The 282,120-nt window shown below is 51.6% G+C and overlaps 7 protein-coding genes and 1 long non-coding RNA gene across 27 annotated transcripts; 2 read left to right on the top strand and 6 right to left on the bottom strand.

The window, feature by feature from the left end:
• Positions 1–20,051: 20,051 nt before the first annotated feature.
• On the bottom strand, positions 20,052–25,229 carry LOC101684933. Of its 2 annotated transcripts, none has more exons than XR_001180811.2 (3): positions 23,094–25,229; positions 22,069–22,142; positions 20,052–20,802 (listed from the first exon to the last, which is right to left on the bottom strand). It is a non-coding gene; the product is annotated as an uncharacterized LOC101684933 (long non-coding RNA). The 2 variants fall into 2 exon arrangements; XR_200069.3 differs by having other exon boundaries at positions 20,052–20,689.
• A 54-nt stretch (positions 25,230–25,283) lies between these two features.
• KLF2 (Kruppel like factor 2) lies at positions 25,284–27,839 on the top strand. The gene is made up of 3 exons (XM_045082290.1): positions 25,284–25,462; positions 25,721–26,549; positions 27,151–27,839. The coding sequence occupies exons 1-3, from the start codon at positions 25,388–25,390 to the stop codon at positions 27,324–27,326; spliced, it is 1,080 nt and encodes a 359-aa protein (XP_044938225.1). The 5' UTR covers positions 25,284–25,387; the 3' UTR covers positions 27,327–27,839.
• A 19,778-nt stretch (positions 27,840–47,617) lies between these two features.
• EPS15L1 (epidermal growth factor receptor pathway substrate 15 like 1) lies at positions 47,618–142,531 on the bottom strand. 9 transcript variants are annotated; one of them, XM_045082240.1, is made up of 25 exons: positions 142,438–142,531; positions 118,489–118,530; positions 118,208–118,297; positions 117,708–117,755; positions 115,551–115,646; positions 114,811–114,873; positions 112,654–112,779; positions 108,767–108,826; positions 104,978–105,211; positions 99,975–100,132; positions 97,195–97,351; positions 96,463–96,548; positions 95,899–95,971; positions 89,184–89,345; positions 88,149–88,346; positions 86,527–86,691; positions 81,736–81,859; positions 80,763–80,813; positions 79,503–79,639; positions 74,970–75,030; positions 73,997–74,079; positions 67,663–67,795; positions 65,430–65,477; positions 53,190–53,395; positions 47,618–48,294 (listed from the first exon to the last, which is right to left on the bottom strand). In XM_045082240.1, exons 1-25 carry the CDS (start codon positions 142,468–142,470, stop codon positions 48,148–48,150), a joined length of 2,781 nt encoding a protein of 926 aa, XP_044938175.1. In that variant the 5' UTR covers positions 142,471–142,531; the 3' UTR covers positions 47,618–48,147. The 9 variants fall into 9 exon arrangements, with proteins under 9 accessions (XP_044938175.1, XP_044938188.1, XP_044938185.1 ...); XM_045082253.1 differs by lacking the exon at positions 142,438–142,531 and adding an exon at positions 137,608–137,652; XM_045082250.1 differs by lacking the exon at positions 142,438–142,531 and adding an exon at positions 118,715–119,307.
• Positions 142,532–145,994: 3,463 nt separating this feature from the next.
• On the bottom strand, positions 145,995–170,423 carry CALR3 (calreticulin 3). Of its 2 annotated transcripts, XM_004761083.2 has the most exons (9): positions 170,202–170,423; positions 169,880–169,981; positions 167,001–167,204; positions 158,678–158,772; positions 155,286–155,474; positions 151,561–151,668; positions 151,351–151,479; positions 150,680–150,772; positions 145,995–146,456 (listed from the first exon to the last, which is right to left on the bottom strand). In XM_004761083.2, the coding sequence occupies exons 1-9, from the start codon at positions 170,284–170,286 to the stop codon at positions 146,313–146,315; spliced, it is 1,149 nt and encodes a 382-aa protein (XP_004761140.1). In that variant the 5' UTR covers positions 170,287–170,423; the 3' UTR covers positions 145,995–146,312. The 2 variants fall into 2 exon arrangements, with proteins under 2 accessions (XP_004761140.1, XP_044938167.1); XM_045082232.1 differs by lacking the exon at positions 170,202–170,423 and having other exon boundaries at positions 169,803–169,910.
• A 69-nt stretch (positions 170,424–170,492) lies between these two features.
• Positions 170,493–187,617, top strand: CUNH19orf44 (chromosome unknown C19orf44 homolog). 6 transcript variants are annotated; one of them, XM_013060629.2, is made up of 10 exons: positions 170,493–170,640; positions 171,844–171,967; positions 174,747–175,512; positions 177,549–177,867; positions 180,898–180,971; positions 181,665–182,043; positions 183,311–183,406; positions 184,776–184,942; positions 186,313–186,366; positions 186,465–187,617. In XM_013060629.2, exons 3-10 carry the CDS (start codon positions 174,748–174,750, stop codon positions 186,738–186,740), a joined length of 2,130 nt encoding a protein of 709 aa, XP_012916083.1. In that variant the 5' UTR covers positions 170,493–170,640; positions 171,844–171,967; position 174,747; the 3' UTR covers positions 186,741–187,617. The 6 variants fall into 6 exon arrangements, with proteins under 6 accessions (XP_012916083.1, XP_004761136.2, XP_004761137.2 ...); XM_004761079.3 differs by having other exon boundaries at positions 171,844–172,034; XM_004761080.3 differs by having other exon boundaries at positions 171,844–172,034; positions 186,313–186,394; positions 186,465–186,605.
• On the bottom strand, positions 186,922–205,300 carry LOC101683973 (calcium homeostasis endoplasmic reticulum protein). Of its 2 annotated transcripts, none has more exons than XM_045082205.1 (17): positions 205,149–205,300; positions 204,666–204,839; positions 201,364–201,548; positions 200,184–200,321; positions 199,731–199,882; positions 198,037–198,181; positions 197,837–197,926; positions 196,243–196,498; positions 195,362–195,537; positions 193,083–193,518; positions 191,731–191,969; positions 190,577–190,710; positions 189,767–189,853; positions 189,262–189,405; positions 189,061–189,177; positions 188,489–188,583; positions 186,922–188,222 (listed from the first exon to the last, which is right to left on the bottom strand). In XM_045082205.1, the coding sequence occupies exons 1-17, from the start codon at positions 205,171–205,173 to the stop codon at positions 188,029–188,031; spliced, it is 2,787 nt and encodes a 928-aa protein (XP_044938140.1). In that variant the 5' UTR covers positions 205,174–205,300; the 3' UTR covers positions 186,922–188,028. The 2 variants fall into 2 exon arrangements, with proteins under 2 accessions (XP_044938140.1, XP_044938132.1); XM_045082197.1 differs by having other exon boundaries at positions 198,037–198,148; positions 205,149–205,288.
• Positions 205,301–209,751: 4,451 nt separating this feature from the next.
• On the bottom strand, positions 209,752–226,671 carry SLC35E1 (solute carrier family 35 member E1). The gene is made up of 6 exons (XM_004761180.2): positions 226,211–226,671; positions 225,753–225,823; positions 223,574–223,711; positions 222,229–222,354; positions 213,287–213,532; positions 209,752–212,831 (listed from the first exon to the last, which is right to left on the bottom strand). The coding sequence occupies exons 1-6, from the start codon at positions 226,632–226,634 to the stop codon at positions 212,604–212,606; spliced, it is 1,233 nt and encodes a 410-aa protein (XP_004761237.2). The 5' UTR covers positions 226,635–226,671; the 3' UTR covers positions 209,752–212,603.
• Positions 226,672–228,945: 2,274 nt separating this feature from the next.
• On the bottom strand, positions 228,946–281,038 carry MED26 (mediator complex subunit 26). Of its 4 annotated transcripts, none has more exons than XM_045082169.1 (3): positions 280,644–281,038; positions 232,307–232,381; positions 228,946–231,690 (listed from the first exon to the last, which is right to left on the bottom strand). In XM_045082169.1, exons 1-3 carry the CDS (start codon positions 280,713–280,715, stop codon positions 230,038–230,040), a joined length of 1,800 nt encoding a protein of 599 aa, XP_044938104.1. In that variant the 5' UTR covers positions 280,716–281,038; the 3' UTR covers positions 228,946–230,037. The 4 variants fall into 4 exon arrangements, with proteins under 4 accessions (XP_044938104.1, XP_004761130.2, XP_044938115.1 ...); XM_004761073.3 differs by lacking the exon at positions 280,644–281,038 and adding an exon at positions 280,453–280,626; XM_045082180.1 differs by lacking the exon at positions 280,644–281,038 and adding an exon at positions 251,646–252,913.
• Positions 281,039–282,120: the final 1,082 nt, after the last annotated feature.

The following is a 282,120-nucleotide window of genomic DNA, read 5'->3' as shown; positions in this document are numbered from 1 at the left end:
TCCGTGGTCTCTCTGTGATTCAAGGTTCCCAATTAAACAAGTAGGTGCCCAGGCCCCTCCAGGAAGAGGTTTCCCCTTCTTACCAACAAGTCCTGGGCTGGGAGTGAACTCCCAAGGGGATGGGCTTGTCTGCGAACCACCCACGTGCTGCAGAACTTCCTGCTAATGCTCTTCCACCTCGGGGGCAAGCCCAGAGGGGAGACTGAGGCTCAGAGAGGGGATGTCGCTCCCCCCACCCAACAGGGGTGGATGTTCAGCTCTGGGAAGGAGGCTTTTAACTTAAGGGTCCCCTGATCATTGAGGTTCAAGCTCTTTTATGTCATCGCTTGGTCCCTCTGTGCCGGGTCTGTGGGGGAGGAGGGCAGGCCCCTGCCTGAGGGGTGGTGGGGTCACAGCCCACGAGGCTGCCTTCCCTACTCCAGGTGGGTTTGGTCCCAGGGTGGCTCCTCCATGGGCCCACCCTCCCTAGCTGTGACCTGAGCGCCTTTGGCCCGTAGATGGCATGTCCTTGAAAGGATCCCCTGGGCTCAGGGGTCACAAAGACGAGTGTCAGAATCCCAGCTGGCCATGCTGAGTCCCTGGGCAAGGTCCTTGACCTCATGGGCCTCAGCTCCCACTTCTATTAAAAAAAAAAAAAAAAAAGGGCCTCCCCACCCAGTGGTCCCTGCTTCCCAGAATCCAGTGGGACCTGACATCTGAAAGCACCCAGCACAGCTCAGGGCAGAAGCTATCCAACGAAAGGTCCCTGCCTCCTGCTCTCAGCTGTTCCTGGGTCTTGACCATGGACTTGAGAACACTCCACGTTTCCTCCTGGATGTGCCCTGCCTGATTTTTTAAAAATTGTGGTAAAATATACATAATGTATAAAATTTACCATTTTAATCATTTGAAGTGTGCATTTCAGTGGCATTGAGTGAATTCACGACGTCATGTAAGCATCATCACCTCTGTCTCGTTCCAGAGCATCTCCGTCAGCCCAAAGGGCACCCCGTTCCCGTGAGCAGGCACTCCCCCTCCGCTAGACTCTGACAACCACTGCTCTGCCCTCTGTCTCCGCGGACTGGCCTGTTCTGGACGGTTCACATACACGGGATCGTGTGCTGCGGGGCCTTCCGTGTCTGGCTTCTGCTCTCAGCACATCGTTCTCAGGGTCATCCACATTGCAGCATGTGTTAGAGCTTCCTTCCTTTTTACGACTAATATTCCACTGGGTGGATGGACCGGACTGTGTTTATCCCTTCATCAGCTGATGGACACTTGGGTTGTTTCTACCCTTTGGTGATTGTGGACGGTGCTGCTGTGAACACGTGTGTTCGAGTATTTAGGTAAACACACCTGTTTTCAGGGCGCCTGGGTGGCTCAGCTGGCTGAGCACGTGACTTTGATTCAGGTCATGATCTCAGGGTCCGGCTTCTCCTTCTTCCTCTGCCCCTCCCCCTACTTGTGCGTGCTCTCTCATGCTCTCTCTCAAATAAGTGATTAAAGCCTTAGGGAAAAAAAAAAATCTAAACACTTGTTTTCATTTCTTTTGGGTAGATAGCCAGGGGTAGACTAGCTGGGTCATAGGGTCACTCTACATTTAGCTTCTTGAGGAATCCTGGCAGGAGGAAGCCCAGATTCTCCATGCATCCAGAAAAGACCCTCACACTTGCCAAATTCTCTAAGGCTCGGTCTTCCTCATTGGTGCATCGGCCACGGTGATGATTGAAGGAGGTGACACGGGAAAAGCCTCCTGGCGCCTGCTAGGACCTCAAATCAAGATGGTTCCTCTCTCATCTCCCCCACTGTCCCCAAGATGTCTGTCCTCTTCAATGGAGGGGTCCCAGATAAAACCCCAGGATGCAGATAAACAATGGATAATTTTTTAGTATGTACCCTTCCAAAATTTGGGATATACTTATACTTTAAAAATTACCGTGTATCTGAAATCCAAATTCAACTGGGCACCGTGTGTTTCATTTGCTGAATCTCGTGGCGAGCCTTTGCAACGGTTGCCTCTCACAGCCAGAAGGAAATCCCCCTAATCACAGCCAGACAGAGATTGAAAGCAACTCTGGCCATTGGGAGCCCCAAGCATCCAGCCCACCTGGCCTGTCGCAGGGACTCCCCACTGGGACCCGAGCTGCTGAGATGTCTCCGGTTCTCTGCGGGTTCCTGGAGAGAAGGTCTGGTGACAAAGACTTTGTTGAGACCCTGGGAAATCTTTGAAGATCTATGTCGCTCAGATGACACATGGTCTAAATTCGTCCCCAACCCCAGGCCGCCGGAAGGCCAGTGAGCAGAGGGGACAGTATCCAGTGTAGCCCCGTGAAAAGACACCTCACTGGGGCCTGCCTCCTGGGGCACCGAGGTCTGATTCATGCTTCCTCGTATTCAAATGGAGCCTGCCAGGGCCGGAAGGTCCTCTGTGAGGCGCAGGTCAGCCTGGACAGGCAACGCTTTTCCCCTCGACTTTTCCCAGAACCTGGTCCCAGGCCCCACACGGGCATGAGGCTTGGGAGATGTCGGTCTCTGCCATACTCATGCAAAATGTCCGTGTCACCGTCTACCCCAGGACATGGCTTTGATGAAAAAAAAAAAAAAAAAAAAACCACCTTCTCTGGGGCTGGCGGATGCACCAGGGAGAAGAGGCGGGGGCACTGGTACATCCAGGAGTCTGCAGAAATGCCTTCGTTTCTTTTAAACAAGGAGAAGAAGAAAAAGAGCTTCCCAGGCAGAAAAACAAAACAAAACAAAACAAAACAAAACACATACTTTTCTAACCTTAGGAGAAAAAAACAAAATAGGTAAGGCCTATAAAAATCCAGTCAATGATTTTAACTTTGCTTTTAAATGGGAGGAAGTATGTCCCATTTCATGCAATATTTGGTACATATTTAGGCCAAAAAAATGTTAATTTCACTGAAATTGAAGTTTCCCTGGGCATTCCATGTTTTGCTTGCTAAATCTGGAAACCTGGTATTTTCGGGACAGGCAGGCAGAAACCTAACGCAGAAGCAAATGTGCCTCAGGCCCCAGAAAGGCAGATCGTAGCCGTGAGCTTCTCCCCCAAAGACCGAGGTGGTGTCATTACGGGCTTGCACCATGAGGGCGGGCCTGCTCACCCCCGATACATCAAAAGTGGAGGAATGTGAGGAGCAGGGACACATAGCTGGCATGTACCCATTGCTTGTCTGACAAAACTGAGGCTCAGAAGACTGACACAACCTGACAAAGCTCTAGGCCGTTGGGGCAATGGTTTTGTCCCTTCTTGATGTCCTGGGCCCCCATGCGATGAGCGCTGTAGACACATTAGTGTAAATAAATATGCTGAAAACTTGCCTTCCGATTCAGGGGATCCGTGGGCCCTCCAAGGCTCCCAAAAGATGGCATGAGGACCAGAGGCCCCAGAATCAGAGAGTCACACTCGTGGCTCAGCCGAGGATCAGTCGTACCCCGTTTCCACACCTTACTATGACCTGGTGGGCTCCACGCAGGGTCTGGCACATAGTGGGTCTTCAATCCATGGGCGTCTTCTCTCTCTGTCTTTGGCCCAGCACCCCCCACTCCCAAGACGCCGGGCTGGCCGTTTCAAACTCAAGACCTTTACATCTACTTCTGGGGGGAGAAAAAAGGGAAAAATCCCTCCTTACTACACCTATTTCCAAAAACTGCCCTCTTGGTGGCAAAGTTTTTACGTCTTAAGAAAAACCTAATTGTTCGACTCAGGCCTGCAATAAATGTGTGGCTATTTTTAAGTGTCTGGGGACACACGCCTGCAACCCCAGGAAAAGAAGAAGCCGCTTGTCTCCCCAGCACGTCCAGAGTGGCCCCAGTGATGTGGTATGAAGGTGAGGGGCACGAGCGGGGAGCCTGCCGGGAGCACCAGGACCTTCCTAGAATGTTCCGGAACATTCACCCCTCGGGTCGTCAGATAGCCTACAGTCCAGCCGTGCCTCAAAGTTCCAGCTCTGTGAGCCGTTGTTTTCTGTTTCATTTTTCCTCTTCTTCATTTTTTTTTCCCCCTCTCTCAAATCACATTTGTTTTTTCACAATCGAAAGCACTCACACAGATCTCACCCGGTCTTCAGACACACTGTTCTGACTAAGACATGTAAACAACCACTCTCCCTCTCCACCACCACCCTCTATCACACCCCCCCCCCCGCCCCAGCTGGGTGTTTGGGTGACACTGGAAAAATCTTCTGGAAGGGAAAAATAAAATAGGGAGTTTTCCAAAATTTGACTCGGGACTTACGTAACCCAGAGTTTATGCAACCGGCCCCTGGAAACAGATCCAGGGGCCTCCTCCAGCCGCCTGAGCTCACAGGGCAGGGCGGAGGCCGGGAGGGAAGACAGGGGAGGGGAAAGTGCAGCTCTGGCAGGGATCCCGGACTCCTCCACAAGCGGGTGATAAGGGGAATGCGGACGGCCGGCCGCCGGGAGGCCAAGTGCATATTTGAAATACGTTGGCAAAGCCAAGTTCTTGTAAACGGCCACAGATCTCCCGTGGAAACGACTCCTCCCCAACCCCCCGCCAGCCACGAGCCACGGAGCCCCAGGCACATCTGGTGGACGTCCAGGGGGAGCCAGGATCTTTTAGCCACTTTGCATCAGCAGCTCCTTAATGGTCCCAGTGCCCTGCGGGGGGTGGGGGACGGTTCCACCTGGCCTCGGCTATCTTTCCCCAGTGTTCAGGAAAGCAAAGTCACCCAGGGCTTGGAGAACAGAGGTGGCTGGTTCGGGGTCCGTCTGTCCAACCCTGCATCCAGTCCTTGCAATATTTTCCTTAAAGACCACCTGCTCCTTCCTCCACCCTAGGGTGATCTTGGCAACCAGGACCTGAAGAAATTTTGAAAAAATGGGGATGAAAACACTCCCCCCACCCCCACCTGACTCAGAGGTAGCAGGAATGTCTCATTTCACAAAATGAAACCTGAGCGTGTTGTTCACCCGCTGCCCTTGAGTCTTATCCCGAAGGTGGCAGATGGGATGCTCTTGGGTCCAGTCTGGGCTGCGTGATCAGGGTTTTCCGGGTGCAGATTCCGTGGGTCGTGCCCTTAGGCAGCTGTGCTCAGTCCCCTGGGGATTGTTTTGTTTTTATAAGCGATGAATCAGTACGGCCTCACTGTTGGTGTCTACCAAAGCTGTGGACCCAGCAAGCCCATTCCCAGAGAAATAAATCCTTGTGTCAGCACAAAAACGAAATGTAGCCTCGTTATCCAGAATGCACCCCCAAAGGGCAGTGTCATTGAAAAGTGGATTGTGTTGTGTTCCTGTGGTGAAATATTACACACTGGTGAAAAAGAAAAAAAAAAGAAAAAGCCCTCACTGTAGACAGAAGATGGGGGACCCCAAACATGAAACGGGGTACAATTGTGATTCCACACCAGTGGGATCAGGGGCGGGCAAAACCCATCTCTGGTGAGAAGGCTTTGAGGGCGGCCTCCCTCACTAGCGGTGGGAGCCTCCATGGGGGCTGATGACCCCAAGTCTGGATCTGGGTGACAGTCACGTCGGCAAAATCCACGGAGCCCATACTTGATTGGCACACCCTGCTGTGTGCAAGCGTTCCCTTCATTTGAAAGGATCGAATGGCGTTTATTGAGAACCTGGTGCATGCATGAAAGGGCACAGAGAAGGCAGAGCTCGGCCCTCCCGCCGGCTCGGGGGCCAGGCGGCACCTTGGAGGGAGCACGGGAGGGAAGACTTGATTCCTGACTTGGGGTGGGCAAAAGGATTCCACAAAGCCTTTGTCCTGGTCTTGCAGGTGGAACTGAAATGGATGTTGGTAGAGGGAGAACGTCTGAAGGTCCCTGTGAGCATGGGGACCTCTTCCCTGCACGGGATGAACCATCATCCACGCTGGTCACCACCAGGAGCAAGTGCTCCCTGCACGCCAGGTGCATCAGAGCCTCAAGAACCTCCCCCCTCTCTTAAGCCCCACTTGGACAGCATGGAAACTGAGGCTCCCCTCGGTGACTTGCCGGGACCCCCACACTGGGCACAAACACGGAACCCATCTCCCCAAAGAGGCAGACAGGCTGCGCGGGAGCCCCCGGGTGGGGGTGGCGGTGTCCCCACTGCCCACTGGCTTCCCTGGTGACTCAGTGGTTGCCAGGACAAGGTGTGTCTGGGAGCTGTCCGTATGCATACAGTCTCCCGCCGGAGGGCCACCACCCTTAGTACACAGCTTCCCGGTGCCCAGGACACAGCCTCAGCTTCCTGGCAACAAAGTCCTTTGTCTCCCCCAGTTAACAAGCTTGGTAAAGAGCCCTGGCAGCTGGTGGGCCAGCCTGTGGTCCCCTTTGGACCTGATGAAGATGAAAGCCAATGGCCAATCTCCTCCAAAAGTCCTTGAAAGGGGAGAGATGCTAACTCTGTGCATGGGGTCAGAAGACTTTCAAGGAATGGTGGTCTCTCCACTCCTGCCTGAGGAGGCTCAGCCAGCCAGCCCCAAGGAAGGACAGAGGACCTGCATCCATGCAGTGTATGTTGTTTGTTCAGGACCATGGGGCCCTGTGTTTCTGATAGGGAACAAGGGGACCTCCACACCCCCAATTCTACCTATGTGCCACCCAAGAAACTCTTTCACACCTGCCCAGTGCAATGCAAGGGACAAAGCAGAAGCTCATGGTAGGTGGGACTCTAGAAAACTCCCAAGATTCTAGTCTGGTATAACGTTAAGTATGGGTGCGACCAGTGACTATGTTGGGATTCCACTCCCTTGATTAGGCTGCATTATATGGCAAAGGTGATGGAATTTTTTTTAGATGTAATTAAGTTCCTGAATCATTTGATTTTTGAGTCCATCAAAAGGGAGCTCCTCTTGGGTGGGCCTGACGCAATCAGGTGAAGGTCGAACTCCATTTTATGTTGTGTTTTTCCCTCACAAATTTTTTAATTTAAACAAATGTTAAACTATAGGGGATACTGGAAACTATGCATGTACCCCTCGACGCATAAAAGTATAAACAAAATGTGGTGCATCCACATAGAATATTAGCCATAAAAGGAAGAAAATTCTGACACCTGTGAGGACGTGGATGAAACCTTGAGGACATTATGATCAAGGAAGACACGTAAAAGGACACACAGTATGATTCCACTTATATGAGACACCCAGAACAGGCAAATCCATAGAGATAGGCAGTAGGATGGCAGAGGCCAGGGGCTGGGGGAGGAGGAGTTAGTGTTCAGTGGGGACAGAGTTGCAGTGCAGGAAGATGAACGAGTTCTAGAGGTGGGTGTTGGATAACCCTAAACTAAACTGAAGCAGTTAGATCTGATGAAAATGTTCTCTAAAATAGAGGGTCTCAAAGTGGAGACCGCAAGTCCTGAAGAGCGCAGTCCCACGGGTCTTGAGGAAGCTTGCTGCTGAATTGCAGGGAAAGAGTGGCAGGTGGCCTCTAGGAACCGAGGGCCTTTGTCCCACAGCCGCAAGAAGCTGGGTTCTGCCAACACCCAGGGAGACTGGAGGAGGGCCCCAAGACTCGGGTGAGACCCTGGCCTCAAACAGCAGCCTGACGGTTCTTTGGTGGGACCCTGAGCTGGCTGTCTCCTTCCTAGGCTCCTGACCCATGGAAACCAAGAGAATAAGGACTGACTTCACCCAGGCTGCTCTAACAGAGTAACACAGTCTGTATAACACGGTTACAAACAACAGACACTTCTAGAGGCTCGAAGTCTGAGCTCAATGTTCCCGCCCACTTCCCAGTTCCGGACGATCCTTACGTTGATATATGGCTGGTGTCCTCGCATGGCAGAAAGGGCTGAGGGAGCTCCTTGGGGTCCCTTCCGTAAAGACGTTGATTCAATTCATGAAGGTTCCACCCTCACGACCTAATCACCTCCCAAAGGCCCAACTCATAACACCATTGCACCAAGGGTTTCAACATATGAATTTTGGGGGGACACAAATATTCAGTCTATAAAAATTATATTTTGTTGTTTTTATCCACTAAAAATGAAAAGGAAAAAACCCTCCCAAGAGGGTCCCTGCATCTTCCAGGGTACAGCTCAGCTGGAGATTCCTGCTGTGTCACTGGAGGGAACTGGCAAAGCAGTGGAATTTGGGAACCCAGCAAGTCTGGTGCAGTGTGCAACATGAGCACAGTCCATGAGCTGTTATTACCCCAAAGCATCAGGGATGAAGGGAGGAGCAGGCACATTTACTGGGGAGGGGAGAGTGGTCTTCCTTAGCAGATGAGGCCACCAACAACCACCTGGCAGGAGGCACCCCAGAGGACCAATTTCTCAGTCACTTTTCTCCTACACTTTTCTCCTACCGTCAACTCTCCTTCTGGGGACTCCCACTGGCCCAATTGAATGTGGAGTCTTCGGGGCATTAAAGGCCGGCCTCCTGGCCCCGAGCAGGGTAGAGAAAGAAGAGGCCGGAGCCGGCTCAGGCCTCACTGCCCACCTCCCAGCACGGTGTAGGATTCATGGATTGCCCCAGAGCCACCCCCAGACTCCTCTCTCATGATCCCCTCAGGCACTGGACACCCCAACCAGACAGAAAACCTGGGAAACCCAACGGTGCCAGTTCATTGTGGGTCTGGGCCAACAGTCATTCTGTTCCTTCTCCACCAGAGCCAGAAACCTTTATCTGTGAAGAGGCTGATACTACATAGCCCTACCTTTTGGGGCCATACAGTTTCTCAAAATAACTTAATTCTGCTGTCGTGGCACAAAGCAGCTGTAGATAAAATGTACACGAATGAGCGTGGATGTGTGCCAATAAAACTTTATTTATAACAACATGCAGGTGGCCCAGGGGCTGTAGTTTGAGACTCTTCACCTAACCGATTCCTATCCACATCAGCCCCTCCAGGAAGTCCTCCTGGATCTCCCATCTGGCTCTGCTTCCGTTGTCCCAAGTCAAGAATCGTCAGCCCCAGCTGCTTCTTCGCGTTATTCCAGGTGGGCGGACCTCCACCTCCACACCCTGCGTGGCTCGGCCCCGCCCCAGAGGATCTGCACCCAGCAGATCCTTAAAATGGATTTGAATCAAAGCCACTAGGTTGGCCCCAAGCAAAACAATAAAAAATAGAAAGTCTCAAGTGCTAGTGGGGAGTATTAGAACGTGCATTTCTGGTGGGAACGTAAAATGATGCAGTTGCTGTGGAAACTGCTCTGGTGGTTCCTCAAGAGGTTAAACATAGAATTGCCACCTGACTCAGCAATTCCACTCCTGAGTATAGACCCCAAAGAATCGAAAACAGGTGTTCAAACGAATTCTTGCATTCACAGCAGCACGTTGCAATTGTCAAAAAAACAAACACATGTGTATATATATATGTCAGCTGATGAATGAATAAACAAAGTGTGACCCCTCGACACAACTCATTGTTATCCAGCCATAAAACAGAAATGGAATGACACATGCTACAACATGGATGAACCTGCAAGATGTCAGTGAAAGAAGCCAGTCACGAAAAGTCCCCAACTCCCAGGAAAGGCAAATCCTCAGAGACAGAAAGCAGGAGCGTGGGTGCCAGGGGCTGGGGAGAGGGGCACAACTGTTCAAGGGGGTTTCCTCTGGGGATGATGGGGTTTCTGGAATATCTAGATGGAGGTGGCAGTTGTGTAACACCGTGAGTGAACAGATTGGCACTTTATTATTATTTTTTGTTGTGTTTTTTTTTTTTTTAAAGGAGCGGGGAGGGGCAGGAGAGAGAATCCCAAGCAGGCTCCACACTCAGTGCAGAGCCCAATGTGGGTCTTGATCTCACGACCCTGAGACCATGACCTGCGCCAAAATCAAGAGTTGGACGTTCCACCGATGGGGCCACCCAGGCGCCCCAGAATAGTAAACCACACTTTACATGGTCAATGATCTATGTAATCCATATGTGGACACCCAACCCCCAGTGTGATGGTTGTGGGGGGGTCTCTGGGAGGTGACCAGGTCCTGAGGCTGGAGCCCCCACGAATGGGATCGGGGGGCCCTCATAAAAGAGGCCTCAGAACTCCCGCCCAGTGAGGACACGGAGAAGGCGGCATCTGTGAAGCAGGAAGTGACTAGGACCTGGCCTGCCCAGCACCTTGATCTTGGACTTCTAGCCTCCAGGACTTGGAGAAACACATTTCTGTGTAAGCAGTCCTGTCTACGGTAGTCTGTCCCCCACACCGAGCATGGACCAAGATGGGTTAAGTTCTTGTCATATGAATTGTACCACAGTTGTTTTTTGTTTTTTTTTTTTAAGTTAAAAGTGAAATGCACAAAACCAGAAGCCGCCTATCTGAAATTCCACTCCCCTCCCCGCTTCTCCAGGGGTCTCAGCCAACACCGCCATCCTCGGCAGACTCAGCCTCCCTCCTTGCAAAGGACCCAAGGCTTCCGAGGGGTCAAGGCCATCGTGGGGTCCCACATCACCTCCTGGGCCAACTGTGTAAGCAGAAAGCCAGACCTGACTGCCATGGTTCAGCCGCTGTTTTCTCAGAAGGACACTGTCCCCAGGGTGGGGGGCCCAGGTGTGACATTGCAGGCCATGAGTCAGGCCTTGACCACATTCCTGGCACAGGGGCCTGGGGTCAGGCTGGGAGAGCTGATGCTTCCTCTGGTTTTTCTTGCCCTGCGCACACTGGCATGTGGTTTGTAAGTCATTGTTTGAGGTAAACAGTACAGATCACTGAGCGCCAGGCTCCCCTGGGTCAGGGGAGCTCAGATTTTTCTTTTTTTTTTTTTAAGATTTTATTTATTTATTTGACAGAGAGAGAGATCACAAGTAGGCAGAGAGGCAGGCAGAGAGAGAGAGAGGAGGAAGCAGGCTCCCTGCTGAGCAGAGAGCCCGATGCGGGACTCGATCCCAGGACCCTGAGATCATGACCTGAGCCGAAGGCAGTGGCTTAACCCACTGAGCCACCCAGGCGCCCAGATTTTTCTTACTAAATTGCACACATCCAGTCTCTTTCATTCATGGCTGCTAGGGACAGTGACAGTGGGGAGAGGTTTCCTTCCCAGAGCTGGAAAGGGAGGGGGCCAGCCACCAAGCAGGGCCCCAGAATTTGCTGGAAATGCAAACCGCAGCTCCGAGGAACAGCTCCACCCCCTACGGTTAGACGGACAGGCTCCCTTCTAGGCCCCCCAACTCTTCCCCAGGGAAAACTCGATATTTTTGGACCAGGGACGACACCCCATCCCCCACAGTGCACGGGATGGTCCTGCCCCAGAGAACGATCCACCCATAATGTCAATAGTGCCGAGGCTAGAAAGTCCTGCTTAGGGGCCCCTGTACCCCAGTTCTCACCCTGGTTTGCCCTGCCTTTCGAGAGCACATTCTAGGGGCAATGGCAGCTTAACCACAGAGACTTCCTCCCGCGCTAGGGAGCGGAATTGGTGGGTGTAAGCAGACCCCGGCAGCTCTGTGACCTTCAGTAAGTTTCTCAGCCTCTCTGAGCCTCCATTCTCCTCAGGGCCATTTGGATGCCCTCGTGGAGCAGCTGTGCTGATTAAATCAAGTCCAAGCCTGAGGAGGGCTCAGCCCCGCTTCTCTAGGCTGTAAGTTAGAGACGCACGCTTCTGTCCCTCCCGGTGTCTGCTCATGGCTCGCTTGCGACCTTAAAGTGTCCACATCGGGGAAACTGGGAAGATCAGAGGACCATTTCGGGGTTCCAGACTCCACAACTGGCAAAAACTCTTTACAACCATTTTCTCTGTCTTCCGGCCGAGCAGCGCCTGAAAGGGGCGCTTGCAGGGGCCTGACCGACCAGCCGGGCAGAGGCCATTGTCATACTCTGGTTTCAAGGAAAGGAAACTCCCTCTGGCTTCTAAAGACGCCGAGAAATGTTCATTTGGTGTCCCCAGACGTACAGCACAGGGTTGGCATTACGGTGAAAAGTCACGGGCACAGCCGGTGCCCCTGATATGATGGGATGTGGCGGATACCCCCTCACCCCACTCTGTGCTTTTCCCTCCAAAATCCCATACTCCCAATCTAATCACAAGAAAACATCAGATGCACCCAGGCTGGGGGACATTTGGATGTTCTGGGGTCGGCAGGTGGGGCACAGCTGGCCAGGGCCAGCTCTCCAAAATCCTGCTAAGCTCATGAGAAAAGCAAGGGGAGTGTCACAGACCAGACAATGCTGGGGCAACGTTGAGGACTAATGCAATGCGGGGTCCTGGAAGGGAAAGAGAGAGTTTATGGACAATCTGAGGGGCATCTTAATCGCGTCTGAGTTTGGTCAATAGCACAGTCGCAACATTGGTGTCTCAATTTCGACAGTCGCTCCGGGGTCCAGTGGGATGCTAACTTTGCGGGACCCTTGCCAAAGAGACACAGAAACTCTGCCTATTACCTCTGCAGCTTCTCCACATGAGACTTGTCATTCCAACAAGAAAAGGTTACTGGTAAAAGCAACAACGACTTTACACCGAGAAAGGGAGGGGAAACCAGTACATACACAGAAATGTCATTTCTTTTTTTTTTTTTTTTTTTTAAGATTTTATTTATTTATTTGACAGACCAAGATCACAAGTAGGCAGAGACAGGCAGAGAGAGAGAGGGAGAATCAGGCTTGTTGCCAAGCAGAGAGCCCGATGCGGGGCTCAATCCCAGGACCCCAGGATCATGACCTGAGCCGAAGGCAGAGGCTTTAACCCACTGAGCCACCCAGGCGCCCCAGAAACGTCATTTCTTGTCTCTCCGACATTCGGATTGAACTGGGCGTCACTTGTTTGAACTGGTAAGTCCAGACACAAGAAGGGGGGCTCCGTTAACTGTGGGGAATCGAGAGACAGGCTGGAGTGAGAGTAGACAGGCTCAATGACTCGAACCCCTCATTGCACAGAAGCTTTTTAATAATAATTAATAATAGTAATACGAATGGTGATGACACCAGTAATAATTGGATCTCTCTCACGGCATTTATCTCGCCCCACCCTGGCTGTTCCTGGGCGGGTCTTACTCCCTGCCAGCCCTCAGGGGATCCTCTGGGTGGGTGGCCTCTGGCCCGGCCAGCACCTCCACCCCCTGCCCCCTGTGCAGAGACCCCGGCTCTCCCTTCCAGCAGGTTCCAGTGTGTATGCGTTTTTTTTTCTTTTCTTTTTAAGATTTTATTTGTCAGAGAGAGAGCACAAACAGGAGGAGCAGCAGGCAGAGAGAGAAGCAGGCTCCCCGCAGAGCAGGAAGCCCGACGAAGGACTCAATCCCAGGACCCCGGGATCATGACCTGAGCTGAAGGCAGACGCTTAACCCACTGAGCCACCCAGGCGTGCCTGTGTGTGTTTCTTGTGGCTATTGCAACAGATGACCACAGAATGGAATGGGTGGCTTGAAACAGAAATGTATCGTCTCCCTGTCCTCGTGGCCGGGGCCTGACGTCAAAGAGCAGGCAGGGTGGGTTCCTTCTGGAGGCTCCGAGAGAATCTGCCCCAGGCCCCTCTCCTGGCCGCTGGTGGCCACATTTGGTGTTCCTGGGTCTGGGGTTGTGTCTCTCCGATCTCTGCCTCCACCTTTACGTGGCCTTCTCGCTCTGTCTGAAACCCCTTCTCTTTTCTTATAAAGACACCTGCCGGGGCGCCTGGGTGGTTTAGTGGGTTAAGCCGCTGCCTTCAGCTCAGGTCATGATCTCAGGGTCCTGGGATCGAGTCCCGCATCGGGCTCTGCTCAGCAGGGAGCCTGCTTCCCTCTCTCTCTCTCACACACACTCTCTCTCTCTCTGCCTGCCTCTCCATCTGCTTGTGATATCTCTCTGTCAAATAAATAAATAAAATCTTAAAAAAAAAAATAAAGACACCTGACGCTGGGTTTAGCACCCACCCTCGATCCGGGAAGACTCGTTTCAAGAACTTTCGCTTACTTTCATCAGCAGAGACCATATTTATTTCTGAGAAGGTAGGGGTCACAGATATGGGGGTTAGGATGTGGGCATATCTTTTGGGGGAACGCGTCTCATGCCACTATCCCGTGAGAGGCTATCTCTCTTTACGAGTTTCTGAACCCTCCCCCCAGATTCAACCAGGAAGATGGTCGTAGCACGGAGACCAGGTCTTGGCCATGCGTTCGCGGTGGCTATGCACAGGGGTCATTGGACCAGGAATGAGAGGAGACTGGTGGAGGGCTCCCGAACTGAGCCTTGTTTTCCTCACCTGTGAAGGGGGCTGGTTCCACCATTCAGGGGAGAGCCATTCTGTCACAGGTTCAAGGACAAGGGGACAGGAGTGGCCCCACTCCCCAGCCGGTCCCATGGCTTGGCTCCCAGTGGGAGATGGGAGAAGCCCATGTTCTTTGAACAGCAGGAGAGAGAACGTGTGTGGGAGAGAGAGTGTCACAGGGGCTGGAGGCAGGGAACGCGACTCTACCTACAGAGGCTCGAAGACGTGTCATAAGAAGAATTAATGTCCTCGGGTGCTGGAGGGGAAAGCATAATGAAGAGACCCCGGAACTCCCTCCAGTCCAGCCAAGCCTTTTAAAAATGATCAGGTGACTCCTCGAGCAGGTGTACCCAGAGTCACCCTATGACCCAACAATTCCAATCCTTGCTGTGGATCCCAAATAATTAAAAACAGGGACCCAAACACATGCTCGTGCGTGCCCGTGTGTAGCGGCTCAGCTCACAGCCACCAAAACGGGAAGACGTCCCGAATGCCCATCACCTGGCGAATGGACACCAAACGTGGTCCGTCCGTACGGCAGTTAGTACTCGGCTATAAGAAGGAAGGAAGTCCTGGCACAGGCTACAATGTGGGTAAATCTTGGGCCTCATACTGAGCGAAGGAAGTCAGACACAAAAGACCACACAGTGGAATCGCATACGTGATTCCGTGTATGCAAGACGTCCAGGACAGCCAGCACCATGGACACAGAAGGTAGACTGGCCGTTGCCAAGGGCTGCGGGAAGAAGGGAGAAGACTCCTCTGAGGGTGATAAAAATGTTCTGGAACAAGACAGAAGTGATGGTTGTATAACATTGTGAATGTATTTGATGCCACTGAGTTGCCCACCTTAAAATGGTTAACTTCGGGGGCGCCTGGGTGGCTCAGTGGGTTAAGCGTCTGCCTTCCGCTCAGGTCATGATTCCAGGGTCCTGGGGTCGAGTCCTGCGTTGGGCTCCCTGCTCAGCTGGAGGGGGGTGTCTTTTTTTCCTTCTCCTCTTCCCCACTGCTTATGTTCTCTTTCTCTCTCTCAAATAAATAAATCTTTAAAAAAATAAAATAGTTAACTTTGTTACATGAATTTCAACTCGATTAAAAAAAAATTAGAAAGTGAAAAAAAAATAGATCTGAAAGATATTTACCCCCCTTTATTTTTCTAAAGACATTGTTCTGGGCATTCAGAAATACCCAGTTGCCTGTCCCAAAAGATGTAGAAATTTATAAACAAAGTTTAATAACGTTAAATGAGGCCCTTGCGTGATTTACCCAGAGCGTGGGCCAGCCCGCTGAGTTCTTGTCATTATTAATAATAAATGTAATGATATAATTACATAATAAGGTCATCATTTTCCACCCCGATTGCAGTCCTATAAGTCATCGGGGTGAATCAACACACTCGAGGCTGTTCCCAGTGGAAGGGGCAGACGTTGATTCAAAGCGAGCTCCCCCGCTCAGGACGTTAAACCAGAACAAGCCACAGGGCCTGTCAGGTGCCTATGGAGCCTGAGCAGCTGTTCCGAGGGGTGACCCCACAGTCAACAGTGCTGGAGCCCCAGGACCCCCCGGACCGGGGAGGCCAGGAGCCTCAAAGTGGGGAGAGACAGTCCTGCCTTTCCTAGGCTCTGACTGTGGGATTGTCCTCTGGCCTCCAAGAGGTGACAAGGATAGAACAGAATTACAGTGCTCTGACTGTGGCAGTGTGCATTCCCCAACAGGTGAAGTGGACCCTCAAGACGTGGTCTGTCCGTCCATCTGTTCATCCATCCATCCAACAGAATGCTCCTCAGCTGTGTGAAGAAGGGACACACGGCAGTGCGACAAGTGGCAAGCAATGCTCAGTGGAAGAAGCCAAACAAAGGACCACACTGTATGACTGCATTTCTATGAAATGTCCAGAAAGAGCAAATCTAGAGACTCAGAAAGCAGCAACCCCTGGTTGCCTGGGGCCAGGGGTAGGTGTGGAGAGGGACCATCAAGGGCCAGGGCGCCTGGGTGGCTCAGTCAGTTAAGCGTCTGCCTTCAGCTCAGGTCGTGCTCCCAGGGTCCTGGGATTGAGCCCTCAGTTGGGCTCCCTGCCCAGTGGGGAGTCTGTTTCTCCCTCTCCCTCTGCCCCTCCCAATTTGTGCTCTCTTCCTCTTTCAAATAAATAAATAAAATCTTAAAAAATAAAAAAGAAAAGTACAAAAGCCGGATCATGGTGATGTGCACTGCTTGGTAAATTTTACCAAATGTAGATGACCCCCACAGAGAAGCTAAGGAAAAAGTTTTAAGTTTCAAATAAGACAAAAAATAATCCTAAATAAAACAAAACATCGTAATCTAAAGAGAATCAAAAGGCTTTAAGTAAAATAAAAATAAATCTAAGTAAAATTTTAGATTTTAATCTAAAGAAACTTTTCAATTCTTAAATAAAAGCAAACCTGAATGAAAGTTTTTACATTTTAATCTAAATTATAACTTTTGAATTTTTTTAAAAATAAAAATTAATCAGTCTAAATGGAATCTAAGAATTAAAAATCTAAGTAAAAATTTTGAATTGTAAACAATGTAAAAAGGAGGCCCTAGCCCAGATGTCATGGTCTAGAGGTAAGAGCAACATCAAAAAATCTAAACGGAAAAAAAAAATTGCTCTCAAGTGTGTCTTCACTAACAAACTGTACCTTTATGACTAGGTGCCCAAGACATTCCTGCTGCTGAAAATCCAAACCATTGAGCTAAGGGCTGTCTTCAGATTCACCCCCGTATTTATCTGTCTAGTTATGGATTAAACACCTGGGAACCAAGCACGGACAGGGACTAGCTTACTCTGGCTGACAGCTCACTCTCCAGCACCTGGCCAGGAAGATGTATTCCATAAGCATCTATTAAACGCACACAGTAAGGCAGCAGTGGTTTGGGGAGCCAGTTCAGACTCTGGCCGTTCTGCTGGCTTCTCCCTGTAGAACCAGCTTCTCGGAGCCTCGGGCCAGAGACCGTATTTTCTGCTTGTTGGCCACTCACTCCCTTCCCCTACATAGAGCCTTAATATATCCATTAATGGGCCTGGCTCTGTGCCAGGAAAGCATATACATGGACACTGAAGTTTGATTTTCATAGAATTTTCACATACCATAAAATACTCTCCCCCCCCCCAGCCATTCATAAATGTACAACCGTGGTTAGCTATTAGCCAAGCCAAAGCTGCTGCGGTCACATAATGTGTGATTCCATTGATATGAAATGTCCAGAACAGGCAAATCCACAGAAACAGAAAACAGACTGGTGGTTGCCAGGGGGTGGGAGTGGGGACAGCTAACATGGGGTTTTGTTCCGGGGTGGTGGAAATGTTCCAGAACTAAGTAGAGGAGATGGTTGCACAACACTGTGAATGTTCTAAATGCTCCTGAATTGTTCACTTTAAAAGAATTTTAGGGCCACCTGGGCAGCTCGGTTGGTTAAGCTTCTGCCTTCGGCTCAGGTCATGATCCTGGAGTCCTGGGATCGAGTTCTGCATTGAGCTCCTTGCTCCGTGGGGAGCCTGCTTCTCCTGCTCCTGCTTGTACTCTCTCTGACAAATTAATAAAATCTTTTAAAAAATTAATTTTGGGGGCACCTAGGTGGTACAGTCTGCTGAGCACCCAACTCTTGATTTCAGCTCAGGTCGCAATCTGAGGGTCACGAGATCGAGCCCCGTTTTGGGCTCTGTGCTCAGTGCAGAGTCTGCTTCAGATTCTCTCTCCCTCTCCCTCTGCCCCTCTTGCTCATGCTCTCTCTTCTCTCTCCCTCAAATAAATAAAAATCTTTTTTTTTAAAGTTAATTTTATATTAAGTGAATTTCACCTCAATAAAAAATTATATACACAAATATACATGCATATAATTAACATTAGAATATACACAAAATATAAAGAATAACACTATTGACATTCTGATATATTTTTTTAAAGATTTTATTTATTTATCAGAGAGAGAGAGGGGGAGAGAGCGAGCACAGGCAGACAGAATGGCAGGCAGAGGCAGAGGAAGAAGCAGGCTCCCTGCCAAGCAAGAAGCCCGATGTGGGACTCGATCCCAGGACGCCGGGATCATGACCTGAGCCGAAGGCAGCTGCTTAACGAACTGAGCCACCCAGGCGTCCCGATTCTGATATATTTTTTAAAAAGCCACGAGCCAGGGTATGCCAGCCCTTGATTGAAGCCCCTAAACACAGCTACCAGAATGGGAAGGCCTCTTCTAGGAAAAGTCCTTTCTATGTGGTGTCTCTTATCTTCATCAACATGTGATGAGGCATTCTCGTGTCCCTTTGATGGATGAGGCACTAAGGCTCAAAGAGAGAAAGCTGCTTATTCAAGGTCACCGAGTTGCAGGTGCCAGAGCCAGGATCTGACCTAAGGTTCTGGCTGAGCCCTCCTCTTCCATCCACTGCTCACCATGCTAAACAGATATGCTTGAAGATTAAGCAAGGACACATATGCAGTTCTTCAATGTACAGCTTGGCATACAGTAGGTGCTTAATAAGTGTTGCTCCCTCCTCCTCTCCTGTCCTCTGTATCAACGAGACTAAGACCGTCATGGCCTGGCTGGTGAGGAGATGACGGAGGATTCTCCTGGGAATCCATCAGTCACCAACCAAATGAAACTTTGGCACCTTCCCCCACATATCACTACTTAATTGTTTGTAAGCAACAAGAGTCCCAGAGATGGAGAGGCAAATGGGAAAGTGCCCTTTCTCTTGGGGCTTCGGGCCTCTGAGCACAGCAGCAGCGCGGTGGTGACCCATGATAAGAAACCCAGTCGCAAAGGGTGTCCTTGTCCACATGACTTCCCATCCCCAAGAAATGCCGAGCTGCCAAACCTCTTTGCAACATGGGGAGCTGAGTCTGGCAACACACTGCAGAAAGCTTGCGCAAACCTAGGCAGAAACACCCTAATCACCCCAGCTGGGAGTCATTGTCCAGTTGCTGCTGTCATGCAAATACAATTCCTCTAGAGCATTCATAACTTGTCTTGGAAGCTCAGCTGTATTTTGGGTGACGTGTTTTCTGTAGAATTCCTAAGTGCTTGCTCTCGGGAGTTGGGCCAAGTGCACACAATAGCTATTTGGGGCAGAACAGCTGGTAAAGGGAGAGGCAGTCTAGACTCTTGAAGAAAAGTAGCAAGAAGTGAAGGATACTAGAAATGGTCAGGACCGAGTTAAAGGAGATTGTAAGCTCTCTGTGGGCAGAAAGGGGCTGTGTACTTCTTTAGCTTTCTCTCCGTGTCCAGCAGAGCATGGAGAGGGAGCTCAATATTTATGAGGTGCTGAGACTAAAAACTTCTGATTTGTGAGCATCGTGAGCCCTTAAACATAGATGGCAGGAGATGGTAAATGCAAAGTAGCATATGCACCATTCCTCCAAGCCTCTCACAGTAACAGATATCACCAGTCAATCACAGACAGACATCACCAATCAATCACAGCACTGCTTCCGAGCGCTGAGCCTGGAAACAATCTCAGAATCCATGCCAGCACAGTGCTCAAAACAGTACCAATGGATTGGAGGGCAATGATCTGCCCACCCCACCCCTGTCTTTGACAATTAATGCTGACTTATTAGGAGAGGATGGGAGGCCTTGGGAACAACATGAGAGTGAAGGCAACACCATCAAGAGGCATAAAGTTCCCCACTATGAAGCAGACAGCAAGGCACAGACACAGAGCCAGACCCTACCCTTTTGGAACTTACCAGTGACACCTAAGTTCGAGAAGGGTGCTCATTTGCTTGTCTTTCAGCATTACGGGGCCACTCACTGATCACATATCTTTTTTTTTTTTTAAGATTTTATTTATCTATTTGACAGAGAGCACAAGTATCACTGATCACGTATCTTTTTTTTTTTTAAGATTTTATTTATCTATTTGACAGAGAGCACAATTAGGCAGACAGGCAGGCAGAGAGGGAAAGGGGGAAGCAGGCTCCCCGCCAAGCAGAGAGCCCGATGTGGGGCTCGAAACCAGGACCCTGGAATCATGACCCGAGCCAAAGGTAGAGGCTTTAACCCACTGAGCCACCCAGGCGCCCCTGATCATGTAACTTCTGTAGACACACCTCATTCTCCCCAACTTAGCAAGTGATGGGACAGGCTGCTCAGAGGCTGTGAAGTTCAGCCGAGGGTATGTCCCCGAGCTGGGAAGAGGCCGCCCTGGGGACCTGACTTTTTCTCCCAAGGCATTGTCACCCGAGATGCCACTGGGACCCACTCCCATCGAAATGTGTGGCCTAGATAGCAGAATGAGAGCGGCCATGCTCTGAGCCTTCCTCCCAAGTACCAGGTCCCTCCCTCAGCCTGGGATCCCCCCATCTGGCTCGCTCACTCATGTTCATAATCAGGCAGCCGATGTTCTTGACATGTGCCATCTCCTGTCTCCCGATGACACTGAGGGCACGGAGAGGTCCAATGACATGTCCAAGGTCACACAGGTAAAGGGGCAACTGAAGTCCACGTTCTTCCCAATCGTTGGTGGTTCCGGGGGCTGGCTCTGTTCACCAGGTGCCGTGCCGAAGTGTCTCACACTGCCCTGGGAGGTCCTCGGTGGGTGGCCGGCATCCCCGCGTCATGTTTGTTTCAACACCAGGTCCACAGCTGGGCCTGGGAGACACAGAGATGAATCGAGGGAGGCCCCTGCCTTTGGGGGGCTCCCTGTCTGGAGAGGAAGCCAGGGAGAGAACAGATGGTCACCATGATGTATGAGCTTCCTGGGGCTGCCGCAAGAAAAAAAAAGGCACAAACTGGGTGGTTTAACAACAGACATGTATTCTCTCACAGTCCTGGGGGCCAGAAGTCTGAAATTAGGGTGTCGACAGGGAGGGTTCATCCTTCTGATGAAGCTCTGAGGCAGAATCAGTCCCAGGAGAGACTTCCAGGGGTGCCTTGGCTTGGGGCTACATTACTGTGAGTTCTGCCCCTCATCTTCCCCTAGATATCTTCTCTGTGCTTGTGACTCCGCGTCTGTTCTAAGGACACCAATCATTGGGTTCGGGGCCCATCCTAACTCAAAATGATCTCACCTCAAGACCCTTAATTACACCTGCAAAGACCCTCTTTCCAAATCAGGTCCCAGTCACAGGCACCCGGGGTTAGGAGGTGGGCATATGTGTTGGGACACATTCGACTCATTGGCTGTGGCGACAAGGAAGGTCCCAGAAACCTGGGTGATGGAGAAGCAACTGTGGAGAGTCCTGCAGGAGTGGCAAGCCCCCCACAGAAGTTCCTCCAAGGAGCTATGGGAGAGAAATCAGCTCATTTCCTTGCTCACCCACCTGCTAGATACTGACTGAGTGTCCATCACATGCTGGGCCAGGCCCCTGGCTCCTGCCTTCCCCGCAGGTCATGCACTGCTTGTGGGCATGACAGGAAAAAAAAGGAAAAAAAAAAAAGGAACCCATGGATAAAAGAATGACCAACAGTGAAAAGTGCCGCAGAACAAGCCCTAAAAAGCAGGGTCAGAGAAGGGAACTATGCAGCATAGAGCGGCCTGGTGTTGGGTCAGCGGAGCCTGGAAGACAGGGTCAGGCTGAAATGCACAGACGAGCTCTCTGGCCTTTCCGACAAATGGTCCTGGGACCACTGGGGATCCACAGGCCAAAAAAAAAAAAAGAAGAAAGTAAATTTTGTTTTTAACTCAAGATGGATCATCCAGTGAAGTATGAAGGCAAAACCTATAAAACTTCTAGATGATAAACATGAGGCAAATCAGGATGACTGTGGGCTTGGCGATTTTTTACATAAAAGACCCAAGCACAATCCTAAAAGGAAAATATGATACACTGGCCTCCCTTGAAATAAAAAACTTGTGCTCTCCAAAAGGCACCGTTAGAGATTCAAAACCCAAGCCGCAGACTAGGAGAAAATCTTTGCGAATCGCCTGTCTGGTAAAGGATGGGCGTCCGACATATACGAATAATGCTTAAAAGTCTGTAAGAAAACAAACAACCCAGTTAAAATCTGGGCCAAAGGACTGAACTGACCTCTCAATGACAAAGATATACAGCTGGCAAATGAGCGAATGAAAAGGGGCTCCACATCAGACGTCATCCAGAGACTGCAAATTAAAAACATCAATGAGATACCACCACACAGCTATTAGAATGGCTAAAATACAAACAAAAACACAAACCAAAAAAATGGCAACACAAAATGCTGGCGAGGATATGGAGCAATGGGAACTCTCGTCCATTCACTGCTGGTGGGCACACAAATGGTAGTATTACTCTGGAGGACAGCTTGGTGGTCTTTTTACAAAGTGAAACACACTGCTAGCCTGTGATCCACCAATTGTGTCCCTAGATATACGCAATTAATCTGAAAACGTGTCCATGAAGCCATATTCAGTGTATATCCGATCTGGCAACTATATTGCCCAAAACTGGAAGCAACCAAGATGTCCTTCAACAGACGAACGGGTGAACAGTGGTCCATCCATCCATACCATAGGATATTATTCAGCAACAAAAAAGAAATGAGTACTCAAGCCATCAAAAGACATGGGTGAATCTTAAAATGCCCATTGCTAAGTGAAAGACACCAACTAAAAGAAACTAACTACAGTATGAGCAACAACTGGAGAGATTCTGGAAAAAGACAAAAAACTATGGTACCTAACCAGGGGTTAGGGAGGAGGGAGGGAAGGAGAGGTAGGGACCAGGGGGCTTTTAGGGCAGCAAAACTACTCCATATGATAGTATAAAAGTGGATACATGACGTGCATTTGTCAAAACCCATACAAGGTACAACATCAAGAGTGGGGACACTGGTGTCAACCGTGACTTCAGTTAGTAACAATGCATCAATACTGGCTCCTGGAGTATTAACAAATGTATCACATACTGCCAGGAGAAACGGCATGTGTGGGGGACATGGGGACTCTGTATACTTCCTACTCATGTTTTCTGTAAACCTAATAGAACCCTAAAAAATTAAGTTCACTAGTTAAGGGGGTGACAAGAGAAGACGAGCCAGAGCCAAGCAAGTGGGAAGTGAGGGAAAGACTTACTTGGTAGAGGACACAGCAAGTACAAAGGCCTGGCGGGATGCACGGGCTTGGTCCCTTCCGGGACCTGCAAGGAATCCAAGAAAGGAGGAAGAATGCACTGGAAGGAGCCGCAGGGGCTGTCCAAGGCGGAGAGGAGGACCAGAGAATCATATGCCTGGGGACCGTCATCTTTGCCTCATTATCCTATGGGGAAACAGAGGCTCAGGTGAAAGTAGTGAGAAAAGTATACAGGTGGCTCATTTAACCAAAAGCTGTAGAGGGCTCACGGGATGTCACCAGCACTTACATATACACATGCACACACGCACGTACAGAACCACTGTGGGGTAAGCTACCATATCATCTGTTTTACAGATGAAGAAGCAAGCCCAGAGAGGCAAAACCACTTGCCCAAGGTCACACAGCCAGCAGTCTGTGGCTGAGGCTGACTCTCCGTTGTTGCGGTGGCAGCCGCCAGAGGCACGTCTGAATTCCAGCTGAAGTTTCCCAAAGCCCAGGGAAGCTGTAGGGAGGATCCCTGCCCCCTCCGGCACCACCGGATCCCCGGCGCCTGAAAATGGGGCTCATCAGTGCGTTTGCTGAACCCATAGTTGGATGATTCATGGTGAGGTGATGCGCCTCTGAGGTGCCTTCCAGCTGGGAGGGTCCAGCATTGTGGACCCCAGCGGGGCCCCTTGATGCCTGTGTGGTGCCAAGGCCACCTCCATGCAGTGGTCCTGGGCTGTGGTAGTCCAGCTGCCGTCCGTGGCAAAGCCTTCCTGGCCCCAGAGAAGGTGTCCCGGTCAAGAGCTTCCTGAACCCATCAACATCGGGCCACGGGACAGAGGAAGACCCTGGATGCCTCCAGGTCCAGAACACAGACTCTGGAGTCGAGACCAAAGCTGGAAACCGGCTCTGGGTTACACCATGAGATGCTCTCCCTCTAGGACTCATGTGGCTCCCCTTTTCTCCAGGTCTTGACTCATAATAGCACTGGGTGAGGTGAAGTTGAACTTTTCACCATCCCCTCTCTCCCCGCTCACTCACTTGCCTCCTAGTCCCCTCCGCGCTGTATCTTGCACCCCCTGCTTTATGTTTCCAAAAGGTTCATCTCCCCAATATACTTGTTTATTTTATACCCCCTAGGGGAAGCCCCCAAGAGCAGGCAGATTTGTCTGGCTCTTGGTCCTGTGCTCTCCCGGCCTACACGGGGCCAGTAACAATGGTAGTGACAGTCCTTTGCTGGCAAGGCTGTGCCGCGAGCAACCCAGGTGGTATATTCAACATGCCCACCGGACAAGCTTGTTCCCTGTCCCCCGGCGCCACCCCCTGCTCCCGCCCAGCGCTGGGTCTGTCTTGGAGGAGAGACTGTCACCCTTGTCTTCAGCTTCTACACTTAAGCAAGTCAGTTAAGGACGGCAAGCCTCTCCCAGAGCCCCTTGAGCCTCAGTTTCCCTGGAGGGCTTCCTTAAGAGAGCCCTGGTCTCAAGGACTTAACATTTGTTAAGGGCATCGCACAAGGTTTTTTACATAGCGATGGGCATAACAGTGGGTCAGGCTTAGCTTAACGGGCCCCCGGAAAACGAGAGTTTTGATGACATGAGATGAAATGAGAGAAAATGAAAGTTTCCCCACCCATTATGAATCCTGGGGACCCCAATCCCCCCTGCATCAGGGTTCCCGGGAACCCCACCCATCATCTAGGATTCTAGAAACCCCTTTGAAACTATGGGGCAATCTCGCCCATCACCAGGGATTCTGGGAACCCCTCTGAGGCGTTGGGGACCATTCTCCCCATACATCAGGGATCCCTGGAGGCCAGGGGACCCAGTGCTCCACTCAGAGTCCCGGGTCCCCGGATGCCGCCTCCGCTCCAGGTCCTCGAGCAGGCGGGAGCCCATGGGGCGCCCCGGGGATCCCTGGGTGTCACGGTGCTGTTGTGGAGCGCGTGTTGACGCGTCGCCGGGGAGACAGGCGGGGGCGGGCCCAGGAGGGGGGCGCGGCCTGGCCGTGCGCAGGGGGCCAGCCAGGCTGCGCAGAGCCCTGGCGGCCGCAGTGGCCACGGCCGCCGCCGCCCGCCGGCTTATATACCGCGGCTAAATTTAGGCTGCGCCCGGAGCTCGTCCCCATCCGGGACGCGTTTCCGCCGCCGCCGCTTTGGCCCGGCCCCCCGCGCGCGCCGCGCCTATAAGGCTTGGGCGGGCCCGGCCGCGGGCCGCAGAGCGTCCCCGCCCGCCCGCCCGAACCCCGACCAGCCCGGCTCCGGGCAGCCACTCACCGGTGTCCCGAACCCGCGTCGGCCCCAGGTCCCAGCCATGGCGCTGAGCGAGCCCATCCTGCCGTCCTTCTCCACTTTCGCCAGTCCGTGCCGCGAGCGTGGCCTGCAGGAGGTGAGGGCGGCAGGGGCATCGGGGGCGGCCAGGACCGCGGGCGGCGGGGGCGGCTGGCTCAGGGTAGTAAAAATGTGGGCTTCGGGGTAGTAGAACGCAGGCGGCGGGGACTGCGGGCTCTGTGTTGTAAAACGGGCTCAGTGTAAAAAAAAGCCCCGGGAACTGTGGGCTCAGGGTAATAGAACGCAGGCGGCGGGCGGCGATCGCTGAGACCTGCCCCGCGCTCACGCCCGCGCCCTATCGCTCTGTCACCCGCAGCGCTGGCCGCGCGCAGAGCCCGAGGCAGGCGGCACAGACGACGACCTCAACAGCGTGCTGGATTTCATCCTGTCCATGGGGCTGGACGGCCTTGGCGCTGAGGCTGCCCCTGAGCCGCCGCCGCCCCCGCCGCCCCCGCCGCCTGCGTTCTACTATCCCGAGCCCAGCGCACCGCCGCCCTACAGCGCCCCTGCGGGCGGCCTGGTGTCCGAGCTGCTGCGGCCCGAGCTGGACGTGCCGCCGGGGCCCGCGCTGCACGGCCGCTTCCTGCTGGCGCCACCCGGCCGCCTGGTGAAGGCCGAGCCCCCCGAGGCGGACGGCGGCGGAGGCTACGGCTGCGCGCCCGGCCTGGCCCGCGGGCCGCGGGGCCTCAAGCGCGAGGGCGCCCCGGGCCCCGCCGCTGCGTGCATGAGAGGCCCCGGGGGCCGCCCCCCGCCGCCGCCCGACACGCCGCCGCTCAGCCCCGACGGCCCCGCGCGCCTGCCTGCGTCCGGTCCGCGCGGCCCCTTCCCGCCGCCCTTCGGCGGCCCCGGCTTCGGAGCGCCCGGGCCCGGTATGCACTACGCGCCTCCCGCGCCCGCCGCCTTCGGTCTCTTCGACGACGCGGCCGCAGCCGCCGCCGCTGCAGCTCTGGGCTTGGCGCCACCCGCCGCCCGAGGTCTCCTCACGCCTCCCGCGTCACCTCTGGAGCTGCTCGAAGCCAAGCCCAAGCGCGGCCGCCGCTCCTGGCCGCGCAAGCGCACCGCCACGCACACCTGCAGCTACGCGGGCTGCGGCAAGACCTACACCAAGAGCTCACACCTCAAGGCGCACTTGCGCACGCACACAGGTGGGCGGTGAACGCCGGCTGGGGGGCGGTGGCTAGGGGCTAGCGACCGGGGGCGCGCGCTTAGGAACCCCCCTCGAGGGCGTGGCCAAGAAGATTGGGAGGGGGTCGCAAGCTTAGGACTCCACTGGCGCCGTGGCTCTAGCGGTTGGGGAGGGATTGCGCACTTAGGAACCTTCGGGGGACCCTGTATCAGAATGTTAGGGAAGGGACACACGCTTTGGACCCTCCTGGGAGCGTGGCTCAGGGCTTTGGGCAGAGGGTGCGCGCGGCTAGGAAACCTAGGGGGGCGCTGGGTCTCAGAACGCTGGAGAGAGGACGCAAGCTTAGGACTCCCCCGGGGGCGTGGCTTGCAGCGCTGGGGAGTGGAGAGTATACACTTTGGGCGCCCTGGGAGACGAGAATCAGGGGGTTCGAGAGCTAGGGTCGTGTGCCTGGGATCCCTAGAGGTCCAAAACATAGGTCCCCCCACAGCTTTGGGCGCTGGTTAGGGATAGGCTGCGCGCGCCCCAGTAGTCACCGTCGCAGGGAGCGTGTGCGTACCGGGGCCACAGGCGAGTACCTGGGAAGCAAACTGAGGCCCGCTCTCGCCCCCTCCCTGCAGGCGAGAAGCCCTACCACTGCAACTGGGACGGCTGCGGCTGGAAGTTCGCGCGCTCCGACGAACTGACGCGCCACTACCGCAAGCACACAGGCCACCGACCCTTCCAGTGCCACCTGTGCGACCGTGCCTTCTCGCGCTCCGACCACCTGGCGCTGCACATGAAGCGGCACATGTAGCCTGAACGACCCCCCCACCACCACCCGCGCGCGGCCGTGGCGGGTCCCATGCGCCGGGCGCGGCCCCCTCCAAACTGTGACTGGTATTTATTGGGCCCAGAGGACCGGGCTGGGCACGGCGTGGCCATTGAGGAGGCTCCCCCAGCCCCACGACGACGACGACGGCCCAGCCCCCATCAGAGACTGAAGACCCGGTGGGAGAAGACCACGATCCTCCTTGACGAGTTTTGTTTTCAAAATGGTGCAATAATTAAGTGTCGTCTTCCCCACCCCCACCCCCACCGGGTCTACACTAGAGGATCGAGGCTTGATGCCTTGTGAGAAATACAGCCTTAATTTGTACTGTCTTCGACATTTTTTATAATATTGTACATAATGACTGTGACAGATATTGTATTACTGTAAAATAGGAAGACAGGTGGGCATTTTGGCTCCCTGGTTCATTTTTATAAGACTTTTGTTGGTTTTTTTTTTTTTTAATTAAAAAAAAGTTTTGCATCTTTTGAAAAATCACAGCCCTGGTCTGACTGCTTGGAAGCTGGGGTGTAGGGCGGGTGTGGGGGGGAAGGGGCAGCTTTGATGGGGGAGGGCAGCCTGGCAGAGGTGGGGTGAAGTGTGGCCTTCCCCAGCCAGCACCCAGCTGCCAGGAACCTGTGGCTTTTTCTATAAATTTAAACACTACATTTTAAGACTGAGGGAGAGTTATTTTAAGGTTGTTCCCTGAGCCATAAATTGCCTCTTTTTCCCCTGAGCTGGGGAAAGTGTTGGTGCCACTGACGTGGCCTCCTCTGGGCTGAAAAAGAAAAGAAAAAAAAAGCCTACCTCTTTCTGGAAGTTTCTGAGGTTTTAGCCAAAGTTCTGGAGTGTGCAGGCTTCCACCCACTCCTCACACAAACATCTTTTTTCTTCTTTCTTCTTCTTCTTCTTTTTTTTTGAAAGGGGTAAAATAATGAGTTTCTGAACTGCTTTTGCCTTTTACTAGTCTTGCCTTTGAGCAGGATTTTTTAAGGGATGAGCTCCCCATCCTGTTAGAAAAAAATGAAATTTTATTTGAGGGCTATGTATGGCTCTTTTCCAGATGAGGAAACAGGCCCAGAGAGGTAGCTGTGGAGAGTGGTGGCACTGGGAAGCCAGCCAGGTCTGTCTGCCTCCCAAGGGTCCTTGGACCCCGGTAGAAGGGATCAGGGGCTTTCTGCAATAACCCATGTGCTACTTGCGCTGGAGAAATGTGAGACCCTCTCCTGCAGGTGCCCTGTTGTGAGGGAATCCCATCAGAGCCCCCGCCTTGGTGGTGGGAGGTGGCCACTTTAGAAATCCACCTCCAAAAGGAGGAGACCCCTGCCCTGCACCCCAGGTGGCCCTGTCACGCAATGAGGTGCCTCTCTCCCTGGCAGGTTCCCCCTCCTCTTCCCCCTTTTCGGGGCCCTGGGTGGGTAACCATGACTACCAACAATTGCACAAGTTGTTTCCAGAAAGTGAAAATAGCTTGTAAGCAGCGCCTATTTTAAAACACTCTTGCCCCATTGCGACAGAGGCTGGGATTTCCTCCCTCCCTCCATCCTTCCTCCCTCCCCCCGCCCCCAACCCAAGGCAGTCCTGGAAACAGCTGAGAGCATTTGGTAATCCACAAAAAGCAGAAATGGAAGATGACAATCTGATTCATCTTCCTCGAGTAAATAGCCAGGGCCCGGGGCCGCCGGTGATGAGGGGTGTGTGAGCGTGTGAGCCTCCCGAAACCACTCTCTGCGGCTCTTGCCAAAACCCTTCCGGAGCGGAGCAGAGCCCGGGGCCCCACCGACCCCGTGGACATGCTTTTCGCTCAGAGCTGGTTCCGGAGGCACTGGGAGGGGGCGGGGAAGGGCAGCACAAAGGCTCACAAAAGATTTAAAATAACCTTTTGCAGGGTCTTCAGTCTTTCCAGTTGCGTTTCAACTCGCAGGTAAAGCCCTCTTTCTGGCTTTGCTCAAAAAACACCTCGCAAATTCCCCTGGCAGGGGAAGTTGAGTCCGATGAAAGGTCAGTTGTCAAGGGACAGAAGCTGTTGAGTTTCTGTTCCTGAGCGCCCCCAGCTGCTAGAACACAGTGCCATGCCCCCACCAGCTGGGTGCTTCAGCCACCCAAAGAGCCCTCATCGTCCCTTTCTGAAAACCCAAATGTCAACCTTCATCAGGTGTCTTCTGGATGTGTGGTCCTCCGCCAGGGGTGACCTGGACTGGAGACATTTTCAGTTGCCACAAACGGGGGGTGGGGTGCTGCTGGCATCCGGTGGGTGAAGGGCCCTGCTAAGCTGCTTATGATGAACCTGGCAGCACCCCCTCCCCCCCACCCTGCCCTGCCCCGCCCCAGCATTCAGAGGATGAGCCCCAGATACCAGCGGTGCTGCAGGCAGAGGAACTGGTCCTCTGGTTCCTAAAAGAACAGGAGCCAATGCTTCTCTACCCAAGGAGGTGGCCCTGTCCCAGGAGCAAGCTTTGATGGCAGATGTCACCCAGAGAGAGAAGTATGAATAAAATCTCACCGCCGGGCCCCACCTCAGATCACTGGAAGAACACACCAAACCTGGACATTTTTCCTATCCATAAAAAGTCCTGGTATCCGTTTGTCAGAATGGTAAATATCAGACGGAAAAACAACTTACCCTGCATTCTACAGCCCCATTCCAATCAGAGGTTGTTAGAGGGAGGGATTTCTGGTGAGCGGTTGAATCGCTTTCCCATGGCTGTGGTGATCTCTGGATTCCCCCCACCTCCTCTTTTTTTTCCAAGCAAGGTGAAAACCATTTTTCCCTATTTTTCCCTCCATATGTGTTTAATACCATTTAAAATGGTTGCATAATATTCCATTAGACATGCCAGAAATTGCTTATGCAAACAAGCACCTAGTTTTATATATATATATATATATATTTATTTATTTATTTATTTAGGGGGGGTCATGTTTCAGTTTGTCCTCCGGGGGGGTGGGTAAAGGAGTTGGAAGGGATGAAAGTTTGGGGGGACTTTGGACATTGCCAGAATGATCTCCCAAGAGTCACTCCAGAGATGGGCGGAGGGTACAAGAGCTGTTTCTCTGCCAGAAGTTTCCTGTATGTCAGGGAGCCCCGGACACCCAGGGTGGTGACAGAATAGGGTGTGAAGCAGAGGAAACGTGAGCTTTCAGAGGGTAAGGTGAGTCCCTGACTCAGCACCTTGTCCCATCGGTAAAGCTGAGTTAGCACCCAGACCCAGCATCACCCTGGGGAGTCCCAAGGCAACAGGCCGGAGACGGCTTGTGAAATCACCAGGGCCAGGTGGCTCCCATGTGGAGCTGCGGTGCTGAGGACCGGGTTCCTGCACCTTCGCTCCGGCGATATTTGGGGCCAGATCGTGCTCTCTAGTGGGGGCTGCCCCGTGCACCACAGGACCTCCAGCAGCAACCTAGCCCCGCCCACTTCACACCAGCAGCCCCATCCCCACCAGCTGTGACAACCCCAAATGGCTCCAGACGTTGCCAAGTGTCCCCGGGGTGGGAGGCGGGGAAACTAACCCCAGATTGAGAACCACTGGGTTGGGGTTCCATGACCACCTAAGAGACTTCATATACAATTTTTTTTAAGGTTGGTTATTTATTTGAGAGAGAGAGCAAGCACAGAGAGGGGCCGAGGGAGAGAGAGAGAGAGAATCCTCAAGCAGATTCCCCACTGAGTGCAGAGCCCAGCACGGGGCTCGATCCCAGGACCCTGAGATCATGCCCTAAGCCGAAACCGAGAGCCAGCCACTCAACTGAGTCACCCAGTTGCCACTTTGCATCTATAACTTTATGACTCACTGAGGTCCTAAGATCCTGCCTGCACTTAAATACAGCAGCTGGGGGAGAGAGGAGGTAACAGGACCAGCTTACAGATGGGGACTGTATTCTGCTGTGGACTGGGAGCCTGGGACCGAAACCATTTTTTTCCCTCAAATAATTGACACGCGGTTTCTCTTCCTTGGCACCAACTGACATCTGAGGCTGGACCCTCCTTGGCTGTTGGGGGCCATGCTGTGCATGGTAGGATATTGAGAAGCACCCTTGGGCTCGACCCACCTGTTGCCTGTAGCACCTCGAGCCCCTCCGTCACAACAACCAAAATGTTTCCAGACGTCACCAATGTCCCCTGGGGAGGGGGTGCACAGAAGGGCAGGCAGTGAGAACCACTGCTTAGGCAAAACCCTTCCCTCCCACCGAAGCTCCCGTGTCTGCCTCACAGGCCTGTTCCCTTGTCTGGAAAGTGAAGATGCAGCTGTTAGACAGAAGGACAGAACGCAGGGGGAAGGCAGCGCCCAGCACTAGGGCGTGGCCAGTGCCCTGAGTCCCCCCCACCCCGCCCCTTGTGGCCAGTCCTTGGATGTGAGGTCTGGATTAAACCCCACCCCATCTCTCTTTATGTCTCTGTCTCTCTTGCCTCTTTTTCTTTCTCTCCACTTCCCCTCTCCCGTTCATTCATTCAGCAGATGCACCCAATGCCTTAGCCCTCAGCTGAGTCCTGGGGAAGCATCCGTGACTCAGAAGTGACTCAGCCTCAGGCGGGCACCCAGAGCCAGTGTCAACAAGTTTACTGAGTGACTAACCCAGTGCTAACTTGAACTGAGCCCCACGGGCTGGGGCAGGGGCTTTAATCCCGGTCACCGTCCCCAGGTTCTCGCTTTCAACCTGCCCACCAAGCAGTGGTGAGGGCAGAAGGAGAGCCACCCCGGTTTTCCAGATGCAGGAAGTAGGGCTCCTGGAGCGGAGGGCTAGCCTGGGCCTGCGGCGGGTGCAGGGAGTGGAGCCGGGGCCCGAACCCCGGCCAGCCTGACGTCACAGCTCCTACCCGTGCCTCGAAAAGTCTCCATCCTGAAGCACATCAAGCTGGCCGGGTCTTCCTGCATGCCCATGACTGTGGTTCCTGGAGGGCTCCCCGTGAGTGTCAAGAGACACAAATATTTGGGGGAGCCTGGCTCCCTGAGATGAATGGCCCTCCCTAAGATGCTACATTATGAAGCCAAAGGAAGCCTGGGTGGCGGGAAGCAGTTTGCCAAAAAGCAAAACAGAGTTACCACAGGACCCAGCGGCTCCGCTGCTGGCCGTAGACCCCAGAGATTTAAAAACAGAGACTCCAACGGGTGCCCGGAGCAGGAGGCCGAGGTGCCCAGCAGCAGGACCCATAATCAGCAAAAGGTGAGAACAAGCCCAGTGTCCCTCGACAACTGAATGGATGAATACAGATGGTCCGTCTGTGTACTGGGCTAGACAGGAGGCAGGGGTGAGATTTCTAGGATGATTCCGTGATGAGTGTTTTCCGGGGATTTGTGCCCATTTTGCACGTGAGAAAACGGGGGTGGTGTGGGGAGGCAAGATCACTGTCCACGTAACGGACCTGAGCCTTGAAGCCCTGTCTGCCGGAAATGAAAGTTTTCCCCCCACCGGGATGCCTCTGCAATGGGCAGTCACGGAGGGTCTCCAGTCCTCAAGTTTCCCCATCTGAAAACAAGGGCACCAGACCCTTGGCTCCTCTACGCAGACGCCGTATTGGGGACAATTTTGTCTCCCCCATCAAATCAGATGGTGTCCTCCAGCAGCTCTCCATTATTCTAGAATGAATCTGAAAACTTCTTCGTGGTCTGAGGGTCCCTAGACCCGCCTTCCCACCTCTCATCTCTCTCCTGTGTGCTCACGCAGTCCCGCCGGCCGCCTTACCGTCAGCCAAACATGCAACCCTGGTCCTGCCTCAGGGCTTTTGCATTTGCCAGCCCTGGGCCTAGAATGCCGGTTTCACCCACTCTTCCTGTAGCTGCTGGTAGTCACCTAGCCGAGCTGCCCTGGGGTCATTTCTGCAGACTTAAAGCCAGAAAGCAGATCCTCAGCGGGGGGGGGGGGGGGGCAGGAGGCCATGGGACAAGAGTCAGGGGCCCGGAGTAGCCCTCCCTAGGCAGGGAGAGAAGAAGCAGGCTTTGGAGTCTCAATTCCTAGCCCCTCAGCTTTGTGCTCTCGAGTGTCCTGCCAGGGAGTGTCCCCCTCACTGGCCCTTAGCACATCATTTCTGCTGTCAGCCTTTGAGCCCCTTAGGGTCACCATCTCCTTGTCCTTGCAGAAGAGGAACCTGAGGCCCAGAGGCATTTCTCAGAGACACACACTGATGCTAGGACTCCTACTCTGAGAGTCGGGGCTTTCCCTTCGCTGTGTGGGCCCTGGAGGCCAAGTTCAGTCCTATTTCATGAGGCAGGCAGAGGGACAAGGCAAATCTCACTGACCCATATTTCACCAATTTTAATTCTTTTTTTGGAGGAGAGAGAGCGTGGGGCAGGGTACATTTGTGGCCATTTGTGGCTCTGGGAAGAAACAGATATACCCTTCAAGTCCTGCCTCAGGGCCTTTGCACTTACTCTTTCCTCAGCTGGAAATTCTTTGCCACTTTCTTCCCATGGCCAGCCACGATCGGTCCTCGGGATGTGTGACCATTCAGCAGACCTTACCCACTCCCTGGGATGGAGGGAGGACCCAGGGCCCTCATCCTGCTAAGCACGTACTTGGTGACTTCTTTCAAATGACTGGGCTCCTCTCTGGGCCTTCGCACACATTAGTAAATTAGCTGACCACATGGAACTAGGAGGCAGATGGATTTCTTGATGGGGCCCAGAGGTGACGGGTGCATGAGGAGGCTCAGAGAGGGGAAGCCACCTGTCCAAGATCACACAGCAAGAAAGGCCAGAGTTCCTCAGAGTGGGACTGACGCAAATCCTTCCCCTGACTCCCCAAGGCTGAAACCAGTGACCTGCGCCTCCCCACTGTCTCTCGTCTCTACAAATCCCAGGCTCTCAGCTGGGCCTTCCTGGCAAGCGTGACTGATTCTCTCAGCCTTGTGCGACACCCGCATGTCCTGCCTCCAAAGTTGGGGCTCACGGACTGACCCCCCCGCCCTGGGAGGGAGTGGGGTGGAGGGAGAGGGCTGCACGTGGGGCTTCTGGGAAGGAGGAGGTGGTTGTGACTGGAATGCACGGGGAGAGGCAGGGATGAGCCTGAGCTGCAGGACTGAGGGCAGTAGGGAGCCACGGAGGGACTGAGGCAGGCAGCGACCATCAGCTTTGTTCCCTGCCCGTCATGTGCTATGACATGTTTCCTCAGCCGTGACCCACAGTTGGGAGATGCCCCTCACTTTCCCTTCTGAGTGCGCACAGCCTCCCCTGCCCTTCTCTTGGTTCCCTGAGTATGTTTCACCCCAGATTCCCAGATGGCGGGGGAGCCTGTTCCCTGGCTGGTTCGGACGGGGGCTCCTTGGGGGCAGAGACCAAATCCAGGCTGGCGCCATCCAAGGGAGCCACCTGCCCACCCCCCATCCTAGTCCCTGTAGACTAAGGAAGATGGGACAGGGGCGGAGACAGAGACCTGGCCAAGACCGTGCTCCCAGCCTGCGCCCTTTCTCCAGTTCCGTCTCCCATATCACCCAACTTTCTTCCCGGACACCCCTTATTTTCTTTACTTTTCCATTAGGGTAAAATACACAGAACCTGAAACTAACCACTGGAACTATTTTTGTGTCCAATTCAGTGGTATTCGGCACATCAACACCATCCCTCTCCAGAACTTTCCTGTCTTCTCACACTCAAAATCTGTCCCTCCCCCAGTCCCCCAACTCTACTTCCTGCTTCAGTGGCTGTGACTGCTGTAGGGACCTCACATAAGGGGAATCACACAGTATTTGTCCCGCTGTGGCCGCCTGAGCTCCCTTCCCGTAACGTCCTCCAGGCTCACCCTTGCTGCGCCCGGGTCAGAAGTCCCGTCCTGTTTCTGGCTGCGTAATACTCCACGGTGCGGCTTGACCCCGTTCTGCCTTTCCCTTTGGCCCCTGCTGGACAGACACTTGGGTGACTTCTGCCCCTGGGCGACTGTGATGCAAACACCCCTTCGAGACCCTGCTTTCAATCGTGTGGGGATCTAAACAGACCTGGACCTGCTGGGTGCCCTCCCCCCGCCACCCTGCAACATCTTCTCTTGCAAGGCTTTGCTCACGGCTGCTCAGAAGCTCAGAAATGCTTCTCTCTCCTGAGCAGCTCACCCGGGCGCCGCTGGACCTGCAAGTGTCCCAGCACCGCCGGATCTCAGTCCTCCACCAGCTCGTGGCTGGCTCAGCCCCAGTTAGCCACATACCGGGCCTCAGTTTCCTCCTCTGTGAAACGGCAGGGAGGCGAGCGCTGCCCGTGGCCCAGTTTTGGGGGCCGCCCTAATATTCAGGGCTTCACGGCAGCCCCGCCGGGAGCTGGACAGGCCTGCGGTCGAGGTGCCGCTCACACCCGGCACGCCCGCCTGCCCACCGGCTCATCCTGTAGCTTGCAACGAGCACCCCAGCCTGCCAGGCCCCAAAGGCCCCAGGACGGCCTCCTCCAGGGGCAGCACCAGACCTGCAGGCCCTCCCCTGGGCTGGGGCCTGAGCTGGGCCAGGACCCAGAGACCGAGGCCGTCATGCGGGCTGATGCCATCGGCTCTCCTTCGGAGGCTGTGGAGGCCGCTCGCTGGGACGGGCCAGCCAGGCTTCCTGGGTCTCTCAGCCCTCGGGAGCGGGCCACACCCCTGAGACCCAAGGGCCCCCACCGGCCAGGGCTCCACGCAGCTTTAACCTAGAACAGAGTGAACAGGACATTCTCTTGACATCCCCCTTGTCCCCGCATCGGCTTTAAAAAAAAAATGTATTTTAAAAATATTTTATTTATTTATTTGACAGACAGAGATCACAAGTAGGCAGAGAGGCAGGCAGAGAGAGAGGAGGAAGCAGGCTCCCCGCCGAGCAGAGAGCCCGACACTGGGCTCCATCCCAGGACCCTGAGATCATGACCTGAGCTGAAGGCAGAGGCTTTAACCCACTGAGCCACCCAGGCGCCCCTAAAAAAACATATTTTTAAGTACAGGAAGTCTATAGATCCACTCGCTATAACAGACATGTCCACCAGAACACTCCACCAACAGGAGCGGAATACAGACTCCTCAGGGGCACACGGAACATTCCCAGGGATCGACCGCAAAACCTACTTCGATGCACGGACGAGGTCTGAGATATTACAGAGCATGTTCTCTGACCACAGTGGAATGAAACCAGAAATCCAGAACAGGGAGAAATCTGGCAAACTCAGAAATGCATGGGAATTAAAGAACAGAAATGCAGGAAAACCCCTTGGAGCCTTGATGAGCGAATCGTGGCAACAGGAGGTTTGTTGGGGGCGCTGAGCCCCCGAGCTCCGTGTTAGGTGAGAGGGACAGGAATACAGGTCTCGCCCAAGGGGCTTCAGTGTACCTGAGACTCATCTTACCTGCTGCACATCTGGGGTGCCCGTGAGATCTCTGGCTGTCCCCTATGGACTTCCCTTGGTCCCTGTGGGGTTGTAGCCCCAGAGTGGAAGCCTGCCCTGACTCACACAGGTGACCCCCCAAACCCTCAAGAACAGCTTGTCAGGTTCCAAGGCTTCCAGCAGGGGGGCCCCCAGTGGGGGTCTTCTTCTGAGAGCCTACCCCAGCCACCCGGACACACCCTTTCCTTGCTGTTCAGAATATGCTAGAAAGTCGCTCACTCCAGCATTCCAGCCCCTTACAGGCAGCCAGCCTCCACCCACTGGGCCTCAACTGGCACCATGCACCCCCCATCTCCCATCCTAATCTCCAAGGTCCCCCCGCCCTACTCCCACTCACCCTCCCTCCTCCCCAAGTCCACATCTTTGTCAAGGCTGTTCCTCATGTGGAAAAGCCCCTCCCATGTGTCCATGGGACAAACCTAGTCCACCTTTCAAGGCCCAGCTCAAGTGTCACCTCCACTAGGAAGCCTGCCTTGATTTCCCCAGCAGGAGCCCTGCCATTGTCACGTGGGCCAACCTAACCAGAGTGGGGGTGTCAGGACAGGTATCTGCCTCCCCTCATTCTACTGGGTCCGAGCAGCCAGCAGGGAGGGGTGTGTCTGAGTTGGGGGACCTGGTTGGGAAGGGGTCACACAGTGACTGGACATAGCGGCTTTGCTTCCTGGTACTCATCAGGAGCAAAACTCCAAATCCAGTGTTTCCTGGGATGACAGGATTTCTTATCAACTCCAAGAGAGGCCAAGAGGATGCTAGATACTGTGTGGTACGCAGTGTGGACAGGCCTCAGAATCCGTGGCCCAGGTTGAAACCAGGTCTGGCACTCTCCTCCAGGCCATAGCTCTGGGCAACTGCCCGGCCAGCTGAGCCACACTTGCCCCCAGGCTGCTCAGAACAGCAAATCGGAGAGTCATTTCATGCCACACCGTGGGAGCTCAGCCTGGGCTGTCCCATTCGCTCTGTCCCCCAGCATGGTTGGAATCCCATCTGGAAGGCCTCGGACAGGGCCCGGGAGCTGGCATGTCTACAGCGCCCCAGGGACTGGCTTGGCCATGCGCAGGCCACACTGTGAGGCACGCGGCTCGAAATTGTCACAGTCATTCAGGAAATAGTTCTGCGCCCGCCAACACCAGCCGCTGCTCTCAAGGGCTGCCATCCTGCCTTCTCTGGCACGTCCTGATGGCCCTCCGTCTCAGTCACCCCTGATTTCAACCCTGACCCCAAGTTGGCCTTTTGGGGACTGTCCCAAGGCTAAAAACACACTCCTCCACCAAACCCCATGTCTGCGGCCTCCGGGTTCTATGATGTTCCCAGAGCAAGGAGGAATCCAGCCAGCCCCATCCCTCCGCTTGGCTGGAAAACATGCCCAGAGAAGCCAATCCTGACTCTCCGGGGGAGAAATCTCCACATTCCCGGTGTGTTTCCGTTGAACCCCAAACCTCAAAGACATCCTGATGTCTCATTTCCTCAATGCGGCCCCGGGGTGACAGGCCAGCATGCCGGGGGCTCGTGGGTTCGTTTTGAGTCATGCAGAGGTTTGTCGAAGGAAAAGTTTCTTATCTCAAAAGTTGTTACATCAAGCACAGCCGGTTCCCACCAACCCTGTCTCCCTGCGCGTGTGCGGGTCTCTGCAGGGACCAGCTCTTCCCTGCCCACCAGGGTCTGGGCTTTGGGGGGGACGAGGCGGGGGCTAGGGGCGCTGGACAGGGCTGAGCTGGGCTCCTGCGTTCACCCCTGTCGCCTGTGGCTCTTGGTCTTCATCTCCTCCGCTGGCAAAGCAGGGGCCTTAGCAGCTGCCTGGGCGGGGCTCCCTCTGTGGGACAGGGCGTGCCCCTGCCAGGCACATAGTAGGTGCTCAGTGAAGGAATGGGGGCCGTTGTTAAGAAAGAGATGGGGAAGCTTCAAAGGAGCAAGCCCACTCATTTTATTTATTCACTAATTTATTTTTAAAGATTTATTTATTTATTTGGAGAGAAAGAGAGAGAGAGAAAAAATCTCAAGCAGACAGCCTTCCGAGCCTGGAGCCTGATGCAGGGCTCGATCTCACAACTCTGAGACTATGACCTGAGCCAAAACCAAGAGTCAGAGGCTTAACCGACTATGCCACGGTGGCGACCCCCACCCCTATTTGTTCTGTTTAATTCCGGGGTCTCTGGGACATGGGACCAGGGGAGGAGGACTGCCCCAACGTCTGAGACAACTGTCCCACCCCTGAGTGACTTCTGCGCGGGGAAAACTCTGAGGGTCCCGATGGAAGCACACAGAGGGGGTGTGAGGGTGACCTTGCATGGTCCTTTCTGAGGACAGCCTGAGATGCCTCTGAACCCCATCGGGGTGCCTTCTTAAGTGGGAGGTCTTTGCCCGGAGCAAACGGTTTGGCAGTTGTGGGCTTGCTCACTGAAGAAAGTCGGGACCCTCACTGCAGCGACGTCCGTAACAGCCAAGAAGTAGAAAGAGCTCCAGGGCCCATCGAAGTATGGATACCCACGCACAGTGGGGCCTCCACGCAGCGGGATCGTGTTCAGCCATAAAAAGGACCGAAGTCCTGACACATGCTACCTTGGAAACGTCGTGCTGAGTGCGAACGGCCAGACGCAAGGTCATGGTGCGTGAGCCCATCGACACAAAACGTCCAGAACCAGCAGATCCCTAGAGACAGAAGGCAGGCTGGGGATCATCAGGGGCTCAGGGAGGGGGCTGGAGGGGTGACTGCTCGTAGGCATGGGGTGTCCTCTGCGGGGAGGGGAATGGAATGTTCTGGACCTGGAGGTGATGGTTGAACAACACTGGATGTACTAAGCGCCTCTTCATTGTTCACTTTCAGTGGTTAATTTCATGTTCTGTTTATTTCACCTCAAGAAAAACAAAAGTATTTTTTGAAAGAAAATGGGAACAGAGGTTTCCACTGTGAAATGCTATCATTTTTAAAAACCTCATTTGTGAATATAAAATAAAATTTGGACCCAGTGTCTTTGCTCTTCATGAATAAATGGAAAACAAGACATGACAAGCCTCAAGCCCGACAGGGCTTCCAACTCTGCTTTGCTGACAGGAACCTCCACTCCTCTCTTAACAACAGACAACAGGCACACAGAAAGGGTAAGTTCAAAGCCCTTATTACCCATTTCATTAAGGTAATACTGTATGGAACTCCATATAGACGTGTATCATTGGATATAGGAGTGATGGCCAGAAAAACAATAGATTTTCCATTTTGTGGTTTAAAAAAATTCCTTTCAGCCCCTGCATTTGCCAGCCTTCGGGCAAGATGGCAAAGAGAGTCCCTAATATGGAGAGTGGGGGGAATCAAAACAATGGTATGACCTTGACATTGTCATTGGATTCACAGAAGGAGCCATTCTTACTTCACATAACTTCCTTTTCAACATGTTGACTCTAAAACTTATGGGGAAACAGGGAGGGGACCTCTGGTTTAATGGTGTTGCGAACAATGTAGCATTTCATTTTTATTCTTCCAAAGAATGTCACCTGCACCCCAGAGAAAGATAGAAATCAAAAACTGTTCAGGCCTCATAAAAATAAACTCAGCTGGAGCCCCGTAAGGGCAGAAAGAATGTCAGGCTCTCCGCTGCCTCTCCAGGCCCCAGCTCAGGCCCTAGATCTGGTGTGGCAAACTATAGCCTGAGGGCCAAACCTGGCCCCCCATATGTTTTTGTAAATAAAGTTTTATTGGCAGGCAGCCGCGTGCAATCGTTGACATAGAGTCTCGGGCCACTTTTATACAATAATCGCAGACTTAAGTGACCATATGGCCCTAAAAGCCAAAAAGATTTCCTATCTGGCCCCTTACAAAAAGTCTACTGACCCCTAGTCTAGTACAGTGTGACAGTAAACGTTTGCAGAATTAAATCTGATTAAAAGTATGTTGGCGGGTGCCTGGGTGGCTCAGTGGTTAAGCCGCTGCCTTCGGCTCAGGTCATGATCTCAGGGTCCTGGGATCGAGTCCCGCATCGGGCTCTCTGCTCAGCAGGGAGCCTGCTTCCCTCTCTCTCTCTCTGCCTGCCTCTCTGTCTACTGTGATCTCTCTCTGTCAAATAAATAAATAAAATCTTTAAAAAAAAATAAAAATAAATAAATAAAAGTATGTTGGTTGCTGGCAGCATCTTGTGTTTCTGAAAACACAATGGCGTTTGAGGGCATCTGGTTTTTGAGGAAATGCAGCAGATCAACTTGATACGGGGGCTCCTAAGAGAAAATGACAAGTGATGCCCAGCAAGAAAGAGCCCCGGGCCCCAGGGCTCAGACAGAGTGGTCAGTCCCTGACTCTCAGGTAATAGGAGGGAGAGGACAGTGCAAATGGACTCCACGTCCTTTAACTGACTCTAAGTGGGAAGGATTTTCTAGAACAAGTTTCACAGCCGCTGCAGACCCTCTGGGAAGGCCAGGTGAGGAGTCTCACGGCCTTTCTTAAAGCCCGATCGATGCCTTGCCGAAGTCTCTAGTCTGTCGAGAGTCCCAAGACAGTCCACAGCAGCACGGAGGACCCATGGCCTGTCTCGTGGGGAGGCAACCAGCCGTTGCCTGATGGAAACTTCCTGCTTGTTGGCTCAACCACGCTTCCAAGCAAGAAATGTAGTTCAGAAAATACACGTGGCACTACCCCAGGAATTGGGGTGTCATGTCGGCAAGACAACGGGAGTAAAACCAGGGCTCCGAGCGGTCGGTTGGATGTAAGACAGACAGCTCAAGACAGAGAAGACGAGCTGCTGGAAATGTGATAAGTGTGCAGAGGAAGAAGTACACAAAAATGCCCCACGCAGGGCTTCCTCCCACACTGGGGCCCGTGGGCCTGGGGGACAGGGAGACCGTCCCCAAGGGGCGGGGGCCCTCCAGCCCAACATCAGTCTCCTGCTACCTCCTCTGAACCACTTTCTTGGGCCCAGTCCCTGCTTGAGAGAGAGAGAAAGAAAGGACAACTCAAAACTGTGACCCGGAAAATGACAGAACGTCCCCTGTGCGGGCCAGATGCACTCCTCCGCTGGGCAGGCCAGGCGGAGGCAGGCGGCCGGGCTGGCTGGGGCAAGCCATGAGGGTCAGAGGACCATGGCTCAGGTGAGGGCTCTGGGGCCTCAAATATATGCCTGGAAAGACCCCGAAAACCAGGAAAGACCTCCAGAAGGCCGGGGATCCCAGGAATTCTTCCTGGGCTGGGACGGATGTGCTCCGTGGGGATGTCTTGGTCATGGGCCTGAAGAGACACCCCATCCCCGGGCTCGTGTCCTCCAGCTCCTCGGATTCAAACTGCAGGAACGTCCTATGCCCGCATGCCAAGCCATTTCCAGTAAGTCTGCTTGTCGGCTATAAAAATAACCACGGGTGAGGTGGTGACAAGCCCATGATTCAGTCCAGCCATGCCACACAGGGCCAGTGGCATCTGTCCCCTCGAGTGGAAAGTCCCCTGGCCAAGCCTCGGCATGGAAGACAGCACTCGGACAAAAGCACCAATTGCCTGGATGTCGGCCGATGACGGACTTGGTCTGCACAAGGTACTCGGCCACTTGAGCCCCCTTCTCTCAAAGACCTTTACATAATCTCAGGGTTTGTGTCCCTGCTCCCCAGCTCCGATCAACGTCCTCTATGGAGAACGAGGCTTCCTTCATAAGCAATCGTGTGCGGTAGCTTGTTAGCTAGTATAGACAGACTCCCTGCTCCGCACACTCCCAGGGAACGATACGCCCGGCTCTCAAAGTGCAAAGCAATCACAATTGTAGCAACCAGAGCCTCAATCATAACCATCCGACCCAGTAATAACAAAACCCACTACTACTGGCTGCGGGGAGGGGGAGATGGGGGAGTTGTTCCATGGGTATGAAGTTTCAGTTTTGCAAGATGAAAACGTTCTAGAGAGCTGTTGCACAACAACGCAAAGATAGTCAACACGACCGACTTGTACACGAATAATGGTTGAGATGCTAAGTTTTGTTAGGTGGGGCTTGGGGTTCTTTTTTTTTTTTTTTTTTTTTAAAACCACAATTAGCTAGATAACAAAACAACCACTACTACTGTGGGTCTTGCCACCTTCAGCACCTAGAATGTGCTGGAGAATTCGCTCTGGATTCTCACAACAGTCATGAGAGGTAGAGTTATTATCCTCAGTTTACGGAGGAGGAGCAAGGACTCCAAGGGATGAATGAGAAAGGACTCCCCAGATCTGTAAAGAGGGGAGCTGGATGGACACCAAGTCTGTCTGACTCAAGGCTGTGTCCTTCCCAGCGCACCCAGGGTCTCTTCACACCGCTGTGTCTTCCCCCGTCTCCCTCAGGGGAAGAGGAGCCATAGGTCTCTTATCCTAGGATCTAGAACCGGAAAGGAATCGGGAGTTCCGGGCTACCGTGCTGTTCCCTTAGAACCAGGATCCTCGCTTCCTTTACAAAGTGTGTTTACGGCTGAACAATGGCTACATCTCATCTTGGGTCTTTTTTTGGCTCTTGGAATGGAAACTCTGCCCTTCGTCTTTAGTACAAAGAAACAATATCACAGCAGTCCACTATCTCAAAAGTCCTTATGCTCTAGTCCTCAGGAAGGGTCTCTACCCGTGGGTTGAAGGTCAGCGTAGGAAAACCATCACAAGGTCACAGAAACTTGGTCATATATGAAACTTGGCTTTCTTGCAATGTACTAGGTATTTTAAGTTTATATTACAATACATATTATTCATAAGTATTATCGACACAATGTTGATATGGGATATTGATAATGTTACATATACTATATGTCATAAGAATATTGTTATATATAAGTCTATTATATGTCAGGCTACTAATTATATAATAATATTATTATATGTATGTGTAATAAATGTATAAGAGTACACACACACACACACACACACACACATTAGTTATTTAAGCATTTCCCCCTTAGCTTTCAAATACTTATTAAGACTGGAAAAATATTTTTTCAATTTTTTTTAATGCTTGGGAAAATATTTTTATTGACATACATTTGACATATAGCATCGCATACATTTGTACATTGTGTGAATGTAAGGTGTACATGTTAACTTGATATACATATATTATGATTCCCACTGTACCAATACACAGCACCTCCCTCACATGACTTAATCATAATTTGCTTTTAGTGTCTGGAATAATTTCTAGTCTCTTACCAAGTTTGGTGATCATAATACAACGCTGTTGTCTACATGTGCACAAAATATTCTAAGCAAAGACGAGGCTAAGGGGATGGTTTCTATTTTTCTCTTTTATGTTACCCGGAATCCTAAAATGGGTGTCTTTCTGGAGATTTGAATAATAATCTTCAGACTTTTAAAGCTGGGAAGGTCCTCCACTAGTGGTCCGGCCCCATCTCTGCAGCCAAATGAGGAAAGTTGAGTCCCAGAGCACTTAGGTAGCATGCTCAAGGTCATGAAGCAGAATGCACACAGCACAGCCGCCAGAAAGCAAATCAAAGGGATATTTAAAAACCCACTAAACATAAACACAACGCGAGCCATGCAAGCCCACATCACGTAATTTCTTTGGAATAAGCTGGTGATAAGGATCACATTTCCCTTTATGTTTTTTCCAACAACAGCTCATGATACAATTTGTACAGCTCCTGGTAACTTTTACTGGGGAAAATTTGGGGAAAAAAGAAAACAAAACAAAACAAGACCAAAAGGTCCATGTTTCAAAGGAACCAGATCTGATAAGGGGGCAGAAATATTTACTCCATTATTTCAAGAGGCAGGTTCTTTGTTTCTGGGATGCTTCCTGTTTTAAAAATAGCTTTCCACAACTGTTCCAGGACTAGGATGTCCTTTTAAATGAAATTGGCTTTGAAGATGCAATTCCATTTATTAGGAGAAAGTTGCAGACCATCAATCACCTTTTTGCAAAAGGCTGCTCAGACCAGGTATCCCGGACCCTTGGGTTCTGATCCTGCTGCACCCGGAGCTGGGTCTCGGACCCATGAGGAGGTGGGGAAACAGCTGTGACAAGTGGGAGCCGCGGTGGGGGCGGGGGTGGGGGGGTGGGGGTGGGGACACGTCCTAAGGGGACAAAGGCTTCCAGCCATCAGGTTAACATCAGTGATGTCACCACTCATGTGCAGGATATGATAAAGGGAAGGGGGGGTGTGACTCTGAGTTCTAGGTGTGATCGCAGCCTGGCGCTGTATGAGAAGGTGCCCACCTTTCGAGTGACGTGGACTTGAATGAGGAAGGTTGAAAGGACATAGGGACGAAACTGCCTTCCAGCCTGTCTGCCAAGGGCTCGGAGCAGGGAAGGTGGCAGAATCTGGCTGGCAGCTGTCAGTGAGCGATGCACGTAGGGGTGGGGCGGGAGGAGGAGAGATTTGTGGTTCTCTTCTCGTGGCTGTTATGTTTGGAGATTTTCCTCATCAGCGCTTTCAACCTGGACACTGTTTTTCAGGAAAGGATGTGCGTGTTCCTCGCCAAGGAGGAGGCAGAGAGCGCCTGTGGGCGTGGGGATGGATCGGTGGACTCGAGGCCGATTATTTGCACAGCAGATGTGTGTGTCTGTGTGGGGGGGTGTGTCCCTGAGTGTGTGTATGAGGCTGGGGAAAGAGGAAAACAGGATTTAAAACTGGCTCATAACCTTTTGGGGGTGGTTGGGTGAGAGGGGAGGTGGTCTGGGAACTGCTGAGAAGGGAATGAAAACGTCACGGACACCCTCTGCAAAAAAGAAAAAAAAAAAACCCAAAACACACAAAAAAACCCCAAAAAACAAAACCCAAAAAAACCTAATGACACAAGAAAATTCCACAAATGTATCCTCAGGGGTTCAAGGGTTCCCAAAAGCCCACGGTACCCTCCCCCCGCACCCCGGGACTAAGTCAGTGCACAGCCCTCCTATTTAAGACATCAGGAGACACTTTCTGTACCTTTTCTAGGCACAGTGCATACGTAAAAAAGCAGCAGGCAAGAAAAAACAAATCTTTCCGACGGCCAGCAAAATGCTGAGCCACTGACCCTTGGGGCTTCAGGGCTCTGGGCAAATGAGTACCGGCGTCGAGCCTCAGTTTTCCCATCAGGACAATGCGCCCGCACCCTGCCCGCCTCACCCGCAAGGTTGCTCTGAGGTTATAACCAAAGGATGGAGGTTGAATCCCTACAGACATGGTACAGTTTTCACCATATGCTCAAGCGCGCAGCCGTGGGCACCTTGGGGAGTGAGGCACAGTGACCTCCCCCTGGGGACACACGATGGTCCCCCCTCAGGAGGAGGAAGCCTTAGGAATCGCCTCCAGACACGTTCTGGAAGCTGCTCACCTTTCCAGAGAGGATGAGGGGGTCCATCAGCGCTCAGGAAGCCCACAGGCTTCACGAGAGGCCCCAGGCCCACATCACTGTTAATGACAGAGTGAGGCCATCTCGTGGGCACCGGGGGCCCCTCTGGGACTTCAGAGGCCTCTCGTCCATCACCTGGAAAAGAAAGGTTTCCGAGGGCCCTGACTGTCCAGGGTGCCCCCACATTCCCTACCCCGTCATGAAACCTCCAATCATGGCGTTCTCCTGGTCTCACGGGTTAGCACCCTGACAGGAGTGTGTGTCCCAAAACACCTGGGCCCGAGAAGCTGCCTTTCTAAAGTCCATCCGTCTCAGATGATGGTCAGTGTCAGCGACAGACAGCATTGATGATGGAACCCACGTCACCTCTGTGCTCCGCCCCTGCCTGTCACCCCAAGTCCCAGACAAGCCAAACCCGGGGCCATGCTGGGAGACCCCTGCCCAGCCCCCTCCACAATGTCACAGTCAGCAAAAAAATGCAAGTCTGAGAAACCCGCCGGGAGGAGCCTGGGGAGGCGAGACCACTGCACACACAGCGGGGTCCTGAGAAGACGAAGGTAAAAGCACTGAATAAAGGGTGACCTTTAATAAGAATTTGTCGATATTGGTTCACGAATTGTGACAAATGTACCATAGTAACGTTACGATGTTAAACACAGGGGAAATTGTGCGGTGTTTGTGGGAACCCCTCTGTATTATCTTTGCGACCTTTTTCTGCAAATCTGAAACTGCATCTAAAATGCAAAGTTTATTAAAATGTAAAATGGAGTTCATAAACACCTGTTTTGGGATTCCCTGGCTGCAATGCAGCCGAGAGGCAGCATGCAGGGGGCGGGGGTGAGCAGCCGGCCTTGGCGGCAAAGGGCTGCAGACCTTGACCCAGAGGCACAGGACACTGAAAAGGAACTTTCCCAAAGAAGGGTCTCGGAGTCCAGCCCCACCAGACGAGGCTGGGGCTGTGTCCGGAGACTTCGCATCAAAGCGGATCCTGACGGGGAACCCTCTGGGCCTGTTTAGTCCTCGCGTCCCCATCTCGTCCCCTTCCAAACCTGCACGGGCTGGGGGTCCGAGGCTCTCTGCCGCCCTTCCGTTCCCAGGCTGCTTGGGTTCGAAAGATTTACCATCTTTATCGGAGAGAAGTTGGCCTGGAGTGCCTCAGTTTCCCTGGGGTTAGTGAGACAGAAGGCTGGGGCCAGCTCTGCAATGTCCTGGGCAACTTCTGAGGTCGTCCCCACAGTCATGCCCAAGCTTCTGGAATGTTCTGGGGGAATTCAGCTGCATCCCGGTGGGAAACTGTCCTGCCTCCCGGTTCTGACTACAGTTTCCCGGTATGAGGACCGCCTGCGGCCTCGCCCCCTCCATAGACCAGGCCTCAGTGGGCGGTGCAGGAATCTTTCTTCAAACTGCAGGGCCCTGACAAAGGGCCACCGCTCTAGTGACAGTGAGACTACAACCAACCATTTCAGAAACATTCTGTATCCTGGGGTACCAGGGTGACCCCTAGAAACTTCCCCCAACTGGCTCTGTGGCCCTAGAAGCTACTCAAATACTTAGGATCGAAACAAGAACGTTCCATCTGCTGGTCCACCCGCTGCGGGGCCGGTTCGCCTCTCTGATGCCACGTGTGAGTGTTAATGCGAGGAAAATAGTATTTCAATGAAAGGGGGGGAAATAGATTGTTTTGTATTAAAATATTTTATATTAATCATTCAAACTTAATTTTATACAACGAATGCATACATCGCCCAGATGTCTGTCTCGGAAGGGGGGGGTCGAGGAGACACGGGGGTGGGAGCGCCCGGGCGCCGGTACGAGCAGGAGATGAGAGGCGAGGAGTCACCGCGCTTCCTCGCCTCGTCCTGTGCTGCAAATGGAGGAAGAGCCGGTGCTGTCACTCGACGGGGACATCACCGCGGAGAGCAGGATCTGCGACAGCGGCGCCTCTCCGGGCCTCTCTGCCAGGCAAGCCCCCAGAGCCCAAGGCCCTCTCTGACCAGCGAGTCCTTGACTTAACAGTGGCTGTGACAGGTCACAATGTGAACGGGGACTGCTGAGTGTGTGTGTGAGTATGTGTGTGAGTGTGTCTGTGTGAGCGTGTGAGTGTGTGTGTGTGTGTGTGTGTGTGTGTGCAGACTGGCTGGAGTTTTCTCCTTCCGCAGAACCGCCCCTGGGGCCGTCCCTCCGTGCGCTGGTGGCCGGTGCCGGGCGCCTAGGCGGCAGGCATGTCAGCCTTGCTGAGCGCGATGGCCAGCTCCAGGTCCTCCTGCTCCTGCCGCCGCAGCCGCGCCAGCCTCTCCTGCTCTGCCTTCTCGCTCTCCCGCTTGGCCCAGGCCAGCTGCTGCTCCTCATTGCCAAACTGCAAAGGAAAATGGAGGTTGGGTTACTGGGCCCAGGAGCTGCAACCCGCCGCTTGGGGTGGCACCAGGGCATGGGGGCACGCCTGGCACGCGCTTGTCCGGGCACAGGGAAATGCGATGCTGGGGTGCACTGGGTGGGGGGTGGCAAGGGGAGGGCGGCTGCCCGGTGTGCACGTGAAAAACCAGAAAACGCTAGAAGCCCGTGTCTTGGTGGGGAGCGGGGAGGGGACACGCACAGCCCAGTCCTGACCCACAGTCACATGCACCAAGAAACAGGGCTGAGTCTGCCCCAAGCTACCGCCTCGGACCTCAGAGAAGCTAGCCGCCCGGCCCTCCACAGGGAACCAAAGCAGGCAAGGCTGGGCATCCATCTGGGGATGCGGAGGGCTCCTGCCCGTCCCCGGGTCAGAGTCTGAGGCTTCGCGGGGGTGTGAGCGGGGAGCCCCACTCCGCCTCCTCTCCGGGCACAGCAGGGGTGTCTGTGAGGGCGGCCGCGGAGCAGAGGTCAGCTGAACCGAGGAGCTCAAACAGCAAACCTACAAGGCCTGGGCCTCGAGGACAGGCCGATCACACCAGCGGGTGGCAGACGCTGGGACTGGAGAACTCCGAAACGCACATGGCGCTGCGTTTCAAATGTGCGCGGACAAGCCAGTCTTGAAATGTGGCCTCGCCACCCCAGCCACGGCCCAGGGAGCTCCGGGCCCGCGAGGAGCCTCCTCGTACTTGGATGTTTATAGGCGCCCTGGCATTTATGCTGCCCATGTGGTCACAGTTCTTGACGTCTTTTCCCAAAAGGTCCAATTAAAAAGAAACAAAACAAAACAAAAAGAAAACCATTTTGTTTTTGAAACAAGGAAGAAAACCATTTTGATACCGAGATGGGTGGTTTGTGTCAAACCATTCAAGCTACCTTAGCTCTACAGAAAGAAAAGCAAAGCTCGATGTCACATGCTCTTCGCCACATGTAGGTCTCTGGTTCCCCCACGGGCCCCAATCACACGCCCCACACCCCTGAGCAAAGCTGCGGCCTGTCCTCGGGCTCAGCCTCCCTGGGCCTCTCCTCCCAGCACTGGCTCTGCTGGCTCTGTGCTAAGCACTGGGTGACACCAAAGAAAAGAGGCGGCCAGCCTCTGAAAGGCGCCCCTTGGGAGCAGACAGACAGACAATCCTGACCTGACACAGGCTTCGCAGAGGCCCGAACAGACCCCACCGGGAGCACTGGGGAAGGAAGCACGACAGGAATGCCCGGCTACTTCTGCACACCTACTGGGCCCGAGTGACAACCTGGAATGGGAGCTCCTTTGACAGGTGCGGATGCAGACAGAGGCCTGGGGAGAGAGGCGGCGCCTGCAGAGCCCGGGCCCTCAGAAGGCTGGACTTTCTCTGGGTCTGGGTCCGGGTGGAGGGGTGCAGCTCTGCGGGGTGAGAGGGGCTGCAAGGGGCTTGTGTGAGGTGCGGTGGGGGTGGGGGCGCTGGAGGGAGCCTGGCCTGGACCACATGTGGCCTGGAGAAGGAGGTGGGGCAGGAGAGGAGGCCTCCCTCCGCCGGGCCTTGGGGCTTAGATAGGGACGGGTATGTGGTCAGCATGAAGAGGAGCCGTCTCCAGGAAGAAAGGCCCAGTCTGTTTCTTAGAGAAACTACCCAGGAAAACGTTCAGGGCCTGATGGGTCTCCAGGTAGGACTCCCTGGAATCTGGTCCGCGCCCCTCCTGTTTCCATCACAGAAAGCCTCCACCCCCGCACTCTCTGGGGGATTTTCCAACACCTCATCAGGAGAAAAACAAGGAAAAACCCACAAATACTGGCAGAAACAGCTTCCCAGTACGGCGGGCAGCAGCGGGAGGGGACAGCGGGGCTGACAGGGACCTCACCCTCTATCAGCAGAGGAGGGGAGGGTGAGGGCTGATAAGTAATGGCCAAGGCCACCAGGCCACAGCCTGGAAGCCAGGCCAGAAGGCCACAAGGCCACGCCCCGATTCCACCCAGCCCCAGAGTCTCGGGATGTCCCTGCAGAGCCTCCTGCTCAAGGGGTCCCCGATTTGAAAGGAAATGTGCTGACAGGAACATTCCAGATGCCTTCAGAGCAGACTGGGGTGGGGCCAGCTTCAGGATCAGGTCTAGAGACTCTCCCCAGGCTTGGGATTTGTGCACATTTGAGAAGCAGGCTGGAGCATGGTGTCACAGAGAGGACCTGGAGGAGGAGGGTTGCTTGAGGCTCCCTCTGGGCCTCCAAGCAGCAGAAGAGCATCTCCTGGCCCCAGGCGGGGGGGACCCCCTCGACTAGTCCACTCTGGTCCTCCGACCCGCATGCACAGTGCCAGCCAGAACCTGGGGCGCCTGTCGGCACAGCCACCCCTCCAGGAACGGCAGGTGATGCCTGCTTCATCCCTGCACCGTCCTGGAGCTGAGATACAGGGCACAGAATGCTGCCTCCCGTGGCATCTCCTGGGCAGTCTTCCTCCAGCAGCCTCTCAGCAGAAACCCGGGGTTCGGACGGCTGTGCACCCGAGGGCACCCGGGGCGACTCCTCACTGGGCCTGAGGCTTCCGGGCCAGGGACACTCGCAGCCACCTCCCGCTGGCTCACTCCCGCTGCTGGGAGAGTCGCACCGAGCCGTCGGACGACGCCCGGCGCGGCACATCCCATTGGAGAGTCGCTCTGCTCTTCACGCAGCCTTCTGGAAAAAGGAGCCATTTTGCTACCCTAAAAAGGCCACTTCCTAATAAACACATTTGCCTGAGACAGAAAGTCTTGTTTTTAAAGAAATCTCGGAAACATTTCCTGTGAACAGCTATAAGCACAACTGACCCATTGATGGAAACTCGGGGCTCGTAAACGAGAGGCTTCCAGAAGGGCAGGGCTAGGGCGCCAACGGGGGGGCTGCCCACGTGTGTGCCGTTGGCTTCCCTGAACTCCGGCACAGGCCACGCGGCTTGTGCATGGCTGCCAGCATGTCCTGGTAGCACTGGAGGACATGGGCACTGAAGGAGTCACAGTGCTGATCTGCCAGGCAGCGAGAGACCTCTCCGTGACGCAAACACACAGCCTGAAGGTGGCCCAGACCCAGAGAAAGTCCAGCCTCTTGAGGGCCTGGGCTCTGCAGGCGCCGCCTCTCTCCCCAGGCCTCCGAGGTCCGGCAAACCAGAAACCACTGGCCAAGGCCTGGGTTCCCAGACGCCACAATAACACAAAGGCATCCCAGGTGCCCTAAGGTGGCAGAGGCCGGCCATTTCTGCATCGCTGTATGACCGAAGGGGATGAACCAAGCCTGTCAGGTGTCCTGCCTCTCCCACACCTCAACCCCTCGGAGGGGCCAAATTCCGCAGTCGGGGGCTTCCTCTGGAAAAACTGGGGCATCCGGAGCAGGAAAAGGGATTTTCAACAAAAAATAGCAGCAAGGCTACAAATGCGGCAGAACCTGATCCCTCACTAGGAAACTAGGATGATTCGATACTGAGGTTGTTTCTGGAATGACCAGAAACATTGGCCAAATGACAGCTTAAAACCTCGTTGTTGTTTTTGATATTCTCCCCCAACAGCTCCCAGGGGTGGGGAGGGGACACAGAAGCAGAATCACGCATTTCAGAAAGCACAGCCATTTCTCCAAATTCCCAACCACATCTACTTACCCCTCTCGCCTACCCAGAACAAGAGTACCTGCATCCTGCGTGAATAGCTCTCTTTTTCTCCTCAGCGTTTTCTATTTATTTTTCCACCCAAACACAAACGCAGTACTATTCAAGAAACTGTAGATAGAGCGCGTTTTGTTTCGGGCTTTTATTAATACCGTCGCCGTTGGGATCCGTCCACAGCGTACACCGGCTGTCGGCAAAATCGAGCTAAGTGGAGTCATAAAACATTTACAGGTCGCCGAGGGCCGGGACCACCACAAGACAGCTAAGCACGAGGCAGATTTGGGGGAGAATCAGGCGCTCTCCGGGCACCGTGAGGGCAGGGCTGGTTTTAAGGACGGATGTTCTAGGAGCTGGAGCATCTAGCAGACAACGAATCTCCCACCAAACCAGGAAACAAAGCACTCTGTAAATTCGAACGTAAAAAGTGTGCCACAGACGGTGCAACCGATTCTGCGAAGACAACATCTGAAGCTCTCTGAGAACAAGGTTCTTGGTACCGAGGAAGGTACTGGAAACACCCCACGTGACTGCGTTTTGCAATCTGGAATCTTTTCGGTACCCCGAGAAAACAAGGGCTGGGCTTTCCAGAGCCCAGGATTAGCTTCAGAAAAGACACGTCACTTTGCTAAATGGCTCCGCGAGGGTCTGCGTTCGGGTCTGGCAAAGGGCAAAGGCCTTCAGCGCAGTTGTTCTAGGCTCGATTTCCTTCCGTCGTAGCTGGGGACTGAAATAAGTTCTAGAAAACCACACTGCTCTTCCTCCGCGTGCCCTGCCTGGGTCCTTCAATCCTTACTTGCTGCTCAAAACGCCCTGTGGTGGGACCGGCCCAACTCCTGCACAAAGACCCCTCTGGGGACAGTGGAACTCTCTAATGGGATCTTCGCGATCTCGTGTGCATACTTCGGAAGCGTCTGACATCTCAGCTTCCATACATCCATGAACGCCATGGCCTCCAGGCCACAGGCACGATACAGAGTCTACCAGGAAGGACAGAAACCGGCACGTGTGGCCGCCCTGCTGGGGGCAAGCGTGCCTTGGTCACAGAGTACCCAAACTGCAGCTCTTTCTCTTTTTTTATTGAGAAACTGTTTTTCTTACAGAAAAGCAGCAGTACACAATAAATAACACAAGGGACAGTGTAGAGGTACCAGGACATAGAAGCCAGGTTTGCCGTTTCAAAGAGACAAAAAAGAACCCCAGAGAAGCTGCAAGCGGGGGCGGGGGGGGGGCGGGGGTTGGCGCACAGGGAGCTCAACTTACAGAGGTGAAGTCTGCAAAGCCCAAGGAAGAGGCTTTAGAAGGTTTAGCTGAAGAGGAGGGAGCAAATGGATCTTTTCCACTAAACGGGTCCCCAAACCCCTTTTTATTTTGGAACGGGTCACTGCTGTCAGCCCCGAGTGGCTGGAATGGATCAGGGGGCTCGGGAAAGTCTGCAGAACCAAGCTGGCTTACAGGTGTACTTTTACCTGGAAAGTTTAGGAGAAAAAAAAAAAAAGGAGAAAAGAAAAGAAAAGAAAAAAAATACAAGTTACTGACCACAGACAGAACAGAGTCCTGACTAAGGAGGTGGGCGAGCACTCGCAGGGACACCCTCTCCTTCTTCGGAAAGGGCCAGAATGCCACTCTCCAGTGGGACAGATCCCAGGGGAATCCTGGACGGATCTCGCTTTAGTCTCACCTTATCCCGGAGGCTTCACCAGTCTGTGGGCGATGCAAGAAAACCACTTCAGACACGCCCCTCCCTGCCCCACCCCACACAGCTAGAATGTACTGTCTTCAAATTTACATGCAGGCATGTTTCAAAGTGACTCATTTTAGTGGCAACACATTTACTATCACACCGAGTTAAAAAAAAAAGTCATGGCTGAGCAGAAAAATACACTGTAAGCTTCTAACAATAAAACAATGGGGAGAGGGTAGTATTTGCAGTTAAAAAGGGGAGGGATTAGTTTCACCATATGGGACAGAGTTAGCATTGGCTGTGAGGGTCTGGCCTCTGCTGTCCTGAGGTTTACACCTGTCCTCAGCTCCCGCTTCTGCCCTTTGTGCTCGTGGCTCCTAGGGCCGGGGTTTGGGCCTTCCTGGGCTCGCTAGGGTGCCGGGGTCGTAGCAAGGCCAATCTCTACCAGCTGCGGGTGGGATAGAGGTGTTCAGAATTAGAGGGAACCTGGGCCATGAGACTATGCTTGGGGCTGTGGCCTGAGGGCAGGTGGCTTCTCCCAACAAGTCCTGCCAATGTGCCAGAATGTTCCACCAGGAATCAGGGGTCTCACCAGGCCTGCCTAGTGGCACTTGATGAGCCTTCAGATCTGTCAGTTTTGTAGGGCTCGTTCCTGCCTAACACCACTCATGTGCCCAGTGAAGCACCGGGAGTGAGATGTTCAATTTAATCCAAGCAGCTCTGTGTCCAAGCCCCAGGTTAGAGACTAGAGGAGACTCGACGTGATTCTGATTTGTCAGTCTAGCTGCTTATGCTAGTGTGCACCAAGAACCCACAAGCCAAGGGCCACATTCCACACACAACCACGGACATTTAGCTGACATCCAGAAAACGCTCCCAGCCCCGAGCGGTGCCTCTGGTGTCCCCACGTAGCACCTGAGCCTGGGACACTTGCCTCCTCACGCAGCCAGGCTCTGCCAGCCCACCTGCCAGCCACAGCGCATACCTGCCCTCCCCTCTCCACGCCCAGCTCTCAGAAGCCTCCTCTCTGATGCCATGTTTCTACAGGCCCCCAAAGGTCCCTAAGGGGTCTGGGGCCACAGCTTGCCTCTGCTTCTTTTAGCTCTAAGACCTCAACAAGGACAAGTCCCTCAGCCCTAGCTGGCCTCAGTTTCCCATGTGTGAAGTATGTGAGTGAAGAGGCAGGGGTCAGATGAGTGGCTGACGCACGGTGGTCCTCAGGCACGCACGCAGCATGACTCTGAGCCCCACCCCGAGGCTGCCCCGGGCTCCACAGCGGGTGCTACCTTCTCGGGCACACTGCCTACCTCAGGCAGTGCCTGTAGGACTCCCAGGGGCCGGGGAGCGGGGAGGGGCGGGCTGGAGCACAGGTCTGTCTCTCCCTGGGGCCTCGAGTTGATTCACAGGCAGACGGGGAGCCCGATGGTGGGTGGGCCCTATGAGCTCAGAGTCCCCTCACAGAAAGCCTCTGCCAAGGCCCCTGGGTGTGCCCCACTGACACAGGTCACAGGACTACTCCCCAGAAGGGTAGTGCTGAGTCCACCATGCAACAGGAATTACGACTTCTCTGTCCCACAGCAACTGATCTGTCAAAGCGGAGGCCTGGGGGAGCCGCCCACCACTTTCTGTACTGGTCACGTCTCCACCGTGGGTACCTCCTCCCCTATCCATGACAGAGCCCTGCCTTCAAGCTCGCTGTCCAGCATCAAAGGCTCCTCCCCACGTCGTCGTCCTGACGGCAGCTCTCCCACCTCCTCCTCGTCCTAGTCCTCGGCCCTGCACCCCCCCAGCCCCCCGCCAGGCTGCAGAGAGCAGGGAGCTCAGGACGCCCACCACAGCTTCCCTGGATTATTCCACTGGCCTTGAACACCTGCTCCCCCACAGCCACCATGCACAGCCAGCCTACTCCCCGGCTTAGGGATGAACTAACAGATGAATCAAGGCCTCCCTGGCCCCCAAAACTGTGGGAATTGGAGACGGCTGTCAGGCGAGGCCCGTCCAGCAGCTTGCAAAACTCCAGGCTGTCCGCCTAAGAACAAAGGGGGCCCAGGCATATCCCAGGGGCACCCCAAGCAGGAGGAAGAGTGGGTGTGGGGCCAGGGTGCTCCAGTCCACGTGCCCTCACCAACTCAAGACATCCTATTTCTCTCTGTAGCCACTGTCCCGCGCATGTGGCCCTTACCTCTCCTGGGTCCCTGGGAACTGCTCCCTTCCAAAGGCTGCTCCTTCTCTCGGCTTCCTGCCCTGAAGGCCATCCCCACCCGGCAAAGGGGCCTTTTAACACAGAGCTGATGCCCATGCTCCTTAGATCTCCCAAAGGCTCGAAGCTGCCCTAGGAATACCCCCCAGCCTCATCCACCTGCCCCCCTGCCCCGCCACCATGGCCACCTTCCGCCCTGGCCAGCTCAAGCCATCGTGCCCGCTGTTCCCAGGCTTGGGAGGCCCTTCCTCTTGTGGGCGCCACGCGCTCTGAGGCTGCTCCTCCCCACTCTTGGCTGAGATGTCTCCCCTCTGCCGCTCGGCAGTCCCTGTCACATTCTGTCTTTTGGTCACACGCGTATTTTTTACTCTCGCTAGAATGGAAGCTCTGAGAGGTCAGGGTGCCGCTGTCCATAGCTGTGTCCCCCTGCCCAGCGCGGGGCCCGACCCTCTGACTCCCTGCTGAACGAAGCTTTCCACTGCACAAGACCCCTGGCCCCCAGCCCAGCCTTGGGCCCTGCTTCCCCCATCTCGTGATGACTCCCAAAGGCCCCCAACCCCCACCAGCCCACCAGGGCCCAAGTGGCACCTCCTTCCCTGGGAACCCCCCAACTCGGGGTTTTTTTCTGGCTGGTCCCTCTCCCCAGGATGCGCTCCTATCCCGTCAGCCCTGAGGCAGGCCAGATCTACCACTAGAAAACCAGGAGCGGCACAGCAGCAACCACCCCCCCAACCTGGTTCCCAGATTCCATCTCCTGATCCACGAGGAGGAGTTGTTATGGGTTGAAGGGCATCCCCCACAAACTCACGGTGTCATCTTCACCACCGGCCCTTAGAACACGACTATGTTTGGATACAGGGTCTTGGAAATGGTAGCTGAGTTAAAACGAGGTCCTGTGGGTGGGCCCTAGTCCAGAAAGACTGGAGATTTTGTAAGAGAAGGAGACTAGGACACAGACACGCACAGAGAGAAAACGCTGTGAAGATGGCCCACTACCAGCCCAGAAGAGGGGTCCCAGAAGGAAGCAGCCCTGCTAACAGCCCGATCCTGGACCTCCAGCCCCCAGAGCTGTGAGATGAGGATGCGCTGCTGTGGTTTATGCCGCCCAGGCTGGGCTCCCACTCCAGCAGCCCGAGCCGGCTCGCACGGGGCCAAAAGAAGGACCCCCTGTGTGGCTGCCACAGCAGGCACCGAGGGGAGGGGTCGACCCACAATGAGGTTGCCCGCTCTCATGGGTCAAGGTGTACGGGCTCGCCGATGTCGGTGAGCTGGGCTAGCTCGTTCGTGTGCCCTCCGTGGAGGCTTCCATGCCACGAGAGCAGAGCAGAGCAGCTGGGAAAACGTCAGGCCTGCAGGGACAGGAAGAGCGAATCTGGCCTTTCACAGACACCCCCCCGCACAACGGGGACGTGGAGCGCGCTCCCAGCTCGGGCACCTGCCCCGCGGGTAAGTACATCCCATGCTACTGCCGGCTGATTAGGCCCTTCTGGGAGACTGAAGGATGCTCCAAGAAAGGAAACTGAGGACCCCGACTGCTGCTCTCTGCCCTGACAGAGCCATTCAAAAGCCCTGGGAGCGGCTTGGTGGCATTTGCAGCCTCTGGAAGAGGGCACCGTCCCCCTGGACCCCTCCGTGGGCACCCGCCATCCCACCGCCTCAAACCCCCCTCTCTACCCACCCTCCCACAGTGCAGCCTTGGGCCAGGTGCCACCCCCAAAAGAAGATACACAGCCCCAGAAGTAGACCCCCATGAAGCCTACCAGGAGGCCAACTCCACCTCGCTTTCCACACCCAACGCGACGGCACCACCCGAGGCTGAATCGCAGGTAGACAAACGTGTCCCAAGTGAGGCCCGCTCCGGGGGCTCCTGGAGCACCCAGAGCCATTCCAGGGCCTAGGAATACTGGCCCTCATCTGCAGTTAGCCAGTACGTGCAAGGACCCTCAAGACCTCAGGCTTGGGGACACAGGCTCAGGTTGCATGGGGAAGGGAAGCTGACCTCAGACGGCCTGGTCTTCGTGGCCTGCCACCCCCAGCCTCCTTCCCATGCCGCTTCTACTTTCCTGACCACCCACAGTGTCCAGGCCGGCACAGCCTTGCCCTTCCCCTGGCAGACCCTTCCCCAGGGCTCAACTCCTCCCCTGCAGGGCTCCCAGTGCCTTGTCCACCTCCCATGGCACCAGCCTTTCCTCTGGCCTCCAGCACACCTGAGGGTCAGTTCCTCGTAGGCAGGGCTCAGTAACCAGCGCAAGTCAATACCACTCCCCTCCCTGGTGTGTGTGTGGGGGGGGGGGGGCAGGGGCTGGCTGCTGCTATACGAGAGCCAAAGGACTGTCCCGAGGGACCCAGGGAACCCCTCTGGTGAGCTAGAAAAAAGTAAGGCATCTGGATTCCCTCCCTTGCAAGAAAGAGCAATATTCACTGGTGCACTCTTCGGTTGATTTGTTTTTTTAATCAAAAACTAAAATGACAACGGACCAAACAGCACAATTCGAATACAGGAAAATAATAAAGAGTTGCCGGGCACAGGCTGAAAATCTCAGGGCATGGCACACACAGCTCCCGGCTCAGCAGAAATGCTCGACTTCTTGGAGCATTTCTTATAGGGTCTGGGGCAGAGGGCAGCTATCTGAGCAGGGATAAGGGGTCTCGGACCCTCGCCCAGCCCCAGAGTGAGCGCAAGGCTATCGCCCACTTTTCTGCTCTTTCCTTCTTTTAAATTGGGAACATCTCCCCACCCTGGTTTGGGTTTGTTGTGGTTTTTAAATTGCTTTTGGGGGTGGTGGTTCAGAATCCAGCCCTGCTAGGATTTCAAGCTGAGGTTTCTGACAACCCAAGAGGTGATCGGGGAGATGAAAAGCGCCGTTCACATCAAAACTGCTGGGGCCTGGTCTTGCCCCTGCTGCCGAAACCGTTGTTATTTAGAAATCATGACTGTGTTAATATGAAACCAGGGCACAGCAACTGCTCTTGATTTCAGAAGGGAAAAAAAAGAAACAGAACGGTTTTTCTCTGGGTTGTCTGTTTTTGTGCTTTGGCAGAGAGGCTGGATTACTGGACCTGACACGTGCAAAATCGGTGGCGTCCTGGCTTGCCGGACACTCAACTGTGCTGGTGACCAGAGGCTTTCGGCCAAGAAATGCAACGCCACAACTGCCCTCGGTCCAAACTTTCTACCCCGCACCCCCATTTATTTTTAGCAGCTGCACTTTTAAAACATTCTGGGTGTAGTTCCTGCTTTTACATAACCACTTCTCCTAACGTCTTAATCGTTTTGCTGATTTTCTGAGATGTAGTTTATCTTAAACGTGACAAAGTCATTTTTAGTTGCCTCCGGGGCCCGGGGCGAAAAAACTCACTGCCGTTTTGTGCCTTTTCGTGGGTCCAGGAACCATGAGTAAGGAAAGATGTTGACCATGGCACGTTTCAGAGAAGGCAGTGATCATCGGTTTTTTAAAACCTGTTGTAAGAGCTCCTGGGGGATGACTCCACACACGCCCCGGGTGGGAGGCGCGACCCTGCCATTCCTCGATGTGGGCACGGAGCGGAGGTGAGGAGGGAGGACCCGTAGAGTGACGACCCCCCGGGGGCTGGAAGCTGCTGGGCTGCAGCCCACAGTGACTCTCCAATATTCAGAGGAGTCCTCATTAACAGGGGAGAGGAATGCAAGATTGAAGAAAAGGCAAAATAGGGCTTATTTCAAACCGCAGCAGTTTCAACAGTTACCCAAGCGGTGCGCCGAAACCGCACACAGGACTGCCTTTAGCAAAAACAATATGAACCCGATGGTTTACCACAGTGTGTGCTGTTAAAAAAAAAAAAAAAAAAAAGAAACAACAAAAAAAAAACCTCGGTGGCCGGCTCCACCCTGGTAGAAATTTCTTTAATTCTATTTAATTTTCGAGGCCATGCGTGCCCCTGTGCCCCGTATGCCATGAACCCCCAGGGTCGGGGAAGCGGCCGGGCCCCGGGCAGGTGCTCCTGAGTGAGTCTCTGGCAGCAGAGCTCCTTCCTCGCTGCGCCTTTCCCAACGTGCTTTCCAGGAAACTGCTGCCTGGGAAGGGTCCCTGGGAGCCTGGCCTGCCCATGGAAGAAACAACGGAATGCACACTTGAAAGGCTGTGAACGCTCAAAACTCTGCAAGAAGGCAGATTCCCCTCATTCAGAAGTCTTAGGAGGAGACGAAGAGGTTTTTTGTGTGACTCAGGGTCTCAGTAAATCCGATGGGTAAAGCTATCAAAAACACGCCCGAGCGTGAGTTTGTTTTCATCCCAACTGGTCACTTGCTGGGTTCTATTTATAAAATTCAGGGCCGAAGTTGAAAAATGCAACTCCATTTCTGTAGAAGAGAGAAAAATACGAAAACAACAAAACACAACAAAAAAATAAAAAACAAAGGGCTTGTGGTCAGGACAGCTGCCCCACCTTAGCGATTACCCTACACAGCATAGGATGCTCGTTCACACAACTGCCATTTATCCCAGCGTGGAACACCCACGCAGCTGTCACTTGCGCTCCACAACAGGGGACACCCACGCGACTGCCAGGTTTCGGACTGTCACATCACACAGGAGAACCGTGGCTGGGGAGGGGGCACTCCATGTTTCCTGGGCTTCTCCCTTCCCACCCTGCTGCCCCCCTGCCGCTTGGCAGAAAAGTTTAACTGGGGGGAGGGAGGGGGGACACGGGGAGAGAGAGAGAGCAGGCTGTCCAGAGAACAACCTTTCAAAGTTATAATCACTTGGGAATCTTTTACTGAAAGAGACTACTTTTCACCAACACGTTATCGGTGCTTCCCTCCGGCTCTCGCCTACGGTGGGCCACGGAAGACGAGCGAGGGGGGCGAATTTCTCCAAATGCGATGCGCGGGGCCATCTAACGGCTTGCAAGCGAGGAGTCCTGCAGACGCCCGCCCTGCTCGCTCTTGCTGATGCACATGTGAGGGAAGGCAAACCCGGCAGATCAAAGCTGTGCCAAGTAGCACAGCCCTGGCAGATAAAATCTGAGGTCCCCACCATCACAGCATTGAGATTTTCCACTAAAAATATTTACTGAATTTTAAGAAAATCTGCTTAATGCATTAAGGGAACAGGATGAGGTTTGGTACTGAATTGTGGAGAAAAGCTGAACAAATATTTACTATTATCCACCAGGCATCTCCACCACGGATATGTTTTTCAGCCTCTGTGGTGTCGATGGTGGTCAAAGGTCATGGAAATGAGCTGGGTGATGAGCCCCGTGGAGGTGGTGGGCTCATCCCACCCTTACGAGAGAGAGGAGAAAAAGAGGGAGAAAAATAGCCTTGCTTGTAGGTCCTCAAGAGACTTTTGGGATATGAGAAATGAAGCATTTTGAAAGTTTCAACAAAAGGCTCTTTGGGATCTGAGTGAAAACTGGGAGGGGAGTTCGTAACTTACGAATGAATTTACAAATCCCAAATCAGCTGTTACAACAAAAGCAATATGGACTGCAGGTCTCACAGCTGTTTTTTCAAAAATCTCATTTGTTCTTTGATTTTTGCTTTCGACACACTCTGCCAGAGCAGCCCTGTGTGCCGACCTGCCCTGCCCCGATCCTGGGGGCTCAGGGCACCTTGGGGCGACAGGGAGACACATGTAGCTATACGGCAGCCACATGGGGAGAGCCCTGGGTCCGCGCCACAGGACATGGTGGCCCAGCCTTTGTTCCTCCCTACAGAGGAGCTCCAAGGCTGCCAACGCGCCACCTCTGCGCAGGCACAAAGGCGTCGTACCCACATTTGACAAGATCACCAGAGTGTCACGTGGCGGGTCAGAAGGACCGTTAGGAGGCGTGCGTGCAAAGGGGCTGCAGAGCCCACCAGGAGCTCCCTCCTGTTGTGGGGGCAGCTTTGAAGGAGTCAGAAGAGCCTGTCACAGAACGCGGGGCCCCCCCACTCTTGCTCTCTGTGTGGCCAGACTGCGCCCCCACGCCCCACACGTCCGTCCCACGCATATGCCCGTGCTGTTCTTCAGCAGACAACGGCGGAGGGAGGGGGGCTGACAGGGCCTTTAAATCTGAGCAACGAAGGCATGAGGGACCGTGGAAAAGTAGGGGCCATGCTGGGCACTTCTTCCTCGGCTCCCTCACCTTGCTACAGGGGGAACCAAGGGCAAGGGGGAGGTGTGGCAGCAGGTGCAGGAGGCACGGGAGATGGCGAGGGAGGGGACGCAGGCAGGCGCAGGGTGGCAGCTCCTGTGTCTTCACAGCTGTGTGCAGATGCAGGATGCCTGCACCCCACCCTGAGGCCCCACAGCCCCCCAGGAGCCTGGCTGGCCAAGCTCTGATTCTTCTGCTCTAGGACCCTAAGCCACTGAACGCCAGGTAACAATTGTGTCACCAAACTCCCACTCAATCTTTCCTCCTAGGTGCAGGAGGGTGGGCGTGTGCTAAGATAAGCAAATGCTTCTATTTTCAAACTCCACCGACTTTGTGCAGTAGACATGTAGCCCAAAGAACAGTCTGCCTCCAGGCATTTCAAAAGGAAGAAGCCGAGAGGAAAGGGGTGTTTCTCCCTCTGCTGGGAGCAGCTCCGGCAGCGAGCTAGAGCTGTCAGGGCATCACCGCCAGGCCAGACACAGACCCACCTCTCCCCTCCCAGCTGGTGGGGGCGGCGGGCAGGAAAGGCGGCCCCTACCGGGCTGGGCACCAGGGACTCCGCTGGAGCACCCCAACCCTGGCTGGCCAGCAAGTACTGGGATTTTCCAGGCTTCTTGAGATGGCGGTGAACTGCTCTTGTCCCGTTCTAGAGCTTCACATGTACCCACCGAATTATCTCTTTGAAATCATCGTGGGAACGGAATTAAAGTAGTTAAGTTTAAGGCTGAGGTGCTAACCGCACGGCTCAACTGGAGAAGCCATTTTAAAAGTGGATCCTGAGCACAAACAAGAGGTCGGGACCCACACGGGCGAAGGTCCGCCAGCCCCGTCTCGCCTTCAGCCTGGCCCCGCAGCGCTGAGCATGAACATGGGCGGGGGCTGCGGGGGGGCCGCCAGGCTCCCTCCAAGCCCAGGTTCCGCAGGGCAGCTGCCCCACAACGGCCTGCCTGTGGGTGGGCGGCAACCAGAAAAGCACCCGAAGCCAGAAGCCGCGGTCACCCTGTGCGCATCCACACTCAGGTGTGGGAGGGGACTCACGTTCTAGGGGAGACAGAATTTTTTTTTTTTTTTAAATCTTTTGACACAAACAGGACATGGATTAAATGCTATCTCGTTTACCTGTGCTCGTTGGAAGTGCGGAGGGGAGGGAGCAGAGGGGCAAAAAAGACACCCCAGGCCTGTGCATGGCTTTATTCTGGAGGTGAAAAGGTCATTAGCAGTAATAAAAGGGTAATAAATTGCGGAGAGGTTAAAGGTGACTAGCTGGTTAGCGGTGAAGGCCCGCTAGCTGGTGTCACCCGGGCGCTGCAGGGCCCGAACGCAGGGCTGCACTCGCAGGAAGTGGCAAGGGTGGGGCCGGGCGCAGGATCCCGCTATCTGTCGCCAGGGTGCGGACGCCCAATCACTGACACCCACACAGCCATTTCCTGCCCTTAAAAAAAATCTGTTTCTCCCTTTGCAAATCAACAACTTTTACCTAGAAACTCTTCAGCGGTGAGCTCTGACTGATCTCGGTCTCTGTTCCGTTGCAGAAAATACACCATTGTTTACCTGGGGGAGGTGTGCCAGGGCCAGCTTCAACTGACAGGTTTCGGAGGCTGCGAGTGGGGCCTGTTTTGCATCTGCAATTCTCTCAACCCTGAATAGGCACCTGCTGGTGACCAAATACCTTGATAGACCTTTCTAGAAAACAGCTCCAAGCACAGACAATAGTGCAGACATTGGAGCTCCGGGTATGTCCCCAGAGGGTGGTCCCAGATGGTCCCTGAGGGTACACATTCTGGCTCGGAGCAAGAGAAAACCCCATCTTGAGCACTAAAAACAGAGGGCCAGCAGAGGGCTACTCTGGTCCCCCAGGCACGCCACCAGAACTCTTGCAACAGGGACACTTGGTGAGGTTCCCAGGGGAAGGGTTCCCCACCGGGACTGCACGGGCTAACGTTTAACACACGTGAGTTTATCACACATCAAGTAAACCTCAGTCATGTTTTTAAAAACAAACAGAAACAGTGCCTAGAGAATGTGAAAACGGCAGGCCGCAGTGTACGAGAAGTAGGATGGAAGAAACCATGCGGGACTCATCCCAAACGTGCATGTGGTCCCAGACATGCTGAGACAAGCTGAGCTTCCCCAACGAGGACCCTGGAGCCCTCTCTGAGGGCCAACTACCTATGCTCTGACTTTCTCAACTGCAAAGATGTCTGCCAAACTGCCATCTCGTGGGGAAAAGGGCCCCCTGGTAACTCCCTGCATGCACGTGGCTGCCTTGGACCCAGCCTCTGTCTGCCCCTGGGAAAGACACTTGCGGAAGGAGGACCCATGTCTTAGTCCCGGGACCCGAGGGACGGGATGGGGACACAAGTCACACACACCGTATCACGAGTAGCCACCATGCAAGGCGCTCTGCCCACACGCCCAGCTGCTAGGCCAGAGCTGGTCCCATGTTCAGTCCGGGAAACCGAGCTTGGTGAGGTTGAGACGCCTGCCTAGAGCCCCTCAAGGAGAAGGTGGCAGCGCCAGACCAGGAGGCCCTGGCTCCAGCATCCAGAGATGTGGACTGAACCAGATCCAGCAACCTTCCTGGGTTCTAGTGGCCTCACACATCGGAGCCACCTCCAGGCACTGGCTCCTGGCAGCATTCTAGAGACTCCAGGAGAGCCATCCCTCCCTCTTGGTTTCTGTGAGTGCCAGTAGGAGTTGCATGTTTGGTCTAGGAAAAAACCCTTTACCACCAAGCAGTCTGGACCATCCACTTCAGAGCTCCATGGGATCATGGTTCCATCATCGGGGCCACGGGGCCCCTGGCAGCAGGGTACCCACTTTGCCTTCTCCCCACTCAGCCACACGGGGGCCACAGCTCCCTCTGCATGCCAGGAAAACCCGAGTGTGATCAGGTGGCAGTCCCAGGTGGTGACGGCCCCCACGGCATGCTGGCCACGGGGCCTCTCCATGTGGGTAAAGGCCAGGTTAGTGAGAAGAGCAAAGAAGCACAATCCATTCTCTCACTTTCAAACTGTTGGACTTCACTTTCTTAAAAAGCAAAACAACAAAACAACACAACGTGGACATCCATACCTGGTTGTTTCCTATCTTAAGCAGCCCGGAAAATAAGAGTTGTACTCTGAGCAGGACTTCCTCCCGAGCTCACCTGCTGACCCATCCTGCAAACAACCAGCTAACTCCTGGCCGAGTCCGGGGCCTAAGCAGTCTCGCTCTGTGCGGCGTGGACGCAGAGGGGGAGGGCAGCGTGCACAGCTGGGCCTCGATTCCCTCCATCAGAGCAGAGTGTGGGGCAGATACCTTCCTGTGCATCCCCCAGAGAACTGAATGCCTCCCCGCCAGATGCAACTCATTAAAAGGTCAACTGCTGGGTCAGACATCACGCGTGGGGTGCGCGTCTGAATGGCCAGCATTTCCATGTTGTTAGAGGTTAGTATGAAATCACAGCAGAGCCACCACTGGAAGCTGCTCAAACGACAGTCACCACACCATCTGTACCTACCACCCAGCAGTGTGTACAGCGCAGAGTTTTTCTGATCAGCCATTGCTTCTAGGTAAGAGAATCAGACGAGACACATTTAGACCTCAATGCAGGTATGTTGTGGTCACTTACAGATTACACACTGCACATGCACCCACCATTCTTCCAGAACCTGTGAGAACTCTGAACCTCTTGGTTTGATTCTCGTCACAGCTTAGATGGGGGTGGAGAAGTCCAGGGCTGGCCCTGCTGCACTGTGCTGTGTGACAGTGGGTGGCCCACGCGACCTCTCTCACTTCCCTTTCCTCTTCTGAGGAGAGCATCCCAGTGCCTGTCCTACCTTGTGGGTCTTACTAGGTCTGGCTAGGAAACCCTGTAGGTCCGTGGATATGACGAGGAGAGTTGGGGCACCTGGCACCTCAGCAGCCATGGCAGAGCAAGGGTGCAGCGGCCCAAAGCCAAGAGCAAAGCAGCCCAAGACTCCCCAGGGTACAGGCCCAAGACTTCCAAGACTAGGATAGCTTTTCTGCTTTGTAAGTCCATGATACCCTAAAAGCAGCAGCGAAAATGTGGTTGGGAGGCTTGCAGAGGGCAATACAAGGCAGAGGGGATGGTGACAGGCAAGTTCAAAAGCAGACTCAACACTGGTTCAAGGAAGGGGAGGAAGCTCAAGTAAGTTTCCAAGAAACCCTGAGCATGAAGCTCTGCACCTGCTGGCTGGCGTGGGGAGAACTTCCCCGAGGCCTGACAATGACTATGTCGCTCTGTGTGTGCGCATGTGTGTGTGTGTACTTTACACAACAACGTGTGGGCACGTGCAGTGTGCATACAGGTGCGTGTAAGCACTGTGAGAGTGTGTGCATGCGAGGATGCATGGGAACATGTGCACATGTGTGCACATGTCTGCACATGTGAGCACTGCCTGAGCACGTGTGCACACACATCTGCACATAAGCATGAACCCACGCCCCAAGTGTGCGTGGGTATGCAGGCACATGTGCACATGCTTCGGCCCCCATCTTTCAGGCAGAGTGTGGAGGCCTGATGCCCTTCCATTAGGAGACTGTCAGGGGTGTCCCCTTAGAGCTGCCAGAGTGGGCACCGAAGGCAGGGCTCCCATCCTCCTGAAAGAAAGCCCTGGCTGGCCCAGCCAACAGGATAGAGTAGGCAGCCTCTAAAAAATAACTTCCCCTCCATTCATCTCTACTAAGAGGACTTCAACAGGTGGACCTCATGTAGGATGACCGGAGGGCCTAGAACCCATGACACCCTATGACTAGAGAGTTCCATGGGCCACCAAGTGGAGCCCTAGGCCAACTGAAGGGCAGAAGCTAGCTCAGGCGGGACCAAGGTTTCAAGAGAGCATGTGCATCTTCTATGGCCACCCCTAGTCTCAAGACAGCACGGGTCAGACTGCCTGGAGCTGGGGAACCAAGAAAACAGTGAGCAGGAGCGGATCAAGGAGCTGGGAAACTGCGATGAATCCCGGGCCCACTTAAAGCGACAGCTTTCTCCTTTCGAGCCTGGCAGCCCGGCTTGTCAGCTTGTGGCCATCATAGGAGGCCCTGCAAAAGCTTGAAGTCCTCAGCATCCTCAGGGGGACACCTGGGCCCTCTCCTCAGAGCAGGGCCCCAGGGCCAAGATCAAGAGAGATCGGGTGGCACCAGACACAGCCAGGAGAAGTGAGGTCTGCAGTGAGCCCCCTGCTTGGAGCTCTCTGGAGAGACATCCAGTAGGAGCCAAGCAGAAGGTAGCCCAGAGCCATCTGCCTCCTCTTACAGCAAACACAGCCAAAGAAGACCCCACTCCCAAGCCCATTCTGAGTCCTTAACCAGTAGGGAGGCACAGGATTGAGAGGGTAGCCTCAGCCAACTTGGGAAAAAGCTCAGGTTAGGGGAGGCCAGAAGGGTCACAGGGTCCTGACTACACACCCCGCCAGAGGCCATGCAGCAGCTCTCACTGCCACAAGGGCCAAGCCCTGGGCCTTCTGGAGACCACCCTGGAGGCCCTCACTGAGCCAGAAGCCACGGGGCCCCCAGGACTGGGTGAAGGTGGGTGGGATGGGAGGCGTGCCCCAGGCACACACCACATGAGGACCCAGGTCACTATGCAGTAGGGAGATCCTGTGCTCGGAGTGCGGGCCCCCCGGCATCTGCTCCACTCTGGGCTGGTAAACAGAGAAGCCCTGAGTCCCCCTCCCCGCGCCGTCCTTTGGCGGTGGGTGGGCGGCTGCGAGAGAAGAAAGCGTACTGACCACTGGGCGGTTTAGGCCGTGGAGGAGCAGGTTTCTTCGGAGGCAGAGCGGGAGTGTCCTGTTTACTTTTAAAGGGGTCATCTGAGAATCCTGCCCCTCCAAAGGAGGAGGTGAAAGGACCAGAAGTTGGGGGCTGTAAAAGAGGACACGAAAGAGAGGCAAAAATAATCATTAAAATGGAGGCAACGGATGTCCATTCAGCCAACGTTCAAGTACCGAGAGCCTCAGCGAGGCCCCCAACCCTCTGGGCTCCACGGCGGGGCCCCCAGGGAGGCCCAGATCTCTCACAAGACCCTGCTTTCCTCTACCCTCAACACCAGGGTCCTCTGGCCTGGGAGGGACAAGCCAGCAAACACAGAGCAGGCGAGAGCCGCCCTGCACCTCAACAGGCTTCTGTCACGTGAGGGGCGTCCCCTCCCACATGCGCCACTGCCACACAGGGATCGCAAGTCTTTCCTGACCCCAGAATTCCCTGGGCCCCTCAGAGAGGGGCCCCACCCTCACCCTCGCGCTGGTCACAGACCCCTCTCTGTGCCACCTCTGGGCTGAGCACCAGCCCATGTGGCTGCTGCCCCCAGTCAGTGACGGGCGGGTCCGGGCACTGGGTCAGAATGGCAGCAGATCACCTCCGCACCCCCACGTGGTCCACGGGTGCTGCCGCTACACATGACTCCGGCTGGAGCCCACTCCCAGTCCTGTCGGCACACCCTTGGCTGCCTCCATTGGGCTCCTCCAGCCTGGACCTTCCACCCTTGCTCCCACCAAGTGCAAATCAGACCCATGTCACCCCAGCAAGAGACAGATGCAGGGCAGCTGTACGGGCAGAGAGGACAGGCGGGTGCATAGCACTCGAGAGCCCCAGCACCCACAGCTAACCTCTGGAGCACTCTTCAAGGCACACAGGGCCTTCATCAGAGCCCCCACTACCCAATTCTCCCATCTCATCTCTGTAGCTGCCCCATACCCTCAACAATTCCCCAGTCCCTGGAACCCCTTGCACCCTGGTCTCCAGGGCCCCACGGACACAGCATCTCTGGCTGGGGAGCTCAGTCTACCCCATCCTCCCGAAGCCCCCTCTTTTCCTCAGACCAGATCTCACTCCCACCCCCTAGAGCTCTGACACCCCTTCCTGCTAACTGTGCCCACTTGACATCCTGATGAGACTCCATAGGACACAGGTCACCGTGGGCAAGCACGTGCCCCCCCAACCTGGCTGGGTCTGCCGTGAATGGGCCCAGGTGACGGGTCAGCACAGTTGCTGGCTGGGCCTGTGGCGGGCTGTGACTGGTCTCCATGGGCACCCCCCACCCTGAAAGCCAGCACAGCGCTGGGCACAACAAACTCCCACTGGCAGGGAGATAAGCCACAGATATGCCAGCTCAGGCCCCCCTCCACTAGGATCCGGTCACAGGATGCGCCCCCCACCCCCCGGAATCTGGTTACCAGGGCATGCATGTGGCAAACTATGCCTCAGTTACAGCTGTAGATACTAATCTCAGGTGGGGACAAGGGGGCCAGCCCTCAGTGAGAGGGAGGGGGCCTGGAGAGGCAGTTGGGCATCCTACTGGGCACCCTGATTCAACTCTAGCAGCGCCCAGGACCTCTAGGGCAGGAAATGCTGGCTCTGAGCTGATCTCACCTCTGTTCCAACAACACCGCCATTTTACACACAAGGAAACTGAGGCACAGAGATGAGATGCAGCCTGCAGTCATACAGCACCTCAGTGGTAGAGTCAGGGTAGGAACCCACGTTGTCTGCCTCCAGGGTTAAGGCTCCTGGGCCCTGCCCTCTGCTGCTGGCAGCCCACCCCCTGAGGTAGGTCTGGGGCCTTTTCCAGGCAGAGCTGGCCGAGGGCTCAGCGGGCCAGAGAAAGCTGCGAGGAAGATGCAGGACAGATGAGCAAGACTCGTTTCCCTGCCAAGACCATGCTGTCCCCCAGGAAGCTCTGAGGAAGAGAGGCCAATGGGGCTGGCACGACCGTGGTAGGACAAGGAGGCGCCTCCCTCCATGGCTACTGCTTCCCTCCTCTGGGCTCTGTGGACACTTGTCCTTTAAGGTACAAAACTCAGGGAGTCTCTGAAAATCCTGCAGCTCCAGTTTCTGGAACATCTGCCCAGCCAGGCTGCAGAGCACAGTGGTCAGGGTTAGGGTCTGGAGTCCCAGTCCCAGAACTACTAACTGCTCCATACCTCCGTGTCCTCATCTGTGAAATGACCATTAATGACACACCGTAGCCCTTGGGCTGCCGCAAAAATGCAACCAAGTCACGTGTAAACTGCTCCAAAGGGCACCCCGACTGCAGAGCACAAAGATGGCCCGATTATTATCATGCCAAGGATGTGGACATGACCGGAATTCCTTTAGATGCCTGTAAAAATCCGCAGATGCCACCGACAGCTACCGATCTTTTATGCCCCCTGCTTGCTGTTATCCACAGACTTTACCCCAGGGGGAGATGGCGTGGGAGCAGAGACAAAGTTTGGAGTCACAGCTTAGCTTTAGAATGGTGGTTGAGGGTCTGCAGTTTGGGGAAGAATGGGGACGAGGCAGTGCACAAACGAGCTGGGAGGGCATGTGAGCTCTGCTCCTGCCTCTGCCACTCACGGACCAGAAGACGGGCTCACGTATCTCCCGCCGGACCTGAGACAAGCAGGCAGGAATCAAAACCCATTTCTTAGCCAAGACGATGCGCGACCAGCCCGAAGGCCCCCCACGGATGCCAGTCTTTGTCTTAGGGCTCAGGAACACACCAGCTCTGGGGAAGGGGTGCAGAGTGGCGCCCAGAGCCCTCTGGACACACCCCACATAGAGTCCCCATAGCCCACAGGCTGCAGCCTGGACCACATACCGCCAGGCTGACTCTCTGCCCCTCTCTTGTGCTCAAACCCACTGAGCTGGTGGGCTCGCTCCGATGTGACAGGGCTCCAACCATAAAGGCCACTCTCCCTGTGACTGGGAGCTGTAGCCCTTCTGACCGCCAAGCCCACGTCATTTCCGAATCCCACTTTTCATGACTCCAGGTTTCCCAAGAGGCCTCCTCTGGGACCTGACTCGTTCCTCCTCAGGCTACAGCTTCAGGGAAAGTGGCTATTTTTAGAAGGGTTTCAGTAAAGCCGGCAGGGGCTCTCTGGGCTGGCACAGCGTCAAGTGTGCTCAAAAAAAAAAAAAAAAAGAAAGAAAGAAGAAGAAAAAGAAAAAATATGAGAAAAGCCACTATAAGAAGCAGCTCTAAGAGGAACATGTTTGGGGTTCACAGTTTGAAGAGCTGGTTTAAAGCAAGCAACTCTCCACTTTTAAGAAACAGCCCTCAATGGGAATGCATAGCTTTAAACACCATTGGAGAAACAACTGGAAAGGCCCTGCCAACCGGCCAAGGAGATAGAGCGGAGATAGCTTTTTTTCATGGGATAGGGGTGGAATCCTTATGTTTGAGTCTTGTTTTTATTCTCAGATGTTCAGAATTTGTTCCTAAAGCAAGGTGACAGATTAATAGGGTCTTTAAAAACAAAAAACAAACAAACAAAACCTCTCTTGCAGGTATGGGGGGACCTCCACTTCGAGCACAAGCCCAAAGAAGCTCCCGAACCAGCTCACTGGCTGTCAGAAACAAGCAGCACCGCCAGGCAGAGGAGGACCCCGGTTTAGGCTGGAGTTAAGAAAGGGCGCAGTGTGCATCACCTTGCTACCCCACTCTGATGGGGAAAAGCTGGTGATGTAAAAAACATTAGCAAAAGAAAACATAGAACCAAGAAGCCCCCCCCCCCCAAAAAAAAAGAAAAGAAAAAAGAAAGAAAGAAAGCCTTCTTGCCTCTTTACTTTCATTTCCTTCAGCATTTTATTTATACACATGGTGTTTTTCTTGAAAAACAGAAAGGGAACCAAAGGGAAAAACAGACCGACAAGGTTAGGGCTCGGTGTTCCACCGGACAAGTGGCACATCAGGCGCTGACAGGAGCGTGGAAACCAAACAAAGGAGCGCCCGAGACAAATTTTCCACGGCCCCGTCCAGCTCTGTCCCGCCCGGCGCCACGAACAGGAAGGGGCCACCAGCTCTTAAGTCATAAGTGCACATGTGTGTGCAGCCTGATCGAGGGACACGCGGACAAGGAGAGGGAAGCCGAGTCAGAGGAAAAGCACAATGTTAGCTTAGAACAGGCAGAAAGACGGCAGGGCTGGGCTCTGAACCACCTAGTTCCGGGGGTCGCAGCAGCCCCAGGACACTCAGAGACTGCCTGGAAGAGAGAGGCCTGGCCATTCTGCTGTGCGGAGCCCCCCAAGACTGGCTGCCCCGCGCAGGCCTCCACCAGCCCAGGCAGCCTGTACCAGCGCACCTCTCAAAACCAGGGCTGCGCCCATACCATTGTCCTGGGCTCAGCCCTGGCCCCTGGCAACTCTCCCAGGCTCTGCCGCTGGAGCCAGCCTCCTGAAAGGAGAGGGCAGAGGGAAGAGGGCCCACTCGTGGCTGGGGCAGCCCATGCAGACCCCTTCATTTGGGGACTGCTGCCACCATGTGGCACAAGTTCTCTGATTTCAGGAGTTGATTTCCTGCCTGCTAAGCAGGGACGGAAGCAGAGGACACACAGCTCCACTCGAGGAGCAACAGCACGTGTAACAGCCACCAAGCAATAGGCAAACGTGTGAGCAGACCTCCCGCCCTGGTGCCTTCGGGCCAATCCCAGACCGCGACCCGACCATCTGAGTCACAGTGTGCCCGCACCGAGGAGGCAGGCTCGTTCCCTCCAGGCACTGGAATCAGAGAGGTGGCTATACCAGCCCCTCTGGACTCCCTCCTACCACAGCTGAAAGGCAAACATTCTCTGGCCAGAAGCTGGATTTGCTACCTTGACAATGTACGCTCACGTGCTTCTTTGAAAACCTAAACAGAATCTCACATGTTGCTCAAAGCCGTGCGCCACAATCACCCCGGTTCACCACAAGTGCCGAGGGCCCAGACAAGTGTGTGCCCGTCAGGCTGAGTGAATACAGAGCCAGCAGGCAGGATGCATCAAGGAGATGGCAGGGTGGGGACGTCCAGCAGGGGCTGGCAGGGGGCCAGAAGCAAGTGACTCCTTGTCGCGGACGCTCAGTTCCCATATGCTTAGGAGAGTCCCTCCCCAGCTCCCTCTCCAACATCTGGCTTCTGAGCCTCCCTGAGAGGTGAGATGAGGGATGGGGACTGTTTCCTGCCTGTGGCCACGCCCACCATGCTGATGGTACCCAGGCCAGCGCAGTGGATACTGAATCCTGGTGGGGTGAGTAAAGAAAGCAGGACACTGGCCACAGGCTGTGCTCCATGAGGCTCTCACCTGCCTCAGGGGTAGCCAAGAAGCCGGAGAGCACGAATAGGTCCTGGGGACGGGCCGGAGGCCAACATGGGGCACACCTAAGGTTGCATTCCTTTAAAGCAAAGGAATACGTACTTATCAAAAAATACTTATCAAAGAAATACGTACTCATGCTCAAAAGCAGAGGACACTAAAGATTGTAACAAAGAGCAGCAGACTCTTAGACCACTGCCTTTCCCACTCACCACGGCCGACGCCTTAGACTTCTCAGCAGTTTCTTCTGGGATTTACCTCTGCAATCTTGGGCTTCTACTGTTATTTCCTGACCTGTCCATTTTGGACAAGATCTACTGACTGACCTCTTGCTACGTTGAAGATTTAGCTTTCTAGCCATACTTCCCCCAGCCCCTCCACCCAAAAGGACCTCAACTCCATCTGAGGCTGTATTTACAACAGTGGCCACACCGATACTGCCCAGCCCAACAACTGCGGGAACACCATCTGTCTTGGACAGCTCCCTTTACACTCGTATATCTTTTCACAGAACCTAGCCCTTGCTTTCCAAACCCTTCTCCGGTTGTCTTGGGCAGCTCCCACTTACATTACCGGCCCACTTTCTATGGACGCCTCCCGCCTCCAACCTGGGGAAGACAGTTCCAGCCTCAGCTGCCGGCACACCGGGCCTGCCCCCCAGTCCCCCTCCTGAGACCCCTGTGCCTGCCACCTCCTCTGAGACCGCGCAGCCACAGCTCTACTGCCTGAGATCTGGCAACACCAGGAGGGCTGGGGGAGCGACATGTGGGCCTCGTGAAGGGATGCAGAGCCCTGGTAGTTTCACTCAGAGGAAGGGAAATGGAACTGATCACAACCACACACATTTTCTAGACTCCGCCTGCCGGCTCATGACCGCACATGAGGATGCATCTGACAGGTGCCAGGAGATACACACGTGGTGCTAACAATCACACCTGGCCACTCACGACACGACCACGACAAGAGGCACAAAGACACTGGCAGAGACGCACGTGCTCTGTAGGAGGGGCTTTACCTTGGACATCTGGCTGAAGTCGGCAAAGCCCTCAGCATTATTGAAGGACCCACTTCCGAAGGGATCTAAGGTTCCAAAGGGACCTGCAAGTAGCACCAACAGAGGCAGAGTTACGGGGCATCCACGGAACACACCCAGGGGCAGGGGAGTGCAGCCTCTCAGTAGTGCACGGCCGCCAGCACGGGACATCCCAGGAGGTAGGATTTGCTGGCCAGGGTTGTACACCTGGATGCGATTCCTCAACATGGCCTCCCTGCCCCCAACCCACTTTGGCTCGTGGCTGGTGCGGCCCGGCTAGAAGCCTCTCACCACGATGGCCACCTCAGGCTGAGCCACAGCGACTGTGCCCCCTATCTGTATTTTTAGCCAGCACTGCTCACGGGCAGTGGGCTGCTGTCCTAGGTCGGGGAGAGAGGTGCAGGTCCGCAGCGACCCACCACCCATGCCATGCATGCAGGGAGGTTGTCTGCAGGCGCGTTTTGTGAAGATTTCTCCTTCAGTGGGACGGCTTGCCTGCATAACCCCCGCGCCCACCTATGAACCCAAACTCTATCACCAACGAGCACGAGCTGCTAGTCAAGGCAGCAGGTCCAAGTGGGGCCTGTTCCCCCAAAGCAAGGGGGGGGACCCAAATGCTCCCCCTTCATTTAATGCACAAGCCAGGACCCTCAGTCAAACTTGGATTCTTTTAGGAAAAAAGATCTGAAGGTACAAATCAAAGATCTGTACAAAGAAATGAGTAAAGAGTAACCAGGAACACTGGTGTTATCATTGACTGAATTCCTGCCCCCAACCTTCATTTTTGGAAAGATGAGCAGCTGGGGGAGCTGGCTTTGGTCACAGTGCCTCAGGCGAGGGTATGGGTGCCACTGACTAATGACATGAACTCTGAGGACACACAGCGTTGGAAACAAAAGCAGGAACTGGGTCTGGCTGGGGGAGAGGCAGAAGGAAAATAAGTCATCAGTCTCACCTGATCCTTTTGAGGAGACACTGGAGGACGAAAAAGGATCACTGGATTCAAAGGGGTCGAGCTGAGTGAAAGGAGAGAGGGAAGAGTAAGAAGCAGTTCCTGTGTTCACCCAGCCGTCGTCCAACCACGGACTTTCCCGCCATCTGTGTACACGGAATCTGGTGCTGGCCGTGAGGACGAGAAGATGACTCTGGCTAAATGCTGGTGGAGTAAAATCCCAACAGACCAACCCCCTCTGCTGAGCAGACCTATAAACTCTGGACAAATGCAAAAAAAAAAAAAAAAAAGTAAACTTAAGCAACCACCTGAAGGTTCAGAAGTGAGCCAGAAGTCCAGAAGTCCAAGTTGGCAGGGGCCAACAGCACAGGTTGAGCCTTCTGTCTCAACAGCTATAATCTGAGGGTTTCGGAAGGCTAGACCCCAACAAAAGACTCCCTGTCTTTCTGGCTAAAGACCAGAGGATGGTGGTCTGGGACAACCACAGTCATGGGAAAGGGAGAGGCAGAGACTAGGAGTCCAAAATTTCATGATAAGCTCTGCTCAAGGGAAGGGCTGACCCCAGTACCATGTGAGGGAGGGGAGACTGAACGCAGCTATAGCTAAGGTCACAGGCATGCCACTACAGGTGAGAGAAAGTGAGTGTGCAGTGGAGCCTCACAGAGTCAACTGCCTGCTGAAACTGAACCACCTGGGCTCTAGGCACACAGCAGCAGCCCGTCACCATTAGGGAGCACTCACGGTTCACAGGATATGTCTTCAAATCATGCAACATAACAAAAACCAGAAAAACCTGCAGCCAGTTCTCAAGGGAAAAGACAATCAATAGAACCAATCGCAAGAGGACCCAGATGTTTTAGAATTCTTTGATGAGGATGACTTTGAAGCAGGAATGACTGTGTTTAATGAAGTAAAGGGAAGTACACTCGAGAGGAATGGATAGGTGGGGCGCCTGGTGGCTCAGGCTTCAGGGGTCTGCCTTCAGCTCAGGTTATGAGCCCAGCCCCATGTCGGGCTCTCTGCTCAGTGGGGAGCCTGCTTCTCCCTCTCCAGCTCCCCCGTGCTTGTCTTCCCTCTCTTGCTATCTCTGTCATAAATAAATTAAAAAATCTTTAAAAAAAAAAAAAGAAGAAGAGGAGGAACAGATAGAAGATCTTAGAAAAAAATAGAAACTATACAAAGAAACAAATGGAAATTCAAAAACTGAAAAAAGTATAGTATCTAGAATAAAAAATGTCACTAGGTCAGCTAAATGACAGATGATCAAGAAAAAAGTAAGCGAGGTTGAAGACAGATCAGTAGAAAGTACCCAATCTACAGAAAAAGAAGAAAAAAGAATGAAGAGAAAACAGAGTCTCAGGGATTTGTGGAGCCAGTAGTAAAACCTCCAAATAAAAGTAACTTTAATCCGGGGTGCCTGGGTGGCTCAGTGGGTTAAGCCGCTGCCTTCAGCTCGGGTCATGACCTCAGGGTCCTGGGATCAAGTCCCCACATCGGGCTCTCTGCTCAGTGGGGAGCCTGCTTCCCCCCCCCCTCCTCTGCCTGCCTCTCTGCCTATTTGTGATCTCTCTCTGTCAAATAAATAGATAAAATCTTAAAAAAAAAACAAAACCTCATCTGCTTAAAGGGTACAATTCATAGAGTGTTTATTTAAAAAAAAAAAAAAGAAAGAAAAGTAACTGTAATCCCACCAAGAAAGGAGAGAACAGGGCAGAGAGAGAAAATGTCTAAGAAGTAATGGCCAAAAACTTATCAAGTAAAAGACCTGATTTACAAATTTAAGGACCTCGGCAAACCCCAAACAGCTTAAATACGAAGAAAACCACATACACATGCTTCACAGTCAAACTATCGAAAAGCAGTGATAAAGAGCTAAAGCAGCCAGAGGAAAACAGCATGATACCTATGCAGGAACAACTGCCTGAGAGACTCACGACTTCTCAAGGACAGGGAGGCCAGAAGGCAGTGGAGTAACATTCTAAAAGTGCTGGATGGAAAAAAAAATAATACTAGATCGGGCACAGATACCCTTCTAGAATGACAACAAAGGGACACCTGGAAGGCTCAGTCATTAAGCGGCTGCCTTCAGCTCAGGTCATCATCCCAGGGTCTGGGGATCAAGCCCCTCATCAGGCTCCCTGTTCAATGGGGAGCTTGCTTCTCCCTCTGCCTGCAACTCCCACTGCTTGTGTGCACTCTCTCTCTCTCTCTCTCTCTCTCTCACTCTCAGACAAATAAATAAATAAAATCTTAACAAAAAAAAAAAAAAAAAGAATGACAACAAAGTAGACCTATATTATAAGAAATGCCAAAGAAAGTTCTTTAGGCTTAAGGAAAAGGATGAAGAACAACAGATGTGGCAAATACCTGGGTAAAAATAAGTCTTTAAAAAACAATCTCTTTTAACAATGGATTAAAGCAAGATGGTGTTAGGGAGTTTATGACATATTTAGATATATTCCTATGACAACTAGAACATGAGAGAAGACACTGCTGGCTGGGGGGGAGGTGAACAAATGGACCTACAGGGTTGCACATTCTCTACATTGGAAATGAACTGATGTAATATTAACTCCAGGTCGCCTACGAAAATTTAAGAGTGTATATGGTAATCCTTAAAGGAACCTTCAAAAAATAACAGGAATAGGTATAGTTAAAAGAAGCCAGAAGATACTAGAAAATGGAATTTTAGAAAACATTTAAATAATCTAAAAGAAGGCAGAGAGGGAACAGAGGAATAAACACAGGGGATAAAAAGCAAGGAAATAATAAAAGAGCAGCCTTAAATCTAACCATATCAATAACTACATTAAATGTTAATGGACTAGACACTCTATTTTGAAGGCAGAAATTTCCAGGCTGGAAAGAAAAGCAGTCCCAACTATATGCTCGCTATAGAAAACCCTCTGTGTAGAAAGACCCAGGGAGACTGAAAGTAAATGGATAAAAAAAGATATAGGAAGCAAAGAGTAAGCATAAGAAGGATGAAGGAAGGCTATTTCAACAGGTGATAAAACAGATCTCAAGACGGAGGTATTGCCAGAGGAAAAAAGGAAGCTTTTATAATGATAAAAAGGTTACTGCATCAGGGTGATACAAGAAGCATAAATGTGTAGGCACCTGACAAGAGCTTCAAAACACATGAAGCAAAACTTGACACAGTGAGCAGGGACATTGACAATTCCACAAACACAAACTTTAACATTTCCCTCTCAGCAACGGGTACAGTGGTAGAGCTACAAAACAAGCAAACAAAACCCGTAAGGACACAAACAATCCAAAAAGTACTACCAACCACATTGACGTAAGTGGCATTTACAGAATGCTGACACCCAACAACAACGAGCAACATTCTTCTCAATTGTACATGGTATGGACACCAACACAAACCATAAAATGGATATCAATAAATTCAAAAGGACTGCAGACATACAAAATGTGTTCTCTAATGACCAATTTAATTAATAAAAATCAGTATTATAAGATATGTAAAGGAAGGAAAGAACAAACACCTGGAAACAAAACAATACTTTCAACGATTCATGCTTCAACAGAGAAATCACAAGGGAAACTAGAAAATATCTCAAACTAAAGGGCAATGAAGATACAACATAGGAAAATGTGTGGAATGCAGCTAGGTAGTGCTTAGAGTGAAATGTGTAGTTTTAAAATATTTATATTAGAAATGATGGTCTAAAGTCAGTGGCTTAAGGTTGAATCTTAAGATGTTAGAAATGGAAGAGCAAGTACTAACCCAAAATAAATAGAAGGAAGGAAATAATAAAAAAGCAGAAATCAGTGAAATAGAAGCAAACAAGAGAGGAAATTAACACAGCCAAAAGCTGGTTCATGGACAAGCTCAACAAAATTGATCAACAGAAAGTAAGAGCACAGATCACACACATAGATCAGTAGCAGAAATGAAAGGGGGATCCCACGACGGGACTATCAACAGAAACGTTACAAATTAATCCTTGCCTTCAAGGAGCTCTGGGTCTAGTGCAAAAGACCAGTTGGTCTGTGGAGAAGAGGAAAACCAGGGAATGTGCGGGCAGGAGGGAGAGATGCAGCCTGGAACATGAAGGGAGGCTATACCCTGCCCTCACTAGACATGAGAATTCTCTGCTCAATCACAGAGTCGCTTTTTTGTGCAGTGCACTGGGCCTAACACCGTGCAAGACACACGGTTTGCTGGATGCTAGGGGTAGAGGGGGCACGCGAAGGCCTCACACACTTTCAGTGCTGCCAGGAAGATGGCAGGGCGGCTGTGGGGAGCACATGGGGAGCCCATGATGCTTTGTCTTGTTTCAGTTTTGTTGGGAGACAGGGCAGCAATGGGGTTAGGTGATAGAAGAGAGAAGCCATCCAGTGGGCCTGAGCTGAATTGACAGGGGCACAGAAAAGAGAGCTCTTTGGGACCCAAGTATTCCTGACATGGGCTCACCGGCCCACTGCATGTGACAGCCTGAGCCATGGGACAAGCCTCACAGGGACAAGCACACACAATTAGCTCTATACCTCCCCAGCGTCACTCACCTTTGAGGGTAAGGAAGGGTTTTTCGTGAATGGGTCTGAGGTAAATGGGTCATTCTTTGTCTGTTTCTTAAAGAAGTCGTCAGGTGCAGAGCCACGGAATGGGTCGCTTTCTTTGAAAGGATCCCCTCCGAATGGATCTAGAGGGTGTTTTGGAAAGTGAAGGAAAATACGCCCCATGAATAAACAGTATTATGCTTTGTGAAAGAGCCCAAATACAAAAGAACACATGGCTGATGCCTTTTATATGAAAATCTACAAAAGGAAAAAACCATAATGCAAAAAGGTCAGTGACTGCCCGGGGCCTGGGGGTGGGGGTAGGAGGCCCAAGGGAACCTTCTGGGATGATGGAGATGTTCTCTTACACAAGTGCACACATTTACCAAAACTTATCTAATTATATACTTAAAATTGGTGAATTTTGTTGTGTGTAAATTACACCTGCCAACCAAGCTGATTTTAATAATAAAAACATGGCTAAATCCAGAGACAAAAAGCAGGTTGGTGGTTGCCAGGGACTGGGGGAGGGGGAAAAAGGCGTGACTACTCATGGGATGAGGATTCTGTTTATGGCATGGAAATGTTCTAGAACTACACAGAGGTGGTGACGGTATGTTATAAATGTACCAAATGCCAATGAATTGTCACTTTAAAATGGTGAATTTTGTGTTTGTATGAATTTCACCTCAGTCAAAAAATAAAGAGAAATTCAGAAGTCGATAAATAACCAGGTAGCAGGATCGCAACACCGCACCCAGTGTGTTCCTTCCCCTGAAGTGCGAGTATAGGCACAGTGAATGGACACGGGGCAAAGCTGCCGTCACCAGGAGGGAACGAGACACTAGGCTTCCAGGCAGTGCAGATGGCCGTCCTTCCCAGAACACGCTGCGGCCGCCGTCACCACTTCTGGCACCCGTAAACCGAAGCCCCGTTGCAGGCAGGTGCTACACAGGGACCTCTGATGCTACCACGTGCGACACAAGTGGGCACAAGGGACCAAGCTGCTGTGGGCACATCTAAAAGAACTGCCTGGCCCCGGGGGGGCTCCTTTTCTAGTTTTCCCTCTCTTGCCGCTGTGTGGTTGGCAAGAAGGGGCGCCTGACCATGAAGGGGAGCGGAATGTCACTCAGACTCTAAGCCCCCTGCTGTCCTGTCATAGGAGGCCTGGCAGGCGGCTGCTTTTCCGTTTCCCTCAACTTGAATTAGGGCTGGAAATAGCCTGAAGGTGAGAAAATAAAAAGTCTTTCCAACAAAGGCTTTTACCTGCCGAAGCTGTCTGTTGTTCTGCGAAGAGGTCATTCTGGAATGGGTCACCTAGGTTAGAGGAGAGAGGAATGTTTAGCTCTATGGCAGAAAGGGCTCTGGCATAATCCAAATGGGAGCAGCCACTGGCCGAGGCAGCTTTTCTGAGTTGAGGCGTTCAAATAGAAATGGGGTATTGTTGGCGCTCGACATGGGCTGGAGGCGGGGAAAATGTGGAGCGAGCCAGAATTCACCCCCTCCTCCTCGCCAGGCTTGACACTTGTGTCTCATCTCCCTCTCACCTCCCGCAGGTGGCCCTAGGCCTCAAGCCACAGGCAGCCCAGAGCGACGGTGAGGTCCCCACAGCCAAGCTGAGGGCTGCCGATTCCATTCTCGTACCGGCGGAGCTTCGACCCCGCATTTGACATGACACTGGAAAGGTACACCCCACTGCCCTCCCCCTGCCCCAGCACTTTGCTTGGGAATGTACAGTCCTTCTGGAAGGCTTTCGGGCTTCCTACTCCGAAAAAACAGAGAAACTGAGGAAAACTTATTTCTAGAAGTCTTCTTAGTTATTCTCACCTTGTGCGTGGCTCTGGGTAAACGTGTCACATGAAGACCTCAGACTTACGTGGGGATCTGTCCTTCACTGAGTAGTTCCCATCTGATTGTCTTAGGGATCCCGCCAGCAGAGGGGGGTTGAACTTACCACCCCTAGCAGAGGCTGGGAACGGAGGCATGCAGAGGCTAAGGGCAGAGCCATCTGCCCTTGAACGTGGGCACACCTCACTGGGAGTTGGGAGCTCGCTCTTCCACCACATGCTAACGCCTCAGCTCTGTAGTGAACCGGCTGAGGCCAAACGCTCAGGTGGCCCGAAGGCTCCAAGAACTCCCTTCCCCCTCCATTCCAGAAGGTGCTACCTTGCAACCGTTCTAGCCATCGGACATAAAGCAAACAGCCCTCCAATGACCGAGTGTGCACCAAGTGAGATACCTTTGAAGGGATCAGCTCCTTTAAATGGGTCGGATTTGAAGGGGTCTTCCGCCTGGAAAGGATCCGGATGCAACTCTTGGGCATTGTTGCTAAATAACAAGGCTTTATTTTTGAAAGGATCGTCCTGTAATTTTGTGAAGAGACAGGACAGGAATTGTATTATTTCAAATTTAAAGCAAAGTACAGAATTCCCTACCCAACCTGCATATTTCTCCTTCAAGCAGTGGGACCCTACAGAGAACAATTTAAAAAGCCATCGAAGAAATGTGGACGTTGGTTCATAGTGACATGTCGACACTAGTTTATTTGTGGTGACAAATGTTCATTCGCGAGGACAAGGTGTTAATGATAGGGGAAGCTGGGTGTGAGGCATGTGGGAACTTACTGTACTACTTTTAAGTTTTCCTGTAAGTCCACCACTCTTGCAAAATAGAAGTTTATTTAAAACTTGAGTGGAAGCAACTCGAACAAACTCGCCCACAGATGGACGAACAGATACACCGGATGTAGTATGTAAACACACAAGGGAGTATCACTGACCCTTGACGACATCATGCTGAGTGAAACAAGCCCATCATGAAAAGACAAGTGCTGTGTGACAGGGTCACTTTATAGGAGGTCCCCAGGGGAGTCAGATTACAGAGACAGAGAGTAGAGCGGTGGGTGCCAGGGGCCGGGGCAGCAGGAAGGGGCATTTAGTAGGTATAAGAATGTTCTGGAGTTTAGCTGCATGATGTGACTATACCGAGGCATGGTCCAGATGATCAATTCAATGTTATGTGTATTTTATTACAATGATAAGTTTTTCTTAAAGAAAAAAAATCACTAAGTCAAAACAGTGGCATTTTTGGAAACGTCAGAAAGAAAACCTAACAAGCCATTCAATAATGACAGCATGGACCTCGTTCAAAAGTGTGGCTTCCCTCAGTCATCTTCTCACAGAACGTCTACCTATGTGGGCATGTTTTAAAATGCTCTTTCTGCACCAAGAAGCACGCTGGCTGCTTGCATCTCGGGAGGAAATGGGCCGCTCTTGCAGTGGGAACTACTAGAGCATACACGCTTGGCACTTTGCATGTATTTTAAAAAGTGCTTATTTCTAGAAACAAACAGGCATGTTTAAACCAGAAGGAAAAAAAAAGATTTGCTTTTGAAGACCACATTTTTATAGTGGAAAATGGCCCAAATGTTGCGGGGGGGAGGGGACAAGGCACGGGAACAATGTACTTCGTTTAGAAACAGTGAGTGTATTTTGGTTAATAAAGACACACCCTCAGTGAAAACACGAAGGTTTCACTGTGATATGAACAAGCACAACATCCTCACTGAATCTGGCAGATGTGTTGGCACCCGTGGGGCTGGCAAACATCCATTATTCCAAAGCCAAATAATTAAAGAGCTGGGGCTTCCGTAAAAATACAGACAATGGTTGCAGGGCAATGACGTCAAAGGTGCCAAAAGAAGACTCCTGAACAAGGCTCCTAGCACTCTGGGCTGGGTGACTCTGGGAGGCAGGGTGGCTCTCAGAGGCACTGAGCCAATGGGAAGCCCTGGGCTGGGGATGACCAACACCCCTGCCCTCTGATTGAATACAGAAGGGTTTTTCTTACCTGGGAAAGACTATCTGCGGCTTCCAACCAAAGGGCTTCCCAAGGTGGGGAAACCAAGCAGGGCTCTTAGGCAAGTAAGCACAGGTGTGGGCAAGCACCGCGGCTGGCGGAAGCATGCAGTTCGTTAAGGACAGCTCGGTGCCGACACCTGCACAACGCCTGCACCAGCGAGTGTCTGATGGGGCTCTCAGACACACAGAAAGGTGAGGGAGAGGTCCTAATCTAAAGGAGCTGGGAGGCCAAGATGGATAATCAACCCCTCACCCTGTACCATGAGGGGTGGAATGTATCGGTTCCGGAAGAAGAACAGAGAGAGATGATGACTTGGATATAGGTGTGCATTAAGAACGACAGCTTGGTCTCAGACTGGAGGCTTCTCCTTAGTTTTTAATAGCATTGATTTACAAGTTGGTGGGTTTTGTTGGGTTGGTTTTTTTTTTTTTTTTTTTTTTTAATGGTTTCGATCCTCACTTGGAAGCCTGCCAAATAAAAGGAGAGGATGGCAGAGAGTAGCCTGTGATTCTAGGGGCTCTGGCTGCGAGCCCCCTGAACTGAAAGCCAGGTCTGCAATCTCATCCCAGGAGCAATGATTTGCCTAAGGAAGTAGTCCTCTGCTTCAAAGGAGAAGCCTAAGAGACCCTGGGAGGACTTGTGTATGGAAGGTAACCACCAGTGGTTCTGATGCCACTTCACGGATTCAGAGCAGAAAATGAGATTTCCCCTGGTGCACAGATGCCGTAAACTCCACCACCCACTGACCACTTACCAACGAGAACTGGGCCATCTGCCACTTGGGAGACACAAGTGCGGCAGACAAGCTCTGGGGCAGAAGACCGATCCCTCCGCAGAAGTAAAACACTTCAAACATGGAGTTCAGTAACTAGTCTTAATTCTCCACTTGTTAAAATATAGATGTGACACCCTGAAAGGAGTTTCTGTGACTTTCCTTCCCTTTGCATGGGAGCTGGGCAGTGGTATGCTGGTGAACCAGCTGAGAAAAAATAAAAAAATGATTGGTAGCTTCTGCCATTTCCCACGGTGTAAATACTTCCACCGTAGCTGAATCCAAGTTACCAAAAGTTGTACAATCAGGTTACAAAATTCCTATTTAATAATCAGCTCTGGAAAGTCAAGAAAATATGGCTCCAGCATGCCAGCAGGGCTGGATGCAACAGATGACCCAATGATGAGTTCTCGGCGAGGCTGAAGTCTGGGATGATTTACTGCCTTCTCTCTACTACACAGGAGGGTGGGGTGCTGTCTTCAAGGGCAAGGCCAGTATTCTCAACAACAGATGACAGACAAGAAATAAATCTGACTTTTTAAATCAGTCTCTTGGACAAAGTAACATGGTATGAGCTTAACACTAAAGTTAGTAACTTTAGTAGAACTGTGCAGCCTTAGAAAGTTCTAGATGCACCTCTCTGGTTACACTACTTTCAGGGGATCAAACCCCTCACTCGTGCCCACCTCCAAGAGAACTAAGAGCTCTGTGAAGCAGTCCTGAAATATTCAAGAGTAAACAAAAAGCCCTCTTCGAAGTGTTTATTTAAAAAAGGAAACAAACCGAAAAATGCTTTAAAAACTGTATTTGTACAAGATAAATATAGATTTTCTTTCAGACACTGGTTGCAAGTTTCTATGTAACATATCTGACGTCGACATTCCAGGATGAGTTGACTATCGTGTAAACTTCGCCCCGCTTACAAGATGAATGAAAATGAGGAAAAGATTAAAAATCAGGGAGGGGAGGGGAGAGGAGGGGAATCCCTGACCCTTGCAAACGGCTGCTTCGCTGCCAACTTTCTATCCAAGGAAACCGATCTTATTCGAACCTACAGAAGGGCTGGAGAGTGAGCTGTGCCATGAACTAAGATGAAACGGGACAAGCCCAAGCTGTGCAAGGGACCAAGGCCAGATGCGGAAAGGGAAAGCAGGGTCACGAAGCTGAAATGCACACGCGGAGATGGAGACAGCCGGACAGCCAAGCGGGCAGCTCTGCCTCACACATTTAACAAGACTGGACATTTGTCGTCTAACTGTGGACAATCAAGCTGACGATTGGCCCCAGGGCAGATACGGAATTCCCCCGGAACGTGTGAACAGCAGAGGGAAGGAGCAAGGGCCAGAGACAGGAGACAGAGGAGAGCACCAACAGCATCTTCTAAGTGCCGCAGGGAAGGAGGCCTAAGCTTCCCCATAAATTCCTAGGACTGAGCACTCAGCTACTGAGAAAAGAAACGCGTCAGGAAATGAACACGAAGGGCTAAGTCTTAGTTGAGAGAGAGAGGAGCTGTGTTATTACAGGAAGGAAAAGGAATCCACAAAGCCAACGGGGCCAGGAGCAGAAGGAGGGCTCAGAGGAGGAGTCCTGAACGCAGAGGCAGCAGTGCAGGCCGAGCAGTGAAAGGCTTTGGAAGCACAGCACAACCACACCATGAAGACCAACCGCGTGCCACGGGCTCCTTCAGGAGCGCAAAGATGCTCTTCTCAGCCAGACAAAAGTGGAAACACTGGGGCTCAGGGCCACAACAGCAGGCTCTGGCAGGAACGGGGGATGGGACAATCTGAGAAACAGTAACACTGGCTGGAGTTAAGTCCGCAGAAACCTAATAGGCCATCAGCCCTTTGGCCCTTGATCAGGACCCCTAGGGTCGTAAGGTGCCGAGGTTTTCAGCATAAATGAAATTGCAAGAGAGAGGCCAGTTCATAGGTCAAACAGCAGTGCCTCGAATGGGTTGTCACTTCTTGATCTTCAGCAATACATTCGATTTTCAAGGTACTCCTTGTGCGAATACACACACACACACACACCCTCTGATCCCCTCAACTAGTAGGGTATAGGGTTTCTCAACATGTGAGAGCTTGATTCAATTTTGGTTAAGTTTGGGAAGCCCTCCGAATGTGGGCTGTCGGCCCACCAGAGACGAAGGTCTTTAAACACTGGTTTACAAAGGATTCGGGCCTATCCTTTGCTTTGTCTCGGAAGCAAGGCTGGAGCACAGCCACGTACACTAGGCTGCAGGGCCTGTGGGACACACAAAGCAGCAGCAGACACAAGAAACACCCCGCATTTGGGAAGACTCGAGGCTGGCCAGCGCCGGATCCGGCAGGCCGGGCATTCTCTGACCTCAACGTGGGACCTAATCCCAGGACTGGAATACATTTATTCGACCTTTACCATGGCTCCAAAACCGCCCCTCTCTGTCAAGGAGACCCCCTCGCTCAGGTCGGCTAAGTTAGTCAGGCTGGTGCCGTGGGTCCCGTCGAGTGCCTCGTCGTACTGCTCCAGGGTCCTGTGGGCTTCCTGGTGGCTCTCGTGCAGCTGGGAAAGCTTGTTTCTTGCCTACACAACAAAGATGGCTGACATCACACGGGGTTTAGGGGGAAAGTGTCAGGCAAGACACATTTTTTTTCTCCTAATGCCCAAACCCAAGTGATTCAAATGGGAAACTGAATTACTCGCCTACAGAGTTTACAAGAAGCGAGACCACTTGTAAACCAGAATGAGGTCCTTTCCGCCACCCTATGAGGCCTCTCTGTATCCCCAGCCCCTGAGAGAGGCCTGTGTGCAAACAGATGTTTGTCAATTCTGAACAAACTGAAATTGGTAAATTCCAGATTCACAATCTGTTCCCAGAGATCGCTGACATTTTCCTTTATGGGGTTTTTATTAACCCATCTGTGTTAATAAGCAGCAGTGAACGTCACTGTTATTATTACTAACACACACTCACGTCTTGGTTCCTAACTACCTTATACAAACTCTTACTGCTCAGAGGAAAAAGGTCTTAAAACAATACTAAACCTATTCATTAAGAATGAGGGATGCCTGGGTGGCTCAGTGGGTTAGAGCCTCTGCCTTCGGCTCAGTTCGTGATCCTGGGGTCCTGAGATGGAGCCCCGCATTGGGCTCTCTGCTCAGCAGGGAGCCTGCTTCCCCCTCTCTCTCTGCCTGCCTTTCTGCCTACTTGCAATCTCTGTCTGTCAAATAAATTAAAAAAAAAAAATCTTTAAGAATGAAATACAACAGAGGGTACTAAACCCCCAGCATGTGTGATCAACTTTTGTCTGTAACCTGGCAAAAGGAACGAGAGATGGAGCCAGTCAAGAAAGGAAGCACGACCAGCCATTCCGACACTGCTGAGCGTGAGCATCACCCCCACCCCACAGGTGGGACACCCAAGGGTCGCCGCGCACAGGGAGTGGGAGAGGAGCCCTCCCTCTGCAGGCCTCAGGGCCTTCACACTGGCATGGGAGAAGGATGGGGTGCTCAGACAGCTTGAAGAACTGGAAAAGGACCCGCATGGGGTGAGGCTCGTCACAGCGTGGGGCCTCCTCCATGTGCCAGTCGGCAAACTACATTGGGATGGAGAGGTGCTCAAACCAGTCTCACGCTCTGTCCCTCTTGCTTGTCCGAGAACAACAATGGTGAAGGCATTTCTATACCCAAGACTCTCTTCAAAGGAGCTTTACAAGTCCTCATGCAGGCCCTGCCCACTCCCCCCAAAATGGCACTCGCTCAGGTGGGGAAGTGGAAGGATGGCGAGGCAACGCAAACTGCCACTGGGCCGAAGACAGCATGATGGTGGCACGTGCTGGAGGATTCTGGGTGCTTACCCTCCAGGCCAGGACAACATAAACGAAGTGGGTGACAGTAAAGGAAACAAGTGGCCTCGGCTCAGATGCAGACCAACACAGGCTGGCCACATACAGTGACAGGACCAGTCACTGGAGGTACTCCACATGCCAGAAAACCTGGCCACAGCCAGCAGAGGCGGGGACCTGCCCTCAGCAAGGTACCTGGTTGATTTCGTCTTGTGTCGATTTCAGGGACTTGATGATGGTTTCCAGCTGAACTTTCCCGGCCTGAATGCTCTGCTCCAGCTGGGTTTCTTCCTGCTGCAATCGGTTCAGCTCAGACTTGGCCCGGTTCAAGTCATCTTCCTGGGACTTGAGGTCAGATTCTTGAGACTGGATTTGGGTCTTCAATGAGGAAATCTGGAATGAGATGAAATATGATTGAGGGAGAATTCTTTTTTTTTTTTTTAAAGATTTTATTTATTTATTTGAGAGTGAGAGCATGTGCACAAGTGTCGGGGAGGAGCTGAGGGAGAGGGACAAGCAGACTCCACGCTGAGCACAGAGCCCAATGTGGGGCTCGATGTCACGGCCCCAAGGTCACAATCTGAGCTGAAACAAAGAGTTGGCCACTCAATCAACTGAGCCACCCAGGTGCCTTGAGGGAGAATTCTTCATTCACACTGTTGGAAGGAGCTAGCCCAGTGAGGCAGACACTAGCCCAATGACCGGACACCTGGCCTCCTTCTAGGGCCCTCTCTCCACTCGAAAGACGGAGAGAAACAACAAGGAAGACATGCTCATGGCCATGTAACAGGCAGAAAGTCAATTTGGGGTAAGGAAAAATGAGACCTGGGGTAAACACAGGCCATCTGCCCCCAGGGGCTAAACATCCCTGTACGAGGCCTCAGAGGGGGACACGGGGCTTTGCAATCCATGGAGGTTGAAGCCCCCGGGTCTGTAACAAGCAGCGAAGATGACAGAGCAGGGAGAGGACGTGCCTATCCCCTGTGCTGGGGGGCATGGGTCAGGGTGAGGGGTCCATACACACAGGTTAGTGGGGACCAAGGTTGTTCACCCTGTGGCTTAGAGGGCGAGATTGAGTTCAGGCCACAAATGCTTGGTTGCTTTTTCAAGTGGTATGTCCAGCAGCTCTATTAGCGCAGGAAGGTGCCTCAGCCCTGTGTTTCAAGGGCATGGTGAGCTCCAAGAGGGCTACAGGAAGCACCCCCCTGCAGTGCTGGGGGTGAGACTCACCATCTGAGTCTCGTCCTGGCACTTCTGCCTCACGTCGCTCAGCATGTCTCGGAGCTTGGCCTTCTGCTGATCCATTTCATCAAGGCGGTCTTGGGCGTCCTGTTTCTGAGCTTCTAGCTCTTGCAAACTGCTTGTTTCCCGGTCTAAATCATTTTGTAACTCCTAGGGAAAGGTAACATCACTTTACTTGAGATGAAGGAGAAGGGGGCACATCCAGGTCACGGGGGCTCAGCCTGAGCTGGAGCCCCCAGGACGTCCTACAGCAGCGCCGGTGCCCCAAGTCTGCGCTTGGCAGGCACCCTGTGTGCACCTGCTGGAATGTGTGCACCTCAGCTTGGCGCCTGTGGCTTGAGGTCTCTCACTGACTTCCTCGGCAAATACATACCGATGGCCTAGGAGAGGCCAGGGGCCAGGATAGTGGCTGCATCCCAGCAAGAAGAGCTGCCCAGTGATATAGTCAGGGGTGGAGAGAGGAGAGGCATCACCCAAACCCAAATAAACTGGAAGGAATGGAACCAACAGAATGCACGGGTGCTGCTGGGTGGACTCGGGGGCACGGGGAGACCAGACTGACGCTGCAAGGGCAGAGGGGAGCCCCGCGGGAGCACCACTTAGGGTGGACCCAAAGGACAAGCAGGCAGCAGCCAGGGGAAGAGCCAGGAGGAAAGGAGCCCAGTGGTACAGGGAGCAGGGGCAGTGGGGAGGCAGCAGGGGGCTCAAGGTGGGGAAGGCGGTACTGGGCTCCAACTCGAGCCAAAGGAAGGAGGGCCAAGCCAAAGAGACTGCACTTGCTTCTGGGGCAGGACATTCAAGTATGGGCTTGGGACACAACAATTCTCCACCGCTAAAGCTCCTCCAAACTGGCAGTGTCGCTCAAGTGGACCCAGCAGGTACCTGAGACCCGACTATGACACCTCTAGGAAAAGCACCTTAGAGGTGTACGACAGGTGTGACCACGCGCAGTGTGTGACAGCAAAACCTGTAAACCATGTAAATTTCCACCAGGCAGGCCTGGCTGACAACTGCAGTGCACCCTTTCCCTAAGCTCATGCTCTGAGTTACAGCGTGAAGCAAACAAAGCACGTGACAGAGCGCACGTGTGCTTCACATTCTGGTGTTTGTGCAAACAGGAAGGAGAGAATATGCACAAATCTCTCTCCTGAAACATGCGCATGACCTTCCTGGAAGGCCTCATGGGAGCTAATGAACTGCATCTCTGAGGGGGTGAAGAGGAGGGCAAGAAGCTTCACGCCTTTTGATTTTCAACCAGGCAAAGGTCTTATCAAATGTCTTTTAACTAAAGCTGAAATCACAGATGGGTGGGGCAGAGGATATGGAAGCCTCGGGGTGCTGACCAAGGGAGCAGGGAGGAGACCCGGAACTAGGTGAGATGGTGGCCATGGGAACCAATGTAAGGGAAAGATCTGAGGGGACCCTGAGGGTACAGGAACACGAAGATGGTGAGGCCGATCCCAGGTCAGGCCTGGGCTATGGATTGCTGGTGCCACTTTAGGAAAAAACCCAAAGCAGACACAGCATCTCCTCTCTACCTTGAGGATAACAATGTCATGGCTCTCTCCTCTCTAGACAGCTCCCCAGTCTCCCTGCCCTTGACCTTTAATTCAGGAAGCAGATCCTCAGTCTGACAAGTCTGGGGAAGAGAAGAGACTGGTGGCAGGGAGTCTAGGACATGGGTCTACCACATCTGAGGGAAGAACAGCTGACGGAGGAGAAGGAGATGAAGCAGGCCCGGTGTGGCAGCCTGGGACACCGGGTGGCCAACAGCCTAGGGTATCAAGGAATCTTGAGCCTCATTTTATAAAGAAAAAGGAGGAATCAAAGAGCCCCACGGGGACAAAGACCCACCAACTCATGGTTAGGATGGGAGCTGGCTCAGAATGGGGGAGGTATCTGAGCAAAGATAACACAGAAATAACCCAGACAACCTACAAACACAATGCAAACTTGACCACTGGAATCCCCAGCTGCCTTCTGTGCAGAAACTGACATGGTGATGCCAAAATTCATTAGGGAACACAAGGGCCTCGGAATAGCCAAAACAATCTTGAAAAAGAAGAAAAAAGTAGGACTCGTGCTTTTCAATTTCAAAATTTATATTGGACATATCTCAGATATGTCGTGGGTTTGGTTCCAAATCACTGCAATAAGCAAGTATCACGATAAAGCAAGTCAAAAGAAGCTTTTAGTTTCCCAGTGCATATAATTGTTTACACTGTACTACAACCTATTAAGTATACACCAGCATTATGTCTAAAAATACATGTGTACACCTAAAATAAAATCATACTTTATTGCTAAAAATTGCTAACCATCATCTGAGCTTTCAGTGAGTCATAATCTCTCACCACAGATCACCATAGCACACGGAACAATAATGAGAAAGTTTGGAAGATTGAAAAAAATACCAAAATGGGACACAGAGACACAAAGTGAGCCAATGCTATCAGGAAAATGGCGCTGGTAAATTTGCTTGACACAGGGTTGCCACAAACCTTCGATTTGTAAAACAAAAACAGAAAACCACACCATATCCGCAAAGCACAATCAAGTGAAGCCCAAGAAAATGAGGTGTTTTTCTAAGAAGCTACAGCCATCAAGACAGTGTGGTACTGACATAAGGAGAAATGTAGGTAGATCAGCGGGATAGAATGGAGAGTCCAGAAACAAGGCCACACACATCGGTGGCCAAGTGATATCCAACAGGGGTGCCAAGACCATTCGATGGAGAAAGAACAGTTTCTTCAACAAACGGTGCTGCGACAACGGATCTCCACATGCGGAAGAATGAAGTCAGACCCCTGCCTCACAGCATAGGCAAAAATTAACTGAAAACAGATCAAAGATGTAAATGTAAGAGCTAAAATGGTAAAATTTTAGAAGAAAACACAGAGTATTCATCTTTATGACCCTGAATTTGGCAATGAGTTCCAAGATAGGACATCAAAGGCAAGAGCAGGGGAAAAAAAGGAATAAACTGAACTTCACTAAAATTTAAAACTCTTGTGCTTCAAAGGACACCATCAAGAAAGTAAAGACAACTCACACTATTTGCAAATCACATATCTGATGAAGAACTTGTATCTAGAAACTATCAAGAACTCTTACAACTCACCTATTGAAAAACAAGCCAAGTTAAAAATAGTCAAAGGGGAGGCACCTGGGTAACTCAGTGGATTAAGCTGCTACCTTCGGCTCAGGTCCAGAGCCCTGCATCGGGCTCTCTGCTCAGCAGGGAGCCTGCTTCCCCCTCTCTCTCTCTGCTTGCCTCTCTGCCTGCTTGTGATCTCTCTGTCGAATAGATAAATAAAATCTTAAAAAAAAAAAATGGTCAAAGGGTCCAAATTGACATTTCTACAAAGAAGCTACAAAAATGGCCAATAAGCACATGAAAAGACACTCAACATCGTTAGGGAAAGCATTAAGGGTAATGAGATACCACTCCATACTCACTAGAAAGCCAAAATAAAAATTGGGAAAGAAGTGTTGGCGAGGATATGGAGACACAGGAAACCTCATACATTAAGGCTGGAATGTAAAATGGTGCAGCCACACTGGAAAACTGTATGACGGTTCCTCAAAAGGTTACACAGAGTTACCATATGATCCAGCCATTCCACTCCTGGGTAACAGACCCAACGGAAGTGAGATTGTATGTCCGTGTGACCTGTACATGAACGTTCATAGTGACGTCATTTGCAATAGCCTCAAAGTCAAAGAACCCAAATATCCATCAACAGCTGAAGACAAACAGAATGTGGTCCGGCCACACCATAGAGCCTCACTCAGCCCCGAAAACGAATGACGCACTGACATGCACACTACAACGTGGATGAACCTTGAAAACACTGGAGGAGTGAAGGAAGCCACACACAGAGGCCACACCATGTAGGACTCCATCACCACGCAAGGTGCAGATCAGGTAAATCCAGAGACAGGAAGCAGGTAAGTGGTCGCAGGGGCTGGGGAGGGAAACGGGGACTGCTAACGGGGACGGGGCTTCCTTTCAGAGGGAAATGTTGACAAACTGGCAGTGGTGATGGGCGCTGACACTAAACACCATTAATTATGCACTTTAAGTGGATGGATGGTGTGGTCTGTGAGTTCTAGCTCAGTAAAAGCTGTTGTCACAAAACAAAACAAAACAAAAAACTAGGAAAAGGCGCTACAGGTGCTCACCAGATCGACAGCAATGGAAACAGAAGCGAGAGACCCCCAGGGGGGACAGGGAAGGGGCGCCCTGGGAACAGGACCAGAGGGGCTGAAGCTGAAGCTTCCACTGCCTAAAACCAAACATAAACAGACCTGAGGACAAAGGACTTGTACCGCACACGGAGCCCTGACCCACAAACTGTACCAAGTGATCTCCCAGCGAGACCCACGTGGGGAAAGGAACCAAAGCCAAACCTGGTTTTCACAAAGGAACTTTAAAAAAATAGAGCGTTCAGTCTAGGACCAAAAAGCTGCCATCAAGCACTCCAGCAGAGCCCCAGCCTGGCCTGCTTGCAGATGAGCACCCCCCCACCCCGAACAGGGGCCAGTCTGGCTGGCATGTGGCTCCCTCCCAGCTTTGGGGGGGTTGTCGGGGCACACAAAGATGCCAGTACCTCCAAGGCTGCAGGTATGTGCCATCAGAGCCCACCAGTCAGGGCTGCAGGCGGCTTGGCTGCGCCTGCCGCAGACCAGAGGGACAGTACCTTCAGATGTCAGAACGAGTCACTGCAAAGACCTGACATCTTCCTCAGAATCGCCCAGAGCAGGCACCAGAGACCTGGTGACTGGCTTCCTGGGCAATTAAATGCCATCAGAGCACCCAGATCTCCAGGGACCAGAATGTAAACCACAGCATGTTCAAGGCAACCCTGACACAATAGGAAGGGAGAACCGGCCACACACCCGTGTCGCTGGCTGGGCCCAGCCCAGGCACAAGGAAAGAGGAGGCCAGCTCCGCCACACCACAGGACTAAGGGGATGGAGGCTCAGATGCAGAGCCCACTCCCGCCTCTCTGCCACCTGCGTCTGAGGGATCAATTCCAGGACACGGGTGGAAATCAGAGGCCTCAGAGAGAATAAAATGACAGGAGGAAAGTACTGTGGGGGCTTTCAGAGAAATACAGTCACTTCGCCTACAAGGTGGTCTTATAGAAGAGGTAAGGTAAGCTGCTGAAGCAGCTCATTTGAGCAAAAAGCGCTTCCTGTCAGAGGAGGCCTGGTCCTTGCTTTCCAATCTGAAACATTCCAGGAGACCACCGACAGCCCAGTCCTCACTGCTGACAGGCAGAGAGTGAGAAGCCAGGGAAGGAAAGAAGGGTCTGGACACTGCACAGCGTGAACCGGTGAGTGTCCCGAAGCAGGGCGGGCACATCCACCCCACCTCACCTGCAGACCACAGCCATGACAGATGTGACATGTCCCACAGATGGGCAGAACGTGCCATCCTCCTAGTACCTGTGTCTGTCCCAGTCCCTGTGTGGGTGGTGCAGGGGAGGGCCGCCCAGTGCCTCGAGAGCCCAACGGAGTCAACGCTACTTACTTCCCCTGGCTCCAGTCCACGCCCTTGGAGGTGGCCCAGAAAGAACTGGCCACTCTCTCAGCACACACAGCAGCCAGCCACTGCTCTAGGCCCTGTGAACAGCCCATACACCAACCCTTGGTGCCGGCAGGAGAGATGGAAGCTAGGAGGCTGAGCCACCACTCCAGGTCACTCAGGTGAGGTTACTAAAGTGGAGCCGGACCCTGACCACTGAGCCATGCTCCTCTCCCACACCCAGCTCTGAGCTCAGGACACTCAAGGTCCTCACAGAGACCACCAGTCCCAGCGGCACTTCTAGCGTTCCCTCTCAGGGTGCCACAGCCACCTCTTGTGTCCTCAGAGGGGCAGCACCTTCTCTATCCACTCAGATCCGAGACACTGTGGGACCCCCTGCTCCTGGTGCAGACTCCCCTCTGCTCCAATGATGAGAAGAGCAGGGAGGGGCCTGAGTGCATGCTGAGCAAAGGCCAGACCCCATTTTCCAGCCCCACAGCTCGGGAAAGCAGAACAGTCATTATCGGGAAAGCAGAACAGTGTCATACGATACCCAGAGATGTTAAGTAACTTGCCCAAGGTCACACAGCTAAGGAGAACTAGATTTGAGCCCAGCAGTCAGACTCCTGGTCTCTGCATCACCACCACCTGCTAGGAGACACTCCAGGAAGCAGGACTGTCCTGAGAATAAGTTAGCAAGCACTGTCTGAACCTCTAACACTGAGACTTGAGTGGAAAAAGTCAGACACAAAAGGCCTCACGTCTAACATCCAGAACAGGCATTATCTAGAGAGACAGCAGATTAGTGGTTGCCCAGGACTGGGAAGGGGCAATAGGGGGGAGAGGCAATGGTGACGTGAGGGCTCATGGTCATGGGGTTTCTTTTTGGGGTGATGGAAACTAGATGGAGGGGACAGTTAAGCAACATACTGAATATGCTAAAAATAACTGAATTGTATGCTCTAAAGGAGCAAATTTTCAGTGATGTGAATCGATAGCTCAGCTGAAAGAGAGAAAACAAGCAAGCCCTGTCTGAGGTTAAAGTAGGCTTAAAAGTCTCAGGTGGAAGCCCCCCAGAAGCTAGCTTTCCCTTGCCCCACCCCCACTGATGGGCCTGGCAGTCGCTGTGTGGGACACAGCTCATTTGCCCAGGGTGAGCACTGTGCTTACCTGTACTTCGTTGCTTTTCTGTCTGATTGCCTCTTCCTTTTCTCTAATGTCTTGTTCCAGGGAGTACTTCTCTCTGGCCATTGAAAAGATTTCAGGAAAGCACAGATGAGTGACAGCATGACTATGGCCATGGTGCATTCTCTTGTCACCGACTTCTCAGCGCCCAATTCCGTCCTTACCCACAGAACCCAGCTCAGCTGGTGCCCTGTGACTCTCTCAGTTTAGCTGTCAGTCCTAAGCCATTAACTTGCCACCTGAGACTCAGCCGTTTTGTGTGCTGAGGGAGAGCAAGGCCTTCCTGAGGTCAGGGGGCATGGCCTGGGGCTGCCGATCAACAACCTGCCTGAGACCCCCCCCAGCCCACACGGATTACTGCAGGCGTCATCGCTCGAGCTCATTAAGTCAATTCAGGAACTCAGGGGAGTGTACAGCCCCTCATCTCTGCTGTACGGACCTGTAATGGCCAACTTGCCGCATGTCTCACAAGTCTCTGGTACTTGTGGTACAAGCAGGCATAGGGCTGGTGTGAGACTCAGATTCTCAGGAGAAGGAGCTTTAACACACCTTTGTAACTGGGCAATCTCTTGACTGATATCATCAAGTTCCTTCACACCAGTAAATTCTCCTGATCCAAGAGAACTTGAACCGTCCTGGAACCAAATTCAGATAGAGAATTAAAAATTGTCAAGCTGAGGGGCACCTGGGGGGCTCAGTCGGTTAAGCATCTGACTTGATTTAGACTCAGGTCATGATCTCGGTGTTGCGAGATTGAGCTCAACGTCATGTTCCACATTGAGCGTGGAGCCTGCTCAAGATTCTCTTTCTTCCTCTCCCTCTGACCCTTCCCTCCCTTTAAAAAAAAAAAAAAAAAAAAAGGGCTGACAAACCGAGGGGCGCCTGGCTGGCTCAACTGTAGAGTATGTGACTCTGGATCTTGGGGTTGTGAGTTCAAGTCCCACACCGGGTATACAGATTACTTAAAGATAAAATCTTTAAAAAAATTTGACAAACTGACCTCACTGCCCAGCATGTACTAGTAGGTCCTAGTATGAGGGATACGATCATGGTATCTCCAATTCACAGCAGCAAAAGGGCCAGTACCCAGCCTGGAAAACTATCCCAGTGGCCCAAACACACCTCCTAGACCCACCCCGGGCCCCTGGTGAAAGCTGGGGCCAGATCAAGGTAAGCAGAGACAGCAGAGCACTGGCAGGCTCACACGGGCCACTGCCGCCACCTGGTGGCAGGCTGTGGGAAACCACAGGAACAGGACCCGGTTTGAGGGGCAGTACTCACCGGGATGGGAGTGCCTCTCTCTGAGGGCGGGACCATGTCCGGTGACAGGACTTGAGGGGGGTCGATGCCTTTACTGACCTTCTGCTGAATGAAGTACATAGCTAATGCAAACTGGTCTTTACTTAACTTCCCCGTTTGCCTCGTATCAGCCAGGGCCCTGGGAGAAACGCGCAGATGCTAATTACACATCAGAAGCAAGAATTTGGCCCAGCATGCTAACTAAACAAATCACAGAACCCATCCTTTGAGGAAATGAACGGTGACAATACAAACAATGAGGCACAATGGCAACTCCTTTCCTACTGAACATGCCGCTCCCGGACAGCAGTCCCGACGCCCCCACCGGAGCACCATGCCCAAAGTCTGGTTAAGGAGGCACCTGGGTGGCTCAGTGGGTTAAGCATCTGACTTCAGCTTAGGTCATGATCCCGGAGTCCCGGAATTGAGCCCCATATTGAGCTCCCTGCTCGTGTTCTCTCACTCCCTGACTCTAATAAACAAAAAATCTTCAAAAAAAAAAAAGAGGACATCATCAGGACAGGAAGTGGGGGCCTCACCTGGCTGGAGAACCACCAAACCCCACCCCACAGGCTGAGGTGGCAGGCCTTTGGGAAGACCTCAGCAGCAATTCCCAGAAATGCCACCAGCTCTTGATGGCGTCGGGGGGGGGGGGGCACTGCGACAGTCCAGGACAGAACAGCCATTCTGGGGGCTGTGAAGCAGGGCCCGAGCCTGCCCCCTCGGGTCTTTAGCCAGCCTGGGTTATCTGAGCAGCCTGAGCTGCTGGCTTTCAACGGGGATGACAGCCGCAGCATTCTGGGTTGTCGCCCTGAGGCAATGGGGCCCAGAAAGCCTCGCCTGACCATGCTACACAGAACAGTGCCTCACGGCCAAGGGGTGCCTGCTCATGTGGCCTCCTGTCCTCCTGGCTGATGGACAAGGCAGCACGTAAGGCCGTGGCACATGGAGCTCCCGCAGCGCCTGGGGGAGCAGCTCTGCAGCCAGCCCAGTAACCACGGAGCTGCCTGGTATGGGGAGGAAAGCCTCACACAGCCAGACGAGGCCTCTACATCAGTGATGTCTCACCCCGGCCGCTCCACGGGCGGCCTCACTTCCCACTGTGCACAGTGACTGCAAGGTCACCACTCTCTAACTCGTAGCAGGGAGCTGGGAACGGTGAACTGAGTCGGGCCCAAACAGCCAGTGACCAGGGCTATGGGGGGCACAGAGACCCCACTGAATGTCGCTGATAAAGGCTGATATAAAATATCTTTATTCTTGTTGCAGTTTGAGTGATGAGGTGTGCAGATTCTGCCTGCCAGGGCTGGTCCTGCTGCACACCCAGCCCACAGCGGTTCCCGGGCGCGAGGCCTCTTCCCTCGGGCCCTCTGCTGCTCCCCGTCTCTGACAGAATGCGGGCTCCAAGGCCCACATGCGGGGTGCTCGGCCAGCCTCTACCCGCAGCAGCACACACGCAGTCTGGCTCCGGGGCGGGGCGCACGAGGCCTCCCTGCCGGCCTCCGGGCAGGCGTGTTATCCGGCCTCAGGGATGCCCCCTGCCCCCTGCAGACAAACCCAGGCCATCATGGTACTCTTCTAGAGCATGTTCATCCTGCCTTTCCCCTCCCACGCAACGTTTTCTGCATTCCTTCTTTTAACCCAAGCATGCTGGCAACATCCCCGTCCCCTCCCCGCCCCTACGCCACTCGCAGGTTGAGGGACCGTCCCCACACTGTGATCAGGATGTGGCTTGCAACCTTTGAAACACACACACACACACTTCAAGGTGATAAAGGGGACACTGCATTTCCTCGGCCTCTAAAAGCGGGCACCGGGGCTGAAGGGGTGGAGGATGACTGGCCCTAAGCAGCTGGCCTCCCCCAGCTATTTGGTGACTGACTCTGGGTGTCTGTCACACACTCCTTCGGAAGGGACAGCCTGCTTTCTCAGGTTTCGGCCTCCCCTCACAACGTGGGCATCTACGAATTACGACCAAGGACAGTTATTTCCCCAAGCTACTCAGTAAGGTGCTAAATTTCACTGCTCTTCTTTGGAAATGTTCACCTCTCCAGAATTATATGGAAATTCTCTCCCTGTGACTCCCAAGTGAGGCCCTATAAGGCCTGAGGACAAAGTTAGACAGTGACTTTCACCACTGGTCAGCTGCAAAGGGAGTCACCCCGGCGCTGGGACATCGCCCTGGTCCACCCTGCAGGAAGGAGGGCTGAGGCCGGCTCCCTGGCTGGCCCCGAGGTGCGGACTGGGGTCTTGCTGACCGCTCACTCTCCTGATGGGAGCCGTGTCACTGACCTTCACAGGCCTCCCCGGGGAGGCAGCCGCAGCCCCCACTGCCCAGGGTGGCTCTCCCCAAGCTGCCCTCCCCTCCCAGGGGCAGGGCCAAACATCTGCACCCCAGCTGGCTGTGGGAAGGCGGGGCCTCCCGCTAGAACCCGCACAACCACCAGCAAGAACTCGCCCCAGCCACTCAAGCACAGTGCCACAGAGCCGTCCAGACGGACCACACGGGCGGAGAGTGGGCTGCCATGCCCAGGGCACAGGGGAAGGGACCTTGGCGCTCCTTTCTCACTCAGCCCCCATCCACCTGGCAGGTGTGGTGGTCTGCTGCGAGGCTGGACAGATGCCTCAACCACGGCGCCCTGCCGGCCACCTGCCCTTCCTTCAGCATAAGCCTCACACCCTCGGGGCCCCTCGGAGTCACCCACAACCAGGACCTCCACACAGGAGGCCCGGATGAGCAGATGCCACCTACCCGTCCTTACCATATGTGTGCTAGAAGGTTCTGGTTGAGGCCAGAGTGCATGAAGATCTCCTTCACCTCCTGGCCGCTCACATAGCCATCCAGGTCTAGGTCGGTCTTCAGGAATATCTCGTCAAATCGCATCTTATCTGCAACCGGCACCACCCAGCTCACCGTGGGCTGAAAGGGGTTGCAGATGGTTGGTCCCTAGCTTCTCACCACCACACACAGTGCGTGTAAAGCTCCTCCGTGCGCTCCTGCCGGGAGGACTAGTAAAGCACTTCTCCGCGCACGTGGGTAGCATGACTCCACGAACCCAGAGGGCAGACAGGAGCCCCATTCTGTGAGTGGGGAAACCGAGGCTGAGAGCAGTGGACAGCACTCAGTCAGCTTCCCCCAGTAGCCACAGTGCGCCTCTCCCATGCCATCGTGGCACGCCCTGCCCCTTGTATTCAGAGGGAGGCAAAGCCCCAGCAGGTCTGAAGGGACTCGGAGGGAAGCCGCTGACCTCCTTCCAGGCGGGGGTTCAAGTGTGCCGGGTAGACCCTCCTGATGGCCCACATCAGAAGGACGGTCTCCTGAGAACCAACCAGCCCCGCCCCCGAGCCAGCCCTCCTGGTCCTCTCATCTTCTGTCTGCAAACAATTCTCTGCAGCTGCCAGAGGAGTTCTCGTGCCCACCGCTCAGGAGCCTGTACTCTGTCCTTGTCCCTGACTCCATTCCTTGTGACACAGCAGTGTCCCCAATGGGGTGTCAGCACATACCTGACACTGACGGGGAGTGAATGAGGCGGACGTGAAAACGGTGTCTGCTGGATTGACAGGTGCCCTGGGCCCTCTGGTGCTAGCGGGGGAGCCCGGAACCCAGATAAGCATGCCTGCCACCCGCAAGGGCCCCCCACCCTCGAGGGCACCGCCCCAGGACATGGAGCTAAACGGATCTGTGAACCCCACATAGGGCCATTTCGGCAACCACGGCTTGGCTGCCTGCTGCATGTGTGACCCCTCCCATGGCCTGCTCAAGTCTACATGAAGGGGCAAATGCCACTGAGGGCCCACCAGAGCCCACGCACCTCCTAATTCAGGGGTATCGGGGCCCCTTCAACTGCTAATTCTGGACATGTCACCTCTGACCTTTGGCATACTTATGGAACCAAGTTCCACGGCGCCTCTGCCCCTTTTTCTAGACATGTTTTTCCTCATCTGCTCTTTCTGAACAGGTCTCCCTTGTTACCCAAATGCAGCGTGAGCACTGGGACTCCAGAAAGCAAAGGTGGGAAGCAGGAGATACCACGTTACCCGGATCATTTCAGTTCCAGGATTCTGGAGAGGGAGAATGAGTTAGTCCAGCAAGGAGTTATCAGAATCTATGGAACAAATTCAAATAGCAAGGACTCAGGGAGCAGGAATTCAGATAAGGAGAAAGACCTGCACTTCACTTGTCTTATTCTGTGGATCTAGTAAGCTGTCTCAGAGTGGTCACGGAGAGGCACGTGAAGGACCTCTAACAAAGAGGCCGGCTGCCTCTAAGCTCAGTGGCTGGGGTAAGCTAAGCCCCAGATGCCAAGAAACCTGAGGAGGAAGTAACAGCAGACCAGACAAGCTAAGCTGAGGGAGACAATGGTTTCTGTGCTCCACAAGTCCAAAGAGATTACAACCCTGAGATGACAAAAATCCTAACATTCAACATGCACATGGAATGAGCTCGCTGCCTGATTTCTGGGGTCTCACAGGAGGTCAGCAGTGACACTCTGAAGCCTACTTCACTACAAATCCCACGTGGGACAGCCTTCCCCTTGGAGCTGGGTCTCCCAGAAAGGGCTGGTTTAAGCTACAGGCCACCAATACATGACAACAGGGCCTGGTGGCTGGCAGGAGCTGCACCCCACAGCCAGCTGTGAAGACAGGACCTGGTGGCCCCAAGCTGGTGGGGAGAGAAGTAGGGGAGGGGACAGCTTGGTAACTGTGGGTCTCCAGATCTGCTCGTTCTCATGTGACTCCACTAGCTGTCCTCACCCTTGGGGAAGGGAGCACACCTGCTTCTTTCCACCCCAACCCAGATAGAGGTCCCTGGTAAAACAGGTCTAGTTGTAATCAGCAGCATACTCTCAGGATCTGGTGAGAGCCACCAGATCACCAAGGACAGGAATTATAAGGCTGGTTGGCCTGTACCTGTCAGCAGCCTTGGCCCCACTTGCTTCTTTGTCAGTAAAACCTGTCACCACTAACCTAACCTCCAGTACTTAGTAAGAATGCTCGACAAGAATTTTGCAGACACAGGTGCTGGTGGTCCTGGAAAACAGCTCGTGCAGTCTAAGTTACCAGCCTTGGCCCCCTCTCAGACTCCATTCCACCGTCCTTCCTGTTTCTAGAGGTTCCCACGAAGGAGCCTTGGCACAGGCTAGTCCTCCGATGGCTTTTTGTCATTCAGGTATCAGCCCAGGTATCAGTTCCTTAGTGACCTTCCAGCTGACCGCCATCTGCAGGAGCACCCCCACCTCCTTACCCCACAACTCCGGGGCCAGGCTGCTCTGCTCCTCACAGCTATCTGATCGTCCTTAGTTCACGGATACACTTACTGTCTATCTCCCCGAGGGCAGAGGCCAGTCCCATGGCCACGGCGGCAACCCCAGGAAGTGTGGGCACGGTTGGTGGGCTGCTGAGCTGCTGGAGATGCCCAGACTAGGCCAGCTGGATGCGGGGCTTGTTAAGAGACACCCACCCACCAGAGGGGAAGCCCTGTCGGCTGTGCCTCTCCCAGCGGCTGGGGCACTGAGGGGGGCTGTACTGTCCCCCTGACCAAACCACTTCGACCCTCTCGGAGAGGACTCTCGCTCTATGGTGCCGCAGGCTCCTGGAAAATGAGCTCCCTCCCTGCCAACACCAAGTGGAATGCTTAACTTTATAACTATGTCACATGCAGGAGGATATCACCATCTGATCATGTATTTCTGGAGCGTTAAGTGCCTGACAATTCGTTTTCTGATTGTAATTTAAGTGCCCGCCATTAAGCTTTTGGTTGCTGAGGCACCCATTTCAAAAAAATCCATTTCAGATGAACACATTGCCAGCCACACAACTAGAGAAAGAGCCAGGCCGGCCCATGACGGTCCCCTGGGAAAGCCGGGGTGGCCTAGGTAGCTGGCCGTCTAAGTGGTCCCACTTTTCCCTTCCCATGCTTTCATTCCCACTCTTACGTTTTAAACTCACCAGCGAAGAGTGAACCCGAGAAACCCTAGGCCCCCATCCTCAACCCCAAAAAGCCAGAGCCCCATGGCCAAGCTTGCTCTCTCTCTAGCCCTGGCCTTGCTGGTGGGGAGGCCCTGGGTGTGACGCACTTTCTGCAGGACCTGTGAGTCATCAACCTTGGTTTTTTTAATTTTCCTGCTGGTTCCTGATGAGGTGCATTTTGCAATCCGAACAAGACCCACAAAGACATTTGCTTGGGTTGGGGAAGCGCCGGCGGGGGCTCACGACAAGTCATGGGGGCCCAAGTGAGCGCCACAGCCATTCCTAGCAGACTTTGTCACTTACTGACCAACACAAGATGGTTTCCCGTTTCTCCTCTTATGGTGCATATCCGAACCTGCATGGCAGTCCGGGCTGGCACTCTTCATGTCACCTGCACTGCTTTCCCCCTTACACCACAAATGAGGCAGAATGCAAAGCCTGACTCAGCATGGAACTCAGGATGTCACATTCTTACACGTTTTAGATCATCTCAAAGGTGTGCCTTTTTATAAAAGAGCCCTTTATGGTGTGCTACATTTACCAGAACAAGAAATGTCTTTCTGATACATAAGACACTGCCCGCTGGGAGTCAGAGCCCCACACTGTTTTCCAAACACGAGATGGACGCCTCCCTCACTCACGTGACACTCAGCGTGTTTACTGAGCACCAGGGCACCTGGGATTGCTGTGACACTGAGAGCAGAAGCATGAACTAACTCCGCTCTCAAAAGCTAAGGGGGAGGGGCATGGGAGGAAGAGAGATGACACATAACTAACTGCGTAACAGGCCAGGCAGGGGGAACCTAGAACACAGGGTGGACAGAGCCCAGGGCATGCTGGCTGCAGTCATGCCCCGGCCCCCTGGTAAGGTGCCCCACACGAGCGGAGGCCTCATGACCTCCCCACAAAGTGCTGGGGTACGATCCTGAACTGCGCCTGCCCATCAGAGGCGCTTCCTGAGGCAGGAGGGACGGAGGCGAGAGGACAGAGCCCAAGGGGTGGGAGGAAGCGGAGTGTCTGAGGAACAGTGGTACTTGTGTGCAAATGAATGAGAAACCTAACTCTGAATCCCTGTGGCTACAGACTTGATGACTGTGCTGCCCCCCCCCCCAACCCCAGAGTTCGTATGTTAAAACCCTAATCCTGATGTGATGGTGCTGGGAAGTGGGGCCTCTGGGAGGTGATTAGGTCATGAGGGCGGAGCTCCATGAATGAGATCACTGCCCTCATAAAGGACCCCAGAGAGCTCCCTTGTCCTTTGCACCACATGAGGACACGGCAAGAAAACCATCTGTGAGCCCGGAAACGGGCTCTCTTCAGACACAGAATCTGCCAGTGCCTGATCTTGGCTTCCCAACAACCTGATTTTCTCTGAGAAATAAATGTTTGTCAGTCACCTAGTCTATGGTATTCCATTAGACTCAGAGTAAGATACTGACCATAAATATTGTTCTAAAAAACATAATCATGGGGCGCCTGGGTGGCTCAGTCAGTTAAGCAACTGCCTTCAGCTCAGGTCATGATCCCAGGGGCAGGGGACTGAGCCCCACCTCAGGCTACTCGATCAGTGGGGAGCCTGCTTCTCCCTCTGCCTGCCGCTCCCCTGGCGGTGTGTGCGCTCTCTCTCTCTCTGACAAATAAATAAAATCTTTTTAAAAATATATTTTTTTAAAAATAAATAATAAAAAACAAAAACTGTAATCATCAATGTTACCTTTCTGGGGTCCCAAATTACCTGCTCCCCAGGATCTGGCTGGGACTCTGAAGAGGGGCCACACACAGAGAGCGCCCGTACCTGTGTTTGCTTGATGCTGTGCTTGGGAGACAAGCTTCCCGTGCTGTTCAGGCTACTGACGCTGCCGTGGGAAGGTGTGGAACGGAGGCTGTCTTTCGGCGGGGGGCTGGCGGGCAGGACAGGCACTGCACCTGGGAAGACCGTCTTCTTCCTCTTGGAAGGTGGGATGAGGGACGGGGGCAGGACAGAGGGCACAGGCTCCTTCTCGAGGGCTCGGTACACCAAGTGCATCGCCTGTGGGTGTGAAAGACGATTCCGTTCAGGTGGCCAGGCACAGGCCATGGGTGGGGAACGCGCATCTCTTTCCAGGACTGCAGTGATGTGACAAGGATGGCTCTTTCTGAGGTCACTCCCAAGCTTAACAGAGTAAAAAATAAACCTTTCCTGGGGTGCCTGGGTTAAGCCTCTGCCTTTAGCTCAAGTCATGATCTCGGAGTACTGGAATCGAGCCCTGCATCGGGCTCTCTGCTCAGCAGGGAGCCTTCTTCCCCCTCTCTCTCTGCCTGCCTCTCTGCCTACTTGTGATCTCTCTCTGTCAAATAAATGAAGAAAATCTTTAAAAATAATAATAATAAAATAAACCTTTCCTAATGCATTCTCTTCCAAAGCATCATTTTTCCAAGATGTGTTTAATCACATAAGAACATGAGCCCAAAAGGAATTCAATCACACCAGACTCTGCACATGTGCCTTCACCACACAGCCCCAGGGCTGAGGAGTCCCCAAATACTGGAATTTGGAAGTCTAAAAAGACACACTGAGAGCCACATGTGTGTACTTCCTGTTTCAGGTGGGCAAAGAAAAGAAACTTTGTCTAATACATAGATTTAAGTCTGTTTTAAAGCGTAACAAAACCAGGGGTCCATGGGTGCTGAGTCAGTTCAGCTTCTGACTCTTGATTTTGGATGAGGTCATGTCCACACTGGGAATGGAGCCTGCTTAAGATTCTCTCTCCCCCTCTTCCTTCTGCCCCTCTCCCGCACCCCTCTCTCAAAAAAAAAAAGTAACAATAATCAAACCAAAATTATAACCCTTCCCACTTAAAAATATTCCTTAAGGGCGCCTGGGTGGCTCAGTGGGTTAAGCTGCTGCCTTCGGCTCAGGTCATGATCTCAGGGTCCTGGGATCGAGTCCCGCATTGGGCTCTCTGCTCAGCAGGGAGCCTGCTTCCCTCCCTCTCTCTCTCTGCCTGCCTCTCTGTCTACCTGTGATCTCTGTCTGTCAAATAAACAAATAAAAAAATCTTTAAAAAAAAAAAAATTCCTTAAGTTGCTATTTGAATATAGACCAGATCACTGACATACATAAAATTTACCATCACTTAAAACTACTACAGAATGTTAAACCCAGCAAGTGATTAAAAGAAACCCAAATGATACAATTTTAAGACCCATTTATAGAACACTATATATCTCAGCTGAAATGATGGGAAATGATAAAAACATAACAAGAACGAAACTCAGGGCTCCCGAGGCCATGAAGAGAGGGGCACAGGCCCGGGTTCACTCTGGGCCAGCCATCCCATTCCTGGGAATCACCCCAAGAGCAGTTCGATGACAGTGCAATCAGACAAAATACAAAAACTAAATAATCAGGGACTGGGGGATGGGAAAGCTAGTGTCCACTGGGGACAGAGTTTTAGTTTTGCAAGATGAAGGTTCCTGGAGATGGAAGGTGGTAACAGCTGCACAGCCACGTGGAAGTATTAATGCCAGCGAACCACACACTTGAAAATGACTATGACAGTAAAATTTTATGTTCTATTTATTTTGCCACAATAAAATAATAATAATAATAATAATAGGGACTCCTGGGATAGCTTGGTGGCTTAAGTGCCCAACTCCTGATTTTGGCTCAGGTTGTCATCTCAGGGTCATGAGACAGAGCCCTGTGTTGGACTCCAGGTTTAGTGTGCAGTCTGCCTGCAATTCTCTCTCTCCATCTCCCTCTGTCCTTCCCCCTGCTTGAGCTCACTTGCTTATGCTCTAATAAACAAATAAATCTTTAAAAACAAAAAACCACACTGCCCTACAAGAAGCTACTTTGTTCTACTTTGTTTGAGATTTAAGGGAACAAGTGAGTGACTAAGTCCCGTGAATGGGAAAGGTCCGAGATAAGAGGTGGAGGAAAGGGAGGAATGAGAGGAGAGACAGAATGGCACAGGCCCAGGGTGAAGAGAGCTGGCATGTGAGGACGTGAGCCTGACCGCTGGGCAGCTGAAGAGGAAGGCAGGGAGCTATAGGGGTGTGGAGGGAGCAGCTGCGTGGAAAGGCAGCCTATAGGACAGGAGAGCCCTGATCAACACAGACACATCACTGCTATCAAAAGGAGAAGAGGGCCGGGGTGCCAGGGCCCAGACATAAGCAGACCTGAAAGCAGATGGTGGAGCCTCAGGGCACCTGCTGGGCGCATCTATACACACCTACTTCCAGCTCTATCTGCTAAGAGGTCCTGAAAGCAGTGGCACCCCAGGGGCACTGAGCACCCCAGAGCCTACATTCTGGTTTCTGACACCACTGTCCACTACATGGAACTGGGGCTCCCTGGAGGTACAGGGCTGGGACAGGAAATACACAGGAGGAGCCAGGAGCATCCCACCATGCCAAAAGGAAGAAAGCGCTCAGACAATGATGGGATGTGCCCAAAGGACAAAGAGCCAGCGGGGAGGAGCTCCAAATGGGCAAAGTTAAGTCACACCACTAAATGATTATAAACCGTGGAACAGAGGATGCAGTCCCGAGTCCACTGATACAAACTCCTTATAGTAGGCTAAGCAGAAAACGTGCAAGTGCCAGAATGAGAAATTCATCTGCCAACCATCACACTCGTCAAGCAGGCGAGACTCCTGGGACGATGCGAGAACCAGCAGGTGAGAGGTGGAAGGGTAATGGGGTGGTCCGGTCCCCATGTGTCTCCCACAAGAGACTGAGCACACAGGAAGAGAGTAACTCTGCAGGGAGAAACCTGCAGCCTCCACCAACGTCAGTCAAGGCTGACACCGTGGGGTAAGGAATCACAAGTCCTGTTGATGGTGGACCCTGAGAAAGACAAGCATCACCTCGGTGGGATCACCACACGAGTGCACGACCTGGATCATCATGAGGAAACAGCCAAAATCCCGAGGCTGAGGGACGTTCTACAGACTGCTGACCGGCTCTCTTTAAAATGCCCACAAGACACAGAGACACACGGAGTCGCTCCAGATCAGAAGTCACGATAGAGATGGAGCTGAGTAATGTAACACAGGAGGCTGGGACTTCTTTGCTGCAAAGGATGTTTGTTTGGGGGCAAAGGGCAAGGTCTGAATGATATCCTTAGGTAATACATAATGACATATTAACACAGATGCTATACGATAAGACATGTAACAGACACTCTGATAAACCAGTCACTGTCAATGTTAATTTTCTTATTTTGAATTGGACATGGGTTATGTTAAATCCCTGGTTTGGGGAAATACACACAAGTATTCTGGGACAAAAAGGTATGATGTCTGCAACTGACTCCAAAATGGCTCAAAGGAAAGTCTCCCGTGTGCGTGTACATACGCGTGTGGTGAGAGAGGGAGAGAGGGAGCGGTTGGATAAAGCAATGTGGGAAAAAAATATCACTAGGGAATGTGACCAAAGGGTACTCAGAAGAACTCTGTATTACTGTCACTTTTTCTTTAAATCCAAAGTACATCAAAATAAACACTTTTTAAAAATCAGAGGGGAAAAAAAACCCACGACTCGAGAAACTTTTCCTTCCTCGGCAGAGTGGGAAAAGAGAGTCACAGCAGGGACTTACCACAGCAAACTCATCTCTGTCCAGGTGCCCATCCTTGTCGATGTCACTGAGGTCCCAGACCTGAAAGGGAAAGAGAGCAAGGCTTACTGGGGAAGGAAGAACACCTGCTAGAACTCGCATTCTGAGCGCCCGGTACAGAGCAAAGTTGAGACAAGGCAATCACAATGCAGTCAAGAACCAGTCGGTGGGTTCTGTGAAAAGCCATCAGCTGATGCAGTATCATCAATTCCAAGATCCTTTTTGTTATATCATGTTTGTTTTCTCTAACAAATGATCATAATTATAACCCTGTCCAACTTGGATTTTTATCACCTTACAAGGAATTCTCAGATAGAAAACGTGTTTTGGTTCTAGCACAGGTGTGGCTCTGAACACAAGCCCCCCCACCGCCATTCACACTGTGCAGGGCCATGGGCATGTATTTACTACTGATGGATGGGGAGGCAGGTGTTTCCAAGTATGCTTCGCCCACCTAGCACCCTGAAGATGAGGCAGACAGGTACAGATTCCTCTACTGGGTCAAAGGCCAGGTGCCAGATTTTTCTAAAGCACAATCAAAGCACTAGCCTCCCTGACCCACGTCAGCCCCACCCCGAACCAGCAGGCCTGCCTGACTTTGACAACACTGGGCATGGTGCCAGTGCCCAGAGGTAAGCAGACACCTTGGCATCCAAACGTGGTGCTTCATGTGCTGGTCCCTTCTCAGTCAATTGTGAGCGACATCAGCCCAGGGACATCTCTCATGTGTAGGTCCTTCTCCCCAGCCCTGCTGCTGTCCTTGACTTGGGCCTCTTTGGTACTCCACAAAGTCCACAGCCTTCAGCTGGCCTCTTTGCCTCTAATTCTTTCCCCAGGGTTACTATGGGGACTGTTCTAGAATACAGTCTGTGTCTGTCCCCTAGATTGGCATATGGACCCCCTGTGCCCTACACAGGTCCCTGCACTGCAGCCCAGCTTCCAGGAACCCCACCTTGATCTTAAGGGAGCGCAAGATGTTGATAGTCCCTTCAAGCCCAGAGATGCCCTTGCAGAGGCATTTTGCATCAGGCTGAGTGCTTTATGTGTCCGGTTGCACTTTAGGAAGCAGAAGTTCACAAAGAATAATTTTTCCAGGAGCGCTTGGATGGCTCAGGGGGTTAAGCCTCTGCCTTCAACTCGGGTCATGATCTCAGGGTCCTGGGATCGAGCCCCGCATTGGGCTCTCTGCTTAGTGGGGAGCCTGCTTCCCCCCACCCTCTGCTGCGTCTCTACCTACTTGTGATCTCTGTGTTAAATAAATAAATAAAATAAATAAATAAAATCTTAAAGGAAAAAAAAGAAAAATAAATTAAATAAATAAATAAAATCTTAAGGGAAAAAAAAAGAATAACTTTTCCAAAGCTATGGTACTTGCTCAGGGAACTAGGACTAGAATAAGACTTCCTGGCTCCATGCCTCTCCCTGCCCAGGGCCTCTCTACCTCAGCACCACTGACATTCGGGACCGCATCACCCTGTGGTGGGGCTGACCTGGGCACCGCGTGGTGCTGAGCAGCGTCCCCGGCCTCCGCCTGATGCCAACAACATCCAGCCCAGGTGGGACAACCAGAACTGTCTCCAGATGCTGCTCAACATGCGTGGGGGAGGAAGGACCTGGTAAGATTACCAGCAGCCTCTGCTCACGCTGTCATGCGTCTGGCCTTCTCATGCCATCGTTAGCCACCATCTCTTCACTCTGGAGGACACAGCCCTGAAGTGGCTACGCTAGGAAGCCTTCCGTGCCTGCCCTCTACCCTTCTGCTCTGGCATGTCAGGCACCTCCCCTCTGCCACTGCCCTTACCGGGCAGAATCACAATTATCAGGGAGGCAATGGGCAGCAGGGGGTCACCAGGGAAAAGTGAAGGCTCTGGGAACCACCTAGGCTCTCATTCCCCTCACCATGAAACCCTGAGAGGCTTACTGGCCACCCTGAAGGTCCCCTTTTCCTCATCTAGAACACAGAAGGGACGCCGTCCACAACAAGGTGGTTGCAAGTCCTGAAGGACTTCATTCATGCAAAGTGCTATAATGGGGCTTGGCATATAGTAAGCCCCTGATAAATAAATACAACCATCTTAACCATTATCGATTTCCTTGACCTCCTAACTCTAATTGCATCCCCATTCTCGTAGTGCTCAGCACAAGGCCTGGCCCCAAGCAGACTCCAAACTTCCTGAACGACTAAATGAACAGTTGGCGCAAGAAGCACAGATGGACGAGCACCAGCACAGCGGCCTGGGCGCGCAAGCGCACTGATGTGCACATCAGGGACAGACGGCTGCGCGGATGGACGGGTGCATGGTTACGAACGCATGTGTGCGCGGATATGGCGAAGTGCACGGATGGGTACATGTGTACATGCTCGAATGGGTGCACATAAGGCTGATGTGTGTGGAAAAGGAAGGAAGGAGAGCACAGCAGATGAGAAGTGACCTGTGTGCCACAAGACCTGGAGCCCGGGCAGATCTACAGAATGCACCTCTCCCAGCCACACTCCCTTTCTAAGGAAGCCCACTCCACCTCTGCCAGTCTCTCTGCTGCGCCCGTGATCTGGCTTCAGAACAGGATTATATCCAGGTGTCAGGGATTCTTCAAGGACTGCCAAATAAATGCACACAATGGGCAAGACAGGGTGGCCCCATCCTGCTGCAGTTAAAACTCATGCCTTGTAAAGACACTCAGTCCCCATCACAGAGCTCCGCCTACACCATGCCACAGCCAAGAGGGAACAAAGCAGTCTGAAAGATTCCCCTTTCTTAGTGGCCTTCTTTCCAAAAACAAAGTATTAAGATGGACTCTACCTGGGTCCTATCAAATGGGCCAGTGTCCACAAAAGTCACACTCAAACGGAAACCTTATTAGGTGAATCCAAGGGACAGGAATTTGCATCTTTCCCAAAAAGTTTTACTCAATGTCATGACCTAGACCCACAGGTGTTGCCTGGGGCATCAGGGACTATGCTCAGTCCCCTGCTCTGGGTCTGTGCCTGCCACGTCGCCGTGATCCAGTCCGGAGAGACGACGACATCCATCCCTTCTCCGTATAGAGCAGAGAACTCAGTAGGGACAGCCTTGTGGAACTGAGCTCTGTGCACAGAGCAAACCCATGGGGCCACGATGCAAACCTCACTGGAGGGAAGATAGTCTGGCATAGAAAGCTGCATTTGAAAAACTTGGATTTAATAGGAACAAAAGTAAAAGCTTTTTCTTAAGAGAATGCATAAATTTTTCTCTAAACCTGCAGCAAAATTTAAAGTACCTTTATCTTAAGCTCACAGGCAGAGAAGAAGTAATTAAAAATAGAAAAGAGGGGCGCCTGGGTGGCACAGTCGGTTGAGCATCCAACTCTCAGTGTCGTCTCAGGTCTGACTGAGCCCCGTGTTGGGCTCTACGCTTGGTGCAGAGTCCGTCTGAGAGTCTCTCTCCCCCCTCTCTGTCCTTCCCGCTCATACTCAATCTCTCTCTAAAATAAATAAATCTTTAAAAAAAAAAAATAGAGAAGAAGCAAAGAGTTCTAGACATAAACTCCCATACTTCTCCCAGAAGCACACGGAGCAGTGAAATTCCCAGATCTGGGTTCAAATCTCACCTCTGCCCATCTCTGGTCCCTGGGCAGCAAGTTCATTCTGAGGTTGCCTCCCTAGGCATGCAAAAGACCCACCAGCATCTTCCCACAGGCTGGGGAGCATCTGTGAGCCACATCCATGAGGCCCTAAGCCAACTTGACCATAGCAAATTCTCCATGCACACTGGCTCTTACAAAAGCCCCAATGGTCATAGCCATGTGTAAAGCCTCATAAGTGTGTGTGGGGAGCAAGCATGGGGTGGACAGAAGTCAGAAGCAGTGCAGGACGTGGGAGAACCACTTACCCGGCCCAGGACATCAAGAGGCAGCTTTGAGTTCATAAGGACTGGCTTGACTTTGTCTCCAGAGAGCAAACCATTGATGGGTAAGAGGCTTTCAAAAATTCCATCGAATTTTGCCTTTTCTTCCACCTAGTTGGAAAGAATAGCCTGAGTTAGTAAAAAAAAAAAAAAGTGCATCTGGGGGAGAATCCAAAATGAGCTCTGGCCCGAAGCTGAATGAAAACAGGCAAGGACCTGCTACCGGCCTCACCTAAAAGCACAGGAGGCCTTACAGCAGTTTCAAAGTGAACATCTGCCCTGAAGGAAAGAGCTCCCTAGCAACTATGAATCTGGTGGCCAAGGTCAATGGGGAGACAGGACCTGGCCATGGGCCTCGCTCGCCACCACAGGAGCTGCCTAGGAGACAAAGATCGCCGCTACCCACTCCTAGGAACTCGCTAGGACGGGAGAGATGAAAGTGAAGATGGGTTTTCGTTCTTTAAGACAACTAAATCTGGATATCAACCTACAAAACTAAAAGAGCTAAAGAATCAAAGAAAAAAAGAAACCAAAACTTAAGCAACCAATTATCAAAATCAACTTTAAGTACTGGAAGTCCTCTCTGAGTACAAAACTAAATTCTAAAAGCTCCTCATGGACAGAGAGGTCTGAACAGGACGTACAGCGCAGAGCGGCAGCTGCAGCCACTGTGAAATAGGAAACGCGGGCAGTGTGTCCCAGGCGCCGTCGGTGAGGCCGGTCTGGGCAGGGCCAGTCTGCTCTCCTCCGGAAATGAAACCCCCCAGTGACTAGAGCCGGTGGGGGGGAGGGGCGCCAGACCCCTCACCACCCGCTCTACCCAAGAACTGGAGCCACAGGGAGCACTAAGAAACCCTCACAAGCATCTGTAGACAGAATGGATAACCAAAATGTGGTGCCTTCACACACTGGAATATTCCTCAGCCTCAAAACAGGAGCTTCTGACCCAGGCGACAACATGGATGAAGCCTGAGGACATTATGCTGATTGAAAGAAGCCAGCCACCACAGGACAGGTACTGTATCACTCCACTTCTATGAGGTCCCTAGAGGATTCACATTCTCAGAGATGGAAGGAGACTGGTGGGTGCCAGGGACTGGGGCGGGGAGGAGGGAGTTGTGCTTAATGGGGACAGAGTCTCAGTTTGGAGTGAAAAGAAAGTTCTAGAGACCCCTGGTGGAGACAGCTGCACAACAGTGCAAACATACCTAACGGTACTGGACTATACACTTAAAAATGGTCAAGATGGTGGGGGCACCCAGGTGGCCCAGTCAGTTGAGCATCTGACTCTTGGTTTCAACTCAGGTCATGACCTCAGGGTTGTGGGATTAAGCCCTATACCAGGCTCCCTGCTCAGCATGGTGTCTACTTGAGATTCTCTCTCTCCCTCTCCCTGCCCTTCCCTTCCACGTGCACACGTCTTATGCACGTGCATGAGTGTGTTCTCTCTAAAATAAATAAATCTCTAAAAAAAAAAAAAAGGCCAAGATGGTGAACTTCATATCACATATACTCTACCACAATTACAAAGAAAACAAAACAGAAAGGCGAGCACACACAGACACTGCCCCAAGGCGATGGAAGCACAGCACACACTTCCTTTAGGACTAACTCTGTACCTCTTAGAGGTCACCACTCCTATCTGTCTTTGCTGCTTCTAGAAAGACTTGGGACATGGAGACCATCCCCCCAGGGACTGAGAGAAGCTTTCCAAAAAGCAATGAGAGCATCCGAAAGGGATAATAACACAGAAAATGGCTAGAAAGAAAAACTGGGAGTTACAAAGACATCTTGGAGGCTTTCATGCTTGCAAGTTCTCACAACTGGCCCTTCTATCCTGATTAACGAACCCAGACAGCAAAAACCACAGACTGTGACCCAGAAGTGCTAACTGTAACTGTAACTGTAAAATTTTAAGACTCCATCACCTGAAACTCTAACTGCCTTAGCAGGGCAACACCCAAAAAAGGTCACAGCTATTTCAGAAGATTTTAATCTGAAAGAGTGTCCTGCCTAAATTCTGTGGCAAACTCACTCTGAAACAGAACAGATACAATCGTCTCATGCCATGTTTTGAACACCATAAATGGCTAAAACAACTGCACGTGAAGGACAGCTGAGAGACGCCGCCGGGTCACTTACCCTCACAGCCCAATGGGCCTCCGCAGAGGGTGGTGTGACCATCAGAGGGCTGCTGGTGTCGTGCTGTAAAGGAAGAGAAACACTCCACTGTGGCTGGCAAGGAATTCAACTACGGAGGACACTTTTGTGTAAAGGACACACATTTCAAAGTGCTTTCAGAATGGGGAAAGACCTCAAAAAGTCAAACACAGAATTACTATATGCCCCAGCAATTTCACTCCAAAGTACGGACCCAAGAGAACTGAAAACAGGCACGCAAACAAAATCCCAAAACATGAATCATCATGTCCACCAGCAGAGGAAGGGACAGACCATAAAATGCGGTCCGACTCAGTGAACAGGAACCAAGCATGACACCCACTATGGAGCACTGCAGAGGGGAAAGCAGGCGATCCATGATTCCGTAAAGTGCCCACAACAGGCAAATCCATTCAGACAGAAAGATGAATGGCTGTCGGGGGCTGGGAGGCAGGGATCCCCTGAGGGATTACTTAGCAGGTAAAGGGCTTCCTTTTGGGGTGATGAAAACGCTCTGGAACTAGAGGGAGGGGTTGGTTGTTTTAAAAAAAAAAAAAAAAAAAACACGGTGACTGTACTAAATGTCAGTAAGTTGTTCACTTTCAAATGGTGAGTTTTCGGTTATATGAATTCCACCTCAATTAAAAAAGAGAGAGAGAAAATGCACAGATGGACAGAGGATATCAGACGAGCACAAAGAACAGAAGGATTCTGACACTTACGAATTTAGGTGGCGGCATGTTCAAACTCAGATTGCTCAAGGTAACTTCGTGGCCACTCTGTGCACAGGCCACTAGTCTCAGTGCAACATAGAAACCCTGCAAATCCAAAAAGGAGGGAGGGGTAAACTCTTGCTGGCTGGTGATGACAGGGAGAGCTGTCTGCAGCCACAGGCTTCGGGACACAGGGATTTCACATCACTGCAACAATGAAGACTCAATGTGCGAAAGTCACTGAGAGTGTTGAGTTAAACACATCTCCCCCTGGGAGTACTGATTCCAAGAATATGCCAAGGGGACTCAGTCCACTGCACTCTGGACACTACCAAATTTCAAATAAATGTATTTTTTTTTACCTTTATTATTTTTTTTAAGATTTTATTTATTTATTTTACCTTTATTATTTTTTAAGTAAGCTTTATGTCCAACATGGGGCTTGAACTCATGACCCTAAGAACAAGAGCCACATGCTCTACCAACTGACCCAGCCAGGAGGCCCCCAAATAAATGTATTTTAAGCAACAATGAGCTCCCGATATTTAGGAAAATGCTGGATTAGATAAGTAGCAGACTGGAGTTTAAGATTTTAATAAATGATGATTCAGATATGTACTGACTTTTTAAAAAATGGTTTGAAAAAGACATAGTTGTTTGGGAACCAATACAATTCACTGTGCTCCCCTTAGCCTTGCTGAAGACAGCCTCTCCCACTTGCCCCCCCACCCCCATGGTCTGATGTGGATCTCACCTCCCACGCTGCCAGGACAAGGGACCTGAACTAGGCCATAAGGGGCCTTTGTACCTCTCACCCTCCTTTTAACCCAGAGCCAGCCATCCCACGGGCTTAGTGGACTCACAAAGCATCATCTAATTTTCTTAATTGATCAAATAGCCTGACACATGAACTGTTTTAAAGCTATAAACACAATTACAGCTTAAAAACATCTTCAAAGAGACAAGCGCTGGATCAGCCTTTCTCAGACAGATGTCCAAATGCCCGGGGTGGGGGCTGTAAGAAAGTTTCACAGAAAAGGGGATGTAAGAAAGTTTCTGGGAACTGCATTAGGCCAAGTTAACAGATTTCTCGTCCGCAAGGATCCTCAGAATCTTTCAACATGCAGACATAAAGTGCGAACCTCAACGAAGGGAGGAAGAGTTGATATTGTTTTCCCAATGGATCAGATCATGGACAGTGGAACACCAGGAATGACATCTCTTGGGACACAGTTTGGGGAAAAACTGAACATAATTAAAACACAACCGTTTGGGACGCCTGGGTGGCTCAGTTGGTTAAGCAGCTGCCTTCGGCTCAGGTCATGATCCCAGCGTCCTGGGATCAAGTCCCACATCGGGCTCCTTGCTCAGCAGGGAGCCTGCTTCTCCCTCTGCCTCTGCCTGCCATTCTGTCTGCCTGTGCTCGCTCTCTCCCCCTCTCTCTCTGATAAATAAAATAAAAAATCTTTAAAAAAAAAAAAACACAACCGTTTAAAATCATTTGTAAGTACTATAAATTTCCATTTACAGAACATTCTCAAAATGACAAAATCATGCTGGAGAAGGAACCAGTGGGTTGCCAGGGGTTAGGGTGTGACTGCTGCGGGACAACACAAGATTCTTCTGGGGGCCAGGTAGTCCTGTGTCCTGACGATGGTGGTCATTACATGAATCTGTGCGCGTGATAAAATTACACAGAATTATACACACCAAAACCCCCACAAAAAAGTCCATGTAAAACTGGCCAGCCCAGAGTAAGGTCTCCAGGTTAGCACTGTGCCAGCCTCTGAGCAACATGCTACGGTGACATAAGCCGCTCTTGCTTTGGGAAACTGAGAAAGGATACGCCGGAACTCTCTGAACTATTTTTGCAACTTCCATGAGTTTTAAGTTATTTCAAAATAGATCAGTCTGAAAACATTTTCATCACTTTTAAGCACGCAAATTTTGAAAAAAAGATACGCTAACCATGAAAGATGGCTCCCAAGTGTTCAGAAGACCCGTATTTCAAAACAAAACCTTCCCATGTTAATAGTCTGATGGCCGCGCTCAGGTTTAGTAATACTTGTCCACGGCAATGACAAGGAAGGATGTGCAGAGGTCACCCTGCCTGCGGGGCTCTGGCCCAAGCCCCTCCACTTGCTCTGTGTGTGTGTGTTTATATACCTGTTTGTCCAAGAACCCTTTACCTTCTGGGTCAGCCAAGTCCCATATCTGTGGAAACATAAAAATGTTCATGAGTGCAACTGCCCATCACTGTCCATCTATTCACAGAACAGGAGCCGCCACAACTGCGTGCGGGCCTTACGTGTCAGCTGGAGTGGGCATTCCTGAGCTGTGGGTGAGGAAGCAAGTCTGGACCAGCTGAATGACCTGCCCCTCCCCCTGCCCCCATGGGCACACAGCTGGTCAGCGGCAGAGCCTAGAGAATACCCAGGTCTACTCGGCTCCGAAGCCATAAGCTGTCAAGATCCCAAAGGCACTCAGGCCTCCTGTCTGCTGCCCAAGCCAGAAGTGGAATAGCCACCGGTTATAGCCTGAGAGACTCACAATGGCCAGCCCACTCCTTAGGAGGCACGTCCCCTGGAAGAGGGATCCGGCCTTCACCTGCCGGGGCAGCACAGAAGGCAGTCTCAGAAGAGAGGTCATTATCCATTTTCACGTACCTTCCCAAGAATAATGTCTGAGAGCCCGGACTTCTTTAGAAAAAGCGCAGCTTCGCTCGCCCCAACTCGCCCTGTGTATGCCGGGTCTACCTAGAATGGGGGAAGAACTCTTGAGACAAGCCCTCAGCAAACCACACAACAGATAAAGCAGCACATACCGCACTGGTTATTGGCTGTTAACTCGGAGGACGGAAAGGGACTAAACTGAGCTTCTACTCAGGTTTGTGTCTGCTGAGACAGACCCTCTCGAATTCAATCAAAAAGACACCAGTGAAACTTACCTGCTTATAATAGGATTCATATAATGGATTTCCAGTGGGAATCTGTAAACAAAACCACAGACACTGGTCAAAAGTAGACACACCCCACCCTAAAGAAAAAAAAAAATCATCCCCTCCAAGTGCTGTTACCAAAATGTACAATAGGGAAAACCGAAATGTGTGCACTTTAAAGGTCCTCTCTTCACAGACTGCCGCTTGCTGTTAGACACAGATCTCACATACTTACTCAGTCTGGGAAGGAGAAGTGTGAATGCTCTTTCGCAAGGTCTCATTCCTACACACACAACTTGGTACTCAGAAAGCAGCAGCAGCCAAGCTGACTTCCATTCACCAAATGAGGAGATTTCAATGTACCCAGGAGGTCAGAGGGAAAAGAAACCTCTCTTGAGACTGCTCTCTGGTTCCAGAATCTGAACAGAAGTTTCTGCATGTCATCACAAAATCAGCAGGCAGGCAAGCTTCAGATTGGTTTCCCTGCCCCAGATCTCATCCCCACCCATCCTGTGCTCCACCAGTCACCAAGGGTTGCACACTGACTGGCCCCTGCAGGGAGAGAGCTGGCCAGTGACCACTCCTACTGTGGCAGGCAGGAAGTTCAAAGTCCTCAGCCCAGCACAGAAGACACTCCACATTCCAGCCATCAGATCCAAGACATCACTGTTCAAAGAAGGTAAATGCCTGCTCTCAGGTCACATGGCTCACTGAAGCCATGTCTGCAGCTGGCCTGGTTGGCGGCCAAGCCCTCACACTTTGCACCCTGTCCTACAGCCTCTCTTCCCGACCTCAGCGAGCCAGCCCCCAAGGGAGGTGTCAGCTGGGAAAGGAGTAAGCAGCCACTGAACTGTCAGCTCTACAGGCTTACACATGCTGTTTTGCCACGTGAAGGGAAACAGCAGTCCACACACCTGCCACTGACTTAGTGAGCAAAGTGAAGAACACACAATTACCCTTCATCATACAGAAGAACGGGCATGGGAACCACTAAAGACAAGGACAGGGAAGGCAAGGACCGAATGAGAGGTGGAGTACCGTGTCTATTTTAAAGTCTTTGAATGCTGTCTTGTGATTTTTCATAATGAATAAAACTGGCAGAGGTGGGTTCCTTCCAGTTACAATCACTGGATTGGTACCAGCCCAACACTTGCATACTGCGGTGGCACAAAGAGACTCGCTTCAGGTTAAAAATAATGCTGAGATTACGGTCAGCTTCTCTGGGGGATGCCAACACCTGCGAGCATATAAAGAAGCGAAAGTACAGAGAACGCCACCAAGACAGAATGAAAACAGAAGGAAAAGAGCATGAAGACCTGAAAGGGGAGAGAGGAAAGTCAAAACAAAAAGAAAGGGGGAGATCTTGAAAAAGAGAAAACTAAACACAGAGCAGCATGAAAAGGAAAGCAAGACTGGGCGACAAGGAGCCATTGCTTGAGAAAGGAAAGGGGACAACACCCAGGAGAAGGATCAAGAGGTAAATACACAGCTACTGTGCCTCCCTGGCTGGCTGCTTCCTCCTGCCTGGCGTGCTGGCCCAACAACAGTCACTGGGGGGGTCTGCCACTCTCAGCTCCTTCAGACCTTAGATCACAGTGCCCGCCATGACACATCGCGTGACCTCCTGGGTTCAAAGCTCTGGCATGCTTCCAAAGCACATCTCCTCAAAGGAGTAAGGCGGACAGAGGAAGCAAAGTCAGGCTAGGCTGTTTGTCAAGGTGACGGTGCCGGGTCCAGACAGCACATGGCCTGCCACTGGCTCACAGGAATGGAATGCACAAGCCCCAGAGGCCTCCACCCTGATGGCAAAGGTCCCCTTCCCACCAACAATCAGAGAGGCTCGGGTCTGAAATACACTTCCAGTGGGATTTTTTTTTTTTTTTAAAGATCTCAGGATAGCCAAGAAAAGGGGTTTCCAGCCTACAGTAATTCCAGTGGAAAAAAAAGGGTATTTGGGGCATACAGAGTTAACAACTGTTTCGAACTTCCCAAATGCTTCTGAGCTATTAGATCCACGATCAAGAAAAACAAGATTCAATAACCTGGAAAAGCCTCGGAAGCACCAGACCCAAAACTCCAACAGTCTAAGAAGGGTTCATCCCCCGATGGCCTATGGCCAGCTTTCAATCCCACATGAGCCACAAGTGAGGAGAAACCACAAGACTGTGCTTCCACTCTTCCTCTCTCCGGGAATCACTATAGTTAGGCTGGGACAATGACCGCAGTTAGAAGCTTCAATGTCATTACTCATACCTCAGTTACTGCAAAAGCAGAAGGGGGGAAAGGGGAAAACACCAGATCTAGCTGGCACTCCCCCTCCCCACTCCACCTCATCCCAGGGATGGTGGAATCACGTCTGCAAGCTGCCTGATATGCCACTGAGATGGACCTGAAGACACCTGCTGCCAACTAACACCATGAATCCCCCAATGACCGGCCACCTATATGGTCAGCTCCTGGGCAGAGACCTCCGTCACAACCGGCTCGCCGGTGCCGGCAGCGGCTCCCAGAGGGAGTGATACAACTGCGGAGACAGAGCACGCTGAGAGCGGACACCAGAGCTCTTCCTCTCTGTCTGACCCCAAAGAGAGCCCAAGGCCAAGCCTGCGGCACAGGCAGAAAGGGAACGGGCCAGGAGATGAGGCTTTCAGTGTAAGAAAGCTGCAGAAAGTAAGAGGCGGCAGAGAATGGAAGGTCTTTCAAAATGGAAGGACAAACCAGCCCGGGATGGAGACATCCTTCGCCAACCCACTCTGCCAAGGGGCCACCTTCAACTTGCAGTGACTGAATTACTGTGCGGTTCAATCATCACTTTCAGTGTGACCATTCAGTTGCTCGTCAGAGCTTAAAATACTCAGAGATAACCTGGAAAGTTCCTGTCGCCTCTTTGATCTGTCCTCCAGCCTCCATGCAATTTACAAGCAGGGGTGACAAGGAAGGGGAGCATACCAAGGACAAGCTGACACCCTTTTGTGGAGAGGGCTTTAAAACACCACAGTTCGTGTGAACACATGCAATTTTAATGCTGGAGAAAAGCAGCTTGAGATGAAGAACACAGTGGAACTACTTTGGAGGGGAAATCCTCTGAAGATTGGGGTTCTAGCCATTCCAAAACCTCTAGGATTGAGCCCATCCAGCTCTGATCCCCGCTTTTGTCCAAAGGCAGGACCCTTCCTAAATCTTTATGCCTAGAACCAGGAGAATTCCCAGTCTTCCGGGAAAGGTTGTGTCTTTTCCTTTGTGCCAGACAAAGCAATGACTGCCAGCCTTGCTCATTTCAAAAATGGCATTTCTTTAAAGCAAACCAGTTTTTAAGACTTTTGGAAAAAAGTTTAATCCGTTGCTCTGATAAACAGAGGATCACATTCATGGAGCACTCCCGGTTTCCTATCCAGTACCTCATTTAACGCTCCAACAACAGTACAGCACAGGTATACAGACGTTAGTCCCAGACTGCAGGTGCTCAGACTGGGGTACCATACACATGGTCACAGAGCCAGTGAGTGACAAAGCAGAGGAGCACCCAGATTATGCGGCCCTATCTTACTCTGCACGCTGCAAAAACAGCCCAGGCATGACAGAGCTGGGCACTGGGCCCCAGCACAGCCTCCCATGCATGGTAGCCTTGGGAAAATGCACGCCCGTGATTACGTGCTTGATGCAGTTTATTCAACCCAAGAGGTCAGACTGCAACACTCAATTCAAGTATATAAAATGACTTAAAAACCAGTGCAGCCTGTCATTTCCCCCAGGAAGCTAAGACCCCATTACGCTGTATTTTCAGCTTTTTTTTTTTTTTAAGATTTTATTTATTTACTTGACAGAGAGAGAGAAAGAGACAGTGAGAGAGGGAATACAAGCAGGGGGAGCAAGAGAGGGAGAAGTAGGCCTCCCGCTAAGCAGGGAGCCTGATGCGGGGTTCGATCCCAGAATCACGACACAAGCCAAAGTGAGATGCTTAACGACTGTGCCACCCAGGCGCCCTTCCTTTTTTATTTTTTTTAAATGCACTGTAGTCAGCACATAGTGTCATATTAGTATCAGATGTACCATACAGTGATTCTACACTTCCATATATTACTCAGTGCTCTTCAAGATAACTGCATTGTTTAATCCCCACTGCCTGTTTTCCCCACCCCCCACCCAGCTCCCCTCTGGTCACCATCTGTTTGTTCTCTGTAGTTGAGTCTGTTTTTTTGTTTGTCTCTTTTTTCCTTTGTTTGTTTGTTCTATTTCTTAAATTCCACATTCGAATGAAATCATGTGGTATTGGTCTTTCTCTGACTGAGAGAGACTATTTCGCTTAGCATAATATCCTCTAGCTCCATCCATGTCAATGCAAAAGGCAAGATTTCACTCTTCCTTATGGCTGAGCAATATTCCATTGTATATATACCCTTCCTCTTCTTTATCCATTCATCTACCGACAGACTAGGCTGTTTCCATAGTCTGACTTGTGTAATAAGGCGGCAATGAACATAGGGGTGCATATATCCCTTCAAGTTAGTGTTTTTGATCTCTTTGGGTAAACAGTGTGATTACTAGATTGCAGGGTAGTTCTACTTTAAATTTTTTTAGGAACCTCAATAACTGTTTTCCAGAATGGCTGCGCCAGTTTGCATTCCCACCAACAGTGTACAAGGGCTCCACTTTCTCCACATCCTCACCCACACTTGTTGTTTCTTGTGTTTTTTATTTTAGCCATTCTGATGGGTGCAACGAGATAATCTGATTGAGGTTTTGATTTGCATTTCCCCAATGCAGAGTGCAGTTGGAAGAACAAATATTGCCAAAATATCCCCACCACTCCCAAGCAATCTCCACATTTCAGGCAATCCCTATCAAAATACCAATAGTATTCTTCACAGAACTAAAACAAACAATCCTACAATTTGTATGGAACCACAAAGACCCTGAATAGCCAAAGCAATCTTGAAAAAGAAAAAAAAAAAAAACTGGAGGTATCACAACTTAAGACTTAAGGTATATTACAAAACTGTAGCAATCAGAACAGTATGGTGCTGGCATTAAAGACATCATGTGTACATAGATCAATGGACAGAACAGAAAGTCCAGAAATAAACCCACAATTTTATGGTCAATTAATCTTTGACCAAGCAGGAAAGAATATTCAATAGGGAATAGACATTATCTTTAACAAAAGGTGCTGGGAAAACTGGACAGCAACACGCAGAAATGAAATTGGACCACTTTCTTACACCCCACACCAAAAAAACTCAAAATGGATTGAGGACCTAAATGTGAGACCTAAAACCATAAAGATCACATAAGAGAGCACAGGCAGTAATTTCTCTGACACTGGTCATAGCAGCAGCATCCTTCTAGACAGGTCTCCTGAGGCAAGGGAAACAAAAGCAAAAATAACCTATTCAGACTCCATCAAAATAAAAGGCTTCTGGGGTGCCTGGGTGGCTCAGTCTGTTAAGCGTCTGCCTTCGGCTCAGGTCATGATGCCAGGGTCCTGGGATGGAGCCCCACATTGGGCTCTCTGCTCAGCAGGGAGTTTGCTTCTCCCTCTCCCTCTGCCTGCTTCTCCCCCTACTTGTGCTCACGCTCTTTCTCTCACTCTCAAATAAATAAAATCTTTTAAAAAGGGACGCCTGGGTGGCTCAGTTGGTTAAGCTGATGTCAGGGTCCTGGGATCGAGTCCCACATCAGGTTCCTTGCTCAGGGGGGAGCCTACTTCTCTCTCTGCCTCTGCCTGCCACTCTACCTGCTGGTGCGCTCTCTCTCTCTCTGACAAATAAATAAAATCTTTAAAAAAAAAATTTAAATCTTAAAAAAATAAAGATAATGAATAAAGGATCTTTGAAAACAAATAAATAAAAGGCTTTTTGATGGCAAAGGAAAAAAACCAACAAAACTAGAAGACAACCCACTGAATGAGAAAAGATATTTGCAAATGACATATCTGATAAAAGGTTAGTATCCAAAATATATAAATAACTTATACAACTCAACACCAAAGAACTAAATAATCCAATTAAAAAATGGGCAGAAGACATGAACAGACATTTCTCCAAAGAAGACATCCAGATGGCCAACAGACACATGAAAAGATGCTCAACATCACTCATCATCAGGGGAATGCAAATGGTGTATTTTTCAATTAAGTTGCCAAGTTTTACAGGAATTAGGCAGGTAACACTCAAAGACATCCTGGTCTGAGTTTCTACTTGGAAAACCAGGTGCTGATATAAACTTGCAGCCCACGGGGCACCTGGCTGGCTCAGTCACGAGAGTGTGCAACTCTCGACCTCAGGATCGTGACTTCAAGCCCCACACTGGGTGTAGAGATGACTTAAATAAATAAAACTTAAATAATAATAATTAAAAAAAAAAAAAAGCCCAAAGAAGTGCTCACTTAATAGTCCTTACGTTTCTGCCTTCCACTTAGCGTTGGCTGCCCCCACTGCTTGCAAAGCCATTATCTTGGCTATGTGCACAGTCATATTCTGCAGCTGAGGAAACTGGGATTTAGCTCAGCAGCGCTCAAAAACATCAGAAAACACTGGGGCCTCTCTGACCTCCCAGGAACTGACAGCTCTCTCCAAATGCCCCATCAGAGGTTTCTAAACCTGAGCTAGGGCAAACCTTGCTGAGAGAAGGAGAACAGTGACGTGAGAGAGAGCTTTTATAAAACCACAAGAAAAAAGATATCCTAATTTTAAAATGAGCAAAGCAAGGGCACCTGGCTGGCTCAGTGGGTTAAGCCTCTGCCTTCGGCTCAGGTCATGATCTCAGGGTCCTGGGATTGAGCCACGCATCGGGCTCTCTGCTCAGCTGGGAGCCTGCTTCCCACCCACCCAACCACCCCCCCTGCCCCCCCCCGCCCCGCCTGCCTCTGCAAAAAGAGGGTGCCTGGGTGGCTCAGTGGTTTAAAGCCTCTGCTCAAGTCATGATCCCAGAGTCCTGGGCTCTCTGCTCCCCGGGGAACCTGCTTCCTCCTCTCTCTGCCTGCCTCTCCGCCTACTCGTAATCTCTGTCAAATAAATAAATAAATAAAATCTTTTAAAAAAGTAAAAAATAAATGAGCAAAAAAAATTTCAGAAAGAAAAGACATAGCAACATCGGGGGGAACGTTTAATTTCCAAATTGCAAAACATCTGCTAAACATTTGCTAAAAACCAGCATTTGCTATCAGGTTGGCAGAGTCAGGAGAGGGGGAAACGAGCATCTTGGGCCCTGTGTGTGGGAAGATGACCAACTGGCTTTTCTAGAGGGCGCTGCGATACTGCACAGTTACCGTGCACACCCTTGACATGCGGGTTCCACTTCATTCCTGCCAAACTCCAGCAAGAGTTTTTGTAGATAAATATAAGACTATTCTAAAATGTATAGAGACAGGCAAAGGAACCAAAATAGCTAAAACAATTTGGAAGAAGAAAAATAAAGTAGGAGGCATCAGTCTACCTGATTTCAAGTCCCACTATAAGCAGCATGGCGGTGATGAAGGGGCAGACACACACAGCCACGGAACACAAAGGACAGCCCAGAAACAGACATACACTGGGTGAACCCAACCAACTGCTGACAGACGTGCAGGGCCATTCAGGAGGAAAGAGGCCTGCCTGGCCTATGGTGAAGCAACCGGACATCCAGAGGGAGAAAATGACCCTCAACCCAAGTCTCACACTTTCTACAAAAATTCATTCCACATGGATCACAGGCTTAAATGGAAAAACTTAAACGGAATAACACTTTTGGGAAAACAAAACAAACAAACAAACAAAAAAACAGAATAAAATATTCAGAAACAAGGGCTGGGGAAGGAGTTCTTAGACTCGATACCAAAAGACTGACTCATAAAAAGAAAAACTGATAAATTGGACCTCATCAAAATTAAAAAAGTTTGCTCTGTCAAAGACCCTGGGAAGATGACAAGCCAAGTCACAGAAATATTTGCAAATCACAGATCTGAGAAAGGATATGAAATACATAAAGTATCTGAAATATACAAAGAACTCTCAAAACTCAATGGCACAAAAGCAAACAATGGGGGGGGGGCAGGGTGGTGCCTGGCTGGCTCTGTGGTAGAGCACACGACTCAGTCTTGGGGTTGTGAGTTCAAGCCCCATGATGGGCAGAGTTTGCTTATTTTAAAAAAAAAAAAAAAAAAGGCAAATGATCAACTGAGGACATGAGCCAAAGACATGAAGAGACATTTCACCCAAGAGGACACACAGATGGCAAGTAAGCCCATGAAAAGATGGTCAGCATACGTTAGTCATTAGGGAAATGCAAATCAGAACCACAGGGAGATGCCGCCCCACATCCATGACAATGGTGAAAATAACAAACAATGATATCAGTGAGCACACAGAGAAACTGGATAACCTGCACTTTGACGGTGGGGAGGTAAAAATGTACAGCTCTGGAGAACAGTTCAGCAGTTTCTTAAAGAGAACTAAGCCTGCAACTGTCACAAGACCCAGCAGTTGTCCTGGGCATTGATCCAGACAAATGAAGACTTGGGTTTGCATAACATCCTGTACTCACAGACCGGAAACACACCCGATGTCCTTCCATGGGGGACTGGTTACATGAACTGTGACCACCCCCCACCCTGTGGAATAGCACTTGGCAATGAAAAATGCCAAGGAATGAACTAATATGCACAACAGCCTAGAAGAATTGATACTAAGTAAAAAAGGCCAATCTCCACAGGTTATGTGCTGAATGACTCTATTATATAACATCACTATAATGCTGGAATTCTGGAAATGAACAGATTAGTGGGTGCCAGAGGTGAAGGAAGGCATGAGAGTGGCTAAAAGGGCCAAGAGGAAGGATCCCTGCATGGGATGGAACTGGTCTGCATCTGACTGCATTGATGTCACAGTTTTGGCTGTGATGGTGAACTACAGATTTGCCGAGTGTTACCACTACAGGAAACCCAGTGAAGACACAAGCTCTCTGCATTATTTTTCTCAACTATGTAAATTGAAATTTCTAAATTTCTAAAATTAAATTCTCAAACAACGTAAATCTGTAATTATCTCAAAATAAATTTTAAAAAGAGAGTACGAGAGACAGGAGACCTCACAATCGAATAACAAGGTTACCTCCAGAGACACTGTGGAATATGGATTGGGTATCAATGGAATAGTACTAAGGAATGATTAAATGTGTAAGGTGTTGATATGGTACCATGGGTATGTAAAGAAAAATGGTCTTCTTGTCAGAGATGCAAACTGAGATATGATTTCTGAGACTTACTTTTTTAAGATTTATTTATTTTGAGAGAGAGAGTGCGGCAAGAGCTTTCTCTTGGGGGAGAGGGGCAAAGGGAGGAGGGAGAGAATCTCAAGCAGACTCCCTGCTGAATGGGGAACCTGACCTAGGGCTTGACCTCACAGTCCTGAGATCACAACCTAAGCCCAAATCAAGAGTTGGGACACCAAACCGACTGAGCCACCTAGGCACCTCGATTTCTGAGATTTAAAACAAAAAAACCTCAGAAATAAAAATGTACATGGCAGAGGTCAAGGGGTGGTAGACAAACACAGAGATTTGCAAAACAGTGTTTGTTTGGGTGCCCGGCTGGCTCAGTTGGTAGAGCGTACGACTCTCAGTCTCAACAGCATGAGTTCAAGCCCCACATTGGGCATGGAGCCACTTTAAAAAAAGAAAAAAAAAAAAGGCGCTTGTTGTAAACGGACAGTGCACACATGGGAGTTCATTAAACTCTTTCCTCTCTTTTGAGTGTATGTAAAATCTTACATAATTCAAGACCAACATCTGATACGTTTCTGCTCTGGCAAGGATCCTAGCGGTATAAAAGCCGCTTCACGTGTGAAGAGCGATAAAAAAAAAGAGCAGCTTTGTCATTAGCAGCATCATACTTTTGACAAACAATAAAAACTAGCACTTTTTTTTACCCTTTTTCTTTTTAAGGTTTTTACTTTTTTGTCAAAGAGAGAGAGCACGCATGCACAAGCAGGAGGAATGGCAGGCAGAGGGAGAAGCAGGCTCCCTGCTGAGCAGGGAGCCCGATGTGGGGCTCGATCCCAGGATCCTGGGATCATAACCCGAGCCAAAGGCAGCTGCTTAACCGACTGAGCCACCCAGCTGCCCCCAAACTAGCACTTCTTTAACACACAATACACACCCCCTTCTGCTACTGTAAGGTCTCCCCCGGGGGGGTCTACCCCAAGGAAGTAACCAACTATGCAGGAGGTGGGGAAAGGCAAGAGCATTGTATCAGTTCATCCTGCTGGAGGGCGAGGACTATGGGTGACAGAAGAGGTTGAAAATGGGCGAGGATCTCACGCAGCAGCAAAACAGCACAAGCAGAACATTTACAATCGAGGTATGATCATCAGGTATTTGCTAAGTGCAAAGGAAGGGCCCAAACCAGCATAGATAGTGATGACCTGGCTGGTAAGCCCCCAGCAATTACATATGCACATGGACTTGAGTGTGGCAGGACGGACACCACATGCTAACACAGATTCCTACCCGTGTGTCCCCACTGCCCCCACCGAGGCTTTCTGAGTTCGCCAGTGTTCTACATTAGCACATATTGCTCTTGTAAACAAGACAGAAAAGGAAAAGAGCCATATACGAAAAGAGGGCTCTGAAGACACATGATTCTCCCTGGGGACCCAAATGACTGCCATGACAAAGGACTAGGTGAAGATGTGCACTGCCATTCAGCACAGCACACATGGCCCCCGTCCAACCCACTCAGAACTCAAGGCCTGCAGTCTCCACCTACAAGGAGAACCAAAGAGCAAGAACCATGCCTGAAAGTTCAGACACACAGTGAAGTGTCAAGGTAAGCACGACAGCCAGAGGGAGTTCAAGGCCAGGATCTACTAGAGGGAATGCAGACTCAAGCTTCAGCCCTCCCAAAAGACTCCTCCTGCTCTTGGGCCCATCTACCAGAAACGGAAATAAAAGAGAAACCAAGGTCACTTGAGGCAACCTTCCCACCCTGACATGCCACCTTGTGCAGGAGACAGGACCTGCAGGGAGTCCTGAAGGTCTCTACCCACACCTCTTAGCCTGGTGCTCCCAGCACCAAGGGAGAAGCAGAACCACACAGAGGTCAACAATGCCACCAGATAGATGTGGATTCAAGTCCCATCCAGGGAGCCTGGGGTGGCTCAGTTGGTTAAGCAAATGCCTTCAGCTCAGGTCATGATCCCAGAGTTCTGGGATCTAGTCCCACGTTGGGCTCCCAGCTCCACAAGGCGTCTGCTTCTCCCTCTGAACTTCTACCCTCTCATGCTCTTACTCACTCTCTCTCTCTCAGATAAATAAAATCTTTTATAAAAAAATAAAATGAAATAAAGTCCCACCCCACCACTAGAGTACTGTGCAACCCTGGGGAAGGTGAGCAGCCTCTCTGTGCCTCGGTTTCCTCATTTGGGAAATAGGGATGAGCATTCCCACCACCAGAGACGGGCACGGGTTGAGCAGTCCTCCAATCCTGGCTGTTTACAGTCCCATTCTCCTCCTAGTCCTCTCCTTCCACCGGCTCCCATGTGAAAATGTATCCCATGCCTAGAAAGGTCCCCCAGCCCACTGCACTTCAAACTACTGACCTCCCACCTACTCTTCACAGAAAACTTCCTGAAAAAGTGTCTGCACTTGGGTCTTGGAAATTCATTCATTCACTCATTCAACAAACACACGTTAAGTCCACACAATGAGGCGGAATCCAGGATATAACAGGGTGTGAGACAGAACTCTAGGGCTCAAGACGAGGAGACCAGGCAGGCCAAGTGAGCGCATGACTACAGTACAAGGTGCCATGGGATATGAAGGCGAAGACAGCAGGAGGCACTGCCGAAGCCTCCAGAGCCTGAGCCAGGGGTCAGGGATGGGCACAGTGGACTCTGGGGCAGAGGGGGGTGGCAGGGACTTGGGGCCCTTCAGCACAGTTTCAGCCAGCCAGGAAGGAGGGACACAGTGAGGTAAGAGGGTCTGCGCCCACCCAGCTGAGAAGCCTGGAACGTGATCCCCGCGGCGACCTGAGCAGATGTGCACATGACCAGTGACCTGAATATGCATTTAGCTATGCGGAGTGGGAGACGCCAGTAAGCCTCCAGGAGAATGAGGCCACTCACTTTGCGCAAACACAAAGAAAGGGGGCTGTTCACCTTTAAACGTGTTTCTCTGACGTGGAGGCGGAAATCTCATTCCCATTCAAGCAGTTTCTACCGAGTTGTGCAGAGCTCCAAGTCTGGAGGAGAAAGTTATTACACATGACAATGCACACGGAGGGCTGCCAAGTGCTGGGAGGAAGAGACAGGGGTGGCGGGGAGACTCGGCACCCCAGACACACTCCTGTGAGGGCGGAGACACCACCGCAGCCCCAGCTGAGCCTGCCCGAAGGGATATGAGACAAGCATGCCTAGAAGTACCCGCACTGAAGCTCTGGGGACAGACGGGTCTGCAACACCGACGGAGAGAGGCACCACTGGTGGGGACACACCAAGGGGGCGGGGTCCTGGAGGGACCAGGTGATGGGCATGTAGGGAGGGGCACGGGGTTGAGTGCAGCCACACAGAGGGCAGGTGGATGGGACTGGAAAGGGTCAGACAACAGGGAACTCAGACAGCCTGAGCACAGCAGGGTGCAGATTCTAGCCCAATCTCCCACAAATGCCGCGGCTATCGGCTATCGCTCCTCCCAGCCTCTCAGAGAACAGCCCCCAGCCATTCTGTCCTTCCTTTCTCCGCACAGTAGACCAGGCCCTGAACAGACCCACAGGGGGACAACTCAGCAGCAGGGGCCCCTAAGCAGCAGGGCACCGACTGCCTTCCTTGAGAATGACCATTTCTCACAGTGCCCCCAACTTGCCCTAAGTGTGCCCTGAATCTTCCCAAAATTCCTTTCCTAGATCAGTCACCCAGGGGCTCCAACGTCTCTGCCATGTGCTGAGCCCCTGCCCAATATTTCGCCATCCCTTATGCGGGCACGCTGCCCAGGACTCAGGGATCCCCAGGCCGATCGGGTCAGCAGCTCTCCATGCCCTCCCCTGTTCTCTGAGGGTGGCCTCAGCAGCCTCCCGGCACCCACTGCTCAGAGCTCTATAGAGCCTGGGTCCTCTAGGCACCAGGGACTTAGCAGGCTCCCGGATTCCGTGGTGAGCAAAAGACACTCATCACTACCAAGGAGGGGCTTCGTGCTCTGCTCAGGGAAGAAATACAGAAGAGCAGCCCTGCTGAGAGGAGCAGGGAGAAGAAGTCACATGGTCAGTCCCTTGCTCGGAAAAGACTGTATGGCGAAGAGTGCAACGTTCCAAGCCTCAGCCTGGCTCTTGAGGTACCCCACAGCCATCCCCTGCCCCTGCTGGGCTAATTTCACTACTCCTTCCCTCTCCACCACACATGCATTCACCAGGACAGAGACACTTGCACACGCTCGCAAGCACACAGTGCTCTATCCCTGTTCTCCCTCCTGCTCTGGCAGATTCTCTACACACTGTGCACTGTACGCTCCTTGTCTGGGCACAAATCAGTCCCTATGCCTGAAATGGGCGGGGCGGGGGGGGGGGCTGTGCCCACTCAAGACCAATTACCTCCCAGCCCCACAACTGACTCCCCAACTTTAAAAACCTCCCCAAATTCCCCCCAACTGAAATGACTCTCTCTCTCCTCCACATTCCCATAGCCCCAAACCTACAAATGGGACATTTCTTCATGTCCAAATTTTGTCAAGGCTACTCTCATGCCTGGGGGTCCCCTCCTTCCTATATTTTTAATTCTGGGAGTAGGGGGTGAGGCAGAAGTCTCACATTTATTCTACTTCTTACAATGCTGGCTCCGTAAGCAGGCCTTCCATAAACTTTTTATTTTTTAATAAACTTATTTCCTTGTTTGTTTGTTTACAGAATAGGTAAGATTTTGATGGAGCCTCAGGAGGGAGTGGGTGAGACGGCCACAGAGAGGCTGATGCTTAGGTCGACACAGCTCCGCCACTCAGCAGCAGAGTGAAGACAAGCTACAATGCCTCCCACGGCCTAAGTTCCCCAGCCAAGGAATGGGACTAATACAGTGCCGGCCCTGAGGATTACTTTAGGTGCCGGTAAAGCACTGCCTATAACTCCAAAATGCGACTGTCTCCATTACTGCCCTTCTTACTGCTGTCACAGAGCCGGAGGAGCTGGCTTTATTCACAGAGAATCATGGGGGCTGGGAAGGGAAGTCAGGCAAGGCTACTAATCAGGGCCTGTTTGGCAAGCATCAGATCACAGTCCTGACAGCTCGCCACACCAAATGGTCTTTGCCAAAAAATGAGAAAATGCTTTACCAAATGTTGGCTACACTGCAGTACGTATTGTTCTCATTTTCGTGTTCAACTAGTTGGCTGAGTCGCTCCCAACAGTCCTTTACTAGTTCGCAGTCTTACTTATTTTCTTTTAAATAGGCAATCGCACACACAGCAGGTTAAGTGCTTAGTAGCTGTGAATTAAAGGATAATTCCCAGGGGCTAAAAGGCAAAATTAAGTCAAGAGGCCGAATGCCAATAGGACCAGCTTGGCGTGTAAGGAAACGCCGATCCCCTGGGGTCCTGTGTGGGTGAGAAACAACAGCACCAACCCGCAGGCACTCAGCAACCACCGCGTCTGCTCCGCCCCTGCAGAGTCCTCTTCTCCGCAGAGAAAGTGTCCCCAGTAGACACAGGGGTCCGATACTGCAGGCCCAGAGACCGTTCAGGGTCTTGATCAAGAAAACTCCCAACAGGAGAAAGGTTCTTCACAGCACCCATCCAAGTCTGCCGGGTCCGGGCACCTCCAGCCACAAACAGCGCCGTTTCTAGGGTGCCAGCGAATTTAGAGGGCGAATCCATGCCCAAACTTCCCAGTCCTGGCTTAACAATCTCCGTGAGGACCTCACCCTCAACAGGCCTGTTCTCTCTCCCTCTTTTTTCCCTGTTTATTCTTTGCCCCTTTAAAAGCAGTCCAAAAGAAGATCGTTTCCTTTTCCCACTGGGTACGTAAAACTGAAAACATCCGTTGTGGATTAAGAAAAGCCAATTTTCTGTGGCTCGACAGGCATGCTTGTTCCTGTTACTAGTAAATCAGAGAAGCCCTCTCCAAACCTCACAGCACAAGTAAAGAGACTTGGGGAGCCCTGCAAAAGGGTGGGGGTCTGGCTGTCAGGATGCTGGCCCTCAAGGACTCCCTCACCAGTGCCCTGGATGCCTGCTTCTCCACCCAGGAGACAGAACATTTCCACTCATTGACTACCGGCAGCTAGAGAGACTGCTCCTGGCTGCTCTCTGGAGCATGCAGCCACTGCCTGCCCGCAGCAGGGGCTCGGGACACAGCAGGGACAGAGCTGCTCCTGTCCTCCCAGGAGCCCATGGTGTGGTATCCACAGCAGAGAACACGGCCATTGGAACTGCAGTCTGACCCAAGCTCCCCAGTTCCCTGGGAGGCCTGAGACCTTTGATTTTAGCACTGTCCTCCTCAGTTTCCTTGTTCAGAAACGAGCTCAGGGACAGCGACAATGACACTTTCTTAATGGGAAGTCAGTGGTGAATGGGCACAAAGTGAGTGTCCAACCTCCCTCCTTTCTTCTGTGTAAGACTTACAGCCCAAATCTCTCCCCAGCACCTGGGTTAGCAGCGTCAGGGAAGGGGGCTCCCACGGGACGGGAGGGAGTGCTGAGCAGCCAGTCTGAAAGGCTGCAAGCACCTGCTTCTCCAGTCCTGCTGGAACAGAAGAGGGAAAAGAGGCAGGAAGACCCAGTCCCCCTGCTGGCACTCTCAATTCCAAGCCAGCGGAGGCAATTCACTCCACTTCTGCAGGCTGCCACCCGACCTCCCCCAGGTGTTGTCCTTGCGCTCCTACTTATCTGTACCTGGGAGCCCAGCTCCAGCTGTGCCATCTGAAGGCCAGGGGCTCAGTTTTTTTCTTCTTGGTCCCAGACCAGCATGGGGTAGGTGCTCAGGGCACGGTACCTGATGCTGCCCCCAGGAGCGAGGCTACTTCTCAACTGCTCCTAAATGTGGGCTCCCACCAGGCCTGGAGGACCCGCTGCAAGGTGACAGGTCTTGTCTCACCCGACCCAACCACCCACCTGGCACCGCCCAGGAAGGCTGGTCTTGCTTGCCCTGCTGGCTGGACTGACCGCACCTGCCTCCTTTCCAAACTCAGAAGGCTGCCCTGCACAAATAACCATCCCACACGCTCCTTCACTCCTCCGATCACCAACCCCTTCTGCTCTTCTGGAAATGACCTCAGGCCAGGCTGCTCCTTCTCACTGCATGCCCACATCACAACAAATGTCTCTGAGCTAGTCCCCGGCTCTGCCCATTCTCTGTGTAAGCATTCAGATCTGGACGTGTCACTCCACTCCCCGAGAACCTGCCACAGCTCCTCCCTGCCTCACATACTGTGCACCGGCCCTACCATTCTGCCATTCAGAGGACAGAGGATTACTGAGTACCTGAGGAACAAGGATGAATTAAAACAGGCCTCTGTGGACCTACTCTATGTGGTGGGGGAGACTGACCATCAATTTAATAATCCCACCAACAGAAAATTACAGACCAGCATGTGGAAAAGTACAGAATATTCCCACAGGCAACAACAGAGAAGTGGGCCAACCTGTCAGGGAAGGCTTTACCCGAGGAAGTGATGTGCCAGCTGAGATATGAAGAGGAGTAGAGGTTAACCCAGAAATAAAGTGGGCGGGGGGGAGAACATCCCAGAAAGGGGGCAATAAAAAGCATGTGCAAAGGCCCTGAGGCAAGAGGGAATGTCACCTGAGCAAGCAACTGAAAGAAAGGCCCAGGGGCTGGGGCACATGGGTACCTCAGACAGTTAAGTATCTGCCTTCATGTAGGTCATGAGGATGGGATCGAATCCCACATCAGGCTCCCTGCTCAGCAAGGAGTTTGCTTCTCTGTCTCCCTCTGCCCCTACTCATGTGCATGCTCACCTCATGTGCATGCTCACCTCTCAAATAAATAAAATCTTTTAAAAAAGAAACAAACAAACAAAAAGGGCCCAGGGGCCGCAGGGCAGAGCAAACAGGGAAGGCAGAACTGAGAAGCAAGGGATGCAGGTGAGCAACACACTGGATGGGGCAGAAGCCAGATTCCAGTCTGCAGACAGTGCCGGTCAGCCTTCCTGGCACCACCCTTCCCAGCTTTCCACCCATGTATACAAAAGGAGAAATAACTTTGTGTCAGCCGATCTGAAATGTAATCAGTAAATCGGCTCTGCCATCAAGAGTACAGCAATCCCACCCAGAAGGCAGGGCCAGACGGAAGTCTAAGGACATGGCTGTTTGTGGTCATCTACAACCTCTACTTCCCTCCAGCAGCTTGTGACCGTGAGGGCTGGGCCTACAACGACGGACAGAGCATTCTAAGCTGGAGCAGCCCTCTGGGCCACCCAGCAGGCAGGTCTCCTTCCCACTACCCCTCCCACCACCACCAGCAGCGGCCACTCTCTAGGCAAGCAGACACCCTGTCAGTCCCTTTTGTCTCTGGCCAATCTGTAGGCCAGGCACAAACTGTGTCCCATTTACCAAACGACCTTCTTCCTTTAATCCCTAAGTCACCCTAGTTAAAAGAAGGCTATGGACCCCAGAGTCCCCAGCCCTGGCCTCACATTTAGGCCCTTTGAGCTGGAATTCCAGTGTCTTGGCTTCTGTTTATTCTGCTTTGCCTGTCTGAGAAAGCATTCCTTCCTCTCTTCCCAGCCTCCCACATCCCAGCCGAAATGCCCCTTCTCCACGCAGCCCTCTCCCAAGTGGAAGCAAGTTATCCAGCCCTCATGCAGTTCAGACCACCCAGGGCCTGCGCCTCCACCATGGCCTGGACCAAGCCACCCTCCTCGTGGCTGGGCATGGCTCACTCATTGCTGCATCAGCCATGAAGCACCAAACACCCACTCGAGCAGGGGAACCTATAAAGACAGTAAGGCAACTTCTGTTTCTCCCATGACTTTCCAGAAAGAGGAGATTAAAACAGTAAAATAAGAATTTAAACAAGTGATCTTCTCTCCATCAGACCAGGGTTAGGTGGCACAACCACTGTTTAAAACCAAATGAGATCTCACACTATTGTATGCTTGGCAGTTAAAAAAAAAAAAATCAAAAGGGGTGCCTGGGTGGCTCAGTTAAGCATCCACCTTTTGATTTCAGCTCAGGTCTTGAACTCAAGTGAGTTCAAGCCTGCACTGGGCTCCATGCTGGGCATGGAGCCTACTTAAAAAATAAAACAAACAGAACCTACAAGGCAACACAGAGCCCCCGGCCTGCTTTAGATAGGCAGTGTCAGCGAGCTTGCTGGCTGTGACCTATCATAGGCCTCCGGCCCTCAGTTAACCCCTTCATAAAGTGAGGCTATGACTGACCAGGATGGCCCGGGAGGATACGGTGAGCAATGCAAAATGCCTTTCCTACTCAGTCCATGGCTCCTGAGGCCTCCCCGACCTCACATATGGGACCATAAACTCCACTTCACTTCTCACCGCCAAGATCACTTTGCCCTGGGACACACCACGTATCTGCTCATTTCCTTCCATCTGTGCCCCACTCTTGAGAACCTTGGCTCCATGAGACGGGGCTGTCTTCAGGTTCACTGCTACATCCCACTGCCCGGGAGGAGAGAGAGAAGATGCCTAATACAGGTCTGCTGAATGAACGGTGTGCACGGGGTGTGGACCCTCCGCTGTCAGGAGGCAGATACGGGATACAGAGTTACTCCCAATTTGCACATGGAGAAACGGAGAGACAGAAAATACCGAACAGCTGAGGGCACTGAAAGGACATCTGGGGACCCTAACATTGAAAAAACACACCCTGAACAGACCTCAAATGATAATGAGGTGGGGGAGGCATCTTTGAGGAAGAATGTGGAGTAGTTTGCCAAGAGGACATTGGCTGCTCAGGTGAAGTCTGAGTGGGGAGACCCTGAGAGCACCCTCTGCGTGGCTGTAGAGATGCCTCTCATTGGGGTGGTGGCAGTCGTGTCTGTCCGTCAGCATAATAACGTGAAGGGGCCTGAGGCACCAGAGAGCAGACACTCAGCTCTTGGATACCGTCTGATCAAAGACAGTTCACTTCCCAGATCAGTTGATCAAGTGAAGAACCAGGCATGGGAAAGTTGCTTTAAAGTTCAAAATTGGGGCACCTGAATGGCTCAGTTGGTTAAGCATCTGCCTTCGGCTCAGGTCATGATCTCAGGGTCCTGGGATCCGGCCCCACGTTGGGCTCTCAGCTCAGCGGGGAGTCTGCTTCTCCCTCTCCCTCTGTGCTCTAATAAAAATAAATAAAAATCTTTAAAAAATAATAATAAAGTTCAAAATGGGGCGGAGGGAGCAAAATTTACATGTTCTTGCTTAACTGGGAGCTACTCAGTCCACAAACCAGACCAATGCACCTCAATAACATAAAGAGCCAGGGAATTCTGGATCTTACAGGGTAGGGCCAGTCTTTACCCTAAAACCTGACTCTCACTCACCAACTTATACCACATCAACATTAGCATTCTTTTTTTTTTTTTTAAGATTTTATTTATTTGACAGAGAGAGAGAGAGCACAAGTAAGCAGAGCGGCAGGCAGAGGAAGAGAGAAGCAGGCTCTTTGCTGAGCAGGGAACCTTATGTGGGGCTCAATCCCAGGCCCGTCGAATCATGACTTGAGCTGAAGGCAGACGCTTAACCAACTGAGCCACCCAGGCGCCCCTACCATTAGCATTCTAGTAAGACAGAGCAAGCAGCAATTATTTTAGAGAAAAAAACAAGGGACGAAAGGACAAACAAGTGCTCCAAGCACTTGACATTCACTGCAGACACGTTCACCGGGTGTTGTTCTGGGCGAGGCGCCCAGCAGGATGCCTGGAAGAGGGGAAAGAGCAGGGCTCTGCAGGCGGACGGATGTGGGGTCAACCCACTAACTACGGGACTTCGACAAGTGACTTAAATCTCTGTGGGTTTCAGTCTCCCGTTTGCAAAATGGGAATAAAAACCTTAGAACCTGGGACCCATTAAAAAGACGATGTATCTCAAGTGCGCCGGCAGAGGAAGCCGGTGACAAAGGAGGAGGATCCCAGTGGCAAGGGGGAGGGGACGGAACTCCCTGGGCACAGGGCACTCTCTTCATCAATGAGCCCAGTGCTTTCCGTGTGCTTCCTGGGACAAGGGCCACACAAGGGACCCACAGAAGGGACAGGAGGGAGAATTGTCATTGAGGTGGGACTGAGGGAGGACACCACCAAGGAAGCCCTCTGAGAGTGGCCTCCAGTGGGCAGGAGGTAGGGCAGGCTGCAGCAGGAGATCACAGCATGAGGTGGAGGGATGTGGTGGGGAACACTGGGCAGAGCAGGGGCTTACATGGAAATGGTGGCAGCGTGGGAGAGCAAGCGGGCAAGGTCAGGAGGACAGGCCCAGGGGGCGTGGGAATGCTGAACCAGGAGCAGTCAAGCTGGACATAGGGAGCGGAGTGAAATGGGGAGCAGTTGGAGGTTTCTGGAGGGGGGGCAGGGGGGTGGTTGTGCAGAATGAACTATGAGGAAGAGGCTAAGCAGGAAGGGGGACAGCCCCTGCCCTGTGAACCTGTGGATGTGGTAAGGAGGTGGCCAATTCCAGCAGGCAGCCGTCAGGGGTGGAATAGGGGGCTGGTAAGGGAGAAACAGGAGGCTGGACTCCAGAAGGGTCTCAGTGGGGGAAGGGCACACTCTGTGGGGAGACCCTACGATGGAAGGAGACAGAGAGAAAGAAGACAGAAGACAGAGTGAAGGCCAGCTGGTGGGTTACAATGACCAGTGTTGTGGGGTTCAAGGACAACCAACGATAGGCCACTGGGGATAAGGATGGCATGGTGACCAATAACTTACGAGACCACATGGTACAAAGCAGGTGAGGGAAACAGGTGAATTTCTGAGAAACAGAAATCACTGAGACACCAATGGAGGGAAAAATCAACCCTAGACTCCTGACTCTTCAAATGGGCAAGATTTGTATTCAGGGTCAGAAGAGACTGTACAGGGAAAGAGGTGCCATAGATACTGGGGAGCACGGAGCAGATCAGGAAAGATGCTGAAAAGTGCTGCAGACAGAGGGGAAACATGCTGTCCCACTCCCCTCTGCAAACCTGCTGGCAACCGCTTTATTCACCTTAAATGGGCCATCCATGTTCCAAGTGCACCCCACACCTCAGTCCAACCAGAACACAGCCTCATGCTCTGGGGGCTCCATGACTGCCCCCAACCAGATATCATCCTGGAATCATATCCACGCTTCCCGGTAATAATCTGTGAACCCGTGTGATCTCAGCTAGACTGAAAACACCTGGAAGGGCTCTGCCTCTCACCTAGCTCCATAGGAACACCTGGTGCCAAACTTCACATAAGAATAATATAGTGAAATGTTGCCATAACTACGTAAAGGAAGAAAACCTGGTTTCTTTCAACAAGCATAGAAATGAACACAAAAAACGGAAGTGAGCAACCTAAAGTTGTCACAGGCTCCTGGCTATCAGTCTCTTGCAACTCCTTCAATTTTGCTCCCACCCCTAGCCCTATCCCGCACGTAGGGAAGAGCCACCTGTAAATGGCACTGGTAGGTGTAATTCGCTGGTTCCTGCTTCATGAGTTTACTTGATGCCTCCAGGGTGCTGGTCACAGGAGCAAGAGTTTGCACCTGCTCTGACTGGGTGCCTGGTCTCACGCAGAAACAGACATCTGCAGACCATGAATGGTGCTGAGGGGTGTGTGGAGGAGACACATTGCCAGTGGCATGGAAGAGGGGGCCCCACGTAGGACAAGTGATCAGCAAAGGCCTCTGGGAAGGAATGACATCTGAGCTAACACCTGAAGAAGGCAAAAGAACCAGGTACCAAAGCACAAAGGGAAGAAACAGGAGGAGCAGCCAGTAGGGACACCCCGAGGACAGAGAAAGTTTGGACTATGGGAGGAGCAGAAAATCAGCAAGTATGGCTGTAGTGTGGGTACCGGGGAAAGCATGAGGCAGGAGAGGGCAGGCAGGCACCAGACCAGCAAGGCTTCCTGAGGAGGAACCGGGATTTTTATTTCAAAAGGTGCTGAGCAGGGGCTCCTGGGTGGCTCAGTTGGTTAAAGCCTCTGCCTTTGGCTCAGGTCATGATCCCAGAGTCCTGGGATCGAGCCCCGCATCAGGCTCTCTGCTCAGCTGGGAGCCTGCTTCCTCCTCTCTGTCTGCCTCTCTGCCTACTTGTGATCTCTCTCTGTCAAATAAATAAAAAAAAAAAAAAAAAAAAAAAAAGGTGCTGAGCAGATGAATCACACGACCCGATTTATGTTTTCATACCTTAACAGTGGCAAACCACTGCCTTCCTCCAAAGCTAATCCTTCATCAGTAAAATAAGAATTCCCCTCTCCTTGTTGTGTGCTTAAGCGCCAAGGTGGTAGAAAGCACTAAAACTCTAAAGCACTCAATAAACATTAGCCAATGTCATCATCAAAGTTCAGATAAGGGCTACTGTCAAAATTTTGTAAGTTTTAAAAAGATTCCCCCCGAAACCCAGCAGCACTTTCTCATTAAGTGAGCCTAAGTGAGTTTCACCACCACCCCCCCCACACACACACACAAACACACCCTAAACTGTAGCAACTGGCTATTAGCAATAATACCCACGTCTGCATGGCACCTAGTTTATACAGCACTTTTGTATCTTTGGAAGAACATGTTAATTAATAACCACTGGTCTTTAATACTTTTAATTTAGTGACAGTGTAACAAACTGGCTAGTTCTTGTAAGATTTACCAGGTATGCATGTCTCTCTCCTTGGAACAGCCGGCCAGTCCTGCCAACCTGCCTATCCGCTCTCTTAAGGTTTAGCATTCTTACTGCTGAGGTCTACATTCCCATATGTCCCAATCTTCCAGAGAATTAAGTGACGATAGTAATTACAGTATCACAGAGTGCTCTCATATGCCAGGCACTGTTCTAAGTGCTTTCACATGCTTAATCTTCACACTTTCCTAATTTTTTTTTTATATTCCCATTTTCCAAATGAGTTCTAAGCGCCTTACCCAAGGACACTAAGAAGAATGATAGAGCCAAGAACTAAACACAAGATGATATGACCCTGTGTTCTCACTCTTAATCCCAACTCTGTGCTAGATAATTCAGACAAAACGTCTATAATATTGTGCTTGGTACAATGTAGATAGGTATTCAGTCAATAACAGCAGCTGTTATTAGCAGGGCACAGGTAGTTTCTAGCTCCCATGAGAGTGTCACCTCCGAGAGAGCAGCGACCTTGTCTGGGCCACGGCTGCGCTCCTAGCACCTGGACCAAAGCACATTTGACGGATAAATGAATGAACGTCCCTCCCAGAAAGCAGGGCTGCCTGCGCAAGGCTCTTTTTTGCACGTATGTGTGGCGCCACTGTTACTGCCCCTTAGTAAGACCACCAGGCGTATTTGAGGGCACAGACATGACCCAGAGACGTGCGATCTCCCCTTTCTCGATTCAAGGGTGGCGGCAACAGCTCCCAAGGAATTGAGGGATGAGTCCAGGATCGCACTGCTGAAGGATCCTGGCTCTGGCAGGGCTCTGCCTTCGCCGGGGGGACTGGGACCCGGCAGGAAACAAAGACTCGCGGGGCCGACGCACCGGCAGAAATGATCACTCCCCTCGCCCACCTCTCCGAATGAGAGCCCAGTGCCACCGCGCATCGCCCGGCCTGGGAGCGGCGGCGAAAGCCGGGCGTGGAGCCGTAGCTGGGCTCCGGACTGTGCAGACACAAGCAGCGACCCCGCTTGTACACCGCCCGCAGAGGGTCGTCAGGGCGCGGGAGGCCGCGAGCCGGGCCGGCCTGTCACCTTCAGGACCGCCCGCCCACTCGCCCGCCCTCCGCGGGGGCCGCTCAGCGCGAGCCGCCGCTGCCCGGCTGGGCCTCCCTGCACAGCCGCCTCACCGCAGTGTCCACCTCGCGCCCCGCGCCCTGGCGCTGCACCTCCGCCCGCCGGCCCGTACCTGCTGAGAGAGCGGGATGAGCGGGGCCGCCATCTTCCCGCGGACTCGGGTTCCGAGCGCCGGGGAGACGGGGGCGGGGCCGCGCGTGCGCACGGGTGCGGGGGGAGGGGGGCGGTGCGCGCGCAGCGGAGTCCGGGCGAGGGCAGGGCTGAGGCAGTGCTGCGCACGCGCAACTCAACCTAAAGGGGCGGGGTCGAGGGCGGGGCCGTGCTCACCTAGCCCTGGCCGAGAGGGGGCGGGGCCGGGGTGGAGGGCGTGCCTCCGAGTGTGCGCCAAGCTTCTCTGCCCCTTTTCCACCCGGGCCCGCCTTCCTGGCGGGCACCTGGCGGAATGACAGCAAATCATTCCTGGCAAACACCTGTGGAGGGTTATTTCCCACCCCGCAGAGGGTCAGCAACCTCGCCGTGCTCAGCAACGCTCCCTGTTTCTAGGATAGGGTGCGTGTTGTCGGGGGGCGGTGGCTGGCGGGTGCTTATGTCTGCTTATGATAATTTCCCAACTGCCACTTTCTAGCAGGGTGACCTTGACAAGTCACTTATGTACTTTCTCTGAACCCCCAGTCCCCTTCTGAGAAGAGGGATGGTAATATGGTTTGCTGTCCTACCTCCACATCTCACACTACGCCTGGCCCAGAACAGGTGCCTGATGTGTTTGCTGGAGAACGGGTACTGGAGGGGGCTTTTATTTGTTTAGACGTCTTATCTTCCATTGGCTAGGTCCACACACTCATCTGTGGCCAGTTTCCACTAACAGGGCGAGTAAGAACGGTCCAGCCAGGCAGCTGATCACAGTGGCGCAAGGTTTTCTTGGGGCAAGTGGGCCTCCTTTACCTGGTCTCCTGTGATGGCCACATACAGAGTCTGGCCAGGAGCCCTGCCCCAGGCAGGCAAGCTAGAAGGCCATGTGATTTCAGGGGTGGGCACAGCTTCCTGTTCATGTCTTCCATTTTGCAGTCAAACTGCTGCTGGTCTCATGAGACACCTCAGAACCAAGAGCAACAAGATAAGACCATGTATCATCTGGTCTGGTCTTGGACCGTTTTGACGTCTGAGCTCCAAGTTTTCAGTCTGGTTATGCCTCCTTCACCCCTCAGTTCCCTGTAAAAAAAAGTAAGGGGAAGCCACCAAAGGGTTTTGAACATGATCAGATTTGTGTCCTATGATGGCAACTCTCAATGCAGCAGGCCAAGTAGTCTGAGCACCGATGGATGGACAGGAGTGGGCCGGCTGGAAAACCGGAACGGTGGTCCACGTGCGGAGATGGAGGTTTTTAGCTATCTTGCATGCTTTATCCATCTGTGTTCCACAAGGCAAAGTCAAGTCATTCTTAGATATCCAGCTGAGGACATTTGATATAGAAGAATGAGTATGAAAGTATGGCAAAAACAGAACAGGAATATACGGTTACCTAAAGATTAGTAACTGTAGGAAACTGCTAGCCCTTCTAGGGCTAAAGGCCAAAAAGGGAAAAGGTGTTACCCAAAATCCATCATCACTGGGCCCTGAGCCGGAACCCAGATGTCCACTCTCAGCAGCCACTACTGTTTTGCCATCGCACAAGTCCCTGCTGTTTTTCTCACTGTCTAAGGGGCCACTGGAAACCTGAAAAAATGGCTACTCCTCTCTGCCTGCCTTCCCATTTCTGACAGAACATGATGGAAAACCAATGGGTAAGGGTGTCTGTGAAATGTTATATACAAGCTTCCAGCCTTAGTGTCAGAGCCTACAGAGGCAATGACCACGGAGACCCTCCTGCATCCTTTTGACTGGAAACAGAGGCTTGGTGCTGTGAGTCCCACCCAGCTAGCAGCCTGGCGTTACCTCCTACTCCTATAGCCACCACACTGGGCAGTGAGCCACCATTCAGTAACCTGTCTTGCCAGAGTCCAGAGCTGCACTGTCCAACATGGCAGCCACACATCATGTGTGGCCAAGTAAGTTTCAATTTGAATTACAATTAAATAAGATTAAAAACTCATTCCTCCATAGAACATACAACACCAAGAATGAATCCTAATGTAAACTATGGACTCTGGGAGATAATGGTATGTCAGCTTCATCAACTGTGACAAATGTACCACTATGTTGTGGGATATTGATAGTGACGGAGGATGTGTGGGTATAGGAGTGGGGGTGTAGGGAAACTCTGTGCTTTCTGCGCAGCTTTGCAGGGAACCTAAAACTAGTCTTAAACTTATTATTATGAATTATTTAAAAAATCATTCCTCAGTCCCACCACCCATATTTCAAGGGAGCATGTGTGGCCATTGCAAATGGGGAACATCCCCTCTTCACAGAAAGTTCTCAGGATGGCACTGCTCCGAAGATGAGCTCTGCAGGATCTGAGCTGGTTGGACCCGTCTTCATACAACTCTTTCCAGCATTTTCTGCCTAAGCCTGGCTCTGCTTCTTTCCTCAGTAACTTCTTCTATCATTCAGAGACTAAAGGGTAGACTCTTCAGTCCCATCCCTGCTATGTGGAAGTGAGTCTTTCATTTCTGAGAATGATAACCAACCCCCAATAAACCACTAACCATCGGTCAAAAAGCCCACATTTAGGGGCACCTGGGTGGCTCAGTCAGTTGGGCATCTGACTCTTGATTTTGACTCATGTCATGATCTTGGGGCTCTGCACTGGGTGTGGGGCCTGCTTGAGATTCTCTCTCTCCTTCTCCCTCTACCTCCCCCCCTTCACATGTGTTCTCTCTCTAAAAATAAATACATAATATATATATATTTTTAAGTCCACATTTGAAAGTCTGCCAACTTCAGCCAAAGTGAGAACAAAACTGCTAGAATTTCACTTCATGGGCAGACTTTTCACATGGATCACCTAGCAATGTGCCACATATAATTTCTAACATATCCAGCTTATTTGTAGTATCACTGGATTCTAGATTCTTGGTGTTCTAAATTTTATTACTTCCAACACAACTTTCTATGTGCAAAAAGCCATCTTCAAATGAGAAGACTCTTAAGTATGACTTTTAAAAAGCAAATTATTTGGTCAAGGCAAAAAAACTGAGCTGAGGGCACCTGGGTGGCTCAGTGGGTTAAGCCGCTGCCTTCAGCTCAGGTCATGATCTCAGAGTCCTGGGATCGAGTCCCACATCGGGCTCTCTGCTCAGCAGGGAGCCTGCTTCCCTCACACTCTCTCTTTCTCTCTGCCTGCCTCTCTACCTACCTGTGATCTCTCTCTGTCAAATAAAATAAAATAAAATCTTTAAAAAAAAAAAAAAAAAAAAGATGGATTTAATTAAAAAAAAAAAAAACTGAGCTGAGAAGTAATGACTGTTTTCACTTGAGAAAATGCATTTCATTCCTCTCTCTTACACAGAACAAAAGGCCACAGAAGTGGGTCACAGAGTGAGGAAAAAGAAGCAGCGGCTTCTTTATGGCACAACAAAAGTCTGTGCACACAGACCTGGGTTCTCCAAAATAACCAGTATTCCAGTGAAGCCTGCTGAACCTTTCTACATGAATGACGTGTGTAAAGGTTTCATGTTGGAAAAGGTTAGCATATGCTGTTAGTAATTTGCAGCCCGAGGAAATAAGGTATCATTTCTCCTTTTTCAGGATAAGTTTTCCCAACTTTTATTTATAAAACATTCTGGGGGCTAAGCAAAGATCTTCATATTTTTGGCCAGACTCTCACTGGCCTCCTCTGGCTTCTAGCACTCAGGTTTGTCAAGATAAGACATCTCGGTGCCCAGGGGTGGGGCCTCAGGGAACACCAGACCAACCCCACCGAGAAGCGTAGGAACATTCTCAAAGAAAACTGGACAAATTACCACATATGTTGACGTTTGCACTTTTACATGGAGATTAAAGTAGAAACAAGGTTTTACCAGTCATCTTTATCTGGGGTGGGAATGATTAAAGTTCATCCTTCCTGTGAAATCTCTGGAAAGTGTTTTCTTGCCCACCAAACCTGCCCATCAGCAGCTCCTGCTCGTCTTCCTCACGGGCCTTCTTCACTTCCTCCTTGGCCTGTATGGCGTCCATCTCCCTTTCTGGGCCCTTGGAGAAAGAAACAGAGACATGAGACATTAGCCGCTGGGGTTATATTTCTAGCCGCAGGGATGTCTGCCTGCTCCTGCCTTTTTTCAGGCCTCTGCACTGACTGGACATGGCTTGGAAGAGCCCCCAAGGATGCCAGGCCCTTATCACTGAAATCTATAAGTGTGACCTTCTCTGGGAAAGGGGTCTTTGCAAATATGATTAAGTTAAGCATGTTGAGATGCGAGGATTACCCTGGGCCCTAAATTCCATCACAGGTGTCCTCATAGGAGACGGAGAGAGAGATTTGACATACGCACAGACACAAGAGGAGAAGACCATATGAAGGCAGAGGCAGAATTTAGAGCCACGTGGCCACAAACCAATGAACACCAGAAACCACCAGAGGCCGCAAGAGGCGAAGGAAGGATGTTCCCCTAGAGCCTTTGGAGGGAGTGGGGCCCTGCTGATGCCTTGATTTCAGCCCAGTGATATTGATTTTGGACTTCTGGCCTCCAGAACAGTGAGATGATAAATCTGTGTTGTTTCAAACCAGCCAGTTTGTGGTAATCTGTTACAATGGCCATAGGAAATAAATACAACCCCTCCTCTACTTCTTTCTATTCCCAGAGTACCTGGGCCCCGGTCCTTCTCAACTGAGCGGTGAACATGCAATGAAATGAGTCCTCTGAGACTAAGTGAGAAAATCCAGGTACATCAACAGAAGGACTAGGAGGGCAAACACATCAAGGAGGTTTCCGTAGTCATTATCGAAGAAGAGTTTTAGTAAGGCTTTGTGGCAGAAATCAGATTCAAAAAGAAATGGTTCACCATTACAATGAAAAGGTACCCTACTGAATCAGAGAAAATATTTGTAAATTATATCTGATAAGGGATTAATATCCAACATAAATAAAGAACTTACATAACTTAGTAGCAAAAAAAAAAAAAAAAGTCTGATTCAAAAATAGGCAGGGATTCCTGGGTGGCTCAGTCAGTTAAGCAGCTGCCTTCAGCTCAGGTCATGATCTCAGGGTCCTGGGATCAAGTCCCACATTGGGTTCCTGGCTCCACAGGAAGCCTGCTTCTCCCTCTGCCTCTACCTGCTACTCTGCCTGCCTGTACTCTCTCTACCTCTCTGACAAATAAAGAAATAAAATCTTTTTAAAAATTTTAAAAAAAAATGTGCAGAGAATCTGAATAGACATTTTCCAAAGAAGATATACAGAAGGCCAACAGCACAGGAAAAGATGCTCAACATCTCTCATCATCAGGGAAATGTGAATTAAAACCTCAATGAGCTATCACTTTACTACTGTTGGAATGACTAGTATCCAAAAAAACACTACGTAAGCAGCACCGGCCAAGGATGTAGAGAAGAGGGATCCCTCGTACACTGTTGGTTGGAACAGAAATCAGTGCGATCACTACAGAAAACAGTATGACACCTCCTCCAAAATTAAAAATAGCACACTAGATGAATACCATATAATCTGGTAATGCCACTTCCAGCTATTTATCTGAAGAACATGAAAACATTCTCTCAAAACGATATCTGTGGGGCGCCTGTGTGGCTCAGTTGGTTAAGCATCTGCCTTCGGCTCAGGTCCTGATCTCAGGGTCCTGGGATCAAGCCCCAAGAGGGGATCTCCACTCCGTGGCAAGTCTGCTTCTCCCTTTCCCTCTGTGATCTCTCTCTCACTTTCACTCTCTCTCAATAAATAATGTCTTAAAGAATAAAAAAATAAAGACATCTGCACCCCCATGTTTAGTGCAGCATTATTTACAACAGCCAAGACATGAGAGCAACCTAATTGTCCAGATGAATAAAGAAAATGTGATACATTATGTATATGTGTGTCTACACACACACACACACACAGGAATATTACTCAGCCATAAAAAAGAATGAAATCTTGCCATCTGCAACAACGTAGATGGACCTTGAGAGCATTATGCTCAATGATATAAGACAAAGAAAAATACCAAACGATCTCTCTTTATAGTTTTTATTTTCTTTTTTAATGATATTATTTATTTATTTATTTATTTATTTGACAGACAGAGATCACAAGTAGGCAGAGAGGCAGGCAGAGAGAGATAGAGGGAAGCAGGTTCCCTGCTGAGCAGAGAGCCCGATGTGGGGCTCGATCCCAGGACCCTGAGACCATGACCTGAGCCAAAGGCTGAGGCTTAATCCACTAAGCCACCCAGGTGCCCCTGGAATGTTGTTTTTTTTTTTTTTAAGATCTTATTTATTTATTTGACAGACAGAGATCACAAGTAGGCAGAGAGGCAGGCAGAGAGAGAGAGGAGGAAGCAGGCTCCCTGCAAAGCAGAGAGCCCGATGTGGGGCCCATTCCCAGGACCCTGGGATCATGACCTGAGCCGAAGGCAGAGGCTTAACCCACTGAGCCACCCAGGTGCCCCTGTTTTGTTTTGTTTTTTTTAATGAATTCAGAGAAACAGAGAACACATGGATGGTTGCCAGAGGCAGGGTGGAGGGGTGGGTGACATGCGTGAAGGGGGTCAAAAGGTACAAGCTTGCAGTTATAAAAGAAATACGTCATGGGGATATCATGTGCAGCATAGAGAATACAGTCAACAATATTGTAATAACTTCATATGGTGGCAGATGGTAGCTAGATTTATCATGGCAAGCGTTTCCTAATGTATATACATATTGAATCGCTGTTGTACACCCAAAACCAATATAATACTGTATGCCAACTCTACTTCAATTAAAGCAATAAAACACAGGCATTGTGAAAAAGAGGATGTCCAAATGGCCACAAAAGCCATAAAACAGTGCCAACCTTCATTTGCCATCAGGGCAACAGAACTAAAACCGGAGATAGCACTACACACCTAGAGTAACCCACAATCCCCAGTGCCGGTGAGGATTCGAGAAAGAGCAGCCCCTCTGGGAACAGCCGGGCAGTTTCTAATGGGGCTACACTTCTAGTGTAGGACTCAGCTATTCCTGGCTATTTATCTCAGAGAACTGAAAGCACACATCCACACTCAAAAACCGTAAGCAAATATTTATAAGAGCTTTGTTCATATGTCAAAAACTGGAAACAACCCAGTTGTCTGTTGCCTGAAAAGATAAAAGGACTCAGCAGTTCGAAGAAACCAACTGCTCACTGATACCCCAGCAACACCACAGACCCCAGACACATCATGCTTGAGAAGCAGGCTCAAAAAGACTGCATGCCACGGAAGCCTGGGTGGCTCAGTTGGTTGAGTGTCTGCTTTCAGCTCGGGTTATGAGCCCAGGGTCTGGGGAGCGAGTCGCTCAGCAGGGAGCCTGCTTCAGCCCTCCGCCTGCATCTCCCCCTGCTGGTGCTCTCTTTTTCTTTCTCTCTGACAAATAAATAAATAAAATCTTAAAAAAAAAAAAAAAAAAGACTGCACTTGATGAATCCATTTATAGGACAGTCTGAAAAAGGCAAGATGGTAGGGACAGATACCGGATCAGTGGCAGGCTCTGAGTGGGAGAAGGTTTGGCTACAAAAGGCCCAAGGAGACTTTGGGGAGTGGTGACACTCTTCTGCATTTGGATTTCTGTTGGTGGTTTTACAACTGTATTCGTTTGTCAAAACTCACAGGCCTCTCCACCAGGAAAGGGTTAAGTCTTATGGTATATAAATTATACTTCAGGAAATCTGACTTGTCAGCAACTGACAGTGATACCCAGTATAGCCAAAGCTATGGCATAAACCAAGACTCTCATCTACGGCACAAAGGAACAGAAAATAGGGACACCTTGAAAACTGTTTGGCTGTGTGGCCCCTGGTGACCCAGGTTGTCCCTCTCCTGGGCATGCACAGGAATGATGGTAACAGCTTTATTTACGAGGCCACAAGCTGGAAACAATCCAAAGCTGCATCAACAGAGAACAGAGACCTATGTTCTGAAATATTCACCCACTAAAAACGAGCCGCTGCCGTATTTGATAATATGAGCCCCACGGCACTGCCTGAATGAGTAAACACTGGATGGCTCCATTTATATGAATTTCAAAAGGAGGTTAATTGGACATATGGTGGTCGTTCCTTTGGGGGTTGATGGCGGCTGGGAGTGGGTGGGAGGTTGTTCCTGGAACCTGGCTAACATTCTGTATCTGCATCCTGATCTGGGTGGGTTTTCTACTGAAAACCCATTGAGCCCTTTCATATATGTTCAACTCAACTACAGAAATAAGTGAATAATGAACGAGAAGTTCACTGTGTTTACCGTACCTTTGTTTCCCCCCAAGTAGCCTTGCCAAAATTCTCAGCATACTCCTCGTCATCTGTGATCAGGAAATTATCGAAGATGGTTCCTGATCTCACCTGTGGATGAAAATGAGGCCTTTCTTACTGATGTGAGGAATACGGCAGCTTTCCACCAAGAAACGGTTGCATTTGGCTCAGTGCTCTCGACAGTAGCAGGTGCTTAAACCCATTTCTAAAACGTCCATTCCCTCCAAGGCATTGGTTCTCAAACTTAGGTGCATACTGGGGTCACCAACAATATTTTAGAAACTCCAGATGCCTGGCCTCACTCACACGATGATGATTTAACTGGTCCCCGGTGCTACCTGGGCATGAAGACTTGGAAGAGCACCCAAGAGACTCGAGCATTCCATGATGGTTGCCAACCGCTGCCTGAAAACCTTACTGTGCAAAGTGGGGCTCGGCCAGCAGCAGTAGCCCTGCCCAAGCAGAGGAGTGACAGGTTCCCAGGGAGGGAGATAGGAGGTGTCCAGAGGGCAGAAAGGATGTCTATTTTGTCCCCGGCTATGTGTCTTGGGTCTGGGGCCAGGGGCCAGGCACATAGTAGGAGCTCAAGGAGTACTAGCTATGTGAACAAAGGAGTTTAGGCTGAAGCTCAGAGTTCTCAAACTATAGCAAATTAAAATCCACGTGACCTGCCAAAGTTCCAGGCCAATGGCACCAATGTTCTCAAATTCGGAGAGGTCGTATTCTGTTAGATAGCTGTTTTTCATCTTCTGATGCAGCCAAATGTCTTTGTCTATACCCTCTGGTTTCAGGCCGTCCTGCAACAACAAACTCTTTTAAGTGGTGCAGGAGGGTGGGAGGGGCATTCCAGGGAGTCACAGGGAGAGGATGTCACGCACCTGGTATGGAGGCTTTTGCAGCATTGGCCCCTGCCAGTCCCCCTCTAGCTCGCTGTTCCAGTCGCTTGGCTTGCTGGCACTGGCATCCAAAAAATGCTTCTCCCAGTCCTAAAATGTAAGGGAAAAAAAATCGATTCCCAGATTTGAGAAAAGAAGCTACCAAGAGGAAGGAGCAGGCCCGTGGCCCTGGTCACAATTTCCCCATCACTTTGGTGGCCATAGGGCCAAGTGCTCGGGGTTGCCAGTCCCACCGAGGGTTTTGGGGCCACACACAGCTGGGATTTTCTCCCTAAGCCTTGGCGTGATTGCACCACACTCCCCAAGCTGGTGAGAGGAACAAGAGTGAGCAAAACTTGAAATAGTGGCTAAAGTTAAATGAGGGGGCAAGGAGACCCTGTGCGGCTTCGTCGGTTAAGCAGCTGACGGTTGGTTTCAGCTGTGGTCATGATCTAAGGGTCCGGGGATTGAGTCCTGTGTTGGGCTCTGTACTCAGTGAGGAAGCAACTTCTCTCTCTCCTTTTCCCTCTGTCCCTCCCCTGACTCGTGTGCATGCTCTCTCTCTCTCTCTCAAATAAATCTCAAAAAAAAATGATAGGACAAAAGTGACAATGGGCGAGAAGGGGCACACAGTCATTGCTGTTTAGGTAGTCTGACCTTCTACATAGCAGTCATATGCAGAATGTTCCAGAGAGAGAGGCTGGACAACCAGGAAAGTTTCCAGAACTTACCTGAGGACTGCTGGGTAGCAGGAGGAAAGCAGTTATGGTGTATAGACCTTCTATATATATGAATAGTCACACTATACACAGATACGCATGATACATACACGCACATATGCATGTGTACAATGCATAATGAACACACATGCATACAATGCTTATATAATAAACACATATCATATATGTACTCATATATAGTCACATATGTACTCATATATACATATATATACACATCTCTACATATATATGTGGCTTAGTAGATGTTGAACAAATATTTGTTGAATAAATGGATGAGGAAAAGGTGCTATGAATTTGTGTTTATCTAAATATTAACATATTAATACATTAATTATTATAAATATTTATAAATTATTCATTATTTTATAAATATTCATATATTATTAAAATGTGAGTAAATATTAATATATAATATAAGATATATAAATATATATTATATATAATATATTATATATAAAATATATAAATAAATATTGATATGGGGCGCCTGGGTGGCTCAGTGGGTTAAGCCACTGCCTTCGGCTTGGGTCATGATCCCAGGGTCCTGGGATCGAGTCCTGCATCGGGCTGTCTGCTCAGCAGGGAGCCTGCTTCCTCCTCTCTCTCTCTGCCTGCCTCTCTGCCTACTTGTGATCTCTCTCTGTCAAATAAGTAAATAAATTCTTTAAAAAAATATTGATTTAAATATAAAATATCAATATAAATGCATAAAAGTTATCTGCAATGATGCTTTCTCTTTCAGAACAATGGAAAAATAGTAACATTTTGCATTTAGAGTGTGGCTTTTCTGTATTACACACTACTTCTCAATGACTGACCTCTCAGTGACTGAGGATTTGGTCGCCTCTCCTATAGCATTTTGCCCCCAACCCCACCAGCAATGCTGAGCTGCTCGCTCTTGTGCTGGGACCAAGAAATGGCTACAATCCCATCTGGGCAGTTGGCTCCCTACATTGCAGGTGGCAAAATCATTAACCCACCATAAACTCATTTGTTGAGGAACTCACACGGACCCAGACATCTGGACCAAACAGCCAGCCTGGAGGCCCCTTCTGGGAAGCTGATTAGGCCCCACGAGGGAGCCGGCTCACAGACACTCGGCCCTCAGACACGCAGAGAGGCTAGCTGGCACCCAGGTGGCTGGGACTTTCATCCCAATACCGGTGTCTTCTGAGCAGCCAGATCAATTTTCTTTGCCATCCTGTGCCTTGTTACAGTAAGCCTTCTTTCCAGGTGAAAACTACTGCTCTGGTCTGTTTTGAAGGTAAGGAGGAGAGGGAGAAACTTTGTTCTTTTGTTTTCCTGATTACACTGTCTATGATGATGGATTTGATGGTCAGACAGCAGGGCCATGGGTCAGTTTTAGTTGCCAGAAATTAATTGTAAACACAGTCCAGGGGCGCCAGGGGTGCAGACAGTTAAGGGACTGACTCTTGGTTTCAGCTCAGGTCGTGATCTCAGGATCATGAGATAGAGCCCGAGTCAGGCTCTGTGCCCGGGAGGGAGTCTGCCTCAGATTCTCTCTCCCTCTCCCTCTGCCCCTCCCACTCATGCTCTCTTTCTGTCAAATAAATGAATAAATCTTTAACACACACACACACACACACACACACACACACACACACTGAGTCCAGAACTTTCAGTGATGGCAAAGACAACTGTCGTAAGACAAATGGCTCATGGTTTTGGTGCGGAGGTTTGATATTCAAAACAAAATGCTTCGGGGTGCCTGGGTAGCTCAGTGGGTTAAAGCCTCTGCCTTCGGCTCAGGTCATGATCCCAGGGTCCTGGGATCCAGCCCCGCATTGGGCTCTCTGCTCGGCGGGGAGCCTGCTTCCCCCTCTCTCTCTGCCTGCCTCTGCCTACTTGTGATCTCTCTCTCTGTCAAATAAATAAATTAAATATTTAAAAAAAAACAAAATGCTTCAACAACAAATAAACATAAATTGAAAACAAAACAAGACAGAAGGGAGCTCGTGGTGGGTTGAGTGGTAGTTCCCAGGGACGGTTTGTATGTATCCTAAACCTTGGAATCTGGGAAAGCAAGCTTCTATTGAGACAAAGATCTCTGCAGATATAATTCAGGTGAGGATTATCCAGAGGGCCCTACATCCAAGGGCAAACATCTTTAAGAGAGAGAGAGAGAGGACACGAGAAGGCCACGGGAGTGCGGAGGCAGAGCCAGATGTCTACCAGCCCAGGAGCTTGGGAGGCAACAGAAGCTAGAAGAAACAAGGAAAGGATTGTTCCCTGGATACTTCAGAGGGAGTGTGACCCTGACGACACCTGGATTTCTGCCTTCTGCCTTCAAGAACTGTGTGAGAATACATTTCTCTCGCCTTAAGCCACCCACCTTGTGGTATCTTGTTACGGCAGCCCTAGGAACTTAATGCATAGAGGTTACGTTAACAGATTCTTGCTTGTCAGTCACAAGTGTGAGGCTCAAAAAATACTTTATGTTCAGGTTCAGAATAACCAAAAAAAAATCATTTTTATAAATCGTTGCTGATGTATTATCCTTTTTATAGAATAAAAAATTGGTTAAAAAAAAACTTACTTGCTTTCACCTCAAATATTATAAAACTCTTCCACAATATCTGTGTGGCTGGTTTCAGTGGCAAATGTTCCAGAGAGGACGCTTTTTTTTTTTTTTGAAAGATCGATTTTTAAGATTTATTTATTTATTTTAACAGAGAGAGAGAGAGAGAGAGAGAGCTGGGGACAGGGGGAGGGGAGTAGAGGGAGAGAGAATCTGAAGCAGGCTCCATGCCCAGCGTGGAGCCTGATGCAGGGTTCAGTCCCACAACCTTGAGACTGAAATCAAGAGTCAGACACTTAACAGACTGAGCCACCCAGAAGCCCTCTGGGTGAGGACCCTTTGAGTGTGATAATGTTGACCTCACGATCACCAGCCATGTAGCAATCCTACCCAAGTACATACACACTTCGCTGGCACCCTCTCTAGAGCTGTTTGGGATAAATCCATACCTGGGATTTGTCGCCGTCAGCCTGGTCCCAATCCTTGGACTCTGCAGAGGACTTCTCCATCTTCTTAAGTGACGTTAAGTTCCAGTCATACTCGATGTTGCCGGATTCAATCGACTGACCATCGATCTTCACTTCATAAGTGAGGTCTGGTCTTAAAACCAGAGCATAGAGGTGTGTAAAGCCATCAACCTGCACATTTTAAGGGGAGAAAGGATAATGATGAGACCCTTGATGTCTCGGGGCAGGTCTACCTACATGGTTTAAGTCTTCAAAGCCTTGTTATAAAGAGCAAGGAGAGAGGTTCTAGGGACAGGGGTCAACTTGACTAAAAAATGGGTCCTGCGGAAGAAATCCCCCCTTTGTACAAAACTTCCTCGCTACCAAGCAGACCTGAGCGGCTTGCTTCCTTTTGTGTAGACGATGGCTCCCCCCTAGATGCCCACAGGCGGTTATGACAGGGTGGTGGGTACACACCGAGGGACCACTGCTCTGTTTATGAAAAATTATGTGGGAAACAGCTTCCTCTTCTGTACTCCGAAAGACACCAAGTGAAGCCCAGTTTATTTTTCAAAACAGGAGAGAACTTTCTAATGTTCTGAGCTGTCCAGTGGTTTAGGCTCTGCAAGGGCAGGCCTGGTGCCTCTCTTGGTCATAGTTAAGGCCTCAGGCCAGACCCAAGGGAAGCACTCAGCAAGCATCCAATAAGTGAGAGAGGAAGGGTGGATGGTGGGTGCCGGGGAGGTTGGGGGTGTCCAGGACGTGCCTGCCTGTGGGCAGCAAAGGGGACTCCTGCACCATGGTCCAGCAGTAGTCAGTTCTCAAAGTGAGGCCGGGCGGCATCAGTATCATTGGGAAAGGCCTGGGAAACATCCATTCTCAGATCAGCCTGACCTTCTGTATTCAGAGATGCTGACGCTGCTCAGCTTTGGGTACCACTGCCCCAGCAGCTTAAAGGCTCTGTCAGGAGGCCCCTCCCTCTGCTAAGAGCCAAAGGTAAAAGCTTGTCTGGTACCTCTCTGCTCTGCCCTGAGGGACAGGGTGCTGCTGTCCACACCACGGCTGATGGCGCTGTCTGCTCAGTGTCCCTCCCAACCTCTGTAGTTTGCTGGGACAGCTGAGTACATGCTTCTCCCAATGCTCTCTACCCCTCTTAGTCTCTACTCACCTTTCCTAAATTCGACTTTGGGCTCATTGGCCAGGTTGTTGGTACCTTCCAGGATCTAACCACAAGTGCTGGGCCCCCTGAGGGATAACATCCACTCCCACACATATGCAATGGATCCAAAGCAGAATCTTTAATCCCGACCATCGGCCTGAGCTTCAGACCACAGTTTCCAACAACTTACTGGACACCTCTACCTGGATGTCTGCTGGGATTTCACAACCGGTAGTTCCAATCAAAACTCCCGAGTGTGCCCTGGCCTCCTTATTGGTCTTTGCTTTTCCTAATGATGAAGAGCAGGCAGCTGAGAGTCATGGTCCACATCTTCAGGACTCACATTCCCAATACTGTGAAGTCCTCTAGGTCCTGCCCCTGAATTATCTGCCCAAACAGTCCCCTGTTCTGCATCCCGCTGAAGCCTTAGCCTTCAGCCTTCTCCCTGCCTACTGATCACCCTGTCCCTTCACCGCTCCTCCCCAGAGAGAGTCTCCAAGGCATTTTTCTTTCTTTCTTTTTTTTTTTTTTAAGATTTAATTTATTTATTTGACAGACAGAGATCACAAGTAGGCAAAAGGGGCAGGCAGGGAGAGAGAGAGGAGGAAGCAGGCTCCCCGCAGAGCAGAGAGCCGGATGTGGGGCTCGATCCCAGGACCCCGAGATCATGACCTGAGCCGAAGGAAGAGGCTTTAAACCACTGAGCCACCCAGGTGCCCCTCCAAGGTATTTTTCTAACATGCAGATCTGACTCCTTCCTCGAAGACTGCTGAGGGCTGCAGAGGAGGTCCCCAGCCGTTCTCTCACAGCGTCACAGAATGCCGACTACCTGCTGTGAGTCAGTGCTCCTTCAACAGAAGCATTTTATTCTTCTTTTTTTTTTTTAAACGATTTTTTTTTAAATTAATTTGACAAAGAGAAATCACAAGTAGACGGAGAGGCAGCCAGAGAGAGAGAGAGAGGGAAGCAGGCTCTCTGCTCAGCAGAGAGCCCAATGCGGGACTCGATCCCAGAACTCTGAGATCATGACCTGAGCCAAAGGCAGCGGCTTAACCCACTGAGCCACCCAGGTGCCCGCATTTTATTCTTCTAACAGGTAGCCGAAATAGCACCTGTCTGAGAGCATCATCAGCCTGCAGGTGCCACTCAGGGGGCCTCCTAGGGTGGCTGACCTGAGCAAATCCTGCTCTAACCTCCCCAGCACAGTCCAGGCCAGGCTTCACAACCTATGTTGGCATCACCCCTGCTCTCTCCCACATACCTGATGCACAAGTGAACAATTTATTGGGAATCAGGTGTAAAACCTGTGCACTAAGATGGGTTTCAAGCTCTCTCTCACGCCCCCTAGGAGGATGTCGGGCCTCTCCATGCAGAGGGGACCCGATGATCCTATGTAGCCACCAAGTTAGTGGGTGGGAACCATGTTGCTGATGGAGAGTCACTGGGGCTCCGTGGGGAGACCAAACACCCCCCAGCTTGGGTCAGGACTGAAGAAGGGGTGGTTATGGACACTTTCCCTCTGTGCCATCAACGTGCTCTCGAAACACACTCTGGCCTCCTGCCCAAATTCACGCAGATTGGTGGAGGCTTCCCATGTTGGAGCTCTGGGCACTGGGGGGACCCCACAGGACAGGTCCCTGTTTCCTGGCCGCTACATTCAAATGGAGGGGCTGCTTCAGGGAGTGTACCCTCCCTCCATGGGCCCAGCGCCAGGGGACTTGACGCAAGTTGTGTCTTTGGAGAAGTCCTGGGCTGGGCTGTGGAGTCATAATTGGCCCCAAGGCAGAAAGTGTTATTTTCACAGGATCCATGGATAGAAAGTAAGAAAGTATGCTTTCATTTCAAAACATTCCTGTTTCTAAATGCTTTGGTATTTTGAAGATTAATTTCTCTAAGACTTTTTCCCTCCACGCTGAATATTTATTTCATTCCTTAGTGAGGATGGATACAGCAGAAATGTGACTCTACTGCTGTAACCCTTACAAGGCAAGTTACAGTGCAGCTTGCAGTAAAAAGTGCATTTGCCCTCCTGATGGGTATAAACTTCAGAAAACAAGCCAACAGGGTATGTAAGTGTCTCTAATGAGCCTGGTAAACTGGAAACCAAGGGGCGGGGGTGTGTTGCTAAGATCCATTCCTGGCTCAGTTCAGTATCTTAAGACCAAAACTATTTTCTCTAAATTTAGGTTATCAGAAGAGCTAACATAATTACAGATTTGAATACGAAAGCATTTACCTTACACCTGATTGATTTCTTGTTTGAGTGATACTGATTCTTGAAATGTAAAATAACATGAACTTTCTTGATATCAAATCCACAAATATCAGGTCCTACAAAAAAAAAAAAATACAAGCTGCACTCAATTTCCTTCGCTCATGCGTCACCACAGGAAATCCGCAACCATTCCCCTGAAGTAAGGTACGAGGACCAGAAGCTTGCGTGTGCAGGAGTCATCAGACTTTGGCATGGATACTGAAATGGACAGCGACACCTTTGGACTCAAGTGAAAGGCAGCACGTGAGTAAGAAAAGGATTTAACAGTCAAGGAAGCATTCCCGATGTGCTGTCCGAGGCTTGGGTTCACTTGGAAGCTCTGAGAGGTGCCCTGTGCCCAGGTGAGGGCTTCAGGGATGGACTAGCTGGCTGGGATTCCTGCTCTCTTTCGCTGTGGGAAAACATATTTGCAATCCTCATGCCTGTGTCCTATTCTCTAAAATGGGGATGTGAATCAACCACGGCTATTTTTGCCAATTAGATGAGCTAAAGGGTATAAAGCATTTAATATAGCAAAGCTCAGTATTTGTTCCTATTATGTCCCAAGACAACACGCACATATTCAGATTAAGGTTTTCTGAACATACTAAACAAGGTTTGCAGGAGGGATCTGGAAAATTTGTCAAACCTTCCAGGGATAACCTTCCGGGGATGTTTGGAATTACCCCACTGCTGCTTTATTGACCTTAAGCCTTAGGAATGTACTAGAGCATCCGTCTGTCTCAAATCAAATTCCACCACATCCACTAACCCGGGACTGCATCCGCCCCCAGGGATTCTGTGAAGCTGTGTAAACACAAGCAGATGACTGCAATTTTTTTTTCTAGAACTTGCAGTGATGAACCTTCAGAATAAGAGAGATCCAGGCTGCACATAATTACTTGAAGGATATTATCAATTTGCCAGAGTGGATGTGACATTGAACTTGGAAGCAGCATCGATGTCTATTGCCCTGAGTTCTCAGAGGATGCTTGTTTATATAATTTCCTTTTCTTCTAATCACTGGAAAAGATCCCAGTTCAATTTTTAAAACAAACGCTATGGTATGTGAACTATTTGTATGAAAAGCTATTACCTGGGGATTAAAAGATGAAGTTCTTCCCTCAAAACTGGTCAGAATTCTCCTATTTCTAAGCACCTACATATTTTAAATATTAAATTAAGCTTCGGAACATGCCCAGACATGACCGGAAAATCTGGACATTTTCCGTTAACAGCGATCATAAAATATTTATGTGCATAATGTATTTTTATGAGAAAATGGGGTAGACAGAAGGACTCTAAACAGGCTGATCTGCCTTTGGGCAAGGAAGTTTAATCTTTGTGAGCTTCAGATTTTGTTTTGGTTTTTTTTTTTTTGAGATATTAATTTGTTTGAGGTAGATTAAGCGCGGGCGGGGGTGGGGGGAGTGGAGGAGGGGGGGCAATAAGCAGGGGGAGATTCAGAGGGAGAGGGAAAGGGAGAAGCAGACTCCCCACTGAGCAGGGAGCCGACACAGGGCTCACACCGGACACAGGGCTCACACCGCAACACCAGGACCTAAGCCCAAGCCGGAAGCTTAAATGCTTAACCTACTGAGCCCCCCAGCCCCCCTCCCTCCCCGAGCCTTAGTTGTTGTTTTTGTTTTTCAAGATCTTATTTATTTATTTGATGGAGACACAGAGAGAGAACATGAGCAGAGAGGGGGAGAAGCAGATTCCCCACTGAGCAGGGAGACGGGATCCCAGGACCCTCAGATCAAGACCTGAGCAGAAGGGAGATGCTTAAATGACTAAGCCACCTAGGAGCCCGCCTCCATTTTTTTATTTGCAAAATGGAAGCCCGTTTACTGATTTCCTAGGGTTTAGACATAATCTAAGATTGCATTTGTAAGGCCCCTGGCAATGGCCCAACTTCTCTTTTTCCCTTCAACCTCACAAGCCTTAGCAAGCTGCTCTCATGTCAAAGAGGAGAGCTGAGGCATCACGGGGAAGTGTTCTAACAGTGACACAATGGGTTTAACTAAAATGCAACTGAGGGCGCCTGGGTGGCTCAGTTGGTTAAGCAATTGCCTTCAGCTCAGGTCACGATCCTGAAGTCCTGGGACTGAGTCCCTTGTGGGGATCCCATCTCCACAGGGAGTCTGCTTCTCCCTCTGACCTTCTCACCTCTCATGCTCTCTCTCACTGTCTCTCTCTCTCTCTCAAATAAATAGATAAAATCAATAGATAAAATCTTTTAAAAAAAAATAAAATGCAACTGAATTAAAAGCAAAAATAATACAGATAATTTACTTGGCTTTTCTTTTTTCCTCCAAAGTAAGTTGCTTCACAATTCAGATGTAGAAGACACGTTATATATAATTAGAAAATGGGGTTTCTAGCTAGTGTTTGTGGTGATTTTTGTTTACCAAACCCAACTAAATGAAATACTTGTGAAAGCATCTCTGATTCCACAGGTAATATATATATATTTTTTGCCAGATATCTCTGCCATCCCATTTTAAGAGAATAATAATAACCCAAACCAAGCCACTTTGATTTCCTTTTTAATCAAAATAAAGACTTTCTCCATTCCAGATTTTAAATTCAAGAGTAAATGGGAGGCATGGCAGAGGAGAAAGAAGTGGGGAGAGGTTGGGGACTGTGCAGTTGGTGGAAACTGGGTCTATGTAATTCTGTGGCCTTGGAAAAGTCTCCTTACCCTCTAAAGACAAGGCAGGAATACATCCAAATCCAATAAATAATCTAATAATATCTATTCTCTCTATTTCTTTTTTGTTTTAAAAGATTATATTTTATATTATTTGACAGAGAGAGAGTGTGTGTGTGCACAAGCAGGCAGAGCAGGAGAGGGAGAAGCAGGCTTCCTGCTTAGCAGGGGATGCAGGATCCCAGGCCCCTGGGATCATGACCTGAGCCCAAGCCAGACGCTTAACCGACTGAGCCACCCAGGCACCCCTATTCTCTCTACTTCTGTGTCACACTATGACCAGCAGTGTACACAAACGTGAGGACAGTATAACAGGTGTCTGAAGCCTGCTGCTGATCATGATAAATTCACAGAGAAGCATGGAAAAATGATGACAGAGAAAACCTCTACAAGACGTCCACATCACAAGAAGAGAATTTTAAAAAATGATTCTCCACATTTGAATGATCAATGGATATTCTAAAACCGTATTTCCATTCCTAACTTTTTTTTCACTTTTGAAAACTGTGGTAAAATATGCATAAAATCTATCACCTTGGGACGCCTGGGTGGCTCAGTTGGTTAAGCAGCTACCTTCGGCTCAGGTCATGATCCCGGCGCCCTGGGATCGAGTCCCACATCGGGCTCCTTGCTCAGCGGAGAGCCTGCCTCTCCCTCTGCCTCTGCCTGCCATTCTGTCTGCCTGTGCTTGCTCTCCCTCTCTCTCTCTGATAAATAAAATCTTTAAAAAAAAAAAAAACTATCACCTTAACCATTTTTAAGTGTACCTTCCAATGGCATTAAATACCTTCACATCATTTTGCACTCATCACCACCATCCACCCCCCAACTCTTTTCACCTTATAAAACTGAAACTCTACACCCATGAATAACCCTCATTCTCACCCGCCCCCATCCCCTGGCAGCCACCATTCTATGTTCTATCTCTAGAATTTTGACTACTCTAAGGACCTAAAATAAGTGGAATTGTGTAGTACTTGTCTTTTTTTTTTTTTAAGATTTTTTATTCATCCATTTGACAGAGAGAGATCACAAGTAGGCAGAGAGGCAGGCAGAGAGAGAGAGAGGAGGAAGCAGGCTCCCTGCTGAGCAGAGAGCCTGATGCGGGACTCGATCCCAGGACTCTGAGATCATGACCTGAGCCGAAGGCAGCGGCTTAACCCACTGAGCCACCCAGGCGCCCCAGTACTTGTCTTTTTGTGTCTTATTTCACTTAGAATAATGTCCTCGAGGTCATCCATATTGTAGTAGGTGTAGCACTGTCCTCCTTTATGAAGCGAAATAATGTTTCATTGTATGGACACTACATTTGTTTATCCACTCATCTGCTGATGGACACTCGAGTCCTCTAGTTTCGGTCTTCTTATTTTTTTTTTAAAGATTTATTTATTCATTTAAGAGAGAGAGAGAGAGAGAGCGCGCATGCGCACATGTAAAAATAGGGGAAGGGACAGAGGAAAAGAGAATCCTGAAGCAGACTCCCCACTGAACGAGGAGCCCAAAACAGGGCTCCATCCCAGGGCCCTGCGATCATGACCTGAGCTGAAATCAAAAGTCAGTTACCCCATCAACTGAGCCACCTAGGCACCCCCTTGGTCTTCTTTTTTGAGACTGTTTTGGCTATTCAAGGTCTCTTGAGATTCCATATGAATTTTAGAATGGGTATTTCCATTTCTGCAAAAAAAAAAAAGTCATTGAAATTTTAATAGGAACTAGACTGAATCTATATATTGCTGTAGAATCTGTAGATTACTTTGTCTAGTGTTGACATTTTAACACTATTGAGTCTTCCAATCCTATGAACATGGGATATGTTTTCATTTATTTCTATTTTCTTTAATTTCCTTCAGCAATACTTTGTAGTTATCACTGTACAAGTTTTTCACCCCCTTGCTTAATTCCTAAGTATTTTACTATCTTGGATGCTATTATAAATAGAATTGCGTTTGTAATTTCACTTTCAGATTGTTCTTTGTTCATATATAGGATGTAACTGTTTTTTTGTGTGTTGACTTTGTATCCTGCTACTTTGCTGAATTCATTCATCAGTTCTAATAGATGGTGTGTGTGTATGTGTGTGTGTAATCTCTATGGTCTTCTATGTATAAGATCATATCATCTGCAAATAAAGATCATTTTATTTCTTCCTTTCCAATTTGGATGATTTGTATTTATTTTTCCTGCCTAATTGCTCTGGCTAGAGCTTCTAGTACAATGTTGAATAGAAGTGGTAAGAGTGGTCATCCTTGCCTTGTTTCAGATCTTACAGGAAAAGCTTTCTCTTTCACCAGAGTATGTTTTCTGTGGGTTTTTTGTAGATGGCTTTTATTATATTGAAGTAGTTTCTTGCTATTCCTAGTTTGTCGACTTTTTATCTTCAAATGATAAAATTATTGATGATCATGTGTTTTTCTTTCATTCTGTTGAGGTATCTGCTGAATTCTTTTGCGGTATTTTGTCGAGAATTTTTGCATCAGTGTCCATAAACAGTGTCCATAAACTACTGTTCTGTAGTTTTCTTTTCTTGTAGTGTCTGGTTTGGTGTCAGGATAATGCTGGCTTCACAGAATGAGTTGAGGAATACACATTCCCACCTCTTCAATTTTTTTTTCGTGAAGTTTGAAAAGGATTGGTATTAGTTCTCCTTTAAATGTTTGGTAGAATTCATGAGAGATTAATCAGATTCAGGACTTTTCTTTGGAGAGAAAAGAAATAGTAAAGAGCCTTTACTATTTACAGGTCTCTTTGGATTTTCTATTTCTTTATGATGGAGTCTTGGCAGGGTTTGTGTTTCTAGGAATTTGTCCATTTCATCAAGGTAATCCAATTTTGCAGTATACAACTGTTCTTAGCACTATTTTTTAAAAAAGATTTTATTTATTTGATAGAGACAGAGATCACAAGCAGGCAGAGAGGCAGGCAGAGAGAGCGGGAGCAGACTCCCTGCTGAGCAGAGAGTCCAATGCAGGACTCAATCCTAGGACCCCGAGATCATGACCTGAGCTGAAGGCAGCGGCTTAACCCAGAGCCACCCAGGCACCCTGTTCTTAGCACTATCTTATAATTCTTTTTATTTCTGTAGAATTGGTAGTAACAACCCATTTCTGGTTTTAGTAATTTGAGTCTCCTTTTCCATTTAGCTAAATCCATCACCTAAAGGTTTTGTCAATTTTGTTGATCTTTTTGGAGAACTTTTGATTTCACTGATTTTCTCTGTTCTTCTAGTCATGATTTCATTTATCTCTGCTCTAACCTTTACCATCCCTGTCCACTTCTCCATTCAATTCTACCAGTTTTTGTTTTACATATTTTGATGCTCATTAGGAGTGTAGATGTTTGTAATTGTTACATCCTCTTGCTATATTGACCTTCTTACTAATATGCAATGTCCTTTGTCACTTATAACCTTTATGATTTATTTAAACTCTATTTATACTAGTATATAAATATATATTAATATAGCCACTCTGCTTTCTTTTGGGTGTTATTTGCCTGGAATATCTTTTCCCTTCTGTTTACTTTCAGCCTGTTTCTTTGGATCTCAAGTGAGTGTTTTGTAGAATGCATATGGTTGGCTCATGGGTTTGGTTTTTTTTTTTTTTTTTAAGACTTCTTATGTATTTATTTGACAGAGAGAGAAATAACAAGTAGGCAGAAGTAGGCAGAGAGACAGGCAGAGAGCTCCCTGCTGAGCAGAGAGACCGATACGAGGGCTTGATCCCAGAACCCTGGGATCATGGCCTGAGCTGAAGGCAGAGACTTAACCCACTGAGCCACCCAGGTGCCGCAGATGAAGAAGCAGGCTCCCCACTGAGCAAGGAGCCTGTTGTGGGACTCAATCCCAGGATCCTGGGGTCATGATCTGAACCAAAGGCAGATGCTTAACCAGCTGAGCCACCCAGGGCCCCTCTGGCTTTTGTGTTTTTATCCATTCTGCCAATCCCTGTCTTTTAACTGGAGATTTTCATCCATTTACATTTAATTACTGATAAGAAGGGACTCACTTCTGTAACTCTATTTGTTTTCTATATGCCCTACAGCTTTTTGTTCCTCATTTCCTTCAATGCTGTCTTCTCTTTAGTTGAGTTTTTGTAGGGAAATGTTTAAATTCCTTTTTAATTTCCTTTTGTGTATATCCTACAGCTATTTCTTTGTGGTTATCATAGGGATTACATTTAACACCCTAAAGTTATAATGCTCTAATTTGAGTTTATACCAGTTTAACTTCAATAACACACAAAACTGCTGTTCACCTCTTTGCAACTCTGTGATCAGCAGCAGCAATCCTCAATGAGAGCTCAGTTTCCTGATATTTGGAGGACAGGGTCCTTTTGGCCCACCATTTCTGTGGCAAGCCGTGTGTAGGCTGCTCCTACACATACACATACAAGGCATAGCTATCTGCCTTGTGGCTTGAAATGGGAGATGGGTATATCCACTCTGCTAAGAGCTGAAATTGACTAAAATTAAACTCCCCATTCTTCCCCTGGAAGGAGCAATCTTTCCATAGACTTCAGAGTTTCAAAACAGTTACATCAGATCCTTTTATGATTCTTATCTAGGTAGGGAGATGGATTTCTGAAGTTTCCTACTCTTTTTCCAGAATCCTCTTCATTCTGAAAGTTTTTTGAATCCATGCCCTTCAGCTATGTCTCGTTCCTATGGCCCAAAGCGGTCCCATCCCAATTTTAGCACAACTTTTTATCAATTACTTCTGCTATCAGGAGATATTTAAAGTGCTCCAGGGGCCAGCAGGGGCTAGAGAGGAAACATTTTGGCCTTCCTATCATTTTCATGTGTCGAAAACATTATCCTTCAGTTTTTTTTAAATCATTAAAAATGTTAAAACCCATTCTCAGTCCATGGGGCATAACAAACAGAGGCCAGGGGCTGATGTGGCCCTTGGCCAAGGTCTTCTGAGTCCTGATATATTCCAAGTACCAGGGGCTACATTAATATTAAATAACCAACTTTCTCAAAAGTATAAGAGGGGGTATCTGGGGGCTCAGTTGATTAAGTGGCCAACTCTTGATTTCAGCTCAGGTCACGGTCTCAGGGTCCTGGGATTGAGTCCATGTCTGGCTCCACGCTCAGCAGGGAATCTGTTTCAGGATTCTCTCTCTCTCTCTCTCTCTGCCCCTCTCCCCAACTCACACACTTTCTCTCTCAAATAAATAAATAATTTTTTAAAAAGAAGTTACAATAGAGGGATGTCTGGGTGGCTCAGTCAGTTAACCATCTGCCTTCAGCTCGGGTCATGATCTCAGGGTCCTGGGATCGAGTCCCACATTGGGTTGCCTGCTCAGCAGGGAGTCTGCTTCTCCCTCTGTTTCCTCCCTCCTCCCTGCTCCCTCCCTTCTCCCTCTGCTTGTGTTCCTTCTCTCCCTGTCTCTTTGTCTGTCAAATTAATTAATTAATTAATACAATAAAATGGTATAGTTGCCTTTTCATATTAATTAGGTTAAACAGTACTAAAAACCTTTGGTCAGATATACTCAATACTACTATTTTGGAAAAGTCTTAGTCAGGATTTTATGAAGTGGAAGGATTCAAAGTCCCCAGAAATGGTTGTTTTGTACTATCTAAGCTCACCAAACATAATATAGTACTGGGATTTTCCGTTCAGGTTCTTCTGATCCACGTCTGCAGGGAAGATCTTAACGTAGCCCCCTCCACAGTCCATCTTCTGCTCGTGTTTTACTGTGTACTGAATGACCAGAGTCTTCCCTTTGTTGCTAAACGGTTTGAATCGTGCAGAGATGGCATAGAATCGGCCATTTTGAGTGGTTTGCAGACCTTTAAACAAACAAACAAAGAAACAAATATTCATGAAGGACTGGGAATGACACTGTGCTTAGTGCTGCAGGGAATTAAATGGTTGTCCATTCCCCACCCTCAATAACTTCTGTCACTCTGGAGGCTGAAACATATTTTCACAATAACACACAGGTATACCAGTAACACGCTCTCTGCTGCCACAGAACTTTCCACGCTCTGTTGCTTTTGTGCTCAATACACCACTGTCATGACCTAAGTTAAAGAGACACTTCAGCTCTAAATGACAAATATGCAACTTAATTATGGATGAAAAGTTAATTTTGCTTCATTTTCCAAAGAAATGGTGGGAATATACAATAAAGCTCGTGTAGCAACTTAATTAAAAACAACAACAACAACAACAACAGAGCATCCCACATCTTTTCTTGAATTCTATCTTAAAATAGTTGCTTAAGGGGTGCCTCGGTGGCTCAGTTTTAAGCGGCTGCCTTCAGCTCAGGTCATAATCCCAGGGTCCTAGGATCAAACCCAGCATCAGACTCTCCGCTCAGCGGGAAGCCTGCTTCTTCCTCTTCCACTCCCTCTGCTTGTGTTCTCTCTCTCACTGTCTATCTCTCTGTTTCAAATAAAAATATATATATAGTTGCTTAAGACACACCACAGTAGATGGAGGACAGAGCGCTGTCCTGGAAAAAGTGCTTCACTGCATGGGATGTGCTGGCCCACAGCTGTCCTCTTTTTACAAAAATACCACCCTTTTGTCACATGAATCATCTCATATTTTATACGTTTAGGTGTTCACTTCAAGACTAATCCCCCCCCCCTTTTCAGTACCATTAGGCTCTATGCCAAATCCTTATCATACACTGGAGTAGAAGACAAAGTTGAAAAGAGGCAGTCTTCCTATAGCCTAGTCTTCCCTGCTCCACATTCCTGCCCCCGTACCTGCCAACCTTGAGATCCATCATAAATGCCCTTGGCATTTTCATTTTCTATCAATATGTCCAAGCCTGAACTCATGGCTAACTGCTCACTACCACACTCATCTCTCTCTCTTCCGTTCTCTGCCCAACCCCCTCTTTCTCAAAGAATTTATAGGCTCACCCCCATCCTCTACCCTCTTACCAACCAAGCAATTCCTATGGCTAAGAATCACCACCTCCCTCTCTCTCACCCTCCTCAGCCACCCCCATCATGCCTCACCACTTCTCATCTCTGTCCAACTAAATTCTATTTATCTTCCCATCCACAACTTGTGTGTGAAGGTCCTGGGAGACCACAGTGAAAGGAGGCAAATTAACCAGTATCCCCAGTGCCTTGACCATGTGTGCTCTCAGGAGATGTGTGCCAGAGTGAAGGAAACATAGAGCCTCGGGATCCCAGACCGGACAAGAAAAAAAAACACCGCGGAGGAAAACACAAATGACTCTAAGCGGACACCCTTATCCTTGGATAAGCCTGATGGAACCACCTGCTAATTTCACTCTACTTTTGACCTTGGGCTGGATTTTTTTTTAAAAAAGATTTTATTTATTTATTTGTCAGAGAGAGAGAGAGAGAGCACGCACAAGCAGGCAGAGTGGCAGGCAGAGGCAGAGAGAGACTCGATCTCAGAGGCCCTGGGATCATGACCTGAGCCGAAGGCAGCAGCTTAACCGACTGATCCACCCAGGTGTCCCTTGGCTGAATTTTGATCAACTCACTGGACCAACATGTAATATAGAAAACAAGGCATATATAGTAGCAAACTGGAAGCTGCTGACAGGACAACCCTGCAGTAACAGACTCAAGATGGAGGTTGAGCGGAAGGTTGGTGAAGAGGGAAACTTTTCATCTAAATCAGGGGTCTGCAAACCTTTTCTGCAAAGCCAGAGAACAAATATTTTAGACTTTCTGGGCCATATGATCTCTGTCCCAACTTACTGCCTTTGCAGCACACACACACACACACACACACAAAAGCCATAGCTCTATGTAAATGAATGGGCATGACTGTGTTCCATTCATACTTTACTTATAGACCCTGAAATTTCATATATTTCACTGAATTTTATATAATTTTTATATGGCACAAATACTACTCCCCTTTTCATATTCCCCCAACAATTAAAAATGTAAAAAAATAATTCTTATCTCACCAGCAATGCAAAAAACAGGTGGTAAACAAGTTGTGGTGTGTCCACCTTTGATCAACAGGAATGAGAAGACAGAAGTCATCCTTGCCACCAGAAAGGTACTGACTTGGGGGGTGGGTAGGTGGGGGGTACAAGGGGGACCTCTGAAAATATTCCCTATCTTGACCAGGGTGTATAGATGTAAACACTCCTCCTTCTGTACCCTTAAGATCTATGCACCCGACAACATGTACCTTTTAACCTCAAATTTTTTTTTCTTCTTAAAGTGAAAACAAAAATGAGAAATATCTCTTAACCCTTTTCCCTTTGCAGGTCAGAGGCCTGGGGTCTCCAAACTCATGAGACCAGCTGGGATACAATGGGGCGATCTTGGGCAAGTAAAGAAAGGAAAGAGAAAAAATAATGCCAGACTATATCCAAGCCTTAGTTTTCCCGCCAGTGAACGGGGCTGTAAGAGGTGTTAAGGGTGTGCCACACCTACCCTGCAAGGCTGCTACGGTGGTGGTGGTGGTGGTGGGGTGACCCTTAGCTCGACGTTCTCACCATTCCTACACTAACCTTTGTCTTTCTCTTTATGACCATAAAATTTCCCCGACGAGAGTCTAAAATGCCCAAATTGAGAGTCATTGGTGGATTGCACCCATCGGTTCCTCCAGCGCTCTGTGGGGGGGAAACAACAGCGGTTAGGGCTGAAAGTGTTCACTTAAGTCATGAAAGGTGTATTGGGCGGAGGGGAAGAAGAGGGAGGTTTGAGGCTTCGAAGCTTCGAGGCTTCACCACCACCAATCCCGCGGTGATGGGGTGGGGGGCACTGGTGACTCGGGCTGTTGGCTGGGCAGCTTACGCCCCCACTCCACCACGACGGGTATCGCCTCTTCACCTCCGTCTAGAAATTCCTCTTGGAAGTAGACAGTGGCTAGCACCACCCTCAGCATGCAGACCGCCCAAAGCGGAACGTGAGCCATAGCCAAGAAAGGCGCGCCGCACTTCTTATCATAACCGCTTCTTTGCTCCCAGCTGTCTCCGCGGCGTGCCGGGCCGCCCTGGAACTACAACTCCCGTCACTCCTCGCGATTGTGATCTGAGGCTCCATTGGTCCTCAGCGCGCAGTGCACGCCGGACCCGCCCCGGCACCATCACTCCCATGACGCCCCGCGATTGTGACCTGGGGCCCCATTGGTCCTCGGAACGCGGCGCGCGCCGGGATGTGTAGTCTCTTTCCTAACCTAGCGCTGTTGCCGGGGGCAACGGTCCCATCTGGCCGCAGTGTGGGGCCGAAGCCCGGTGGCGGCCTCTGCGGATGGACATCGTGGGAGGAGGTTGGCAGGGTTGACTGGGCTCCCGCCGGGCTTGGCGGCTGGACTCCGGACAGGAGTTGCGGGGAAAGGGGAGCGTTCTGAGGCTGGGCTGGGAGGGCGGCGGGAGGGCGGCCCGGCGCCTCACCCTGTTTCCCTGTCGGGCCCACTTAGAGGAGCGTGGTCGGGAGTGGGTAGCTCCCGGCGGTAGGGAAGAGCCCGATGGCCTGACGGGGCCCGTGTTTTCAGGGGTAGGTTTACTTATTTTTAACAATTTGACTGAAGATTCGTTTGCGTACCATACAATTCACCCCTCTTCGGTGTACAACTCAGTTACTTTGATTTATAAGTTTACTGAGTGGTGCGGCCATCACCACGATCCAGCTTTAGGACTTTCCCGTCGCCCCAAGGATATCCCTCCTGGCCCTTTGCAGACCCTCCTCACTCCCACTCCCAGCCCCAGGCAACCACTGTGGTTCTTCGCGACTGTGCAGATTTGTCTTTTCTGGATGATCCTTATGAATGGGATTATACGGTGTGTGGGGTTTTTTTGTTTGGTTTTGGTTTTTGTTTGTTTGTTTGTTGTTTGTTTTGCATCTGGTTACTTTCCCTTTGCATGATGTGTCCGAGATGCAAGCACGTTGTTGTGTGTGTCTGTATTTGTTCTTTTCTTCTTGCGGGATAGTATTTCGTTTATGGATGGACCTCACTTCTCATGCATTCATTAGTTAATGGACTTTTGTGTTGTTTCCACTTCTTGTCTACTCTTATGAACGTTTGCATACATTTCAGTCCTCTTGGACTAGGTGGGAGCTGTCATACTGTTTTCTGAATTGGCCCCTGTACCATTTTACAATCCCCCATGACAGTGTATGAGCGTTCCAGTTTTTTCACATCCTCCCCCAGTCTTGTTATCTGTAGTTTTGATTGTAGGCATTCTAGTGGCTGTGAAGTGGGATCTGGTGGTATCGATTTGCATTTGCCTAATGGCTAGTGGCGCTGAAGGTCTTTACATGTGTTTGCTGGCCATTCACCTCTTTTTCTTTTTTTCTTTTTCTTAATTTCTTTCTTTCTTTCTTTTTTTTTGTTCAGGGCAGTGTCTGTCCATATTTTTTGCCTATTGGTTTATTTTTAATTGTGTGTTTTAAAAATACATCAGCCTGTGATGAAATGGATATAACACAAAATTTGCCTCTTTAACCATTATTGACTTATTTTTAAACCTAGGGAAACTTTCAGAAGAGCGAGATGCCAAAAAACCTGGTGTGGTGGTCGGGCTTTCCCTCTGACCCGCAGAATGGCCGGGGCCAAATCTTCTCCTTGAGCTTCAGTTACAAAAATATTAATAAAGGTAGCTGTCGATGTGCCTCTGCTTCCTCTTTACCACGTCCTTCCAGCTAAAAGCCCGTTAAAAGCAGGTATTCTAAATATTACTATCTAAATCTATTTATTCCATGCCCTACAATAAACATAGGAATCCTATGAAGGTCATAGTTATTACCACCTTTCTACAGATGAGCAAGCTGAAGCACAAAGTGGTTAAGTAACTTGCCCAGTGTCACACAGGCTAGGAATTCTCCACTGTTTCTCTTGGGTGTGGTTTTATTATTATTATTATTTTTTTTAAAGATTTTATTTATTTATTTGACAGAGAGAAATCACAAGTAGATGGAGAGGCAGGCAGAGAGAGAGAGGGAAGCAGGCTCTCTGCTGAGCAGAGAGCCCAATGCGGGACTCGATCCCAGGACTCTGAGATCACGACCTGAGCCAAAGGCAGCGGCTTAACCCACTGAGCCACACAGGCGCCCCTTGGGTGTGGTTTTATATTCACTGATCTCTGTAGTCAGGCTGGTGCTAGGTTAGTTAGTACTGCTGGTACCCAGCTCAGGCCTTAGTACCCAGGTGATTAAGATGGGGACAAGTAGGCAAGCTCACCAGGCAGAGAAACAGAGAATAAAAAGAAAAATAATTCACACTTACATGGAATCCTAGGTCTGGGTTAAATACTTTTCCTTGCACAAAATAATTGAGTTCAGGTTTGAAAGGCGCAGAGGACATAAGGTTGCCAGATTTAACAAAAATATGGGACACCAGTTGAATTTGAATTTCAGGTAACCAACAAATTTTTAGTCCGAAAATGTTGGAACATACTACTTTTTAGTGTAAAGATATTTGCGTCGGATGCCTGGGTGGCTTGGTCAGTTAAGCATCAACTCTCGATCTCTGCTCAGGTCTTGGTCTCAGAGTTGTGAGTTTAGGCCCATGTTGGGCTCCGCACTACGAGTGGAGCCTAGCTTAAAAAAATAATAATAATAATTGGGGTCATACTTATATTCTAGAAATTATTTACTGTTTATCATCAATTCAAATCACCAGGTGTCCTGTATTTAATCTGGAAATCCCAGTAAGCTCGTTTTCCAAGTGGACAGGGAGGGGAAAAAAGGCTTTTTTAGGTCTCACAGTGAATTAAAAAAAATAGTAATAATGCATGGTCTTGCTAAGACATTCAGACAGTATGGGAACAACCAATGGTTGCCCATCTTGTCTTTTCTGCCTCACATAATATCATGCTGGCGACCTTATTATGCAGGCAGATCTCCCTTATTCCTTTTAACAGCTGTATTGTGTACCCTTATCTGCATGCACTCTTCTGGATCGCACCAGTTCTCTATGGATGGGTTCAGGTTTTTGACGAGTACAAACAATACTGCTGTGACATTCCTTGAACATGCATCTGTGTGTATGTTTCCGAGAGTAATTGTAGGTAAATTTCCAGACGTGGAATCGCCAGGGCATGGGGTCTCTGCATTTCCCACTCTCCTTGCTGTTGCTGTGTTCTTTACTAAAGGGGCTGCAGCAAACACACACCCACTTGTTTTGTATTTTCCCACTTTGCAAGATTTTAAACTTTTTGAAAACCTTTGGAAATCTTGGAGTACGTCATTTTTATTCTCTTAGGGACACATGGGAACTCTGAGAATAAGGTGAAAGCACTGGCCTCTCTCCCCCAAAGAACGTACACTAGCAGGTACACATAGCATGCAGCCGACTTTTGGTGGGTGGTGGTGTATCTGTCCGTAGCCTCTGCATCCTTCCAGGGCAGTGGTTTTCACACTTAAAAGTATGATATTCTGGGGGGCTCCTTAAATATACAGATTGTATTCGAGCCATTCTTTGTGAGAAAGCTGGGGACAGTTGGGTAAAGGAGGAGCCCTGATATGGGAAGCAAGTGGTGGTGTAACTGGCCAGGCTGTGAAGCGTGGTGGGGAAGAAGGGGGCCTTTGGTACCAGACCTGAGCTTTGAATTCGGCTCTGCTGCTCCACCAGCCAGGTGACCTCAACTGGTGACCTTGACTGGTGACCTACCCTTTAGGGGCTTTTCTTGGTCTCTTCTGTAAAAGGGGATGACAGTAACTGACTTAGGGTTACATGAGGATTAAATGAGATAATACAGCGTTGAGCAGAGCGCTGGGGACACCACTGGAGCCTGAGAAGCACTGGCTCTTCTCTTTAACATTTAACATGTCTCATTGAAGACCTGGCATAGAACGGTAATTCACGTGGTGCTGCTGGGTGTTGATGTTTTCATTGTCATCCTGGGGCTTGAAGGGAAGGCTCTAGCCGACTGCGAGGAGGGGTCTGAGCTCTCAAATGGGAGACATTGAAAGATATGAAATCACGATAGGAATGTCAGCTATTCTTTTTTTTTTTTTAAAGAATTTATTTATTTATTTGACACAAGTAGGCAGAGAGGCGCAGAGAGAGAGGGGGAGGCAGGCCCTCCACCAAGCAGAGAGCCCAATGTGGTGCACGATTCCAGGACCTGAGATCACAACCTGAGCTGAAGGCAGAGGCCCAACCCACTGAGCCACCCAGGCGCTCCATCCTTTTTTTTTTTTTTTTTTTTTAAGACTTATGTATTTATTTATTTGACAGAGAGAGGGAACATAGCAAGCAGGAGCGACAGGCAGAGGGAGAGGGAGAAGCAGTCTTACTGATCAGAGAGCCCGATGGCGGGGCTCGATCCCAGGACCCCAGGATTGTGACCTGAGCTGAAGGCAGATGCTTAACTGACTGAACCACCCAGGCGGCCCTGAACTTACTCTCTATTTTCTTTCTTTACTCCCTAGAATGGCTTCCATAAGAAGAGCCAGCCATCCCGCGCGCAATATTTTTGGTGATTTTAGTGATACTTCCTTAGAAGATTCAAAAATGGAAGAAATCAGAAACTTGAAAATCAGAAGAAGTCTTACCAAGACAGGACCTGCTCATAGCAGATTTCTAAAAGGAAACCAAACCATGGGTGTAAAACACTCACTCCTGAAAGAGAAGGCTGTTGTGGATGGTGGGCACAAGCTCTCCTCAGGGAGACCCCTGACCACTGCCTCGAAGCTCAGGGCCAGCGCCGTGCTCACAAAACTGGCTCAGATAGAAACCAAGATTATGAACAGGAAGGCGCAGATGGTTTTGTCAGACATGGAATCTGACCTGAAGACCTCTGAGGAGAGTCTTCCAAAGAGCACAGACACAGTCCTTCCCAGGAGTACAGTCAAACTTTCTTCACACAGCCTGGAAAAAACCTCCCAGAAACAAGCCCATGAAATTCCTGTGGCTGAGAGCGGCGCGCAGAATGGGAAGGTCAGTAGGTTTCTAAAGAGGAGGGAACCACCTGTTGAAAATACTTTCCCTGAAGCACATTTTGGAAAAGAGAGGAATTTTCAAACACCCAAAGAGAAAAAACCTGCTAGAAAACTAGCTTCTCCAGACAGCGATGAGGAGGAAATGAAAGAGTTGCTTGGAAGCTTGATGGAATCTTCTAGAGAAAAAGAAACATACACGAGTCAACTTTTCAGAGGCCCCAGAGTCAGTGAAAAAGAACAGACAAAACTATTCTTGGTAAGGTTTGCATGTACTTATTATTATTATTATTATTATTATTATTATTATTTTAAGATTGATTTATTTATTTGGGGGGAATGGGGCAAAGGGAGAGAGAAACTTTAACCAGACTCCCTGCTGAGTGTGGAGCCGGAGACAGGGCTCGATCCACGACCCTCAGATCATGACCTGCGCTGAAACCAGGAGTCGGATGCTGCTACTACTACCGCTACTACTACTACTACTACTACTACTACTACTATCTTCTTCTTCTTCTTCTCCCTCTCCCCCTCCCCCTCCTCCTCCTTTTTAAGATTTTATTTATTTTAGAGAGGGCACAAGCAGGGGTAGGGACAGAAGGGTAGAGAGAGAGAATCTTTAGCAGGCTCCATGCCCCCTGTGGAGCTTGATGTGGGGTTTGATCTCAGGACACCGAGATCATGACCTGAGTGAAAATCAAGAGTTAGAAACTTAACTGACCCTCAGGTGCCCCACGTGTCCTTATTCTTAATGAAGCCTTGCGTCTGCTCTTTGTATTGTGGTGCGTCTGCCAAGGAAGGAGTTTGACAAGGAACTGTTGAGCTCCAGGCAATTCTGGCTCCCTGTTGTGGGGCCTGCTCTGCGGGTGAGTTTGAGGCAGTTTAGGCAGTTTACCGTATCTGGAGGAAGTGTGCGCACCTCGGTTCAGCACTGCGTGTGACTGCTCGCCAGTGGCCCCACATCAGCGGCCCCACACAGGAGACGTGGCTTCGCTGCACTTGGATTTTTTTGAGTTGAGATGAAATTCACATCACCTAAAAGTAACATTTGCGAGATGAACAAGTCAGCGCCATTTAGTCCGTCCGGATGTTGTACAACCACCGCCTCTGTCTGGTTCCAGAACATCTTCAGCAGCCCAAACCCTGTACCCGTTAAATAATCACTTCTCATCTTCGCCTCCCCCAGCCCCTGGCAACTTCTAGCCGGCTTTCAGTCTCTATGGATTTGCCTGGTGGGGCCTTTTCGTAGACGTGGATTCGTCCAGTATGTGGCCTTCTGTGACTGGCCACTTCTGCTCCGTGTAATGTTTTCGAGGTTCCTCCACACTGTAGCACGTGGCAGACCTTCATGCCTTTTCACAGCCGAGTAAGACTTCACTGCATGAATATACTACGGCTTACCTATCCGCCGTCCATGTTGGGCGGTTGGGTCTTTTCCACCTTCTCGCTGTTTGTCAGTAGTGCTGTTATGAACCTGGGGTACACATACCTGTTTGAGTCCCTGTCTTCCATTTTCTGGGGCTTTCCTTGTGAGTGCAGATACTGGGCCCTCCGGTCGTTCTGTGTGTAACGTACTGAAGCAGGGCCAAGCTGTCTTCCACAGCAGCTGCGCTATTTGCCTTCCCGCCACCGGTGCACGGGGATCCCACTTTCTCCACAGCGTCACCAGCCCTTGTGATCAGAGCTAACACTGGCGACTAGAGCCATATTCGTGGGTGTGAAATGATGGGAAAACTGCATTTTAAGGGGGAAAAATATCTGTATATACATTTTGATTCTGTTGAAGGTCCAGGCTACCATAGATCATATACTCAGGGGCCTTATTCATGAACTAATTTTATTTACTTATTTTAAAAAAATATTTATTCATTTGAGAGAGAGGGAGGAAGAGAGCACAAGTTGGGGGAGGGGCAGAAGAAGAGGGAAACCATCCGTAAGCAGACTCTGAGCTGCACACAGAGCCCGAAGTGGGACCCTGAGGTCATGACCTGGTCCCAAGACAGATGCTTAACTGCTTGAGCCACCCAGGTGCCCTTCAGGGGCCTTAATTTAGAAAAGGTGTAACTAACAAAATTTGTTCGAAAGCCGTGATATTTCTGATTATTTGTGGAATATTTCTGGTCCCAGTATTACCTTGTTTAGAGGTTGTAGCTTGACCTCTAGAAATGAGGGAGAGAAAGGGGGCACGGAATGAGAACTATTTGATCACTGATCCTTGGCCTCATGCCCCACTCCAGCCACATTGTTCATTGTTACCTGTTCGGTAAGTAATTTCACTTATTTCTGCCAAAGTAGGATCCGATCCCAACTCCGCCAAGAATCCTTTCGCCACCCAGTGAGGAACTTTCCAGCCCAAAGTCATTTCGGACATCACGTCTGCCAGGCTCACAGTCTGCAGACGGGACCCTCTGCAGCACGCGTTCTAGAGCTCGCTCCTCACAGACTCACGCTTCGGGGGACACAGCCACCCGTACGGCATCGCTTCCCATTACTGGCCCCTCTCCAAAGGCAGCCTCCGTGGTGCGGCAGGAGAAGCTGTCCTCCTCCCCCGGAAGTAGTGAGGCTGGGTCTTGTGAAGAGTCATTCTCAGAAGCTGCCGATGACAGCCTGAACGGTAACCCACGGCTCTGTGCCCAGCCGTCACCCTGGGTGGGAAGGGCGAGTCCATCTGGAGGGTCCCTGGCAGGGGAGGTGGGGTCACTGGGCATTGCCACGGGGAGTACGTGGCTCACGCTACAGCCTCTGCTCCCTGACCTCCTTTCTTGGTGGAGGGGCCAAGTCAGATTTTTGTTCCATCTCCAATGTCTTCAGTGACCCTGACCAGTGAGAGCAATGAGCCTAGGACAAAGTCCTAGAAGCACAGAAGGCGGTACAGCAGGAGGGCGACTCAGTGCTCCTTCCGGCAAAAGAGAAGCTTACCTCCTTTCTTTTTTAAAGTCGGAAAAGGAAATCTCTAACCAGTCAAATTAGAAATTTCTGTTATTTCAATGTTATTCAACATTGTTTTTATCTTTTTTCAAAAAAGATTTTATTTATTTGAAAGAGGGAGAGAGCATGAGCAGGGGGAGGGCAGAGAGAGAGAGAGCGCGAATCCCAGGCTGACTCCCCACTGAGCTCAGAGCTCCATACAGGGCTTAATCCCACAACTCTGGGGTCATGATCTGAGCTGAAACCAAGAGTCAGATGCTTAACCAACTGTGCCACCCATGTGCGCCAACATTATTTTTATCTTAATATTACATGTATTTTAAAAAGAAAGGAGGGGCGCCTGGGTGGCTCAGTGGGTTGAAGCCTCTGTCTTTGGCTCTGGTCATGATCTCAGGGTCCTGGGATCGAGTCCTGCATCAGGCTCTCTGCTCAGTGGGGAGCCTGCTTCCCCCTCTCTCTCTGCCTGCCTCTGCCTACTTGTTATCTCTGTCTGTCAAATAAATAAATAAAATCTTTAAAAAAAAAAAAAGAAGAAAGGAAAAAGATGTGTAGCCAACACTTACGTCTTCCGTCTGGGGCGTGTCATTGTGAGATCCAAGTTAAACTGTGTCTTGAGGGCCCAGTGGGCACTGGGTTGTGCCAAGTGTTGTGTGGCGGGAGCTTGATGGCCAACAGGCCCACGAGCGCCTTGCCCCCTGCGTGCTGGGGGACCCGGAACTCATGACTCAGCAGTAAGGGAGGAAAAATGGCTTTTCCATGGTCTCAGCCGGGGCCCTGCCACAAAAGACAGATTCAGAGGAGAAAAGCATATAGATGTTAAGTAAATATCCAGTGTTAAGTTTTATGTGACATAGAAGCCTTCACAAGGAAACGGACTCCCGGAGAAACAGCTGTGTGTGAAAACTTTATGCTAGGCTCGAGGAGGAGTGGGAAGCTGTGGAAAAGCGTGATCGGACAAAAGGCAATGAGCTAGGGGTAGGAAACGGGCAAACTTAGAGGCCTGCTGGGGTTCCTCTTGGCATCCCCCCATCTTGGAAAGAGGAGGCTCCTTTCCTGCAGGGGGAGGGAGGGTACTTCTCACGGGAGGGTCTCATGAGCTGCTTCAGGGCAGAAGGACAGAGAATTCTCGAAGCACCTGCCATGGGTCAAGTTCCTTCAGCCTGAAATACTCAGGATGCCAGGGTGGCTGAGTCTCGGGGTGGTGTGTCCTGAACCCCATCACAGATTAATGTGGGTGTGAATGCCGCAGTGGGGCCGCAGCAGCTCTGCCGAGATGGGGGTAGGGGGGTATTGCCAACACAGGTGCCCTTCTTAGGGGTGTGAGAAGCCCCTTGGGACATCCTCTGTCTGTGGCTGCAATCTACAGGATAATGTGTGACACCTCGCTAACCGTGGTTTTGATCCTTGGGCCCGAGGGGCTGGTAAGTAAGTGTCCTTGCCCCCCAGCCCCATGTACGGCCAGTCCCACTGCCTCTATGCCCTCATGCCGGCCTGCAGGGCGCTCTCCTGGTGGCCGGTCCCTGCCCTCCGTCATCCAGATGTAGCCTCAGAGAAGGAGGCAAGCTCGGAGCGGTGAATACATTCTGAGTTTAGGGTCTGACATAGCTGGCATGGACGTCCTGGCCTCACCTCTTACTGGCTGTGCAGTCTTGGGCTCTCTGTGCCTCAGTTTCCTCATCTGCAAGGTGGGGACAGAGCCATGCTTTTGAGACTGTGCATGCGAAGCACGGGCTGGTCCTCCACAGCAACATGTGCGTGTAAGCGTTGCCCGACATGATGAGGATGTTGTTCCTCAGCCTGTGCCAGCACTGTTCTAGAGTGCCCAAGTCCAAAATCACCCCAGTGCCTTTGCTCAGGCCAGCCGGGGCACCTTCCTGTGCAGATGCTCTTCTGGAGTTGTCTTTGCACCTGCCCTCCGTGTGAACTGTAGCGAGTGGCGGAGTCAGCTTGGGGGACGGGTGAGCCCCCAGGATTGCGGTGATGAGGGGGATTCATTCTGGGGCTTTGGACCGTCAGTGTTGGGGGGCAGGCAGTGTGGGCCTCGTCCCCTCGCCTCCAGCCCTGTGCCACTGCCACACACGTTCCCCCTCTCTCACCACACCCGCCCGCTTCCCGGGCTTCAGGGCCTGAACTGAACCACGTCGTAGAGCTCCTGCCTGTGTTGGGTGATGTTCGCTGCCCTTCCGCCTGGAGGTGCGGGCTCATTTGTTGGGTCCAGAGGTATCTGGAATACCAGAATTCCACATAGGATTCTCTACTGCCAAGTCTCCAGCACCCATAAGTTCAGGAGCTGGTGACAGGCCATTTGGCGTGCCCAGTGCTGGTTCACTTTAGGCTCCTGTGCCCTTAACTGGCTCTAAATGGGAACTTGGACACTTTGGGTCTAGTCTTGTATCTGCCTGAGGTAGCCCCCACCCCACCCCCCATATCTTGAGCACGTTTGACACCATGTGTCCTTCACTGCATTGCCGTCATCCAGTCATCTGGCCCTGTGTCTGTTTTTATAAATAAAGTTTTATTAGACCACAGCCACATCCATTTGTTTACACTGAGTAACTGTGATACAGTCGAGGGTACAAAGTGGAAAATATTTAGGACTTTGGGAAGAGGCGTGTGGATCCCTGTGCCGGCTTCCTGCATTTCTATCCTAGCACTCCGCACTACCTCAGAAGGAAACAGATGAGTCAATGTTGCCCTGTTGCATTTTTGATTCCAGATTTTCGAATCAATCTTTTATCCCTTGAAGATCTGGCTCCAGCTGTCAGCGAGAACTCAGACCTGGAACAGAGAGTAAGTACAGCCATCACTTTTCATCATCGGTGATGTGGAAAGGTTTGTAATGGTGGTGCTTCATTGAGGCCCATGGTTCTTAAACCCCAGGGGACTCTTAGCACGTCTGGAGACATTTTTAGTCATGACTGGGGTAGAGGGCGCTGCTTGCATCTGGGGGCGGCGGCCAGGGACACTGCTCAGGGTCCTGCACTGCACAGGATGGCCCCGCTGCAGACAGTGTTTGAGTTTGGAACGTCAGGAACACCCCTGTGAAAGATCCTGATTTGGGTGGTAACGGGACAAGGCTGCTTAACGTAGCAGGTGATCAAAGCAGGTCCCCCTTAAACCGCTCCGTAACGACGCCACGCTGACCTATACTCGTCCCAGTGCCCCGTCATGATTCTTGCCGTGTTAGTAACCTCCTCACTCCCGAACGCACGTTGTAATAATACGGAATGATGACATTTTGGCAGAGTTTGTGCACGTGCCACCGACACAGGCTCACGCCATCAGTGCTCAAATGCGGCAGCCCTGTGCCAGAGTGACTCACGGGTTCTGCTCCCAGTCCTGGGCCTGCCCAAAGCCACTGAAGGGCCAGTGCGGACCCTCACCTGCTGGGCCCCCTGGGGACCCATTCCAACGCAGCAGTATTCTGAGCACACTGCTTGGACAAAGCCACATGCCAGTTACCTCTGTCATTCTTCATTTTAGAAAGAAGGCCAGCGGGATGAGGCATCCAGCCGAAGCCCCCGGGCCGGGGGAGCCCCCACTCTAAGCGAGGTCTCAGAGTGCCTGAGTGAGCTATCGGCTCCCAGCCCGAGGCCGAAGTCTCAGGAGCCCACAGCGAGCACAGTGAGCTCGGCTTATTCGGAAGATTTTGAAACAGCATCCGAGTCGAGGGCCTGTTCTGAGGAGTCTCCCGACAGGACACTGGACACTTCGACAGAATTCTCTGCAAGTCTGCAGCCAGACCTTGCCCTGCCAACACTGAAGTCTCGGAAGAAGCAGGTCAGGGACATTACGAGAGTCCTTGTAAAGGAGACAGCCGTGCAGACCCTCGATCCCGCCTTCACCTACCAGTGGGCAGAGGGTAAGCGGATGCGCCCCATGAGGGGGCGCAGACTCTAGGGGTGCATGCCGCAGGCATCCTTGGAAACAACGATGCAGAGCTTCAGGGTCTGGGGGATCAGGTTGGCGTTGTTAGCCGGCTTGGGAGGTGCCTCAGGGCCACATTTCCTATTCTGAGGATGAGGGCCAGCTGCCTTGGGGGTTGGCCGCTGCCTCCCAAGCTCTAAAATGTCCCAAAAGGTTTCAGGTCCCATAGCGAAGGCGGTGGTTCACAATGTGGCGATCCTGTTCCCAGGGGACCTCAGCCAGGTTGGAGCCAGTTCTGGCTGTCGTGGCCGAGTGATAGTCTCATGGATGGAGGCGAGGGGCACTGCTCCATGTCCTGTGGTGCCCAGCGATGCCACTCACACCATCAGGGTTGAAATGCGGTAGCCCCGGGCCAACATTTCTCTTCACACCCAGTGTGACCTTCTAGACGTTTCTCTTGGCCCCAGCTTTAATCTTGGCCACCTGAATGGAAAGGTCCCTTTCTTTTAAGCCTCCCTCCGCTCTCTTTTCTCATCTTGATGGACACCCCCAGGGTTGCCAGAGTTTATCCCTGGGCTGCGTGAGGCAGGGTACGGTTCCCCTGTGGTGTTCATTTTGATTTGGGGCTGCTTAGCCATCGATCAGCCTGGGCTGCACAGCGGGGTAGGGCAGGGCCATTCTCTTGTTTCTCAGGGAGGAAAGTCAGGCAGATGTGGCAGGTCAGATTGCTAGAAGGCGTTCAAGGTCCTGGGAGCCCAGGAAACCACCATGTTCATCTCCACAGCCTCATGCTGCCCAACGGCACAGCTGGTTGTCTGACTCGGACGAATGTGTGCATTTCTGTATTGTTTTGTCATCAAACATAGCTGACACCATTTTCCTGGGCTAGGCTTAACATCGAAAGGCAAGGAAAACACAGTCTAAATAAACCGGATTTCAAGTGCAGGGCACATTCCTAAGCCTGCCTGTGGCCCTGTAGATGGCCCGTAGAAGGCCGAGGGAGGGGAGGGCCTGATGCCACTGTTTCCAGTCTACATGACCGTAGTGACCGCTTGGGACAGCTCAACTGACTTGTGCCAGGAGAAGCTAGCAGAAGGATGGAGGCCGGCTTGGGCAGAGTTTGAAAGGGGGAAGAGGCTAACAAAGCCAGAAGGGGTGCTGTCCTGTTCAGAGGAGAAAAGATCGGCTTCATGTCTCATGTGCCACCCACTGATGGCAGGTGTCCTACCCACTCACCCCCTCCCCCTTTGTCCCTGGGATAGGGGCCGGCGTGGCGGCCATCGGGCCTGCCCTGGGAGGGACCTACGTGGACCCTGTGCCCATTGCCAGTCATGTCGTCAGCGCGGACTCGATAGAAGGTAACAGTTTGGTGAGGTGGGTCCCAGCGGTGAGGGTGCAGCTTCCAGGCCACCGTGGGTGGGGCGGGCCCCACATTAGTGCCAGGTTCAGGGAATCTATTGGTGAGATTGTCACAGTCTCAGGCAACTGCCATGGTTCCTAGGGTCCCAGATGACAGACTGAGTGTCCGAGAACCTTTGGTCTGTCTTGCCAAAGGATACCCATGTCCAATAAAACAGGAGGGTCACGAGTGACACCTCTACCCCAGCTGGGCTATTCCTGTGTGTTTGTCCCTGTGCCTTTGTGTCCAGAATCCATAGTAGTTTTCCCCCCGAAGACACTCAGCTGGTAGCAGCCCCGGGCCATGGAGCCTTGCTGAGTCTGGGGAGTGGCAGGGGCCCGGGCAGCCCTCCCGGCCTATGGTGGGGGAGGCCCTAGCAGCTGCCGATGGGAGCGCAGACTGCATCAGGTCCCCACAGGGCCACTGACCCCTTGAGAGACATGAACTAGCATCTGTCTAGTACCTCTTCTGTTTTTGCCCCTTTCAATTTTTTAAAAGATGAAGATACTAAAATATAGTGGCTGTAACCACAGGATTGTTTCTATCCTCTCAGAAAACCCTCCCGCTTAGCTAGCACTCCAGAGCTTGTTCCCTGTTGTTACACAGCCTCCTGATGAGCCTTCTGGACGGTCGCATAACTTCCATTTTTCAATGTGTTTTGAATTTAATGAAAAGTTTTTTAGTTGTATTTTTTATTATTTTAGTTTTGTGTTTAAGAACACATACCATGGGACGCCCCGGTGGCTCAGTGGGTTAAGCCTCTGCCTTCGGCTCAGGTCATGATCTCAGGGTCCTGGGATCGAGTCCACATCGGGCTCCCTGCTCGGGGGCGAGTCTCCTTCTGCCTTCTCTCTGCTCATGCTCGCTCTGTCTCCACCAAATAAATAAATAAATTTAAAAAACCCAACCCCACATAAGATGTCCTCTCTTAGCTATTTCTAAGTGTGCAGTTCAGTGGCATGAAGAAGGTTCCCGTGGGGCAGGGGGTCCTGACTGACTAGGCTTCCACTGTGGTTGGGCATGAAGACTCTGGTTCCTTCCTGGGCGCTGAACTTCCCACCTGCGCATCTCCCGGAGCCCGGGATGGTTATAAAAAATTTGCTTCCTGCCACCCGCAGGAAGCAGCTCTCTCACTCCAGGGTAGGGGCACCTGGGGCGGGGGACGGTGGGGCCTCGGGTACTTCGGGGGACAGTACCTTCCAGAAAGCATCCCCATGTGGCTGCACAGGGGCTCTGCAGAGCATGTGGGTCCCACGCGGCTGGCCCCCTCCCCCTGCTCCGGGGTGCACCGGTGGGGAGGCGGCCCCAGTGACCGGGAGCCGGTGCAGCCCTGACAGCCTACAGCCCAGCCGTGTTTGCGCTCAACGACATGCTGAAGCAGCAGCTGAGCCTGACGCAGCAGTTCGTGGAGGCCAGCCGGCATCTGCACGGGTCCCTCCTGCGGTCCCTGGACCGGGACTCATTCCACTACCACACCCTGGAGGAAACCAAACAGGTGACCATGGCACGCTGCGCTTCCCGGGAGAGCGGGCAGGGGCCTCGGCACACGGAGGGGACAGCGCTCAGCTGCGGGCTGCGGGGACGCTGTGGACCCAGCCGCCTACGTTCCCAGCGCAAGGAGCCTGCCTCTGACCTCGGAGCAAAGGCAGCCTCCTTGGGGGTGGAGGGGGTGGTCCTGTCCCTCGGCAGACCCTTCCCGAGCTCTGGCCCAGAGGGGCCTCCTCAGTCCTGGGAGCTGAAGTGCCAAGAATGTCACACCTCATTCTCTCCCCAAATTTTTGTCTGGTTATAAAAAATTTGTTCTCATTTTATGAAGATGGCGTTAGAGAGAGAGGTAGTTTGTAAAAGCCCTCCATAACTTCCGAGATGATTATTACCAACTCGATGTTCTTCAGATTTTCCCCATGTAAACATGAACTATAGTATGTGTAGTCTACACAGTATTGTGTTATCCTATATTATCAAATATGTATTACCATGTAATAGGCATAACATTCTATTTAATAATGTGTATGTCTACATAGAAATGGCATCATCCTCTATGAGCTATTTTGCATGCTGACTTTTGTCCTTTTCTCTACAGTTTCAGTCCCTAGTTCTCAAAACAAGGACTTTTGAAAAATACGGTCAGGATACCATTATTATATCAAAGCCAAACGAGCTTATCCTTTATTGGATATGCAGTGTTAGGTTTCCACGTATCTCGTGCAAGTTGTACATTTTGTTACTGTCAGAACCCAAAGCGCAGACACATCAAGATTGTCTGGGGTCTATTTGTCTTCTGGTCAGAGAGCAGTGGTTCCGGGCTCTCGTGCCCACGGAGGGACCCACTTTGAGAACCTGTGCTCCACAGGTTTCCCCTGCTCCCCCCCCCCCACCCCATCTCTCTGATGTCTCCTTGCAGTTTATTTGTTCAAGGAAACGGGTTGTTTGATCGATGGTTGCCCCATTCTAGACTGTCGCTTGTAGCCCTGCAGTCCTTTTCCTCGGGTTGGTCCTACCCATTGGTTGATGGGACACAGCTCCAGGGGTCCGCCTGTGTCACCTGCCTGCAGCCCACCATGGCTTCTCACTGCCGGCGCTGGGCCCACATCCTGGGAGGGGCACCCAGGCCCCCTGTGCTCGTGACGGCTCCCCTGGCAGCACCCCTCCTTTGCCAGCCTCACCCCCAGCCATGGTCACTCTTTCTTTCAGACCCGAGCCTTCTGGGCTCGTCCCTCACTTCCATGGCATGGTCACGTGGCATCCTGCCTTTTTTTCGGTTGGCCTGTCCTGGAGCCACGGGGACAGGCACCGTCTCCCAACACCCAAGCCCTCAGGAGACTTGAGGCTGCTGTGGTGACACCTCTGTCCTCTGCCCCACAGTACATCAGGCAGCACAGGCCCGCCCCGCTGTCCATGGAGGACGCCCTGCAGGAGGTGAAGGAGGAGCTGTGAGCTCGCAGAGGTGAGGCGGGGTGTGTGGGCTCGCGCCGAGCTGGTCCAGTGCAGTGGCTGTGACCCGCGTTGTTTTCCAGGTGACCGTGGTGGGGGCAGATGGCACGGAGGACTCACCTAAGCAGAATCCCAGCTCCAGCCTTTCCGGAGTGCTTGACGCTCCCAGCCCCTGCCTCCTCAGGGTGCCCGGCGCCAGACCCGAAAGGACGCACCGGCCAGGGGAAACGGAGCCACAGGCGGCACTGTCACCACTACTCCTGGGGCGACGGAAGATGCCCGCCTGTCTGGAGCCCCGCAAGGCGGCCAGACGGGCCAGGGGCTGCCTGCCCAGTGAGTGGAGGAGATGGAAGGGGTGAGAAGCCCCGTCTGCTCCAGAGGAGCCCACGCGAGACATCCAGGCTGAGGACACCTGCGGGACCCGCCAGGGCCCAGCTTCTGAGCAGACAGCACAACTCAGACAGCACGGGCCCACCGGGCACGCCCCCTCCGGACTCAGCCAGAGCACGCTTCTAACTCGAACACGCCGAGAAAAAGGTCTTTAAAAAAAGTTTTTATTTGAAGGCAAAACAGTAAAATCCACAAGAAATCGTTAACAGCACGTGTTTACGTTTTATCCTGAATCAGACACGTTTAAACAATTCACAGCTACAGGAAATCTAGAACAAAATCAAATCATTTTATCACATCAGGTTGAAAAGTTGGAGAGGACTCTGCATCTTACTGAAAAGAATTTCTGAAAAATGTTTTGTACAAAGAGACGGCACCGCCCGAGCTGCCCAGAGACGCCAGGCGCGGCCCGTCCCCGCAGACCACCCTCCCGGCCAGGCCCCCTCGGCAGCAGGGTGGGACGGGCCCGAGGCACGGCGGGGCTTGCTTTCCCCAGCCAGGCTCGGGGTGGGCCGTCCACGCGAGCGCTGGTGTTGGGTTCCTCTAAGTGACAAACACAAGCAGAGACGCTAAGGACACAGGCTCTCTGAGGGCATCACTCCATGACCTGAAGATACCTCAGATCAGCTTCCTTAGAACCTTCGTTTCTGCAGGGACCGTAAGTGGCTAATGTTTGGGGAAAAAATTTCAACTCAAACAACTAAAGTTAACTGAACTACGGGCCATGAGCACGCCCTAAGAGGAATCAGGTTCCAAATTCTCACTGGGATCCTCTTAGAGCAACATTCCCTTCCCTACCACTAAACATCTGGAGTAAAAATGAAAGCCCTGTGTAAGTGCCAATCAGAAAGGGTCTGTTTTTCTGTGTGTCAGCGGCGCCCGGCCTGGGGCCGGTCCTCCGCGCTCCTCCAGGCCTAAGAGCGGACTGCGGGGAGGTGCGGAACGGCCGTGCCTTCAGGCGAGGGGGCTTCGTATCCAGGGTTGGAGGCTCTCGTGTTTCTTGCTTCTCTGGTGAGGGAAGGAGGCTCGTGGCTGGGTGGCCGGGGCATCTCCGGGCGGGTTCTGGCTTCTGCAGGGAGCTGGTTTGCAGGCGGGGCCCACGCTCTGGAGCATGGTACTCTCCCTAGGCAAGCTAGTGTCTTCCTTCTCTTCTGTCGCTCCCCCGAGCTGTCCCTACAGTCTGTCACTGCCAGGGAGCCAGGAAGTTCCCAACGGCCCAACGCAGTAGCCGAGGCGCGGCTCCTGCCCGCGGAGCGCCTACTTGCACTCATCTCTGGCCTTCATGCGGGCGATGAAGGAGTAGCTCTTGTTCCTGCGGTAGTTCTCGTAGGGGTCGTCCAGGGCCACGCCCACACCCTTGTACTGGTCCCACTTGTCCCGGACGTCCCCCCCCTTGATGGGGTCCTGAATCCCTTGCTCTTTCACGCCGAGGCCACCAGATCCACTCCAGCCTTAAGAAGAAAGGGGGGAGGGCGGTTACAATGCACGGAAGTCGAAATCTGGCCCCTTTATCCATGAATTTAAACAAGACTTCCTGTGCAGAGCTGCATGACATGCGCCCGTGTGCTTTACACACGTGAGGCTGCTGTGGTTAGAAAGAACGCCCAGCGAGAAGCGTGCGGCTTCGCCCTCTCTCGTTCTGAGCGAGCCGGAACCGTCTCTGGCTCCCCAGCCCCGAAAGCCCAAAGCGGGTGGTGGTCCTTCCCAGGAACCTTACCCATTTTCACCAGCATCTGATGTCCTTTGTTCTCTTCCCCGAGCCTTGAATCAGGTATAGGAGGTGCTGAATTAGAACCCAGACCAGCCGAGGAACTAAAATTAAGACAGGTTACGTTTTTTAAAAAAAAGTCGATACATTTATTGGAATGAAAACTCTTAGAATATTACAGCGTGTGGCGCGTGTGAACATTCACCAGTGTTAGAGGGACACACACACACATCCTGGGTCTCTAGCATTCTTCTTCGTCATCTTCGCCAGCCGGCTAGGGGAGCTCCTACCCCGGGCCCTGCCCCACACTGAGTGGCAAGGGCAGGTCGCACGGAACCCCCGACGGCTGAGAGACAGCCCGCCGCTACCTCAGGCTTTACAACGTTACCACGGGAGGTACGAGCGAGGTGAGAGGTGAGGTGCCACTGTCACTGCGCTAGAATTCGCGGTCCCTGAGGGGCCGCCTCGGCACGGGCCACCGGGGGCACATCTTCTAGCGACAGCTTTCAACATTCACAGCAAAGCATCAGAGGCGTCCAGCGCTACCAGCGGTCGCTGGACAGTTAAGACAGAAATCTTACGGCGGGGTGGGGCTCCGGGACCGTGACCGACGTCTCCTTCCTGGGGAGTAGGACTTGGAGCGGGAGCGCGAGCGGGAGCGGGAGCGGCTGCGGGAGGAGCGGGAGCGGCTGCGACTCCTGCAGGGAGGACAGAGCGGGCGGTGGGCGCGGCCACGGGTGCCACCGAGGGGCCCCAGTCCACACGCACGGCCCCCAGCCTACCTGGAGCGGGAGCGGGAGTAGGAGCGGGAGCAGGAGCGCGATCTGGACCTGGAGTACGAGCCGGAGGACTTGGACGACCTCGAGTTGGAGCGGGAAGAAGAGCGCCCTCGGCTTTTGGATCTGCTCCGAGACCGGGAGGGGCCACTGCAGAGAGAGGCCTGGTGAGTGGTGCACCTCGAACTTTCTGGAAGACCCCAGGCTGCACCTTTGGGTGCACCCTGCACCCAGACCTGCCCATTCCCCTCAGAGGACTCCAGGTCACAGCTGATCACACATGACGGCAAACCCCTCTGGGGCTGGCGTCTTAGGTGTTCACTGGGGCCTTGTGGGGAAAACCCACCCCAGAACCAAGCAGAGACCGGTCCTCCCTCCGTCTGCCCGTCAGGGGAGCCAGGATGGCCGGGGGCGTGACTGGATGGCGGGTCTGCCGGGGTATCTAACAGTGCCTCGGGCCTGCTCTAGCTCGCAACGCAGGCTGACCATGCATGGGCACCCGGGCCCTCACCTGTTGCGCTTTTCCTGGCCCTTCCGCCGCCGTGCCCGCATCTTCGCTCGGAAGAACTCGTAGAGGCCGTTCTGCTCCCAGCCTTCACTGTAAGACACGGGCAGTTCCTGTGTGACTCTGCCAGCCTCCCTCCCGCAGGGAACTCGTGCAAGTCGGCAGTAGTGAAGCCCACCAGGCTTTCCTCCCCTCCCTCATTCCCTTGGACGCTGAGCCGGGTCCGGCACCATGGGCAGCCCTTCCTCACACGGGAAAGCAGAGAGGCTGGGCACAGGCCTGGCTCGCATGCCTTTTCCACATCAATGTTTCCCGAAATAGCTCAGGTGGCTCTTATGGCCTATATCTAGCTGGGGACAAAGGAGCTCTGACTCCTAGATGGACAGGCCTGTGACCCAGAACAGGGCAGGAGACAGTTTTAGCTGGACTGGTGACGAGTCCGTTGGAGGGTGTCCTGGTGGTGGTGGTGGGGTGTTCTCGTGACAAAACTTGGGGCACATAAGCACATAGTCTGAAATACGCCACACCTGAGAGGCCAATTTGTTCTAATGTGTCCCCACTAGAGAGGCCCTTCGTTGAGAGACACCATATGTGTGACACTTATTACCACAGCCAGGGGCGAGACGGGCCGTAACCCGGCCTAGCACTGTACAGCCTGCCCTGCTCCTCAGCTGGGCCTCATACCACCTGGGGCAGAAGGCGTGCTCATTAGCAGTCCTTCTCACGAAGCCAATCCAGGCAGAAGTCAGGCCAGAAGAAGGGGACAGAGGACCCCAAGCCCAGCCCAGCCCCATCCCTGGTCCCCAAGCGCCATACCTGTTTCTGGGCCTGTCATGGGAAGGGGGACTATAAAAGGCCTCCACGGCTGCCAAGAGCCTCTCGCTGGGCGGCATGGGGGGTGGGAGGCGGATGTCTTTTGGGTCCAAAGGCTTGTACTCATGGTCTTCCAGCTGTAGAGGAAAAGACAATTCTCAGACACGCCCTGCCAGAACCCCCCTCCTGCCCACCCAGGGTGCTGTGGTGACTGGGGGAGCAGGGTCGGGGGATACAGGGTTACCCTGGACACTAGCTCCTCCTGCTGCCCTTCCTGGGGAATCCCACCAAGGCCGCAGCCACATCAATGATCTCTTAGGCGAGGTGGCGGAAGAGTGCTTTGGGGCCAAGTTCTCTCTCCAGACACACACCACACACCAAGTACTCTCTCCAGACGTGACACACACACTCCAAGCTGAGGTGACAGTAAGACCCCTTGGTTTACTGAGACATGACGGGGATCCCAGATGCTGCCACCTGGAGACTTCTGCCCTGTGCTCCCAAGTCCTATCCCGGGGCCTCCTCCCAGGTCACAGCAGCCTCCGCCCAATCCAGGGAACCCCGTCGCCAGAAGCCAGCTCAGCTTGCACCCCTTGCTACCCCCGTGTGGCCCCTCTCAACTTCTAGTCCCATGGGGCCTCAGGAGCCACGGGAAGCGCCCTGCCCCGCCAGCACATCTCCGGAGCTGCTCCCAACCTAGCCTTGCTCCCCGCGCACCCCCAGCGTTGCCCCTCCCTGTGTTCCCTGCAGGCCCAGCTCGGAGGCCACCCCTTCTCTAAGAAAGGTCTTCACTGTCAGCCCCTGAACAAGGCAGCTTCCCAGGGCCGGGATCAAGAGGACCCGCACCTCGTGCCCGGCCCGGCCCGGCCCACTCACGGCCGCAAAGCGTGTAGCACCGGGAGGGACGCGTGGAGAGCGAGCAGAGGGGACACAGGCCTTGCTCGTTTTCGCCTGAGGAAGAGGCGTTGGCTCGGACACGTTCCCACTGACTAGTCATGTCTGCTGGGCATAGCAACGAGCGGGAAGGGACCCCGAGAAGCAGTGTCTGTCTGTCCCCTGCTGGGAACTGGGCTCCACGTCTGAGATTGTTACACGGAGGCCCAGAAGCCGGCACCAGCGTGTGCTATGAAGCTGGGCGCTCGCCGTGGTGATGTTACCTTCACGAGGGGGGCCATCAGCCCTGCAGGCAGATCGAAGTAGGGCACGTTGGGGACCAGGCTAGGGTCATCATGGTTGATGTGGGGAGGGCCCTGTCGCCGCATGTGGGGGGGCTGCCCATTGAAGCCATGGGGAGGAGGGCCGAAGTCAGGGTGCTGGGGCCCACCCCAGGGTGGGTGCTCGTTGATCCCAGGATGAGGCATGCGGTGGCCGGGGTGGTGGTGAGGGGGTCCCATCTCTGCAAAACAAAAACTCCTTTCAGGCCTACCGGGCAGCTGTGAGCAGGGCAGTGAGGACAATGCGGCCATGATCTGCAAGGGGACAGGTGCCCATGGGAGGCGTTCACAGAGGGCCCACCACCCACTGCTGGGCAGTGCTGCCCAGCACCTCCTCTCCTGTTCGCGCTGCCCGGGGTTGTGTAGCTAGTTGGGGAGGAGCCGGAATGGGGGCGACCTGGCCTGCACCCATACCACCACTCAAGGTGGAAGGGAAAACCAGGGCAATCACAAAACCTTAAAGGAGCAACATTATGGGCCGATCACTACCACTGTCTTTGGAGACAGGGCATTTCTAAAAGGTGATTCACTTGAGGGGAGATCCCGCAGGTGGACCCCGATCCGACACAACTGGCAGGACACCAATGTGCCCAGAGGGAGGAGGACACGATGACGGGAAGAAGACCCGGTGGTCTCTGACTTCCAGCCCCCGGAGCTGGTGGAAGCGCCTGCCACATGCACTTTGTTACCATGGCCCCGGGAAGCGTGGACCGGCGAATACATGTGCTCCTTGGTCTCGGCTAAACTTGTAGCCGAGAATGGAGTTTAAAGCAAAAATAAAAGAGGCGACAGAGTAGAAATATTTTTTTTTTGAAAAGAAAAAAAACCCAACAACTCTATAGATTCTTCCAAGAAAGGCAATGAAAAAAGCTGCTAAAACAGCGGGACAGGGAACAGGGAAGGCCCCTAGACTCCCTGCCCTGCCTGCCTGCCTGCTGCGGAGCTTGCAACTGTCCTTCCAGAAGGCTCATGCCTTTCCTCCTCCCCAGGTGTGTGGGCAGCAGAATGAGACTTCAGCTCTATTGCCAGCCCAGTGTGTCATGTGCCTGAGGGCCCAGACGGGACTTCTACACCATCCCATGACCCCCGGCTTGTCACCCTGACTCAGGGGACCTCCCAGGTCCTGCAACTGATGTCAAGTAGGACCCTCCTGGCCATGGGGGGGTGGGGGGGTGGCCACTGCGGGGGGGTTTCCCGCAAACAGCTGCCAGCACCGCCTCAGGAAACAAGAAGCAGGAGAGGGAAGCGCTTCCCGGACACAGGACAGTCCCCACGGAGGGCACCCTCGCACTCACCGGCAGGGAAGTCCCCCTGGGGATAGTCGAAGCGGTGAGGGTAGGGTGGCCGCTCGAAGGGGTGCCGTGGGGGGAAGTCGTCCTGCATGAAGCGGGGCGGGAAGCGGTTGAAGTTGTGGGGGTGCGGCGGCTGGTTGAACTGCGGATGCTGCTGGTGGGGCGGGAAGGGCCCTCGGAAGTGCGGCGGCCGCTGCATGCGGAAGGGTGGCTCACGCTGGCCCCCGCCCCAGGGCGGCTGCTCATGCTGGCTGTTCCAGGGGCCCTCAAACTGGCTGTTCCAGTTGGGGTCGGGCTGGCTGTTCCAGGGCGCGTCACGCTGGCCATTCCAGCCGGGGTCCCCACGCTGCTCGCCCCACATGCCCTCGTGGCTGTTGTTCCAGGGGGGACAGTGGGGCGGCCCACCCTGATGATGCGGGTAGGGCGGCTGCTCGGGAGGCTGCAAGGCAAAGAATGGACGTGAGCCCCTCCCGAGGCCTGGCCTACACCGGGCACACCTCGGCAGTGTGGCTCTCCAGCCATGGAGGCGACCCGGCCCTGAGGTGGTGCGGCCTCCTCTGCTCAGCCGTGCAGTGGGGGTTGGGGTGCCTGTGCGCGCTCCTAGGCTCAGACCTACACCTCGGCTGAGGGTTTCCTATGTCTGCATTGGAGCTGGGTGGGCCCCAAGTGCCAGGGATGCCAACACTCCCAGCTTGGCAGCCTGACCTGGAAGCCGGCAGACGCGTCCCAGTTCCTGTACCCCTTGGTGGCTCATGCAAGGGTGCATCCCCCACGGCCTGCGGAGCGCAAGGAGGAGCTGCACCCCGGGGGCCCATGGTAGACACCTGCCCTGATGACAGCCCCCTCCGTGTCACTTAACCTCTGCTCTGGGTAGTCTTTTGGGTCAGCTCCCATAGTAACTACTTGCCCTCAAACCCCATCTCAGGAAAGGTCGCTCTTTCTGTAGTGGGAGACAACATGAGCTCTAGATCTCACCCAGCGGCTGTGAGACTTGAAACCGGGATTTTAACCCCAAACTCATGGCCACAGTGGGATGTACCGAGGACTGGATGACCAGGGGGCCCATCTTTAGGGTTACAGCTGCTTGGCCCTGCTGACTGCCAGCAGAGGTGGACCTGGGCCACACCACACCCTCAGGTCTTTCAAGAGGTTAGAAGCCACATTCTAAATACAGTTATTACTTCAGAGCACCTGGGTGGCTCCATCGGTGACATCCGACTCTTGATCTCGGCTCAGATCATCATCTCGGGGCCATTGAGTTCAAGCCCCACATACCAAAAATCAAATCAAATCAATACATCAATCAGTAAACTAATATTTAAAAAATGTTATTTCAAAATGTGTTAAGATCCCACGTGGGCAGGCCAGACCAAGTGTACCTGTGTCCCAAAGCAGACCCTCAGCAAGGGGACCCTTGTTGTCCTAAGCCCAACCTACCAGTCCCCAGAAGTGACCCTGAGACACCTACACAATGGTGTACCATCAGAGGGTACCCATAAGATGCGTGATTATCACTGGGCGCTCGTAAGTGGGAGCTGTCTTTACGGGGAGGCCCAATCTTCTGTGAAATTAAATCTATTCTCCTAAACCTCAGGTTCTGGGGCGGGGGGGTGGGGGGGCACAGGTGCAACAGGTAACTCAAAGCCACAAGCCCCTCTTATCAGTCTAGAGCCGTTTCCCTCCCGTCCTCACCACAGAGTCACCTAGCAGGGCCGCAATCACTGGGTCCTGTCAAGGGGAAGGTGGATGTCCAGGAGAGGCCAGGGCTGCACCCAAAGGCTCCATGAGATCAGATCCAGTGGCCAGAGAGCAAGTGGATGTTTCTGGTGTTTTCCAGTCATGCTACACTGGATAAGATGACCCCTGCCCTGGCCTAGAAGTTTCTGAGCTCAAAGAACCAGAGGGAGTGACCAGCACCTCTGCCCCAGAAAACACTGCCAGTCCTACACATCTGACCTTCCCTTTCCTTACGTGAGTAGTGTTCTTTCCAGGGAGACAGAATGTTGGCGCCATGCTGGCTGAATTAGAGAAGGGACAGAACCCCGCTCACCCTGCTGTAATGGACCATTCGAAACTGCCCAGCCCTCACAGGAACACAGGGACCACTGCTCCTAAGAGGCCCGGATGTTGGCATGGGCATGGGTGTGAGGCCCAGACTGTCCTGCCCTGCCCCCCCACCCAGCCACTGCAGAACCTGTTTCCCCAGCAAGCCAGCCCAGCCCAGCCCCCAGACCCGCACAGGGGACCGCCTGCCCACCCCTACCACAAGTCTAGGAAAATACCTGCTGTTGGCCCCAAGGAGCGACAGGATGAGGCTGGTCAAACCACGGAGGTTTGTTGGGCGGGATCTGATCGTGGGGCCCTGGACCCCGGGGGCCGGCCGCGGCAGGATCCTGGACTCCTCCTGAGGCGTCATAGTCGGAGGAGCCGGGCATTTGGATGGGAGGCTTGCTGTCATCTAGAGCCAGACAAGAAGTTGGTTGGTGGTGGCAATGGTCAGCGGGCGCCTCCTGAAACCATGTTCAGTAACACCCGGGACCAACTCAGGCTGGGCCTTTACCTCTCGGGAAATCCTGGCTGCGTGAAGCCGCCCGAAACCGATGGCCTCCAGGAAGGCGGCGAGAGGCGGGGAGGCTGCCCTCACCGGGGACACACCCCTTTGAGAGCTTTCAGATAAATACCGTAACTTATTCTGTACCTAGTTTGCTCCAAAATTTTCATCACTGAATTTTATTAAAAATCTCTTCTTCAACCACTTGAAAGATCGTTTCCCACCTCATCTGTTGTCTGATGAGACTTCTAAGTGCTAAACCATCCTTACACATGCCTGGGGGAAAGCCTATTACCGCATCATTATTTTATTTTTTTAATACTTGGTTAGATTTCAGATGGGAAGTATTTCTGCATCTTTGTTTGCAAGGGATGATGCCTGATATCCGTAATTCCTTCTCTTTGCCCATCCGGTGTAAAAGCCTGGTCTCAGAAACTCATTTGGGCAGCTTTTCCCCTGTTCCCTGGGAGTAATCACCTGAGTGGTAAGGTTTGGGGGCATCTGCCTGTGAATCCCCCAGGCTTGGCATTTGGAAACAGATCCTAGAACCAGAGCCCTTCTCTGGGGGAGAAGGCTGCTTTCTAGGAGCGGCCCCCCCAGGGAGCTCCGTACCAGGTTGGGTGGTTGGTGGGATGGTAGGGGCGGGCGTGGGGGCCGGCGGCGGGGCGGGCGGCGGCGGGGTGGCCTTGACCTCGGCCTCCATTTGCGGCATCTGAATCTGCTGTTGCTGTTGCTGCTGCTGCTGCTGCTGCTGCTGGGCCAGGCTGTTGACAAACTCCTCGTGCTGCGTCTTGAGGGTCTGGATCTGCTGCTGGAAGGCGAGCTGCACCGGCTGGACCACCGAGGAATACTCGTTGATAAGTGTCGCCTGGCAGAGAGAGAGGAGAGTGGCCGACACTCACGACAGATGCCTCGGAGCCTGCTGCCGAGTCCCAGCCCTTCCGGAGCCACTCGGGACGAGCCCTGGAAAGCCGGAGGAATTCAAGGCAGTCCCTCGGGTGGGCAGGCAGGGAGGGGATGGTCCCGTAAAACGAAAAATGCAGTCCCGACAAGCACAGATCATCTAAATCTAGCCCCAAACCGGTGACAAGGATGCTGGCTGCAGCGAAGTCCGTGATTCACTGATCCCAGGAAGGGGCAAGAAGAGCCACACCCTGTCCTCTGGCACAACCGTTACAGACACGACCTGGACGAGCGTTCCAGCCCGCTGTCACGGGCTGTGCTGCTCACTCGCTGCCCAGCTTTGAGGAAGTCACAACCCTGCTGAGCCTCGACTTCCTCAGCTATAAAACAGAGCAACAGGACCTATCCTCCAAGGATTTCGGGGGAGAACTTGGTGAGATAACAGGGAAACGGACCAGGGCAGCTGAGTAAATGTGAGCTGCAGTGAAAGAAGAAAATCAGGAGAAACAAAGCAGTTCACGTCACTGTGACAAGGTGCAGTAAGTCTGCTGCTTTACTTAACAGAACAAGCGGGAGAAATTTTAAAAGCATGACACCCGCGTTCCTCACTTGGGCTGAGTATGAAAGCTGCCCAGCAGCGGGGTGGCCCTCAAGACCATCAGAGGACGCAGCCAACACAGCTTCTGACATTCAACCAAATCCTTTCAGAACAACAACAGCTTTCCACCTGAGAAAAGGGGGCGTGAGCTCTGCCTTTTCTTCTAGCAGCTGCGGAAGGGCTGTGATGCCGGCGTCACAGCAGAGGTGGCCAAGGAGACCTGGGCGGCCCTCCCAGCCCGCCTTGTGCAACCCCCACCCCATCCTCTGAGCAGACGCCTCCCCGGCGAGAAGACAGACATACACACAGGGAACGCTGCCTACATAATCAGACCACGGCAGCCCAGACGACACCGAGGCTTGCTTATGCTTCCGACATGCAGAAGCTGGCCCTGAGGACCAGAGCCGACAAGCCAAAGACACCACCAGGAGCCGTGCCTGGTGGACAGGGCAAGCTGGCCACAAGGGCACCAGGAAATGTCAGGCGGGCTCACCTGGGAGGGGCTCAGTGGTCACAGTGGATGGGACGGGGTTCTCCAGAGGCTGCTGCTCACCACCATTCCAGAGACACAGGCGGGCGCCCCGTTTGGAAAGTGCTACCTGGCCTTTGAAATCGCCAGTTCCCCAGGAGGGAGCTGGGGGCCACATGACTTCTGGGAACATGCGGTGGCAGCCAGAGCGCCGTGTGGGTGGGGAGAGCACCCACCTGGTACTGGCCGAGCCCCAGGGCCGGGCTCTGTAGCTGCTGGATGATGGAGTCGTCAAAATAGCCATTCTTCTCCCAGAGCTGCAGGAGCTGGATGCAGGGGAGGAGGGAGAGGCTGCGGTCAGCAGGAAACCTAGCATCTCCACCACCCTGTCCCTCTCCGCCCCCTGGCCCCCGCCTCTCCCAGCTGCCCCACATACCCGGGCGATCTTCTGCTGCTTGTCCTCCTCCACGGCCAAGAAGCTGGTGCAGTAGATGGGCACCACGACTTTCTGCAGGGCGGCCAGCAGCTCCCTGGCCTGCTTGCGCTGGCTGTGAGGGAGAGACCTTCCGCGCGTCAGGGCCCTGGGGCGGGACCCGGCCACGCGCCCGTTACCATTGCGGCTCCAGCCACAGCACCCTCTGCCTTCTTGGGACGTGGGCCCCCAACCCAGCTGGGACAAGGGCTGGGCTCCCTCTAAGACCTGTGCTGGCAACTGGGCCCAAGGGACAGACGGACAGCAGTGGAAGGAGGAAAAGAAGAGTCTGTCACCTTGGTCTCCTGATCAGTAAAATAAGCCTCCCTCCAGGGGTGGCACAAGGACACACGGACCCACAGACCCAAGACCCGTAGGAGCCCCAGCTGTCCACACGGCCTCACTCAGCCCTGTCACCCCCTACGCACAAGACCTCAGCTTGAGCCCCACTTCTAGGAACCAGAGGGAGGGTGCCAGACAGGCCAGGCATCTAGGGACATGAGGCAGCCTGCCCTCCCATCCTCCCGGGGCGCTGCACATGTGAATGGGCATGGAGGGCGGCAGAGGCTGATGGCACATGTGGTGTCTCCTAGAGGAGGAAGCAGGGCAGGAGGCGAGCAGCCAGAAGCCCTCCCATCACCAAGCTCACCGGAGGTGCTCAGAGTCAGCTGGGGATGGGGAGGGCAGGGAAGAGGAGGGGAGGGGCGGGAATGGGAAGAGAGGGGAGGGGAGGACAGGGTGAGCGCACAGGGCTCCTAGACAGAGCACAACTCAAGAGGAGCCCGGCAGGACGACCGCCAGCCATGGGCTGTGTCTCTGCAGAGCTGCCCTGGTCAGCACAGCGGCTGGTGGAAGCAGAAGAGCAAAGAAGGTTCTGAGCAGCTGCCGGTCTCCCAACAGCAAAGGAATAAAGGAGTGACGAGGCAGGGAGTGGCCAAGTGGCAACAGAGCCACCTGTGTGGCCCAGGAAACAGGGAGTGGAGGGGCAGGGACCCAGGCTGCACGAACGCAGTAGGCGATGGGGCAAGACGGGGGAAGGGTCGGGGAGAGGCAGAATCCATTTCTGCTGCTCTCACGGGAACTGTCCCCTTCAGCCAGGCCAAGCTCAAAGCCAAACTTGGCAGCCAATCTGGACGGCTAAGGACTGGTCTCGCCACCAACGTGTGCTTCCGCCGATCCCCTCCCCGGGCCTGCTCTGGCCCAGCTGTCGGGGTCTGTCAAGTGACCCTCTAGCATCAGGGTAGCAGACGCTGCAAACACCGGCCTGGCCTCGGGAGGGCTGGGGGAAGGGGCGGGAGAGAGGGCAGCAGAGAGGACCCCTGGGAGGGATCCTGCAGCAGCGCAGTCAGGGGACAGGGCTGTGTCTGTGTGTAGATCACGCGCAGAGAAGCTGGCGCTGGAGAGAGACGGACATGGAAAGACACCCAGATGCTTCCCCGAGGACAGCGAGGAAGGGACAGTGGCCCGTGACGAGGCCAAGATGTAGGGGCGCGGGGTGTCCTCCGATGGTGAGCTCATGGCTCAGACCAACCCTCCTCTGGGGTCTCTGGACAAGTTACCCCCCCCCCACCAGTCCCCGGGCAGGCCAGGCTACGAGCGCAGCCCCGCGGAGGGCCGGCAGACGCCAGTGGAGAGGCGCAGTCCAGCAGGGCCCTTACCAGTGGTGCAGGACGTCGTTGATCAGGTAGATGAGGTGCAGCCGCAGCTCGAAGTGCGCCCCGTCGGCCGTGATGCGGTTCCGGAGGTGGCCCGCCATCAGCTCACAGTGTGGCGGGGACTTGGCATTGCTGAACATCCAGTTCTTCCCAGCCTGCAAGAGCCAGGCTGGTGGTTGAGTCAGGGCGCATGCAGGGGCACGGGGGTGCGAGGGCATAGCCCGGGGGCACGGCGTCCCAGGGCTCAGGGGCACGCTGAGCTGCCACCTGCCTTCCGCCTGGGAGCAGCACACCTTGCCCACAGGCTGTCCCACCCCCTCTCCCCACCCCACCCCGTGCTCAAGAGGAAAGGCTAGGGAGAGATAGGCCTCCTCTGGAGCAGCCCAGCCTGGGAGTGTCCCCCTCATCGGGAGGGAGCACCTGTTTTGGAAGCACCCCCCTGCCACCTGCCCTCACCGAGATGGCATCTTTGGTGCAGGTGTCGATGATAGGTTGCAGCAGGTTGTCAAACTCATTCATGTCCAGCTGGGTCTCCTCCAGGAGCTTCTGCATCTGCTGCTCTACGGCGTGGGCCACAGCCGCGGTCACCTGCTCCTAGGAAGCCGAGCAGGATAGAGACTGCGTGAGGAGGACCTCGGCCTAGGGAGAGCCTGGCTTCTCGGTGCCCTACTCCCGGTGCCAGGATGTCACACTCAAACCCCGAGACAGGCTCCTGGGGCAGTCATGGTCACAGCCATTACCGCAGCAGACTCAGGATAAAACAAACCAGGACACAGCAGGAGACGATGTCTGCCCCGAGGTGACAGATGGAAGAACGAACACCCAAAAGAACAAGGAACCTCAGCAAATCAACAAAAACAGAAAGAAAACGGAGGGACGGGGTGGACAGACGACAACACTGAGAAAATGTCCAAACGGTCGCCAGTCAAGGGAAAGGTGAGCAACCACACAGGCAGTCAGGGAAATGAGAATTAAATTGGGACGCGGGGCCTCACCGACTAGATCCGCTGAGGCCCAGAGCTGCTGCGGGCTTGGGCAGTCAGGCCCCCCAATCCCTGACAAGCACTGTGTGGAAACTAAGGGGGAACATTCTAGAGTTGTTTTCAGCAGAATGATGGTAACTTTACATCTTGCATCCAGTAATAAAAGCGGGGCTAGTGCTTCAGAGCTCTTGTTTCTTACTTGTCTTGTTTTTCAAACATTTCATCCTATTGTACTTTGGCCAAAAAATCAGATGATGACTAACCAGGACAAAAGGGTCTTTCCCTACAACAGCCTGGGGTGACCTAGTGAGTAGGAGCTGGAGCCAAGGGCACTAGAGGCCACCTGGCCTGCACAGTTACTTCACGGTTCCTAACGTGGCCCCACCTGTGGGCGTCCGCCCCGCACAAAGGGTGTCTGAGCAGAGAGCTTGTGGAATCATTTCACCCACAAGAAGCAGCAACAGTTTGTCCGGTGTCAGGGGTTGAGCTAAAACACCACAGGTGGTGGCAGCCCCGGGGAGACACAGCCCGTGTGCGGTGAAGCATTCTTCTGCCTGCTGCTATGCAAACCTAGAGGCACAGGCTGAGTTCCTGGCACGTAGCTTGGGCCAGAGGGGAGGCGGTGAGGGGGTGGGGAGGAGCAGGCCCCATACCTGTCGGAGGGCTAACAGGTGCTGCTCCTGCTGCTGCAGGTTCCACTGGCTCTGCTGGATGAGCTCGTCCATGGATGGGGCTCCCTGGGCTGACGGGATGGGCGCCGCCGGGGCCAGCGGGGGCTGGGGCAGGGGGGGCAGGGCCGCGGCTGGCTCCAACTCTGGGGCCTGCTGCTTGCAGATGACTGGTGGGAGAGGAGGAAAGGTGGCCCCCATGAGAAGGCAATCCCTCGGCTGCCGCTCTGGCAGCTCCAACCCCTGCCTAGACTCCCACCCACAAGAACCCCTGCGAGGTGCTGCAGACCCCTCACTCTGTGCCCGGCCCCTCCTGCCCTGCCCCCCACTGACAGGGTCCTAGCCCTGGACACTTTTCAGTGTGACGTCACCTTGCCCCCTTTCCCACCCACCATCTGGCCTGGCCCACCGGCCTTCCAGCTGCGACCACACACATCCCCCTAGACCCTTCACCCAGGCCCCTGCTGAACCCAGATCATGGCTGCTGGTAGACAAACAGCCCTCCCCAATGGGATCTCTCGAGTCCCAACCCTGCCACCTCCTGAGCAGCTCCCGTCTTTAAAAACACCTTTGCCCCACGTCCCTCTGCCACCGATCTTACCACTGAGACTCATCTTCAATTCTTTGCTCCCGTTTCTGTCGCCCCCCAGCAGTCTGGCTGCGCACCCCCCACCCCAGGGAAGCCACGGACATTGTTCCTCAGCCACTCCGCCCTGTCTCAGGTCCTTGTCTCACATAGCCCTGTGTGGCCACCCCCAGGCCCCTGTGTCTTCCTCCGTCGGACCCCTGAATGCAGGGGTGCCTGGTTCTGCCCGCTCCTCTGGGCCAGTCCACAGGGTAGTGGGACACAGGAGCTGCGAGCCATTGCTCCTTCCTCTACCCTCTCTATCCTGGAATCCTCGCATGATGATCTGATCAAGGACTTTCCAAAGGAACCTCAAACAGGCCCGCGTGTCCTCTTGCCCTGTGCTCCACCTCCCCAGGGCCCCTCCCGGCCTCCGTGGCTGGCATAGCTATGCCCTTAACCGAAGCCCAGAAGGTCCCGGCATATCTTTCTCCCTCATCCCGCAGTAACAAGCCACCCTGGGTGGTAAAGGCATGCTCCTAGATGACACCAGCCCGTGTCCCTGCCATCACCACTATGACTCTGCTGTCACTTGCATCACCGTTGGAACTGATCTCCCTGGGTCCCCTCCTGCCCCATGTACTTCACAGCACGGCCGGAGAGCTGCTGTTCACCAGCCCCGGGTGGAACCTGAACCGGACGAGTCTAGAAATGCCAAGGGAGCCTCCTGGCACCTTCATAGCAACTTGACATTTCACAGATCATGTTTTATTGTATTTTGCAAAAGTGTACTTTCCACAACAGATTGGAAGTTTTACAAAACAAAAAATAAAAAACTAGGCCTTCAGCAGACTTTGTAAAGCGCCCTTCTAGGAGAGCCTTGGGGCTCACTCCTCAAACTACCAAGGTGGAGTGCCAGCTACACCATGGCTAAGCCTGCTCTGCAACACAGACCTGAAATCCTCCAAGACCTCCCCAGAAGCTTCGGAGAGAATCCCTAAGTCCCTGGCCAGCCAGCCCTCCCCTCTTCTGCATCCCAGTCTCTGCCCATTCCAAGCATCCCCGTTTCCCTGGGCTTTACCCACTCTGAGCTACTGCCCCCTCCACTCCCAGCCCCTCCCAAGGCTCTTCCCTCTGTGAACTTTTCTTTGTTTCCAGCTGGCTAACTGTCAAACATCCTCTAATCTCAGCCGAAATGCTGCTGCCTGCAGAAGGCATTTCTTGAACTCCCATCTTCCTGTTAGAAACACCCTATCCTTCCCCCCCCCATTACATTACCAAGTCCCAAGTGGCTTCTGATTTCTGACCCTCCAGGGAGGGAGTGGGCGACCCTCCAGGGAGGGAGTGGGCTCCCCTCACAGTCACATGAATCAAAGCACTGTCCTCTGCCTGGTTATGCCACCCTCGTCAATATCCAAATGGTGTCCCAGTTCGTGAACTCTACCCCTTAACCCCACTTGCTCCCATGCCCAATCTGACTCAACCTGCTGACCGAATTCAGACCTTACCATCAACTAACCTCACTAGTCTGCAGCCTCCACTCATGGCCCCTCCAGCCTGGCCACAGTAGAGGCCACACTGGCCACACACACCTGACCCACCTCTCCCTTCTTTCAAACTCTCTTGTAGCTTTTCGCCGCCTATAGCAGCAGTTTCCAAAGTGATATGCTGGGGCCAAGGAATGGCTGCTCCAAAAACATGTTTTTGTAACACAACAATTTGCCTATGGTTTTAGGCAAATCACCCGTACCCCCACTCAAACCTAACTGGGCACCAGATGAACCCCTAGACTGCAGGAGAAAACCCAAACCTTCTTCCTGGCATTTACCACTCCAGATCAAACCCTTCCTTCCTCTATATACATTCCATGCTCCAGCTGTGCTGGGCCTCTCATGGTCTCTCTTACCGTTCCCTAAACATTGTATTTACTCATGCCACTGCACCTTTGCTGTTTCCCACAAGCTTTTTATAGAACACCTACTAAGTACCACGTACCAGGGCACAAGACCCAAACAGGATCTGGTTGGCCTCAGGGAGCCTGTAGTCAATGCCCAAGTACTTGGCAGCCTCAACTTCATTCATTCAAACAATGCATCTAGAAATGTGACACGGAACAAGACAGAGGTGGGCTCTGCCCTCAGGGACCCTACCCCCAGGTGACTATCTATTATTTAAAAGCCAGCTGTGATTCTTAAACCCATCTTAAACTCTTCTGAGGGCAGGGCTGGAATCCTGATATCCAGCCCCAGTGAACATCGACAAATATCTCCCAAAAACTAAAACTCAAACAAGTCTTTTGGATCTGGACTGCAAACACCTGAAATGCACAAAAATCTTGCTAGACCCACAGAGCTCACAAAGGGTCCTGGACCGTGCCTGCCAGGAGGATCCCTGTCCAGCTTCTCTCACTTCTACCCCGGAAAAACACTGAAACAGCCACTCTACTCCTGCTGACTTAAGTCATCACATCTGCAAGAACAACAGAGAAATCCCTGATCCGGAGCCTAAAAGAATCGATAACCTCGTTCTCCATTACACTCGGACCCCGAAGCCGCTCGGTGCAGGGCCCTGGGAACAGGGGAAGGGATCATGAAGGCGCAGCTGCCCCATTTTCAGAGACAGAGCATGCGGCCCACAGGAAGGCGGTTTGTGGCGGAGCCCGAACTGGAGTCAGAGAAGGGAATCGCTGGAAGGGACGGCCTGAGAGCTGGAGAGAACTCACGCTGCTGCTGCTCCAGCGCCAGCTTGCACTTGTAGTAACTGTAGAACTCGCCTCCGAACAGAAACGAGAATTTCGGGTTGTCCTTTTGCTTCTCCATCGTCATCTTCTCAAACTCGGGCCCGTTGCGAGCCACGAACTGGGCCAGCTTGTCGATGACATTTCGAAGCTCCTGGTCTGGAGGACGGAGAAAAGGCCACGCGGGGCGTCAGCGAGGACCGCCCAAATCCGGGGGCCCTGGCGTCGCAGCCCCCGTCCGCCGGGCCGGGGTCCCTAGGGCTGGGCTCCGGAGAGGCCGCCCTTGTACGGGTCCCGATAGGGGCCACACACGCGCCGGGGATGCGGGGACCCGCGGGAGAGGCCGCAGGCGAACCCGGGAGGCCGAGCCCCGCCCCCTCCTAGGCCCGGAAACCCCGGAAGGCGGGGCGGACCGAGAAGGGATTCCAGGGAGAAAGAAACGGTCCCCGAGCCCAGGCTGGGCCTCACCGTCGGGCGGCAGAGGCATCTCCATGGCTCCGGCCGCAGGGAACGTCCTCCGGCGCCTCACGATCGCCCACCAGCCCCGTCTGCGGAAGCCGGCCGGAAGTGGCGCGAGGGAGCCGTTTACGGCTCGTCTCGCGGGCGGCTTCCGCCCTTCACTTACGGCCGTCGCCGGGAAACCGCGGAAGTGAGGGCAGAAGGCGGGCGGGAAGAAGCCGCGCGTGGCCGAGCGCGCGGTAGGGGCTGGTAATACGCACGCGCAGGGGCTTTCCCGCGCTTGCGCGGGTTGAGCCGCTGTCGCGCTACGCCCCGGAACGGCTGGAACGGCGCAGACTACCGTTAGCCACGGCGCCGGCGTCTTCCCCGGCTCGCGTCGCAGCCGGCGGGCTTGGCAGGCCGCGTTTTCCGCTGGGCCAGGGCTCTGGGGAGTTCCTTCCCGCGGGGCTGCGGTGAGAAGACTACGAGGTGAGGTGCGTCCGGGAGGGTCCCGGGCGGCGACGCCGGGGCGTAGAACTAGGAGGTGATGGGCTTGGGAGGGGATGGGACTGGGCTTATTGAGGTTCCCAGTTCCCAAGATCCTCCCGCTCTGTGTCTTTCCCTCGACCCAGCGCTTTGGTAAGGAAGACTTTGTAGCAGGGGGACCCCACCCCCACCCCCGCCGGCCACGACCTGCGGGCGCCCAGCCTTCCAAATTGCGCGCCCAGAGGGCACGGCGCCTTCCTCAAAGATGCAGTCGGATTGCGTCTCAAATGATGACGACGTGAACGTGTGCTCGAGGTGGGGAAAGAACGATGACAAGCAGCAGTAAATGTTAGCGGGCGTAGACTGCGGACGTCCCCGTAATCTGACCTTCTAGAGATTGCCATTGCTAACTCTTGGTTGGCTATACCTCCCTATTTTTTCTACCTCCCTATTTTTCCTATGCAAATAAATGTCCATATATTTCAGAAACATTTTTTTTTCCTTTTTTGGCCATAAGACGCTTAAGGATTGCCTTCTCTATGCAAGGTAATGCTTTAGGCCAGGAATCGACAAACTTACTCTATAAAGGCCCAGATAGCAAATATTTAAGCCATGTGGGCCAAGAGGCAAAATTGATTATATCATATAGGTACTTCATAGCCAAAGAGAAAAATATCCATATTACTTTAGTTGGTGGCATTCAGAATCTAATAAATAGTTTTTCTAAAATACAGGTCTACTGCGGAGAGGAATGGAATGCCTTTTTTTGCGGTTCAAAGTTGGTCTTTCCTTGTCATTAAATGATTGCAGATGTTCACTAGTGAAGATTATTCTTGTTTGACAGAAAAGCAAGCTGGATGTGTCTTGTAATGGAGTTGGGCCTGAACTCTGCTCTCCTGAGCCTGTAGTCTAGTGGGGGTGGAGACCTGTAAATCAGTAAACAGATACGTCACTGCAAAGGTGTGGTTTGCCCCTGGGAAGTGAGGTTGTGGGGAGATCTTAATCAGGAGCCAGCTACAGGAATACTGCAGGCAAAGGGAGCATGTGGCTTAGTCTGTTTAGTACAAAGCTCAGTATCTGGATGGTGTGGTTATTTTTCCTTGCCAGTGAAGATCTATATCGGGATTTTAATTTGTGTTCTGCCTTGGGTGGAATTCAGAGGTAGCACATTGTTGTACCTATATGTATTTTCATGAGTTAAAGATACACAGCATTTTTCAGATTCTTAACAGGATCTGTGAGCCAAAACAGGTTAATGAATCTGTATGGTCATTTTTAATGACTGCAGGGACACTGTAGTGTGATTGTACAGTAAGTTAAGTCATTGAAGCCAGATTCTGTGGAGTCTCTGGGTTGGTCCCATTTTTAGGCTGCTGTTCTTAACAGCAGCAGTCTTAGTGTAGAATGTGGACATTTAATACTGATGATGCTCCCAACTGTCCCTTCAAAAGACTGTAGGCCTGTGACCACTTTCATATATTCATTTTTTTTTTGAAGACTTTATTTATTTGATAGAGCGATCACAAGTAGGCAGGCAGAGAGAAGGGGAAGCAGGCTCCCCGCCGAGCAAAGAGCCAAATGCAGGCCTTGATCCCAGGACTCTGAGATCGTGACCTGAGCCAAAGGCAGAGGCTTAAACCACTGAGCCACCCAGGTGCCCCATCATATATTCGTTTCTTAATGTTTAAAATACCGTTTATCTGAGACTGAACATTTAAGTATCATGTGGCCTCACCCAGAGTCATTTCAGTGGGCCAAATTAGAACCCACTGGTCCATAGAAAGCAGTAGAGACGCCACAAGTAGAGACTGTCACACAGATGGTCTCCAGGAAGCTAGAAACAAAACTCTAAGGAAACAAGTAAAATGCTCTCTCCTGGAAGAGGGGGAACTTGCTGAAGTTTGGGAGGCAAAATGGAAAGAAGTTTAAAGCCATATGCATACCCGCTTTGACCTGCAAACATACTGTGAGGAATTTATCCCAAATCAAGAAGCATGGGCTACACTGTGCATACCCAGTTATCGAATAAAATGGTGTTTAAATGTGCAGCAATAGGAGTTGGTTAATTACACCATATCCCTTTAGTAGAATAATACGGTATCATGTACACAGACACACAAAATCAAGAGAGAGAATTTAGTAAGAAGGGGAAATGTTTTGAACATATTTTTTTTTTTTAAAGATTTTATTTATTTACTTATTTGACAGAGAGAAATCACAAGAAGATGGAGAGGCAGGCAGAGAGAGACAGAGGGAAGCAGGCTCCCCGCTGAGCAGAGAGCCCGATGCGGGACTCGATCCCAGCACCCTGAGATCATGACCTGAGCTGAAGGCAGTGGCTCAACCCACTGGGCCACCCAGGCGCCCCTGAACATATTTTTAAAGGCAGATTATAAAATAATATGTATATGCCAGTTGTGAAAAAAAAATGTGTATATATATTCTCAGAGGCAACTGCTGTCTGTCCAGTGTTTTGTGTGTCTTCTCAGAAATAAATTGTGTACTCACAAGCACATTTATATAATCAATAGATTTTAGAAATTGTTCTTTCTATATATAAATCTGTCTCATTCTTTTTGACATTTGTAGAGTATAGATGTCTTTTAGCTTTAACTTTTTTTTTCAAATTTAACAAAGAGACAACAGAAGTTATTAGAAAAAGTCGTGGGTGACTAAGAATTCCAGGCCCATCCAGACCTGTAATCTCAGTCAAGGTAAAGCTTGGTATGACTGTTGTCTTGATTGCTACAAGTAACAGAACCCTCTGTAGTCACCTAGCCGAAGGCCCGGCAAAAGGAATGATGTGGAAATTGAGAAGGTCCTGTTCCACCCTGGAGCAGGTAGCATTCCTTGGGGCTGATCACGTCACTGAGCAAACCTCTGGTCCAAAGGAGTTGCCCTAGGGAGACAAATAGGAGAATTCCTGTGCTTGGAGAGGACCCTCCCAGGTAGGAGTTGAGACCAGTGTCGAACAGTGGAGCCACACCCAGCACAGCACGACCTCTTACTCTGCAGGAACAGGCCCCTGGCTTGTTGGAACTGCAGTGGCCGACTAGAGCCACCAGGTCGCCCAGACAGGATGGCTCCTTCAGGGTCTTAAACGGTGGCATTGTGGCCCAGGCAACTGCAGTGAAAAGATACACCTCGAATGGCACTGGCCCATCTTAGGAATAGTTGACAAGGTGAGGCTAAATGAAACCGCTCACTTTATCTTGGCTGCTCTGCAGGACGAAGGGCCCTGGCTTGGCGTCAGACACTCCCGGCAGGACCTTGTTTCCGCTTCTTCTAAAATGGGGCTAATCTCTCGGGTGCTGATGATTAAATGAGATGCATACAAAATATGTATGCAGATAAAATATCCCGGAGAATCATAAGTGCAAGTCAAAACATTCTGCTCCCCTCAGATAATTACTCCTCCCCAGAGTTTCCTTAGTATTTTTACTTCCCTCCAATATAGCACCTGTGTACCACTTAGTTACACATTGTAAATGAAGCCAAGCGTGCTCTGAGCCTTATGGATCTCTGTTTCCTGTACCTGACGCATATGAAGTGTCAGTAAATCATTGAACAAAAGGATTATGAATTAAGAGGCTGTGGGCAGTTGTTTTGGCAGAAACTCCTACCCTTCAGCTGCTACCGAAGGAAATGCTGTTGGGACATCGTTTCTGAGTCAGCATGGGGGACACGGACTCTGGGGGTGGACTTACTGTGACTCTAGACAAGTGACGACCTCTGGGAGCCTCATTTTCATCTGTGTGGTTAATAAAGCAAACAGAGTGCTTACAAGGATTGTGGGGGAGAAATCCACCAGCGCGTTGAGCATGTAGGAGGGCCTCCGTATTAGCTGCTGTTCCTCAGAAATACCCTTCATGAGCACAGCTGCCAGCCCTTCTTGGGTTTTCCATGTTACTCTGTTCAATAAAGGCGTGTCGTGAACTGCTGAGCTGTGACTCTAGTTTTATTCTACCGTCTCCTGAATTTACAAATCTCATGTCCTAATTTTGGGCTCAGGAAAAAATAAAAGGTTGCAGTCTGCTCTAATGTGAGAATCAAGTTGGTTTGCTCTTTGTCTCAGTTTTCTTGCTGGGCACACTGAAGACAGGGTCATTCAGAAAGACCCTCACTGACAAATTAAGACCAATGGTGATTCCCTGGTGACCAGTTTATTTTTGGTAAATGCCATCAATGAATATACACACAGTATCATTCCCACAGAAGTCTATAGCATTTAAGTCTTAAAAATAGGTGACAGTTGAAAAAAAGAATTCACAATTTTCAGTTCCTTGAATAATTTAATGTTCTGTTCCCTTAAGGCTGTAAGACCTTAAGGTATCCAGGCCTGGTTATGTCCCAGTAATAATAAAGGGCCTGCTCCATGACGTATGCCAAATACACAGCAAAATTCGGAAATCCCAAGTGCTGCTTCACTTCAACATACTTGGCTTCCCTCCTTTGAATAGGGGTTTGATTTTCCCTATAACGAATGACTTAAAATAAGGTGCTTAAAAAGTCCACACCAAATCTCAAATAGTGAACAAACACTATTCAAAAATGCCCTCTGAGCCTCTGTTTCCCCTTCTATAAAATGAAGGAGTTGGGTTTGAGTTAGTGTCGCAGGCAGACCATACCAAGGGTGGGTAGACTAATTTGCTACCACAAACCCCAGCCGGGAGGAGGGTGAGGGGAACAGAGCTGCAAAGGTGACTGCGGGAGTGGGGTTCGGGTCATGGGCCAGGGCCAAAGCGCCTGGAAAACTGGCCTTCAGGAGGTCAGTGTCAGCTCTGAACCTTCAAGTCTCAAAAGTATGTCTTTGTTTTTTGATACGATTTGGTCTAATATGATTGTCTCATTCATTCCAGTGTATGTACTTGCTGTAGATTTATGTACAGAATTAAATACCCCATTTATTAATTTATAAACCGTAATAAAACCAGTCATTTCCCCTCACCAGCAGATCTTGCATTGGAAAAGGGAAAACAAATCAATATACAAATTTTAGCAACATCAGGAATTTCATTAAAACTGACAAGACGTGTAAGTTCATTTTGGAGTTCAATTGTCTGTCCAAGGAATCAGTTACTGTAATCACAAAGACAACCACTATAATGTCTTTGTGGTGCAAAATTGTCCCCATTTGTTGCTCTTCCCCAGTGAGAAAAGTTCAGCTATGAACTGTAGTGCCCCTGGTGGAGGCCCTCAGCAAGCTGTTTCCCAGATCCCCTTTGGGACGTCTCCTTCCCGTTTTACACAGTAGCTGTCTCAAAACTTGGGACCAGAGTAATTACAAAGCAAATGAACGGCACAGGGACCTGAAGCCAGTGGTGCATAAAATCAGGCCAGAAGGGGACCAGGGGACCTCTCCAGGAACAGCCCATCCATAAGCTGACGGAGTAACCAAACCAGGAGTCGATCATAGGCTATGATACTTCCTCTGATGGGAAAACGCCTCGCTCACCAGGAGGTGAAGGGTGACCCACTGTCCCATCTTCTCGCTCCAAGTGCCTATTCAAGAGGTTGGGCACAGTGCTGAAGGAGGAAGGCAGACATCACCGAAGACCCCACCAGCCAAGGCACTGGTCCCCTCTGAGGGCAGGGTCCTTTCGTGAGGCTGGGGAAGTTGGAGACTCACCTGAACTTTGGCTCACGGGCTACCTGCTGCGGCCAGGTACTTTTCCTGATGAGATTTATCTAAACCCAAACCATAGCTCAGTGCTCACCCCTCTTCCCCTTCACCAGGACATGATTCAGATCCTACTGCAGACACCACCAGATCAGGTCATGGAATCCAAAGTGCTGTAGTCTTGTCTATTACACAAACTACTGAGATGATGTTCTCGATTCACTCCGCTTTCAGCAGCTGGGGCCATTATAGAGGAGCCTGAAGACACTTCCTTTCAATGCTGAAAGGTATCAAGACTGGCATCACCAGTAGGGAGCTTTTCTTGTTTTTAAACATTTAAGAACAAAAGGGTTTTCAATCCATAACCCAGTCCTCCCTCATGCGTCCCCTGCCCCATACAGGGGACCAAGGCATAAATACAACTACAAAATATCCCCCCAAAAATGCAAGATCCTTGTGAAATTAACATCTCCCCACCAGATATCCTACTAAGACTTCACAGAAGTGGTGAAGACTCATCAGAAAAGATAAAACAAGTGTTACAGAAATAGAGCTTGAAACACTGACATGATTTCCTAATGCTCCTTCTGACAGCCCCCCAGTCACTTCCTCTTTGCTGTCCCCAGAGAGGAGAGATGCCCTGCTCTGGCAAGGGAAGTGAGAGAACAGGAGAATGCGGCTGCCCTCCCTCTGGGTCTGGACACACACCAGCTCTGACGGGCAGGTCAAAGAAGTAGGCTCCAAGAATTCAAGGCTAATTGCAGCTTTTCTCTTTGGGACATTCGCTGGTAACTATGGCAAATGGCCATGGGGCTGACCGGAAACTGGGTCCATCTTTGTTGTTGGAGATGCTTTTAGTAAACTCTGGTGCTCCTCTGCTCCACGCCCGCCTCAGCCCTTGACCTATCTGAGCAGGGGAATGAAAGCAGCTAATCTGTCCCTCTCAAGCACCACCCTCCAAGTCCCTTCCTTGACATCCAGGAAACCCTCTGGCCTGCTCAGAGGTCTGCATCTACAGCGATCCCACCTTTCCGGAGAGTTATCTGGAAATATCTGGAAAGCAGAATTAGACTCTCAAATATGTGACTTGGGGAGTAAGTCCACAAAGGTAAAAACGGGGCCAAGATCTCCATACCAACACAGCCCTCAGAGGACAGACTCCAGGAAGAAAGGGCCTGGAACACTGGAGCTTGAGGGCAGTGGTCCTTACTGTGGGGCAGCATCCTGCTGCCGCCGGGGGCCTGGGAAGCCCCGGGGTCTGCTGATGGTTACGCACCGTCCCCTCAGCTGGGTTGTACATTCACTGGTTGTCAGAAGTTTCTGGTACTGCTAGGGAGTGGGGGAAGGAGTCACACAACAGTAGCGCCCTGTTGTCTAGACTACACGTCATAACGGTTCAAACTGTAATTCGGGTAGCTCTGCCGGCTGTACTGGAAATGATCTGTTAAAACGTTGTTGCGGCCGTACTGATAGTCCCCGTGCTGGGGGAAGAGGATGCCATTGTGGGGCTTCTCCAGGGGGCTCCGATGGTGCTCCTTACTGCTCAGGTCCCCTGTGGTGACTGGGAGGAGGTGCTTGCGGGCTTGCTGATTGGCATCGTACTTGGTCTGCAAGGTCAAGAGAGCAGTGAGACGGCTGGCTCCTTCCCCGGCGCCCGCACACAGGACAGAGGGCAACAATTTGTATCTGAGCAGCCCTTCAAGGCCCACTGAAGCAGTGACCCAGGCAGGCCCCAGGCACGGCCAGCCCTCCCTGTGAGCCACCTATGTCTCTGCACTGGACCCAACAGAGCCTTCATGAGACAGTGAAATCCCTGACAAAGCCTGCATAGACCCAAGAGCCACGGCTGGAATGGGGCACAGACCTAGAATCATCTACATGGGAAAAGGAAGGAAGGCTGGGCCAGGTAGGGCCACACCAACACCATAAACCAGTCCGTGACAAAGCTGGAGTTGTGGCTCCAGCCTCTTAGCTCCTGCTGAGGTCCCTTTCTTCTCCCCCTCCCCGAATCTTGGTGCCTCCCTAGGCATCGAAGGAACAGCCTCCCCCACCCCAGACTCACTTTGTTGTACAGAAAGACCCCCAGGATGGCTGTCATCATGCCCAGGACGTTGGTGCTGGTGACCGGGTTCTGCAGCATGATCAGGGACACCGTGATGACCATGATTCTCTTCGTGGCATTTGCGACAGAGTAGCTCAGAGGGCTGATGAGGTTGAGGATGCTGAAGGCGATGACATTCTGCGCGAAGTTACAGAAGCCACTGACAGCCAGGAGCAGGAGTGTCCAGGGCCACTGGGACACATAGGTCTGTAGAGACGGGGAAGCAAGAACAGCACCGGGGTCACACATTGGCCCCAGGAGAGGTCGGGGAGGGGCGCAGAGGGGCTGCCCGGGGTCAGTGTTGTCGGGGGGCAGATGCAGCGGTGTGGTGAGTCCTAGCAGGGGCGTCATCTGCATGATGACAACGATAATTAGCTTCATTCCTACTGAGGATCTGGAGGCTCCAAGAGGCCAAGGCAGGTGCCCAAAGGGTAGAGGGCCTCATGTGAACTGAAGCCTCCCTTGTCTCTGACAGCGAGGACTGGGCGCTCCGGGATTAGCAGAGCGAGGTCTGCTTACTGGACACTGTCCTGGTCTAGTCGAGCTGCTAGAGCAAAATACCACAGGCTGGCTGGATGAGGGGTACTTATAAATAATAGCTGTTTCTCACAGTTCTGGAAGCTGGGGAGTTCAAGGTCAAGGAGACCCAGTGCCTGGTGTGGGCTTCCCCATTCATAGGTGGGGTCCACTCACAGTGCCCTCATGTGGAAGGGCAAGAGAGGTCACTGGGGTCTCCTTTTATAAGGACACAAATCCCGTTTGATGAGAACTCCACCCTTCGGGCCTCCCAAAGGCCCCACCCCGGAATACCATCATCTTGGGAGAGAGAGTTTCACACAGAAATTTGGCAGTGGTGGGGGGGCTGCACCAGACACAAACATTCAGACGGTAGCAGACAGGTAGCAGACACGATGCCTTCCACGGGATTGGGAGGCAGCCCCCCGGGGCAGTATGCAAAGAACCTAGTAACACAGGAGCCCCAGGCTAGGAGCCAGGAGGCCTGGGTCTGCCCTGTCACTGGGAGCCTCCTCCCACCCACACCCAAGTCACCTGACCTTTCAGGTCACACTTCTTCCTCTCTGCCACAGAAGAGGCTGTGAAAGTACGTTAAAACAACCCCAACCCAAATGGGAGATTTTATCAAAACTCGAGTAACCGTGTGACCCACCAGAATAAAGCACTCCGATTAAAAGGGTCTAGAAGTTAAGAACTCACAACTAGCAGGCACCCTGACCACAGAACCCCACCCCCCTGCAGAGAGTCTGGGCTGAACAGGCAACAGTCAGGAGGGTGCTGCCAGTCAGGAGGGTGGCAGGGATTCCCAGCACGGAACATTGTGGCCATCTCTCCAGGAACATTGTGGCCATCTCTCCACGGCTGGATACCAGAAGGCATGCGACACCACACCCGTGCCTCCCCACCTCCCAGTCCCACCACAGTACCCGTCCTGGGGAACCGAGAGGCTGCTTTAGGGCAGGTCTGCCAAGCCAGTGGAACGACCTCAGGAGACAGTACACCAGACATGGACAGCTCCAGTGTCTGACATAGGCTGGAGTGCTGGGACAATCCCCATGTCCCTCTGTCCTCTGAGAACAGAGAAGCCTCAAGACCCAGCGTGGCTCAGTGGAGGGAGCAAAGCCATAGCTGCTCGGTGGCACCTGCATCCCAATTCCCAGGCTGCATCGGTACTGGCCAGAGGACATGGCCAGATCCCTTCAGGAAGGTGGCACTTAGTGGCCCTGCCAGGATGGGAGCTGGAAGTCTTAGAATGGTGGCCTGATCCATCTCTGCCACCCTCTGAGCTGGAAGGATCATGAGGTCCTCTCAAAGGAGAGCAAGATACACTTAGGTAACCTGCTCAAAGCCACCCTGACTTTGGCCCCTCGTTGGGATAATGACCTCTGAAAGGCACAAAAGCCCACCAGCACGCTTCAGTGGTGAGCTGGCCTGTTCTCTACGCAGCCTTTCCCTGAGGCAACTGATACGGACTTAGGGACTTAGAAGCTATTTTTACAAGTCAGCCAGCTTGCATAGATACCATTCAGAAACGGAATCCAGCCAATCCAGCTTTAAAAAAAAAAAAAAACTGACTTGGAATAGAGTCAAGTGTTTCTTCCTCACAGCACATAGTTCCATGTGTTTTAACACATGCACTGATTCACGTAGCCAGCACCACAATCAGAATTCAGAACAGCTCTGTCACCACCCCAAAACACTCTCCCAGGCTTCTTTGTATGAATCCGCTCCCCAAATCCAAGCAACTACTGATATGTTCTCCTTCACTCCAGGTCTGTCTTTTTTCATTTTATTTTATTTTATTTGGAGCCCAACATGGAGCTTGAACTCACAAGACCTGAGCTGAGATCGGGTCAGAAACCTGACCAACTGAACTTGGGTCTGTCTTTTAGAGATTGGCCTACAAATGGAATGATACAGAATGGAAACTTCTCAGATAGGCTTCTTTCACTCGGCAATAATGCCTCTGCCATCTATCCAAGTTATCGTAAGGAGTAATAGCTGATGACTTTTTTTTTTTTTTTAACTGCCAAGTAACGTTCCATTGTATGAATGTACCATGGTTGGGTTTTTTGTTTTGTTTCCACTCACTTGTTGAAGGACACTTGGGTTGTCCGGTTTTGCGTCATCATGAGGTCATGAGTAGAACTGCTATGAACATTTGTGTACAGGCTTTTGTGGGAACCTAAGTTTCATTTTTCTAAAATTAACACCCAGAAGTGAGATTGATGGGTCATATGGGAAGTGTTGAACTTCAGAAGAGACTCCCACAAGTTTTCTAGAGGGGCTGTACCATTTTGGATTTGCTCCAACAATATATAAGCATTCTAGCTGCGCCTTATTGAGCAACATAGTTTTTTTTGTTTTTACTGTAGCCGTTCTAACAGGTATGAAGTGGCCCACTTGCCTATTTATATGCCATCTGGGCAGTCTCAGTGGGGAAAAAGTCTGTTCAAGTCTTTTGCCCATTTTTAAGCAAGCTGTTGTCTTACTACCGAGTTTTGAGAGTTCTTTATATATTCGGAATGCAAGTCCTCCATCACTTGTAAACATTTTCTCCCTGCTGGTAGCCTGTCTTTTCTTTCACTTAGCAGTGTCTTCACAGATTGAAAGTTTTAAACTTGGAAGAAACTCCAATTCATTTTCCAATGAAACTCCATTTACCAATTTTTTCTTTATGGACTTTGTTTTTGTTGTAATGTCTAAAAATGAGTTCCAAGTCATGAAGAACTTTCTCCTGCTTGTTTTTAAGATTTTATTTATTTATTTGTCAGAGAGAGGGAGTGGCAGGCAGAGGGAGAAGCAGACTCCCCTCTGAGCAAGGAGCCCAGTAGGACTCGATCCCAAGAAACTGAGATGGTGACCTGAACCAAAGGCAGACGTCCAGCCAACTGAGCCACCCACATGTCCCTCTCCTGTTTTTTTGTTTCCTAAAGGTTATCATTTTAGCTCTTTTTTAGGCTTTTTTAAAGTAGGTGCCACACTCAGCACGGAGCCCGGTGCAGGGCTTGAACTCACGACCCTGAGATCAAGGCCTGAGCTGAGATCCAGAGTCGGATGTTCAGCGTACTAAGTCACCCAGGTGCCCCTACCATTTTTACTCTTATATTTAAGTCTAGAATGCACTATAAGCTTTGTGTAATGTGTGAGGTCTTAAGTCAAGGCTCAGATTTTTGCATGTCAATGTCTAATTATTATCCTTTCCCCTTTGATTGCCTTTAAACCTGTCAAAAATCAGTTATGCAGATTTGTGTGTTTTGTTGCACACAATTCTGCTCCACTGGTTTCTGTGTCTCTCCCTTCACCAGTATCTGTTCTTTTATCCTAAGTCTTACAATTAAGTAATGTGATTCCTCCAAGTTTATTCTTTCTGAGACATATTTTGACCATTACAGTTCTTTTGCCTGTCTATGTAAATTTTCCAATAAGCTTTTCTATGTTAAGAAAAAAATGTAATATGTATCTACACACACACACACACCTTGGCGATATTGCAGGTTTGGTTCCAGACCACTGAAGTAAAGGAAATACTGCAATAAAGCAAATGAATTTTTTTGCTTCTCAGTGCATATATGAGTTATGTTCACACTATACTATCGTCTATTAAATGCACAGTATCATTATGTCTTAAAAATGTGCATGCCTTAATTAAATGTGCAAAACTTTATTACTCAAAAATGCTATCATCCGAGCTTTCAGCGAGTCAAAGATTTGCGAGAATTACTAAAACACAACAGAGACACAAAGTGAGCATATGCTGTTGGAAAAATGGCACCAATTGATTTCTTTGATTGCAGAGTTGGCACAAACCTTCAATTTATTAAAAAAAAATGTATTATCTGTGAAGTCTGATAAAGCTAAGCCCAATAAAAAGTATGCCTGTATAGGGGCGCCTGGGTGGCTCAGTGGGTTAAAGCCCTTGCCTTCAGCTCAGATCACTATCCCAGGGTCCTGGGATCGAGTCCCCACATCAGGCTCTCTGCTCAGTGGGGAGCCTGCTTCCCCCCACCCCCCCTCTCTGCCTGCCTCTCTGCCTACTTGTGATCTCTGTCTGTCAAATAAAATCTTCTTAAAAAAAAGTATGCCTGTATAGAGTAACGTATCTCAATTTTTTCATCACCTTTTCCAAGGCAAAAAATTAAATTTAAGCATTTATTTATAATTAATGCTAAAGAATAAGATTTTGTTGGTTAGAGAAAATTTTATTTCTTCCTTTCAAATCTATTTCCTTTATTTCTTTTTCTTGTCCTATTGCACTGGCCAGGATGTCAAGTATGATATGGAATAGGCATTCTGAGAGTGAACATCCTGAACTTATTCCTGAATTTAGCAGTAAAGCCCCTAGTCTTTCATCATTATGATGTTAGCTGTAAATACCTTTGATCAGGCTGAAGGAGTTTCCTTCTATTTCTAGTTTATTGACTTTGTTTTCATGAACGATGTTGGACTTTGTATCAAATGCCTTTTCTGCATCAGTTGATATAAATATGTGATTTTTCTGTTAGACTGTTACGGACTACATTGATCTTCAAATATTGAATTAGCCTTGCATTTTTTTTTTTAAGATTTTATTTATTTATTTAACAGACAGAGATCACAAGTAGGCAGAAAGGCAGGCAGAGAAAGAGAGGAGGAAGCAGGTTCCCTGCTGAGCAGAGTCCCTGGATTTAAAATCTTTTGAAAAGAAATGACCAGGCCTGGATGATTTCACTGGGAAACTCACCAAACACTTAAGGAAAAAAGAAATACCAATTCTATACAGTCTTTTCTAGGAAATGGAAAACTAGGGAACACATTGGGCTGTACAACAAAACTGGTATTCCTCACGGTCAGTGAGCCAAAAATCATTAACAAAATACTGTTTTCAATAAAAAGATCTGTTTTCAAAGACTTTCTGGTGGTATGTGGCTCCACCCTGAGTGTGCACTACCCAGTGGTCAGTCTGGGATCGGGGCAGCAGTCTACCCCATAGTTCAGTTTCAAAGTCTTTGGTCTCCTCTTAGGCTCAGATCCCCACATGTGCAGCCCAGGGGTAAGCCCAGGCCTGTACGATGCTTTCTGACATGGTTTCCTGACATCCTCCCTCTCCATGATTACCTCGGTACTTGCCACTTCCCAGAGTTCCCCTTTTCAGTCCTCTCATCAGAGAGCTGGGGCTTAACTACCCGACTCTGCTGTGTCCTTCCTACCACTGCACCTCCACCTGGGACCAAGCAGTGGGCAGAGAAAATGAGAAAAACACTCAGTGGGGACTGATCCCACTCTCTAACCATGGGGGGGAGGTTGCCCTCACTCAGCATTTCAGGTGCTGTGGGACCCTTCCACCACCACGGGATTGCCAGGGGCTTGGGACACAAGAGAACCAAGAAACAACAATTCCAGAAATCCCCAACAGGGCATTTCCCCTATTCTGAGTGTCAGGACTCCCCTTTCCCATTCCCTGATCCAGGAGGCGAGGTCTTCTGGCCCTGCCTCACCCAGTGCCCACTTCTACATTCGGGCGGCCTCAAGTCCAGGCTGGATATACAGGAGGCAAAAGAGAGGCAAACCGACTGCTGACTGAGCACTGCTCTGAAATGGGATCTTCAACCCCAGCATATCCACTGCCTTTTGCTTTCCAATTTTCAAACAGCTGTTTCACTCATCCTGTCCAAGCTTTAAAACCGGGCCACCTGCTCCAGAGTCTAGCGATCCTGTCTGGCTTCAGCCAGGCTGTCTGCAGGGGGGCTGCCTGTGTGCAGGACCCCCCACTGGAGCCTTTGATTCTTGGTAACGTGGCGCACCGTCCTCCAGGAGGTGCTCTCCTGTCCGATCCTTCCCCCTGCTGTTATGAAGTGCAGGACTGGGGCAGAGCTAAGTCACCTGGCATCTGCGTGGGAGACATGGGGCAGAGAGGAGGAGCCCAGAGAGGTGGGCCCCCTGCCTTCAGACTGTGGCAGCTCAAATCCTGCTACTCCTGGGGCTACTGTTGGAGCGTTATGAGGGCCCCATGAAGGTACAAAGTATCTGTGGCCTCAAGAAACGGAACAGGTTACTCAAATGTATTCCAAAGAAGGTCATCACTGGAAAAAACTAAAAAATGCCCTGAATACAAATGAAGTAAAGCGACCAGAGCAAAACCTCTAAGTACGTTTCTGTGTGCACGTATCCGTGTAAACACCAAGGAGCTGTAACACAGGATGGAGTCGGAAAACTGCCACCAAAGCGATCAGCAAAGAATGAGAAAAGACCTAAATACAAACATGTTAACGGGGTGTGTGCCCAGAACGGGTCTGAGCGAAAACCGCCAGGTGCTCTCTTCTATCTGAAAAGTTACTTTTTGTGTAGGGAGCAGAAAGGTAGGAATACATACAGATTTGCTTATACTTGCCAAAAGAAACACGGAAAGGGTAAACGAAGAGCATAAACATGACTGCCTATGGGGGAGGGACAAGAAAGGGGGGAGGTAACGGGAACTGAAGCCAGACTTTGAATAAACTTTCTCGTGCCATCTGGCTTTGGAAATAATAAAGGCCTAACAAATCGGGTACGGAAAAGAAAAGCCATGCCTAAAAATGACAACAAATGGAATGAAAAGAACCCACCTGCCCCCACCTGGTCAAGCTGGTGATAGAGACGCGTTGTGAAAACAATTACTTCCACTGCCCTTAGAACACAGTGTTCCAGGGGTGCCTGGGTGGCACAGTCAGCTAAGCATCGGACTGGATTTCAACTCCGATCATGAACTCAGGGTCCTGCGATCGAGCCCCGAGTCAGGCTCTGCCGCCCTCAGCGTGGAATCTGCCTGGGATTCTCCCTCTCCCTCTGCCCCTCCCCCTGCTTGTGCCTAATCTCTCTCACTCCAAATTAAAAAAAAACAAAAAAACAAAAAAACACGGTATTCCAGTTGTACATCTTTAATGGAACATGTCCTAAGGACAGAAAGAGCAGCAAAGAAACCTTAAGCTTCTCTCAGTATCCTACCTGTTGTCCCGTGGGAATTCTCACTCTGTGTGTGTTTGGTAGAATCCCTACGTGAATAGTTGGGATAGGATAAAGAACAAATGTGGCAAGGAACCAAGGGTACCAGAAAAGATATAAATTTAAAAATGCCAGCAGCTGGAAGTCCTGTAATGTTAAACCAGCACTGGAATGAATTTGGTAGAACTCTCCCCGCTGGCCCAGTGGGACTTCCCTAGCTTGTGGCCGCAGAGACACGGAAGCACGGCCAGCCCCACAGCGGGAAGCATACGCGGCGGCCGTGTCCCTGGACAGCACTCCTTATTACCAGCAACCTGGGCTCCGGAAGGAGTGGCTGACTGCAGGTCTGGGACAGGCGAGACGGGAGATAAGAAAGAACATCCCGCTGGCTCAAAAACCACCGAAGGCTGACCTGAGCTGGCCTGAGCTGGAGAAAGGCCAGGAGGCCAATGGGAAGGACTCCATTCACCTGGACTTTGAATATGAAAAGAACAGGACACACAACTGACAATGATACTGGGGGGAAAAAAGAAAAAACAAAAAACCCCACAAAAACAGAAGGATCTTCCTACACTGTCCCACCCTGCCCCCAAACCAACCCCTCCTCCCCGACAACTCACTAGTTAACATCTGCAGTACGCTAGAACTCTCCTCTGAAAATTGGTAATTGAAAAAAAAGAGAAGCACTGACTTTCATGTACTTCAAGGTGACAAGTCTTGGTTGATGATGGAAAGTTCTCTGTTAACTTATGGATAATCAATAAGGACAGTAGGTTAGAACGGAGCCAGTCTCCTCAAGAGCCTGGAGCTAATGTGCAAGCACTACACCTACAGGTATGCTAAGGATGAAAGACCAAAGTCGAGAACTCCCAGCAGGCCTCATTAAGCCCTGAGACACATTCCCTCCCCTCTCTGTAACTCAGGCTTGGAAAAACCACGCCTCTCCTCACTGTCCCCTGCCCCTGGGTTTCTAATGCACTGTCTGGAGGCTGGCCTGGCGGGTGGTGGGAAGATCCTCTTGCCCACACTCGGAGCGCTGTGGATCCCTCCACAGCAAACGGGAATACGGACAAAGGACACCGAAAAAGGAAACCAGCAATTCAAGTGCAGTTTTAACAAGTCCAAGTGAGACCTGAACAGACTGTCAGGACAGGAGAGTCGCCCGTGCAGGCATTTTTTTTAGTTCCTGATGCCACTGGCACAAATGCAGCAGCTGTCGACACCTGAGACCTAGCCTGCTGGAGGAGGAAACGCAAAGGAAGCCGACTTCCTCGACTGCACGAGCAATGAGTCATGACAAAGTGTTAAGAGGGCTGGCTGCCAGGGGCCCCAGATGTTCCAAAGTCAACAAGGTTTAACTCCCCGACAAAGCAACTAATCTGAAACCAATCAAGAAAAGGGTGTGTTCACCGTGCTGGCCAACTCACCAGGTCGCTGCTGACCAGGAAAGCTGAAAGGTCCACCAGGACCCACGTGGGGATCATAAAGAAGACAGCGTGGCAGCCCAAGATGTTCAGGAGCCGGAGATGGTGGATCCGAGAATCTCTCAATACCTAAAGAGAGAAAAACCTTTTTAAAGGCTAAGTGCCAAGAAGGGCTTGTTAGCCAGGTCCCAAACACGGTGACTGTACCTTAGCCCTGACATCTGACCCTGACCACCAAACCTACAAATGCACCTGCAGTGAGACAAAAATACCCCAAACAAATAAGAAGGGCTGAGAAATGGAAAAACAAAAACAAAAACCCAGCAACATCCAGTTCTGGTGAAGCTGCAGTGAAACAGACACTCTGAAATCTTGCTGCTCTTTGTCTAAATTGGCATACAGCTGTTCCAGAATACAACCAGGCAAAGTGTATCAGGACCCAAAAGCATCTCATACACTCCAGCCCAGGAACGCTAAGCCTCCATAAGAAAATTAAATCAACAGACAGGAAAACGTTAGGCACAGAGATGTTTACTGTGTTACTTTTTTTTCTTTTCTTTTTTTTTTAAAGATTTCATTTATTTGAAAGAGTGAGAGAGAGAGAGAAAAGGAGCAGGGGGAAGGGCAGAGGCAGAGGGAGCAGCAGACTCCCTGCTGAGCAGCGAACCCAGATGTGGGGATCCATCCATCCCAGGACCCTGGGATCATGACCTGAGCCAAAGGCAGATGCTTCACTGACTGAGCCACCCAGGCGCCCCCCATTACTGCATTACGTATGACGAAGAGTTGGAAACAGCCTGCACTGCAGTCGGAGAACTGACTGCAGTGACTGTGGTGTCAGAAAAGAGTGTATTACAGGAGTTAGAGCAGTATTTTTTAATGATATGGGAGAATGTCATAAATAGTAAATATACAAAGCAAAATTCTGAAACGTATCTGTAATATTACAACTCTAAACACTGTGCAGAAAAGTCCCCTAGCATTAATAGTAGTTCTCTTTAGGGGACACTTCTGTGACTACTCAGTGTGGGGCCGCCCGGGCAGGGGGCAGGTCTCTACTGATTACTCATCTCCCACACCCACTACAAAGCCTGACACGTAGTAGGTGCTCAGAAAGTTTTCTGATCTCGGGGGGAAGGGGGCCCTTTATTTTTTCACACTGAGCATATGCTGATTTTATAACAGGAAACAAACTCTTGAAAAAAAAAAAAATGAAACAAATACAAAACCAGCAGAAGGACACCAGGATTCTTTCCTTGTTCCAACACCACAGAGATCCCTATTGCCCACTCTCTCACCTGTGCCACTCCCCCAGTCATCAGACATTTCTCAGATAGTGCCCAAATACCTTTTTGGAGAAAATATTCTGAAGCGAGAAGCACAGTGTGGCAGCGAGGGCACTGATGAGCCCCCACATGTCGAAGGACAACTCGGTGACAGTGGCCAGCAGGACGCCGCTGATGATGGGGATGAGTGACAGGTACACCTGCAGGAGGAGGGCAGGAGGGGCTGATGGCAGCAGCTGAGCCAGGCTGCCTGACACAGATGCCTGGAGCAGCATTAGCTGCTCTCCCCTCCCTCAGCAAAGGGATTCCACCTACCCCTGCTGTGATAGTGGTGCTGGAGGTGCAGATGGGGCAGAGTCCCTGGGGCCAGGCTGTGTCACTCTGTGGCCCCACGTCCTACATGGTCATTTCCACTAAGTGCCCCAGCTCAGGGCCACAAACAGGGGCCCTAACAGCTCTACTCGGCTGCCGCCACCAACACACCAAGGCCTAAAATCCTGGTCCTCAGAGAGGCTGGCCAGGTACCCTCTTAGTTTGGTCTCTTCCAACACGCAGTTACCCTTGGCTGGGACATTCTCTCTGTGCCTTCTCCTGCTAGAAACCTCCATCCCCCTCAGGTCTCAGTTCACAGACCAGGAGAACTTTCAGCTCCCCCGCAAGCCCCCATCAGGTCCCTGTGCTGGTGTTTTGGGGCAGTGTTCTCCACTCACTAAAAGGGCCCGTCTGCTCCGCAGGTCCTCGATCAATACTCTGTCCTAGCACCCCAGCACATAGCACACGCCCAGTAAGTGCTGGCTGAATGAAGAGTTAGTGCCGTGACAGGAGCCTTTCGAGAAGATCCAAGCTTTCCAAGACCAAGTGTATGCAATGGTCCCTAAGCTTGGGTGGCTAAATGGCTCCAAACTTCCAGAAAAATAGGATCCATTTTCGACACCTAGCTTTTCTGACTCCCCAGCTCACCCTCCTCCTACAAAGGACACTTTAAAGCACTGCAGACATTTTAGGAGGGGTTGGTGAGGCCTTCTCATCCCCCCCCGGAGGAGAGAGCAAGGGCTCTGGACTGGGGGGGTTTGCTCAATTCTAGCTCCCCCACTATGGGCTGTGGGCCTCAGGCACTTGACTCGCCCCTATCTCGTAGGGTGGATCCATACATATTCTGTCTTTATCATTAGTCCTGGCCTAGACCATTCCTCAGTCCTTCAGCACTGTGTCAGGGACCTGCTCCTTGCCCAAGCCGGGTACAATGTCCCATACGGCTGGGAAACCTGATAAACACGATGTGATTATCGACTGACAAAGCTGCACACCTTCCAGGCAACTCCGACCCATGGAGACAAGTCACACCTGACATCACCCAGGGGGTGGGCTACAGAGCACACCCAGGTCTTGCAGAGAAAAAAAAGGCTGAAACAAAAAAATCAGCCAGGGGTGGCCCCATTTCCATAAGTCGATCCAGGGCACTGCCACTCTGGGTTACATAAAATACAGGATGCCAGAAACCAACCACGTAGAAAAGAAGCGCTCTGTCCAGCATGAAATGGATTCCAGCTGGGACAACAGGAGTCCCACTTCCACTTAAGGACACGGAGCAAGTCTGTCTCTGGCTGAAGCCGCAGCTTCTCTCACCCCAAGGCAGGAAATACCCTGGCTTGGCATCCTGAACAGACTCTGGATTGTGCCCAAAGCATCTTCCTTATGCAGTCCTAGCCTCTGCGTGTTGCTTTCACTTCCACTCCCAGACGCTCACAATTCCTGGTGGTTTTTATTTTGAAGACTTTGCTGGGTTTTGCCAAAATCAGACTGTTTTGACTGGCAATCTCACTTCTGACCCCAAAAGTCCCCAACCTGACCGCTGTCACTTGCAAAGAAGCAAAACCTTGTCAGAGCTCCAGCAAGGCGTCAGATGTTCTATCCCTGGTCCCCCTGGAGGGGCACGTGGTAGCTGGCCAGGATAGGACCAAGTCACTGCCTACCAGCAACCACACGTAGGGAATCCAGACGTGGAGGAAAGCTGGACCTGAGAGGGACAGGAGCGTCCCCGAGACCACAAAGCAGAAGCAACTCAGGAACACACACCACTGCCTCCAAAGCGATTACAGAACAATTAGGAGTAAAAGGCCACTAGATGCCTCTAAGCTGATTTCCTGATTTGAGAGGAAGCCAGGAGCCTGGACCACACCAGCTGGGTACCAGCCAGGAAGCCCTTGAGGCCCCCACCTGCCCAGAACCCTTCTGGGTTACCTTGGTGCTCTGCTTCTCCTTCATGATGATCCTGGACAGGAGAACCACCCAGATGGGCATGGTGGCCTTGACTGCAAAGAGAGGCAAGGGGCTCTCAGGGAGACGCCTCAGTCCCAGAACCCACCCTGGTACCCTAACCCCAACTCCACTGGTGCGATGGGAGGGTTTGGCAGCCCCTTCCTTCCCTCTCAGCTCTTCTTCTGCGCGGCTTCCCCCCAACCCAACAGTTGTGATTCGCCCTGCTCAGCTCCCAGTTCTCTTCTCAGCCACTTCCCTCCCAAAACTCTTGTGCGAGTCCCTCCCCTGCTACAAGCCTTGTTGGCCCCTAGCGCCTTCCTGATAGAAGTTGACTTCTCAGGCCGTCGGGCCGAAACTGGGCCAGCGCACTCCCATCCAAGCGCCGAAACCCCAGGTGGCACGTCCCGGCCGCCGCACCCCAGGCCGGCCCCGGCACCCACCGGTGTGCGCGTAGGACACTGGCACCTTCCAGATGCTGACGTGCGCTGACACGGACGCGAAGTACTTGCCGAAGGCGAGTGGCAGCACGTAGCGCGGGTAGAAGCGCGGCGGCAGCAGCGGGCCGGGAGAAGGATGCGGGCCGGGCCCGGGGCCCGAGACGGGCGGCGCGGGGGGCACGCGCCAGGCGCGCAGCAGCGGCGGGAGCCCCGCGCACAGCGCCAGGATGTGGCACAGCGACACGGTCACGGGGAACGGGAAGGCGCTCAGGATCACCTTGTTGACCACGTTACCACCCGCGCTCAGCGCGTACCACAGTAGGCACAGCGCCGCTACCCGTGCGCCCTCGCGCGCCCCGCCGCTGCCGCCCGCCGCCCCCGGGCTCCCCGCCCCCGCGCCCGCGCCCACCGCCGCCGCCGCAGCCATCCTGCCCGAGCCGCCACCTCTTCCCGCCCGTCCGACGGCCCGACGCCGGGCGGGGGCGGGGCCGGGTAGGGGCGGGAGCGCCGGCCAACGCCGATCCCCATTGGTTACCGCTGCCTCGCGTCACGGCCTCGCGTCGGCCGACGCGCCCGGCACCACGTAGCGGACAGAGGCCCCGCCCCTCTGGTGGTCTTCCGGCCGGGGCGGTGCCTATCGAGGAAGTGGAACTTGGGGGAGCGGACGCCATCCTAGCGGGGTTCCCAAGCGGTGGGTTGGCCCGGGGACCCAGGAGCCGTGGCTCGAGCTGCATGGGCAGGAGTGCAAAGGCCCTGTCTCGTTGGCGTCCGTGAGCGGGTCATCTAGCTCGGGAGTCAAACCTCGATTCCCATGCTACATCGGCGCCCTCCAAACTGATCCCTGATGGGCGGGCGACGGCGGACACCAGAGAGTAAAAGACCAGATCTTTCCGGAAAAGAAACCAAATTGTTAAAAGCTTTCCATAGGCTAATTTTTTCTGCAAAAGCACGGGAGCGACTTCCATGGCCGGGCTCCAACAGAAGGGCTAGCCCGGAGCGCCCAGTCTCTGGGAGCTGGTCCTGGGAACCACTGCGACGTGTGCTGTGCGGTAGGTATGACCATCTCCATTTCACAGACGGACAGAGGCCACTTGGCTTAGGTCGCCTGGCTAGTTCGAGATTCGTGCCCATGGTAGTCTACTCCCGCACTTGTCTCCAGGGCTTTTGCAGGTGGAAGAAGTGCCAGGCCGACTGCATGCCCAAGGGCTGTCCGGATACAGCAGCCCCAGACCCCAGCGGAGGAAAACAAGATGGTTTTCAATAAGATGGTTTTATTCTAAAGGACTTTGACTTTTTTCCAAAAATCATGTACTGACAACTTTTGGGGTAGAAGGGGGGAGGTTAAGATGCCATTTTACAGTGCCTTTACTTGGCAAATTAGAAAGTGGCAACCCACTCATTTCCAAAATGTAGGAGAGAAATCTTAGCTTAACTGTGTGTTCTCAACAGCAGACAGTATCTTTATCCTGGGACTTACTGGATACTCAAGACAGAAGTGGTCCTGCAGGTGGGGGCAGGGATCAGGGAGATGATCGTAAGATGCCAACCTGTACCCTAATATCTTCCAGCTGTGCTTATGACCTTTTGTCACAGAATAAGTCACTTCCTGGGGACACCCACACAGCAGCAGGGCTGGCCCACATTTCAGGTACAGTGGACTTAGGAAATTAGTTACTCCATAGCACAAAGTATTCTACTGACATGCTCCACTCCCCACCCCCCTTTTTTGGTTTAAACTCTGATCCTTTAACTTCTCCTCACAGCTCTGGGGTAAGCACTTTCATCTTCCAGAGAGATGTGTGTATAGGAGTGAAGTGATTATCTTAGAGCTGTACAGCACAGAGATGGCAGGTCCAAAATTCAACCTCAGCCTGTCCTCAAATCTGCTTCATCCCTGCCCTTATCTTAGGGTGGGTGTGTCTTGAACCAAGGCCATGTCAGAAGTCCCTGCTGCTTCTGAAATTATGGTTTTTGGGTTGACTCAGTGTTCATGGGCCCCATAGTTCGCCCAATGGAACTCTTATTTGTCAGAGCAAGTATGAGCACAGATGCAGAGGGTTTCTAGGGAGAGGGAGAAGTAGGTGCGGGGCTTGATACCAAGACTCTGGGATCATGACCTGAGCTGAAGGTAGATGCTTAACCAACGGAGCCACCCAGGTGCCCCAGGATTGTCCCTCTTAAGGGGCAGCTGCTGCTTCATCTGTGATATGAATAGGTACATCCAACATGACTTATTCTTGACTGAAAATTTTTGAAAACCAAAGCTTTAGCTTTTGGTTTCAGGGATGAGGGAGAAGGAAATACTATCATAGTCAAGGCAGAAAAGTTATTTTTAAAAAATAGCACCTGCCAGTTACTAAGGCAGCTCCAGGCCTGCATGGGGAGCTAGCAGCCCAGGGCCAGAGCCAAGGGGTGCCCTGCCAGACATGGCTCTGGGCCATGCCCTGTCCAAGCTAGATACTTTGTGGGGGTAAAACAAGGTTACTGAGACGTAGGACATGGAACCTCTTTAGAGGGCTTCTCTCCCTGGAGCAGGTGACCCCGGAGGTGGGAGAGGCAACAGGGCCCTGAATGAGTGAAAGGCAGGTGGAGGTCAGTTTTCATGCAGAACATTAATAGGCGGGCTTGGCCACTTTGCCCTGCCTATCTCCCTGCAGTCTGGCAATGGAGCCCAAACCTTGGACGCAAAAGGCGGATTTGACTGTAAAGGATCAAATTAGTAACGATTCTGAGACTGGTTTGTGCAAATGGTTTTTTTTTTATTTCCACATTTATATCACAAGGTGTCCACTTACTGGACCAAATAGCAAAGTTGCTCCCTTCTGCGTCCTGACAACACAGAAGTCTAAGTACTGTACATTCACTAAGGCTCCTTGTTTTTGCAAATCGCGTTTATGACAAATAACCATAAGGCAAACGAATCTAAAGGAATGGTTATGAGTGTTTCCAGCGTACAGACAGGTCTCCTCTTGCCCAACAATACAGCTTACACACCAGTAGCACCCGCAGTTACTTTTGTGTTTTTTGGGAGGGGACTCTAGAAAGGTGACATTTTCAAGATATGCGCAGGAACGGGAAAGAAACGGAAAAGGGAGAAAGAGGAAAATTATCTGGCTGGTGGTCAGATGGAAGAGGGGAATAAAATAAACTCCTAGAAAACTTAGATTTTTGCAGCATATTTTTCAAAACTGGGTTTTTAACCGAAACCAGATGAAAATGTGTGGATGCCCACGGAGGGTAGGCTGTACTGGCTGGCCGGCTGGCCCACCTGCTGCCAGCCGCTCGCCGCAGCGGACAAGCTTCTGGCGTCCGGACTGAAGGACTGGCCAAGCGGGGTGCAAATAGGGGCCACGGTGTAGGTACCCCCACTGCCTGAGACACTCAGGGCCAAATTTAAAAAAGGAAAATGCAAATAGATGAGATGCGTGCTTCGGTTGCTGTGTTTAAAGGGAACCTCTCCCCCAGGTTTTCTGTGCCTGCCTGCAACTGACGTCCCAGCTCATGGGTGCCGGGAGGTGTCCGCACCTCTTCCGGGGTGGGGAACTAACGCTTTTTATAGCTGGTTTGCTATAGAGTTCTGAACTCACTTTGCCGGCCTGCCTTCCACACGGTCCTTCCTTTGCAATTTTGTTAGTAAACTGGTAGCAGCATTTCACAAAAGAAGGAGAATTTTGAGGGAAGAGCACAGAGAGACCTCGAGACTCCCGCCCCCTCCCTCCTGCCCCGGGCCGGACTCCTCAGATTCCCAACCACCGGAGGCAGCCACGCCCCGCTGCCCGCCTGCCATGCTAACTGCGAGGTGGGAATGCACTTAGAGGCCGACAGGCTGGTCAGTCCAAGCAGACATAAGGCAGAATGTTCAACCGCCCGTCGTCACCGTGCGGGTCGAGCGATATGCACTGCGTCCAGTCATACCAGTTACCCTGTGTGTCCTGACACCCGTTCACCCCAGGCCACTGGTGGGCCTGGATTCTGTCCAGATCGTCCTGCATGACCTCGCGGTTCAGCCCTGGGAGGTCCGTGGGCGCGCTGTGAGGCACCAGCACGTGCGGCTTCCGGGCCCCCCGCCGGGTGCTCTCCTCCTGCTTCAGGTACTCAGACATGAAGTGGTGAGCCCCTGGGGTCTGCGCGCCTGACGACGAGAGCAGGCTGCTCTGCCGGCTCAGGTAGGACTGGATGATCTCATTGCGCGACAGCTCCTTCCAGTTCGTCTGTTCAAAAGGGCTCTGGACGCTGGCCTTGGCCTCAGGTTTGTCCAGCTCTGTCCTGGGCTGCTCTGTGTGCACAGGGCTGTCCGCCTGCACTGGCTCTTTCTGGGTCAGAGGTTTGATCTGTCTGGTCATGGGGTCAAAGGTGAGCTTCCGCTCTTTTAACCGGACAGGCTTGACACCCGCCTCAGCCACCTGCCCATCCAAGTTCACTGTGTAGTCACGAGGCCGGTACCTCTTCTTCTTTTTGCTGTCCGAGCCACCAGATGAGGCAGCATCGCTGTCCGCCTTAGAAGAGTCTGGGGAAAAGCCTGCCCGGGGAAGGTGGGGCTCGGAGGGAGGCAGCCCCACCTTGCAACCCTGCCCTGCCAGCCGCTGGTGGCCCTCAGGCTGCTCCAGCCAGCGCACCGGGCTCTCTGCACTGGACAGCAGCTCGAGCCGCCTCACGGGTGGTGTGGACGGCTGGGCCAGTGGAAGTGGTGATGGCACCTGTGTGGCATCAAGCGCCTGGGGCCGTGGAGAGGGGCTGGGCATGGAGCCCTTGGGCGTGTACGGGCTCCGCTGCCGGGCAAAGGAGCCCTCGTGCCGTGAGTTCCGGGGACTGAAAGAGCAGCGAAGCGGCCCCTTGGGGTGAGGGGGGCCTGGAGTCTCATCCACCCGGTCCATCTGCTGCAGCACCCCAGCCTTGGTCTGCAAGCAGGGGCCAGGGGGCTTGCCCAGACCTGGGGAGCTGGTGTGCGGCCGCACGGCGTTGACAGGAATCTTGCTGCTGTGCTTGTCGCTCTCGCTGTGCTCCAGGCGGCCGCCCTCGGGGCCCGCGTGCCCACTGCCGTCCAGGGTGCCTGAGAAGCTCTCAGGGCTCCCGCCGATCCCGTTGGTGGGGAGGGGGGATGAGTTGGGTACCAGAGAGTCATGGCTGGCTTTGGAGACCTTGGGAGGTGGCCCGGGGTGGCCAAGGTCACGCTGATCTCCCCGGCGCTTGCGGCTGCCCAGCCTGTCCAGCCGCTGTCCAGGTAGCCTCTGGATGTCGTTGCGGTTCTTCAGGTCATGGATGCTCTTGGGAGCGCCGGCCACCCCCACCTCTGGCCGGCAGTTGTGAGCACCCCCGTTGGCAGAGCCGGTGCCGCCCGCCAGCCCCCGCAGCGCCGCCTCATTCTGGTGCACAGGCTCGATGAGCTTCTGCCAGCTCCGCAGCAGCTTCTTGGCCCGCTTGGCGAGCTCCTCGTTCTTCGTTTTCTTGCGGACGTCGTTGATGAGCTTCCCAAGTCGAGTTTCCTACAACCAGAGAGAGACAATGACATGCTTTTGGGACAGGAAGTCCTCCATGGAAAGGGAGCTGAGGACCCCGGGCCTCTGGATTAATCCCACTACCTCTTAAACCCATGGATAACAAAACCCATGGGGATTTGGGGTCCTTTTTGACCTCTAACTTCTCAAATCTAGTCCTCAAACTTCAGAGTCCCAGGGCCACAGGCGGCATCTTCAGAAGCACCATCCCAAAGGCTCCTGGCAACCTAGAGGCTGTGGATCATCAAGGCCAGTGCAAGGACACTCTGCCAGGGAAGCTCTTTGGGTGAGAGCACACTATGGCAAAGACAATGGCAGACGGAGGGCCTGAGCCAGCATCGCTCACTGGAGCACCTCCAACTCCTGTCCCCTCCGGCCAGACACGCCTCCCAACCCAGGACTAAAACCACCCAATTCCTGCAGTGCCCATGGGAAGATGCCCCAGTCTGGGCCAGGAGGGTACGTACACCCCTCCCTCAGCACTACTAAATCCTCACTTGGGCAGTGAGAGCAAAGGCTCCAAGGAGCCCAGAAGGACTTGGGTTGGGGAAGCCCAGGCCCTGCGTACCCTTCTCTTCCCAATGTTGGGTCTGGGGACACTCACCTCCAGTGCCTCTTTGGTAATGGGGTATTTCTCCAGGCTGGAGATGACTTCCAGCACCGCCACCATGTTCCGGATCTAGGAAACAAGAGCCACTTGTCAGGTCTCTGCTCTTCTCCCAGTGCCAGCTGCTCAGGCCTCTCCCTCCCCGAGAGCCAGCGGAGTCGCCACACCCAAGCTCTCACCCCATGCCATCTCCTACCCGCTCCTGAAGCCGACAAGGCACCCAGTGCCCGCCCTCCCGTCCGCGGCCTCTAGTGCACGGGGTGCAGTGGACCACGAGCCCGTCCACGGCCATGCCCACCAGCCCAAGTGGTGGTCACACGGCTGAGATCCATGACATTTGTGATAAGTTCTGTTCCTGAGCTGGCAGAGGTGTTCTACTCTAGCATCTCATGGGGGCAAGGTGCTGAACGATTTATCCAATAAAACACACGGAGCTTAAAAAATCAGTAAAGGCGCATCTACTGTTGTTGCTCTTAGCTCCACTACACTTCACAGATACTGTGTTTGCTACGATCCAAGGTCTGTGGCAGCCCTGCATTTGAGTGAGTCTAGTGATGCCACTTTTCCAACAGCTTTGGCTCACCCTGTGTCCATCTCTGTGTCACATTTTTATAGTTCTCATAATATTTCTGATTTTTTTACTATTATATCTGTTATGGTGATCTGTGATCAGTGATTCTTGCTGTTACGACTGTGACTGTTTTCTGGTGCCAAAAACTGCACCCAAAGAAGATGGCAGACTTCGCTGGCACTGTGTGTGTGTGTTCTGACTGCTCCATTGTGGAGCCACTCCACAGTGGCTCCAGCCACTCCTCTCTCTCTCTCTTCTCCTTGGCCTCCCTGTTTGCTGAGACACAACAGTCATGAAAATCAGCCAAATGATCACGCTACAATGGCCTCTACGTGTTCAAGTGGAAGGGAGAGTCACACATCTCTCACTTTAAATCAAAAGCTAGAAATGATTACACTTAGTGAGGAAGGCGTATCCAAAACCAAGACATAGACCAAAAGCTACACCTCTTCTGCCAAACACTTAGCCAAGCTGTGAAGGCAAAGAAAGTTCTTGAAGGAAATTAAAGTGCTAGCCTAGTGAACAAACACGGGTGATAAGAAAGCGAAACTGCCTTCTTGCTGATAGGGACCAAGTCTGAGTGGTCTGGATAGAAGATCAAACCACCACGTTCCTTTAATCCAAAGCCTAGTCCAGAGCAAGGCCCTAACTCTCTTCAATTCTGTGAAGGCTCAGAGAGCTGGGGGAAGCTGCAGAAGCAAAGTCTGAGACTAGCAGAGGTTGGCTCATGAGGTTCAAAGAAAGAAACCAACTTCATAAGCTGAAAGTGCCAGTGAAACGGCAGGTGCTGATATAGAAGCTGCAGCAAGGGAGCCGGCAGAGGCGGCTGAGACGATTCACGAAGGTGGCAACGCTACTCAGCAAACTGTCAGTGCACATGAGACAGTCTTCTACTGGAAGAAGATGCCGCCCAGGACTTTCAGAGAGAAGCCAATGCCCGGCTGCAAAGCTTCAAAGGACAGGCTGACTCTCATGTTGGGGGCTAATGCAGCTGGGGACCAAGTTGAAGCCAATGCTTATTTACCACTTAGAAAATCCTAGGGCCCTTAAGAATTATGCTAAATCTACTCAGTCTGTGCTCTAGAAAGGGAACAACGAAGCCTGGTGACAGCACATGAATTTGTAACATGGTTTACAGACTACGTTAAGTCTGTTGAGACTTACTGCTCAGGAAGAAAGATTCTTTTCAAGGTATTACTGCTCATTGACAATGCACGTGGTCACCCTAGAGCTCTGGCATGTGCCATGAGATTAATGTCATTTTCATACCTGCTGTCACAACACCCATTCTGCACACCATGGACTGAGGAGTCATTTCAACTTTCAAGTCTGATTATTTAAGAAGTACACTTTGTAAGGCTATAGCTACCATACAAAGTCATTCCTCTGACGCATCTGGGCAAAGTAAATTGAAAACTTTCTGGAAAGGGTTTACCATTCCAGATGCCACTGGGAAGAGATCAAAATATGAACATGAACAGGAGTATGGAAGCCGTGGATTCCAACCCTCACGGATGTCTGAGGGTTCAAGATGTCAGTGGAGGAAGTAACCACAGGTGTGATGGAAACAGCCAAAGAACTAGAATCAGAAGTGGAGCCTGACGATGGGACTGAATTGCTCCAACCTCACATTGAAACTTGAACAGCTGAGGAGTTGCTTCTAATGGATGAGCACAGAGCATGGTTTCCTGAGCTGGAATGTACTCGTGGTGAAGATGCCGTGAAGACTGGAAATGACCACAAAGGGCGGAGAGTATTGTAGAAAAACGAGCTGATAAAGCAGTGGCAGCATTTGAGAGGACGGACTCCCATTGTGAAAGAAGTCCTACTGTCTGTCAAATGCTAGCAAACAGCATCGCATGCTGTGGAGAAATTGTTGGTGAAAGGCAGAGCCAATCAATGCAGCAAACTTCACTGCTGCCTTATTTTAAGAAACTGCCACAGCCACCTCAGCCGTCAGCAGCTATCGCTATGGAGACAGGACATTCCATCAGCAAAGATTATGGTTTGCTGAAAAATAAGATGATGGTTAGCATTTTTTTAGTAATGAGATTTTGGGGGGCTTTTTTGTTTTAGAGAGCAGGGGAGGGAGAGGAAGAGAGAGACTCTTGAGCAGGCTCCTGCCCAGCGTGGAGCCCAACGCGGGACTCAATCTCATGATCCTGAGACCATGACCTGGGTTGAAATTAAGAGTTGGAGTTAACTATGTCACCCAAATGCCCCAATAATAAAGTATTTTTTAATTAAGGTATATTCATTGGCTTTTTAGATATAATACTATTACATACTTAACAGACTACAGTATAGTGAAAACACCATTCTTATGTGCACTGGGAAACCAGAAACTTCATTTGCCTCCATTTACTGTGATAGTTGGTGGTCTGGAGCCCAACCCACAGTATCTCCGAGGAATGACTGCACGCAGTAATCCAATCAATTTGGCTACATTAAAAGACTCTTTGTATAAGCTTATCCCAAGATGCCAAGATGCAACAGAGTGGGAGAAGACGGATACCACATGGCCCCGAGGATCTGTATGTATCTGAACACAGAAACCCTGGGCCAGCACACAAGAACAGGCACCAGGTGCAAGAGGAGAGGACAACCCCTGTGCTCAGCTCTTGCAGGCATGCGGGAATGCAGACGGAAGCCAGGAGAGGCTACCCTGTGGACATGGCCACCAACCGGCAGGAGTGGCATCTGAGAGTACCAGGGAATTCTGGGTCCCGCCAAGTCTAGGGTGTGATGGCCTCTGGTAGTCTCACAGGTGCACACCTGCTGACAAGCCATTCCATCCTTTGTCTGCTGTTTGCTGTAGGCCAGGCCCTCACACCACGTTTCCACGTGGCACTGCTCTGTGGAATCAAACGACCCCATGGGGAAGGTACTATCATCACATTGTACAAAGAGGGGATGGCACACAAAGGTGCAGGTCATGTAGTCAAATGTTAGAATGACACCAGTGCCTTCCAAGAGTCAAAGGAGCAGAAAGAAAAATTCAAGAGTAACAGAAACGAGCCACTTGTGGCCTCAGTGCACCGACAGACGAAGCTCAGACCACAGGGAGTGGAGTCACAGAAAAAACACACTCCGTGATCCGGCCACACCGATCATCAGAGCATACTCAAAACTTAGTTTAAGATCAGTCATGGACTTGGCCACTAGCCAATCACAGACCTAAATATGAAAGCAAGAACTCAGTCTTTTAGAAGACACAGGGCAGTTATCTCTGCAACCTTGGGGCAGACAAAGATTTCTCAGAACCCCCAAAGCAGTAACTGCCCAAGAAAAAATACTGACAAACTAGGCTTCACAAAGATTAAGAACTTCTGCTTACCACAAGAAGCAAACCTCAGCCCGAAAGCGCATGCCGACGGAGCATGCCCAGTGAGGGGCTCGGCTCCAGAAGAGAAAGCAAGCTCCTGCGGCTCAACACCACCACCACCACCACCACCACCCCCGCCCCAAGCAGCTGCAGGTTTTGGTGGGCTGGCGAGACAGGGGAGCCCTTGCCTTGAGCAAGCCCCCCCCGCCCCAAGACTGCACAGTGAGCACATCACACGCCCACACACACTGGAACGAAGCTATGCAGGCATGCGAAAGGGCACAAGGAAAGACACATCTCCCCCCCAGCCACTGTGGTATTGCCCTGTATCTTTCCCCAAAATACTCCTTGCATATAGAAGCTTGTGTATATACTTAACACACACTTAAAAAAAAAAAAAAAAGCAAAACATGACTCTATGCCTTACTTTTTCTCACTAACATCAGAAACACCCAACACCACAGACCTCCTTAGCTCTTCCTTCCAGGATGGGCTCAGGGGAGGGAGGGCCCCACTGAGCAGTGCCGTGTCCCTCCTTTTCCACTTACTGTCACAAACAAGGCTGCAACGCTCAACTTTACTCGAGGCAAATCTGGGCTAACACACGAGCTGCTAGAGGGGCTCCTGGCACTGTGGCCATGAATGACTGTAGTGAGCCGCCAGGGAGGCCCCCCCCGTTCCACGCCCACTGCAGGAGAGGAAGGTGGGGAAGCCTGTTTCCCACATCCTTGCCAGTACTGATGCGCTGGTTTCCTCTGCTGCCAGAATGATCCCACAGGATCCCAAGCTGAGTGGCTCCAACACCATGCATGTATACATCAGTTAAGTTCCGGAGGGCAGGAGTGTGGTTTGGGTCCCCCCAGGCTGAGATCCAGGTGCAGGCATGCCGCCCTCCTTTCAGGAAGCTCTCGAGAGCGGTTTCTTACTCCTTCGGTGCTGAACGACTTAATCCTCCTTGCTGTAGCGAGGGCCCCCTTTTCCTGCTGGCCGGCTGTCACCTGAAGGCCATTTCCAGCTTCAGGAGGGCGCTGCATTCCCCAGCTCATGGCACCTCAGTCCACCTCCCAAGCCAGCAACAGGCCCAAGTCCTCCCACTGCACCTCTGAGCCAGCCAGGAAAGGGTCCGCTTCTAATGACGGGCTGCGGCTGGGTCCACCTGTGCCATGCAGGTCTGCACCCTCACTCACATGTGCACCCTCCTGCCATGTAAGGTACCACATGGCCAGCTTCCGGGGACTAGGATGTAGACATCCATGGGGGCTGGCTGTGACTCTGCCGACCATGTGGATTCCCAGCTTATCTGCCTTATTTCCAGCTGAAGGCAGCTGTCCCCTCCACCCGCCTCAGGTTCTCTGTCTTTTCTGAGTGTGAACTGCAGTGACCACAGAGCACGCCAGTGACCCTCACTGTGCCAGACAGAGCTCCCACAAGGCTGCCCCTCTGCCAGGGGGCCCAAGCCACCCCTTGGCAACAAAGGTCTCCCCTCACAGTGTTCTCATTCAGGGCTGTGCCCGCGAATGCACACATCTAGATGGCCCCCCAAATCTACCCCAAGCTATGCTGAAGGAAGGGGTCGGAGAGGAGACACTCTTCATCCTTCTTTCACATACCTTTGACGTGCCACGGACAGGGACTTGGCGCAAGAGGAGACCGCACAGTGAGGAGGCCAGTACCACAGGGACAGCAAGGCCACCCACTCCCTGTCCCCAGCCCTGGGATTCCAGCCCTGATGGGGTCCTGAGCCTGCCACATGGCCTGTCTCCACCCCAGTGACCTCACCCGGGTATATTTAGAGCCCTGGGACCCACACACTCCTGAACCACAGTCCCTGCAGAGCGAGCTCGGCAGCACAGACTGTCCTTGTCCTTGGGCAGACGCTGTCCCGCTGCCAGACAGGAGGGGGGAGGCAGAACACCTGGGCAACCCCGGAGGCTGGTAGCCAGCTAGCACCAGAGACCTGGCGCAGTTGGAGCCGCCCCTGGGAGCTGTGCCGGAGTGGGCAAGGGGACGTCTGCAGGCCCCGCCGTCCTGCCTGAGCAGCTCCCACACTTGAGGCCGTGTGCAGTCTGGCTTGGAGCAGGCTCTCCGGCTCCCAGCCCTGTGGAAAATGCTACCTCTGCCTAACCTCTTTCTGCCCTGGCTACCTGCAAGTTCAGTACTGTCCCGGGGGCTCAGTCCTCTGGCTCTGCCCCACCCTGAAGGGATGATGGTGAGGGCATGGAGCACTGAGTGGGAAGCACTACCTGGGCATTCCAAGTGCCGCCAGTCTCCTGAGGACCAGGAAGCGGACCCCGATAAATGCTCCAAGGAGTCTGGCCCTGTGCCCTGACGCTCACCACACCCGACAGGCAGGAGTCTGTGCAGCACCAGGCCCAGCCTGGCCTCTGGTCTCAGACCTAATATGCAGTGTCACCCCAGCCAGCCTGTGGCTCTGCCTGGGTTGGACACTCTAAGATGGAAGCTCCTGAACCAGCCTCCCCAACACACCCACCCACACAGAAGCAGCCAGGCCTCCTAGGATGAGATGTCCATCAGGAGGCTCCCAACCAGGTTCCAGGCCTGCAAAGCCCCAGTACGAGGCCCTCGGGCCAGGGAAGTCAGTGTCAAGTGGAAGGCAGACCAGGCATGCGTACAGAGAGGGCAGGACCCGAGTGGGCCTGTCCCAGGGTGTCCACAGCAGACGTCCTAGCACCTAGGGAGATGGTGACATGGCCCCAAAGCTCTGGAGGGGAGAGAGAGGACCAGAGTGAAGACAGTGGAATGAGCAAGGACACCCGGAGGAAAAGCAGATGGCGGGGAAGTGAGCAGGCTCCTACACGACCCGCCTTTCAGCTTCGGCCACTGTATGGGACCTAAACTGCTGCTGTGACACCCACAGACCACTTGTCTTCGGCCCGTCCTGGGTCCCTCCTGGCACCCGGCTGCAGGTGCCACAATCACAGCACAGACGCTGTTCTGTTCCTGTATAGGGAAGAAGCTTCTGGGCAGCCCCCGGCACTGCCCGCAGTGGGGGCCTTTGGGCACTTCTGGTGGCCAGAGTTCCGGGGCCACATACAAGCCTCCTGCTGTCAGGAGGAGCCAGGTGCATTGGCTATCTCCCTCAGGATTTGTTCTCAACAAGAACAAAACCAAGAATACCTCTCAAAACCAAAGGGTTTTCCCAAAAGGGACAGAACTCACAAATGAAGAATGCCTGAGCACCCAGAGTCTCTCATTTTCTCCATAGGGCTCCTTCAGTAGATGCAAGTTAATTTGTATATATGTAACAGTTAACAAAGCCAAATGTCACCTCCCCTTTCTACCAATGAGGATGTCCCATGTGAACCGCTCACCATCTCGGCCCACTTATTCTCTAGCGAACTGCCCTCTTTAGTGGAAGTAATTACTCACCTAGCCAAGGAGCCCGCAGGGTGGTGGTGTGCCCAAGGCAGCTGGGCACGGAGGTATCAGGAGAGGGGGAGGGCCACTCTGGAAGTGCAGGGAGCAGGCAGGGCCAGAAGACTCCTTAACTACCTCACTGAGCGCTTGCAGATCCTAGACTGGAGGCTCAAGGGCCATAATCACGTCCACTCCATAAGACAGGAAAGTCAGCATCACAGGGGCAGCTCCACCAGCCAGTGTCTCTGGCATCCCTAAACAAGGCACCTCCCAGCTCCGGGACAGGGAGAGAGAAAGCACATTCGTGCTCACACCTATGGGACACCCCAGGGATACATGCTCCTCACCACCAACCCCAGTTCCCAGGGCTTTTCTGGGGTCTTCCCACAACATGAGAACCAAGAGCAGGCACTAAGAAGCAGAAAGGCCTTTCCTCCTGGGGAGACCCTCAGCACAGGCTCAGTAGCTGCTCCAGCCAGGCTGGCTAACCAGCGGTATTTGCTGCACGGCAAGAAGGGGGCTGGATGCACACAGGAGGGGATGGCACCCGCAGAAGCAGCCTGAGCTAAGCCAGAGCGCGAGCGCACCACTCGCGCGGGAGGCTGGTGACATCCCGGTCTCCTCACTCTGCCAGGCCACGCAGGAGCAGCGAGGAGCCCTCCATGCACACTGCGCTCTGTGGGATCCACTAAAGGGGCACCGCTCACCCCCCAGCATTTCATGACCCGTTTCTCAATGTTCACTGGAGAAACGATAAACTTGGGTGTGGACAGCAGAAAGGGGATGGATGCAGCGATGCCGACTGGCTCTAAACTGATTTCTACTGAAGCTGGGGCACGGCTACATTATTCTCTCTACTTCTACGTTTGAAATTGGCCACAAATCGGGATGCCTGGGTGGCTTGGTCAGTTAAGCGTCTGCCTTCAGCTCGGGTCATGACTGAAGGGTCCTGGGATCGAACCCCGTGTCAGGCTCCCTGCTCAGCAGAGAGTCGGCTTCTCCTCTCCCTCTGCTTTTCCCCAGTTCGTGCCTGCTTTCTTGCTCTCAAATAAATAAAATCTTTCAAAAAAAAAAAGAAAAGAAAAGAAAAAAGAAAAAACTGGCCACAAATCTAAAGCGTTACAAAGTACACATATTTCCTCACATGGGGATGGGACACGACTGTCACTGGAGGTGGAATGAGATGGCCGCTGGTAGCCGCATGGAGGTGAAGTGAGGAAATCCCTGCTTTCCAGTCCCACACGGTGGCTTCTCCCTACACCATGTGGTACCTGCACGGGGAGGGAGGCCGAGGGCTGGTGGGATGCTGGCCTCCTCAACCTCTGATTCAAACTATAGGGCACCTTCTATTTGGTGCAACCTTTGGATTTTCTCACCGAGCGCCTTGCAAGTAGCTCAGATGCAGCTCAACAGACTCGGTGTAAAGACTGCCCACACCCCCGGCGGCGAAGGGGATCTGGGATCTGCTCTCTGAGGCGGGTCCGTGCCTCCTTGCACAGAGCCCACAGACATCTGGAACCCCGGCCATGCCTGATTCCTCATGCTTCTGAGACCAGCTCGTTGCCCTCAAATAGGGAGGATGCCTCAGGTCTAGGAGGGCACCCATCAAGATAGGGGCCAAACAGCTTCCTGAGGGGCTCTCCAGAGCTGGGGGTGGCTACACCCACGGAGAGGGCAGGTTCTGTGGCTGGGTTCCCAGAGTGCTGAGGCCAGGGAGGGAGAGCCAGCACCCAGGCTTCTGACATGACAATAAGCCCCAGGCCACACCAAAGCCCTTACCCGTCTTTGGAGGCTGGCATGTACGTGTTCACACATGCATGAGGTCAGAAGCCAGGGGAAGGTCGGTCAGAGTCTAGGGGCATCTCACAGTGGTCCCAGTTCAGGTCACCCCATCCGGGGAGGGTGAAACATGGTAAAGAGCAACAGTAACCCAGCAAAGGGACAGCCCACCAATTCCGCCCGGTGGCAGCCCTCTGAAGCCTAGTGACATCACTGGCTCCTCCAGAGTCCAGGACACTAGACCAGCTTCAGAAAACCTGCCTGCAACAGGGCACATGGAATCATTTTTAACACCAAACCCCAACGGAAAAAGCATTTTAACCGGCCCACATCACACATCTGAAAGTTGCTCTGTGAATCAGATCACTGGTCTGATCCTGGATCCGTGTTAAGAGCTGGGGCGAGCACAGTGGGGTACACCTGCCATCGACCAGCCCCCTCCTCCCCTATTTCCCCTAGGTAAATCCCAGGCCCTGAGTAATTACCACTCTGTGGGGGATTTCCAACTCCACGTGAAACAAGGAACCAAGACACTGAGCTGCAGAGTCCGTGAGGCCCGCTGCTCACTGTTCTTTCCTCCATACTTCAAGGGCTCCCGCCCTGCCTTAAATCCCCATTCTCTCAGGAATGAAGCTGGATGTGTGCAGCCATGCTGACACAGGGGAAACCCAGTGCTCCTTGAGGTCTGAGCACTGATGGGGCCCACGGTCAGTGAGCTGGGGCAGGCCCACCGCAGCCCGACTCTCACAGGGCCACCACCTGTTGGCTTCCTCCAGGGGCTAAGCTCTCTAACTTTCTGTCCTTGCAAGCCCACTTTACAGGTGAGGAAGCCGAGGGTCTGGGAAGGTCCTGGGGATCCAGGGCTCAGCACACAGCTAGAAGGTGGCAGAGAACAGTCTTACATTAGCCTGGCACAGGTCTGCTCATCACACACAGTCCAGCTGGTCCTTTACCAGGTGGGGCGAGATGCCACCTGGCTGGTGATGCTGGCACCCCGCCCACATACTCTTCCTGACCTGCCACAGCAGGTTAAGTGCACAGGTTACAGAGTTTCTTGAAGCCACAGAGGGCCTGTGGCTTTGTGCCCAGATTTCTGGGCTGCCTCTCCCTTCCCTCCAGGGCAGCCTCGAGCTAGGGAGACCCGCGCACATACCCACCACAGACGGGGCTTCGGTCCGCCCAGCACTCATCCTAAGCAAGAGGCCACTGGGTAAACAGCAACAGCGTAGCGGCGCACACCAAAAGTCTTCCTGCCTCTGATGAGCGGCACATGTGTTCCCAGGTGGGCGCCATTCTTTCTGTGGCTCAACCTGCTCTGGCGCAAGATGGCACAAGAAATGGCAGCCCCTGCCTCCCCCAGCGATCCTGGCTGAGCCCAGCCCGTGTCCCCCTGTCTCCCGAGAGGTCAGTGTGTCTTGAGCCTCCCTCTTGGCTCTGGAAGGTGCATCCTCCTGGCCCTGCTCTGCTTTGGCTGGTTCCACAGCCAGGCAGGAGCAAGAGGAAGCTCCCTCAGGTTGTCTGCATTCGGCCTGGCCGAGGTGCCTTCCGCTGCCAGGACCCCAGTGGGAGTCTCACACCCACAGGGTGAAATCTCACTCACACATGGCTTCTTAGAGGGAGAATGACACAGCTGGCGGGGAGGAGGCGGGCAGCAGTGAGTGCCATGTCCCAGCTGCAGCTGCCAAGCTCACCACTTGCAAAAGCACAAAAGCACTTCCTCATCAGAGGGGCCCATATGCTCCCTTGGAGCGTCCACAATTGGAGCAGGGCCACTGCCTGCATGGCCGTGTCACACTCACAGCCCACAGAGCACCTGGGGCCAGCTAGAGCACATAACTACAGCTGCAACTCGGCCCAGGGGACGGAAACCCCAGCCTGAGCCCCGGGAGCAGGCAGAGCAGGACCTATATCCCACAGCAGCAGCTGGAGCTCCCCATCAGCATGCAAACAGAAGCAGTACAAGCGAGCAGTGAGGCAGCCATCCATCCAGCTTGTCACCAAGAGGCTAACAGATACGGAGGGGGACATGGAGGAGAGGAACACGGGAGGGGAAGAGGCAGCACTCCCCCTGCATCCCCAGCTCCCAAACTCTCCCTCTCTCCCTCCTGCTTTTTATCACAGCAGCTCTTCCCAACAGAACTATGTACTTAAACTTTCCTGAACTCAGAGTCAGGTCAACAGCACACACACAGTTCTCATTATAATCCAGCCCCTTCTGAGAGCACAAGAGCTCTCAATATGTCATCTGTGAGCTGGTTCATTCCTGCACTGATACAACTATAAAGTCAGAAAGCCGGGCAGAGCATTTTCTTTTCTGCCACACATGCTCCCAGAAGGGCTGGCTAGCAGAGCATCTGATGACAGCACTCGTGGTCAGGTCAGGGTTTCCCCCTCCCATCCTCACACTCCTGTAGGAACAGCCAGTAAGAACACCAGCTGTGCAAGACAGAAGGGCCTAATGCCAATGGGAGGGGCACACACAGTGCTTGACCCACATGCATGCAGAATATAGGCAATCCAAAGAGAGAACTGGCCAGCTTTTTAGGAACTGATACGGACCAACCTCTGAGGGACTGTGAAGTAAAATACAGATTGACAGTGCATTCCTGTGCCCCCAAGTCAAACACCCAGTGGTGGGGCTGGACAGAGAAGGGCCAGGAAGTGGACCTGTCAAAGAAACAGTGGGGCCCAACCTAGCCCTCTAATGCTGTCCAACTAAGACTTAAGCAAGACCAGCCACTAATCAGCCCAGTTCCTCCTCCAAGAGAGGGGAAGCCCGGGCGGAATGTTGGGAAAATCACAGATCATCTCTGTAGATCCTGAATAGCACGCTGACCACCATCTTGAGAGACTCTGTGCTCATGGGGGCCAGGTCAGGTGGGCACTGCAAGTTCACCAGCAGCCTGCTCTGTGGTCACTAAGAGCCCTTGAGGCACTGCAGTGCCCAGCATGGAGCCAGCCTCCAGTCCGCCAACCTGCGCTGCTGTAAGATCCTGGGAGCCAAGGATATTCCAGAATTCCCCTCAACAAGTCACCAAATGCTTTCTGAGCACCTACTGCAGGCCTGGAGTACACAGGAAGGCATGTATGGCCCAGTCCTGAGGGATGGGTGGAGATGGCCAAAGGCAAGGACAGACACAATATAGGGGGTACATCAAAACTGAGGCTCAGCTGAGCTGCCGGGAACCCTGGTACAAGCAGCCCAGAACCATGGCAACATCCAGAAAGCTCTTTTAGAAGAGAAGGATTACAGGGTACGGAACCAAAGACACACCCCTTCTCGGAGGGAACACAAGCCGAGAACTGGCCCCACTCCCGAGGCTGCCATGCGACACGGGGTAAAATCCAGGGCGCCCCTGATAAGCAGCAAGAATATGTTACTGACAGGTAAATGACGTGCAGGGTCTGGCAGCCCTCACTGTCCTGAGCACTCCCACGGGGTCACCACAAACCTTCTGAGTTGGGTGGACATGAAAAGAGCAAAAGAACTGCCAGAACCTAGGTGTGGGCCGCAGTCATTTGGCAAGTCTCAGGGTTCAAAGTATCAAGGAACTGTCTCCCTTTTAAATGAGAACCTGACAGATAGACAAATTCACCAGGCCCTAAACGTAGTTAAGGATGGGTGTGCCTGTCCTACACAGGGTGAAGGCCTCCTGCTAGGCCATGATCTCCATACTGAGTGTTCCAGGGCCTAAAGCTCCAGAGATCAGCAGATGGCTCGGAGCCCACCCACCCAGCCCATTCAACTGTTCCCTCGGCCACTAAGTGGGAGGATGGACAGAGGCTTCCTACAGGCTCCTGCAAGGGGAAAAAGAGACACACAGGAACACCCAGAATGCTGCCTGGCACACCGTAAGCGCCCAGAAAGGAGTCGCCTCCTACACCTGGGAGGGATCAGGCCCGAGGCCACCCCTCCCCTCACCTGCTGCCCTGCAACTCAAGGGCTGTGTGTGGAGCTGGAGGAACCACAGTGGGCACAGGGACTTTCTCAGTGGGCATTCCTGTAACGGGCGCTGCCATGGAGAGAACCAAGGACACACTCACAGAGCCGGAAGTAGAGTGTACATTCTGTGTCAAACGTCGTGTAAGGATAGACACTCATACCCCACGAACCAACAACTCCACTCTGAGGTACATAACAACAGTCACACAAACACCCGTGCATGGAGAACATATTCAGAACAGCGCCAACTAAAAACCACCTGAAAGGCCATCACCAGCATCATGGGTGACTAAATCATGCTCTATCCATTCAGCATGGAATGAACAAAACATCAGAGATAAATCTCAAAACAGCATCTGGTGATAAAGCCAGGCACTAAAGAATACATTCTGTATTGGAGCGAAAGCTCACGAGCAGGTCAGACTTCTCAGTGATGACTGAAGTCAGGGCAAACTGGGGGTGGCGAGCTGCTAGGAGAGGGAGCAAGAGCAGCTTCTGGGGAAATGCTCTATTCCTTGCCCTGGATGGCAGGCGGTGGGGGTGGGGGGGCACTCAGGCATGTTCACTTCATAAGCATTCCATAAAATGTAACACTCACAACTTGTGCACTTTTCTGGATGAGGCCATCCTGTCCCAGAAACAGATGCCAGAGCCACTGGGGTTGAAGAGGACGAGACAGTGGTGAGGCACTGCGGCTCCCACACAGTGGCACAGACCCTCTCAGGGTCCCACAGAGAGGGCTGCATAAGGCCAGGCTATCTCCAAGACAAGCAGCACGCGCTGTGCTTCAAAGCTCACAGGGAAACATGCCCACACACTCCTACCCTGTCAGGTCTGGGAGGAGGTGGGTGTTCTGTAGGTTCTAAGGAAAATGAGCTCAACAGCTCAGTGTCCTCAAGAAGATGTAAGCTCCAAACTTCCTGGAGAGGCAGGCAGGCAGTACCCACTGCCTGGCCAGCACTGTGCTGGGCATCTGTCCCTTACCATACCACAGTCTCTTCTGAGACCACAGATCCCCACAGGAGGTATTATGCTGTTTCTCCAGCATGGAAACCAGGGCACCCATTAAACATCTGGCCACAGGTTCACTACTGACCTAAGCTGCTAATCTTGCGCAGTCGGCCCATGCCTGACTCCACGCAACAGGCCATTAACAAGTCCTACTGGTGACCTGGGCAGAAACAGCTGGCTTGAAGGAGGGCAACAGAACAATTAGAATAAGGAAAATCTTCATGCCTAACCCAGGAAAGAAGCTATCATAAGAAAAGGAGACTAGAAATTAAAGTGGGGGAGAAAGATAACATTTGAAAAATCAATGTAATTTGTCTTATTATGAAGGCTGAAAATGAAAAAAGCCTTATGAGTGTTCCAAAAGATAGAGAAAAAATGTTTGACAGAACTGGGCATTTCTTCCTGATAAAAACTTTCAGCAAACTAGGAATAGAAGAGAACCTCCGTGGCCTGCTAAGTGCTTCAACAATGCCCACAGCTGACATCATACTTGATGGTAAATGGTTCCATGTTTCCCCCTCACATGTGCCGGAAAGGATAGGTGCTTACCACTTGTAGTCAGTCTTGTCAGGAGGCTCCAGGCAATGCTATAAGGCAAGAAAAAGGTGGGCGTGGGGCATCCAGATTGGAAAAAAGGAAGTAAAACTGTATTCACAAACAACAGTATAGTCGCTGCAGAAAATCATATAATGCCTATTTTTAAAAAGCTACCAGAATAAATGAGTTCAGCAAGGTGGCAGGATACAAGCTCATTGGAAATCTGACTATTTCTATATGCAGGCAACAAATACTCAGAAAATGAAATTAAAAAAAAAAAACCCAACTCCATTTATAATAGCAATTAAAAATATTAAGTACTTACGGATACGTTTGACAAAAGATTTGAAAAGGTCAACAATGAAATGTGCAACACTGAAAGTGCAAAACATGACTGAGAAAAATTAAAAGAGGCATCAATTAATGGAGAGATATGCCGAATAAATGGATTGGAAGAGTCAATAATAGTGTTAAATTTCTCCCCCAGACTGATCTATATAGCTTCAGAGCAATCCCAATGAAAATTCTGGCAGGTTCTTTCAGAGAAATTGACAAGTTGTTATAAAATGTGTAATGAGTCACACATAGGCCCTAGAATAGCCAACAAACTTGGAAAAAAAGAAAACCAGAGTATTATAATCAAGACAATCTGGTATTAGAGTAAAGACAGATAAACAGATCAATGGAATAGAAGAGAGTCCATTATAGACACACACATTCATGGTCAACTGATTCCTAAAGGTGTTGAGGCAATTCAATCAGGAATGAATAATCTTTCAACAAATAGTGCTAGAATAATTGGACAGCCATATGCAAACAACAAGAAACAAAATCCTTGACTTCTGCCTCACAAAATACACAAATATTAACACCAGATAGATCATAAACCTAAATGTAAGAATTAGTTAAAACTATAGACCATCTAGAAGAAAACACAGGAGGAAAACCTTAGTGACCTTGAGTTTGGGAAAGACTAAAAATAGGAGAGAAAAAGAACAAAATTTAGAAAAACATAAAATTGGATTTCATCAAAATTGAAAATCTTTGCTCTTTAAAACGTGACACTTATGGGAAAAAAAGGCAAGCCACAGAAAGAAAATATATATGAATCATATATCTAAGAGTGGACTTGCATTGAGAATACATTAAAAAACTCTTCAACTCAATGATTAGGCAAGGAATCCAAGGGAAAATAATGGGGAAAATGGTCTGAAGGATATTCAAATCTTTCATCAAAGAAGAGAGAGATGCACAGCAAATAAACATATCAAGAGATGCAGAGCATTATTAGTCACTAGGAAAATGCTTACAACCAACATGAAATATCACTACATACATATTAAAATGGCCAAAATTAAAAAGACTGACCATACCAAGTGCCGGCCAAGATGTGGAGCAAAAGGAATTCTCACTCACTGCTGATGGGAATATAACACAGTATAATCACCTTGGAAGACTATTTTGGCAGATTCTTAACCTGAAAGTCCATCAACACATGGGATGATAAATGAATCATAGTATATCCATGAAATGGAACTAAAACTCAGCAACAAAGAAGAATGAACTTCTGATACACATAACATGCATGAAATCTGAAAATAAATAGGCTGAATGAGAGAAGAGCTCAGGCCAAAATAAAACAACAACAACAAAAATAGTACATAGTGTGTGATTTCACAAAATTCTAGAAAAGACAAGCAAATTCTACAGTGACAGAAAGCAGATCAGCAGTTGCCTGGGGACTGGGTTAGGCCTGGAGGGAAGATTACAGAGGGGCAAAAAGAAACTTCTGGAAATGACGTGTATGTTTATTAGCCTGACTCTGGTGAGGGTCTCTCACTGTACACTTTCTTGTGCGTAGCTTACTCCATGGTGATTAGACCAGAGCTGTAAACAACTGTGAGGCCGACCATACATGCACATGCGACAAGAGCCCAGGAAGGAAGGGCTGGTACTCAGGGATTAGGACACTTCTTTGTTGCAGGGGAGGCGTCAGACCCTCACCTGGGCTCAGCCCACCTGGGAGCAGAGGATAACACCGAAAGTTCCTTCTCCCCTCAGTAAAATGAAGAGGACAGTCGTGCCTCGGCATCCCAGCAGTATCATAAAGACGGAACAACAAATTCAATGTTGCATGTAAAAGTTCTGGCACCCACCGCAACAGCGTGCACCCACCCTCCTGACAGGAAAACAGCTTCCACGCGTCTGAGAGCTGCTTTTCCCTCCTAGATCTGCATATTTTCTCCAACCGGACGTCAGCTCCTGTGACCGAATGTCTGAAATCCTGACTTGCCCTCCAGACAGCTGAGCTAGACCTTTACTACTCTCAAGTGTGACCTGGGGCTCAGTAGCCCTGGGGTCACTGGAGCTGCGTGGATGGGCACAATCTGGGTCCAGCCCAGTCCTCCCAGACCAGAGATGCATTTGAACAAGCCCCTGAGAAGATTCACGCACAGAGAGATAGAGGACGGAACCATCCTTCCCAAGGCAGAAGGTTCTGCTTGGCACCTCATGCCCAGCCCATTCAGGTCCTCCCAACAATAATGCCACTGACAGCACTGGCATTGTGCTTTCCAGAGCAGAACACTCTTCCAATCCTGACGACAACCCTAAATTTGGACAAGGATGTGATATGCCCGCATCCCCGTATCTGCAGGCCAGACAGGTCACTGTCCCTGTGGTGGGCTGCAGAATCCACAGAGCCCACCTCGCACATCCCACGCCAACCCCAGAGACAGCCCTGCCCAGAGGCAGTGTGACAGGGTCCAGATGAACCACACGGAACGGAAGGACAGTGAATGGCCAGGCTGAGGGGAGGAGAGAATGTGTCACCACCAGCCAGCAGTGGGGCCCGTTGTCAGAGACGATGGCACGCGGCAAGTGTAGGCTGGGGGGCCGCAGACCCCTGTGCACAGGTAGTCCCCCTCAGCGAACATCAGCAAATCCTACCACACATGCCCCTTCTAAACAGGAGCCCCAAAGCAGCAAACCATACCCACTCGCCCCACAGGACACATGGAACGTGTCACCACCAGCACCACAATCTGTGGCAGTCCCCACTATCCCCAAGCGCTGCCAGCGCTCAGACCTCATCCACTCCCAGAGCTCCTACCCCAAAAGGCACCTCCCCTCTTCTAAACCACAAAGCCAGCCGGGAAGGTTGGGAGGAAGCAGTTGATTTGGCTCCTGGTCACAAGTGGCCTCGGTAGCTGTGGTGACTCTGAACTGTGCCCTCATCCTCCGCCAGCAACCTTCCAGGTTTCTGAAATAATTCTGTTTTAGCTCTAACAAGGAGCAAGTAGCTTCTGTGGCCTGGGCTGATGACCAACTGCAACATCGTGACGTTTTCTAAGGTTGCACTTTTCAGACACCTTCCAGGTTGCAGTCAACTGCCTTCCCTACCACTGCCTTGGAGGAACATACCAGTTTCAAAAGTTAGCAGCCGTGGGGTGCCTGGGTGGCTCAGTGGGTTAAGCCTCTGCCTTCGGCTCAGGTCATGATCTCAGGGTCCTGGGATGGAGCCCCACATCAGGCTCTCTGCTCAGCGGGGAGCCTGCTTCCCCCTCTCTCTCTGCCTGCCTCACTGCCTACTTGTGATCTCTATCTGTCAAATAAATAAATAAAATCTTAAAAAAAAAAAAAAAAAAAGTTAGCAGCCATGAGAACATCACCAAACCCTCAGTTCTGAAAACACAAGTCACCTAAAATAAAAATTCACACACACCTCACTCTCACAGCTGAACCCCTCACAGGACCCGACCAGTCAGCCCACGCCAACCTCGTGCTGCCTCTGCCGCAGCTTCCCACCCATCCAAACTTGACCTACTGCCAGGTCCTACTATCCTCGGTCAAGAGGCACCATGTTTATTCCAATATTACAAGTATCTCGAAGGTCTCTTTCTGGGGCAAGTCGGAATCTGCTGCCACCAAGCTGGGGGTCCAGAAAGCAAACATGCCTTGTCCCATTTCTAGCTGTCACCTGCACTAGCCACCCACCTCCTGAACTCTCAGTGGTCTTCACACATCCTACAAAGAACAGGGCAAAAGGCACCATTGTCTGGGAATGGGGTAGGGGTTTGGGGGAGGGTGGCAGGGAGAGGGAAAGCCAAGGCAAGAGCAGGAGGCTGGCTGTTCTTGTCCCCTGAGGCTGTGGCTGGGGTGGCACACTTTGTTACGCCTTCAGGCAAACATATTTGCTCAGCAGGACACTCCATGGTTTTGGGAAGAGTCTTTCATTTTCAATGCACTGACCTGGAAGTACTATAACCACAAATATTTTCTCCAACTTACCTTCTTGGCAACCCTGAAATTATTCCGCAAAGGGCTACATAAGGAAGAAGAAGAGAAGCCATGTGAGGTTTTGCAAAGCCAGACATAAAAAGAACATGGAAACCAAACATCACAATCCACCACGGCAAATGGGGACATCAGTGACAGCATTATCTGCGAGGTGGCAGCCTTCCGTGGCATGGCAGATGAGTGGAAGGTTGCTGGCGGAGGATGAGGGCACAGTTCAGAGTCACCACAGCTACCGAGGCCACTTGCGACCAGGAGCCAAATCAACTGCTTCCTCCCAACCTTCCCGGCTGGAGGGCTCAAAGGGGGAAGCCTCACCACCCAGCAACGGCCCACAGGGCTGAAATGCACTCCCGTGGCACTTCCTGTCTCACTCCAAACTACCTGCCTCTCACAGGAGGGGAAGCGGCAGCAAAATGACCATAGGCCAGGAGTCTGCCCCACGGCTGAGTGTTGGCTGGCAAAGCCCTGCAGTGAGCCTCAAGGTCTTGTTTACCAAGGTCCAAGGCAGGCAAGGTCTCAGCTGGGCTCCTCAGAAGCACCACGGCCGCTTTTCCTTGTCTCAAATGCGTGCAAAGAACACTGAGCAGCTCTGGGAACAGAGAGGATTTCGCTTCTCACTGGATTTCCATCTACACGTCATTCGCTAACGTTGCTTCCTCAATATCTTAAACCTGTTTTTTGACGTGTGGTCTTGAGTCTGTTTCTTCCCCTTTTCATCCTCATCGTACTGTTGGGTAACCAAACACAGTCAGCCACAGCAAGAAAAAGGCAGTAGTGCAAGCAGGGGGAGGAAACAGAAGGCAGGATTTTACTACAACCTTCGAGAACATTAAAAAGGATCTCTACCTGTCACTGCACCATAACGGCTCTGCCTGGGTGACCGGTCACCAAAGCCCAAAGCCAAGGAGCCGTCAGCCTGGCCTCCTCTCATCTCTCACTCTAGTTCTTCCAGGCAGCCCCTCCGCAGCTTCCTCGCCCTCCACCCCGCCATCCCTGAGCCCCAACCCCACAGCCTTTCCTTCCGTCTCCACTCTCAGGGATTCCCGGACAGTCCCAATTCAGGCAGCTCCAAATCTGCACTGCAAGCCCAGGTGCCGCCTCTGGGCCCCATGCGCCCACCCGACAGCTTTCTTCCGCATCTCCAAGGTACTCAGCGTGCCCATGGGCCACTGGCCAACGCCCCTGCCCCACAACTGACTCTGCTCCTGCAAGGCTAGGTTCTGGGAGCAGCGGCACGGGCGGAGGAGGGGAGCTGGAAGCCCATTAGCCAGCCCCCTCTACCTTCCCTCAGGGCAGGCACTGCACCTCCAAACCAACCCACCCACACTAACCCCTAAGTGTGTCTTCCTTATACTCTCATTTCAAGCCCCAGATACAGTGGTCCTGAGCCCACCTCTTTAAGCCAGCTGAGGCAGGTGCTGTCTGAGCCCGCCTGCATCTGGCTCCATAACCTTTCACGTCCAGTCTCCTCAACCTCTTTGGTTTTCCTCTCCTCTGAGAGCACCTTCCGAGTCCCCATCACATGTGTGTCCTTGAACTCCCAACAGCCCAAGAGGTAGATACCAACATGGTTCAGGTCTGACCCCAAAGGCCAAACTGCAGCACTGTCTCCCTGAGCCCCTGGCACTCCCATGACCCACACCATGGCAACATTTCTGTGAGTGACTTTCCCATGCTTGTCCCAAGCAAGTGACAATTATGCAGTTGAAACTGCATTATAGATGCTATTTTCTCTTTTCATTTAACCCTTACTTCCTCCTACATAACTTTTTTTTTTTAAGATTTCATTTATTCATTTGACAGACATCACAAGTAGGCAGAGAAGCAGGCAGAGAGAGAGGAGGAAGCAGGTTCCCGGCTGAACAGAGAGCCTGATGCGGGGCTCGATCCCAGGACCCTGAGATCATGACCTAAGCCGAAGGCAGAGGCTTTAACCCACTGAGCAACCCAGGCATCCCTCTCCTATATAATCTTTATAAAGCTCATGTTCAACAGCTCAATGTTACATCGATGCATCATAATTCCCTTGACCTTCTCCAACTGCTGGACACATCATCTCCTTTTGGGTTCTCCTACTGTAATCAACGTTCAAGCGAACATCTTCACACATGCAACTTCCTTCTCTCATTTTTTTCCTTAGAAATAAACTCCCAGGTATTAAAATTTGTTCCAAGGGTCCAAATACTTCAATGCCAACTGGTATTGTCCCAACTGTTTCTGAACCTCAGCTTACACATTGCAATGACCCCATTGCCAAGGGGAGGAAGAAAGCAAAGGGTCCCAGAGATGTGGGCCCACCTGCCTGGCAAAGCAGCACACAGGCTGTCAGGGCTGCTAACCTGCTCTTGCCATCTCTCCACAGACTCTGCTGAGTATGGCTGTGTGTCTCCAGATGCGACTAACTGCAGGGGAAGGAAAGAGGACCCAGTGCAGGCAATCCTCTAGGTCTGGCACTAAAGCCACCTCCTTGCACAGACATAGAGAACTGGACTCTCCCCCCCCCCCAGCTGCTGGGGAGACAGACACATTATCAATGAAACTATTACTCTACCCAGGTAGACAATGACATACCTGCACAGACGTGATGGCACAGATCTGGGGACAACCCTGGGAATCTGGACAGGCCAGGAGGCTTGAAGTCAAAGTGACAAGAGTAGATCTCGGCCCACCCTGACATCACCTTCTTGTACCCCTCCAATAGGATCTGGTGTGGGATTTCTAGAGACTGGGTGTCTTGGGCAAAGTGAGGCCCTGAACAGGGTATGACAGCTCACTGTCCCTTCCTGTCTACCCACCATCTCAGCCTGTGACCCTTGTGTGGCACACCATGCTACAAGCCCAAACCTGAAAACAACCGGCCATGAACTGAACCAGCCTAAGGCAATGCAGATTCAAACCCCACAAGAGGATGGAAACCCACCACGCGGTCTGCATCGGTACACCGCGCACCAAGAGGCTGGTCCTTTCGTGCCCACATGATGGAGAGTGTCAGAGGTAACAAGCACCCCCAGACCCATGAAAACAGCAAGCATAAGCCCTTGAGCACATCCACCAGACATCACCCAGATGGTGGCAGCATCTGGCTCCCCACTGTCCAGGAGCTCTGGGTACTTTCAGGAACTGCATACTACAGGTGAGCCAGAGCCTGGAAAGACAACCCCCAGACGCCATGCCTGTCTTTGTGCCCAGAACTACCAGCTGGTGACCACAATCTCTATTCAGAGCAGCCTCGAAGGCTCATTTCACAGATGAGGAGACAGAGGCTCAGAGAAGTAGAAGAACTTGCCCAAGGCCAGATGAGGTGAAGCAAGATCTAAACCTCACCCAGCTGACTCCAAAACCAAGGGCTCTCGCTGGTGCTGCTACCCTATATACTGCATCCTGGTGTAACAAATTCTCTAACCTTTCTACTTTTTTTGTTGTTGTTGTTTTGGCCAAACTTTTTTTTAGTATTCTGTAGTTGCTTAACACACACTTAAATGGTCTTATTGGGGGGAGGGGAAAGGGGAGGTTCTTGTAGATTCCCAAGGAAATGTCAGAAAGGCAAAATATGGCCAGCATTATCCATTTGGTTTTTTGGGTTTACTGGGTGAATAGCACTTTCCTTACATAAGCATCTGATCTCAGGTTTTTCATACTGAGAACATTGAGATTTCAGTTTGAAGACCCTCTGAAATCCTACAAGTAGCATACCCCGACCACCCTCTAACAGCTAGCTTGTTTGTATAGGCAGAAGGATTCACCTCTCCATTTTAGATGGCTAGATGTTTGTGGAAGGTCTAACCTTTCTACTTTTTAAAGTCTGTCTTGGCAACTTATTTCTTTGGAAGCAAGAAGTCGACTTCCCGCTGTTGTTTAATGTCCATATATTTATGATTAGAAATTGGAAGCAACCAGCTAAGACAATCATGAGTACGCAAGCAATAGGACAAGTTCCTTTTCAGAAAGTGACACCGGAAAACACTAGAGAAAACACACTGAAACTGCCTCCCCTCGGTCTGCCCTCTCCCACCTGACTCCATGGGCTACTTGGGACCTTGCAGCCATGGTCTGTCCCATAGTCCTGCAGTGTCACCACATGGCCTCTTTCTGGGACTGTTTTCAAGCTGCCTCCTTGGAGCAACCAGACCCCAGGCCCATACCAGACCCAGGCCAATCCAAACACAATCTATCCCCTTTGATCTAGGTCCCATGTGGGATCTGGGGACACAATGGTAAGGGGGCCCTGCCTGCCTCACAGTCTTCATTAATTCAGCAGCACCCGCTGACAGCACAACCCACACTAGAACCCTTGTTTTTCTCTCTCCCAACACAGCAAATAAAATTCACAAAACTTGTTACCGCTGAGAATTCACATCAACAATTAACATCCTCTGCACACCTTCTGAATTGTGCAAGTTGCATGGCACAACAGTCCCAGGCTCCTGGGCTGTTCCAGAGCTAGGCCCCTAGCTTGGCACCCTGCAGCCCCATGGGTCCGCAGACCCCAGGCCACCTGCAACATAAATGATGAACACGACATCACTTCCGACACCGGCACATCAGGCTTGCCTAGCTATGCTGATCATCTGTAATAAGCACTAGGATTAACTAGAAAGGAGAAAATGTGCTAAGATGACAAAACATATCAGATAGAACTACTTCTATCGGATAGTAGAGCAGTAGCTGAAACTCAGGACACTGTTGATGAACAGAAATCTTAATAACTGCAATAAACAAACAGAGGTAATAAAAAAATAGAGTACATCAACTGCGACAACAACTGATACCAAATCCTGGGTCTCACTCAAACTTCTGGAGCCCCACACACATCCCTAGAGAGCTCCTGGAAGGGGTCTGTGCCCCTCTGAACCCTGCAGCAGGAAGCTGCCCTGGAGAGAGATTACTAGTCAGGCCAGGGTTCCAACTGCCACTTGAAGGTCTGCCCTTTACACTTTTCCCACTTCACTCTTGTCCTGAACAACAGTACCTGGGCTTTGGGAAGCAGGTTATATTTTTCCTAGTACCACTACAATAAATGCACAGCTATCAAAATAAAACATGTTCACCTCCAACAAACCCATAAAGCCCTTCTCCATGGTGGGCAATACTGCCTCCATCCCCAGCCCACAGCCTCTGCTTTATTTACTGGTGGCCTCATCAGCTCACAGATGAGCTTGAGTCTCTGTCCCCTGAAAACAGATGCAACGCATATCACAAAAAAGACTGGAAATACGATGCAAAGTATCTCTCGGCCCTGCGGAAGCAGAAGAGTGGGACTGCAGCAGCCAGGGGAGGGAAGAGAAAGACCATGCTCATACTGAACACTTTTTCTAACCCTGAACCCATTAAGGTGAGGAGAGCCAGAGAAGAACCATTCAGACAACGCTGCACTTCTGCTTCTGCCAAACTCCTGCCCGGGGGATCTTCTCGGTCCTCCCTGTTTCACGAGGACTTTGGACGGGGCCTCCTCAGGCATGGGAGGCATTCATCTGATCTCCACTCAGTGGCTGCTATGTGCCAGATTCTGGGTGGGAACTGTCCTCAAGCCGCCCTGGCTCGAACAGTCCATCCTGGTGGAGGAGACAGGTGAGTGTAGCAGCAGCAGGGCTCCGGGGAAGGCCTGCAGGTCTTTCACGAGCATGAGGCTCGGGAGGGAAGAGTGGGGCGGTGGGGGTGCAGAGCCATAGGCATGCACAGACATGGAATAGGGCGAGATAGGGAGGACTGTGAGGCCAGGAGAAAGAGGCAGGAAGAAGCCTACTGGGCCAGACATTGGTTTGGGAAAACCAAGCTCAGCCTGCCTTGTAGAAGCTGGAGTGCCTTCAAGGGTGTGCAGTAGAGGGGAATGAGTTGCAGTTCCCATCACCACTGAAGAGTGTTCTGAGCACATCTGAGTCCCCTGGCTGAAGTCCCTACTGCCCATCCGTGTCCAAGGCCTCACCAACATGTTGCTGGCACTGCCCTCTCCCCCTCTCAGCCTTGGGCTGGAACTGGGGTTCTGCTGTAGCAACCTGCCATGGGGCAGGGTCAGTCCCCCCAGGCCTCATCTGTGTCCTGGGGGGACAATGCCATCCAGCTCACAGGTGCTCTGAGAACTAACTGCACTGTGTGCAAAACTCACGCCCTGGGGCCCTATGCGGGAGTCTCTCCACCAAAGGGCACTAACCACCACTTGCAAAGGGGCACCAGTGCTGCTTCTGCCTCCCTCTTGGCATAACAGTGAATTCCAAACAGGCTGAGGGAAGGAACAGCAGATATACCCTACCTCCCCTTTGCTGATCTCTGACCAATGCCCCTTGCTCCTGGAACTGGATCTGGCCTCACAATCGTCTTTAACCCAGAGCTCAGGGCAGATAGACCTATGAGCACTGGGGTGCAGGGGTAGCCTGGCCTATCCTCTTGGGTTATACCCAGCAATCTCCCACTCCCCTAACCTGAGTTCCTCTAACAGCACCTCTGCCAACAACACCCAAAGGGGACCCTGCCTCTCTGAGTGTCTGGTCGAGACTCTGAGACACACAAACACTCAAAACCACACATGCCGCCCCCCACACACACACCCACCAGACCCCAGAGGCCCTGTCAAGAAGTCTTGGCCCAGCTTTTTAAAGCCTGATCAGCTCCCCAGGTTTCTTGCTTCCAAGGCCTCCTTCTCACTGTAACTCTGATAGTGCTCCCCCACCAAGCATGAGGCAGTCTCTGGGTCCCCCTCCCCCTGCCAGTCTGTCACTCCCAATGATAAGCCTACAGGCAGGCGCTGCTTAAAGTGGGAGCTTTGCCTGGAAGATGTACTATGAAGGGCCTCAATAAGGCAAATTAGGCAATTAGGCACTACTTGATTAAGAAATTCTTACTACACACAAAAAAACTAAAAGTAAAAGTAAAAAAAAAAAAAAGAAAAAGAAAAAGAAGAAGAAAGAAAGAAAGAAAACAAATTCTTACACATAGCTCTATAAATTATTGTCCAAACGGGTCAGGCTCTATCAGTCCCTTTTCACGAAGAGGAAGTTAAGGCACAACAAGGTCGCCTATTCCACCGAGGTCACACAACTGGGTTTGGGGCCCCTGAAGCCCCGCAACCAAAACCTGGCTCTTCACCACAGGCTCCACCGCCTCTCCCAGAAAGACACACAGATAAAGCACAGCGCGGCCTTGAAGGCACTCCCCGTGTGGCTGGGCCAGTGGGCAGGCTGGGCTGCGGGGCGCTCAGGGTATTCTGAGGCCTCCAAGGAGCAGGATGGAGGAAGGGCTCTCTGAGGAGACCTGGAGAGTGAGCCGCAGTCTGTAGGCCAGACCAGGAAGGTGAGGGCTTGTCAAGTTGGGAGCAAAGGGCCAGGGGCACACAGTAGCACAAGCACAGAGAACACCAGATGGGAAGGAGAGGGGGCCATGGCAGGTCACATAATGGACCTAGCCCATGCTCAGAGCAGCAAGCAACACGGTCAGAACCGACTGCAGTTTTAAATCGCTGGATCCGGCCGTCTGACAGAGAGCTCAGAGCTGAACCAGAGAGAAAATCTGTAGGTGTGGGCCAGCCCCCTGGAGTGAGATGGTGACAGGCAAGATGGGGTGGATGTGAGATGAAGGGGACAGTGAGGCAGGACCCAGGGGCTTGGGGCTTATCTGAAGAGAGGGACAGGGCAGGAAGGGAGGGCCTGCAGCTTGATGCCAGGGAACTACTTTGGCACTGTCGCAGTGACAGGTGTCCCTTAGCTCGATCACTGCCCGAGGTTCTGAGCACAGACTGCTCATGGGTCAGCACGTTTCACCTACCCTGAGATGCACCGGTGTATCACCAACCACTAAGAGACAAATGGTGCCAACTGGAAAACATGGCCTGACCCCAGAAACATTAAAATGTGACTGAAAGGTTCACACCTTACTCCTCATACCCTGAGTGCCCAGAGGCGGGCAGAGGTACGCCATCTCCCTCACACCCAACATAACATCTGGGACCCAGTGCCATCCCCAATCATCCCCTCCCCTCAACCATGTCTGAACAGACAGATGCCAAGGCTGGCATACAGCTTCTCTCCTCCCGCCGGGGCTGGGCACCAGCTGCCACACCTGGATGCCACATCTCCCAGCCCAGCCCACCCACAGCTCACCAGCAATCTTTCCATGCTCCGTTCAGAAACAGCTCCAGGGCGCTAGTGAAAGCAGCATCAGCACACCTGAGCTCCTGGAAGTCCTTCTGCCGGGCCTGCCCTCCCTCTAGTTGGCCCCACCCTCCTCACCCCCCGCATCCCTCTGCTCCTCTTCTGCACTGAGCACTATACCCTGTCACCCTGTTCAAGCTCACAGAGCACTGTGGCTGACAAGTGCCGCATATGCGACTGGATGGGGCAGCCGAAGGAGTGAAGAAGCGGGCATGGAACCCAGAGCCTTCTACTGGAACGTCATCAGCCTCTGTGTCTCTAAGGAGGGCGGGAGGGTGGGGGCGGGGGAAGCAATCGCATTCCCATGGGATTGTGTGAGAATCTGCCAGGCACACGGTTCAAGTGCTGGCCAGCTGGGGGTCCTGATCTGCGCAGTGGGAATCAATGCAGTCACCGCCTCTCCGGACTCCTGCTAAACCAGGTGTGCTCCTGAGTGCTTGAGGGTTTTCCTGAATGCTAGTGACATCTGAGGGGAGCCACAGAAGATCCAGGGCAACAGACTTCAGCTGTCTCCAGGTGGATAAAGAGTGAGGCCCTACATTGGCTGCTTTTGTGTGTCAGGGACAGACATGCCCTCGGGCCCCGCCCAGCCTGCCTCCTAGAGCCAATGCCAGCTCTGCCCTCACCTGCCCTATGGCACCTAACCCTGGCTTTAGAAAAAGGGAGTAGGGAGGAGGGGTGCCCGGCTTCAGGGAGGGTCTCAGGCCCAGCAGGCTCCAGGCAGTGCTCACAGGGCCCTGTGCTAGTGCGGGAGGCTGCCCCTCCCCATTCCCACCCCCTCAGCACCAGCTCAGAGCAGAGCGATGGAGGAGGATGCTGGGTCTGCCCTGCCTGTGGAGGGCCCCCACAGAAGTTGCCCCACCACTTCTGCCACGGTGAAAGCCAGCACTCCTCGCTTTTACTGTCCGACAGATTCGGTGCAGGTATGCACACAAATATTCAAATACACTGTTTTATTAATAAATTCTGGGAGCCAGCTCCATGACAATGAAACAGATACAATCACAGAATATTACGCTGCAGTTAAAGAAATGAATTATACTCATATGTAACAAAGACAGAGAGCCAGGACATGCTGAGGGAAATGAGCTGCCTTCAAAATGACAGACTCGCGTGCCAGCACTTATTTAAAAACCACGCATGGTGTTCTAGGATGTATCTTGACACACAAAGACGTACTCCAGACTCATGACAGTGGTCCCCTCCACAGTGACAGGAAAAACTGCACCAGTGACAGAGGCCAAAGTGGCCTCAGCTGTAACTCAAACACCTAACATTTTAAAAAGAAAAATGTATTTACTGCTTGTGTACTAACAGATCAATAAAAAGAAAAGAAAACAAAACAACATTTCAGGCAGAGGATGGGGCAAAGGAAGGCCCAAGAGCACAGGCCACACCTGGTGTGCAGGCTGGGGAAGTTCAGGGGGCTGTGAGTCGCCAGAGCCGGTTCTGCAGAGGGGATATTCTGGATCTGAGGGACTGCACATAAGGACAGCAGCTTTCAAACAGAGACAGCAGAGTGTGGAAAGTGACCCTAGACCTGGTTTGCCAGAATACATATTTACACCTGTAGTCCAGTGTAACTTTTAATAGTGCCTCATTCCTTTTAAAAGTGTCCTGGTGTGGAGGATAAGAAATACAGTTGCTCTGGCTGTAGGGACAGGGAAGGAATCACAGCTAGGTCTCCTGACACACTGTCCACCACCGCCTCCTGTGTCTACTGAAGGCTCCCCACGGTGCCACCACCATAAGGGCACAGTCCCACAAGTCCCAGAGCTGCACTGGCATAGAGCATTTCACAGATTCAGAAACGGAGATGCAGAAACAAGATTCCTACCCAAAGTGACAGCCCATGTAGAGTGTGAGACACCAGCATGGGCAGGACTTGGGCGAAGCCCTGGGGTTCTCGGATGGAGAGGCAGCCTAAAGGCCACAACGACCAGGTGAATAAAAAAAAGACATGGATATAAAAGAGACCCAGGAGGCTGCCTCCACAGGAGGCGGCCCAGGAAATTCCACTGGTCTTTGCCACCTGCAGTCCATGTCCACACATCCCCCCGAGATAGCGAGAGCAGCTGCAGACGGGACTGGTATGGGGCACCCAGCTGAGAGATGGCACCTCCAAGATGCCGAGGCAGCCCAGGAGTGGAGTCTCCATGCTGGTGCCAGGCAGCACTCCCGGACAGGTAAGAGGCTCAGAGGAGCAGTGGGCGGGGGAAACGCCTGGTGTGACAGAAGAAGTGGTCGTCCCAGATTCCACAGTGCTGGGAGGGAGGGAGCTACAGGGCTCACCCTGCCAATGAAAGCCCCTAGGAAAGAAACAGCTGAAGGCTGCACAAGGCTCTTGGTAACAAATCACCTTTCACATTTGTCTTCTTATCCAACCCTTAGCAAATCTGTCCTTCAGTGGGGCAAGCTCTCCTCCTCCTTCACTCCCCTAACTCACATACACACTTCTTCACTTCCATCTCCCTGCAAAGGGATGGGTGTCAGATCACCAGCCTCCCAGGCGGCTTGACAGAGCATACGGGTGACTCCACCTCATCCTCAGGGGGGTCACTGGGGTTCTACAGGCCTGGGCCCGCCTGGATACTGCAGTGGACTGGTTTCTCTGGAGCTGCTATCGCTCTCCTCCCTACAAGACCAGGGCTATGATGGCTTTGGAACTGGGTCCCCAAAAGCACAAACACCTTCATCTAATTAGGAATGACAGAGTTTGCAGGCTGGGCCAGTCCTGTCATCTCACAGATGTGGCAGTGCGACTCTCTGTAAAGCAGGGATGCGGGGGCACCCCACGACCAGCAGGGGAGAGCCCACTGAGCCTCTGGACTCTGAAGCCATCTGGCCCTGTCAACGAGGCCCACACCCTCCGCACAGAGCAGTCTCAAGATGCACTGGGTTTAGGTTTCACTCTTTCCTTTTTTGAGGGAGTGGAAACAAACACAGCATTAGCCACGCTGAAACCTAGAGCAACTTCCATGGCCCGGTGGTGAGGTTAGCAACAGTGGTTTCTTGATATGGGAGAAAGTAGCTAGAAGATGGGAGCTGCTCCTTTCCAATGGGGAGGGCACCCTGCACACACCGAGAAGGAACACTTGTCTCTAACAACAGGAAAACCTTGGACGCAGGAGCCCAAACCCATCTGGACTGCGCACTGCCAACTGCTGCAGCCGGCGAGAACAGACATGAGCGTTCCTTCAGCAGTGATCTATTTACGGGGAAAATAAAAACATATCACGCACATGGTGAGGAAGGAGGAAGTCAGGGAGCAGACAGAGCTTGTGGGACTTCCACACATGTCAGGGAAGGCAGACAGCAGACAGGCAAACAAGACAATGTCAGTGTACCAAAAACTATGAAAAAATAACCACACGGCATGTTACAGGAAATCCTCCTCTGACCTCTGGGCCCGGAGAAGTGGGCACCTCAGCCCCAGAGGCTACAGAGAATCAGAACCCGAGCAGAATCTGGAGAGTTCTGGCCCCGCCCCACCCTCAGGCAGTTGGCTCACCGCATGCCCCTGAGGGGCTCCCACCACAGCCTCCAAACCAAGAGAACCATGCTGGCAGCTGGCTGCAAAGGCAGTGATGCCATCTTGGACAAAGAACCTGTGGCCTGCAGCCAGGGTCCACACTAGCTAGGAGGAGGGACTCTACCCAGGACTGTGCTGGAGCCAGCTCACATCAACCCATGAGAGCCTGGGGTAAAACTTTTAGGAATCTTAGGGACCCGCTGTTAAACACAGCCACTGTAAAAAATGCAATCATAGCGGCTCACAAGTTGTACTGAAAACAAAGGCAATGAAATACTCACAACTCATCTCTTCCTACTCATTTTGCCCCGCTACTACTGTCTAGGTAAATGGTGTGCTACTGAGGCATCTCTTCCCAACTCCACGTGTAGTATTGTCATGGAATGACATGGGAACCAGCCACAGTGGAAGTACTTCCACCACCAAAATTGGCAAATGCTAAAAATTAGGGCTTCATTCACTCCTGGGCCATACCCAGTCCAATGTCTGTTTTTGTAAATAAAAGGGTTTTTTCATTTTATATTTTTTTTTATCAAGATGAAACAACATAAACTTAGCTATATAAATAAAGTTTTATCAGAACACAGTTATAACAATCCATTTCTATATTGTCTATGGCTGCTTCTGTGCTATAAATAAAGGCAGAGTTGTGACAGACTCTATGGCTCAAAATATTTACCACCTGGCCCTTTACAGAAATAGTTTGCCAACCCCTGGGATTTAGATTTAAGAAAGTGATGGCGAAAATGTTAATAATGCAGATTAAATTTAAAAGTGTGTCATGCCTGTAGTCATTACATTAAGAATAACAAACAAACAAGGAAATAGCCTTCCAGTATTTGAAAACTTTTGTGTCATTCAATATTACATAAACAAAACTATCAATCGACATTCATGTCAGAACTACACTCTTAAGCTGACTACAGTTTAAAAAGTTCAGCAAAAATCAAGGAACGCAATCTGTGAAACAACTGGTACACAGAATTGACAACAAAGAGGGCTATGTATTTTATTATTTGTAAACTGTATACTACCCACCCTCTATATCAGTAAGATGTATAAACCTACACGTGTATGTGCATGCATACTTTTTTTTTCCAGAAAAGCTAGTTGCCAAACATTTACTGGCACACCACAGAGTAAATTAGAGTACATTACTTCAAAGAACCTGAAATAAAGTTCGAATGAAATGAAAATCCATTTGCATAATTACTGTATTTCAACATTACATGCAAACGGAAAAGAGGGAAGAACTTGGATTCATTAGATATAGCAATTCTTGCCAATTATTGAATGTTTACTAAAAATTGGCTCTAAGTTTCATCACCTGCACATGCAAACAGAATTTCTCTATAGTAACTGTTAGAGTCAAGCGAAAAAAATCCAACCTAACATAATAAAAGGTTCACGGACATAGCACTCCCTCTTATAAAAGTTAACGATAATATTATTCAGAAAGTCAAAACAAGTTAATTATTTTACACATTCCCTAACACTATATACTTCATTTCTCTTATAATCACACTGAACAAATGTCATGCTTGAGGTTTTCCCTCCAGTCCCAGTTCAACCGCTCCCCCAGTGCACTGTGGGCACAGCGTCATTTCCTACATGTACCCTGACATGAAAGCATCTGGCGGCAGTGTGACACAGCAGGGAGGGGATGGGACTCTTTACAATGAGTGACCAGGAGAGACCTGAAGGAGTCTGATGCTCACGGACCTGGGGAGGAGGCCTGGACATGAATGAGGGACAGGGAAGTATTACACATTGAGGAGAAAGAAAGAAAGGTTCAAGTCACAGAACACCTGTAGATTATGATAATAATGAATGGGATGTCTGTTCTGAGTGCACAGGATCTTAACTGGCAGAATGATGAGATCTGATATTGCTTTGGAAGGAGAAAGAAGGAAGTTTCCCAACAGGAAGATGGTCAGGCATACACCAGAGACGGAGAAGAGACATTCTGGCGGTACAGCCACTAGGACTTAGAGATGGACCGGAAATAGTAAGGTGGCAAAAAGCAAGAAGCACAGATGACACCAGGAGTTTAACACAGCCACAGCCATGGCGTCACTGACTGCGATGAATAAAACCCATGAGTCCACGCACGTCCTCTTTGTCCTGATAGCCCCGACTAGGGCAAAGCATCGCACGCTGCTGCTCTGAGCTTCCCACATGCGTGTGAGGAAGAATGCTACCCTCTCCTGCGAGCGGCAGCACACACCAGTCTGCGCCCCCTCCATATCCGATTGCTCTCAATAGCTCTTGAGTGCTCTTCAGGCTAAAGTAGTCTACTTTTATTTTCTTTTTTTCACTGTTTAATTAAAAAGACAATGGAGCACAGAAAAAAAAAACAAAAACAAAAAGTGTTCCTACTACCCCAACGCAAGTGGTTCTCATTTTATCCAAAGCTCCAGTTTTTGTGCCTTTCCTAGTTGTGCTTGGCCAACAAAAATACTCCTTTTCTTCATCATGGCAAGACTTGTCTGTTTTTCCACAGAGCTTTCAGGACTGTTCTTCACAGCTCTATGCTACTTGACTCTGGAGATGCACGTGTTTCCTAAGCTTCTCCCATACCGTTAAATTAATGACATCAACAATCATTATTAAGAGAATATATTAACATTGTTATTAAAATTCAGCCTGTACCTGTTAATAGATTCCTAGGAGTAAAAGGACTAGATTCAAAGGACACCAACGTGGCTATGCCTCTCCCTACACAAAAACTTTCCAAAACGGTGAGGTATGAAGTAGCTCCTGGATCCTGCCAGCAGGGCGGTGTGGGATGAGGCGGGCAGGGTGGGAGACAGACTTGGAAGCAGAAAATAGCAACAGGGTAGTTTTAACTCAAGTCTTGATTTCCTGCCAATGCCTTCTTCCCACGTTTAAGGACAAGGTATACTTTCTGGTTATTAATCACATCAACATTTCTCTGTCCCGTGATGTCTCTAAGATCTTGGGACAGTTAATTGTAAAAACCCTCTCCAGACTGAAAGGACGTTGCTTCCTAAAGGTGATTTCACTCACAAAATCAGATTCTGATCACCCCCCTCTGCAAATGCAGTACAAAGGGATTCAGAAAAGTCCAGGCAGGTTTTCATCCTGACTGGGAGTCCCAACCAAAACCCCTCTTCCAAAGTAGTGCGCCTTTCATTCTACAAGTCTGAGATTTTATTCTACAACCTATTTCTTCCGGTTTCCCACCCCCAGGGAGCTTTCAGAAATGTGTAAAATTATGCAATGTTGTCTGGTAACTGCTCACTGCTCACACTAAAGGGAAGACTATCTTTGAGAAAGAACAGCATCTGTGAAAACCAAAGTTAAATATCTACAAACTCATCCAGGGGAATGAGTGCTCCTGTCCCCATTCCCAGAAAGGCAGGGAAGGGCTTGGACGTGCTCAGCGCCCATGATGCGCCCTTTAGTAGGGCAGGACTTGTTTGGTTCTCCCCTTATAGACAACAGCAAACTGGAGACTGACAGCAAATATCTGATGCGATTTGTCCAATGACAGAGACAGAGACAGAGCAGTAGAGATTTGAACCCAGGCCTCACTCCAAAACCCTTGCACATTAAATACTTTTCTTTCTTTTATTCATTGTCCTCCCATCTGTCCATCTCTGTCCATCTGGGAGGCTCAAAGGATTTCTATTTGATTGTTAACTGCATTCATCAATCCAGACTTAAGAAAGTAGGCTTTCTTCCCCATAAGACAAGACCTCACAAGTGGAGCAGATATGGCTCAGAGGCTCTAGAGACACTGGAATAACCAGAGCTGTCTGGCTGGGGAGGGGTTAAGACGAGTGGGTTGCAAGGAAAGGACAAGAGCCCCATTCTGCACCCCTCTGCCAACCTAGGTGCAACCCCCTCCCCTATTTCCCATGTGGAAAAAAACAACACAGTCCCAGGACCTTACCCAAAGCACAAGTAATCTGAGGCCCCAGAAGTGTGCTGTCCAATTCAGGTGGTCATTAAAATTAAATAGAATTTAGAAGTCAGTTCCTTGGTCTTAACCAGCCACCTGTTAGTCACCACCCATGCATGGCTCAGAGCTACCACATGGGACAGCACAGACAGAGACCATCTCCATCAGCGAGCAGTTCTCTGGAAGGAAAGACCTCTGCAGGGATTCTCACACCCTTCTCCTCTCTGCAGGCTCTCCGTGTTGTCTCGTGATGAAAGCTAGCACTCCAAGGTCACTTATGCAGTGGCCAGGTGACTGGCTACGTCACCTGGCTTAGCCTTCCACTCCTCTATGAAATGGGATAATACCTAGCAGAGAGTGAGGGCACCTTAAGAGCTGCTGCTTTGGTTCTCCTATATCTATTAAGGCCGAAGATTAAAAAATAACCTTATGAACTCCATCTGCAGGCCTGTGGTCACTGATAGGATTATTCCCCCTTCTGTGCATGGCCTCCAGCAAGGACAACCTCCCTCCCTCTTTTGTTCACCTATCACACAGATAGCACTCATTCCTTCATGGTCACCTTGGTGACAACAGAAGCTGGGCACCATACCAGGCACTGACATGCTCAGCCTCTTAGGACACCACCACCAGGTAATGGCTCCAACAGCCCCGAGCCACAAATAGAGAAACTGAGCCTCAGAAACAGGAAGTGATCTGCCCGAAGTCCAGACAGACAAAAGCAGGAGAAGGACCTGAAGGTGCTGCTCTCACAATGAAGCCCCTACAAGGGAAGTCATCCTGGGCGGGGCCTCACCCAACGAGGGAGGAGGCTAGTGCCCTCCTGCGGGCTGGACCTGAAGGGCTCACAACCCATAGAAGGGGCTGGACCAGTACAGCAACACCTAGGGCGCCCTCCCCCTTCCCCGGGTCCTGCCACTTGCCTCCAGAATCCCCACACTCCCCAGAACTATGGGACACACACAGGACAGGCTCGGTACCTGAGTGCTAACTATGCCACTAGGGTTCCCAGAGAACCCATGTACACAGGAGGACACCAGGAGTGAGATCTAAAGAAGGCCAAGAAGTCCTAACAGGAATGAAGAGTCTTCCAGGGAACCAGCCACCCCAACCCCAATACTCATGAGCTGAGCATCTGTCTTGTCGAGGCCCACCAAACCTAAACTCTTACCCTCAACCCTCCCCAAACAGGCACTGCTTGCGCTCATCTGTAGTTTGAAACCAGAGATGAACCCACTCTGTTTCATAAACTGGCCACTGACCTTAACAGAATGAAGAGGCTCACTATGCACTAGCAGAAGAACCAAGGTTGCTGGGGTGGGGGTGGGGGTGGGGGTGGGGGTGTGTGTAATACAGTCATGTCAGACAGGTTAAAAGTATGGGGATGATCAGACCAGGGCACCAGAACAGCCAGAATACAGGGCTCCTGTATAGCTGGCACTGGCCTTGCTGGGGGAGGCACCCTGAGCCCAGAGCCCAGAGAGGCAGGTAGGAAGTGAAGAGGGAGGGGGAAAAAGAGGAAGGGTGGACCATGCAGGTGTGGGTACACTAGCAGGTCAGGAGCTGACGGATGTGCACCGGAGCACAGCTGGAGCAGAGGAGAAGCGAAGACACCTGAGCCAGAGACCGGAGCATAAGGTGCTTGGCTGATTCTGTCTGGATTCTCTCTAGACTTGATTACAAGTAACAGAAAAGTCAGCTTTCAAAAGGACCTCAGCACCCAGAAAATAAGCCACTGGCTCACACAACTGAAAAATTCAGGCAGGGCTCACCTTGGGCTGGTCAGGCCATGATGTCTTAATCCTCCCTCAACTCTCTGGCCTGGTGTCACTCCTGGGCAGGTCGTCCCCAAGTGGGAGACCCTAGCAGCAACCCGCTCATATCCTCTCCCATTCATGTCTCCCCCCAATTCACGCCAGCAAAGTGCTAAAACATTCACAGGCTCTGAATGGGTCACAGGCCCATCCTCAAACCAACCACTGGCCAGGAAGATACAGCCCCGTGATTGGCTAGTTCCCAGTCATGAATCATCCAATCGGCATTGACCCGAGGGTAAGGACAGGAACTGGCAGCTTGGGGGTGGGGGGAGGGTGGGAGCTGCCCACTCCCAGGCCTGGGAACTGTGAGCTGCCATGTATGTCAATAACCGGGGCACATCAGGATTGGGACCACATCCCATTCTCATGAGCCTTCTGAAGCTGCGTATGTACATCCTCCTGAGAAAATGAAGGCTGAAAACCCGACCTCATCCAAGGCTGCAAGGTGAATAGCAGAATCAAGATTCCAGCTCGGTCATGTCTAATGACAAAGCCTCAGTTTTCCACCCAGAGAAAGACGGTCTTCTCCACCATATGCTACCTGAAGAACTCAGCCTTTATTCAGTCAGCCACACAGCCCCGAGAGAGAGGATGTGATGTCGGTTTGGGGACATTCACTCTTCAGCTGGTGTGGAGAGGAGAGCAGGAGGCAGACCTCCCTGGAGATCCCATATTGCAGGAAAGGAGCTGCCACAGGAGGGGGACCCCAGGACAGCTCTGAGGTCGCCTGCAGAGTGGTGGCACTGCCAACCACCACAGCACAGCATACCAAGGGCAAGAGGAAAGAAGGCGCCTCCCTTCTAGAATGGACTGCTTGCACATCCAGGACAACTGTCAGCTGCAGAGAGGGGATTCAGGTGCCCCTGGAAGCTGTGGCTCTAAGTGTATCTGGGAAAAGCCTTAGAAACAGACAGGGCCTTGGCAGTGCTAGGCAAAGCCAACGCACTCGGGGATAAGGAGGCAGTGTGGGCAGAGAGTTTGGAGAGAATGGAATGGCTAACACAGCGAGGTGCAAAGGGAATAGGGGACGATGGGCACCAATCCATGTCAGACATCAGACATCAGGCCTCATTCACTCCTGCAGAGGTGCACTCAGCACCAACGCTATAGCAGGGAACTGGAGACAGCACGATGACCCAGGAAGACAGCCTGGAGGGACAAACACAAGCACACTCTTGTGCCCAGGGTCAGCTCATCTCACAAAGCAAATGATGCCACTTCCTATTTCCCAACTTGGGGAAGCCCACCCCCACCATGTTCACTGCAATCCTAACCGGAGTGTCATCACCAGGGTGACAAGCAGGTGCCCACTCCCCTCTAAGTGGAGCTGACAGGCAATCCACCAGAAACCCTAAGGCAGCACCACCCCCACCCCAGACCAGTGTCCTTACCATTTCTGTCCTGCCATAGGGGAGAATGACGCAGGCTGGGGGCCCCTACTGTTTTTGTCCGAAGCACAGGCCCTGCTTCTACATGCTCCTCCCTGACTTCCTGTGGACACTACCATTTTCTTTCTTTCTTTTTTTTAAGATTTTATTTATTTACTTGACAGAGATCACAAGTAGGCAGAAAAGCAGGCGGGGGTGGAGGGGAAGCAAGTCCCCCCCACCCCAAGTAGAGAGCCCGATGCGGGACTCAATCCCAGGACCCCGGGACCATGACCCAAGTGGAAAGCAGAGGCTTTAACCCACTGAGCCACCCACCAGGCGCCCCAACACTACCATTTTCTTATAAGGGCTCCTTCACCCCCATGCAAAACCAGAGTTATTCTGCACTTTTCAAACTGGAAACAAGAGAGTGAATCCCCTCTTCTTCAATGGCCTACCTGTCAAGAGGTCGCACTTGACCTGCTGCATTTCCCACCACATAGAAGATGTCTGTACATAAGACAGACAGACAGACACACATGCCCCATTCTGATTCAGTGATGGGGTGAGAGAAGTTACAAGCAAAGGCAGGACAAGCTCACACAACACCTGGAAAGGTGCTATTTCTGCCCTTTGGCAAGAAGTTAAGTTCCTGCATTCAGTGGCAGCACTGCCTTGTCACCAACCTTCAAACTGAATTGTAAATGCTTGAGAAGCTCCTCTAAAATAGAAGTGAAAGTGAAATACCCATTCGCAAACCTTTCCTCCTTTGAGCATGCCTAAAACCTAACATGTGGCCCACTTCTACTGCTGCTAGGCTACCAGCATCCAGCAAGGGGGGTGCAGACATCATCAACTTCAGGAGCTTGCTGAGAGCCACCCCTACCCCAACAGACAAAGAGAATGAAAAATGGAGAAGGCTGTGAAAGATCATCTGACCCCACCCTTCTCAGTTAACCTAAGGGGAAGAAAAGCCAGGCCCGGAAGTGCAGGTACCAGTTTCCGGTTACCCAGGCTAACCAAGGGCAAGAGGAAATGGGCAGGATGATCAGCTTTCAACAGACCATCCAGTGTCCATCCATGCCTCTGAGCCAAGGGGAAAGAAGTCCGGAGAACTCAGCTCTCACCTAGTCAAAGGGATCGCTTTACGGGGACAGGAGGCCTGTGTGAGTCTGGGCCTCTGGGACTGCACCACCTCCCCCTGGCTGCGCTGGACGCAGCACCAGGAGAAATGATGGGGACAGGGGAACAAGCAGCACTGTGGCAGGCTCTCCTAGACTTCCAAAGTACTCCTCAGCCTAGCATAGGGTCAGAAGCTGCACCCCAGCATAGGCACTAACACAAGGTAACAGCAAAGTACCCAAGTGTGACTACAGGCAACTCAGAGTTTGCAGGTTCAACCAGGAGTGGGTACTCAGAACCTCGTGCTGTGACCTCATAATATCCAAATCACTCCTTCGCTTACTTCAGACCTTACATTTCAGTGACTCACATTTCTGTGCCTGGACCCAAGTCTCCCAGGCCAGTACCACGGCCAACTATTTGATGGTATTATCACATCAAAGAGACGATTGGGGTGCCTGGGTGGCTAGTGGGTCAAGCCTCTGCCTTCAGCTCAGGTCATGATTCCAGGGTCCTGGGATCGAGCCCCGCATCCGGCTCTCTGCTCAGCAGGGAGCCTGCTTCCTCCTCTCTCTCTGCCTGCCTCTCTGCCTACTTGGGATCTCTGTACGTCAAATAAATAAATAAAAATCTTTAAAAAAAAAAAAAAAAGAGAGAGAGAGAGAGAGATGATTAAACTGCACGCATTCAGGGAACATTGTCAGCCTGTTTCCCACCCCTTAATCCCTCCCACCAACAGGACCCTGATGCTTCCTGGAGGCCTCCCCTCTATTCTGGGATGGTCTGGATGAAGTAACACCATGCCCAGAGTTAGGGGTGCACCAATTAACACTAATTCCATCAAAGCCCAGAAAAAGCATCAACGAAATGTCTGCTGAAACTTCTGGGAAAGCATCACCTTCTCTTCCTTCTTCTGGATGATGGTCAAAGAAGGTGAAACCCCACTGTGTGAAGGAAACATGACAAAAGAGATAGAGCGAAACCAGGTCCTCACCTGAGAACAGACTCACTTCCGAGCCTCTGAGCGGCACAAGGCAACCAGCGCTTCTGCACTTACGTTCCTGTCACGAGCACAGCGCGACCCTCCCCAGGGGCGGCTTGGCCAAAAGAAGTAGTAAAAGCAGAAGACGAGTGCTCTGCTGGCATCTATCCAGCTGAACACTTGAAGGAAATAATGTGAAACAACTGGAGGAAAGAGGGCAAACTGTTCCTATTTTATAACCTACACATCAGTGTTGCTCCTCCACAGACAGCACTAAAAGGCCGGCTTGCCAACCGCGCGCATGGCACAGCTGCAAGATGCACAGGGTAAATAAAGTTGGAAAGTGTCTACCTGAAGTGGTTTCCAAAAGGGCTGGCCTTAAGAGGAGGGCAGTTCGCTACCCTGGGGATCACCTGGAGAAACAGAACGTGGCCACAGTCCCCATACCCCAACCTGAGCTGGCCCAGGGTCCTCATGGCAAGAGGGGTCAAGAGAGCTAATGGAACGGAAGAGGGTGTGGGGGGGACAAGAAGAACCCAGACGCCATCTGTGCAAAAAGAGCTACAGCCAGCTTGGCCAGAACCAAGTGTGACCAGAGGTGTGGGTAGGGGATGGAGCCGAAGTTATGTATAAGTATGGGCAGGGCACTGGGGCTACTAGAGCCTGGGAGAGGGCTGCGCTCTCGGTGTGAGCCATGGTCACATACACGTGAGTCTTCCATGAGAGGACCACAGAACCACCCTCTACCACCACCACCGCCACAGAGTCAAGGCCAGCCACAGCCAGCCACCTATGAAATCATTCTGCTCACTGTGGACAGGTGATCATGATCTCCACAGCAGTCAAGCTGACCCATCACAGGGTACGACCTGGAAGAAGCATCACCCACTTCCTGGCCCCGATGAAACCCAGGGAAGGGGGTGTCCAGAAAGGGTCTGGTTTGTCATGAGACTTTTTAAAAGAGTCCCAAGGTAGCAGTTGAACAGGATCTCCAGGGTCCACAGACAGGCAGGAATTGAAGATTAACAGTCATCTTTTCTGTCAGAGGTGAAAAATGCCAGCCAAGAGACAGGAAGGAAAAAAACGCCTCATACCTTTTCCTCAGCCAGTTCAAGAGACAGCACAAAGCATTTCAGGTACAACTTTTCTCCCAGCCTGACATAAAAACATACCATAGACAAATCCAGCATGAGGATCCACACTCGGGTAGGAAAGTGGAATGCCTACCTTGTACCGACTATGCTCTCTCAGGTGCCAGAGGCGGCGGCAGCAGGTGGGTGAGGCCTGGTGGGGGGTAGGGAGAGAAGGATTCCCAACTCCAGTGTGATCCCTTCTAGCTGTGTGTCTACTGGGCCTCAGTCTATGCACCAGTAGTACCTCCCTCCCTGTGCTGCTATACAGAGTGAATGTTTTCAATTCGTGAAAAGTGCTGGAAAGTACTGTCCCCTAGTACCTGCTCGGTAAGTCTTGCTCCCAAGACCAGCCCTTCTCACAGGAAGATCAACAAGCTTCTAAGCACCAGCTCACTATGGAAGTCATAGAAACATGGGGATTATCTCAGGCTCCACTACCAAGGAGCCTGCAATCCCAGGAAAACATAATCAACAAGACCTATTATCAGCAGGAATGTAGGGTTTTTAAGTTATGTAGAGTGCCTGAGGGCAACTGTCTGGGATGAAAGCGGGAACGTTTTCTGGAAAAGGAGAGCGGAAAGAATGACAGAAGGCCACACATGTGAGCCACCGAGGGTCCCATCCCAGGTGCCACGCACAAGAAAGGTTGGCTTACAGATTTAAGTAGATGCTGCTCTGATGATAAGACACAACTTCACTTCAAAGCATGACTAGATTAAGAGTAGCTTCTTTCCTTGAATTTTCTCATAAAGCAGCTATTGGAAATACATCTGCCATTATGTGGAAACTGCGTATTTCTGATCATAGGAATGGATCCTGACAGGCAAAAAGGTAGGAGCCACGAGGCTAGAAGATATCAAAGGGAGAAAGGTTGTGGGAACTGCGAAGGAAATAGAAACACGAAAACTTAACATTTAAAAACACTGTATTTACGAGGTTAAACCTCAGAAGACACAGCAGTCCAAATTCCCTGCTGGGCACGGCTTAAGTGGGAGGCAGGAGATTGTCATTAAACCCACCACCTCTGAGCCAGGTATAGGCCCATAGGGTCCTCTGCAACACCGGAGAGGTCACTAATCTCTACCCTCCCCTAAAATGAAGACAGAGCATCTACGTGTAGGACTAGCTCAGAGAGCAAACCAGGAAGCAAGGTGTTCCACGCGGTACCTGGCACGCAGCAGGTACTCTGCAGGCTGCGGCTGTCCACTCTGCAGCCTCCAGTGGATGGACAAGGGAAACCTCACTGCAGTCCCAGGAGTGTTCAAAGGCTTTCAGCCCCACCTGCCTGGCAGTGGCACATACCTGATGTGACCCTTCTCCTTTTTTAGTGGCCTCTCACACAATCACAGAACATAATCTCCAGGAACTCTTGGGTAGAAGTCTGGGGGTCCAGATGGAAGGCCCAGGCATGTCTGCACAGCCACCTGGCACAGTGGTTCCGGACTGTCGCAAGCCAGCTCTGACAATAATCAAGGGTCCCCCAAGGGCAGCTGGGCCTGTCTCCCAGGACCTCCTGCCTTCCCCTTCTAGGTTTGCCTCAGAAAGCCAGACAAAGCAAACCAAACCCCAAGGTACAACAGCTCTTCAAATACTTGAAGGCAGACCCCAGGCCCTTCACAGAGCCTGACACTTGCCCCTTTCCCATTCCACTGCTGAGAAGGCAAACTGTTGAGGATCTGCCAGCCATCCCTCCAAATTCTGTTTCCCTCAGGTCAGAGACAAACCAAGAATAGACTTCCTGTATCTGACTCTAAAAGTTTTCATTCTGAAAACTCAAATTATGATGTGTTCTAGAAGTCATTTCATACTCTTCAAAACTCTGAACTACCTCTGAATAAGACACACGAAGAACTGTCCCATTTGGACTGAAGAGCTGTAGCCCTCTAAGACCACCTCAGCAACCCCCAAGTCCCACCTCACCTCAGACTGCCCATGTGCACATTCTCTTCCTGTTCCAGGTCCCTCTGGGTCAGGGGCTGGGCATCTCCAGGTTCAACCCCCCCACACCCAATAGCATAAGCAATTGCTAGAAATGTTTATTCAACTGCTGAGCCACCTTTTTCAGTTTTACCGTATTTCTCTATAAACAGTGTGTACCAGTTGGTGACTAAGATGTTAGTGTACGGCCTCCCCAGACCTAGAATTTAGAGACGACTTTTAAGCATCACATGCAGAATACTGGTATGTCTTCCTCCCGCAGGAAATTCCTTCCAGTTCACGGACTTACCGCGTCGATGCTTGCTCAGTTCTACATGTGTGCCCTGACAGTCAACAGGAGGAGCTTCAGATGGGGGCTCCAAGTGGCCAGGCTGAAAATGCACGGCCTATGCAGTCACTCACCAAGCCACAAAGTCAGTCACCCATTCCAACAGCCAGCTGAGGGGTCCCAAAGGGACCAAACAGACTCAAGACAGCACAGGGCAGGGGGCGAGGGTGGGGGAAGGCACAACTTCTACAAACAGAGACAAAACCACAGCTTCAAGAAGACAATTCAGAGTGGGGGCTGGGCAGAGACCTGCCCATAGAACTGCCCATCCCTAGGAACTGAACTGAGTTCTGGTTCTGGCTAAACTGGAGCTCTGAGAAGACGCTTATACAGACACCAAAACTGAGGCACCTCTCCTTCACCTAACCCCAAGGCTTGCACCCTTGAGGTGCACGTCCTGCCACACACGGCAACATCCTGAGCCCAGGAGCCCAGGTGACCATGGAGCCTTTTCACATCTGTATCAAGACAAAGGCCCCTTCCCACAAGCTGATCTTGGGACAGTCCTCCAGGCCTCTGTGACTTCCAGCCAGGACAACATACTCTGATGACAACTAAAGTCACTTCTGAGGACCACCAGGAGACCTCTGCGGAGACAGACTGTAAAATCCAACTTCTTCTGAGGGACAGAGTGAGTCAGAACAAGGACTTACACCTGCTTCACAAGTCACACTTGTTACTTGCCTATCCCAAAGTCATAAAATGCCACACTGCTCTCTTCAGACACCCTGGCCACAAATAAAGAGCAAAGACAGAAATGTCATTGCACCTGGGCAACCAGAATGATGAGACAGCACCAACACATTTAGCTTTTATACCCCTACCGTGTTGGGGAGAATCAGAACCTACAGCCTTCCCTTTTACAATTTTGAGCAATCCTCCTTTCAGCAGGATCAACAGTGTTTCAAGTTAACATAAGTGCTATAACCTTGAAGCAAAAAACAAAACTGGCATGCAAGACTTATGAAAAGTTCCATTATCAGCTGGCAGTTGACACACCACGGTATGCTCTGGCCCAGGATTCCGTCCCTGGCAGAAACCTTTAGATGTTTCCAAAACAGGCTAATATCATCAACCTGTTAGATCTATCACAGGTAAATCTAAACCAATTTGTAATCTCATATAAACTTACATGGGACAGAAAAGGCTCCCCACATCTTTTTTTGCCAGCTCAAGAACAATACCCTCTCGGGCCTCTTCAGAAGTCATCTCTTCACCTTTGAGAGCAGTGTGGTGACATTAAGAATTAGAAACACTGTCAGTTAAACTATGGGTAAGTCCCCAACTTTAGGGCAGTCACCTCAAATGAAGTCAACAGAAACAAAAGCAGCTTGTCCTCTCCTGGTCACAGGAGGCCCCCACTAAACAGCACTGACTGTCACCATGCCATTGGCTTCCGCACCTGCAGGAAGGGGAGACCGGCTGCTCCCTCCACCTCCCTTACAGGGAAGCCGCAGGGAAGCAGAAGACCCTGCGGAAGTGCTGCAAAATCATATACAGTATGTATCTCTATGCCGAGTTCTGTTAGAATTTTGCTATTTTAAGAAGTTCACAGAATGCACCTTGCATTAAAAGAAAAAACTTTTAAAACAATTCATGTTAGAACATGTACCCTGGTTCACATTCTGGAAAGAGTTTTATGGGTGCATATACCAGTTCCCAGTCCCACTTTATAGACAAGGACCCTGCAGCCCAAAGAAGCTAGGTAACATCTTAAATCTTCAAATGCCCAGGTAGGAAAATTATCATTCCTTGTGTATCTCTCCGTAGAGGCCTCTTGGTCTATGACCACCTCCCACTGGCACCTGATGTCTTCGTAACTGTGAGAAAGAATGTAGTTTTTGAAGTTTCCTGCTGGAGATCCTGACCACTGGGAGGCCTGCCTTTACACAGACATCTTCCGCAAGTTCAAGTCCCTTCTTCCCCCTCAGTGCCTTCTCTGGCCTCTCTCTGGTCTGATTACAGAGATGCTCACCTGCTCTGAGCAAGGCCTGCCTTGTGCCATTATTCAACTCGTTATGAGGATGCAGTACCCACGCCACCGTCTGTCAGACCTATTCTCAGATGCCAGACTAACATCTGTATTCTTCACAGTTCTAGAGAGTTCTGAATTAGAATACTCCAAGACTGAACTTCAGCACCTATTAAAGTCACACGGGCTTCCTAGGCCAAAGGAAGATTCTAGGGTTCCATCATTTTAACCAGCACTTAGCACTCTAAAGCACCTAGCGCTTCTGCTCTAGAGTAAGAACAAACAAACCATGTTCCTGAAGCCCACATTCTGGTCAGGAAGACAACCCGAACTTTCATGAAATAGAGTGTCCAATAGAGATGAAAATCTAATCACCTGCTGAGGAAGACTGTGCTTGGGTGGACGGACTCCAACTTCTGAGCAGCAGGAAGACAAGGTCCTCAACTCTATCCACCAAGATTAAGCTGGGACAAAGGCACACACTGCGCTTCAGGGATTTCTAACACCTTGGTGGACACACGCCACAAGGAGAGTAAGGCTTAGATTGTTCTGAAAAAACTATTCGCTGCTTTTTAAAAAAGAGTGTAGAGGATTTACTTTATTACTGAGCTGGCAGAAATTATTAACTCAGAGCCTGTTGAAATTCAAATACCCTAGAGGCTAGAATTGTGAACAGAGACAACTTTCCTTTCAAGAACTCCTCTGTCAAGGAGATGGTCAATTTGTTACTTCACTAACTTCTCAGATACTTGTGGATATTAGGTCAGTTGCCTGACATTGATTTTTCAAGCAAAAGCTAAGTTTATTAACCATAATTGCATGCCCATAAAGGTAAGCATTACATGACACAATTCTCTGTCGCTTCTCTCAGAAGAGGTTTAATTTTAGTGTTGGCTCTTCAACACTGTCCCCATTTTTTTTTTCATGAGCATCTTAAATATGTGTCAACTAACTATCCCAAAGTGGAGTTCATAATTGGGCAAAGTAGAGAAAAGCAGCTGTGCACCAGCAATGCCTTCTTGGAGCTACCTTGCTCTCCCATGAGTCCAGGCCAATCCAGAGAACCTGCAGAATTAGGGCTGCACCATCTCTGCCGGTAGCCTATTCTGCCATAGCTCCAGTTTCTGTATGTGGTTTGCTCCAAGCCAGGCTCCTGTCAAAACGTTCTAACAATGCTCACGGATGGTCACTGGCAATGGCGGCATTTAAAGGAGGCACTTTTTTCATCCCTCATCTCAGAGACAGTTTCCCAATTCCATCCACCACCACACTTATATCAGAACTCCATGCACCCCCATTAGTGATGGAGTTCCTCAAAACAAACCATAAGAAATGTGAAGCCCAACCCATGGAAACCACCATGGGCTTCTACGAATGCAAAATATCTGCATACAATAAAACACAAAAACCTGAGATTTGTTTCCTTCTCCCTCTTCTGGCTAACCCCTCTCCCTCCTCTCCCTCCTCCCCCACCAGGAACCCTTTAGATTACAGCCTTACACAACACTGGAACCCCTGAGGTCACTGCTCCACCTAATCTACAACATCGTTACTGCCTGTCAAAGTGCCTCCTGATCCCAAAGCTCTCCTAGGTGGCATTAAGGATCAGTGCTAATAACTCAGCAACCTCTCAGATTCTCCCAAAGGCAAACAAGCACGTAGAATTCAAGAAATTATACTCTGGACAAAAGATGCGAAAGTCACCAGGTTCCATTTCTCACATCACTTGCTTTATCCTCTAACACTTCAATCTTCGGAACCACAGCAGCACCAGTTACTGCAAAAAATTCTGGAAGGTTTTATATAGCTTGTGCCTACTCCACCCCCAAAGTCATAACAAAAATGTATACAACATTTGTTAAAAACAATTACCATCAAGTTAATCTTAATGGGGCCTCAAGACTAGGGATAAGAGGATTACTTATGATACAAAAATCAGTGTTACAAAGACCATAACTCCTGAATTTCTACCAAAATTGTACAAGCCAATGTGAATTACTCCAAAAACACCAAGTTTAAAGCTTAGTGCTAAAAGTAATTAATTAGTCAAACTCACATATGGGAAAACAAAAACCCTACAGTGAGAGAAACCTGAGTTACCTGGCCCAAGACAGTTTTTCTTCGGTCCCCAACATATTAAAAAGTGATCTCAATGGCTACTTCCTGGTCTCCCAGCAAATGCAGGGGCTCACTTCATACCTGGATGCCACAACATCTTCCTATTGCTCAACCTGCTCCTGCCACAGGGGAAAATGACCCCTACTGCCAACAATCCCTTGGAGAAAATATGAGAACACTGTGAGTCTTCCCCTACACACACGAAGGGGGGCAGAGGAGATCCCTCTGCAAACAGTAGCCTCGGTGGAAGGCCATCTGAGAAAGCAACACTCTGGGGTTAACCCTGACCGTCTAGGTGACAAACCACCAAGCTGGGACCCTCGGGCAGGGGAAGGGATAGCCAAAGGAGAGCTCTTGAAGAAACTGGAGACAAAATAATCACCTCTAATTCACACCAAAAAGCGGGGCTCTGGCTTGATTAGAGACGCAATGGGCATTTAGGGCCAAAAAGGTAATAGCCCACCCTTCCCAAGATCATCTACGGTCAGCAGCGATCCCAAGAGGGATCCAGCAAAGGCATGTCCACTCGCAGAACCAAGGAGGGGGACTCTCCACGCGTCCTGGGCACCTGGCTAAGGGCAAAGTAACCTGGGGGGGTTCCCTCTGAAACCGGAAAGGTGCTTCCAGCCGGGAGAAGAGGGGAGGAGAACTTCCCTGATCACCCAGAAGGCCAAGACACAGGCGGCACAGGCTCCCGAGTCATACCCCGGACACCAGTTGCTCCACAGCCTTTCTCCCTCCCCTCCCCCACGCCAGGAGGACTTCCAGGGGGTCGCGAGTCCCCGGGGAAGAGCAAAGCGGGTGAGCTCCGTCAGAAGCAACAAGGGTCGTAGAGCTGGAGCGAGAGAGAAGGGAAAGCTCTGGCCTCAGCTCCCGTCTGCTCCCTCCGCCCAGGCCGCACGGAAGCCTCGGCCTCACGTACCGAGCGCCGCCAGAGTGCCCGACCTGCCCCCGGCTCGGGCCCGTGGGGCGAGAGACCGAGATGGCAGCGGCCCTCGGTGGTAGGTGGGCGTCAGGCGGGTACCCTGAAGCCCGGCGGGCGAGGGACACTGGGGAGGGGGAGGGTCCCGGGCCCACGCGGCCTCCGTCCCGGCCCGCGCAGCGGGTACTTACGTTGCTCTGGGGGTCGATGGCCTGCAGCAGCCGGTCCCTGATCTGCTGCGGAGACGCCGGAGCCGCTGTCATTGCCTGGGCGAGGCGGGGGGGAGCGGCCGGGCCAGCGGGCGGGCGGGCTGAGGCGGGGGACGGGGGTCACTCACTCGCCGGCCTCCGGGAGCGGAGCCTCATGTTCCCCGCGGCGCCGGGGGAGGAGGGGGCGCGCGGGGTGGCGGAGAGGGGAGCCGGGGCTCGGGCCCGGGGCGCCACCGCCACCAGAGGAGGAGGAGGAGCCACCGGAGCCGCCGCCGCTGCTGCCGCCGCCTCGAGAACCAAACTCCAGTGAGCTGCCCCCGCGCGGAGCACTCTGGGTAACCCGCGCCGCACGCAGCGTCGGCGCCACGCTGAGGAGGTTGGGAGATGGGGCGGGCGGAGACGCCGGGCCTGGGCGGGGCCGCGAGCGAGCCCCGCCCTGTAGCTCCCACGCATGCGCGCGCAGGCGCGCTGGTCCGTCACCACGCTCCGCCCACCACCCGGCGGAGGGAGCCGTTGGGAGGCGGTTGGGCGGGGCAACGGCCGCTGCTACGAGTCCCCGCCCTCGGCTGGGCCATGGGGAACTGAGGTTTCCGACGGAAACGCGCGGTGCGCGCCGAGTCCTTGAACCTGGGCGCTCCAGGAGGCCGCCTCTGCGGGGGGAGTTGGGGGAGGAGCGGCGGAAGGACTCCTCATTGAAGAGGAAAGCCTTCCCCGTACGGACGGAGGTGACGGGAATCGCGGGCGGGAGAAGCTGCTAAGTTTTCCGAGCCGAGGGTTCTCAGCTCCTTGATCGCTGTTCCTGGGGGCGAGGGAGACAAGACCGCCCTGTGATAATGTGTGCGGAAGGGTCACCTCAGGAGCGCCGAAGACCGCCCCACCCTTCCAGATGGAGTGGGTGCAGGCGGGGGGTCTGCAGCGCTTCGCGTGCTGGGATCACGAAAACATGACTGCAAAGCGCCTCTCGGGGGAGCCGTCACGCCAGCTAGGAAAGCCCCAAAGCCAGCCCTGTGAGCCCACCGACCCCAGGGTTGCAAACCTGTGTCAACGCCAAGGTTTCTCATCTTGGGCACCAATGACATTTGGAGCTGGATCACTGTTGCAGGGGCAGTCTTGAGCATTTGGGGATATTCAGCATCCTGGGTCTCTACCCACTAAACGCCAGTAGCACTCTCCCCACTAGTCAGATGAACCAAAAATGTCCAGTCATTGCCAATGTCCCCTGTTGAGAACCACTGGTTTAAAAGACCCACCCTGCTCGGCATGGAGGTGCAGGAAAAATGAAACCCTCCTTCTCTGAACAAAACCTTTCACAAAGGAGGAAACTGAGGCCCAAGTTCAGACAGAGTTCTAGGTCAAACCCATAATTGTTAAAGGTCAAGTCTAAGGAGTTTCCTTCCCCACCCCCACCTTACTGCCTTCTTCTACTGCTCTCTGCTCACTCTGGAAGCCCTGTTAGGAA

Source organism: Mustela putorius, unplaced genomic scaffold (genome assembly GCF_011764305.1).
Source record: "Mustela putorius furo isolate JIRA1106 unplaced genomic scaffold, ASM1176430v1.1 tig00000095_pilon_pilon_pilon, whole genome shotgun sequence".
NCBI lineage: Eukaryota > Metazoa > Chordata > Mammalia > Carnivora > Mustelidae > Mustela > Mustela putorius.
The sequence above is the reverse complement of the archived record's forward strand: the minus strand, read 5'-3'. Positions and strand labels throughout refer to the sequence as shown.

What these genes read in the sequence shown, in the direction of transcription:
- KLF2 (XM_045082290.1), top strand. Translation starts at nt 25,388, where the DNA reads ATGGCGCTGAGCGAGCCCATCCTGCCGTCCTTCTCCACTTTCGCCAGT. An exon ending in GCGAGCGTGGCCTGCAGGAG is followed by an intron (nt 25,463 to 25,720) that starts GTGAGGGCGGCA and finishes TGTCACCCGCAG; the next exon opens with CGCTGGCCGCGCGCAGAGCC. An exon ending in GCACTTGCGCACGCACACAG is followed by an intron (nt 26,550 to 27,150) that starts GTGGGCGGTGAA and finishes CCCTCCCTGCAG; the next exon opens with GCGAGAAGCCCTACCACTGC.
- EPS15L1 (XM_045082240.1), bottom strand. Translation starts at nt 142,470, where the DNA reads ATGGCGGCCCCGCTCATCCCGCTCTCTCAGCAG. An exon ending in TCATCCCGCTCTCTCAGCAG is followed by an intron (nt 118,531 to 142,437) that starts GTACGGGCCGGC and finishes TTTTGTTTACAG; the next exon opens with ATTCCCACTGGAAATCCATT. An exon ending in ACGGCCTAAACCGCCCAGTG is followed by an intron (nt 65,478 to 67,662) that starts GTCAGTACGCTT and finishes TCTCTTACCTAG; the next exon opens with AAGCAATGGCTGATCAGAAA.
- CALR3 (XM_004761083.2), bottom strand. Translation starts at nt 170,286, where the DNA reads ATGGCTCACGTTCCGCTTTGGGCGGTCTGCATGCTGAGGGTGGTGCTA. An exon ending in AGAGGAATTTCTAGACGGAG is followed by an intron (nt 169,982 to 170,201) that starts GTGAAGAGGCGA and finishes TCCCCCCCACAG; the next exon opens with AGCGCTGGAGGAACCGATGG. An exon ending in AGAAATCAATCAGGTGTAAG is followed by an intron (nt 155,475 to 158,677) that starts GTAAATGCTTTC and finishes TAAAATGTGCAG; the next exon opens with GTTGATGGCTTTACACACCT.
- CUNH19orf44 (XM_013060629.2), top strand. Translation starts at nt 174,748, where the DNA reads ATGGCTTCCATAAGAAGAGCCAGCCATCCCGCGCGCAATATTTTTGGT. An exon ending in CACCTACCAGTGGGCAGAGG is followed by an intron (nt 182,044 to 183,310) that starts GTAAGCGGATGC and finishes TCCCTGGGATAG; the next exon opens with GGGCCGGCGTGGCGGCCATC. An exon ending in CAGCGCGGACTCGATAGAAG is followed by an intron (nt 183,407 to 184,775) that starts GTAACAGTTTGG and finishes GAGCCGGTGCAG; the next exon opens with CCCTGACAGCCTACAGCCCA.
- LOC101683973 (XM_045082205.1), bottom strand. Translation starts at nt 205,173, where the DNA reads ATGGAGATGCCTCTGCCGCCCGACG. An exon ending in TGGGGCTCGGCCAGTACCAG is followed by an intron (nt 196,499 to 197,836) that starts GTGGGTGCTCTC and finishes TCTCTCTGCCAG; the next exon opens with GCGACACTTATCAACGAGTA. An exon ending in TACTCCCGCTCCCGCTCCAG is followed by an intron (nt 189,178 to 189,261) that starts GTAGGCTGGGGG and finishes TCCTCCCTGCAG; the next exon opens with GAGTCGCAGCCGCTCCCGCT.
- SLC35E1 (XM_004761180.2), bottom strand. Translation starts at nt 226,634, where the DNA reads ATGGCTGCGGCGGCGGCGGTGGGCGCGGGCGCGGGGGCGGGGAGCCCG. An exon ending in TCCTGGTCAGCAGCGACCTG is followed by an intron (nt 213,533 to 222,228) that starts GTGAGTTGGCCA and finishes CCGTCTCTACAG; the next exon opens with ACCTATGTGTCCCAGTGGCC. An exon ending in GGGTCTTTCTGTACAACAAA is followed by an intron (nt 212,832 to 213,286) that starts GTGAGTCTGGGG and finishes TTGACCTTGCAG; the next exon opens with ACCAAGTACGATGCCAATCA.
- MED26 (XM_045082169.1), bottom strand. Translation starts at nt 280,715, where the DNA reads ATGACAGCGGCTCCGGCGTCTCCGCAGCAGATCAGGGACCGGCTGCTG. An exon ending in CCATCGACCCCCAGAGCAAC is followed by an intron (nt 232,382 to 280,643) that starts GTAAGTACCCGC and finishes CTTGTTTCCTAG; the next exon opens with ATCCGGAACATGGTGGCGGT. An exon ending in TTACCAAAGAGGCACTGGAG is followed by an intron (nt 231,691 to 232,306) that starts GTGAGTGTCCCC and finishes CTCTGGTTGTAG; the next exon opens with GAAACTCGACTTGGGAAGCT.